Source organism: Mytilus edulis, chromosome 3 (assembly GCF_963676685.1).
Source record: "Mytilus edulis chromosome 3, xbMytEdul2.2, whole genome shotgun sequence".
Classification (NCBI taxonomy): Eukaryota; Metazoa; Mollusca; class Bivalvia; order Mytilida; family Mytilidae; genus Mytilus; species Mytilus edulis.
The window spans coordinates 5,157,915-5,446,272 of NC_092346.1; the positions used below are offsets into that span (position 1 = coordinate 5,157,915).

The following is a 288,358-nucleotide window of genomic DNA, read 5'->3' on the forward strand; positions in this document are numbered from 1 at the left end:
AAAAACAGGTGCTTTACAATGCTGTCACAAACTAATTTAACATTTTGGTGTGGATACGAAGTCAGTGAAAACGTCTGAAATGATGAAGAATTTCAAAAAATTTGGAAATATAATAATAAGTGATATTTTTGTGTTTTTCGTCGTTGCTTTTTGGTATACTACTTGGAATATTCAAGATAAATACCTGTTTCCGAATCACCACGGTCTGAGCAATGGTATATCATTATCGATTGGAATCATCGGTATATCGATCATCGCGATATCACAATTTGCTATAAACAAGAAACTTCGTAATACAAACTGTGTCATATTTTTTCTTATTTCTCGATGCATCGCATTTTTCTGGGCAGTGTGTGGTGTATGTCACTGGAGAGGATTGTGGAATTTTTTAGACAGATATACAGCGGCTCTGTCACCAAAGGTCCTTCTTGTTATAGGGCTTGTTGTGTTATGTGTTCTTCGTAGCATAAGGAATATTTTAGCACCGCCGTTTGTTCTTGGTTTTGATGGATACAGAGACCAGTTCTTCAATCAGTCAATGATTTTCAGTCAAATTGTAAGTTGCCTATGTTTATATTTATTTGTTATTCTCATTATCAACAAAAATTGAAATAAGTTCGCATGGTTGAATTTCTCTATATAGTAATCTATATCAAATAGAGTTTATAATCTGAATACAATACATGTATTCAAATAAACTAATGTGTGGGTAGTATTGTGCTTCAATTCTTAGTTTTTAAAATGTTTTGACCTCGAACATCAAGGAAAGGAATTTTATTGACAAAATGCGCATCTGGTGGTAATCTTGATGTTATAATTTTACTACCACTGGGTCGATGCCTCTGCTAGTTGACTGTTAGTCCCCAAGTATATCTCCGGCCCTGAAGTCGGTACTTCGGTATTGGCATAAAAATACGGATTGTGTGTATCAAAATTTTGGAAATTATTTTAAATGTATTTAAGGAATAGATCTTCCTCATGCAAAGCTCTGATAAATTACATCCGATATTATTCATTATGGTGTATAGTCTTCATTTTTTTAATCAGCTTTAGGTTTTCAAATATTCTGGCCTCCAACATCCCTAAAGAGACATATGTATTATCGAAATGCGCATCTGGTGCAGAAAACAAGGTAGGGTCAATGTTATACCTCATGTATACATAAAATGTAAGATGATAATGTCTTTATGATTCTATTGTGTTGGGTGTAAAATCATTCGCAGATAAGTTCTTTCTACATATGCAATGCAATGTGAAATTAAAATGCAATTAGAATGAAATTAATGGTCCCAAAAAACTAAATATCAAATGGGTATTAGGAAATATAATTATCTGTACCAAAGTTCAGTAAAGATGTTTTAATTTAAATTATACGTAAACTTGATTTAAACACAAAACACCTACATTCTACATGAAGTTCTATTTCCCATGATGTAGAAAAGTTTCTCATTAATATACGAAAGTTAATAAAATTTATTGAATTGAAAATTCAAAAGATTCTGAATAATTTAAACTTTAAAGAATGGTTTTGCAACAATTTCCCGTATGTCTATAAAAACAAATTGGTATTGTCTGTACTAAAATATGTAGGGAGCTATATTATTACATGTCTAGATGTTAGACGAAATGTTAATTAATGTATGTAATAACAATGATAATTGTAATGATTTTATGGTTCTGATCCTGCCTGGAACTAAATGTATTTGATTTTTTAAGAATGAAGATAATAACACCTGTCTGAACTTTTTTTTTTAATGTTTCATTTTATTATATAAAAATGTTTTTTCTGTTACAAATCATGATGTATTGTTCTATGTGTACATGTTATGCTGCCCATCAAGGGCCCTTGATTGGAATAATAAAATATTCTTATTCTTATTCTTATTCTATTCTTATTCTTATTCTTATTCTTATTCTATTCTTATTCTTATTCTATTCTTATTCTATTCAGCAGCTTTACAATTATAATAATAGCTTATAACAAATCTAACATTGTTTTTAATTAACGTTTGCATTGAGGAACAACTTCAACCAAAATCAATGAATTTGTATCTGAAAATAATACATTAGCTATATCCACATGGAATTTGAGTTTTTGTTTAAAATGACCTTCTCATTATTTTCTTTTATTAAGGGGGCTCCTGGGTATAAATGAATTTTTTTTTCTAATATAGGATTTCGCTATATTTTTTCATAAATGAACTTTATCATATACTTTAAAGAAAAATGAAATAAAAAAATGGGGTCACCGTTCATTTAAGCTAAAATCTGCCTCTAGAAGAAGCATACATTTTTGTTAATGTCCTTTTTTTCTGTTGAACTAATAGGAGAAAAAGAGGAAATATTGAAATAAAAAAATAACCTAATATAAGAAATCGCTTAAATTTTACAATTATTTAGGTTATGTACAGCTTATTTGAAAACAATAATAAAAAATATAGGTCACCGATGAGTTAAAAAAGATATTTCAAATTTAAGGCCAAAAAATGGCATTTTTGCACCAAAGGGAGATAATTTGGAGCTTTTTCAATTTTTAAAGTCATCTGGGGCCAAACCAAATAATTTTTTTGGGTTGTTTTTTGTACCATATCATAAAGTAACAACTAATAGTGTAATAAATAAAATTTTTAATGAAAAAATAAAGGTTTAATTTTTTGCTAAAATTTTTGTACCCATGAGCCACCTTAAAAATGCTTAAAATTAACCGAATATTTTTTTTAAATTCAATTTGAAGTCATCTTAAATAGACATATTTTACTACATTTCAAATTCAGAAAATTGGCATTTCGTTCTTCAATTTCACAATAACGTCAGAAGTTATAAATGCACATGTATACTAATATTGTTTTAACTTTTCAACGTTACAACTTTTTTGTATAGCAAGTAAAAACTTAAAACCTTTGAAGGGACTTTGATATTCAAATTCACTATATATATAAAACATACTTGATCCCCGAGAAAAAAACACTGTCAAGTGAGGAAGCCAAAGTTGACGAATGATTTATTTTACCAATCTCCTCTATCAACTCTCATGCAGCTATATGTTATTTAATTTATTAGACCAAGGGTTTGTATAGTAAGACTATACAAATCCTTGTTTAGACTGAATGTTTTGTCATTATTGACTTTTAAATCTGAAGTCGAAATGGGTAAACTGTTACCTCATATGCATAACAACATGACAGTAACAAAAGTGGAGCCAGACATATTTTTTAAAGGTTCTTAGTATATAATAGAAAAACGTAGAACTTCCAATGTGTCTTGAGAATTCAATTCTTTGTCAGGACTCTTTCACATTATCAATTTTTGATTGGTCAGCACAAGATGGTGATATTGTACAGTAAAATGTCAATCGCTCGGCCATTGGATACGGTAACGTGTCTTCCTCGTATCAAATAATCAAATTAAAATCTTAGATTACTTTTTAATGTATATTTCAATATTAGGATTGATGAAAACTAACTTTACCCTTAAAGTATAACATATTTATATATTGTATATTGCCAGTTGAATACATTTATTAATTCTTTTCCTCATCTATTGACAGGTTAGGAATAAAATACCTTTTGAATTGGACGTCTTATTGTGCACGTCTATACTTGGTAGTTTGGTAATTATGTTTTGGCGCGATGCTTGGCAGACTATGGACAACCATCTATTTCCAGACGATAAACAGAAAACATTTATATGGTCTATTTTAATATTTTTCAGTGTTCAAATATTAGCGGAAATACTACAGTTTTGTTTTCGCAGAACTTCTCCGCAAATAGAAAAATCTCCTTACATAATGAAATTAATAATCCATGATGCTTATTTTATTTTTCTTGGTGTTGGGAACGTTGCATGCTGGAGATTCATATGGACAATAATAGATAAGATAACAGCCTTTATAGGACCTGATATAGGATTAGGATCAGTATGTTTCACCGGTTTCATATTTCTCGTATCTGCGTTTTCCTCTACAAGCATTGTTTCAAAGGGTTTCATAATGGACGCATCTGTTGAACAATGGTATCGACTTCCTACAGAGTACATTGGTAGTTACAGGACATGGTTACAAGATAAGGAAAAGGTAATGAAATAGTTCAACATACATTATTGATTTAATGTCATGTTTGATTCTGTAAATTCATTTATTGTATATGTTTTCTCCCATGCATCCACTTTAAAAAAATATCCAAAAAGTACAAAGTAAATGGCACTGGTGGTTAAAACTAGCCTGAAGTAAATGTTGTTTAAAGGGGCACTGGCTACGAGATACATGAAAAAACCTAATATATTATTTTTTTTGACTCTTAATGAAATACAAATAGTGAAATAATAATTCCTTTTTAGTAGCCAATAAGGTTCAATTTTGTCTAAATAAGCTAAAAAGGAATATTGATTATGAATTATTCATTTGCAAGTGAATAATTCGACCTCATTGAATCCGTGTCCATGTGAACTTTAATTTAATCCCTTAGCTTGAGATGGATAACACGTGAATTATATGTGTAACGTTATTCAAAGGAAGAGAATGTCAACATTGAAAGTGAAACAATTAAAGTAAAGCATTTGATTGACTGATTCGATCCACAAATATATTATAACATTCTAATACAGTTTAATAAAAACGATGATTAACATTTATTTTTTATCTGTAATATGAAATTAAATAATCCTAGAATAATTCAACAGCACTTGTTTGCTTAATCTATGTATATCTAAAAAAAAAATATGTTGACATCGCTTATATGGTCATCGGATGACTAAAGAGGTCAACTCTATAAATAATTAGATGGCGTCTAGACTCAAATACACACGAAACGAAGCTACGTATTTTCATGCCTGTGCCTTGTTTTTTGTTTCATTTAGACTTTTAATAGTTTGGATAAATGTTTTACATTGTTATAAATCAACTATGAGAATTTGATTAGAATCGATGAACGTGAATTTGACAGCTAGTGCCCCTTTAAGAGACACCTCTAATCAAATGTTCTTATCACTCATGCATACAGCGGGAGGATGTCGATGTATGGACTTTAAATACCGACAGCTAGTGCCCCTTTAAGAGACACCTCTAATCAAATGTTCTTATCACTCATGCATACAGCGGGAGGATGTCGATGTATGGACTTTAAATACCAATTGTTTAAATCTTCCATGCTCTGTATATTGTTTGTGTCATTGAGTTGCTGTAGCATAGGAGAATTATCCACTGTCCCTGAGATACCGAATTGTTTTTGTCACAGAATTGCACAAGACCCAATGATTAAAAGGCAACAGTATAATTATATAACGATTTAAGGTAGCACAATACAAAGATTTTTCATCCCCAATCAGACATCTTTAAACTGATGTAATTCCACTCATCTTTCTTTTAAATTTTATAAATGAGGTATCAAAAGAAAGAAGAAGGATTTATCTTTCAAATTGTGATAATTTCATTATGACATAATTAAAATTGTTATGTAATTAGTTGCCATTCTGTGATGTCCATACTTGAATGAATTTAGCTTCTTTGTTCTTCATAGCATCCTAAAAAAAGTTATAGATTCTTGCACAACACAGTTTGACCTCCAAAACTGTGTCTCAGATTGTTCCTATAATTGTATTTTATTCTCTCATAAATCTTCAATGAAGTTTGCAACATCAATTCATTAGAGACCACTGAATTCAATTGGGTATAAAATTTGTTCTATTGATGTTTTTGGAAATCTGAGACACAGATTTGGAGGTCAAGCTGTGTTGTACAAGAATCTATAAAGTATTTTGGGATGCTATGAAGAACAAAGACGCTAAATTCATTGAAGTGTGAACATCACAATATAGCGACTAATTACATAATAATTAATTAATTATGTCATAATGAAATTATCACAATTTGAAAGATTAATCTTTCTTCTTTCTTTTGGTACCTCATTTATAAAATATAAAGAAGGATGAAATGAATTACATTAGTTTAAAGTTGTCTGATTGGGAGTGAAAAAATCTTTGTATTGTGCTACCTTAACTGGCTTAACTAAGTCTATCAAACAGAAAGATATAATGGACAATGGCTAAGGTTAGCTTTATGAATAATATTATCAACGTATTCTATCGGTATAAATGAAAGTGGAATGATAGTCCAGAAAGTAATAGGTTTTGTCAATCTCAAGAAATGAATTACATTTATTTGTATATATTTGTTTATTACAGAAACCAGAAAAGAAAGATTTTGAACCTAGTATAGAAACGATAACCCATCTATGAAAATAATTCAGCTGAAGTAGAAATTATTTATTATGGGACATCATGGAAAAGTAATAATAAAATTGTAATGCGTGTTGTTGTACAAATTTTTTTCAACATGTTTATGAAGCTGTTAGTCTGCAAAAAGATAATTCGTCCTACATACGAATCAAGTGATTTCCGCTATATTGTGTGTCTTTTAATTCATGACACAAAAATAAACACTCAATTGGCAAACCCCGGAACAAAGAGACTGCAGTTATTGCTGTTCCTAATTTCGACGTCAGAGTGAAGCCCTCCAACACGATACAGAAACTCACACGTAACGTTGCAATTTGAGACGACTCTAAGTAACAATGGTTTCTTATACTAGTATATAAATTTCGTTAATGGTGCAACTGCATTGAAGATTTACACAGATTCGGAATGAGATTATTAAGACGACTACAAACAAGAAAAAGCAACACATAAGTGAGCAAATACCAATTGTACAACCCAGTACGTGTATGTACCTGTAGGTCCTGAGACTACTAATATATATATAAATATAGCACAACATGCAGACTTCTTATACGTTCATGCAGGTATTTCACATCCAATATTTTATGGAAATATTCTTTATACAGCACAAAAATGTCAGTATTCACCTCAGAAGCTAACAAAACCTTTAAATAGACTTATTAAGAAGGGATGTAGTTACGATACTGATGTCAGGTCATTAAAGATTGCATATGTTGGCGTTAATATTGATTCAATTATAGGGTCTTTGCATCGGAACTAAACACATTTATTTAAAAACCAGGTGTTGGCATGACACGGGTTATTTTCTTCTCCTATATGTTATGATGGTATGATACTAAACCCCTAACGGGAAGGATATTGTGCCTAATATTCATATGATGAAATCATAATCTTTCAATCAGTTTAATTGAAGTCTGGAGCTGGCATGTCAGTTAACTGCAAGTAGTCTGTTGTTATTTATGTATTATTGTCATTTTGTTTATTTTCTTTGGTTACATCTTCTGACATCGGACTCGGATTTCTCTTGAACTGAATTTTAACGTGCGTATTGTTATGTGTTTACTTTTTCGCATTGGCTAGAGGTATAAGACCCCCCCCCCCCCGTATAACATAGGGGGAGGGTTGAAATCTCATAAACATGTTTAACCCCGCCGCATTTTTGCGCCTGTCCCAAGTCAGAAGCCTCTGGCCTTTGTTAGTCTTGTATGATTTTTAATTTTAGTTTCTTGTGTATAATTCGGAGTTTAGTATGACGTCCATTATCACTGAACTAGTGTACGTATTTTTTAAGGGGCCAACTGAAGGACGCCTCTGGGTGCGGGAGTTTCTCGCTACATTGAAGACCTATTGGTGGACTTCGGCTGTTGACTGCTCTATGGTCGGGTTGTTGTCGCTTTGACACATTCCCCATTTCCTTTCTCAATTTTTTTTTAGAACTTAGGATTGATAAATAGAACAAAACTTTAGAGGAAGCTGGCATTTGGTGTAGTATTCTAATAGTAATTCAGCAGGGAAAATAAGAAAGGGAAACCCAAAACTCATAATCATTGGCAATTGTTCACAAAAAGTCTGAAAAAGAATATTGCCTGGCCACAAAACATGGTATTTTGTTCGAACAGGTTCGAGGTTGCTAATATTATTTTTTTCGGGATACCTTGAGATGGTTTTACTGAACACTTTATTTTTCGTAGGCGTGTCGAAAAATTTGATTCGATATGTGAATGAAAAGGTTTTTTAAAATGTGGATATTGTGATAGAAACAGATGTGAAGCATATTATTTTAATATATTGTGCCCAACATTTTACAATTTATTTTTATAATGATGTTTAAATATGATTTTATAGAATAGATAATTTGACTTTTACTCATTTTCTTTATAAATAAAACTATTTCTTCATTTCAGTTATTATGTATAATCCCTAATGTTTTTTCTAGTGATTATACATAATCCCTGAAAATTTCAGGGATTCTACATACTCACTGATTATACAAATTCACTGTTACATTTATATATATATATAAATGCCACCAGGGATCATGCAGATTCCTGAGAGATTATATACACCAGCTTTCTTGTATATGGTTTAAATTATAACAAGGTCAGATGACCTCAAGCACATGAAAATGTATCTCTTACAATTATTGTATACACCATATGTAGATGCCCGATTGCTAACATATTAACACAAAAACAGATCTCATCGTTGACCAATGAAAGAACCGTCGTGAGCACGTTCACAAACCACACGCCCTTCACATTGTCACTTGACATACAAGATCTCACTAGATTCCCAAGTTAAGACTTAAAATTCTACTAAGTCAACTAATATTTTTTTTGTTGATATGCACATCTACATAGTATTTCCGTATATCTACAAAAATTCGTGAAAATTCTGTTTTGTGGTTTCAGATGAGACAGAGTTTTCTGTTTTTTGGTTTCAGATGAGACAGAGTTTCTGTTTTGTGGTTTTAGATGAGACAGAGTTTTCTGTTTTGTGGTTTCAGATGAGACAGAGTTTTCTGTTTTGTGGTTTCAGATGAGACAGAGTTTCTGTTTTGTGGTTTCAGATGAGACAGAGTTTTCTGTTTTGTGGTTTCAGATGAGACAGAGTTTTCTGTTTTGTGGTTTCAGATGAGACAGAGTTTCTGTTGTGTGGTTTCAGATGAGACAGAGTTTTCTGTTTTGTGGTTTCAGATGAGACAGAGTTTTCTGTTTTGTGGTTTTAGATGAGACAGCGTTTTCTGTTTTGTGGTTTTAGATGAGACAGCGTTTTCTGTTTTGTGGTTTTAGATGAGACAGAGTTTTCTGTTTTGTGGTTTCAGATGAGACAGAGTTTTCTGTTTTGTGGTTTCAGATGAGGCAGAGTTTCTGTTTTGTGGTTTCAGATGAGACAGAGTTGCGATGACAAAGTGTTGCAGTACATAGCATATTAAGGCCAAAAATTCCAGATCTCCTCGATTAAATTTAGGACAAAATTTTAAGTTCAAAGGGCCAGAACTCCTATAAAATTAATTTGAATCGATTAACTTGTCTTTATGAACATCTACATAGTGTGTCCTTATTATCTAAATCGTTCCAGGAGATTCTGTTGTGTTGTTTCAGAGCTGTAACATTGACAAGAACAGGAGTGAGTGACAGATCAAAAACATTATATTCTGCGGATTCTGGGGTAAAACCTTCCATAAAAAAAGGATTGTCATCTGAAGCCCTATTGCTGAAAGTACATGCATCTGAAATACGGACGATAACATGAAAATGTAGCAATAGTTAAGGGTGAACTATGTATGACGGGTTTATAGATTTCGCATTGTTCCCAAATAACAAATGTTTATTCTATTCCTCTAAAGTAGTACACATGAAAAATTAGCATTTTTTTTCCAAGCAGTGGAAATGAGGTCATTGGAGAAACTTTGTACCATAAGGAACAAGAGTGCACATGCTGAAGTGTCTCGCCTTCTTTACTAATCATTGATATTATGTTGATAGTCCTTTATATAAAGCTTTACTACAACTATCACATAAACTTAACACGATCCAAGAAAAGTCATATAAACAAAACAAGAAGTACAAGTACACCTAACAATCATTCAAGTCACTAAATATAGTTGACCTATTGCTTAGTTTTAATGAAACAGACTTAACCATGAAAATGATGTCAAGGTAGACATGTACAGCTTACAATTCTTCCATTCAACACAATCAGTTGACCTATTGCTTATAGAACAAGAATGTGTCCATAGTACACAGATACCCCATCCGCACTATTATTTTCTATGTTCAGTGGACCGTGAAAATCTCGAATTTGGTAAATATCAAAATAAAAAAGATCATATCATAGGGCACATGTGTACTAAGTTTCAAGTTGATTGGACTTCCAACTTCATCCAAAACTACCTCAACTAAAAACTTTTAACCTGAAGCGGGACAGACGGACACACAGAACAGAAAAGATAATCCCATAAATGGGGCGTACAAACAGACCAAAACATAAAATGTTAACAGAGCAATTAACCGTGAAAATGAGGTCAAGGTCAAATAAAACCTGTCAGACTGACATGTACATCATAAAATATCCCTATACACCACATATAGTTGACTTACTGCATATAGTATAAGGTCAAGGTCAAATGACATCTGCCAGATGGACATGTACACCTTGCAATCATTCCCTATACCATATATAGAAGACCTATTGCTAATAGTATCATAGATATGGACTTGACCATCAAAACTTAACCGTGTTCACAGATCCATTAAATGAGGTTGAGGTCAAGTGAAAACAGTCTGACGGACCTGAGGACCCTGCAAAGTACGCACTTAGAAAATAGTTATCCTATTACTCATTATAAGAGAAATTAAAATTATAAAAAATCTTTTTTTTTCAAGTAGTCACTGAACCACGAAAATGAGGTCAAGGACAATGGACTTGTGACAGATGGAAACTTCGTAACATGAGGCATCTATATACAAAGTATGAAGCATCCAGATCTTCCACCTTCTTAAATAATTTTTTTATGAAGTTAGCCGACGCCGCCATCAGATCACTGTCCCAATGTTGAGCTTTCTGCAACTTTTAGGCTCAACAAAAAGGACAAGAAAGCGTTTTGTTGTTTCTCATATTTTTAGTCGTGGCTTGTAAAGGTGAACTAGTGTTTTTTCATATTGTTGAAGGTCGTACATTGACCTTTAATTGCTTATATCTACATCATTTGGAACTCTGGTGGAGAGTAGTTTTATTGGTAATCATACCAAATCTCCTTATATTCTTATAAAATGTCACACATCCCAAACTTAGGTCAATAGTGGAACTGAAATCCTACCTTTCCTGAAACCATTGCAAAAAGTGTGGGTTCTTTTGTTCTGCTTAAACTGTCCACGCCTCTGTACCAGGTTAGTGACATGTTGAATGAACAACTGACGACAGAGGTAAAGTGCTGATAAAACCTCACCTTGTCCACACCTCTGTACCAGGTTAGTGACATGTTGAATGAACAACTGATGACAGAGGACAAGTGCTGATAAAACCTCACCTTGTCCACACCTCTGTACCAGGTTAGTGACATGTTGAATGAACAACTGATGACAGAGGACAAGTGCTGATAAAACCTCACCTTGTCCACACCTCTGTACCAGGTTAGTGACATGTTGAATGGACAACTGATGACAGAGGACAAGTGCTGATAAAACCTCACCTTGTCCACACCTCTGTACCAGGTTAGTGACATGTTGAATGAACAACTGATGACAGAGGACAAGTGCTGATAAAACCTCACATTGTCCACACTAAAAAGAACGACTGATGATTAGGGCTCTAGCAACTTTTAGGATTAATAGTAACAACAATTGATACAAGTTTATTTTTATTTTATAACACTGTTGTCATGTTATTGGTGTACAGACAACCAGATAATTTTATATCAAATCTTCTCACAGTATGATAATATACTCTATTTGCAGCATGCCAAAAGTACACAGTACTCTAATAGTATACTTTATTTGCAGCAAGTCCTAAGAAACAATAATGATGACTTGATAGGGACAAACTGAATGGATTTCTAAAAATCTTTAATTCAATGTGTTGATATATAATGAAATAAATATCCATTTTACTGGCTACAATGTTAATTCTGAGGGAAAACTTGATATACTGCATCTGTAAAATATATCTAAATAGAATCACATTTGATGTGGTTCATTTAAAGATTGTGTAGTTCTTTGGTCTGTCTTTAACATGTACAATATAAACACAAAATACTGTCGTAAAAAATAAAATATTCCAGATTAAAAACACCCCAGTTAAAATACCATCACAGTTCCCCCTACTTCTATCCCCAAGTGAGCTTAAATTTGTTTCTCTTAATTTCTTTGGATAATACTTTGTTTTCAAGATTTATTCTGAGGTGTGTACTTAGATTTCATTTATTTTTGCAAGTACCAATGTTTAAGGATGAGGCATCAATTGTTGCTTGTTTAGCATCAAGTATGTTAGGTGGAGGAAAAATTGTCAGCAAATTCTTCAAACTACATGTACAGATCTTAATTAAATTTGTAATGGACTCCCTTAAACACAGGACCAAAGGTATCCAAATAATAATAAATACAAAGTACACAAGTCTCACATGTAATACTGGTTCATCACAAGGCACAAACTTAGTGAACAAGAGAATTACTTCAGACTGCAAAACTATATTTTTTCTTCTTTGCTGACAACTTATTTTTCTTCTTTGCTGACAACTTATAACAGTGGGGACCATTTCATTGTATCAACATGAAATCTATACAAGCATTTCATTCAGAATGAACTGAACAAATCATGATAAAAAAAGACATCCTGTCTGGTCGTTAAAAACTTTTGCGAGACAATGTGTACAAAAATGGTCCCTGATCTTTTTTTGTTTGTTAATTCAGTACAATTACATCAGGTTGAAAAATTAAATAAGTATATCAGCCAGCTATTTACCGAATACATTTAAAACTTTATCAGATTGTCATCTTTAGCCCCATTGTAAGCAGCAATATATAAATATAAATTCTCAAACAGAAACAACTCTTAATTCTCATATAAACTTTTGACCTTTGAATTCTAATGATCACATAAATGAGAGATTCAACTCTGTTCTATTGATATAAAAATTTGTTCAAAATTCTATGCAGAATCTTAAAGTACAGTGCAACAATCATTCATATATTGAACTATCAAGGGTCTACAAGCTGTAGCTAAGACGAATTAAAATAATTTGAGACTATTAACTTCTGTCCCCTCAAAAGATTTATTTAAAAGATCACATGTACATGTAAGTACCACACTTACAACCCTGTAACACATAACTGACAGAACAATGTAAATAGCTCATACATACACACAAAATTCATGATATAAAAAAAGTTATGACGATTATGCACAATGATTCATGTATGACAACAATGAACATATACAAAATAATTGTTTAATGTACTTTGATCTCAAACAAACTAACAGGATAAACAAATGAATAAAAAAATGCCTTGGTCTGGTGGAATTGGTTCCATGATTTGGTTCCATGATTTGACGGAATAACAACACTAAATGATATGACTGGTTAAAAGTAGTACGGTTCACTCTGTAAGAATCCTTGTGAAACGGATTTTTGTGTCTGTGGTGGCGGTGCGGGTTTCTTGTAAAATCTGTCATAATAATTATCAGCATCATGTCCATTTGAATATCCTGTTAATCTGTCATCTTCTGGTGCTGGAGGAGGTGGTCTACAAAGACAGGGAACCAGAATTAGTTACCTAAATAAACAAACATTATTAATAGATCAAACACAAATTTGGTATTCCAATTCTGATTATTTGAACTACAATTTTATTTCAATTTGAACTAAAGCTTGCCATGTCAAAATAATGTACAGCTTAAATTATAATTGTCAATTACATTTGAAATAATTCAGTTAATTTTTCAGAAATCTTACTTTTAATCAAAACTTGGCATTTATTTGGTAAATATTTTTTCATAATGCAAGTTAACATTTAATCTTTATCAATGTTTGTGCTAATACCAAACACTCACATAACCAACCATTTTACTTTGAATTCTAAAACTAAGTGCACTAGTCACCAAATACATGTAAAATATGTGACAATATCTTTCCCACACTATACATCATAACATTCAATGAATAATCACTCAATTTCATATAATCAATAACCATCCAAAATAATTTTGATCATTAGTCCTGTCATGCCATCATTATTATTATTTTTGACACCTAGATAATACAAAAACTGTGGACTGTCAATCTCAAATAATTTTATTCCAACAATTTGGTGAGCTATAAGCTCAGATGCAGCTGAGTGCATTACAACTTTATTTTACTAAAACATTCTTGCAGCAATAGATATATATATTTATCTTTTTTTCAATAAAATATCAAAATTAAGAAATGTGATTTTTTTTTTATATATGTTACTGAAATAAATAAAAAAGTTGAGGATGTCATGCCTAGAAAGATAGTTCAAAGCAAAGTAATGAAAAAAGAATCCAATCCTTTAAAACCAGATTAACAGTTCTTAATACCAGTTTAAAGAGTTAAAAAGATAACATCAGTGCCCTTGTTCTAATGCTAATAGTACAGATTATAAAATCAAGCAAAAAGGTAATAATAAAAAAGAATACTTACTTACCTTCTGTTGTAGTACTCGGGTGGGGGACGGGCAGCGGCACCACGGTCACTGTAGTATGGGTCTCTTGCTGGGGGTCGTTCATACCTGTCATACTCACTACGGCGAGCATCGTAACTTCCATAGCCACCACCACCACCGCCATATCTGTCTCTATAGTCGTCCATTGGTGGTGGACGTCTGTCATAAGAATCATACCCTCTGCTGATAGGCATCCTGTCTCTTGATCCACCCCCGTATCTGTCGTAAGAATCTCTGCCACCACCACCACCACCGCCGCCATAAGGTGGTGGCCGTCTGTATGGATCACCATATCCACCCCCACCACCACCTCCGCCATATCTGTCTCCTCCTCTACCACCACCACGACCACGAGACATTTTTCTATAAATAAAATTTATCACTTTACATACTATTATCTTTTAAGATTCAAAGATATCAAAGGCACGCAAATTATTTTTTCCTCTGCTGGACCTCGCTATTGAAAAATACCAAAATTGTGTCAATCCTATGCCAAATTTGGTGGAAATAACCTTCAGACCACTTTTCAAGAATTTTGGAACAGTCATATTTTTTTTATTGAGCATTACAAGTTTGTCTTGGATTAATACCAAATAAACTGTCATGTTATTTTATAATGGTATGCCACAATTTTAAGTGGTATCAGCCACTATTATGAAGTAACTGGCCATTATGCATCAATTATTTTTTTTTATTGATAACATTGAAACATCCTATTTTTCTAAAACAATCAGCACAACTTGTGTCTTTTATGAATGGGATACTCATTTTCATTTATTTCTGATACTGATTATTTGGAATAAGCATTGTGAATTTACTGATTCCAGTTGTACAGTATACTAAAGCAAGCAAATTTTGAGCTATTTCTAACTGATACCATTTTCATATCATAAATGGCGATCATGCTTAAAAATATCCAAATATTCAGTAAACAGAAAGTAGATGAGCAATGGATGAGAAAATGCATGATGGTAATGAATTATATCTTAACAGGGGAGATAACAACGATATCTTGGCTGGGGAGATAACAACAGATATCTTACCCTCCTCCACCTCTGCCACCTCCTCCTCCTCTTGAAGACTTTCCTGTTGATTTCTAGAAAATAAATATTCAAATCTAAATAAATTGATTTTACAACATGAAACAAATGATATCAGGAAGAAATAAAGTTTTTAGGTGTTTTTTTATCTACAATTACTTGAGTAAAACATGTACTAATAAACGTATATTATTCTTAGTATTAAAGTGATTAATTTCACTGCATGATATCAGGGAGAAACTATGTTCTTTTTGTCTACAATTATTTTTCACTGCTAAATACTTGAGTAAAACATATTAAGTGCATCATAAGCCTATTTGGCTGGCTGATTTTTTTTATTTTAAAACATGTAGTTATTTGTATATTCAGGTTACACTATAATAAATAATCCTTCTTCTTCCTCTTCTTTAATAAAATGTGTTTTATTTACTATTAAACATAAAATATATTATTCTTATTATTAAAGTGATCAAAATATAATATCTTTGCCATCAAAAATCATTTTGTTGGAACAAAATTATATCAAGTTGGAATATACCTCCACTCTCATTCTGCTGCCTTTTACGGATGCTCCATCCAGTTCCTGAATAGCTTTTTCTGCCTCATCTGAACTTGCCATATGCTGAAATACAATTGTTCATGTTTACTAATTGATAACTTATTATTAATCAAAGTTTATATCTAACCATATGTTGAAATAATAACTAAGAAATGACCAATTCAACAAATACAACTTCTATATAAGTCACTTGAAATTAACTACAGGTTTACATAAAAATCCACATGTAAAGTTACATATAACGTGCAGAATTCCCAGATAGACTATGAAAAATTCCAATGGTCTTAACAAACATTATACTAAATCTCTGACAAGATATTATTTACAAAACAATTAGAAAATTTCAATGTAGTTATCCCTAAAGCCTTTCTGCTCTTTTGATTTACTTTTCACGCTTGTGCTGCTCTGCAATTTAAATGTTAATGAACAGATGATCAAACCTTGGAATTTTTGTTTGTTTTTATTAGAATTATTTGGTATTCAGCATAAAAAATATATGAATCTCATAAATGTTCTGTAGCAAAAATTCCTCAACTTAATTTACACTGCTTCCATGACAAGTTTGTTTAACGGATGAGTCTGTGGGCTTTTACATTTGTCTCTCTATGCACCATTTTTGGTTGATATGTGCTATAGGCACAGGGCGTGCATCCTTCCAGATCACTGCTGAATTTGTAATTTTAAAGGAAATTTTGCTGTTTTGTTGTGATCTTTTGACAATGGTGCACTTATACAGGTACAATTGAACTCCTTGTAAATTTTTGGTTTTTTAAGTCTTGAAAAAATGATGCAGTATGTTGAAGGAGAAACGTAGAAATTGTTGATAAAACGGTAGATATACATGTATATAAAAGGGAAGAGTCTGACAACGAACTTACCACAAATCCATAGTTTTTCAATACATCACATTCAGTAGGGATGAGTCCGACAACAAACTTACCACAAATCCATAGTTTTTCAATACATCACATTCAGTAACTTTTCCATACTTTTCAAACATCATCTGTATATCTTCCCTCGCCGTAGACTGGCTCAGGTTTCCCACAAATATCTTCACCATTTTCCAGCTAAAAAAATAGAATTGGACCATGAGTATTTGGCATGTTTAAGTATTTGAAACCATTGTCCACCGTTGTGAACATTTACCAAAATATTTTAGAACTGCAATTTTTAAATAACTGCTTTGTTATTACATGTATTAGTATATATACTTCTTGATTTTACTTACATGTGATCTGACTAATTCATGTATATACAATGTAGTAGCTAATTGAAAGAACTTTTGTTTTGAATTTTCACTTTTATCAAAAGCTCTCAAATATTACAATTTTGTGTATTTAATCAGGGTTGGATTTACAAAAATTAATACACACTTTTTAATTTTGAATTTAAGACCAGAAGTAAACCTTTTTTCATGTGCAAGATTTGTAAAATTTTGTCAGAACAGGATACATTGCATTTTTCTTTAAATCCTGAAACAAGGTCTTCATATTACAAGTTCTACCCGTAAGAATGTAAATCATTAAAAACAATTTACACATATATCAATATGTGTCTGTCACAACACTCATCATTATACATTTACTTACTCTTACAGATGTGTTCCTGTGAATAAAATGAAGGAATTAAGGATAATGACACAAACTTTATTGTTAAATGGACTGCATCTAGAACTTCAAATTCTAAATTAAAGTTTCTAAAGTTCTTAGGATTCATTTTGTCCATCAAAACTGTCAAGTCTTAAAAATTAAAAATTGCTGCATTTGAAATGTTTTTTTCGTTGTTGTTAAAATGATTAATAACTGTAAAACAAATTTAGCCTTGTGCATGATGTGCAATCAAGAATTTGTAAATCTTAACAATCTTCGAACAATTTCGGAAAAGCAATTTTTATTCTAAATCCAATAAATTGCATTAAAATAGAATTTTCAGTAAAATCTAAAAATGTTAATAAATCCCAAGTCATTTATATCTCTGCCAAATGTTTTGCAGTACTCTGATTATTAAAAATTAGTTATTGAAAACAAAAATTTGAAGTTCTATCTAGACAGTTTTACAAATTAAACAAGCCTTTTGCATTTTCCAGGAAATATAAGCTAATATAATGAAGCTGATTAGCCTACAGGATCAAGTATATAATTCATCTGTCAAAAAAGTCTTTTGTAATTGTTTAGAATGATGAAATTTTAAAGACAATTGTGACTTGTTATACATTTTTATTATTTCTTGGTATAGCTAAAACTGGTACACAGTTAAAGCTTCCAATAATATATCATAAATCAGAATGACAGCATGCATAACATGACATACATTCAATGTTTAGCACAAGTCTGACATAAAAGTGTTCAAAAGTTCAAATTTTTGAAGATTTCTTGACAGATAGAAATACAAATGTAGCATCATTCATCCAGATGGTTTGTAGGACCTAAAATAGACCAAAATCAAAAGAAATGAATTACCATTGCATCTGTACTATGTTGGTGCAGCAAATTCATCATCTAATTAAATTTAAATAACTGTTGGCACTCATAATGGTGTAACACTGGGCTACATCATGCTCAGAAGATATAAAACGCATAAATGGTGGTCCCATATGACAGCCAGTCACCAAATGAAAACTTTCGACAAATCAAGAAACGAATTTATGGGCAAAACTGCTGGAAAAATTTTCATTATCGCTTCGCACATGTGCTGGACGACAGGAAGAGCCAGGAAATCATTAAATCGGTTTTTATTCATAACAAATGTGATACCACTGAAGGTGTGATCGAAAACGGGAGATTTAGGCAAAATAATATCGGATCGTGTTTCTTTGTCTGAACAGGTCCCAGTGTTGCCCAAAGCATTTAGAACAAAGCGATAACTGCTTCTGCAATTTGTCGAATATTTCTTTATTACAACAGTGAAACATATTTCGTGCAATCATAACGAGATAAATAAACTGTCCAATAGTGTAAAACAAAAATAATGAAAGTTCATGTATGACTCATTGGCCGAGACGAATAAAAATGGACGCCGGGCATAAATGAGAGAGGCGGCAAGGCTACTACAACTGATATCGACACAATACAATATACATTACGGTAATATCGAAAGCTTAACGATGCTTCTTGCTTCGGTAACTTCGGACGGTCCTCCTGTTTATCAAAGGCGTTCGTTTTCGGCTTGATCTCGTCGCATGTGTTTTTTGCAGTAATGGCGGCGGCAGGAATAGCTTGGTATTGGATAAAGGACAGATTTTGTTTAATTAATTGTATGTTAATTAGCTAGATCAATGTATTAAAGTATTTTAAAAGGTCTTATCAAAATACATAGAATTTTTTGATGACTTGTCAAAATGAAGTTTTTATCATGCTTTTTTCAAAAATATATTAAAAACTATGGGTCACCGGACTTTTTTTCACGCTACAGTTGTGCAAAATTGGCAAAATTGACAGATTTTGCATGGAAATCAAAGTTTGTGTGATAAAAAGAAAACGTTCTTTTAGAACTTAAAGATAAAATTTGAGAAGATTGCTCTTATAACATGCTTTCAGAAAAGAAAAAGAAAAAATGGGGGTCATCGAACTTGTTTTTTTGCTACATATAAAAATAGGTAAATTCATAACACTTTTTTATTTTCGCCGTTTCAGAATCTAATGTATCCTGGGTAATATTTTCAAAAGCGTACACCAAAGCGTTTTGATTGGTTTAAAACGTTATAAACAATGGAAATTTAACCAATGACGTGACGTTATTTTTACTTTGGGGTACGAACAATGAAATTACCCATGATGCTTTAGATTCTGAAACGGCCAATTACTTTATCTGAGTTATCTCCCCTTATTTGGCAAAAATGAAAAAATCTAATCAAACACTAACAAGGTGTTTTGGGGAAATTACAGCTGTAGTTATGATAAAATTTATGCGGCATACATTGTTGTTACCAATTACACAATTTTCTATATTGATTTCAAAAGTCGTTTACATTTTAAAAAAAAATACATACAACGCTCAATATTTGCACATTTCATCGAATATCTAGACCAAATTTATCTGCTTCTTCAAAATCCAAGATGTAGGAAGAATCATGAAAAAGAATTGTGATGGAGATGTAATATGAGTTTATTTAACAGAGGCGGATTTAGGGGGGGGGGGACATTTGGTTGCTAGCCTTATATAGGGAATCATTGATGCGTGACAGGAACGGGCCCCCTCTTAGGTCAGTCAGTGGGCCCCCACTTATATAAATTTCTGGATCCGCCACTGTTTAATACACTCCACGTTTAAATAACTGATTTTAAATGGCTAGTACGAGGGAGATAATTTGAAATAGATACTAATATACTAATGATGATATTTACATGCGACATACATTGTTGTTACCAATTACCAAAGTAGGGTACACACAAATTATTTGGATACAGTAAAGTATTTTGTGTAAAATTCATTAAAAACGAACGAACGAACGATAAATAAACGCATCTAAATAAATCTAACATATTTTAGAAAGTTACTTTAAATTGATGACCTTTTCAAACAGTGTTCATTATGTTTATTCTGCTGAATTTTCTTTAATCGTCCATATAAGAATAGATCATACTGTTGTTTTTATGCCCCACCTACGATAGTAGAGGGGCATTATGTTTTCTGGTCTGTGGCTCCGTTCGTCCATTTGTGCGTCCGTTCGTCCGTCTGTGCGTCCGTTCAGGTTAAAGTTTTTGGTCAAGGTAGTTTTTGATGAAGCTGAAGTCCAATCAACTTGAAACTTAGTAGACTTGTTGCTCATGATATAATCTTTTTAATTTTGAAGCCAAATTAGACTTTTGACCCCAATTTCACGGTCCACTAAACATAGAAAATGATAGTGGGATTTTTAGGTTAAAGTTTTTGGTCAAGGTAGTTTTTGATAAAATTGAAGTCCAATCAACTTGAAACTTAGTACATATGTTCCCTATAGTATAATCTTTCTAATTTTAATACCAAATTAGATTATTACCCAATTTTTACGGTCCATGGAACATGGAAAAGGATAGTGCGAGTGGGGCATCCGTGTACTTTGGACACATTCTTGTTTTCCTTTCTGTTGAAGCATTTGATTGAAGGATTTCATTTTGGGTTAATGCCTTCCTATCTACAAGATCTCAGTGCGTGGTAGTGAATGGGATAAGGTCCAAAACATCGACAGTCCTATCAGGGGTACCACAAGTTCAAAGGACAGTTCTTGGTCCAATCCTATTTCTAGTACAGATCAATGATCGACATAGCAGAAGATGTAACATCAGAAATAAGACTGTTCACAGATGACTGTGTATGCTATAAAGAAATAACAAATGACTGTAGTAAAGAACTTCAGAAAAATATAAATACCCTTGGTGACTGCATGGGCGACACATTGGGGTATAAGATTCCAACTAGTTAAATTCAACAAGATGACATTAAGTCGAAAGATGAAAATAACACCATTTAAATACACGTTATAATATAAAAGATACGGTACTCGAAGTTTTAACAGCTTTTAAATATCAAGGAGTTAACATCACAAATAACCTACATTTGGGAAAGCACAGAGATGAGATATGCAACAAATCTTATAGGACATTAGGTTTATTAAAAAGAAACTTATCAGCATGCCCACTGGAAGTTAAACTCCAGGCATATAAAGGACTGATACGACTTGTCCTAGAATATGCAAGCACTGCCAGGGACCCACATCAAATACATCTTCAAGACCAACTGGAAAATGTACATGCAGAAAAGAGCGACTAAGTTCATTACATCTAACTACAACTACGAACCAGGAAGTATGACTTCAATTTTAGACCAACTACAATTACCACCATTAAAATACCGCAGAAGACAAAACAGACTAATTCTGTTCTGTAAAAGTATACATGCGCAAGCAAACTTACCATCTGACCAACTGAGAAAAAAAATCAAGTATAAAAAAGAAGATGTGGTATGATTGCAAATGAGACAATTGTCCACAAGAGACCAAAATGACACAGACATTAACAACTATAGGTTACCGTACTGACTTCAACAGAGCCCATACCACATAGTCAGCTATAAAAGGCCCCGAAATGACATAAAACAAATGTAAAACAATTCAAGATAGAAAAATAACGGCCTCATTTAAATAAAAAAATGAACGAAAAACAAATATGTAACACATAAACAAACGACAACCACTGAATTGCAGGCTACAGACTTGGGGCAGGCACATACCTAAATTATGTGGCGGGTTTAACAAGGACAACAAAGAACATGCATAGTTTCATACCAAATACGACTAAAGACTGTCCAGAACCTACTACCACCGGATATTTTCACAAAAATTCAAACAGTACAAGAACCTTAAGTAAATTGAGACCCCCATTATAAACAGTTCTTGAACCGCCACTGATACATAGCTGTGAGGAATAGAGATCAATAAAGCGGCAACAAAAAAATAGACTGATAAACGATCTTTATAAAAGGGCCGTTTCCGCCATTTATTTCATTGGGACTGTCAACGTTCATTTGTTCCACCTAACAGAAGTTCCAATTGAAACTTTGTTTTAAACATTGTCATAATATCTAATCCTGTTGGAATAACTATTATATACCATTTATTCCATTTGGAACAATTACTTTAATATTTATTCCTATTTAAAGCAGCTTTTTGAGCTTATCTTATATTATGAAGGAACTTCTATTCCGTAACAGACTAAGCGTGCGGTGACCTTTCATTTTTATTATATTTTAAAACATATATCGATATAAACTACGTTTTGGCGAAGAATGAACAATTTCTATTATTTTAAAATTATACCACTTATACATGATATACCAGTAGAGAGTATACCACCTTAATTAATGTTGGGGGATTATAATGTTTAAATACATGTAACTTATATAATTAAGGAGGGAAATAACATACAAACCATTTTTATAGTATAAATAAGATAAAAGATGTTCTGCCAAAATTTAAATGTTTCTTTTCTTAACTAGTAAAAAATATGTCTAATTTATTTAATTACACATTAAGATTTGAAATGAACCAGAAAATAAAGCTTTGTGAATTAATTATATTTCAAAATAAAATCTGTGCTTTATTCATATGTTTTCTTTAACAAGATATATTTGTTTACATCCAACCAATCATGAGCCGTCTATCATAACCAGTTCGGGTCAAAGTACAAGATGGCTCCAAAAAAGCATGGTTTCGGAAAAAGAAAACGAAAATCAAAACAGAGTGGCTCAAATGGCGTTAAAAAGGGCAAATTCGCCAATAACACTAACCAGCTCCCAACAGGAAAACCTGAACAGTATGGAATTATTTGTTAGAATTGGGAAGAATAAATGAATGAATAAATAAATATAAAATTTAATTAATTTTTATCCCCCCCCCCCCTTTTTTACGATAGTACAGGGGCATAATGTTCTTCTTCTTTAGTTACAGAAAACCATCAACATACTGATGTTTACTTTCCGGCGCTTGCCTGGTAAAATTTTTCAAATTTATGTATTTATAAAATAGTTTAACATAGATGTATTCCATATTTTTGTATATATTTCATTATTATTACTGCCTTCTCCTCATTCCGGTGTATCCCTGATTCCGGTGTAATGTTAAATTGCGGGTTTTTGTTGAACTAAAAGCGCGTGCAAGGGTCAGGGGTTACAGGTTACAGACAACTGGTGCATCGCTGTCATCAAGAAATGTAAATACGTCAAACAGTCTTCATTACAGGTAAATATATATATATTAGCGCATGATAGTATGATTTCCATAATTCCCAAATTCATGCATATGCCATAAAATTTCAAGCCATCTAAAAATATTGAATAATCATCCCAAATCGATTTATTGTTATTGATTTCTCGTCTGCCATTTGCAAGGCGTCCCAAACAACAGTCACGTGATGATACAGCCTCGATATGACTCTGAAAAATCTATGGAAAGCCTGATTAACAAAAATGAACACTTTTACAGTTTATTTTAGAAAAAAGTTATTAATCTCGTTTTTATGTTTATGAAACTATTTATGTTGATTGAATTTAATAAAAATTAATAAATATGAATATGAAGAACATATTACTGTGATTAAAGGACAAAATGCTTGCACAATAATTATTAAAAGAAATGTGCTTTATAATTAATTGAAGGTATAAATAAGGGGGGGATGAAAATATTTTTTTCAAACTGAATTTAAGATTTTACTGATCTTTTGTAAATGTTTATGACTATTCATTTTTATTACAGATATTTTTACAATGAAGAAAAAGCAGTATGATCCAAATGCTTTGAAATTTGCCTATGATGCTGTACAAAATGGAATGTCTGTTTACAAAGCTGCAAAAAACTATGGTATTCCAGAAAGCACGCTTAGAGATAGGACACTTGGTTTGGTTTCTGTGGATGGGAGATGCTCCAATTACCTTTTTGATGAGTCTACAGAGAAAAAAATGGTGGACCACATTGCACATATGGCCAGCATTGGTTATGGTTATTCAAGAATAGATGTCATTTATCTAGCAACTGATTTAGCTGTGTTTATGGGCAAGAGAAAACCTCAAGAGGATATATTGAGCAACAAATGGTATTACTCTTTTATGAAAAGATGGCCAAATCTAACTATTAGTAAACCACAGAAATTATCCATGCAGAGAGCTAGATGTGCATCAAAGGAGACACTATCTAACTATTACAAAGAGTTGGGCACTATTATGACCAAAAACAATCTGCATGAACAGCCACACAAAATATTTAATATGGATGAGAGTGCTCTACAAACTGAACATAGCCCAGGTAAAATTGTTCATGACATTGTTGTTAAGCCCCAGTCTGTCACATCGCCAAGATCTGCAAATGTCACTATAATTAGTGCTGGCAATGCAATTGGAAATGCTGTTCCACCTTATTATGTATTTCCGGGTGTTAAATTTGACAGGGCTCTACTTCTTGATGGGACTCCACCTGGTTCTGATGGCCAATGCAGTAAATCTGGATGGTCTAACAGTGAAATATTCAAAATGTACCTGGAAAAGCATTTTCTCAAGTATGTATCACATGATGTCTCTGGCACTCCTCTTCTTATATTGTTTGATGGCCACCGCTCACATGTGAGCTTAACTTTGCAAGATTGGGCTGAATCAAAGAACATCATTCTTTTCATACTTCCACCACACTGTAGCCACATTTTACAGCCATTAGATATAGGGTGTTTTGGACCATTAAAGGCTTGTGACAACCGGGAGGCACAGTTGTTTATGAGAAAAAATCCAGGATGTAAAATTACAAGGTATAACATAGGACAAATGTCTTGTTCTCCCTACCAGAAAGGTCTATCTGCACAGAACTTGATATCATCTTTTAGGAAAAGTGGGATATATCCTTTTAACCCAAAAGCTGTTGACACCAGCGAACTTGCTCCAGCTACAATTTACCCCACAGCTACATCAGATGAAGCAAGTACAATGAATAATACACAAATTTCACAAGAAGATGACAACACTTCCTCTCAGCAATTTAACAAAGCTGCCACTCTGACGATACAACAATTCGAAGCTTCATCATCAGCCCAAAAGGAACAAGATATCTCATCAGATCAAGATGAATCAAATAGTCAACCTTTGCTTACTCTAGTTCCTCCTGAAAGCAGGTACTCTGATGACATTCAAATATATACCGCAGAACCAATAATTGAATTGAACACATTAAACATCTCTTCGAATATAACCACATGTACAGTAAACAGTTCTCCATCCGGATTCCTGCTAAAAAGAAATGTTGTTTCAGTTGAAAAGACAGAAAAGAAAAGGAAACACTTCACAATCACAGGAAATTTAGGAAAAAAGAAAAACATGGATCATCTGAATCAGTCAAAAAAGAAAGGAACTTTTAAACCACCCTATAAAAAAGCAGAGCCTAAGACAGTTGAAAAGGAAACTAGAAATCAAAACAAAGCAGGAAAAGATACCAAAAAGAGGGCACCTGTAAAAAGAAAAAGTTCAACTGTGATGGAAAAAATTGAAAAAAAAATTAAATTATCAGAGGATGATGTTAATGCAGGTCTTGGTACATCTGGTTTAAACAAGGATAAAGGAGGACCAATATGTCTTGAGAATTCATTTAGTGACAGTGATGAAACCGATGATGACGACGGTGAAACTTGCTGTGTTTGTAATAAGAAATCTCCCTCAGAGATCAGACAACTAGCAGGAATTGTGTTTGTCAAATGGGCACAATGTGACAATGATAACTGCCGTCACTGGACACATCTCCAATTCTGTAGTGATGTTAGAGTCTTGCGGAGAGGGGATACTTTCTTTTGTCCACACTGTAAAGAACAGTAAACTGTCCAATATACAGAACACTATTCCAAAAACTGTTATTCTGATTAAAAAAAAAACAACAAACAATAGATTTAGAACTGTTTAATATTAATGTAATTTTTCTATTTATTCAGTTAAAGTAGATTTTCAAAAAGTGAAACTTTGTGAAATATTTTTTTCCCACTATTGACATCAAAATAGAATTATTAAAATAATTTCCACAAAAGAGTGAAAGTAAAACAAAAATTTGAATGAGAAATTTTTTTTTTTTTTTTAAATTTAGAAAAAAAATCTTGCATATATTGGACTTTTCAACATTTTTCATCTTGTCAAAAATAATTTGTGTATTTGTCCTAAATAAAATCGTGTTTTGCTGATCTGTACTTCTTTACTAGAATATTAGCGTTATTTGATGCACAAAATAAGGTGCATTAGTGTTCCAAGTTGTCCTCCATACTATATTTTACCTTTGCACCGGAAAGAGGTTAATAGCAAAAACAATGATGGGTGGTGATCACCGATTTTCAATCATTTATTAAACTGATAAAACTTGACAAATGGGTAACATATTATGCATCATCGAAGAGCTAAATAACTGAATTTTATTTATTTCAATCATATTTGTTCCGTTTAGTTCGAAAAATGCGTTTGGAATAATGATTAACATTTTGACCACCGGAATGGGGTTAACCCAGTATATATTATTAATTTTTACATTTTTTTTTTTGTCTTTAGATATTTTCGTTTTTATTTATTTTTTTTGTCGTTTTTTCTCTCTGGTCTATGCGTATGTTCGTTCGTCCGTGCGTCATTCCACAGGAGTTTGAAATCTTATCAATAAGGGGGTAAAAATATACCAAAGTTGACTATCACAGTAGAGCTTCTCTCGAAGAGAGAAGTTTTTGATCAAGGTAGTTTTCAATGAAGTTGAAGTCTATCAACTTGAAATTTAGTACGCTATGGGTACAAGTTAAATCGGCACCTAGGCTAAAGAAAAAGTCAAATCGACACTTATTCAAAGTGAAATCGGCATCTGATAATAATTAATGTAATATTAATAATTATAATATAAACATTTATTTATATGTATAAACTTAATTTCCAATTATGTTTAACAAAATTTATGTGGGATTTATTTTATCGGTATCCGGTCGTTCCGGCCCCAAACCGATCCGGCCCAAAGTCGATCCGGCCCAAGTCGATCCGGCCCACGTCGATCCGTCCCCAAGTCGATCCGGCCCCATAATAAAATATGAATAAACTATATTCACTATATGGAGGAATTTGTGACAAATTTGAACAGTATAAACGGAATTTGCAAAAAGTGTCAATGATGGATGACAACAAAATTATGTCATCATTATGGTATTAAGAGTATGAATTAAACCACCTGAATTGATAACATAACTAATTTGATAAATTGAATAAACATATGCATACATTGATGGGAATAGTTCCTGTGGTATATTAAATAACAAACAGTTTAATTCATTTAAAACAAAAGTTTCATTATTGATTTCTATTCTAATGAAGTCATTTGTATATTTTCGGAATAGTCTTAATTTTTTACAATGTAGCAGTAAATGATTTAGGGTTTCATTTTCCGAGTTACAGAAAAAGCATATCGGAAAAACATTACTATGATTTCGTCTTTTTTTATTATCTTTAGTAAGAAGAGCATTATGCATATGCACAACTCTGTAAATAAAATCTTGCTGGTAATTGTTTAACCAAATCATTAGTCTAGAATTGGTTTGTTTATTCAACAATTGTCTGATGATTGTGAACTAAGGTAATGCCACTCGTAATCACTTAATTCAATCAAATCCTGATTAATTAAAGTTACGTAATCAACAAGTTCTTTGTAGTTTGGTCTTTTCGTTTGGTGTATATAATAATAATTAATTGTATTTTTCAGGTAACACCAGAGGCTTCTATATCACTTGTTTTTTTCTTTATAATATCGAATACAGTCAATATATTTTTCTTAACGTTGACAATATTTTAAAAAGTTGTGTGTAGATTAAAAAAAAAAAACAACAACAAGTTATATGAGTATCCAATATTCTGTATCTGTAGATATAATTCATTTTATTATGTTTCCAAACTTCAGTAATCAATAATTTATTTTGAAAGTGAAAGTAACATTTACTAAACGCATTCTGTCTTCTCTTTTATAGAAAGGATTCGGCATATAGATCTAATATATATCTTTATTTTTATTCCTTATAAATATAATTTTTATTGGGGCCTGATCGACCTTACATATGGGCCGGATTGACGTGGGGCCGGATCGACGTGGGACGGATCGACGTGGGGCCGGATCGACCCGAAAGCATTTTATCAATTGATGTTTTTTCTTCAAAAACTTAAATAAATAAACAATGAAGCCATTACCCAATCTGTTATTAAATCATGAGAAAATTAGAACCAATAAACAGTCAGGGGTACTACTTGATACACTTATAAAAACGAGCTTACAAAATTATTCAACAAATAACAAAATAAGAGTGTGAATTTGAACAAGAGTGATAAAATAAAGTCACTTGGACAAATTCCTGTTTTGGTCAACATGGTTAAGGGTCATAAAAATAAAGGTTACCAGAAACTAGCTGACAGGAAAAAAAATAGAAAGCAAACATTTTGAAACTTTGATAGACTATGATCCACTTTTAAAACAAATTAACATCATAGATATCCTTTGTTTGAAGCGTTTACAATTTGGTACATGTATAATTAACCAACTGGCCAGTCTCTGGCATCTAACAAAGGAGTAGGTCCGGTAAGGACCGATTTTGGCCTCAAATTTCAGGTTCATCTGACGAAAGACTTTGACCACTTTTTAAACACTTAAGTGTCTATTTTATTTGAATTAATTAGTTTATGTGGAAGATTTTTAACCGGATTTTTGTGACAAAAATGTCGGTTATTGATTTGGGGATGTACGGCGGGCGGCCGGGCGGGCGGGCGGCAATCAAATGTTGTCCGTGCATTAACTCATGAACTGTTCAACCAAAGCTTTTAAAATTTTAATATGTTATTACTGACAACTATACAAAGGTCAAGTTCAATAATGGCGATTTTGACTTTTACCGTTCAGGAGTTATGGTTCTTGAAAGGCGGCAATCAAATGTTGTCCATGCATTAACTCATGAACCGTTCAACCAAAGATTTTAAAATTTTAATATGTTATTACTGACAACTATACGGAGGTCAAGTTCAATAATGGCGATTTTAACTTTTACCGTTCAGGAGTTATGGTTCTTGAAAGATTGAAAAATGGAGTTTTCAGTCGTGTCCGTGCATTTACTCATGAACTGTTCTACCAAAGCTTCCCAAATTTTAATATGTTGTTACTGATGACAGAATGGAGGTCAAGTTCAATAATGACGATTTTGACTTTTACCGTTCAGGAGTTATGGTTCTTGAAAGATTGAAAAATGGAGTTTCCAGTCGTGTCCGTGCATTTATGCATGAACTGTTCTACCAAAGCTTCCGAAATTTTAATATGCTGTTACTGATGACAAAATGGAGGTCAAGTTCAATAATGACGATTTTGACTTTTACCGTTCAGGAGTTATGGTTCTTGAAAGATTGAAAAATGGTGTTTCCCGTTGTGTCCGTGCATTTTCTCATGATCCATTCAACCAAAGCTTTTGAAATTTTAATATGTTGTTACTGATGACAAAATAGAGGTCAAGTTCCATAATGACGATTTTGACTTTTACTGTTCAGGAGTTATGGTTCTTGAAAGATCGTAAAATTGCGTTTCCATTCACGTTGTTGCATTTACTCATGAACCATTCAATCTAAGCTTTTCAAATATTATTATTTCAAAATGTTGATACTGATGACAAAAAGGAGGTCAAATTTGATATTGATGATTTTCACTTTCACCATTCATCAGTAATGGTTCTTGTGATATTGCCAGGACACAAATAAATGTAAATAAATCCGGTTTGCTGTCGTTGTGACAGCCTCTTGTAACAGATTTAGTCATTAAAAACCATCCGATTCAAGCTCAAATATGAAAAATCGACCAAATATGCCGAAAAATGTCATTTTTCAGCTGGTTTTTGGTAAAAATGAAAGTGGCCGCATCTGTGTTCATCCTCAACCTTTATATATGTTATGTATTATCATCAAATACAACTTACGTTTTAATATTAAGGATGAACACGAATGCGGCCACTTTCGTTTTACACGAAAACCGTCTAAAATTTAACTAAAATGCTAGAATTATGAAGATTTAAGTAATTTAGCATGCCTTAATGGTGCTAGTACAGGATAAATTTGCATTATATTGTCAAAAACAGCCCATATTTGTGTAGCAGAAGCATTCTACTGTCTAATGAATAACTAAAAGTTTACATTTTAACAATTTTGTAAAACTGCTATATTTTGGGGCCAAAAAGGGGTCTTACTGAACCTACACCTTTGCAAATTGAAAATTTCATAGCAAACAAGCCTTCAAAAGGGTTTAGTAACTTTAATTTATATTTTATTTTCAGGTCAATTATAGAGAAAAAAGACTATCCCAGTCAGGTTAGTATTCTTTTTCCTTTTTCTTCATTTTGTAAAAATGCTAGGCATAAATTATAGCAATTATTCATATAGAAAGGTGAGCCAGTCACTTACAGGGGATGTGAACTTATTAAAAAAAGGACTTTAATATGAGGGGAAATATTACAGCATGCATGTACATGTACAAGATGCAAATGAATACTTAAAAACCAACAAGCTGTGGTAAGTAAATTTTCTTGACATCTGATTTGAAGATGGTGGCTGTCAATTTATCAGCTAGTAAAGTTTCTAAAAAAGGTTGCTATAAAACAAAAGTCATTTCCAGAAGTTTTCTTGTAACTTAAAAATAAATAAATTAGCATTTATTTTATTGCTCATTTGGGGCTCAAATCCCGTATGAGATTATAACCTTACACAGGGCTTTCCATTGAAATTGAAGTAGAAGGCTCAATTAAAATTATAGGCGGCTATAACATGCGGTCGGCGAAGCCGGACGCCCACCAGCCTTACGACAGGGGGTCTGGGGGCCGCTCTAGGCCCTCTGGCATAAATAGAGCAAAATCCTGCATTATCACAATCTCCTGGCACCTAATTTAATCTTTCAAATGACCATTTTTATGTATGAAATTAAAGAAAGAAAGAAAAAAAACTCAAAGAAATTTCATTTTTTGTTATGTTAGTTTTTTATTTTCATTACCTTATGCTTAAAATTCATTTACTTTTAAAGGAGTTTTATTTAAATTATCATCTGGTTTGTTAGAAATCTTGATCGATTTATTTTGCATAACTACGTGCATTTATAAACAAATGACCCCCCTTGTCTCTCTAAAGACTGTTACACGTATTTAAATCATACAATTATTTCTCAAGCATTGTCTGACAGAAAATTGATATATCCTCTGATTTTCTCTTTTTTTGTAAACTGTTCAATAAGTCGGACACATAAATCAGGAAATGTTATTTATTTGAGGTCGAGTCGACAATATTCTACTTTCGTTTTTGGCCTTGATTCTCTGAACACCATGTGGGCTTTGAAAAATGAACTTCATAAGATACTGTTTTCCAGATTCTGAACAATATGATCTACTACACTTTCTTTAATTTGACTAATATTATTCCATAACATAAGATTGTCATCCTATCTGATTGTCTTCGCGTTTTAAAAGCCAAAAAAAGCCAACGAGTTAATGACCATCGGAACATTCTATTGTTATCGTTCAATGACCACTGGAACGTCTCTCTTGTTATCTTTGAAAAGAAACTATGCATTCTGACTTTAAATAGACAACAAATCAGTGACCTGAATTCATGTGAACTATATTTAGCCCAAGGTAAACACTGACTTTTCATCCTTGTTTATCGTGACCGCGACTTTGCGATAATATACGTCTTTGGCTGCCTGTAAACATTTGAAAAAGATATTTTATTCTTTTTGAATTTATATTTTTGTCAGTGAAGTAGCCGGCACCTGAAGCCACTGTAAGCTACCGGCTTCAATGGAAAGCCCTGCTTACAGCATTGATTTATATAACCTTTGTGATCTTTATGTAAATAATGATGTAACTTTCTTTCAGTCAGAGGATAGTTCTTCAGAAGAGGAAGTTAACCCATACCAAGAATTAGTGTCATCAATAAAACAACAGTCAGGTATTTATCAAGCAATCCTTATAAGTGAAGCTTGGAAACAGGATATGTTCTTCAACCAAACAGGGTATTTATGTTGTTAATTTAGGAAACAAAGGAACCCCAAAGGTTGATTCATACTTTCTCTCCTGGCAGTAAAACATGTAGGTCAGTTGGTAGCAAGAAATTCTTTCCCCCTATTAAACGTACTATTGATCTCCTTTAGCAGTCAGAATTTTAGGCCCTTTATTCTGGTTGTCCCACCATACAGAAGTTCAAAATACAAGATTTGCACATTTTAGGATTCCTTGTTAATTTCCGAGCATTGTTTCAATAATCTTAACACCTTATTGCAGTGTTTATGTGAATTGTAAATTGAATTGCTCTATATATGCAATCATGATTGCTAAATAAACGCCCTACAGGGTCTTGTCATTAACTCTTATAGAAATGAAAAGACTGATTATTGTTATATAAACATATCTGTGTTCTAATCTGAATAATTACTTATTAATTAGTTTTGTAAATATATATAAATTATTTCAAAGTAGTTTTTCTTACATGTACATGTAATCCTTAAATTCTTTATACTAGTTATATATAGTTGAAAAAATATTTTTTTATCTGAGTTGTAAGAATAATTCTTTCTCAGATGTATACACTTGTACTTTTGTACATGTATGTATCATAAGACTCTCAAACAAGTAAACTAATTATTTATAAATAAAAATAGGTTTATATAATACATGTATATATGTATTGCATTTGTGTTCGATTACTGAATCCTCTTTAAAATTCAGGCCAGTATCTTATATTACCCAGTATTGCCCAGTATTACCCAGTAAAACCCAGTAAAACCCGGGTTTTCCCAGTATTTCCCACTGGGCTGGGCAATACTCATAAAACCCGGGTTTTTGCCAACCCTGTACAGAACCTTTCTGTTGTATTAATAAATGTTAATAGTTAAAATTTGTGTTCTCTTCCTGTATATCCATGAAATAACTGCCACTTGGATTTAAACAAATATCAATCAATCAAAGGTTAGTAAGTTACCTCAAACTTACTAGATTTATCTCCAATCAAAGGTTAATAAGTTACCTCAAACTTACTAGATTTATCTCCAATTTTACATGGAGTATTAAAAAAACCTTCAGCTTCACATGTTTTTTTAGGGGCGACATGGTTTTCTGCTTTCAAGAGTTATCTTCATTTTTACCATTGAATATTGCGCCATTGTCCATGATTGTCATTGTTTATATTTTGTTAGCATTTGTATATCTTTTTTTTTTTTTTTATAGATAGTGATAAAAGTGAGGTAGAAAGTGACAGTGATGACTTAGAAGACAGCAATGATGATGTAGACAATGATAGTGAAGATGAAGATAGCGTGGATGGTAGCGATGACAATTTAGATGAAAAGGAGAACATAGAGACATCAAACAAATTAGATGATGCTAAACATGCTGTGTCAGAGAATGAGTCTGACAACTCTGAGACATCTGACAAGTCCGAGGTGGAAGACAGCGAGGAAGAAATAGATGAATCAGAGACAGAACAAGATGATGAAGACTTAGATGCACAAAATTTAGGTTTGTTAACCAGCTTTATTGAAATTAGATGTATAGTGACTTTTTTGTCATTCATTGTCAATGACTGCAGTTTATGAAACTTGCTCAGAATATTTTGTAAATAGACAATGAATTGTTTCTTCTTAAATTTGTTAAATGTAAATTTGAGAATTATGAGTAATTTTGGTGGATTTTTACGACAGCAAAGTTGCAGTGGTATTCAGTGCAAGTTACTTTGAAATATTATAGATTGTGATCTCTGAAAAAGTAATGGACCAAACAGGGCTCACACTACTTCAGAATTATAGGGAGAAGTGACTTCTCTTTTAGAAACTGATAGGGAGAAGTGGTGAGATTTGAAAGAGAAGTGCTCATTCGTGTGCTGCGCTACAATGTTTGGAATTTACAATTGTATAAAGGGTCATATGTAAATAATGTTCTTTTTATATTCTTCAATTCATATCTGAGTATACAATTAAAGTAACATTTCAAATTGAAAGTTGTTTAAGTTTTACTAAGGTTCTTGTGAGAAACTACCAACTAAATATCTAGCACTAAAAAAATATTTTTTTTAATATAAAAAATGTAAAGAAATTATAATATATCAATTACAATTTAATTAAAAACTGTCTTGTGTATGAAATTCAGTGTTTCTCATAAAAAATATAAAAGTTATTAAGCTGGGCCATAATATATTGATATTAGTATAATACTCTCAGAGTTAAGCAACTTTAATCAATAGAAACAATCCATAAAAAATATAGGGAATTAAATACACCCATCAATTAGATGTAACCAAAAGTCTCTTAATGCGTGTGGAATGCGTAATTTTTCCCTTTGGGATCAATATTCTTCTGTCAGATGTTCCATCCGTGCGTCTGTAGTAATTATTGTAAAAGTACAGATTTCAGCCATAGCTGGTCCGGTTCAGATCCGTAGTTTAGAAATCGGTCAATGGCGGACGAATGCAAGAAAATTATAAAAAATAACTGATGTTTGACAAGTTATTTGGAAAGGAACATGACGTTTTTAATGCAATAAATGGATTAAACATTTACTGGAGGCAACTTTTATCACGTTTAAATGAAGTAACAAACTTATTTTGCCGCCGAGATTTAGTTTGATGTACGTTTTCGAGTAACAAGCACCTTGTGGAAATGCACGAAGACGAAGTGATAAAAAGTTGTATTTTTATCAAATAACCTGCTTCACACTGTGAAGACAATGCTTCAACCTCTTTTCTAAAGATAATGAATTGTTTATGTCTGAATTTCTTTAATAATCAAAAAAAAATTTATGTTTCATCAACTTGGGAAAAATTGAAAATGTCCAATGACGGAAGCAACTGAAAGCGAGTATCGTCAAGAAGAGGGCGACTTTTTTTCGCTTTTGGGGGTCAGGGAAAGCGAAGTGACGGTTGGGAAAGCAACATCTTTGCCCAAGTCGCCTGGTAGCGTGAGCCCTGCCATATAATGTTCAGTTTTACAATAGAAAAGTGTTATTTAGCAATATTTGTATGTTAAAAGGTTGCAATTTTAAGAAATGAAAATAATTGTTGGGGTTTAGGGTTATAGGTTAGCAAGACAGCAACCTAAATAACAAAAAGGAAAAGCGATAGTGGAACAATGTATTTATGTTTCACAGTAAAAACTTTCTGACTTTCATCTTTTTTAGTGAGTACATATTGCAGTGAAAAGAATATTGACATGAATTTGTTTCTTTTTGTCTTTTATACTGATAAAATTTTGAATTTATTTACAGATCCATTTCTGGAGCATTTTGAAAAGGAGATATCTGAGGAGGATGTGACCAAGTTAAGCCAATCACAGTGGACAAAATCAGAAATGAAAGTAAGTTAAGCCAATCACAGTGGACAAAATCAGAAATGAAAGTAAGTTCAGCCAATCACAGTGGACAAAAACAGAATTGAAAGTAAGTTGGGCCATTCACAATTCAATATATCAGATTATTTGAAATTAAAAGTATTAAAGATGGCTACAGATTGCCATCATATATATTATTAATTCCCTATCTATGCATTGGTAATAAACAAATTAAAAATTAACAGATGTTCCATTAAAATGGATGCAGGATTGAAAGGAGGGAGGTTTTTGGTGATTTGCCTGGTCACGGCACCAATGTAGATTATTGCGTTGCGTTGTGTATTTGATCGTAAGCTAACTAAGGCGTTAAAGATAGAACTACATCTGCCATTATACGTTTCTATTCAATACAACATAAAGTATCACAATTACGTGACGTCACAAAGATAGTGGCCGTACCGCAAAAAGGTACGTTAAAATTAGCGCAATTCTTTACAATGGTTGTACCTCCATTTAAGGTTTGCAAAATTACACAAATAAAATATGTTAGTAGTATGGGGATTGAAAAAGTACTTCATCCCTTTCAACCACCATTTAATTGAAACAGCCCTAATGTAAGTATTTTCTCAAGTTGTTTTCTGTCTCTGATTAAAAGAATTTAAAATATCTGCTTAGAATGTCAAGTAAAACTGATAAGTTATGAAAAATGACAAAACATTACAATATTGTGTGTTTACAGATTCCCCACCTAGGTAAATGTACAGTCAGAACTATTAAAGGACATCCACAGAAACCAGACAACTCGACTGACCTAAAGAAAATGCATGTAAGTTTTTACCTTTCAGAACATATACTTAGATTTCCTTAATAAAACATTTTATAAATAGCAAATGACTGAAAATAAATGGTATTGCAAATAATAATTTTCAAAGTATTTGGATAATTGTTAACTCACATATTTTTCAAGAAATAAAGCATATTTTACAATTTGGGAACTAAGCATGCTAATCTTGTACTTCAGTTTGAAGTCACTGGATTACCTACAGGAATATCAGATGTAGAAATTCAGTGAAACCTACAATTGTTTAATATTGTTGAAACTTGTTATTAAGAGTACATCTTAAAAAATATGTGTGTTTTGATGAATTTCATATTTTGTTTTTAGGTAAAACAGAGTTTATGCAATGAAGTCAAGACAACTAATATTAAACACGGTTCAGAAAAAGGTACATAATGACATTTAAGCAAGTGTTTGTCTAAAAGTCACATGCTTATCATCTTCTGTGTATGTTCGTGAATTCCAAATTTTATGAACCCCCCCTTGTTGTTTTTGTAGTATTTTAGCCTATTGTTTGGGATGCAGTGAGATTAATTCCTGGTCTGATAAAATTAATGTCTTGACCATTGATATTAGCTGCTTTTCTGCTTAACATACAGCATTTGGGATTAAGAGACATTGAATCAAAATAATATGTCAAGGTAGGACAACATGTCTTTCTGTTGACTGTTGTATTTGTAATTTTGTTTGTCTTTTGTAAAGTTTTGTATCCTCTAAAATCATTGGACAAACTTAAAAAATCAAACTTGGCAGGTATCATGGATGGAAGGTTTATTACAAAACACCCTCTTATATTTGTTCAGATAGGCCAATTTAAAAACAAAATCTTTTCTAAAACTACTTTTGATGATTTGGAACCCTCTTTAAATACCATTTTACTGTTGATCGTATGACATACATTGCAGCCTTTGTGGCACAAAGTTTTTTTTTTTTTTTTTTTTTTTTTTAATTTTATGGAAAATATCATTTTTAACCGGATTTTTGTGACAAAAATGTTGGTTATTGATTTGGGGATGTACGGCGGGCAGTAGGGCGGGTGGCAAACAAATGTTGTCCGTGCATTTACTCATGAACCGTTCATCCAAAGCTTTTGAAATTTTAATATGTTGTTACTGACAACAAAATGAAGCTCAAGTTCAAGAATGACAATTTTGACTTTTACCGTTCAGGAGTTATGGTTCTTGAAAGATTGAAAAAAGGCGTTTCCAGTTGTGTCCGTGCATTTACGCATGAACTGTTCAACCAAAACTTCCCAAATTTTAATATGTTGTTACTGATGAAAAAATGGAGGTCAAGTGAATTTGACTTTTACCGTTCAGGAGTTATGGTTCTTGAAAGATTGAAAAATGGCGTTTCCAGTCGTGTCCGTGCATTTACGCATGAACTGTTCAATCAAAGCTTCCCAAATTTTAATATGTTGTTACTGATGACAAAATGGAGGTCAAGTTCAAGAATGACGATTTTGACTTTTACCGTTCATGAGTTATGGTTCTTGAAAGATTAAAAAATGGCATTTCCAGTCATATCACTGCATTTACTCATGAACTGTTCAATCAAAGCTTCCAAAATTTTAATATGTTGTTACTGATGACAAAATGGAGGTCAAGTACAAGAATGATGATTTTGACTTTTACCGTTCAGGACTTATGGTTCTTGAAAGATTAAAAAATGGGGTTTCCAGTCATGTCCGTGCATTTACTCATGAACTGTTCAACCAAAACTTTTCAAATTTTAATATGTTGTTACTGATGACAAAATGGAGGTCAAGTTTAATAATGTCGATTTTGACTTTTACCGTTCAGGAGTTATGGTTCTTGAAAGATCAAAAAATGGTGTTTCCATTCATGTTGTTGCATTTACTCACAAACCATTCAACCTAAGCTCTTTCAAATTTTGATATGTTGATACTGATGACAAAATGCAGGTCAAATTTGATATTTTTTCAATTTCACTGTTCATCAGTTATGGTTCTTATGATATTGCCAGGACACAAATAAATGTTAATAAATCCGGTTTGCTGTCGTTGTGACAGCCTCTTGTCATCTTTGTGAAGCCACCAACTCTGTGAAATACATTTTGCATGAATACAGTTTTGATGGTTCTATACAAACTATTGTCATTTGGTTCTGGTTTGATAAAAAAATCTGTATTTTTCAGGAGATTTAAGCCCACTACAGCTGATGGTATTTAAAATTCTTAATCAATATCAGGTAAGAAAAGTAAAGAATGGAAAGAGCGGTAAAAAAAAACACATTAAAGACAGACATCACCATGAAAAAAGAAGAAAAAGATGACAAGTAATAAATGGTTTTACAAACTGTTTCACCGAAAACAGTTAATAACCACAAGACCCTATTAAAAACTAAGGCTGAAGTCAACAATAAATTCATTCTCAACTACAGCCATCCTAGGTGTTCCCATGCAACATAGATAAAAATCTGTTAAAAAAGATTGAATAAAATTGAGAATGGAAACTAGGAATGTGTCAAAGAGACAACCACCCGACCATAGAGCAGACAACAGCAATAAGGCCACCAATGGATCTTCAATGTAGCGAGAAACTCCCCCACCCTGACCTGTCCTTTAGCTGGCCCCTAAACAAATATGTATACTAGTCAGTGATAATGGACGTCATACTAAACTCCAAATTATGCACAAGAAACTAAAATTAAAAATCATACAAAACTAATAGAGGCCAGAGGCTCCTGACTTGGAACAGGTGCAAAATTGCTGTGGGGTTAAACATGTTTTTTGAGATCTCAACCTTCGCCCTATACCTCTAGCCAATGTAGAAAAAACATATACGCACAGTAAAACTCAGTTTAAGAGAAGTCCGAGTCCGATGTCAAAATATGAAACAAAAGAAAATAAACAAATGATAATGTGTTTTGTAATAATACTACATAAATAACAACAGACTACTAGCAGTTACTGACATTCCAGCTCCAGCCCTCAATTAAACTGATTGAAAGATTATGTCTTCATCATATAAATATCAGGCACAATCCCTCTTGTAAGGGGTTTAGTATTATACCATCTTAAAATATATGAGAACATAACCCGTGTCATGCCAATAACTGGTTTTAGAATGAATGTGTTAAATTCCGATGCAAAGACCCTATAAGGGAATCAATATTAAAGCCAAAATATGCAATCTTTAATGACCTGACAACAGTATCCTAACTATATCTCTTCTTAATAAGTCTGTTTAAAGGTTTTGTTAGCTTTTGAGGTGAAAACTGACATTTTTGTGCTTTGTAAAGAATATTGGATGTGAAATACCTGAACGTATAAGATGTCTACATGTTGAGTTATATTTACGAATGATTTCCTTCATTGATGAAATTTTTTAGGAGATATTTTATGCTGTGACAAGTATTATGGACAAGTTATTTGTTAAATTTCAACATTAGAATTATTCAAATTGCTAGAATTAAAAAAAAAAAACAAAGGATATCCATCCTTGTCATAAAATCAGTACATGCACAACCGAAAAAACACAAAAAGCAATGTAAACCTAGTTGGCATAAGTAGACTTTACTGTTTACGTTCAAACATTTTGACAATGCTATACATTTTATCATTTCCATGTGAATTATGATTCAGGATAGACATAAAATATTGAAAGATGAATAAAAGAATAAATATGCAATTATTTTGTTTTAGGATTTATATTACCCATGTAGAACACAGGAAACAGGAGAACATCTGCGACTGGTTTATTGTTTACATGCCTTGAATCATGTACTGAAGTAAGTATCTTAATTGGCTACCAAGTGACCCTACAAAAGAATGAAAGCAATTATATGTAGGTTATCCATCAACAAAACACTGATCAAATGACACAAATACTGATAGGCATCTAGAGGTCAATATAACAGTCTTTAAAAGTAGACAATTTGCTATGCATTAATGTTATACCCCAATGGTAATAGAATACTATGGACATCTGATTTAGGGTTTGTCTGACCGAAACAGAAATTTGAACTTTTCTTCTATATATTCAACTAAAAAATATTGAAAGTTCTGTCTGTCCGAAAGATTTTTTGTCTGACATTTTGTCGGTCAGACAGACTTTGGGATACACTGCATATTCCTTATGATATGATCCTTCTAATTTTAATGCCAAATTAGAGTTTTACCCAAATTTCATGGTCCTCTGAACATAGAAAATGATAGTGGGAGTGGGGCATCCGTGTACTGGGGACACATTCTTGTTTTAAAATGTGTAGCTTTATATTTTGTTTTGTTTATAGGAACAGAAAGCGTGTCATTTCACACAATACCAAGATGAAACTTCCAGGCAACGAAGACAAGTAAGTAAGGATTATAATTTCTTTGTTGGACATACCTGCATTAAACCATAATTTTTAAATTGATCAATTATGTACCCAAATATTTTCAATTAATGAAAAACAATCTATAAACTAACATTCAAATTAATATCAAAAATAGTTGTCAGGGAGAGGTGGTCAAGGGAGATATTGACCAGCATAGGGACATAAATTGAGCCTTAACCAAGATCAAACTGTTGCCCAAGGTTAATCTTTGTCAAGAAAAGTCCATTTAGACATGTTACTAATATATTGATTTAATTGAACTTAACTTATCAGGGACAGAGGAAGTATACATAGTTCTCTCTTTTTTGTGCCCTAGCTGTAGCAGAAGGGCATTAAGGGTGCAATCAACAGTTTTTTACGTGACGTCATTCTGTAACAGGGCATGTAATAGTGGACCCATCATGCAGAAGTCAGATATTCATAGTTGTATAGATATCTATACATCAATGGAAAGATAATTCTATGAACTTTCTGAATAAATAAAAAAAAATCCAACATCTCTTGTTTAAACATGCAAATTGGTACAAGTTATCAGCTGGAAATTAGGCATTTTCCCCCTAAAAAACCTTAAAAACAGACCACCTTTGGACACACGGATCAGTAACCTGTGCATATATTTGAGATTTCTTATAATATGCATTTCGAAGAGCTTATCCGGCTGATTTAAGAAAATGTAGTTTCAGCCTACGTTCGCCTGCTCCAAAAGAAGCTATCTTACCTGACAAATCAAAGTGCTTTTTGCAACAGGTGAAAATCAGCTGTTTATGGAGTTGCCTCCCATATAGTAGGAAGTCACAAAAACATTTTTTTTTTTTAAATCTTGACAAAAGTGGCATTTTAATTGAACTTCAATATATGTTTTTCACATTGAACATAAAAAACAATCAACTTTTTCATTTAGTGGTATATAAATAGCAGGGAATTCCATCGAATGTAAATCTCACTGGGGAAATACCCCTAGTTTTTAGTACGAAACTGTTTATAGCACCCTTAAGCAAAACCTTGTATGCGATATATAAAAAATTCTCAGCTTTTCTGAATCTGTACACTATACCGATTAAAATGATGTCTTACTTTAAGGATTGTGACCACAAATAGTGAAACTACAGCTCTTTTTTTATGTCGCGCGGTAGTGGCATATTGGCCAGTGGCAAACAGTTTAACTGGCAAATCCCAAACATTTCCTGTATCACATTTTCATCAGTTTTACAAAGAAAAATAAATCATAAAATAGGGTTTCTTTTAAATAAATAGAATAAAAACTATGAAATAGGCATGAATAAAGTTACTTTAAATAGATTTTGTTCCTAGTACTATATGAACTAAGTTATAGCTGAGTTGAGAAAATATTGAAATAGTGTTTTTCTTAGGAATGGCATGTGTACCTTTTTGACTATAAAAAGTACCAAATATATATTATAATGAATAAAACTTGATGTAACACTGATCAGGAGTAAAGGTCAAAGTAGAAAAAATCTACACTTTTCATATGCAACTTTTGGTTCCAAATATATGAGAGATTGAATAAAAATATCATGACGTCGCAAAAAATTAAAAAACTTCTATATTCGCACAGAGTCTGGTTTTCTTATATCTGGTTGCTATGTACAAATCTGTAATATTTGCATTAAATATACCAAACTGATGCTTTTAAATTAATGTATACATGCCGTACAATATTTTTCAGAATTATTTTACTCCATTCGCAAACACATTTCTATGCTAAAACATCACTAATATTTTGTATTTGTCCCTTAAGGGTGCAATCAACAGTTTTTTACGTGACGTCATTCTGTAACAGGGCATGTAATAGTGGACCCATCATGCAGAAGTCAGATATTCATAGTTATATAGATATCTATACATCAATGGAAAGATAATTCTATGAACTTTCTGAATAAATAAAAAAAAATCCAACATCTCTTGTTTAAACATGCAAATTGGTACAAGTGATCAGCTGGAAATTAGGCATTTTCCCCCTAAAAATCCTTAAAAACAGACCACCTTTGGACACACGGATCAGTAACCTGTGCATATATTTGAGATTTCTTATAATATGCATTTCGAAGAGCTTATCCGGCTGATTTAAGAAAATGTAGTTTCAGCCTACGTTCGCCTGCTCCGAAAGAAGCTATCTTACCTGACAAATCAAAGTGCTTTTTGCAACAGGTGAAAATCAGCTGTTTATGGAGTTGCCTCCCATATAGTAGGAAGTCACAAAAACATTTTTTTTTTTTTAAATCTTGACAAAAGTGGCATTTTAATTGAACTTCAATATATGTTTTTCACATTGAACATAAAAAACAATCAACTTTTTCATTTAGTGGTATATAAATAGCAGGGAATTCCATTGAATGTAAATCTCACTGGGGAAATACCCCTAGTTTTTAGTACGAAACTGTTTATAGCACCCTAAGTTTTACCCTTGTCCATCTGTACATCATCCTTCCATGCATCTCAAAATTTGTTTTTGTTCTATATTTTGCCTTAACCAATTGTTATGAAAACTTATACGCAATGCTTATTATCACTAAATAAAGATCAAGTTTGGATTTGGGTGGTGTCACTTACCTAGCTAGTGTTATGCCCCTTGACAAATGGAAATTTGAATTTGGGTAGCATCACTTTTGCTCTTCTTGAGTTGTTTCCCTTTTTAACATTATATGCAAGTTGGGGAATTTAAATATAGTCAGCAAATTTAAAAAAAAATAAGAATTATTATGTTTTTTTGTGAGTTATTTGTTACTTTGGTATATGTGAATTTCAGGGATTACAGAGATCAAGGTCTAGCTCGACCTAAAGTGTTGATAGTAATACCATTCAGGGAAGCAGCCCTACGGATTGTTGATATTATGATTAGTCTACTGAAATCGGATGAAAAGGTTAGTTTACATTGAAGTGTTGGTGTTTTCATTGAAGTGTTGATTGTATTTACCATTGTCAACATAATTAAAATTTAATGAAGGCTATTCCATTAAATTGGACTACGACTGTAGGAGGGGACTACAACAACCACAACTAACATCCTTACTTTTTCTTCTTTTTTTTTGGCTTGCATCAACAAATGGACATAACATCAAAATAGACCCATGTCCAAAAATAAAATAATACTTTCAATCCTACATGTACCATTCCAAATACATTAAGATAGAATTGTCCTGAAATATAGCACATCATTTCCTTCAGATAGGCCTGAAATATTTTAAACTAAACAATTTCTGTACACAATTTATTTATGTGAGTAGGAAAATTATCCAAAGATAATAAGATGTCTTAATTTTGAATATTCTCTTTTATGAATCTAAGAATGTTTTACAACTTCAATTGTGATTGTTTTGTTTTAAGAGCATGGTCAGTAACAAAAAGAGGTTTTACTCAGAATATAAGTTAGATAATACAGACCAGAGAAGAGGAGCCAAACCTGGTATGTTTGAAATAATTAAAAAAAAAAGATTCAATCTTTCAATTGTATACTGAATATGAAAGATGAATGTAATAAAGCATTTAAATTAATACTTATAAAATAGGAAAATATCAATTACAAAGTAATATGAAAAAAAGAATTAAGGAGTTTGTCAAAGTAGACAAATCATGCCATTCAGAATTTTGATATAATAAAAGTTTTCATTTATTTTATAAACTATGTTTATTACACCCAAAGGCGTTCTAATTTACATGTTAAAGAGAGTTCACTTTGATTAAGAGGAAAAGTAACTGTTATAATGTCTTGGTATTTTTCTTCTTCTAAAGTTAACTCTTATTGTATTACCACATTTCCTTTACTGGAGAAAGTCAGTTTGAAATAGTGACATTAAATTGGTTGATGAGATACAAGGACTTCTGTATTGTTTAAGTTTATTTCATGTATTTTATTTTTTCAGAGGACTATGAGTCAACCTTCACAGGGAATACTGATGATCATTTTAGGATTGGATTGGGTGTGGCTAAAAAGACATTAAAATTATACACCAATTTTTATGCTTCTGATATAATATTAGCATCACCATTAGGTCTCCGGACTATTATTGGATCTGAAGGGTAAGGACCATTTATTATGAAAAATTCCATTCCAAAATTTCACTTATTTGAATCTGTTAAGTTTATGAAAATTAACAGACTTGATTTTGAAATGTTTACCCTATATCAGCATGTCAAGCTTATATAGTGCTTTGTCGATTTGTTTGTCTTTCATCTTTTTTGTTTGTTTTGCCTACATTTTTAAGGTCTTTCTCTGACTTATAAGTTTGTATGACACTTCAGTATCTCCCACCTATATTTGTTTTATTTGTCTCATCTTTATAATATATTTAATGCATACACTTTGGAAAAGTTGTTTTTGTTTGAATGTTAGTTGCCTAAAGACTTTAGATATATTTTCTTCCAAATTTGTATTTTTTCAAAACAGCAAAATTTCTTCATTGGAACAAAACTGCACTTCAGTTTAAGAAGAACAATATACTTAAACTCTATTATACAATTTATCAGTGTAGAACTTTATTCAAACCATGATTGTGATTCAATTTCAGAGATAAAGAGAGGGACTATGATTTTCTGAGTTCTATAGAGATGTTAATATTTGACCAAGCAGACATTTTAATGATGCAGAACTGGGATCATATTATTGTAAGATTTCATTAACTGTTGTCTATTTTGATATATTCTAGATGCATTAAAGTCGTAATAAACGAGTGACCGGTGAAATATAATGTTATTCCAATTCTTGAACCAATGCATACAAAGATCATAAACTTAGTCTTCTGTGCACGATTTTATCATTTTTTTCGCATAAATTTCATATAATTGTCAATTTTATTTTCAATCGCCAGTGTTGTGAAAATATGGGAGGTAATTAAAGTTCGTGTTTTGAAGCTGAAGTTTAACGATTGTTACCTGTTTGTCAACAAACAACAAAAAAGCATGGATATTGAGCACATGTTTAACATGTACAATCAGATAATAGTTTATTTTAAGGACATCCATGCGTATTGCGATCACCAAATTTTTACTAGATAGGTCACACTGAGGTCACTTTGCATACGGAAAATATGTCAGGGAATTGCTTCCTGGAAGGAATTTCAGGAAGCAATTAAAATAAAGTTAACTTCTAAATATGAACAAATTAAAGAATTTTCTTCAGAAAAAAGTATATGTACATAAGTCTTATATAATGAAAACTATCCATTGAGTTATAAAAAACATGCATTATTTTTTTTTAATTTGAGGTTTCTTATGACTTTAAAAACAAAACTCTGATGAAGCTGAAAATATTTTGACCAGGCAAATCTATTTGTGTGGTATTCACTTAATTCAGAAGTGTTTGCGATATTTCTGATATTGCAAAATTGTAAGGAGATAGGATTCACAGAGAAAAATGCATTTCATATTTTGCTAGCATTATTTTGTATGCAGCATTTCTTGAAAGAGCAATCATGCATATCAGTCTATTAGTCAAAATTATTTAAAGATCACAGTATTAAATGACTGAAAAAAATTGTAACTTTACAGTAATTTGTTATTTTTCAGCATTTGATGAAACATTTTCACTTACAACCAAAAGAATCTCACGGAACAGATTTCTCAAGAGTGAGAATGTGGACATTAAATGGTTGGTAAGTCTCAAGATGTGTAATTAAGATAAGGGAAATCTCAATATGACTTTTAAGTTGATTGACCAAATGAAAGATTATGGAAAAGAAGGAAACAGTCACTTATTGAAAAACTGTTTTGAATGCAAAATCATGTGGGTTATAATGACATTATTAAAATATTGTACTCCTTTAACACCAGATTTAAAACTGGAGGTTAAAATATAAGAGACATATAGAATTTAAGTTGAAGACAATTCATAAAAGATGAAGGAAGTGTAGTTGTTTCCTTTTGCAATATATACTGTGTGTTTCCTTTTGCAATATATACTGTGTGTTTCCTTTTATTTTATACAAACTACCTTATGTAAATGACTGAAACATATGCCATTTTGAACCGTTTACAACATTTCATATTGTTACCTTTCAGAAACCTATCCTTTTATGGATGCTTTGTATACAACAAGTAAGGGCTATTCCATTTAAAGATACACAGTACCCAGGAAAGGCATTTTGAAAATTGGGTAAAAACCTTTAGTGGCATTTCTTTTGGATTTATCTTGCATGTCTATTGTTGAAAAAAGAAGTTGGGTGCAATTAAGATGTGCCTTCCCTTGGTCCCATGTATAAATTTTGGAATGGCCCCACAACTTGTTATTAATATTATTGGTGTATTTGATAATGAACACATAGGGCAGAATGACAAGAAAGCCTTTGATTGGTTGTTTGTTTGTCTTTTTTTCAGGAGTAAATATTACAGACAGAACATTATACTGAGTTCAGTCAGTGATCCACAGATTTTATCATTGTTTAACAAACATTGCTGCAGTATCCTTTAATCATTTCTCACTAAACCATCATCAACCTAAATATTTTATTTCATTTTAACATGCTTTTTAAAAGAATTGTTAGAATATATCAATTCAATCTTGTATAACAAAATTCAGTAATTCTTTTCTTGAATAAACAAATTGAGTTCACACAATTTAGTCCTTAACATGTTATTTAGATTACAATGGTAAAATAACTTTACACAGACCAGAAACAAAGGGATCTATATCACAAGTAGTGGTACAACTACCGCAGGTTAGTGTCAAGTTACCTTAGAAACTGTACAGGTACCTCAGTTTTTATTACGTTACAGGTTAGATTTAGGTTGTTTACAGAAACCATGCACATGTTGGTGTTTACAGGTTACTATAGAAACCAAAAAAAGTAGTCTCACAACTTCCAATTGTTTGTGGTATGATGCTAACAAAACAAAGGATCAATATTTATGTAGTCTTGTAGCATTCAGGGCTTACTAGATAATACAGATTTAAAAGTTAACATTGTAAAAATACTCTATTAATGATGGATCATGTAGGCAGAGTAAATAATTCATCTAGTGATTATTAACCTGTCAATGTTGTTACGGCCAGAAATCGCCTTTAAATTGTAGCCAACAAAAGACACAAATCAATAATAAAATTTAACAATATTTATTATACAAAAGTTTACAAGAAGTATTACACAAATATTACTGTCAACTTAACTGTCAAAATATGAGTCCAATCTTTTATCTTTATCTACATCCGGATATCTTTCGGAATCCAATCTGAATATTACGGTCACAATCCAGTATGATGTTGTTTGCAGAATAAAAATGTCAATCCAAATGCTATGAATATTAATGTCTATCGATGTCTAAGTCCAAATCCAAGAGTGAGTGTTTAACTTTAGTGTGTGTATATATATAATTGTCAAGGAAAATTCTAGAACAATCTATACTGGAACATCCTAGAAAGTTACAATGGAAGTTTCTAGTAAAATGTAGAAGTTTATATAACGCATCATTTATTAGGATCATTCTGGAAAGTTCCAATCATTCTGTAATTGTTCCAGTGATTTCTAAACTGCACAGTTCTAAGATTATTCTGTAAACAACTATCAGGCCATACAACACAAATTGGGCCAACATAAATAAATATAATAATTACAATATCCTAACAATGTTCAAGTCATGAGACGATCCCTGCTCATGGCAAGGTGGGTTCAACACTGATTTTACATGGCTGGGATCGCCAGTACTTCTGCTTGAGGGTGATGTTCTTTCCGTTTTTTCCCCACCTATAGAAACTAGCAGCCATGATTTATGCAAAGTGTGCAGAAAGTGACGTTTCACACCAGCAATCAATCAATTAAGATGACATGAACTAAATACATTGTTCAAACAAAAATACAAATAGAAAATTCAGTCTAAAAGAAAGAAAAAAGGAATTGAAGTTGAATATGTAAACTAATAATAATTACACAGAATAATCCTTCTTTGTTTTAGGTTTATCACAAGTTGAGTTGTAGTAGCTACAGTCAGTTAGCTGATGACAGATTTAATTTCTTTTTACAAAAAGTGAGTAAAGGTGTTTTACTTTAAACGTTACAGAAAAAAACCCACCAATATTTACAATTTGGATATACAGTTTGTAAAAGCTATAAACTATCCTGAAAAATAGGTCTATAAATAACTGTCTAAAGATTTTCATACACAAAAACATTATTTTTCATCCTAACATTAAGGTGGCATTTGGTCCATCTCTTTCAGTTCAGAAGAAATTACTATGCCTTATTTTACATATATTCTTTTGGTTTTCAGATTTTACCAACACACAAAGACCCAGTATTAGCACAGACATTAATTTATGTTCCATCATACTTTGACTTTGTTAGATTGAGGAATTACTTTGTTAGAGAAGATTTAAGCTTTGTTTATATTAGCGAGTAAGTATTTAATGTTGTGCTAAGATATTCTGGGAAGAGTTAAGTTTTGTATATATGAAACTACTAAGTAAACAAAACATACACTACATTTTTGGAAAATTGTAAAGGCATATCTAGTTGTTACACATTTTTAGTAGACTGTATTTTTATAAGTCATGGTAATTAGCATGGTAATTTTAAAAGCAATAAAAACTTCCAGGTTATAATATTTAGAAAAGATTTTTTTTTGTGAATTCCTAAATAGCAAATTGAGATAATAGCAAGGAAATTTAACATCCTAATTGAATTTTGACCAGTGAAGAACTGAGATCAAAGAAACGTCACAAAACAACAGGTACAAATTGTTTTATAGCTAAAGCTGGTGAAATTTGTGTTTTTGAAAATATAGTTTACAAGAATGATGTCAGAATATGAATTAATATTAAATTTTCTGAAACTGCAATTATTCTTGTATTTTACAGATATACTAAAGATAAAACTCTGTCAAGATCTAGGAACCAGTTTTTCCATGGAAATGCTCATTTTATGTTGTATACAGAAAGAGTGCATTTTTATAGAAGGTGAACTAAAAAAAAGTCATTTTATTAATTGTTTTTGATAATAATATTCAAGTAATATTAAAATATCGATTGTATAAAAGCTTAACATCTAGTCTAACCTGACTTTCTGCATTTTTTAATTATTTTTTTTGATTTTCCAACTTTGATGTATGTTTTATAAAGATCAAAGTCTGATGAATTCCTGTAATTTGTTAAAAGAAATCATACCCACTAATTAGTAGCTCTACATTTATACAATATATAAATACATATATTTCTAAATGTTTAAAGTTACCACATGTTGAAAGTAAATTGTAAAATGTCTTATCATGTTGTATTTATATTTATTTTCTTGTTCGTGGCCTCAAACGCAAATAAAGTATTTATAAACAAAAACTCAAACGCACATCTATGGGAAACAGCTCGCCTAGACGAGTGCAGCAAAGTTATATTTTCTAATAATATAACTGTCCTCAATCACTTTGCCAGCACACTAAGACCCCTGCAACATACATGTCTTACAAACATATCTACAATGAAAAATAATGAAATAGAATCTTTCATATCACGAAACAATATTTACATAATGTTCTTTTTTATGCCCCACCTACGATAGTAGAGGGGCATTATGTTTTCTGGACTGCCTCCGTTCGTCTGTGCGTCCGTTTGTCCGTCTGTGCGTCCGTCCGTTCGCTTCAGGTTAAAGTTTTTGGTCAAGGTAGTTTTTGAAGAAGTTGAACTCCAATCAACTTGAAACTTAGTACACATGTTCCCCATGATATGATCTTTCTAGTTTTAATGCCAAATTATAGTTTTGACCCCAATTTCATGGTCCACTGAACATAGAAAATGATAGTGCGAAGTTCAGGTTTAAGTTTTTGGTCAAGGTAGTTTTTGATGAAGTTAAAGTTACATCAACTTGAAACTTAGTACACATGTTCTCCATGATATGATCTTTCTAATTATATTTCCAAATTATAATTTTGACCCCAATTTCACGGTCCACTGAACATAGAAAATGATAGTGCGAGTGGGGCATCCGTGTACTATGGACACATTCTTGTCAAGATCTTCAGAAAAAAACGTAATGTTTTTACAATAGTTATAAATTAATACAAAAATTGTTTCTAAATGTTTTAAGTTACCACATGTTAAAAGTAAATTGTAAAATGTCTTATCATGTTGTTTTTATATTTAATTGATATCCTCTCTCTGTTTCAGATTTAAAGTTCGAGGAATTAAACACATTATATTCTACGAGTTACCATTGTTTCCTCATTTCTACAGTGAACTGTGCAATATGTTGATAGAGAACAGACAGGAGAATTCATCATGTACTGTTATGTATTCACAATATGATGTACAAAAATTGACAGAAATTGTAGGATCTGATAGAGCATCACATATGATTTCATCATCTAAACACATTCATATGTTTGTAACGGGGGAATAAAACATGATTGCATTTGTAGTTTTGAATATTTTTGTTTAACTGTGGGACAAATGTTTCTTTCACAATAGTAGTGATATTGTAGATTTTTATCTTAATGGAGTAATTAATTAACCAAAGAATTTTGTATGTCATGAAATATTTCATGTATAATTGGTTATCTAATCACAAGAACTTAGAGAAGGCCTGCAGTAGACCATAAATACTTTGCAGTTTATCCAAAATTAGGTAATAATTTTCCCCTTTTCACTATAGCAGTTGTAGACTGTAAGTACATACCAAGGCATTATCATGTCTGGAAACTTGAACAATTATCATAGAGCACGATCTACCTTGTCACAATAATTTGGGAATCTGGCAGTATTATCACAATAATTCTGTGTATCTTGTTAAGTTATCTCCTGGTTACAATAATTCCAAGTGTAATATATTTAACTCTTACTGGCCACAATAATTTTTCAATCCTGAAGTGTTTTCATTTGAATTATCTCCCTTGTCACAATAATTTTGAATCCTGAAAAGTTTTATCATATTTCATAGTGTTTTTAATTGAATTATCTCCCTTATCACAATAATGTAAAAATACTAGTGTTGTCAAATCGTACATTTTTGCCTAACCAGTTACTCAGATAATCGTATGACCGATTAACCGGTAGTTTAAGTTGATGTTTGTACCTTACACATAGATGTAAGAAGATGTGGTTTGAGTGTAAATGTGACAACCTTCCATCAAAGTCATAAATCTACGCTTTTACAATACGATGAATTGAAGTTTGTCCTTTGCCATTTCAAGGCTAGTCTGTGAGGATTCCGGGCGAAGTTTGACTTTTAATAATCAAATATACCGTATCAACTATGGCGTTTGTACTAACTTCAGATTAAAAAATTTAAAAAAAACTTCTTGATCTCGTAGAATTGAATGTGTCTGAAACCGATGATTCTGTCATTTTCTCTTGTCTCCGAAAATAATGTGGAGTGTTTCAATTGAAATGATTAAGCATGTTACTTGTAATATCACGTATACATTGAGTACATTAACACTGGTTTCCATTTCGCTATTTTTGAGTTGGCATTTTGTAAAGTATGAGAAAGCCTTGTATGATTGAGGTTGCACATTCAGAAGTAGGTCTACACAATATTAGATCAATAATGAAATAATGAAGTAAATTGTAAAATTTTATCGTATTACTGATTTAAATTTACCGTAAAAAAAACATTTATTTCCTGAGGCAGCTGAGGAGCATTCTCTAGATGTACCTTATCAATAACTCATGAAACATCGTATTTCATAATTATCATTCTCATCATATTCAAGTTTAGGATTCCTGAGGAATACCATAGTGCATTATCTCCCTTGGTATGAGCTTTGCAGTATACCTTAAATAACTATATTCAGCAATAATGTTGCAGTCTTGCTTTTAGATGCAACTCTTATGAATATGTAGCATGTTTTTTTTATGGTTGAGGAAGCCAGAGTGCCCAAAGAAAATGACTACCTTCAATAGGAAAACTGACAATTATCATCAATTAAGAGTGGAGTTTAGTGCACCAGTAGGAGCAGGATTCAAACTCACAACTTCAGTGTTAACTGGGTAGAAATACTTTGACCACGGAGGCCCTTCAAGAATAACATATTGTTCTGTAACTTTTAGTTGGCCTCAACCAAATGTTATGACAATGCTTACTACCACCAAACTCAGACCAAGTTAGAATTTGAATGCTGTCACTTTCACAATTCCTGAGTTATGTTCCTTTATAAAAAGAAAAAAATGGTAAAATTTGCAGTTTCCCTACCCTTGTTCTAACTACCAAACTCTGATCAAGTTTGAATGTGGATGGCGTCAATTTTTCTGTTCTCGAGTCACGTCCGAACAAGTGGGGGCATCTGTGTTACATTTACACATTCTTGAATTCTTTATGTTTTTATTTATGTACTGATCCTTAAAATCTACTTTAAACACTACTTCAGAACCATGTGCAATATTGACAACTCTTAAAGATTTTATTTAAAATTTTATTGGAATAAATATATTAACAAAAATATTTCTATTGAAAATAAATACAAAATATCTAATGTACAACCTTTTAGGTATAAGAATGTAATGCCTGTTTCTATTTACACAATTCATAATTAACAAAAAGGAGATGTAGGGATACTTCAATGAGGCAGCAACCCAATTAACACATTAAATATAGCACAGGTTTTTTCAGACTTTTTTAAAGCACCCTTTTATCTCTACTCCTTTATTTATATTTCTGGAGTATTGGCCCATCATTCTCTATTCTGTAAACCCCTCAAGATTCTCTTATAATATGATTAGACCAGAGGAGACATGGAAAGGGCAAGCATACAGTATTTAACAATAGCCCAAGGTCTCTAACATGTGCAAAGCTCCAAATGGTAAATAAGTTTTAGAATATCGCTTGTTTTAAAAATATCAAAAGGCAATCATAAAAAGATGTGATTATACATGTACATACATTATCAAATAAATTTTACAAATATGCATAGGTTAAACACAGATAAAGTTTACATTGCATAATTATATTTCAGGAAAACAAATCAATATTGAGTATTTGTTATAATACTTTAAACAGTATGACTATATCATCAAGAGTATATTGAGAATGGAAATGGGGAATGTGCCAAAGAGACAACAACCCGACCATAGAAAAAAACAACAGCAGAAGGTCACCAACAGGTCTTCAATGTAGCGAGAAATTCCAGCACCCGGAGGCGTCCTTCAACTGGCCCCTAAACAAATATATACTAGTCCAGTGATAATGAACGCCATACTAATTTCCAAATTGTACACAAGAAACTAAAATTAAAATAATACAAGACTAACAAAGGCCAGAGGCTCCTGACTTGGGACAGGTGCAAAAATGCGGCGGGGTTAAACATGTTTGTGACATCTCAACCCTCCCCCTATACCTCTAGCCAATGTAGAAAAGTAAACGCATAACAATACGCACATTAAAATCAGTTCAAGAGAAGAGTATATTTTGTAATGCTGTATGATTCTCTGTATATTTCATGTTGGAACTCTCTTTCCTTTTGATTTTTCTAGGGAGCGAATTTTCTCATATACAAAAATTATTAAAAAGTTAGCCATACAAAGATAACAATGTAATAACATTCATGATACTGTTTGTTTTTTTTTGAATGCTGCAAAGTAAACTTTTATTTTTTATCTCGTAATAATGGTCTTGTTATATCATCATCTGAGTCACTAGCATATTGTATGTTGCCACGGTTAGGAGCTTCCACATTAACTTCCTGTACTGGTACTGGTTTCCTCAAACAAGGTATACAGGGAACCACCACAAGTTCATTATATAGAGCAGTGCCAATCAGCAGGAAGAGGAATCCATCAACTAAAATAAGTTAAAAATAGATTAAGAAATCTTTTACTTCCAGTTAAAACAATAATTTGTTGAGCAATATAATCATTATTGTTGGCAGAATATTGATAAATAGCTGATGTGTCTGCATTCAAAGGATAAAATTACAACTACTGACGTCCCACTTCCAACAGTCATTTTGATAGTATCATAGGTTTAAAGTAGAAACAGAAGATCATATTTATTTTATATAATGGTATACATGCATCACATGAATTTGTTTGCATAGTAAATTAAGAAATCCAATGATAAACAACATTACTGTGATTCATTGATAGCTGCTTAACATCCACTTGCAAATATTAGATTCATATTCAGGACAACAGGTCAAAGACAGGAATATGCCCTGATTTTCACAAGATAGCTGTCTACAGGATGACATATTACCTACTCCAACATATTCTGACTTTGGCCCAACTATTCTTTTCTCTTCCTCTTACATGTATCTACATGTAAGTCATTTGGCCTCTGGTAGATATTTGTCTCATAGGCAATCATACCACATTTTTAGATTGTGCTTGACAAAGAAGCAACAAATATCTATTTATATAGCCTGCAATTTTACAAAGCCTGAGAATGAACTGAAGTATGAGAACACGGGTCAGTTGCATTACCTTGAAGTAGTCCATATGTCTTGTCGAAAGGTTCTCCAAAATCCTGAAAACAGAAGAAAAACAAATATATCGAGGAGGTCAGGATAAAGCCTTCATTTATAGGCAAATGTCTTCATAAGATGCGAAGCTTTATATTGCTCCGAGTTTTAAAGTTTTGGAATGAATTTAATGCAGACTAAAAATCTGTCTTCAACAGAGCAACAAAAAGAGCCAAAAAATTAAATGAGTCTAGTATCATTCATGTATGCTGTATTTCTGTGTCCTGTCGAGTAAAGTTATCCCTATTATTGATAACTTACATGGTGAATTTTGTTGTCTTCTTCTTGTTGTGTCTTGTGGTATTTAGTTTAACCCCTTTTTGATCTGTTTGAGTTTGCTATGTGCTGGTACTTAGTTAACACATACCTTATCAAAAGCATAAAAGATAAGTAGATCTACAACCCAAACCAATATAGTTCTACAGGCATCAATTAATGTTCTGTGTACAGCTACAAAATAAACATATTGTTCTACAGGCATCAATTAATGTTCTGTGTACAGCTACAAAATAAACATATTGTTCTACAGGCATCAATTAATGTTCTGTGAACAGCTACAAAATAAACATATAGTTCTACAGGCATCATTTAATGTTCTGTGAACAGCTACAAAATAAACATATTGTTCTACAGGCATCAATTAATGTTCTGTGAACAGCTACAAAATAAACATATTGTTCTACAGGCATCATTTAATGTTCTATGAACAGCTACAAAATAAACATATAGTTCTACAGGCATCAATTAATGTTCTGTGAACAGCTACAAAATAAACATATTGTTCTACAGGCATCAATTAATGTTCTGTGAACAGCTACAAAACAAACATATTGTTCTACAGGCATCAATTAATGTTCTGTGTACAGCTACAAAATAAACAATATTGTTCTACAGGCATCAATTAATGTTCTGTGTACAGCTACAAAATAAACATATTGTTCTACAGGCATCAATTAATGTTCTGTGTACAGCTACAAAATAAACATATTGTTTTACAGGCATCAATTAATGTTCTGTGTACAGCTACAAAATAAACATATTGTTCTACAGGCATCAATTAATGTTCTGTGAACAGCTACAAAATAAACATATAGTTCTACAGGCATCAATTAATGTTCTGTGAACAGCTACAAAATAAACATATTGTTCTACAGGCATCAATTAATGTTCTGTGAACAGCTACAAAATAAACATATTGTTCTACAGGCATCAATTAATGTTCTGTGAACAGCTACAAAATAAACATATTGTTCTACAGACATCATTTAATGTTCTGTGTACAGCTACAAAATAAACATATTGTTCTACAGACATCAATTAATGTTCTGTGAACAGCTACAAAATAAACATATTGTTCTACAGACATCATTTAATGTTCTGTGTACAGCTACAAAATAAACATACTGTTCTACAAGCATCAATTAATGTTCTGTGTACAGCTACAAAATAAACATAGTGTTCTACAGACATCATTTAATGTTCTGTGTACAGCTACAAAATAAACATATAGTTCTACAGACATCAATTAATGTTCTGTGAACAGCTACAAAATAAACATTGTTCTACAGGCATCATTTAATGTTCTGTGAACAGCTACAAAATAAACATATAGTTCTACAGGCATCATCTAATGTTCTGTGTACAGCTACAAAATAAACATATAGTTCTACAGGCATCAATTAATGTTCTGTGAACAGCTACAAAATAAACATATTGTTCTACAGGCATCTATTAATGTTCTGTGTACAGCTACAAAATAAACTATTAATGTTCTGTGAACAGCTACAAAATAAACATATTGTTCTACAGGCATCTATTAATGTTCTGTGTACAGCTACAAAATAAACATATTGTTCTACAGGCATCTATTAATGTTCTGTGTACAGCTACAAAATAAACATATAGTTCTACAGGCATCAATTAATGTTCTGTGAACAGCTACAAAATAAACATAGTGTTCTACAGACATCAATTAATGTTCTGTGAACAGCTACAAAATAAACATATTGTTCTACAGACATCAATTAATGTTCTGTGTACAGCTACAAAATAAACATAGTGTTCTACAGGCATCAATTAATGTTCTGTGAACAGCTACAAAATAAACATATTGTTCTACAGGCATCAATTAATGTTCTGTGTACAGCTACAGAATAAACATATAGTTCTACAGACATCAATTAATGTTCTGTGTACAGCTACAAAATAAACATAGTGTTCTACAGGCATCAATTAATGTTCTGTGAACAGCTACAAAATAAACATATAGTTCTACAGGCATCAATTAATGTTCTGTGAACAGCTACAAAATAAACATATTGTTCTACAGGCATCAATTAATGTTCTGTGTACAGCTACAAAATAAACATAGTGTTCTACAGGCATCAATTAATGTTCTGTGAACAGCTACAAAATAAACATATTGTTCTACAGGCTTCAATTAATGTTCTGTGTACAGCTACAAAATAAACATATAGTTCTACAGGCATCAATTAATGTTCTGTGAACAGCTACAAAATAAACATATTGATCTACAGGCATCAATTAATGTTCTGTGAACAGCTACAAAATAAACATATTGTTCTACAGGCATCAATTAATGTTCTGTGAACAGCTACAAAATAAACATATTGTTCTACAGGCATCAATTAATGTTCTGTGAACAGCTACAAAATAAACATATAGTTCTACAGGCATCAATTAATGTTCTGTGAACAGCTACAAAATAAACATATAGTTCTACAGACATCAATTAATGTTCTGTGTACAGCTACAAAATAAACATATAGTTCTACAGGCATCATCTAATGTTCTGTGTACAGCTACAAAATAAACATATAGTTCTACAGGCATCAATTAATGTTCTGTGTACAGCTACAAAATAAACATAGTGTTCTACAGGCATCAATTAATGTTCTGTGTACAGCTACAAAATAAACATAGTGTTCTACAGACATCAATTAATGTTCTGTGAACAGCTACAAAATAAACATATAGTTCTACAGGCATCAATTAATGTTCTGTGAACAGCTACAAAATAAACATATAGTTCTACAGGCATCATCTAATGTTCTGTGTACAGCTACAAAATAAACATATTGTTCTACAGACATCATTTAATGTTCTGTGTACAGCTACAAAATAAACATATTGTTCTACAGACATCAATTAATGTTCTGTGTACAGCTACAAAATAAACATATAGTTCTACAGGCATCAATTAATGTTCTTACAGACATCAATTAATGTTCTGTGTACAGCTACAAAATAAACATAGTGTTCTACAGGCATCAATTAATGTTCTGTGAACAGCTACAAAATAAACATATAGTTCTACAGGCACCAACTATTAATGTTCTGTGTACAGCTACAAAATAAACATAGTGTTCTACAGGCATCAATTAATGTTCTGTGAACAGCTACAAAATAAACATATAGTTCTACAGGCATCAATTAATGTTCTGTGTACAGCTACAAAATAAACATATTGTTCTACAGGCATCAATTAATGTTCTGTGTACAGCTACAAAATAAACATATAGTTCTACAGGCATCAATTAATGTTCTGTGAACAGCTACAAAATAAACATATAGTTCTACAGACATCAATTAATGTTCTGTGTACAGCTACAAAATAAACATAGTGTTCTACAGGCATCAATTAATGTTCTGTGAACAGCTACAAAATAAACATATAGTTCTACAGGCACCAACTATTAATGTTCTGTGTACAGCTACAAAATAAACATAGTGTTCTACAGACATCAATTAATGTTCTGTGAACAGCTACAAAATAAACATATAGTTCTACAGACATCAATTAATGTTCTGTGTACAGCTACAAAATAAACATAGTGTTCTACAGACATCAATTAATGTTCTGTGAACAGCTACAAAATAAACATATTGTTCTACAGGCATCATTAAATGTTCTGTGAACAGCTACAAAATAAACAGATATAATTAAACTATTACTTAAGTATAAATAAATATTAAAGAGTGTTTCATACCTCAATTATAGTTCTTCATATTTGAATGTTGTAAACTATCTTATGGATACATCATGAAGTGCAGGACACCAAATAGAATATAAGAAGGTCGCTTTAACATGATTGTACCATGAATTATTTCAAAACCACAAAGGAAGATTTTTTTTCCCAGCTGTCCTACCGAAAAAAAGATTCATTTTATGGCCCTTAGACCTATCATCCCCATTGACTAATAGTGTGGGAAATACAGTAATATTATGGAATAAAAAGAGCAATAATCAGGTTAGATCTAAACTATCTGCCAAGAACACCAATTTTGCAAGGTCCCTCTCATACAATTTACATATATTCTATACCTGTTAAAGATTTCGTTACAGCCAATCCAAAGTAGTTATAGAATGCTATAGATAATAAGTATAGTAGACAGAACACTAAAAGTCTTGGTTCACTGAATATCTGGTATATAGCATCTAAACTGTTCTCATAACTGTTATTGACATCTGATCCTGGTATAAAATACATCACTGGTAAAACTACCTACAATAAGTTTTAGTATGGGTTAAATATTTAAAATTTTAGCATTTTTATTTATTTAAATTATAGTGAAAAGATATGAATCTAAATTATTAAAATGGAAAAGAAACTATGGTTAAAGTATAAGATCTCAAAAGTTAAAGAAGATCAACTGTGAGTAATATTTCTTCTGTTAGAATTTGTTAAACTGGAAGAATGTGAAAATCTATATGCATGCTCACATGATGGTTTATTTCAAATTGCAGCAAGCACTGATATGTAGTTCCTGGGCAAAATGTGATGAACATATGAAATTGACAAACAGACCTAAACCAATATGTCCCTTGCTTTTGCAGCCTTAAGTGTTTTACAAGAAGGGTTGTCCCAAGTAATCCATTCACTCAAGTTCTTTAAAAAAAAAAAAAAAAATTTTGAAACCAATCATGTTATTGTGCTGTTATCTAAATTAGTCTGTTTCATCTATGCAATCCTGGTTTTAATTACTGACAATTATTTAATTACATTTTTGTACTCTGGTTAAAATTTTAGTAAATTGACCAATTAAAATAAAATTTATTTGCACATGAATGATTGCAGTGAAACAAGATGTAATTTTATGACAAGTATAAACCAGACTTACCGCTATCATAAGTAGAGCACCAAAACTTCCTTCTGTCCCAACTACCTGTGATGCAAAAGGAAATATTTTAAATAAAGTGTGTCTTTTTAAAATAGTCAGATTTACATAAATGTAAATATCAAAATCTTCATTTTTGTCGAGCCTTCGACTTTAGTCGAAAAAGCGAGACTAAGCGATCCTACATTCCGTCGTCGTTGGCGTCGTCGTTGTTGGCGGCGGCGTCCACAAATATTCACTCTGTGGTTAAAGTTTTTGAAATTTTAATAACTTTCTTAAACTATACTGAATTTCTACCAAACTTGGACAGAAGCTTGTTTATGATCATAAGAAAGTATCCAGGAGTAAATTTTGTAAAAATAAAATTCCATTTTTTCCGTATTTTACTTATAAATGAACTTAGTTTTTCTGCGAGGAAACATTACATTCACTCTGTGGTTAAAGTTTTTAAAATTTTAATAACTTTCATAAACTATCCTTGATTTGTACCAAACTTGGACAGAAGCTTGTTTATGATCATAAGATAGTATCAAGAAGAAAATTTTGTGAAAATAAATTTCCACTTTTCCGTATTTTACTTATAAACATGATAAATGGACTTAGTTTTTTTGCCAGAAACAAAACATTCACTCTGTGGTTTAAGTTTTTAAAATTTTTATAATGTTCTTAAACTATCCTGGATTTCTACCAAACTTAAACAAAAGCTTGTTTCTGATCATAAGATCATATTCAGAAGTAAATTTTGTAAAAAAAAAATTCCCTTTTTCGTATTTTACTTATAAATGGACTTAGTTTTTCTTCCAGTTAACATTACATACAGTCTGCAGTTAAAGTTTATAAAACATTTATTAGATTCATAAACTATCCTGGATTTTTTACCAAACTTGGAAGCTTCTTTCAATCAAAAGACAGTATCGATAGGGAAATTTTTATTGATGTTTTTCCTCATTTTTGTTGAGTCTGCAATTAACAGCAAAAGTAGGCGAGACACTGGGTTCCGTGGAACCCTTATGAATTTTTTTACAATTGTGACCAAAGAGAAGTTTCTTCTATGTTGAATAATTTTCTAAATCCTAACTGTAGCCAATTGTAACTTAATTTTGTTGGAGCTATTCATTGAATATGCACTGAAAAAATCAAATTATATTGCATTCAGTTATGTACCAAGATTCAAAATATCTGATATTATCCACAGAACAAAGGAATAAACACCAAGTTCATAACTGCAGCCAGAGGGCTTCAAGGATTTGGGATGTCCCCATTCCCTAAAAAATACTATTGAAGATTATTAAAGTTTAGATTCAGATTGAAGGACAGAGACATACAGGCTATGTGACTGAAGTTTAAATGCTTTTCTTGTAGTTGGACAGCCTAATAGGATCTAGTTTTAATTGTATGTATCTTTTAACCACCCAGATTGAAAAGTAGCTAAGCCCATTGGTATTATAAGGTAACAAAACCTTTATATAAGCATCATACACTAGATTGTCTATAAAATGTATATCTGCCACATACCTGTAATGGGTGAAGACTTCTCTTTTTCAGAAACATTTCTTCTATAACCATTTGACTAGCACTGACTACTTGACTAGCAAGAATTAATATTATACCTGAAATATTCCCACAGTATATGTTATGAGAGAATTATATATGTAATTTTAAATGAGCAAGACATTTAAGGATTCTATTTAAACAAAGTTGACTAAAACCTCCTTACAAGAGAACATAACAAACTCTGATCATGCAGAATCATTTGTGTACCTAGGGTTGTTGATTTACATATCATACCAGACTTCTAATAAAACGTTTTGATCATCCAGTAGTATGTCTATTTACAGTCCGCTGCCTTATTGCAACTTTGAGATGAGGAATAGCAGTTTCTTTGGTCAAGTGTGAGTATTGACTTTTTTGCATGCTCAATACATCATATTCATTCTTTTCCATTACAAGCATGAACAGATTTTGTACTCAATCCGAGTAAAGTTCACACTTTTCTGTACTCAATTTGATTTTAAGTTCACACTATTTCATACTCAATCTCATTTACCGGTAAGTTCTTATTATTTTGTGCTCAATCTAATTTAAGATTACACTATTTTCTACTCAATCTGATGCAACATTACTCTATTCAGTACTCAATATGAATTAAATTCACACTTATCTGTACTCAATACGAGTTGAGTTTACACTATTCTGTACTCGATCTGAGTTAAGATTAAACTCCTTTTCTCAATTTGTCATGTATGTACAGGTCAAAAGTTTGTTGCACAACATAAAAACATAGACTTGTGATAATAATGTATACCTAGAATAGTTTTAGAACCTTCAGCAGTATGTTGAGATTTAAATACACTTGAACATCCTACAAGGACCAATCCAATCATGGTTACTAGCATACCACACCAGTGCACTACTCGTAACTTTCTTTTCAAAAATATTTTCTATAATCAAAAATGAACATTTAATTTACACTTCAACCCAATTATATCTTGTCGAAAGAAAAATAATCATGTGATTTACAGACATAAGAAGAAAAAATTCTTCATTAAATTAAAGAATCTAATGCATTGTGGGTAATATTTTTAAAGTGTTAACCACAATGTGTGAATGGTTAACATTGTCCTAATAAATGCATAATTAAACCCATTGCATTCGTTTGCACCGGTCCTAAGTCAGGAACCTGATGTTTAGTAGTTGTTGTTTGTTGATGTTGTGCATAAGTGTTTCTCGTTTCTTTTATATAGATTAAACCGTTGGTTTTCCCATTCAGATGGTTTTACACCAGTTATTTTGGGGCCCTTTATAGCTTACTGTTTGGTGTTGGCCAAGGCTCTGCATTGAAGACCGTACTTTGACCTATGGTATAATGGTTTTACTTTTACAAATTGTGACTTGGATGAGAGAGTTGTCTTATTGGCACTCATACAACATCTTCTTATATCTATAAACAACGAACGTCTTCATTTTGGTGTATGAACAATGAAATTAATCTCAATCCTTTGTTTCTGTAAAGGGTGAATTCAAGCCGAAAAATATCTAACAATCTTACAAGTGCAGTGACATTAGGTCATAAAGAATCTGCAAAAGTTGAACTAAAATGTATTTCCTGGTTTAGGATGGTGGATATTAAATGTAATTTCACTACCTTTTATTTGTAAGAGCAAAGTCTATAATTTGGTAAGAAAAACCCCCAAAAAAGATAAATAAGAAATGTACAAGAACAATAAATTATTAAAACTATGTGAAAGTTTAGTTGAAATATATTCATTGGTTTAGAAGCATTTGATCTCAACAAATGGTTTTGGTGCACATTAGGTTCAAAATTACAAATTTGGGACAATCAAGACCTTGACATATTGTAAAGACACATTTGTTAGGGTGTTGGATTGGTATCACACTAACATTAACTTAACCAACTGTAATATATAGAAACAGGTATCACACTAACATTAAATTAACCAACTTTCCTGTAATATATAGAAACAGGTATCACACTAACATAATTAACTTAACCAACTGTAATATATAGAAACAGGTATCACACTAACATTAACTTAACCATCTTTCCTGTAATATATAGAAACAGGTATCACACTAACATAATTAACTTAACCAACTGTAATATATAGAAACAGGTATCACACTAACATTAACTTAACCATCTTTCCTGTAATATATAGAAACAGGTATCACACTAACATTAACTTAACCAGCTTTCCTGTAATATATAGAAACAGGTATCACACTAACATTAACTTAACCAACTTTTTTGTAATATATAGAAACAGGTATCACACTAACATTAAATTAACCAACTTTCCTGTAATATATAGAAACAGGTATTACACTAACATTAACTTAACCAACTTTCTTGTAATATATAGAAACAGGTATCACACTAACATTAACTTAACCAGCTTTCCTGTAATATATAGAAACAGGTATCACACTAACATTAACTTAACCAACTTTTTTGTAATATATAGAAACAGGTATCACACTAACATTAAATTAACCAACTTTCCTGTAATATATAGAAACAGGTATCACACTAACATTAACTTAACCAACTGTTGAAGGCCGTACTTTAACCTATAATGGTTTACTTTTTTAAATTGTTATTTGGATGGAGAGTTGTCTCATTGGCACTCACACCACATCTGCCTTTATCTATTTCCTGTAATATATAGAAACAGGTATCACACTAACATTAACTTAACCAACTTTCCTGTAATATATAGAAACTATGTACTTGAGTAGTTATTCATGAAATTGTAGACTTTGTTACCGGTACCTTAACTTACTGATAAAATTCCTGCAAATATGATGATTGATCCTCTTAACATCTGCCACACTGAAGCATCAACATATATCAGACCAATTCCTACAAAATATAAACCAGTCAACCACAATATCTACACAGTTAAATATTACCTGTTTATTGTAAAAAGACTTCAATGAAGAAAAAAAGTTACGGTAAATGTTAAAATTAAACCACATCTGAAACAACTGCAAACATTGCAATTTCACAGTTCATGAGAATAACGGCTATAAAAACTAAACTAATTTTAATATATTTTACTTTGGGAAACCTGAAAGTTTTTTATGGAATTAAAGAAATAAATAAAGAACAAAATGCAATTAGATATTTAAGATTTCCATAACATTCTTCTCAAAATCTAGTATGGGTTAATTAGAAAGAGTAGTAGATACAGGTACATTGCACAGAGGGGAAAACAAACTAATTTAGTAGATACATGTACATTGCACAGAGGGGAAGACAAACTAATTTAGTAGATACATGTACATTGCACAGAGGGGAAGACAAACTAATTTAGTAGATACATGTACATTGCACAGAGGGGAAGACAAACTAATTTAGTAGATACATGTACATTGCACAGAGGGGAAGACAAACTAATTTAGTAGATACATGTACATTGCACAGAGGGGAAGACAAACTAATTTATATGGCGTATCATTAGGGTCAAAAGTATATTTTGTTGCAAATGCTATATTAAATACCGCAAATGCTCTAATAGATATAGCAAATGCTATAAATAATACTGCAAATGCGGTAATTGTAACTGCAAATGCGACAAATTGTAACTGCAAATGCGACAATTGTAAATGCAAATGCGACAATTGTAACTCCAAATGCAAAAATTAAAGCTGCAAATGCTATTTTTGTTTTAATTGTAGCATTTGCTATTCTCTCACGTATCAAAAGGGTCAAAAGTAAATTACTGCAAAAACAACAAATTGTAGCATTTGCACCATTTGCAATTTCATTTCGCAAATGCATTTAGAATAAATTGATTAATCTTCAATAGTCCGCCTACTTTTTGCTAAATGATTATATCTTATTAGAATAAATTTGAATATGTAATCCACCTTATTTTATGAAATGGTGAGGATGAAATTTTAAAAAAATAGGCAGGACAGGAGTTTTGAGTAAAAAAAAGGCAGGATGATACACTTTGCAAAAAAAAAAGGCAGGATGACAATTTAGGTAAAAAAAAGTCAGGATAAACTTATAAAAAAAAGGCAGAACCGAATAGAGTGAAAAATAAAAAGACAGGACAGAGATTACAACTAAAAAAAAATGCAGGACAAAATTTTTCATCCTAGCCCCCCCATAAAAATCAAATGGTAGCTCCCTTAGTGATTTTTTTTAGTTGCCGTATATTGCCAAAAAAACATGAAACCCTGACGGGTTAAAATGTAAACATAGTACATTGTATACACAAGTGACAAGAAACATAATACATGATAAATGTTTTATAAAGTGAAGTTGATATTAATAACATATATCTATATATATTGACCAATGTGGACCTTATTTTCGCTGTTCCATAGATTGCTTTATATAGTCTACAACACTAGACAAAATATCTTTATTGGGATCTAGAATAGTTTTAAGTTTAGAGTTTGAGTCAAGCTGGTTAAAATTAGGATAATGGGGTTTAATTGCATTTATAAGGGAATGTCTTACATTACTGTTAATTTGGCAATGAAGGAAAAAGTGTTCCTCATCATCTAAAATTTTACAAACTTTGCACAGTCTGTGTTGTCTTTGAATTTTTTTATAACGTCCTAATTCAATTTCCAAATTATGATCACTTACACGTAATTTTGTTAAAAGTTGACGACTATTAAAATTGTTTAGATTGTGCAAGTAGTCCTCGAATTTAATTTCATTTTTAAGTTTACTATAAAGATAAAGTTTTGAACTGTTATCAATATTTGAAAGTTTTTCAAGAGTGATGTTATGATACTTTTCCTGCACAATATGTTTAAAAGTTTTTTTGAGTGAATTTTTTATAAGTTTAAAAGGTTTATCAAAATCAACATATTCTTCTTCATCAATATTAAATTCTTTAAAAATATGCTTGGCAAAAGTGTACCAAGTATATATTCCATCTTCAGACATAGACTTATTTACTGCAAAAGCTTCTTTAACAAGAGGGTTTATTTCATGGCAGTTTATTCTACAAAAATATAATAAAACTTGAGTTTTAATAAAGGAGTCAAGTGGAAATCGTCCTAACTCAGACTTTGCAGCTATATTACATGAGGTTTTTTTAATTCCAAGAACAGTTTTACAAAATATATGATGCACTTTCTCAAAGCTGAATCTATCTGTCAATGATAAAATATCACAGTTAGTTCCATGCAAAGTGGCTTTATTTATGGCTCTAAAAATTGAGTAATAATCTTCCATAAAACAGATCTCGGTATTATACAAAATTATGGGTTTAATTAGTGAATCAAATAATTTACATGATAAATCAACAGGGACATGATGAAAATTAGACATATATTTTTTTAATGAAAATAACGCTTTAAGCGCTTTCTTGGATAGTTCATGTGTAGATCTCTTAAATTTTCCTTTATTATCAATAATGTTCCCAAGAAAATTATACTCTTAAACTTCAGTTAACTGATTTTTTTTGTAAAAAAAATTTGACTCAAAAGAATTTCTAGAATGAAAAATCATAATTTTTGTTTCATTTGTATTTACAGTCAGTTGCCATTTTTAGCAATATATTTCCAGTTTATTCAAAGCAGATGGTAAACCGTTTTGTGATTTTGATAATATTAAAAGATCATCAGCAAAACTAAGACTACTTATTGTTGTTTTATCTAAGGACACAGGATCACATGTCCCATCAAAAATTGAATGGAGATCATTAATAAAACAATTAAACAATGTGGGGCTCAAACTGTCCCCTTGTTTGACCCCTTTATTTATTTCAAAAAATTCATTGTTTATTATCTATTTTAACTGAAGATTCACAACGATATAATCATTTTAACAAGTACATGTATTTATGTTTCTTGTAACATGTGTATATTATGTTTGCATTTTAACCCGTCAGGTCAATTAAACTTTAAACATTTCTACATCTTATGGTATTTATTTATATTATATGAAATAAGTACCATAAGATATTATAAATCAGTCGTGTATTTGACAAATATTGATTTTAGTCGAGATGATAGGACATTTTTTGAGTGAGAACTCACTTTTAAACATTTTAAAATTTAAAATAAAAAATTATACTAAATAATATGAAATAAAATAATATTTACAATATATAAAGAAAATCTTTAATAACAAGAAACATACAATACATGATTATAAAAGTTGATAATAAAAATAAATAATATATATATAAAATGACTGAATAAATAGTCAACGATAAATCTTATTGTTCATATATTTATGATACATATAGCCCTAGATATATCAATATATATAATTATTGACCAATGTACTTTATTTTCGCAATTCCATTAATACATAAAAGTTTTACGCCTTTTTAAAATCAAATGACCGCGGTTTTAGCGCACACACGTACCATATTTACATCTGATAATAAAAACACTTTGAGATTATTTTGGTCGTCAATAGAAAATATGAAAATATGGTGCAGTATTTCAAAAATCAAGGTCAAAGGTCGCATGCCGTTTTCAAGGAAAAACAAAATTAAATATCTAATGCCAATTTGAATAAATACCCTTTTTACAGAAGAACGATCGACAAATTGAATCTATTTTCTTCCTTATTCAATTTTCATCTACAAAGTGGAAATCTATTAGATCATTAAATGAGTTTTTTCGACTACACGTATGCGACTTTACAAAAAGGGGATAGTTTTCAGTTTAAAATGATGTATTTTTTTCAAGTTATAAGAACAACGGCCGTCAAAACTTTACAAAATTGATTGAAGATTCCATATAAAGCTAAATCCAGTGTTGTCAAATATGGATTAAATATGTTCAATCCATTTAAACTTATGCAATTCGGATTCGTTCGATTTGAACATTGTATGGTACAAAATGGAAGAAAGTTTATGATAATGGCAAATAATTCGGATTTCCTCTTACAAAAGGTAACAACCTTCGTTTTCAACTGATTTATTTTTAATTTCCATTGTAGACAAAACTTTTCAAACGCTAACAGAGCTTTGATAGATCATAGACAAATGCTTATGACATTTGATCTCGAGGCTTTGCAAGTGGGAAACATCGTTCTCTAAGACGAAGTCTTCAAGATCATTTAAGTACACTGCAAAAAGAAAGGGTGAAATGTTTTCTCCTTGCCGAACTCCATTATCGCAATTAAAAAATGATGACATTTCGTCACCGTCTTTGATTCAAGATTTGACATCGCTATACAAATTATGGGTGATTTTAAACACTTTACCTGTGGTTTCTGATGTTCGTAATTTGATCCACAATTCGGACCGTGATAGAGTGCCAAAACCTTAGAAAAGTCTACAAAAGTACAGCGAAACTAGCGTAATGGGTCTATAAGAGCTGTTCGGGTCAGATGTGTCTCCTTTATTTTTGACCTCAATATCACGGTCCACTGAACAAATAAAGTATGCCCCACCTACAATAGTAGAGGGACATTATGTTTCCTGGTCTGTGCGTCCGTTCATCCATCCGTACTTCTGTGCTGCTGTACGAACGGACGCACAGACCAGAAAACCATTATGCCCACAAATGGGGCATAAAAATAGGTCGAAAAGGGCTGAACTCATCATATCGATAAAAAGCACACAAACTTTTAACACAAATACACACTTATTTTTCATTCAAAGATTGGTTCCATGAAGAGAATTATTTTGATATCATTATTTTATGAAAAGGCCGTTTATATTGTTAAAATTTAAAGAATTACGATAAACATGTTTAATCTTCAAAATTTGTTTTGATGTTAACACAAAAAAAACTTAACTATAATGGAAACAAAATGATGATTGTATTGGTTGTTCTTTTGGTTTATGTAAAGAACAGGTCTTGATACTGTTATTTGATATCAATGTGTTAGTTGTTATTTCTATTTTGTTTTGGCTCCGACTCTGACGGAGGCTTATGGTGATATAATAATAACTATATTATACTAGTATTGTAATATCTTAATGTTGAACCAATCTATACCCTCCGTGTGGGTATACTGTTTTACCTCTGTCCGTCCATCCGTCCGTCTGTCCCGCTTCAGGTTCAAGTTTTTGGTTAAGGTAGTTTTTTGATCAAGTTGAAAGTGATAGTGCGATTTCGGCATCCTTGTACTATGGACTCATTCTTGTTATAGTTTGTTTTTCAGGTTGCTGTGCTGTTACACCATTGTCCCAGGTTTAGGGAGGGTTGGTGCCTTCAAATATTTAACCCCGCCACATTCTTAATGTGCCTATCCCAAGTCAGGAATTGCCCAAGTCAGTATATCTGGTAGTTAGGTGGTTGTCGTTGGTTCATGGCTGTCATATTTGTTTTTCGTAACTTGTTTTATTATAATTCACAATGCTTGCCCCTCCCCCAACCAGTATAAAAGTAGCATGTTTTTCGGGATTTTAAAATAAGCTCGCGATATAAAATCGGTACCCCTATATTGAGTGTCATCATCTATGTCTGATTGGTCACCACGATATTCATCAAATCGCACGGTTGGTTGTCTAATAAATTGATAGAATCTGGAATTGCTCATCTTTTTGGAGCACATATTTCATCCTATTTGTCATCTTATTTTTTAAGGACCTGGGTTTGAATTTGTCTCCTGATTTTCTCATTTTTCGCTGAGTTACATTAGTCGCTAATTTTCGCTACAAAATTAGATAAAACTCAGATGAGTGATACATGTACAAGGGGTAGAAAGTGTTACGACCAAAGAAGGCGGGTACATAGGGTTATCCAACTCTTATATTTTTATTTGTGTAGTAAATAGTGGTGAATCAATCCGTTGAAACGAAAGGGGGAAACCGAAGATCTAGTAAAAAGAAAATAGATCAAGATAACAAAAAAACAGCGAACTTGAACACCACAGAAGGACAGTGGACACACAAACAACGAAAGAAGAACGAGGATAACTGAGCAGTTGCAATAAGTATGTGTATCAACTCCAATATACTGAGACAAATACCCCGCATGAGAAGAACAATCGGAATCTAAACGGACAACCATACATATTATAGAGAACGGAGTTGGTCTTTTAAGAGAAAAAATTATCCATACACTTATGAAACCATCTTCGCTAGCCAAGGGTTACGATCCACTCCCCTCCTCTCCAGAGAGAGGGGAATGGATCGTACCCCTTGGCTAGCAGAGAGAGGGGAATGGATCGTACCCCTTGGCAAGCAAAGATGTTATGAAAGATGCATTGTCGGAATAATGAGCTGTCGGAATAAAGGGATTTCGGAATAATGGTCTGTTGTAGTAATGGGCTGTCGGAATGATGGGGCAGCCCTGTTATTCCGACGCCCCATTAGTCCGATACACCATTGGTCCGACATAGTCCAACGCTCCATTAGTGCGACACCCCAGTAGTCCGACATTGAATAATTGAACAATATTTTATATAAATAATCTTTATTTCAAGAGAATAACCCCATTAGTTAAGAGCTAATCCCTTGAAATAATAATAAAATATACATAAAGTATTTAAGATATCAAAATTTTGCTTTATGTCCAGTGGCAAATATTACATGCATGCTCAGGTTGAAAACAATGTAATAATAAATAGAATAGGTAGGTCCTGTAACAGATGCTATCCGCGATAAAAAAAGGTCAATAAAAACTTGGATTGCGACTGGACACTCAGAATATTGAATATGGACAGGAAATTGCCTTGCAACGGGCTCAGACAAAAGCCACCGACAGCCCCTCAAGGAGTTGTTGCAATGGTTCTTAACCTGCAGTGAGAGATATACACAATGCATGGGATACCACGTCACCACTCTGCATGACATTTGTTGCATCCCGCACAACCAAACGGACGTCCAACTTTGGCAAGGGTTTACTACCATTCGGAAAAAGACCAAAGTGATCATATTTACTACATTGGTTAGAGGTATAGGGGGAGGGTTGAGATCTCACAAACATGTTTAACCCCGCCGCATTTTTGCGCCTGTCCCAAGTCAGGAGCCTCTGGCCTTTGTTAGTCTTGTATTATTTTAATTTTAGTTTCTTGTGTACAATTTGGAAATTAGTATGGCGTACATTATCACTGGACTAGTATATATTTGTTTAGGGGCCAGCTGAAGGACGCCTCCGGGTGCGGGAATTTCTCGCTACATTGAAGACCTGTTGGTGACCCTCTGCTGTTGTTTTTTGTTTTTTATTTGGTCGGGTTGTTGTCTCTTTGACACATTCCCCATTTCCATTCTCAATTTTATTCTATACCCACTTGCATTGTAAATATATATTAAAATCACTCGACCTTGTCCATCGAATGACTAAGAACAGATAATGCAATTTATCAAGGTTGGTTGGTAGATATGCTTTAGTGAAAATAGTGGGATATATTTACCCAAACAACGTTTAATGTATGATTTGGAATAATTGAGACGCGGAGTAGCGAACATTTTGTCAAACTAAATATACTCTGTGAATCAATGGTTGTCGTCTCTTTATGTGGTTCATAAGTGTTTCTCGTTTCTGGTTTTTGTTTTTGGTTTTACACTAGTAATGTGTGGGGCCCTTTATAGCTTGCTGTTCGGTGTGAGCCAAGGCTCCGTGTTGAAGGCCGTCCCTTGAGCTATAACTGTTTACTTTTACAAATTGTTACTTGTATGGAGAGTTGTCTCATTGGCACTCATACCACATTTTCCTATATCTATTTGTGAAGTTTTGTCGAATAACTAACGTGAAGAAACGCAGCTATATATCTCTCCCAAATATGTAGATTTAATATTCAAAGCAATGTCTAGCTAAATAAAATCTATGAACGGTCAGCACTGATTTAAAGTGGTGTCTCCTTCATGCCAGTCTTGATTTACCTGATAATGGTTTACTTTTACAAAGTGTGACTTGGATGGAGAGTTGTCTCATTGACACTCATACCAAATCTTCTTATATATATTGATCAGTAAAACACAATATTGAATGTAAGACTGTTATTTTCAGTGGTACAGGTTGACTGTCACTGGAGACAACAGTTCAACATAGAACCCTATGCAGAAAACCAGAAAACTCTTTTTGTCAGAAAACACTGTCAAACATCAAAACGTACTATTGACACTGATCTGTGTCAACATTTGTTTGTATAGAAAAATTGTCACCGATTGAACAATTTTACTATCGATGTCACAGTTTAAACTTAAACTCGCCAATTTTTTAGTATTATCAATTAACAATTCGATAACTCTCTGTTTGTTTTAAAAGTTTTTGATCTTTGTTTCGTGTACAGTATAGCTGATGAATGTAAATAATAATGTTTCGATACAATAGTCCCACTTTATGGTAAAATGACACTTTAAGTTTTTACAGTTTTGACTGTATCCGAGACCTAATCATGTGAACATTATTCTTTATGATGAGAGACATCTCCACATCTGATGACATGTCCTTCTTAGTACAACGTGTTCCCATATAGATCACATTTTGTATATGTTTACCAAAACTTGCAAGGTTCTCGAGTCATGGTATTTCTTTAATAGTAATACCAGATAGGTGGTATGGTATTATCTGTTCTGTGATATACTTACAAAAAAAGAGTAGTTCAAATACCACGTCAACAACGATTCTACGAAGGAGGGTCTGAATTTGAGGGGGGGGGGGCATACATTTCTGTATACTTTATGTGTACTTTGTATGTATTTATATTTTAGCATCTTATTATACGCTTTTCTTTATTTCTTGGTCCTTTTTTCTCTATTCTGTATATATTCGCCCATTATGTTCTCTGTTCTGTAAACCCCATCCACACCCTCATGAAGTAGATTTTCAATTACTGCAGTTATTAAACTTTGTCGGACTATTGGAGTGTCGGACTAATGGGGTATCGGAACATATCGGGGCGACCCCCGTATTTTACATTGAACCCCCTACTATGGACGTTAAATTTTAAAAAATCCCCCATATTGAACCCCCTACTATAGACCTTTTAATTTAAAAATTCTAGCTGTTATAACTCATTTTCGTAGTAATTATACTTCAATGAGTAGTTTGTATGTATTTTACTTGCTCGAACAGATGTTTTGAAAATTTTATTTTCAATGCATTCAGCCGGTTCAATGCAACATCCATAAAATTAAAGGAACCATCGTTATTTTCTAAAGCACGTTCTTTGTCATTTACAATGTTTTGAAATACGCTCAGAAATCCGTGCAAATTATTGTTATACGCCATTTTGAAAACAGTTAACGAAAAACGCTGCACATGTTGTAGAAGTTTACCAAGTTTACAGGAATAATGTCAGAAGAGTTCTTATTCTGCCATGTCTAGCATGTAGTTAAAAGTGGTTGAAATAATTTTAGAAATGGGTGGAGACTCAAGTAAAAAGAAATAACAAGGCGTTTTCATAATTCTTGAAAATTTAAATAATTTAAACTATTGCAAACGCTTTATTTATAACTTGAAATGGTAACTGAATTAGTGCAAATGGTATTTTAATTAGTGCAAATGCTATAACTATTAGTGCAAATGCTATACTTATAAGTCCAAATGCTACATTTATGATGGCAAATGCTAAAACTATTGGTGCAAATGCTATACTTATTAGTCCAAATGCTACATTTGTGATGGCAAATGCACCATTATATACTTTTGAGCCTTTTGATACGTAGGCATACAGCATTTGCTACAAATTAAGGTAAACTACCTTTTGCTATAATAATTACAGCATTTGCAGTATTTATTATAGCATTTGCACTAATTATATAGCATTTGCAGTATTTAATATAGCATTTGCAATTGAAGATATAGCATTTGCAACAAAATATACTTTTGACCCTTATGATACGCCATAAATTTAGTAGATACATGTACATTGCGCAGAGGGGAAGACAAACTAATTTAGTAGATACATGTACATTGCACAGAGGGGAAGACAAACTAATTTAGTAGATACATGTACATTGCACAGAGGGGAAGACAAACTAATTTAGTAGATACATGTACATTGCACAGAGGGGAAGACAAACTAATTTAGTAGATACATGTACATTGCACAGAGGGGAAGACAAACTAATTTAGTAGATACATGTACATTGCACAGGGGGGAAGACAAACTAATTTAGTAGATACATGTACATTGCACAGAGGGGAAGACAGACTAATTTAGTAGATACATGTACATTGCACAGAGGGGAAAACAAACTAATTGCTAAACAGATTACTGAACAGAATAGACCTGAATAGCCACCACTATACCCATGATTCAGTAAGTTGAGTATAACCAGTCTAGTATTGAGTATAGGGAACCAGGTTAATTTCCAAAAACATACCAGCAACTGATGTACCAACTAAGTCACAAATGGTAGGTACTGCTACAATTAACTGTACTATTCTGAAAACATAAAAATAAACTTATTAAAAATTAAAAAAATAGACTATAAAATAAAAATCAGAAATGAAAATAAAAATGATATCTAAGACAGGAAATAGTGGGGTTATGTCAGTGAGACATCAATCTGACAAAAATAACTGTTGATATAACATGCCTATCAAAACTGGTTTGAGGTAAGAAGATATTAGGAATTTGTTACAAAAATATTGTACATGAACATGTATTTACATTATATAAAAGAAAACAATGTAGAAACAGCTTGACTTTAATAGTTATCTAGCAAAACTTAGTAAAATGATTCACAGTATGTCTAAGCTTTAAACAGACATTGAGATGAAGAACAGCAATAACAGCACTGTTCATTTGTTTATTGTATGGGTTTTTTTTTGTTGTGCATGTACTGATTTTTTGTCATGGATGGATACCCCATATCCTTTGTGTTTCTATTGTATATCTTTTTAACTGGATGATTTATCAAGATACTATTTTTTTGTTGATTAAATAATGTGTCTAAGGACAAAAATGCCCCCACCCAAGCTTCAAAAAAATATATGGATGTATGGATAAAAAAAAAAGATTGAAGGGGAATTAAAATGTAAATATTACTTAGACAAGAGGAAAGAACGAAATAAGAAACAATATATCTTAGAGAAAAGTTTTTTTCTGATCCCCTCATAAAACAGTTAAAAAATCAGCTTTTTAACAATATGCTGTCTTGGTACAACTTATTTACCTTGGTTGAGGAGGAATATCGGCTTGGTACAACTTATTTACCTTGGTTGAGGAGGAATATCGGCTTGGTACAACTTATTTACCTTAGTTGAGGAGGAATATCAGCTTGGTTCAACTTATTTACCTTGGTTGAGGAGGAATATCGGCTTGGTACAACTTATTTACCTTGGTTGAGGAGGAATATCGGCATGGTTCAACTTATTTACCTTGGTTGAGGAGAAATATCGGCTTGGTACAACTTATTTACCTTGGTTGAGGAGGAATATCTGTCATGTCTTTGTTTTGTTCAGCATACTACAAATACAACAAATAAATTTACTTTGCTTTAAGTTAAACACAACACTGTTTAACTCAGTATCTTACTTAGCATACAAAAAACTTCATAAATATCTTATTTTCCCCCATTTATTTGGACTTGGGATAAATTCCAGATCTATGATCTATAAAAATTTAACCAGGATTTAGAGCTTGTTACAGGCTGTTTTTAAATTTGCCTTCTAGATGTATGTTGGTTGTTTTTGTTGTTACGTTAGTGTCTGATTGACATCTTCAATTCCTGTCCTTTTATTCATACTGTGAATTCATCTATTTTTTAGAGGGGCCCTTTATAGCTTGTTGTTCGGTGTGAGCCAAGGCTACGTGTTGAAGGCCGTACATTGACCTATAATGGTTTACTTTTATAAATTGTTATTTGGATGGAGAGTTGTCTCATTGGCACTCACACCACATCTTCCTATATCTAAGGATATTTAATTAACCTGTTTAATCTGTTGTTTTTTTTTGTGAGAAAACTAACCTCTCTTCTCCTTTTGTCTCGTTCTTTCTTCCTTACTATACAATAACCACCTAAACATATCATCTCTCCTAAAAATACAACTAACTTGACAATTATCAGATAAAAACAGAAGGGTTTTGATGGTTCATACTTCATCATCAACGGTTCTTGAATTCAAATTTTCAATGAGGTTTATGGGAACTCATATTTTATGGTACATGTAGTCTTTTTTTTTGTATTACAAGACTAAACAGTACACTAAAACTTCTTGATGTTCTAAGTAAATAAAACAGAGGTTCATAGATTCATTTCATACCTCTTTAAATATATAGTTTTAAGTTGAAATATGCTCTAAGACAAACCTTGTCCCCAAAATTTTTTATCAGAGAGAGTTTTCTACATGTTACTTAATGTTTCAAATCTTGGTAAATATCTCCATATAATTTTTTATTGACATGAACATTGCTTGTCTTTTCATTGTGTTTTCTTTTGCACATGTTTTTTTGTGTCCTGCATGCATTGAATAATGATCAATAACTAATCAATTTACAATACAATTACTGGCAATTCATTTCTTTAAATTGGTTCAAAGTATATTCATGTTTCATATTTAATGATTTAAATAAAAATGCTATTTTGAAGATAATATTTCCTTATTAATTTTGTGATTTAATCAATATAAACTAATAATGTGTATTTTGTCAAGTATTCCAATGAAATCTTGGAATAAGTTTAAAACATGTGCTTTTTGTATAGTCTCAGTACAAAAAAGTGTTTCATTTTTCATGCCAAAGATCTACACTAAAATATTGCCAATAGGAAATCTGTGTATTTTTCATCTTTTGGAACTAAATGCTTGAACTTTTGGAATGGAAAATACATTTGAATTTTACAGGATGTATTGTTATACTTCAGTAATGTTTAGACTGTTAAAGGGAGATAATTATATAAAAAAAAAAGATTTATTAAACAAAGATTACAGAATTTTGCCTGGTATACAAAAGGATCCCAATGTACTTACCAAAGAACATAATCAGTGTTTGAAACCATGGATGATCAAATTCATGGACTGTTCTGGTATTGTTAGCACTTCTGTCAGGATATCCTTCTACTCTGCAAGATTTAATAAAAAGAGTGTAAACAGTACTAAACACTGAAATGTCTTGCCTGCTTTACTATATCATTGAATTCATGTTAAAAGTCTGTAACATGAAGGTTTTATTACAAGTATCATATAAACTTATTATTATCAATATTCTATGAGAATGAGATCATTGAACTACATTTGTAGTACACATTTTTGTTTAGGAGTCAGCTGTAGCATGTCTTCGGTTGCAGGTTTTTCTCGTTGTGTTCATGTCGATGACCGATTGGTGGCCTTCGGTTGTTTTTTGCTCTTTGGTTGGGTTGTTGTTTCTTTGACACATAATAAATGTCATTCCTCATTTCCATTCTCAATCTGATGTACATCCAACAATAATTCCATACACCAAATAGAGATAAAACCTGAAGAACAGAATGAACCACAAAATCTTAACATGGAACAATGAACCATGAAACTGAGTTCAGAGCTGGTTCAGGGTCATATAAACCCTGCCAGACAGACAAGTACACATTATAATAGATCCATCAACAAATATAGTTGACCTATTGCTTATCATATCTGAATGATGGACTTGATCATACAACTTTAACCGTGACCACTGATTCATTGAATGAGGTTGAGGTCAAGTGAACCTTTACTGATCGACACGAAGACTTTGCAAGTAACCCATATAACAAATATAGCTATACTATGATTACTCTTACTAACATTAAGATAGTATGTCACTTTTCAAAAAAAATAAAATTCAAGCAGTTACTGAACCATGAGGTCAAGGACATATAGCAGAACTGTAGCAGACAAAACTTTGTAACATAATTTTTATATTCTGCATGATAGTTCTGATTTTACAAAGTTTACAACAAATATTTATACATCTTCAGATTGCAAATGTTTGGCTTTGAGCGTTCCTGATAAAGGTAAATCCAGAAAAGCGCTTGGGATGCAAGAAATTATTAAACGTGCTGTTTTTAATACATTTTATTTCTTATACTGACATGACTGCATGAATATTGAAAATAGATAATACTCCAATTTAAATGACATTTCATATATAATCTTTAGACAAAAAGTGTCAGCTTTCACATTAATTAATATAAAAGATAATAACCAATACTCATATAATCTTATTCTTTCAATTTTTCCTTACAATATTTTTCACACCTTTAGTATGAACCCATTGAGGATTATATATTAAAAGTCTTTCATCAGCAACTTTATAAATTAATAAATGTGTCACAAATATTTAAACATCAAATATAAGTTAATTAAGATAATTATTCATAACTTTTATAAATGTTCTAAAACCATATTTTTCTAAAAGTCAAATATCCAGGTGTGTTGATAAGTCGTTATCTTAAGGCTATCTTTTTCATATTTTTTCAGTAGACTTAGCTTTCATTTTTTATTACCATGCATTGTAAAGCTATTGTAAAAAAGGTATTGTCAAGAATTTCAATAACGGCCGGGGAAAAGAGTAAGAAAATGATTACAAAAATATAGTTATCAATTATTAGTATCTGAGCAAGTAAAAGATCTATCAATATATTCAAAGGTACATCATCTCTTTTGAATAACCCTTAAAGCCTTAGTTTCTAAATTTGGATTTCTGAGCCCTTTTAATGAAATAAGGCGTTCACTTTAAACCTGAAATGTCCCTACTTGCAATCATTTTGTGCTTTTTTACTGATAGTATTTATGCTTCCAGTAACAAGCATCCCAACCATCAAAACAATCTGAAACCCGGAGAGCGCCATTTTTAAATAATGTGACACTTTGTACACCTGACACGTGATTTCAATAGACCACTTTCGAGTTCATCCGTCACCGGCAAAAACTCGTCAATTATACGCGCCTTTATGACGTCATTTACCAGATAGAGGGGGTCGCCTGTATCCCTGCACTATTTACGTTCATCAAGCGTCTTAGTGATCGTCATTGTGCAGGATAAACTAGAAATAATGGTTGTTCTGTAGGTACATTATGACAATTCCCTAATGACAGCAATGCTGATTGTCAATTTTGAGAATTCAATTTGCCGAATAATTCGTACAATATAGAATTATAGGTTTCCAACCACTCGCTCAACATTGGAATGGAAGTGACGACGCCCCTAAACGCACAAATGACGTTCACTAAAACCAGAGTTTTTGACGGAAATGCACCGAACTCGAAAGTTGTCTATTAGGATTTGATTAGGGGGAGATAATTACCCGTTGTCGGTAGCTCAAGGAAGAATGAAGTAAAAGGCCGAGTAGCTGTGGAATGGGTTGTTTGACAGGATGTTTTCATTCTGAACAAGGAAGTTATGATGACAATAGACCAAAAAACATGACCAACAATCGATCGTCTGCGGTTTTGGACTGGTCGAACGTTTCTCAGTATAGTGGATATCTTTATAAAAAGCCATTTGGACATCCATCAAATAAATGGTCTAAAAGGTGATAATAGTGTATTAAACCTTCCGTTATCTGATATGTGTTATTTTTAGCCTGAGGGGATATTTATGTACATGCATGTAATTCAATAGGATAAGATGTCAATCATGTCAATGGTATCATGGATATGAACAAATTACCTGAGATTAATTGAGTTTAATATGGTACATGTATTATTTGTAGTTTAATGTTTACATTTATAAAACCTTGATATGGACCATAATTTGCTATTGGGCTCCGTTTCCTATAACTATAGAAAAGTGATAAAATGTGAATTACTGTAAGAAAAGTTGTAACTACATCTAAAGATGCCATTATTTTTATTAACATACAAGTGTATATGCTACTCTTCCCTAGAAAAAAAATTGAAATATATACGAATTTCAAAGATTCTACAACCATATTTTTGTGTCGTTTCTCGCGTTACTTTTTGCTTCGGAAGAGCATAACGCTGACTGATTTATAGATAATCATCACCGGCAAATTCGTAACTTTTGCTTTCAAATAACAAAGAACATCGACCAATAAGAATAGTGAGAAGAAAATGCCGAGAACTATAAGTATTTATGTAGCAGATGTAAGAACAGTGGCGTGATTTTTGTGTCCGATTTCGTAACGCAAATTTTAGATGATGTAATCTGCTTTGTTGTAATAGAATTCTTAAAAACAATATGCAAATATGAACTCTCGCGAGATGTTCAAACAGGTAAATCAGAGATGATTTACATTCTTGTTTTGATCTTCGTAATAATTAAGTAAGAAAATAACGTTATCGTTATGCGTTACATTTCACACGAAACAGAAGTCCAGTTATTTATTAAAATTGTTTTTGTCCTTAAGTTCTAATCATTTCCGGTCATACGTGAAACATGTGACTAACATGTGATCACGCCCTTACAGCCGGACATACGATATACTAGTTCTAAACATTGTTTTTGTTTCCAACGGGATGTTAGCAAACATAAGCTGTAGACTTGTTTCGACTTGTTTAAAAAAGGAAAATACAATTTTCAAAGAGATTACGCCGGGGGTCTATTATTATTCCTATGTGCATAATGTTACATACGATCTTGTGTGAAAATAAATGCCCAATGACATGACAAAATCGATTTCAAATTTGACCGACGTTTAAACACACTACGTTTCCCAATAACGATGTAAAGGGTCCTTGGAAAATTCAATCGAAATTACGTCTCTTATCATGGTGCCGATGTTCGTTGGATTGATTTTGCTTCAGCAGTAAATATTACTGGATATTTTAGGTGAATAAAGATAATTAAATGAAAAATGCATGTTAATATACCGTTACACTAGGAATGTACAAAGTTGGTAACTTTGTCACAATTTTTAATTATTTTTTTTTTATTCATGTTCTGCAAACACTTTTCAGAAACGCAATAAACTTGTCAAAGGAAAAGTAAACTTTTACCAGGCATGACTTGAAAGGAAGTACTTTATTGATTTTAGCCCACTAAAGTAGGTTAAAATGTGGAAACTATGTAGATGGTGTACAGGTCACAAATATCACAATGTGCCTATTTTAAAGATTTTAATTCCAAGTTAAAAGTTTTTTTCTTTACTGGATTTAAAGAATTTTACATTGCCAATGATTTGGAATAAATTTTATATAACTGGAATTTCAAAACCAAATATAAATATATTTTTTTGGCCAAAACATCAAGATACAACGATTATGGTATCCTGTATCAATGAAGAAAATATGGAAAATTCTGAATAAATTGTACTAATTGTTTTCAAAACAAGCACATATTTAGGAGTTTTATAATACTGTTACATTTAAGATAGATTTTAAGAAAAAGTATACTGTTCAGATTATTTTAAGCAGATTTTGCAATAAAATAAAACTAAAAAAATGCTTTCGGTTTCTTATGGTTTCCTGTCACGTTTAAAAAAAACTTTAATATAACATTGAAAATAGATTTTAAATATTAACATGAAGCAAGTAACACTAGTAATGGTGTTTATTTATGCCTTTTGAATTATATTGTGCAAAATAAAGAAAATAAAGATTGGTTTCCTGTTTGGTTTCCTGTCACGTAAATGGTGAATCAAAATGTATTAATTTTTTCTCGAAAAACTCAATTGTTCCATTCATACTATTCTAACACCAACACAACCCACAAAATAAAAGTTAAAATTTTAGAACTTATAAAAAAGGATACAAAAAGAAACCAAAGGCCGAATACCAAATTATGGTCCATATACTGTATATATCATGTTGTGTATTATGGTAAATATTTTCTTAATTTTATAGACTTTTTGCAAGTTATCTGTTTCATCATTGTAAAATATTTCCCTAACTTATAAACCAATGGCAATTCTTGTTTCCATTTACCCATTGTTTTTAAAGAAAAATATTCAAGCTTATAGCGGAAAGAACATTGGTTGCTAATTTGGCAATTCTTGTTTCAATTAAACATTTTTAAAGAAAAATATTCAAGTTAATAGCTGAAAGTGAAAGAACTGGTTGCCAATAATTCCAATGCAAGCATATTCCTGTAACTGTTATACATTTAAGTCACTGCAATGCTGATGTTTTTACATTGCAGTAAGAAGTGATTGTTCAATGATACTGTTTATGCCAACTGATCTAGTTTCAACCCCTGAAACTCATTCATAAAATAATTGTGTATTTATTTTTTTGGCAAAAGGTGCTTTTTTACCTTATAAAGTTTTTTGTACAAAATCAATTGAAGTAAAGAAGTATAAAAGCTACATGTACATGATGTTTATACATGTATGAGTCTTGACATGGCATCATACATGTATACTAAGCTGGTCTCAAGGATACCTGTAGCTGGTCAGATCTTCCAGAATCATGCATGTCTGCACACTTCAAGAAGGCATTAGTCTGCCTACAATGTATATGGAAATATTTGTTTGCCCTCTGTCTGATAACATTTTCTCATCTGGGTTCTTTTGATTTATAGAATAATATTGTTGATGATCTCAACAAATTGATTTTCTAGCTTGAACTGGACTGGCGAAAGTGAGACAGGCATTCGGTTAGCAAGATCATCAGTCAAAAAGATCAGCGATAATCATTATTATTGAAGATTGGTTGGACACAAATTTTTGTGGAATTTGTGTGTATAGGTGAACCATGAAATTGAATGTTCAGTAAATGATAAATCTCTTGTAAGCTAAATGTATGCAGACTTTGCCATAACCAAAAAATTAGCTAGATATCCATGAACATGCAAGTTTTCCTTAATCCATGAAAATTACCCACAAACAAAAATGAATCAAAAGTAGTTGCAAATAGGATGATAGATAAATTTATTCTGTTGTTTTCTGTCACTTTTTATTTGTTTTATTTTTTGCAAAAACTACACTAAAATAAAAATAAAAATCTTTAAGATGATTTTAATTAAGGCAAAACAATTTAAAAATCTTTAAGATGATTTTATTTAAGGCAAAACAATGAAATTTATATTTAACCCAGAGTGATGAACTTTTACATGTTTTATATTTCTTTTGGATTTTAGATTTTTTGTTGTGAAAGATGGCTACCTGTTTTATTATACTGAACAAGAAAGAAAAGATATGGAAAAAAGAAAATGCATCAGTATTCATCCAAAGGTATGTATAATATCAATTGATTACTGAACAAGGAAGTAAAATAGACAAATTAAAAAAACCAAAATAAAGATTTTTAACAACTCATAAAAGAAGAGAACTGTGAAATAAGGAGATGTGGAATAATTGCCATTGATACATCTATCCACCAAATGCCAAACAATAAGGATGTAAACAATTAAAGGTCACCATAGGGCCTTCAGCAATGAGCAAGTTACCAATGTAATATAGTAAGTTATAAAAGGTCTCACCATGAATAATTGCAAAACACCAACTTTCTGATTTAAACCAAGAACAATTATGGCAGGCATGTTAGTGTGAAAAACCTTCATGATAGCAACCAAATAAGAATTATAACCGGCACAGGGAATCAGCTAGGCGTTTGAAGCTTAACACATTTCAAAATAACTCAATGAATCCCTTGTAAATTTTGTTCAAATATTAATGCACCATGAAGACAAGATCTCTTTTTCTGTTTACAAAGCTACATGATTAATTTGCCGATATAAAAAGGAGTAAAGTTTGCTCTAAATTATGATAACTTTTAAAATAATGTCATGTTCTAAATTCTGTAAAAAAAAAAATACTACATTGTACTAGTATATATGAAGTGTAATAAACTCATATTATTTATTTTAGGGATTTATTCCTTTGGGAGAATCTATTATTACTATCCATGATGAAGAAACACAATATTCAGCTTTCACAATCTACAGTACTGAACTTAATGTAAGTATAAAAAAATATTAAGAGGGGTCTTTGGCCAAACAGTGTGAGTCTAAGTACAAATGTAGTTCATTTATAGTGATCACTTTCCTCTGATTTAAACCTTCCCTAAAAAAGTATTTTGAGAGGTTAACTCCTATCTTTATTGACCAGGATAGACAGTTTTCCTGCTGATGATAAGGGTTTATTTTTGTTTGTATTTAATATATTGAATACTTATTGGTTCAAGGGACAATAAACTTACCTACTATTCCACAAATATCCAGTCAGTAAGTGTTTTATTATATCGAAAAAGACAACAGACAATAAATCGCGATGATAAATCAACTATCATATTATAAAAAATCAGAAACCCTACCATAACGTTTACTACATAAATATGTTCAAATGCTAAAGTACGTCTTGCACTGATGTCAACCCTAGATACAATAGGTAAAACACGACGTCGTTACACCCTGGGTATTTTCAAAATCCTCCAATCCGTAGCTGCAGTGAAAATTCCGCAAAATATAAGGAGGCTTGCGGTCAAATAGTTTCCTCGAGGTCCAATAGTTGAAAACTATTAACCAGTCCAATAGTTCAACACTTACAATTTGAAAAAATAGTCAAAATATTGTGTACTTATTTAATATAGAAAATGATAACTGAGGTATAATAAATATGTATTTTACTTGGATTATCTTCCATATAAAAGAGACGCATAAGTATTTGGCGAGGAAATGATGGTACACAGAAAGTGTACAATGATATATATTGTTTTAAACTATTTTGTATATATTTTTCAGATGACCTATTTGTTATATATTTTACAGATGACCTATTTTGTATATATTTTTCAGATGACTAATTTGTTATATATTTTACAGATGACCTATTTGTTATATATTTTTCAGATGACCTATTTGTTATATATTTTACAGATGACCTATTTGTTATATATTTTACAGATGACCTATTTGTTATATTTTTCAGATGACCTATTTGTTATATATTTTACAGATGACCTATTTTGTATATATTTTTCAGATGACCTATTTGTTATATATTTTACAGATGACCTATTTGTTATATATTTTTCAGATGACCTATTTGTTATATATTTTACAGATGACCTATTTGTTATATTTTTCAGATGACCTATTTGTTATATATTTTACAGATGACCTATTTGTTATATTTTTTTACAGATGACCTATTTGTTATATATTTTACAGATGACCTATTTTGTATATATTTTACAGATGACCTATTTTGTATATATTTTACAGATGACCTATTTTGTATATATTTTACAGATGACCTACTTGTTGGGTACAGAGAGTAATTATGATAGAACTAAAGTGTTGGAACATTTAGAAAAAGCACAGAAAATGTAAGACTTTAAATCATTCAGACCTTTTTGTAAACAGAGGTTGTCACTTACAATTTTTAGCTGCTATAATGAAGTACAAATTTTGTATAAATATGTATGCATATTTTGCATAACTAGGAAATCTAATAGCTATAAAAATGGTTGGAACATTTAGAAAAGACGCAAAAAATGTATGACTTTGAATGATTCTACCTTTTTGTAAACAGAGGTTTGCCAGTTAATGATTTTTAAATATACGGGTTGTTCAGTTACTCTTTGAAATATTTAAAAAAAAAAAATTGTGTTCTTTGATTTGAATAAAATAGTTATTTAAATTAGGAATGGTTAATCGTCTAAATCTGGTGATGGAAAAATTAAAAATGAAATGTTTATTAAATTACAGAACCTGGAAGAATGCTCAGTTGATGGATAATATGATCAAACAGTTAGAAGATCAGGGATTACAAATGGCAAAACAAAAACAGGTGTATTTTGGTAGGTCTTGGTGAAATAGTTAAAGGACTTACAAAATGAGAAGTTTCAAGTTTAATCTCATTCAGTATTATTCAAATATGATACTTTGAAAATGGAGTAATCGTCTATAGCATATAAAGGCAATTTCAAAAATTATGTCACTTATGTTTTCACCTCACACTAAAAAGTAAGTGACAGCTATCCATAGCATTGAACCATTAAAAATGTTGTGCTTAATATTTAATGGCCGTACCAGTGACTATTTCTTTCTTTTTCTTTTTTATTATCAAAAGCAATTTGAAACATTTATTGTATTATAATTATAAATTATCTGTTGTTTTTCAATGTGAGGGTGTTTCTACAATCTTTGGGAAATGTGACATCAGTGATGATTTGACAGAAATTGGTTATACCCTACTATTTCGTAGATAATACTGCCATATCTATCTTTTAAAATATCATTGGTAATGATGTTAAGCAGGTGAGTGTTGGGAATATTATTTTAAACTTAAATATGCATATTTCTTTCCTTCCAGATAAACTACAGTCAGAGATTTCTGCTTTATCTGATGAAAAACAGAAAACTGAGGTATTTATATCACCAATGTATTGGTGGAGTTCTTGTCGCTTATGTTTTGTAGATCTGTTCTTCTTTATGTTGTGTTCATTTCTTTCATAGTCTTTTTGGTTTCTGTTCAACGTATGAATTTTGATTGTCCTTTCTGTTATGTTCTGCCTATTTTTCTTCTTCAGCCAAATATGTAAAATGGGTTTAACTATGAAATATGTAATTAAAGTTATGTATAAGGCTATTGGTTGATGAATAGTTATAACCGTACAATGGTGATGTTATTTTTTATGCCCCACCTACGATAGTAGAGGGGAATTATGTTTTCTGGTCTGTGCGTCCGTTCGTCAGTTTGTTCGTCTGTCGTACCGTTCGTCCGTCTGTCCCGCTTCAGGTTAAAGTTTTTGGTCGAGGTAGTTTTTGATGAAGTTGAAGTCCAATCGACTTCAAACTTAGTATACATGTTCCCTATGATATGATCTTTTATATTTTAATGCCAAATTAGAGTTTTTACCCCAATTTCACGGTCCACTGAACATAGAAAATGATAGTGCGAGTGGGGCATTCGTGTACTTTGGACACATTCTTGTTTGTTATTCATTTTACAATTTTGTGCTGCTTTTTTTTTTAACTTATTTATTGTATTTGTATTTATATTGTATGTTTCTCTGTAAATTTTTATTTATGTATCAAACAGGAACTAGAGCAAATAAATAGTGAATTGGCAAAAGAGAAAGCAAAACTAGAACAGTATCATGAAGAGCTGATGAAAGATTATGAACAAATGAAAGAGTGAGTTATTAAAAATCACAATCAATTCTAAATATAAAGTACTAGGAACTAACGGTCTTTTTAATTGTTTGTATACTGCAATGGAAATAATGTTCCCCTATTCACTTGTTATTCATTCTTTGTGATGCTTTTGTTACAAATAGAGTATTTGACTTTGATATAAAATCTGCACTTTATCCCCTGATAAATAAGACAACTGAGACAGACCTATTATGGTTTCTTTAGATTTTATCAACAATTTTAGTTATGACTTTTATCAGTACATGTATATTGTATTTGAAAGGAATATATATACCAAAAAGAGCATATGGATTGATTGCTAATGATGTTCATCTAAATTTTCTTTTAAATTTAGGTGAATGGATAGATTTTTTATTTATTTCTTACTATTTCCATGTTGAATATGAAGGTTACTTCTTTTAAATGATGAAATTAAATGCATGGTTGAGAAATCTTAGAACATCAATAAAATGACCTTGACAAGTGCATATATATATCTTACAGTGAGTTAGATAATACCATAGAAAGTATGAAGACACTAGAGGCTGACAGTGCAGAATTGTCACAAACTTTACAGGAAAAAGATACAATGTTAAAGGTAACACATATTATAGTTAACCTTGACAAATATTAATAAATAACTATGAGGACAGGATTATACCTAATGACTCTCAGTTAGTCTAGGTAAAATTCTTTGATTTTGAGCATGAAATTGTTGGATCATTTTAGATATATACTAAGAATGGCTATAGCTTATACATAGCTAATACATTTGGATAATCATTTATTGAAAAATAATTCATTTAATATTTATAATAAGATAAGCTATGATTTACTAAGGAGAGGCAAATATACCAACGGGGTATTCAAACTTATAAGTCAAAACAAAATGGCAATGCCATGCCAAAGCATATCAAAAAGACACAGCGTGAAAAATAAAAGACCTTATAATGAGAAATAAACTACACATACTTTTTTTCAACAAAATTTCAGAGTTTAGCCAAAGACAAAGACAGAGTGTTAACACAACTACAGGATAAAGAAAATCTTATAAATAGAGAATTTGAAGATTTGTCTCAGACAAGAGAGGAATTAAAACTGGCGTTGAAACAGATAGAGGATGACACACAGGCTTTGTTAAACGATAAATCTGTTGCCGTAGACAAGTGGGTATTAAATAGCGATAGCTTTAACACAACATTATGCGTTTCTCAAAACTTCTCCAAGTCCTTTGTTATTTTTCCATGTAAAAAAAATCAGACTATAAAGTCGTCATAAATTTTGTTTTTCAAATTTTTCAATCAATTTTTTTAAGTGGTTTGCTTTTTTTTCACTCAAAAAAAAATTCTAACATGAACGCCAATTGGAACGAAACTTTGATGGCATATTCATGAACATTTATATCATCTGTGTCAGGCAGTATATGAAAACTTAAATGCTGAAAAGCTAATATATTTTATGTATTTTGCTGATTAAACGGAAAGAATTGAAATGAAACCGCTTAAATTTGCATTTTTAAAGCAGACTGTTGAAATTGCCACATCAATTTCCTTATTATACAGTTTAGTACAATGTAAAAATATATAAATTTCCTTATTACACAGTAAGCACACTGTTAAAAATAAAATTTGTTGTACAGACAGGATATAATGTTATGGTTCACTGATTTTACTTTTGATAAACAAACTATATGATGGATTGTTATCTGCTCACTATCTTTAGGACGACAAATTTAATTTACATCTTTTTTATTATGCTGAAGTCAATAAAATTTACCATACCTTATGATATCAATAGATAGAACATATTTTTTTAATTTATATATTATTTTCCAATGAAACACCAAGTGATGCTTTTGTTTTGGTGGTATCACACTATAGGAATCAATGAGTTATCTCCAATACATTTTAGGTTAAAAAGGTATATCATGTTAACTTAACAGTTAAGGCTCCTTGTTGAAGGCCATACTTTGACCTATAATAGTTTACTTTTTACAAATTGTGACTTGGATTTAGATCTGTCTCAGTGGTACTCACACCACATCTCCTTATAGAAAAACAAAATTTGTCATGAAATAATGAGTTGTTGCCCTTTATTTTAGGTTGCAGGAAAATGAATCTATCATACAGCAACTTGAAGAAGAGAAAAAATCAATATGTGATCAGGCCACTGAGTTAAAGGAAACTATAAGGGTAGACTATTTATACATTTTGGAAATCACCTAATCTTGTTTTATTGTTAAATTTTAGATTTTTAATAAGTTATGGAAGCTGAACATTAGTGATGAAATTTCCAAAAAACAAATCTGACTAATTTATGTTATGTTATTTCCTAATGTAAAAGTGTTCAGCAATGAAAATGCCTGTATTATGTTCTTAAAATCTACAAATACAGACATATCAAATCAACTGAGAAATATACACCCTGATTGTGGAGTCTAATAAGCATGGTGAATGTGGGTGGCCTATTGTTTTACTTGTCCGTGAATATAAATGTTTTAGGAATTCACCATTTTAAAATTGATGTCTGTCCTTTAGAATTTGTAGTTCATTAAGATTGTTGAATTTTGTATGTAAAAGGATTCTTAGATTTTCAGAATAATAAACCATTTAATCTTTTTTTTTCTTTTTCAGGATTTGAGAACACAGAAAGAAATGACTGAGGCAGAATTAAAGGTAATTAATTATCTCCCTTTGATAGCTCTTCTAGGCCCATGTAATATGTTATACTCGTCCTTTGTACATATTGTGATCTAATAATATATCTTATGTCTTATTATACTCTTTTATAAATATTCTTATTAATGACTTTTCTTATATATCTTTAATATAATATTAAAGCCAACAATGCTTAAAAAAAATGTATATTCAACTGTTAGGTTAAAGTTTGGTTTGTACAGATGTTTGATGCATTACATGTGATCCTATTTTAGGAGGAAATTGTGGCAAGAATGGCAGCAGAGAAGAAATTAAGAGATGCTAATATATCATTAGATAGACTAGATACAGCAGTGTCCTTACAGACTCCTAATATAAACCATGAAATTAAAGAAGAAATGAAGACAAATGTCAAAAATCTTAAACGTAAGTTTCACATTTCACTTAGGTTCAATATTTGTTTGGGCTTTGAAAATTATAAACATCAACAAAATTGAGTACAAATTACATACAGGTGGTTAAGCTTTTAAGAAAACCTTTTTTATCAATTATAATATCTTTGAAGAGTAGTTATGACAATTTTTACAGAGTTTGACCATCAACTTAAAGCTAGTTTAGAAAAATAACCTACATTATTTAAGTTCTTTATTTCATTGAAGTTGCAACAATACATTTATCCAACTTAATACATGTAACAGCAAAAGTGAAAAGTGAATACCCCTTTAAAACAGAAGGTCATTTCAGTGATTTCTTTGGTATTTTCAATCAATTAAAAGAAAATTAGATAACACATTTATGTTTTAAGCTGAAAAATGTAGCTCTCTGCTGTAAAAAGTTAAATATTTTCAATTTTAGGTTTCTTTGAAGACTTGGCAACAGAAGCAGCCATTGACTCAGATAAACCTGTGATAGTTAAGAATTCTATACATGCCAGGAAAACTATAGCCAGACGGGTTAAAACAATGAAATTAGATAGACGGAAATCTAATAGTAAGTCAATACCACTAAATGTTACAAGGGCTTTAAATGTTGTCTTTTACTGCAAATGTGGTATAACAGATTTTAGTATAGTAAATATTCATTTTAATAACAATTTATGTGTTTTAACAAGATAAGCTAATTTTTGTCAATATTAAGTAAGGTCATTATTATTTATTTATTTTGGGACTCTGTCTTATTGGTTATTGGAAGGTAGGTAAGCAAGGGATCTTTTATCTAGGAACTGGCATTTAAAGTCATTTTGGAAAGTTAAAAAAAAATAAGACTGGTGAATTTATCTGTGTGACAATTTTTTCCAAATGATATTATTTCATACAGATATTTGATTTTTTTCATATAATTCTTTTGTATCACATTTACTTTTTGCAGAACATTAATTTCTTCTGGTTAATAAATTTGATAAGGCCTTCCGATATAATCAGGTAAAAGCATGACCCGGTATGTGTTGTTCAGGAATCTGAATGCATTTTGGCTCATGTTACAATGTTTTATTTAAATTATCTGTGTCAGCTATTAAAAAGTATTATTGTTGGCAACTTAGGTTTTTGATATCATTAATTTCACATTAGTCCGAGTTATTTATGTATCAGTAGCAACCTAAACTTGATTTGGTGGTCTTGACAACCATCTTGCTTTCCTTATTTTCAGCTATCCTCCTTTTTTATGCCCCATTGATGGGCATTATGTTTTCTGGTCTGTGCGTCCATCTGTCTGTCAATCAGTTGGTCCTGTTTCTGGTTAAAATTTTTGGTCGAGGTAGTTTTTGATGAAGTTGAAGTCCAATCAACTTTTAACTTAGTTAACATGTTCCCTATGATATGATCTTTCTAATTTTGATACCAAATAAGAGATTTTATCCCATTTTCACGGTCCACTGAACATAGAAAATGATAATGCAGATGGGGCATCTGTGTACTTGGGACACATTCTTGTTCTTAAAACCATCTGACAGTGCAACATCTTTATACAAACTTTATATGAATAATCATGAGAATTGGGTTATGCCCTTTTGAAAATTTCAATTTATAACTTAAAAATATGATGATCATGGGCATACATTTGTCTGCATTTATTATTTTTCAAATATCTTCAAATAAATAATATCTAAATCTGTATATTGGAATTAGAATAGAAATAATAAGATTAATGAAATGCAGATCCTTGCCATCAGTTCAGTCCTTTGGGCAACATTTTAAAGAATGTCTGTTTCCTCTCCCCCTAGTCTACCCTTTGCAAACAGACCAGGAAGGCAGATTCTTTTTTCTTATCAGCATGGTCACTTGAATGGTTTGACTTGTCCATTGAAAACAAATAATTATAGGGGAAAAAAAATAATTACGATTTTTTTTTTGTGGAATATAATTTTTTGACCCAAGGGTTTTTTTTTCACCCGGGTGGGGGGAGGGGAAACACACATATTTTTAATTTTGGCTTAGTTCTGTATATAATAGTAATAAGTAGAAACTGTCACTGTTGATGTCTAGCTTTTTTGGATAGCATTTTTTTTTTATCATTTCTATATAAATCTACAGGGATGAGAGCACAAGATTTGTTTAGTAGTATGAGCACAGCTTTTTGATGTAAGTTCTAACACTTCATACTCACCAACTAACATTGGTAAACAGGTAGTTTAAAACATGTTGGAATAAAGTGTTGATTTTTATTCATTTTTTTTCAGTCTTCGTATTGTTCGTGAATATTAAAGTACATGTGGAATTACAAATATTAGTTTATAATTGATATTCATAATAATTCTTCTTTTCTTGGACTTGGGATAATAGTAGTTGAAATTTGGATACGATCGTTAATTAATTGTGTGTGGATACACATGAAACTGGGCTTGTTATATTGACATTAATTTAAATTGAGTACAATTGTCATTCTGTTTAATAATGAGGTTCTATACTACTTAGAGAATGAAATGAATTTCTTTGATCAAATATTATAGTCTGCAATGAAAAAAAATCAACTTTTGATACACATTGTTGTTAAGCAGACTTTTTAGTTGTCTGAAAGGTTTAATTATTTATCTGCTGTTTTATTGTCAACTTTCCATTCATTTTTGACAGCATTTAAGGTTCAAGTTCATCCAATTAAGGAAAAATAAGTGCCAAAAATCAATCAAAATTGCCATTAATCTTATGCACATGTATTGCAGTTACTCATCTTCAATCATGCATGTTTGAAGTTTTCAAATTATATTTTGTTTATTTTTTTATAATGTTGGTTGGTGAAAGCATATGAAGAGACTTGTTCCCTGCATTTATGTCTGTCAGTCAGTAACAGAAATCATCATAGGCCATCATAGCCATTGGTTACCAGTAATCAAATTTATTTACTTATCCAGTAACCATAATAAGCTTGTATGTCTTTATTGCCTTAGTATACAATTTCAGTAGTAAATAAAATAAGCTTTCAAGTAAAATTTCATTAATAAGTGAAAACAAGATGCTATTGCTTTAGTAAATAAAAACTAATAGGCATGCAAAAATTAAAAGAAAATATTAACTGCAGTTTTTTTAGGAGCATAGTACATGTATAAGGAAACTAATTCTTTTATTGAACAAAACACAGTATTAACTGCTGATATACTTTAAATTTATAAAGAATAGTCTCATAATTTAGAATTTTTAACTGTTACATATAATTTTTGTCAAAAAAGGGCAAGGGGGACCTAATATGTATGTGTTCCTTGGATGTACAATCCAAAACTAATGTTAAATTTCCCTGGGGTGTCCCTTTCACACAAACACACATTCTATAAGCACCATCAGAATTATGTTACTGACTGATATCCCCTTTTTGTTCTAGTCAATTTTTGCCATAAACAAAAATATGAAATGTTGAAGAGTAAATGTTTTTGTTTATGGCAAATTATTTCATTGTTTAAGAGTACAAAATTCTGCAGATTTATGTTTTGACATTATGTTTTTTAATTTATTCAGTTTTATTTGTGTATTTTCTTATAAAAATGCGGAATCAACATGTAGAAATTTTGTACTCTTTGTTTATTGTACTAATACTTTTTATCTGCTAGACATTTATTAAAGAAGTTTACCATTTCTGTAGGCAATCTCTTTAAAGACATTTGAATAAATGACTTGAATATTAGAGTTTGTGTGCAGAGGCTGTGTTTACCAGGAATGTGTAATAAATAATACATGATCAAGAATTATTTTTAAAAATGTGTCAGTGTTCTCATGGTAGTGTACTTGTTTTAAGTGAGAGGGGTTGTGGATTTGATTCCGGGGCTTATCAAACATAAGACTTTTCATTTCATTATCTGCTTCTTGTTAAAACAAGCTGTATTTTGGAGTATGAGCAAAGACTGTTGGCCTTGGGTTTGAAGTCATGAGTCATAATAATGAGTCTAGGTGGGTTTCTTCAGACCAAATCTTAAACTCTGCATCCTGATCAGTGGCGGATCCAGGGGGGGTTCCGGGGTTGGTACCCCCCTTTTTTTTGGCCGATCAATGCATTTGAATGGGGACATATAGTTGGAACCCCCCTTTGTCCTGGGTTGGGAACCCCCCCTTTTAAAAATGGCTGGATCCACCCCTGCTGATCTAGTGCAAAACATATTCATATACCAACATGTTGTTATCCTTATATGTGCTGATTATCAGGTTTTCTACATATTAATGTTTTATAATATAAATATGCAGACAACCAGATAATCAATATATGCGGTTGTATTTGGTTTTTTCATGATAGAAAAAATTTAACAACTATCGGTCACTGTACGGCCTTTAACAATGAGCAAATCCTGTACTGTACAGTCTGCTATAAAAGGCCCTGGATTAACAAATGTAAAACTATTCAAACGAGAAAACTAATGACCTGATTAATGTTACAATGTATATTGACCTCCAGATGTCTGAAGAAATCAAAAGTAATCAGTAAAGCTCTAGAAATGAAAAATCTTAATACTCAATAACAATTCAGGGGTAAAAAAAATTACCCATAATATAAGCTAAAATTGAGAATGGAAATGAAAAATGTGTCAAAGAGACAACAAACCGACCAAAGAGCAGAAAACAGCAGACAGTCACCAATTGGTCTTCAAGCTGGATATTCTAACTAGGTTTCATTAGTTGTTCAAGAATTCATTACAGATATCAAGCTAACTTATTGATGCATGTAATTTAGTTGGATGTTCTGAATGTGTAGAAATAGGATAATTATAGTTAGTTTACTACCTGCCTGGGAACAGATGCTTGCATGTTAAATATTCCTGTAAACTTGTTTGAACCCTAATTTAGTATTGTATTATAAGTATGTATTAGGCTAGATCAGATCATCAGACCTTATTTATTCTATTACAAATAATATATGAAACCATTATATGCACTGGTACCATTCTTTGAATCCTGACTTCTTCTGTATGCAATAAGACATGTAACCTTGGAAATGAGTTGGTCAGTCACAACTGTTTTATTTGTTTTGAAAAATGTCATATTTCTGTAGAAGTATGGCTGGTTTGTTATTAATATAATATATCTTCTTATTCATTATTGTGTGTTGATGTAGATACAAAAACAAGACTAAGTTAACATGGCATGGATGTAAGAAATTTTCCTAATGTTCAAATCATTAAGCTATTTTACCCTAAGAGTTTATGGAATGAGTTTAACTTGATTGACAAGAATTTGTAGTCATTTACTTTTTGTTAACAGGGTATATAACTGCATTCAAAATTTAACTCGGCTAAAATCAATTTCTACTGAATTGAATAAAAATTATATTTGAAAAAAGATGACTGTGGAAAAAAAGTATGAGTTTCAAAATTATAATACAAATTATATAATTTTTTGAAACAATTTTATTATATTTTATAGGTATACGTATAAGATCAACCAATTTAGAACAAGTGAAGATGAAATTACCAAGGCGAGCAGCAACTACTTATATGAAAGGACCAATCAGTGATGAAGATCTGCAAGAACTTATGAACCCTAACTCTCGTGTATCTATTAGTCCTAATGCTTCGATAAAAACTAAAGTTGTATTTACTGAACATTTATGATAGAAAACTCATGTATAAATACATATATCAGAAGTCTTTCATCTGTTACCATACTTCCTTGCAAGTACTGTAAATTCATAAGTTATTGCGAGCATTTAATATTGCTATTCATTATTGGTCAATCAACAAAAATAAGAGTTTTATTGTTGGGATTTCCTAAATCCTGCATAGAAATGATATCGAAATTAAAATGTGGTTTTTATTTTTGTGACAAATATTTTTGTTGCTATTATCGCAATGACGAAAATATCGCAGAAGTTTTTGAATTTTTGATATTTATTTTGTTATCAGAACATGCAGAATTTATTGAAGAAATTGTTAGAACAAATAATTATTATGATAAAAACTTGAAATAACAAATAACCTTTAAATGAAATAAATTATTAGCAAATTTGGTAATAACAAAAAACAAAAATATTTTATTATCAAATCAGTTATGATTTATATTGTCAGAAAACAATGTATATTTTAAAAGATTAATATATACAGTATAATATACATATCATGTCTCAAACTATAGTCAGCATTTATCCTTTTAATCAGTCACTGTTTCATTCTTCATACACTGAATGGAAATAATGTAATGTCATTGGCACACCCCTAGCCAGAGGGTTCGAGCGTTTTTGTACCAACCATCCCTTGAAAACAAATAAGAACTGTTAAAGTTATGAATTGTAACTGTTAAAGTTGAATATGATTGTATCAAACCCCACCCCCTTAGAAATTCCTGGCTACAGGCCTGGTTGGTTAGGGGGTTTGGTGACTTCATTACCCAGAATGCTTTAGATTTTGAATTGGTACTGTGTCTTCATATAGGGATGCTTATTAAAATATTTATAAAATTTTGAATAAATATGGAATGCACTGTATTTACAGCCAATCTAAGTTTTCAATTCATATTTAATTAGTAAACCCGATAATTTATACATGTATAGGTTTACTAATATCAATTAAAAACTTAGATTGGTTGTAAATACAGTGCATTCCATATTTATTCATTTGATTCCCCACTTTTTGTTGAAAATGGGAAATATTAATGGGTTTTAATGAAATGTTCTATTCCAGAAAAGGTGCTTCTTTTTGAGTGTTTTCCTTATTTAATAAGAAGGTATAGTCAGCACTAGATACATTTGTCAGTAATAAATAAGATTTTCACCTCCCACCCTAAGTGTTATTAGATCTTCAATCCAGTAAGTAATATCTTGTTTGTCAAATGTTATGGTTCCAAATTTGTCATATTGTTAATTGTTATTTAGAGTTTTTGTCTGTTAATGAGTAGACTTTTTTAAGCCAGAATTGGAATAATCATGTTATCGTGAACATAGTAGTAAAAGTAAAACATAGAATCCATGTTCGACATGTTATTCATATTATTTTACAATAATATAATTTAGGATGTAACACGTCTTATGATTGGTTGACGTTGTTTTGTTTATCATATCATAGACATAATTTTGTCATGTGACCATGACGTCATCAACATTTTTTCATGATTTACGCCGGTTTAAAATGGATTTTAAAAATTAAATTATAAGAAATAACTGTAATATTTTGTCAGTCTATTCGAAATAACATAAAAAATGTGGTGCACACTGTTAAATAACTCGCGATGCGCATTATCCAGTGTGCACCACATTTTTTAGCTCACCTGGCCTAAAAGGCCATGTGAGCTTTCTCATCACTTGGCGTCCGTCGTCGTCGTCGTCGTCGTCGTCTGTCGTCGTTAACAATTTTTCAAACATCTTCTCCTCTGAAACTACTGAATGGATTTGAATGAAACTTAGCATGATTGTTCCTTAGATTATCCTGCACAAAGTGTGTGCTTCGATTTTTGATCCGTCAAAAAACATGGCCGCCGTTACTTAAAATAGAACATAGGGGTCAAATGCAGTTTTTGGCTTATATCTCAAAAACGTAAGCATTTAGAGCAAATCTGACATGGGGTAAAAATGTTCATTAGGTCAAGATCTATCAGCCCTGAAATTTTCAGATGAATCAAACAAAACATTGTTGGGTTGCTGCCACTTAATTGGTAATTTTAAGGAAATTTTGCAGTTTTTGGTCATTATCTTGAATATTATTATAGATAAAGATAAACTGTAAACAGCAAAATTGATCAGCAAAGTAAGATCTACAAATAAGTTAATATGACCAAAATTGTCAATTGACCCCTTAAGGGGTTATTGTCCTTTAATGACAATTTTTCACAATTTGTTCATCACATTTGCTAACTTTAAAAAATCTTCTCCTCTGAAACTACTGAATGGATTTGGATGAAACTTAGCATGATTGTTCCTTAGATTATCCTGCACAAAGTGTGTGCTTCGATTTTTTATCCGTCAAAAAACATGGCCGCCGTTACTTAAAATAGAACATAGGGGTCAATGCAGTTTTTGGCTTATATCTCAAAAACGAAAGCATTTAGAGCAAATCTGACATGGGGTAAAAATGTTTATTAGGTCAAGATCTATCAGCCCTGAAATTTTCAGATGAATCAAACAAACCATTGTTGGGTTGCTGCCACTTAATTGGTAATTTTAAGGAAATTTTGCAGTTTTTGATCATTATCTTGAATATTATTATAGATAAAGATAAACTGTAAACAGCAAAAATGATCAGCAAAGTAAGATCTACAAATAAGTTAATATGACCAAAATTGTCAATTGACCCCTTAAGGGGTTATTGTCCTTTAATGACAATTTTTCACAATTTGTTCATCATATTTGCTAACTTTAAAAAAATCTTCTCCTCTAAAACTACTAAACCAAATTCAACCAAACTGCAACTGAATGATCGATCAGTAGGGTGTATAAAATAAAGTTTGTGCTTTATTTTTTATTTCGTCAAAAAACATGGCCGTCATGGCTAAAAATAGAACACAGGGTAAAATGCAGTTTTTGGCTTATATCAGTTATTTATCTCAAAAACTCCAGCATTTAGAGCAAATAAGACAAGAAGTTAAAGTATTTATTAGGTCAAGGTCTACCTGTCCTGAAATTTTCAGCCGAATTGGGTAACTGTTTTTTCAGGTATAATGCCCCTGAATTGATGATTTTAAAGAAATTTTGCAGTTTTTGGTTATTATCTTGAATATTATTAAAGATACAGATAAACTGTTAATAGCAAAAATGTTAAGCAAAGTAAGATCTACAAATAAGTCAATTTGACCAAAATTGTCAATTGACCCCTTCAGGAGTTATTGCCCTTTAAAGACTTTTTTCACAATTTGTTCATCATGTTGACTTACTTTAAAAAATCTTCTCCTTAATTGAAACTGCTGTATCAATTTCAGCCAAACTTAGGCTAAATGAGTTTCAGAGTATCTAGTATAAATTTTATATTTCATTTCCTTGTATGTCAGATACATAGCTCCTATGGCTAAAATAGAACATAGGAGAAAATGATTTTTTTTTTTTGCTTTTGAAGAAAATAGGACGATTCAAAGAACATTTAAATAAATTGAAAAGCAAAAATAATCATTAATGAGAGATTTAACCAAAAAAATTAAGGTGAGCGATTCAGGCTCTTGAGAGCCTCTTGTTTATGTTATTTCTTCATAGACAGAAAAAATATTACAGTCATTCCTTAATTAAATATTCTTAATTTTAACTGAATGCCTATGTACATACAATGAGTGATCTTGGATGACTTCATAATTCATATTTTTATTAAAAGTGTGGTTAGTAATTCTATTTTCACATAAGAAATTAATAAAAGAAATTTATGTCATATTTTTTAGGACAGTATCAAAAAAGAAATAGAAGAATTAAGATAAACGTTCCTAATTTCTAGATTCTAGAAATCACAAAAATATCTACTTTGAACAATTTTTTTAATAAGTTATCTCCCTTATAAAAATCTCTATTTGGTTCTTTAATTCTGATGCATTAAAATATACCGGTTTTAAAAAGGAAATGTGAAGTTCTAATCAAAAGACTTTCCTGTAAAATTATTTTTCATTTTCCTTATAATATTCAATGTTAAGATATGATATTGAGTTTTAAAATAAGCAGCATGATTATAAATGGCAACCCGATATATTATCTTTAGAAGGTCCAGTTTAACTGTGTAGTTCTGCCTTAGATAACTAGTTCTGTCTTAGCTGACTAGTTCTGCCTCAGCTGACTAGTTCTGCCTTAGTTGACTAGTTCTGTCTTGCAAGATCTTTTTATAGGTGCTCAATGAATGATGAATGTTTATATTAGGTGCTGAATTATTAGTTGTTATTTTTAACCTTTACATACTGTCTCCAGACTGAAATCCTGCACACGTTTTTCTTCTTCACGCTGATGGAGGTTAGTTCAAAGTGAATCTCTTAGAATTATTTTGGCAATAATAAAGAGACATTCTTATATAAAAAAAATATTTATATGTGAACTTTTCCCATTGTGATCTCAAATGCAACATATTCATTATTTGTCTCAATAATAGTTTGTATTTTTTTAAGCAACATTAAGTTTAGAGATCTGTTTGTTGAGTCATGTAGGATATACCAGTTACTTTATTCCTTAGTTGATCATTTAGTTGATCAAATTGTGTATATAGAGCTTATGTTATTTGGTTTGTAAGTATAATCAAGACTAACCTATAATCTATGTTATAGAATTGATTGTCTTTCTTGTTATAGGAGCGCTTTACATGTAATTTGTACTTGTATATTGTAAATATTGTATTTGTTATAGTTAAACGCAAATCAATTCGCTTTTTAAATGTTTTATGGGATGACCTCCCTTTGTTTTTGTTATATAACTTTTTGTTAATACATTTGTAGTAGATAACCATTGTAAATTTTAGATACATCTTGGTGTTGTTCTGTTCCAATAACTTTTGATGTCTTTCTTACAAAACTTCATGTAAAATTATTTATATAGATTTTATTGGCCCTTTTCAATTCATATATCATATCATTTAATTAATTTTGTTAAAAATTCCTCTAAACATTCCTAAAAAAAACAAAATCAGGAGAGTGCAATAAATATTTACATATCAAGTAAAGATTATTATAATGGCTTTTAGAACTTCTTTAATCTTGTCTTATTTGCATTCTTTACCTGGAAGACAAGAAAAAAAGATCTGATGCTATTAAACTACGCAATTTTTCAGTGGACAAATTTTCATACCAATATTGAGGAACATTACTGTTCAAATCACTTGCATGTTTTTAGCTCACCTGGCCTAAAAGGCCATGTGAGCTTTTCTCATCACTTGGCGTCCGTCGTCGTCGTCGTCTGTCGTCGTTAACAATTTTTCAAACATCTTCTCCTCTGAAACTACTGAATGGATTTGAATGAAACTTAACATGATTGTTCCTTAGTATATCCTGCACAAAATGTGCGCTTCGATTTTTGATCCGTCAAAAAAGATGGCCGCCGTTACTTAAAATAGAACATAGGGGTCAAATGCAGTTTTTGGCTTATATCTCAAAAACGAAAGCATTTAGAGCAAATCTGACATGGGATAAAAATGTTCATTAGGTCAAGATCTATCAGCCCTGAAATTTTCAGATGAATCAAACAAACCATTGTTGGGTTGCTGCCACTTAATTGATAATTTTAAGGAAATTTTGCAGTTTTTGGTCATTATCTTGAATATTATTATAGATAAAGATAAACTGTAAACAGCAAAAAAGATCAGCAAAGTAAGATCTACAAATAAGTTAATATGACCAAAATTGTCAATTGACCCCTTAAGGGGTTATTGTCCTTTAATGACAATTTTTCACAATTTGTTCATCATATTTGCTAACTTTAAAAAATCTTCTCCTCTGAAACTACTGAATGGATTTGGTTAAAACTTAGCATGGTTGTTCCTTAGATTATCCTGCACAAAGTGTGTGCTTTGATTTTTGATCCGTCAAAAAACATGGCCGCCGTTACTTAAAATAGAACATAGGGGTCAAATGCAGTTTTTGGCTTATATCTCAAAAACGAAAGCATTAAGAGCAAATCTGACATGGAGTAAAAATGTTCATTAGGTCAATATTTATCAGCCTTGAAATTTTCAGATGAAACAAACATCCAATTGTTGGGTTGCTGCCACTTAATTGGTAATTTTAAGGAAATTTTGCAGTTTTTGGTCATTATCTTGAATATTATTATAGATAAAGATAAACTGTAAACAGCAAAGTAAGATCTACAAATAAGTTAATATGACCAAAATTGTCAATTGACCCCTTAAGGGGTTATTGTCCTTTAATGACAATTTTTCACAATTTGTTCATCATATTTGCCAACTTTAAAAAATCTTCTCCTCTGAAACTACTGAATGGATTTGGTTAAAACTTAGCATGGTTGTTCCTTAGATTATCCTGCACAAAGTGTGTGCTTTAATTTTTGATCCGTCAAAAAACATGGCCGCCGTTACTTAAAATAGAACATAGGGGTCAAATGCAGTTTTTGGCTTATATCTCAAAAACGAAAGCATTAAGAGCAAATCTGACAGGCTAAAAATGTTCATTAGGTCAATATCTATCAGCCCTGAAATTTTCAGATGAATCAAACATCCAATTGTTGGGTTGCTGCCACTTAATTGGTAATTTTAAGGAAATTTTGCAGTTTTTGGTCATTATCTTGAATATTATTATAGATAAAGATAAACTGTAAACAGCAAATATGATCAGCAAAGTAAGATCTACAAATAAGTCAATTTGACCAAAATTGTCAATTGACCTCTTTAGGAGTTATTGCCCTTTAAAGACTTTTTTCACAATTTGTTCATCATGTTGACTTACTTTAAAAAATCTTCTCTTATGAAACTGCTGTATCAATTTCAGCCAAACTTAGGCTAAATGAGTTTCAGAGTTTCAGAGTATCTAGTATAAATTTTATATTTCATTTCCTTGTATGTCAAGAAACATAGCTCCTATGGCTAAAATAGAACATAGGAGAAAATGATTTTTTTTTGCTTTTGAAGAAAATAGGACGATTCAAAGAACATTTAAATAAATTGAAAAGCCAAATAATCATTGATGAGAGATTAAACCAAAAAAATTCAGGTGAGCGATTCAGGCTCTTGAGAGCCTCTTGTTTGTCAATCAACTTTATAAATTTTCTATTGGCTTCAAAGTAACATAGATTAATTTCATTCTGTTTCTAAAGAATCTGGAAAAAAAGCATTGCTTGAAGGATGTATGGTGACCTATATTTGCTTTTATCCATGTCCTTTGCTGTCTGGTGAACAGATGTCGTACTCAGTTTTTGCAATCATACATTTTGATTACTTCCCTTTGTATTTGTGATCATACATTTTGATTACTTCCCTTTGTATTTATGAAACTGCTTACTGAAGGTTTTGTTGTAAATTTTGATAATACTATCCAGAGTGCATTTAATTTGAATTTTGAAATCAAGTGTACTTCCATTTACATTTTTTTTTGTAATCTTTATATATGTCTATGCTTCTTCCTGTTTTGTTTGGTCCCACAGAGTCAGTAAAACTTGTTAGGATAAGCACTTAGGCTAGGTCAGGAAACTTGTCTCATGGGCACTCAAACCACATTTTCTCATAAACACTTACATTTTATTATATCTCTGTAATTATAAAGAAGTTGATTTGTAAATTCAAAAATATATTATCACCTCACAGATTGAGATAGAGGAAGACTTTGTTATTATTAGTTCTGTAGAATAACTCTTATGGTCCTATATAAATATGCATTGTCTCATATGCAATGAATGAAGCAGAATTTATCACATATCTTTTTTTTTCTTTAAAAAACTTTTTTTTTCTTGTAACAATAGTTCAAGATAAACGTATATTAACTTAGTTCAAAACTTCTTTTTTTTTTATGCTTGACAGATATATTGCTTTAAAGCTGTTAACAAAGTATACATCTTTATGGATGAATGTTTCCATCTGGCATATAATATTGTATAAACTTTGTCTTCAGCGTTCAGTGACTGCTAAAGAAAACTGTAAAGTTTTTACACACAATATTTTTCAGTTATTATGGATTAATTGCTTGTCTGTTTGGCAGGGTTTGTCTGGCCTTTACTGCCTGTTATAAGTTCATTAATAATGTAAAATTTTAATGATACCTTTTATGTGATAAAAAAATTAGGTACTGTTTATATTAAAATGTGGACCATACGAGCTATTGCTACAATGATTTAGATATAGTATTTATAGAAAGGTGTCTAAATGCTGTGATACACATACATAATGTTAACATATGACGAAAGTCTCTAGAACTAATAAATTTTATCTTCCATACAGTCATATTTTTATTTATTATCACTTTGCCAAAACAAACCTCAATTTTGGGTTAAGATTGCATGAAATGAAATCAGTCCCTACGGTACTGATTCTACTGAATTGATACCTAAATCTTTCATGGTTTAAAACTACTTCTGAGATGAACAAAATATAGTGAATTGATCAATAACATTCTTAACATCCTATCCAGAAATTTATGAATGAAATATTTGCTAAGATATTCAAGTTACTAAGTGAAGAAAATTACAACTTTTGCAATAAGCATTAACCTAATATCTGTTCTAAAAATATCAATGATATCATTGTTAAAGTAATCTTTGGTTTGGAGTTATCTTTCTTTGTCCGTAATTGTAGTTGAATCAACTACATCTAATGCTTTACACAATGAAATGTTTAATTTAACCTCCCACTGAACTAAAGCAATCTTTACCTTTCATTGCTTACAAGCACTTTGATTAATCCACACACTGTTTGTCCATTTGTTCTAAATGTTTGACCTATTATGGTATTTTCTTAATATCACCAATAGACATAGAATATATATACCTGGATATCATGTACCAGTGAACTTGTGATGGTGGGATCATGGCAGAGGTGGATTAAGAGGGGGGGGGGGGGGTGTCCTGCCCCCTTTTTTCTGTGGAAAAAATGGTTGATTATATAGGGAATCATTGCAGCATGACCGGAGCAAGCCCCCTCTCAGGCAGTCATTCAGCCCCCAATTGTGAAAAGTTATGGATCTGCCACTGCATAGCAAAGTGTCCTATAGACACATATTCTTGTTTGTTGTGTATTTTACTTTTAGAACACATGGTCTTGATAAGTTAAAACCAGTATATAAGAAAAATTGGTTCAAACCCATCACATTTTGTACATGCAAAAATGTCAGGCTATCTCAACCATTTCAGAGAAGTTAGGTGTTGTTGATTAAGATGGTCTATTGCACAGTCCAATATTTTGCAAATTCCTGTTAACCTTTTAAATATTTTTTCTGGTTCTTGGGTACATATTAAACTCACCCCAAAAAAAAAATAATAATGATATAGTCTTTTGTGCATTTTTAATGAAAAAAGATGTGATAAAAAATAGATGTGGTATGATTGCCAGAGAAACAGCTATCCATCATAGTCGAAATACAGTAGATGTTAGCATCTGAAGGTCACTGTGTTGCCTTCAATAAAGAGCAAAAACAATACCACATAGCAAACAAAAAGTAATGTCATGAGAATACTGAACTCTGAGGAAAACAAATGGCCCCTCATGACAAAATGTTAAAGCGTTCAAAATTGTAAACCAACAACCAGATTTGCATACAAACAATCAAAATATATCTGATATACACAACTTTTGAGGAAAATGTTTTGTACTAAGAATTTAAGAGAATTTATTGATAATTTGTGGTTTTGTAGGTACAAGAATACTTTTCCATATTAATTCCTGATGTGAGAAAAAAAAAAGCAACAAAGCTAATTTTTGCTGTAATTACTGCATTTGGACTTTGATAAATTGTTAAAAATCACAGTCTGACTTTTATTCTAAAGGTTTTCAGATATTGGGATGATTTTTGATATGTGAGCTAACCATGATGAGTTACAGATTAAGTTTAAGTTTCGTTCCGCTCCTCTAATTTTGTCAAAATTAAGGGTTTACAACTTTGAAAATCATAGTTATACAGACTTTTTTTCTATACACCTCCAGATTTTGATCTGATTTTTTTATATATGAGAGACTACCATCATGTTTGTGTCCACATGTGTTATTGAAATTGCAGATTTTTCAACTTTTTGAGACAGGGCCATTCGTGTCGCTTTGACACATCTAGTTTTATATGATCTATGCATTAAAATGGGACATATATTTGCCCCCCCCCCCTTTCCACAAACAAACACGCATACAGGCACTAAGTCTTGTCTCAGAAAAAATAAATCCTATATACCTAATTTTATTTTCTAAGACAAGTGCCTACCCCCCCCCACCCCCCCTTTTTTTTTCTCTGGGACCCCCCTTAAAAGAATGGCTTGAATTGTAGCAAAATTTTCACAATATCAAACAGGAACGAGGAAATAATATTATAATACAAAATTAAAATTTTTTTTTTTTCCCTGGTTGATTTTCCATGGACACAAACTATTTTTTTTCACTTTCCATCTTAAAAATTATATCAGGAATAATTAGAATCTATATTTTTATAATCTCAATGTTTAGCATATGTTTTTCCTTATTTAGCTTCAGTGGAAACAGGTTATTAATTTCACTTAATCCCTTTTTAAAAAAATTATTTAAGGGAGCAGAACCATTTAACATTTTAATGTTGGTTTTTTCCTTAGAAATATTCTATCCCCAAGATGAGACTACTATTGTTATATATAGTAGTCTCAGTCCCAATTTGATGAAAAAAAATATTGTGATCAAGCAGATGCTCTAAATTCATATTTTCTCTGTGGTGTACGGTGACAGTGTTAGATTTTGATTGTTAGTGTCTAAAAGCTAAAAAAAATATGTTAATATTAGTGGCGCAAAAAAAAATTCCGGACTCAGACAAAACACTTGACCCCCTACCGAAAGGTCAATTATTGCAACCTTAAAACAAGAAAGTACAAATATTCAAATTACCTAGAACATGTTAAATGCTTTAAAAAAATATTTATTTTACGGTTCTCCTATGTGAGGAGGACAGATCTAGATCAAAAGAAAAAGTCAGAATCTTTTTAATGTTTAAGTATAGCTGAAAAATTGAAACTGATTCAAGCTGCTTTTATACATTGACTACTTGTGAAAGCGCCAATTTCCTGAAAACGAAACTCGACGAAACAGTACATTATTTATCTTTAAATCGGAAAAATCCCAACACAAGTGAGTACGTTCATAATCTTATATATGAAGGAAGCATCAATCAGGCGATTAAAGTAATGACAACTGCAAATAAAATGACAATAAATGCATTCCGCCACAAGGTTTATAGTCCACTTTCGTTTTCCCTAATTTGTTGGGCAAACATCAGAGCTTCATTGAGCTTCACCCATCAAATTCCACATTACCAGTAACTTATTAGTTGTGTCAGGTATAAGTTGTTTGATTTAAAGTTCTGGATTTGTTAATTATAAAATCCATGTGACGTGTTTTATCCATATGTTAATGATTAATGTGAATAGAAAATACAATATTAATCTAGTTATTGATTTGATTGCAATTTGTTCATCATTTATTTGCTATTTGGTGATTTTTAGTCTTTGGTTTGACCCGGCTGGGTTTCAAACCAACGGTATCAGGTCTGTTCGCGCCCAATACACTTTCGCACCCTACACGTTGGCACCTCGCACGTTCGCACCCAAGGTCCGTTCGCACTCTACACGTTCGCGCCCAATTTTAATTCAAATTCCAGTTGAATAATTGGAAAATCATGATTGGGTTTTTTAAATTGCTTTGTTGCAAATACTGAATGTATTTATAGCTTGGTACGATGAAAACATTGAAGATTTTAAATGAAAACACAAAAGATAATTATTTTTATCAGCTTGGTCCCTTTGATCTGAAACAATGAAACAATAAAATGTAGGAACCAAAATATAGCAATTCTTTAATATAACCAACGATCTCCCACACTTATGGTGAACATGATACCACTATTCTATGGTTTATTCTATCAAAAGTAGACAGTAAAGTACATATATTGTTGTTATTGTGACACTATCATTATAAATAGAAAGTGAAAGTACATATATATTGTTGTTATGGTGACACTATCATTATAAATAGAAAGTGAAAGTTAATATATATGTATTAAAAGTAACTTGTGAGAGTCATAATTGTCTTATTCTTTAGCTGTCATTAATGTGTATCCATGCTAGTCTTCACGCGGAGTGGCAGCCCAGGCAGCTCAGGCTGGTAAAATTGCTCTCGGGCCTGTAAAAATCAGACCTACAGGCCAACAGAATCTAACTAAAAATTTTCTAAAATTGTGCTGGGAGCCTGTAGATTTAGCAGTTCAGTGTGAAGACTGCCATGCATGGTGTCTGTTCCATATATCTTATCTATATGAAATGATGTCCATTAGGATTTAGCCCCACAATGATTCTGTATTCATTGGGCATGGTACATTTGTAGGATGCATGAGTATTTTGACAATTTTACTGCAATAGATGATTTCAGTCAGGTTCCCACTAAGGTGAGTCTATGAGTCCTGGTCTCACGAAAAATATGTCTGGTAAATTTTTGGTTTTTAGTTCAAACTTTGCTTCTGTGGTCAACATGGTCAACCTTTAATATTTCATATTGAACTGTAAAGTTACACATGTATGAAATTTACCTTGTTTTATAATGATTGCCTGTCCATCAATCACTGGACAGATTATAAACTAGTAAAAAGAGAAAGGTTTATATGCAATAGAAATTATTTTCAATTCATCAAATGAGATATATATTTCAAGAATATTTTGATTCCAGATTCATTTATTTTATACATGTACCAACTATTTGAAGAAACATTTTCAAATGGAAAGTCTGTTGAAATGTTAGGTCCTGTCCCTGAGACCACTTGATCATTCACAGAATCAACCAGTATGTTTAACTAGTTATATGAAAATTTCTTATCTTTGTAGTAAAATGTCTTCAACTTCTCAAAAACACAGAAATTTTGTAATGGAGCCAATGGGTGACAAACCTGTAACAGAGCTCGCAGGGATTGGACCAGTTTATGGTGGTAGACTGACAGAAGCAGGTTTTGATTGTGTAAGTTTTATCACTTTTGATAAATAACACAAAAATATACAAGAAGATGCTGACAAAATTACAGTTGGGCAGGTGTTGAAACAAAGAGTTTTTAAACACCTGTTTACGTGACGTTTTATGGTATACCGTTGTCTGTCTGTCCAACCGTTGTCAACTACCATTTTTGTTTTTTACAAGAACTTTAAAACAAGAACGATAACTATCTTTACTATACTGTAAACCAACTTATTTTCACAAATGCTTTATTTTGCATTTAGCCCTTTCTGGTTTAATTTCACGATTTTCAAATTTACTTGATGTAGTTAGGTACATTTTTCTCAGGAAAGATCCAAGAGTTAACTTTTAGCAACAAATTATATTCGCGTTTGTCTTATGCTTGTGAAAGTTGCCTAAATATACATATTGATACATAGATCTGTCTGTTAAAAGATTGAAGTGATGATTTTCATAGTAATGATGTAATGCAAAATTTAAAAACCTAGTCTAAAGTTTTCATTGGTTTATAGTGAATCATGACAAAATTGCAGGTTGACCCGATACACTTGTACTTGATTATATAAATGAGTAAAATAAGATAAAAAATTCTAAAACCGACCGTGCGAGGGCTGTATAGCCAGTCAAGGTCGTTAAAAACTTCCATATATAAAAATTTCTACCTACCGATAATTTTTTTAGAAATTAGGAAACCCTCCCTAAACAAACGTTTTTTCTTAATGCTTTGTGTATATCTTTTTTTCAGGCCTATGTTGTCTTAGGACAGTTTTTAGTGCTGAAAAAAGATGAAGATATGTTTAAAGATTGGTTGAAAGATTTGACTGGAGCCACTTCAAAACAACAGAATGACTGCTTTCAATGCTTAAAAGAGTGGTGTGATCAATTCTTGTGAATGTTGTATCAGTACGATAAAAATGTAAAACTATTATCATCTTATAAATGTGGAACCTTTAATCATCTTCCAAGTGTTTTATTGGTTAGCATTTAATGTATCTTTGTTAATCAACCAAGGACATTTATTGTGTATTATCAAATACGAATATTCTGAATTAAAAATTTTAAATCAAAAATACACATTTTTGACTATGTTGATAATAATTCAATAACTGAGGAACAAATGAGTTTATAATATAAAAAATAATATTTTTCATGATTTTAGGAAAAAAACACTAAAACACTATATATTTACCTGAAAAACATCAGGCCTGCAAGAAAGACTATAGGTCAAGTCAATTGTATTGTTATGATTTTGTTTTGTAATCATCAAAAGTTTTTTTCAAATATGAATGCAAAAAGGGCTGGTTACATTTAGCTAAACTTTGTAAATCATTGAAATAACACATACAGTCAAATTTTGAGCTTTTTTATAAAATGATGCAGCTTATTGCATCCTATTATTTCTAAAACAGTTGTCTTGAATATGTAATGTAGCTGTCAGATCTATTTGTTTATGCACATAGCTTTCAAAATATATTTACTAATTGTTCATTTTCATCAAATAATTTATTAATTTTTATACAACAATGAAGCCACATTTACAACAAAATAAGCATATCTTATTTATACAACACAGTTATGAAGTTATTGTTGTAACTATTGCATTACTATATATAATTATTATTCATGGAATAACTATTTTGTGGGTTAAGGTGAACCAATGATTTGAATGTTCAATGAAATACACCATTAAATAGACTTGCATGCAGGATTTGACAAAGCCACAAAATTAAATAATGAAAAATACAATTCTTCTACAATCTGCAGTATTTTGTTTTAGAAGGGATGGCAAGTTTTGATGGTGGGAGGAAGCATCCCAAAGATGTTAACTGTGTTGCCATTTATTTTATTCTTATTGTTTTAAGGTAGATCATAAGTAAATATTTTTTGAGACAGAATTTTCTTATACTTAGCCAGAATGAAGATTTTAATATGCTCTTTTCAAATATATAATAAAAAGGAGGGGTCACCGTGCTATTTTTCAAGCTATGAGTCGTTAAAAATTGCCTAAATTTGGTTAGATTGTTCATGGGAAAACACATTTGTGTGCATAAAAAAAATCTATGAGATAGAATTTTGAAAAAAATTGTGAAAAGATAGGTTTTGTAATATGTTTTAAGAAAATAAAAAGAAAAAATGGTGTCACCGAACTTGTTTTCTTGCTACAAGTAAAAAGAAAAAAATTCCCTATCTGTCCAGTATAAATTTTTTACTAAAAGAGTTATCTTCCCTTAAATGGCTCGTATGAAAAAAATGATTCTAAAAACAAGAAAAATTATATTTGTTTAAATATTTTGGATTATACAATAAATTGCCAAGTTTTCTTTATATTATTAAACAGTCTAACCATTAAATTGCAAATCTGTCTTCAAATTTGCAGATTTAGGCAAATAACTAGACCGATTTTTTACTGTGATTGTTCAATCCAAGATGGCGGTATACCATGAATCTACCTTAAGGCCAAATAAATGAAAACCAGCTTCTCAGTGCCTCACTCATCAACTCAAAACCTGCTTCATGGCTGGTTTTATTTTAGAAGAAACAGTTCAGTGGTGAATTAACCTGGCTGGTTGAATTTTGGTTGCTATTTGAACATTTATTTATATAGCCATGTGTTTATGTATTCACACCCTTATCATATATTTTATTGAAATGTATACAGTACACAAGAATTTCACCAGATAAACATGTTAGATTACATTCATGAATGTGCAAGTTTGGTTGGTTATTTTTCTTTCTTTGACATTGTAACTTTTTATGTGAATTGAATATTAGTTTGTCCAAGTTTTATTGTTTAAAACTTGAAATCAAATTGATAGTTACATGGTAATGCACCAATTTAGAATTTTTAATACTAAACATTTTATCTGCTAAAGAGGAAGCTCCACAAATTCTATTCTATTTGTTTGAGTGTTTCAATCACTAGCAGAGTCAAAACCTTAACGCTGTCAAAACCAAATGGTATTTCAATATTAAAGCGTTTATATGATATTCATTAACTTTGATTTACTAATTAAATGTAGTTTGTGATGATGTCGTACATAAAAAATATCCAAAGTATTTTATTTGTTTAGTTTGCAATATTTTTGTTGTTAACATAGGTGTAACGCTTTCCTTTAGTAGTTGTTACCTTTTTTTTTTAATATTTGGTGCAAAATATGACTTTTAATTGATCAAAAAATATATATATGGAACTTTGTACTGGCCTCACTATGTAACCAGACAAAAGTTCTCTTGTTTAAGTGCATGTAATGTCATTTGTAGTTATTTTAAAGCCAATTATCCCAAATTAATCATGTAAATTTAAAAGCAGATGCATCCAACTTTAAATCAAGGGGAATGTCATAGTAAACTGTAATTAATTAAATTAGTTCAGAAAGAGGACTGCAAATAATAATAAAATTATTAGTTTGAATAACTTGATCTGAGTTCTGCCACATTGTTGACATTGTAATTACCAGTACAAAATGGTGATGAGATTATATGTACCGGTAGTTGTAATTTATTAGATAAATAAAAGCTTTGTTTTATCTACTTTATGTAATTAAATTCCTCCGCCATGTTTCCTTTTTCAGATAATTGGAGTTTGAGTGTTCCTTTTGTACCTTTTGCCTCTTTTTGTGTCCCATTTCTGGGCATTATGTTTTCCGGTATGTCCCTCCGTTAATTCATCTGTCCCGCTTCAGGTTAAAGCTTTTGATAAAGGTAGTTTTTGATGAAGTCGGATCAACTTGAAACTTAGTAAACATGTTCCCTATATGATCTTTCTAATTTTAATGCCAAATTTAGAGTTTTTACCCCATTTTCAAGGTCCACTCAAAATAGAAAATGATAGTGTGGATGGGGTATCCGTGTACTAGGCACACATTCTTGTTATAACTGCTTATATTTTACTATTAAATCACCGTCCAAGATTAGGGAGGACTATTGTTTTGTTTATTAATCAGGCCGTTGGTTTTCTTGTTTGATTGGGTTTTACATTTGTCATTTTGGGGCTTTCTATGCTGTATGTATTTTGACTATTGTTTAGTCCTATTGTCTACATCATATGGTCTCTTGTGGAGGGTAGTCTCATTTGCAATCATACCACATCTTCTACTTTATATGTATGTGTTACAATCATTCCATACATCAAACATAATTAACCCATTGCTTATAGTATCGGAGGAAAGGTTCTTATCTCAACTAAATATTGATAATGAGGCCAAGGTCAGTTGAGCCCTGCCGGACACCATACAATCATTCCATATACCAAATATATGAGCTGTTGCTTGAATACCTGAGAAATTGCCTAAAACCTCAAAAACTAAACATTGATCAATGAACAATGAGGTCAAGGTCACATGACACTGCAAGACAGAAATATACCCCTTACAATCATTCTATTTACCTTTTGCTCTAGGCCCTACCATAAGAGTGCCCATGCTGAAATGTCTCGCCTTCTTTACTAACCATTAATACTATGTTAATAGTCCTAAATATAAAGCTTTACAACAACTACTGTGGATTCACTTAGTTTCGTGGATTTCAATTTTCGTGGGTATTTAATTTCGTGGTTTTGCCAATATCTCCACACAAAGCCTATAGAAAAGTGTAATTCATTAAACATTTTAATTCGTGTTTCACCTGTATCCACGAAAATTACAAATATTGGTATCCGACGAATAATAATGAATCCACAGTATCACATAACTTAACATGATCCAAGAAGTTAGGTCAAGGTCATATAAACCAAACAAGAAATACATGTACACCTTACAATCATTCAATACACTAAATATATTGCTTGTAGCACTTAACCATGAAAGCTTAACGTTGACCAATGAACCATGAAAATGAGATCATGGTCAGATTAACAATCCCAGGCAAACATGTACACCTAACGGGTAGGATTGTGCCTGATGTTCATATGATGAAATCATAATCTTTCAGTCAGTTTAATTGAAGTCTGGAGCTGGCATGTCAGTTAACTGCTAGTAGTCTGTTGTTATTTATGTATTATTGTCATTTTGTTTATTTTCTTTGGTTACATCTTCTGACATCAGACTCGGATTTCTCTTGAACTGAATTTTAATGTGCGTATTGTTATGCGTTTACTTTACTACATTGGTTAGAGGTATAGGGGGAGGGTTGAGATCTCACAAACATGTTTAACCCCGCCGCATTTTTGCGCCTGTCCCAAGTCAGGAGCCTCTGGCCTTTGTTAGTCTTGTATTATTTTAATTTTAGTTTCTTGTGTACAATTTGGAAATTAGTATGGCGTTCATTATCACTGGACTAGTATATATTTGTTTAGGGGCCAGCTGAGGGACGCCTCCGGGTGCGGGAATTTCTCGCTACATTGAAGACCTGTTGGTGACCCTCTGCTGTTGTTTTTTATTTGGTCGGGTTGTTGTCTCTTTGACACATTCCCCATTTCCATTCTCAATTTTACACCTTATAATCATTGAATCAATCTGCATTAAATATAGTTTACATACTGCTTATAGTATTGCAGAAACAAACTTAACCTTGACCAATGAACCATAAAAATGAGGTCATGGTCAGATTAACAATCCCAGGCAAACATGTACACCTTATAATCATTGAATCAATCTATGCATCAAATATAGTTGACAAACTGCTTATAGTATTGCAGAAACAAACTTAACCATGAAAACTTAACATTGACCAATAAACCACCAAAATGAAGTCAAGGTCAGATGATACCTGCCAGACAGACATAGACAGCTTAAATTCCTTCCATACAACAAAAATAGTTGACCTTTTGCATATAGTATTAGAAATAAAGACCAAAACCAAAAAAACGTAACTTTGACCACTGAACCATGAAAATGAAGTCAAGGTCAGATGACACCTGCCAGATGGAAATGTACACCTTACAATCCTTACATACAACAAATATACTAGACCTATTGCTTATAGCATCTAAGACTTGACCACCGAAACTAAACCTTGTTCACTGATCCATGAAATGAGGTCGAGGTCAATGGACATGTGACAGACAGAAACTTTATAATATAAGGTATCTACATGTATATACTACATTGAAGACCCATTTGTGGCCTTCGGCTGTTGTCTGCTCTATGGTAGGATTGTTGTAGCTTTGACACATTCCCCATTTCCATTCTCAATTTTACAAAGTATGAAGCATCCAGGTGTTCCACCTTCTAAAATATTAAGCTTGTAAGAAGTGAACTAACCCGTTGTTGCCGGATCACTATCCCTATGTCGAGCTTTCTGCAACAAAAGTGGCAGGCTCGACAATAACCAACCATTGGCCTGTGAACCATGTAATATGGTCAAGATCAGATAAACCAATCCAAATAACCCAAGCATTGTTGATCAATCAGCAGAGTAAATTGGTGATCTGACATCTAAACATTCATGATCTTGTGATCCCAAATCAAGTAAATAATACACACAAAAAGATTTATCAGTTTAATTAGAGGTACAACATCATATATAACAAATATCTAATAAAAATCTCACACACTCTGTCCTGAGGTATTTCATTCTAACTCATGATTTATACACCTCGCTTGATATGGTAACTAAAGAATGCTCAAGTAAATACTTATTGAGAAAATTGCACTATAATTTACATCCCCTATTAACAATGCCATAAATCAAATATATTTTTTTTTAAATTCAAAAGTAATGGTTGTAGAATTGCTTACTAGACCTGTTAAATAAAATCTAATTAAAGATTATGTGTGAAAGCGACCAAGCAAAAAAAATTGAGCTAGTTTAAAGATTTACTTTTAATCAGATTGTGTAAAAAAACAGGATATCATTGCAGCCTCAAAAAGGCACGATACTGTGTAATAATATTCCAATATGTATACAAATAGTTTTTGTAAGGGCCATTCCATTTCAATGAAGTTGGAAAGGTAGGAAGGTTTTAATTTTAGACATGAGTCATTGATGGTTGTTTACTCAAAGTACTGGGGATTAATTTATTTTTGAGGATTGAGGAAAATCTTTCTTTTTTTTATTTATATTTCATGGTTTTTCCAAAGTCTACATTCAAGCCTCTAGAACATTTGTAATTCATTAACATTAAATTCCTGGCTTACTTATACCCCAAAACTCTACCAAAGATTGAATCTGACGAATCATACTGAATCCACAATAGCTGGATTGTTTGGTGAATCTTGGAAGTCCCTTTATACCCTCTAACATCCATTTAAATGGAACGGTCCTTAAGAAGTCCCTTCATACCCTCTAACATCCATTTAAATGGAACGGTCCTTAAGAAGTCCCTTCATACCCTCTAACATCCATTTAAATGGAACAGTCCTTAAGAAGTCCCTTCATACCCTCTAACATCCATGTTTAATGGAACAGCCCTAACAATGCAATATCAAACAGAAACATGTTAAGTATGCTACCAATTCATAGATTAAAATATCAATTTAAACATTTAAAAACCTCAACAAAATCTACCTCTAAAAAACCTATTTTCATATTGGTGAACTCATCGTAAAAAAATCACTACATCAACACATATAAACTTCATAGACGTACAGTTGTTCCTTTAACAAAACATTGCATGTTATGGTCACGCATGGTTAGCTTTAAAAACATAGAAAATAATGTTAACCTTTGAACAAGTTTAAAACAAGATGGATTAATTGTTGCTTTTTAAACATGCAGTTGCAAATCCTGAATGAGTTTAAAAAAGTAGCGTGAACACAGTTCACAAATTTATACCTCAAACACTCAAAGACATCAGATTTTCAATCTCAACTCATTTTAATTTAAAAGTTGTAAGATCACAGTTACCGCCCTTTATTGACATATATTTCATTGCATTGACTCTTATTGAAATCCATCCTATGAAGTGAAATGAAATGATGATGGGATTCAAGTATATTTAACCCTTCCTTATTTGAAGATATTTTGACATAGATTTTTATTTCTCAGATTGTATTTAAGCACTTTTTTAATCATTTGGCAAGATGGTTAGAAATAATTTAAAATAAGTTAGTCCATTATTTCAGGTACAACCTCTTGTATTCAATATTTAGAAAATTTAATTACATGTATTTATAAAATTGCCACAAGCAAGTTTTCAAAAAAAATAAAAATTCAGGGATCCAGCCATTTTCAAAAAGGGTTTCTGACTCAGAAGAAAAGGAAAGGGGGTGGGATCTCAAAATATATCCCCATTCAAATACAATTTCTAAATGCACGCAAAAATTTCTAAATTTACACTTAATGTTGAAAATCAAGTTTTATTACAACTTAAAACAATTTATATATGAATGTGAGATACCTTCATGGGTAGCCAAGGACTTGAAACACCCCCTGGTCATTGTTTTACATATATATTATTTATATATCACTACATACTGAAATCCATTTCACATTACAAAGATTGGGGAAAAAATAACATGTAAATTTGAGTTTATAATTGACACTGCAATGTAAAACAATTCAATAAAAAAAGTGCTGTGGGTAAGATAATGTTACAAAAAATGGAACAAATCAAAATCAGAAACTGTACACAGACAATGTGGGGTAACCAGCCAAACACTTATATAACAAAAATATTTATAAATTGAGATTACATATTTCATTATGTTGCTATCACCGGAAGCTGTGCATTTTTCAATTGGCTGGAGAAAAACAAAAAACCAAACATAGTGCATTAAAAGTCTGACAATTATTTACTATGGATTTATTTATGAAGGCTCTTACTTCAGAGATTTGAGAAAAGGGGGACTAGCTGCCAACTGGTAAAAATATAGACTGGCCTATGACAAAAACATTTTGAACACCCCTCCCCCTTTTCTAACAGTCTTCAAAAACATATTGATCCCTAACAGTCAAAATTCTTTTAAAGGATCACTTTTACTCCCAGTTTATGTTAAAAGAAATATTGTGTAAGTTCATTGTGCAATTTCCTACTTTGTAAGCTGAGAGAAACATTAGAAAACAAGTTTAATGCTGTTGAACATTAGAAAGGGTTTTATATAAACCTAATTTATAAGAAAATATTATGAACCAAAAAACTGATAATTGACGGACTGTACACACACAATAATACAAATGTAAGTACTGTAAATTCAGAAATTATTGCGATGTTTTTGTTATTGCGAAAAATGCGACAGGGTTATAAAATCGCCATTATTTAAACTCACACTTTTAATTTTTGTATATAAATTACCGTAAACAGTATATATCTCAATATCGCAAAAATTAAAATCGCATTATAGTCTAAATTGACAAAAACGCAATAATAAATAAATGCAATAATTTCTGAATTTACAGTAAACATTTTAAACGTTAAGAACCAATTTGAAATTACAGATTTAGCAAAAGACACAATCTTTCCTTGAAATTTTCATAAATAAAATGTAATTTTTCTTCCCACATCACTGATCTATTAATGCTAAAATATGGTCCACGAAGCAAGTTTTCATAATGATACTATTAGTAACAGAGAATTTTCCTATCAGACTCTCTTATATGAATTATATGGTCTAAATGTCCTTCTCTAAAACAAGATATACTTAATATAAAAATGATAAACATGATATTTCTGTAGTGAAAACACACATTTTGAAATGAAATGATAAGTCAACACACATACACATGATTCAGATCAGTCACACCAACTCAAACATCCTTCATCATTTACACTCACACTCACACATACACACTAGTACTAAATAAGTCCTTTCTTCTTTTTATATTCGGCTAGGTTAAGGGATCTTTTTGGTGCAGCTCCTTCACGACTCGTTTCACTGGTTTTATTAACAATCATTGAGGGAGCTGAAAAGTAAACCATTTTTTTACATTGGTTGCAATGAATTACATTGATTTCCCAGTTAAAAAAAACCCCGATAATTTCACATGTGAAATAAACGTGGTTATTTCACTCTCTGACTTCATACAACACTAGGCGTGGTCAAGACATCGATAACGGCGGATCAAAACAAATTGTGAATGCGTAGAAAAAAGATATGGTTCCTTAAATGCTTTACATTAATTTCTTTAAAAAAAAACATTTGCCAATGTAATAAAAAGAATAACTAATCAAAGAATTCAAATATCCAAAAATATTCAACTGGTGACCGAACAACACTGAAAATTAACTCATGCGCTACATGCACTTGTGAATTAATGTGTTGTTTGGTCACACGTTGAATATTTTTCACTATTTGAATTCTTCGATTAGTTATTCTATAAATAATAATATAATAACATTACTACTATTTATGAGTGTAGGTTTAAAATAAATACCTTTTTTTTCTGTGCGACAAACAAAGACAGTGTTGGTATTATGTCTTAATGTTTTTAGTTAATTCAAGAATGTTATTTTGAAGACATATCTATGATTTTTTGTTTCTGTTTTATTCATTCCCATATCTGATGAGAGGACAGCAATATCTTTATATCACAAACCTATGTGGTGAGGTCAATATACAATTATGGCCAATAGCAAATTTAAATATTCAAAATTGTCAACCAGAAAAGATTATTACATTAGGGTTGAGAAATTTGGTTATTCTTCACTTCTTAGGGGCCACAATTGTTTTTATTATACTGAACAGTGCAAGGGTCTTTTGAACCATCAAAAGTAAGTTTTTTAAAACACTGGAAACTGTTGGAAAAAATTATTTGGAGTTGGAGAGAAATGTACTACACATTAAAGGTAGACTGTAAAATTTTATACAAGATGTCCTTGACACAAGATAATTTCAAAGCCTTGTTTCCTTGCCACTTGGTAGGTTTCAAATATGACTGTTGCAATTTTGTTTCAGATGTCTGTGATATCATTATGATGGGAGATCACTCAAGAACATATCAAGAATCTCAAAAGCTTAAGTCACCAGTAAATGATAGGGTTACTCACTGCTGGTGTAAATTTTTTAGGTTTATTCGTCCTTCCTTGAATTTAAATGAAAATAACTGAATTATTTCATGTCACATGATCATGTTTTCACCAATAAAAATGTTTCTAATATATGTAAACTACAATAATATCTATTGTTACATTAAATACCTGATGAGGTGACGTCAAGATCTATTGTTATATCAAAATCATGATCAGCAAATAAATCTTGTTGCTTTTTATCTGGATTTTTTAATGGTGATATCTGCAAATAAAAACAAATAAAAATGCCTTAATTTTTCTTTCCTTAAATACCCTGCTGTTGTTGCTGTACAAGAGGGTTTTATTGCATCTTATTTGAAAAGAAAAGTGACCCCAATCATAAATATCTTTCAGAATACTGTAAACCAACTTATTTTCAAGAGCGATTTATTTTCCTGACTTTTGCGAGTAGAAAAATAACGCGAATATTAATCGTCGCAATATGTAATACATGGATCATTCCTTATTGAACTTCAGAAAATCGCGAAATTAAATAGCCGCGAAATGGTATAAAAAGGGTAAAACGTGAAATTAAGTATCCGCGAAAAATAAGTAGGTTTACAGTATTACTTACACAATAGAATGTGCATTAAACAATTATTAGTTTTAAAAAACCAAACAGTAATAGGTTTAAGAAAATTCCTCTAAAATTGGTCAACATATTTTTATACAACCTGCATTACTTTAAAACAGCATATAAAATATATGATAATATATATCAATACCGACCGTGCCAGGACTGTATTATGAGTCAATGTAGTTAAAAACTTCCCATCATCAATGCTAGCACTGTTGACAATGTGCACATATTTTCTTACAGTTTCATGACTTAATTGTTGTGTGTTTTAATGTGTGTGTTTGGGGTTGTGTGGTTGGAACTGTTTTTTTACCACCCATCAACAAGTTTAATGATCAAAATTCTATAAAATTCTGTTAAAGATTTCTATAGGAAAATTCAACAACAAACAAAAAATCAAAGTATCTTTCAACCCAAATCTAAAGTTATTTATAACACTGCACTTAAATCAAATGTAGCAAAGAAATAAATCTCATATGAAAAGAGATTATATACATGGTAAATGTAAGCAGATAAATAATTAAATAAGAAGAAAATAGATAATGGATCGTACATTTCTCTCCTTCATAGATGGCTTACACTTTTCCAACAATTGATTATTTGTTTGTAATTTCTTTCATCTCAGATCCACTTTTTCAAATTTCAAATCAAAAACATTTCATTTTCTTGCTTTCCTTTGACTTCACTATTGTGATGACACATAAAAAGAGCAAAATCTTTGATACAAAAAGATGAACTTTGCCTACATATCGTCTTAAACAAAGACCACTTTCGAGTTTGTCCATCACTGGAAAAATGCTCGAGGGCCTTTATGACATCATTTACCAGATAGAAAGGATCACCTGTATCCCTGCACTATTAACGTTCATTAAGCGTCTTAGTGATCATCATTATGCAGGATAAACTAGAAATAATGTTTGTTCGGTAGGTATTTAATCACAATTCCCCAATGACAGCAGTGCTGATTGTCATTTATGAGAATTCAATTTGCAGAATTATTCATGCAATATATCATCATAGTTTTCCAACCAATTACTCAACATGGGAACAGAAGTGACGATGCCCTTAAACGCATGAATAATGTTCACTAAAACCAGAGATTTTGACCGAAATGCATCAAACTTAAAAGTTGTCTATTTATAGATAAACTGAATCTACCACTGTATCTAGTGGAATACGATGAATCTACCACTGTATCTAGTGGAATACGATAAACTGAATCTACCACTGTATCTAGTGGAATACGATGAATCTACCACTGTATCTAGTGGAATACGATAAACTGAATCTACCACTGTATCTAGTGGAATACGATAAACTGAATCTACCACTGTATCTAGTGGAATACGATAAACTGAATCTACCACTGTATCTAGTGGAATACGATAAACTGAATCTACCACTGTATCTAGTGGAATACGATAAACTGAATCTACCACTGTATCTAGTGGACTACGATTAACTGAATCTACCACTGTATCTAGTGGAATACGATGAATCTACCACTGTATCTAGTGGAATACGATGAATCTACCACTGTATCTAGTGGAATACCATATTTCTCATCTGTCAACAGTTAAATTCTTGGTATTCAAAAATGCAAGACAAGGCTCATATTTTAAATTTGAAATGTAACTGTCTGAAAAGATGAAATATTGTATGACACTCAATGCAGAAGTAGAATCTATATTTCTGTGTCGGCTTCTCTCCCTTTTCAACCAGGAAACTTTTCTACTTATGATGCCAAAAAATAGAGGTAAAAGATGGTTGGTGAATACCTGGCCCTTATATCTAGAAAATTCAAACAGATAAAGGACAGGCAAACCAAACCAGTCTGTTATGAGTACAAATTAAACACAATAAAATCTTGTAGAAATCAAAACAGTACAGTCAACTATTTGTTATAAATTTCTTTTTTATCAATTTAATTTTCTTTTAATTTTCAAGTAATAGGAAAACCTGACACTAGATGACTTAAATTATATGAAAGAACTTAATAAATACTAAATTGTGCTGAATATGACTTAACTGGCTTACTAATTTTTCCAATATTTCTTTAAATCAAAGTGCCAGTTCAAGGTAAAGAAATAACTCGGTATGTTGTTTTACACTAAATGATGGCTAGCTCTATTTGAATGTTTTCAATCAATGTTGACAACCTTATCCAAGATTCTATTCAAATTTTGAAAAAAGTTGTAGGCAGCCAAAATTGATCTTGAGGTACTATAACTAGTCATGCACCTAGCATTTACTGGAAATTGCAACTATGAAACATTTTTAAAACTTAACAGTAGCCTTTAACTTAGCAACTTAAATAATCTGCGTTAGTTTTCTTTACTGTTTTGAGATATACCTTTCTATGATCTCTGTGATCTTCAGCCTGGAAAATACAGTGGATAAAAATTAGGGAATAAACAGTCATGTTGAAGATCTCAAGGTTTCAAAAGGTTCAGAGTTTTTCGTACCAGGTCAACTTATTGCGTTAAACCAATATTTATGTACAAGAGATCTTCAGAATGATTGAATAAATAAAAATTTGAACGTAATAAATCAAAACACCATAAAATAGTCTGATACATATATACATTTAAGCAAATAAAAATACAAAATTGATAGCCTTGAACTTGAAACAAATTAAGTCTCTAAACAAGGAAAATTAAGAGTTCAGTTTTATCTTATAAAATTAACATGGGTTTTAAGCAAAAAAAAATTATCTAGAAATCAACAAAAGGAGCTGCCACTTTTTTGTTAACCCAAACATGCATAACTTTTAAATTATCTTTTACACTTCTTTAGCTACATTTTTGAACTACCATCCCAACCATAGCAAAAAAGAATATAATTATATACCTTCAATGATGGGAGTTTGTGGTTCAATGATGGGCTTTCGTTTTTAAGTTGACCTTCTTTGGCTTCTTTCAATGGTTCTTTTGCCTGCGAACCAACCTGAAAGAAAGTAAACCTTCAAATAATGGGCACAATTCATTCAAGAGAATCTGATGCTTCATCATAGTGTTTTCTGATAGAGGAGTGAAAGTACATGTGATATATATGTTGTGGGAAAGTATATGTCAAATCATTCATGTCAGAGTATATATCGTAAAAGTACAAAAGTACATGTGAAAAAATATGTCGTGAAATTATATGTTGTGAAAGTACACATAAAATTATATGTCATGAAAGTACATGTGACATCAATTTTTGTGAAAGTACACATGAAATTATGTCAGGAATATACATGTGAAATTATAGGTTGTAAAAGTTCATGTGAAATTATTTGTTGTGAAAGTACACATGAAATTAAAGGTTGTAAAAGTATATGAGAAATTAAAGGATGTAAAAGTACATGTTAAAATTATGTCGTGAAAGTACATCTAAAAGTACTTGTGAAATTATATGTCGTGAAAGAACATGTAAAATAATTTGTTGTTGAAGTACATGTTAAATTATATGTCTTGAACGTACATGTGACATCATTTGTTGTGAAAGTACATGTGAAATTATTTGTTGTGAAAGTACACATGAAATTATGTCATGAATGTACATGTGAAATTATAGGTTGTAAAAGTTCATGTGAAATTATTTGTTGTGAAAGTACACATGAAATTAAAAATTGTAAAAGTATACGAGAAATTAAAGGATGTAAAAGTACACGTTAAAATTATATGTCATAAAAGTACATCTAAAAGGACTTGTGAAATTATATGTCGTGAAAGTACATGCAAAATAATTTGTTGTTGAAGTACATGTTAAATTATATGTCTTGAATGTACATGTGAAATTATATGTCATGAAAGGACATGTAAAATTATGTCATGAAAGTACATGTGAAATTATATGTTGTAAAAGTACATGTAAAATTATATGTTGTGAAAGTACATGTGAAATTATATGTCATGACAGTACATGTAAAGTTATATTTTGTGAAAGTACATGTAAAATTATGTTGTGAAAGTACATGTCAAATTATATTTGTGAAAGTACATGTAAAATTATATGTCATGAAAGTACATGTTAAATTATGTGTCATGAAAGTACATGTAAAATTTTGTTGTGAAAGTACATGTAAAATTATGTTGTGAAAGTACATGTGAAATTATATGTTGTGAAAGTACATGTAAAATTATGTTGTGAAAGTACATGTAAAGTTATATGTCATGAAAGTACATGTAAAATTACATGTGAAATTATATGTCATGAAAGTACATGTAAAATTATATGTGGTTAAAGTACATGTGAAATTATATGTCATGAAAGTACATGTAAAATTATGTCATGAAAGTACATGTAAAATTATATGTTGTGAAAGTACATGTCAAATTATATGTCATAAAGTACATATGAAATCATCAAGGTTAACAATATATGTTCTGTAGTTTTGGCTTTAGACAGATTACACTATTTAAATTATTGTCTAGTTTTAAAAGGAATAATCAAAATTTAGTAACTTTGAAGTGATAAAATTTATTTCGTGTAAAAAAAGATATTTCACAAACTTTAACATTCAATTTCATCTAAAGTAATAATCAAATTTCTGTCCATTGTTTTAGTCCCATATGACATACCTTTGTTACCATGGTTGGACGACACTGTCGTCTGGTAAATGGATCAGCTACTTTATTTTTCATTTCTTCTACTTCAACTTTACAAGCTTCTTCTGATTCTATCATATTACGCTGTCTGTTTCTCTGGTTTATGTAACTAAAGAAAAAGCAATAAGTTTTGGAAACTCAGAAATTGAATTTGATAAACACATTTTTTATTACTATTGTTAATCAATGAACAAAATTGTGAGATTAATTAATGCTATTTCAGAATTTATAATTATAATATGATCATAATTTCAATCAAATTTTTTTGCAACAATTGATAAAAAGTTACAAAAAAATATCTGAACCAAATTTGCTGAGAAGTACAAAACAAATTTAAAGTTCCAGATAAAATCATTAAATCAAATATTTTCATAAAGGGAAATCTAATTCAACTTGAACTGACTTGCAAGTTTAATAAAAAGATATAATTCCAGCACACAGAATTGACAATACTTCCATCAGTCTAATAAAACTGCCCTGCAACCCTGACATACCTGATAGAGTTGATTTTCTGTGACCGTCGCCGGTCCAACTCAGTGGCCCTTTCCTCTAACAACCCTGACATACCTGATAGAGTTGATTTTCTGTGACCGTCGCCGGTCCAACTCAGTGGCCCTTTCCTCTAACAACCCTGACATACCTGATAGAGTTGATTTTCTGTGACCGTCGCCGGTCCAACTCAGTGGCCCTTTCCTCTAACAACCCTGACATACCTGATAGAGTTGATTTTCTGTGACCGTCGCCGGTCCAACTCAGTGGCCCTTTCCTCTAACAACCCTGACATACCTGATAGAGTTGATTTTCTGTGACCGTCGCCGGTCCAACTCAGTGGCCCTTTCCCCTAACAACCCTGACATACCTGATAGAGTTGATTTTCTGTGACCGTCGCCGGTCCAACTCAGTGGCCCTTTCCTCTAACAACCCTGACATACCTGATAGAGTTGATTTTCTGTGACCCTCGCCGGTCCAACTCAGTGGCCCTTTCCTCTAACAACCCTGACATACCTGATAGAGTTGATTTTCTGTGACCGTCGCCGGTCCAACTCAGTGGCCCTTTCCTCTAAATCTTCTAAACCTGACATACCTGATAGAGTTGATTTTCTGTGACCGTCGCCGGTCCAACTCAGTGGCCCTTTCCTCTAACAACCCTGACATACCTGATAGAGTTGATTTTCTGTGACCGTCGCCGGTCCAACTCAGTGGCCCTTTCCTCTAACAACCCTGACATACCTGATAGAGTTGATTTTCTGTGACCGTCGCCGGTCCAACTCAGTGGCCCTTTCCTCTAACAACCCTGACATACCTGATAGAGTTGATTTTCTGTGACCGTCGCCGGTCCAACTCAGTGGTCCTTTCCTCTAACAACCCTGACATACCTGATAGAGTTGATTTTCTGTGACCGTCGCCGGTCCAACTCAGTGGCCCTTTCCTCTAACAACCTTGACATACCTGATAGAGTTGATTTTCTGTGACCGTCGCCGGTCCAACTCAGTGGCCCTTTCCTCTAACAACCCTGACATACCTGATAGAGTTGATTTTCTGTGACCGTCGCCGGTCCAACTCAGTGGCCCTTTCCTCTAACAACCCTGACATACCTGATAGAGTTGATTTTCTGTGACCGTCGCCGGTCCAACTCCGTGGCCCTTTCCTCTAACAACCCTGACATACCTGATAGAGTTGATTTTCTGTGACCGTCGCCGGTCCAACTCAGTGGCCCTTTCCTCTAACAACCCTGACATACCTGATAGAGTTGATTTTCTGTGACCGTCGTCGGTCCAACTCTGTGGCCCTTTCCTCTAAATCTTCTAATTCTTGTTGAAGTTTACCTTGTTGATCAACATTACCTTCCATGTCAGCCATTTCCTATAATATAATATTTATAAATGAATTCTACTGATTTTTTCAAGGTCACAAAATAGGCCTATCCTTGAATTTTGTCATTTGAGAACTTTGTGTCAATCAAAGATCTCTGAAAGATTTAAATTCATTTCTATTTGTTAAAGTCATAAGAAACGAGTGACTGGTGAAAACTAATGTTTATCCAATTATTGAACCAATGCATGTATATATCATAAACTTAATCCTCTGTGCACGATTTTGTCATTTTTTACGCAAATATATCGTATAATCGTCAAATTTTTTTTCTCTCTGTCTGTTATGATTTAACAAATATGGCTACTCATTAAATGCCGTGTTTTGAAGCTGAAGTTTACCAATTGTCACCTTATAGTAAATAATCAACAAAAAGCATGGGTATTTAGCAGGTGTTTAACATATACAATCAGGCACTTGCTTATTTTAATGACAGATTCCTACGTATTGCTATCACCGGATTTTTCCTGGCAGCAAGCAATTAAAAATAAGTAAACTTCTTCTAAATATGGACAAATTAAAGAATTTTCCTCAGAAAAAAGTATATGTACATAAGTTGTATAATGAAAACTATCTATTTAGTTTTAAAAAACATATGCATATTTTTTTTAATTTGAGGTTTCATATGACTGACAGCATATTGTTTAGATACAAGCCAGCTATTTGTATGCTCAGGTTGCTGTCTCATTGACATTTAATCCCTATCTATCTTGATCATAGTACAGTCTAATAAGTGAGCCATCGCAGAAGCTCCTTAACATTTAATAAGATACAATAACCTTCAACTGACCTTTTGTTTCAATAAAGCGGTTTTCTTAACAGCATAATTATGGGGATTCTTTTTAAACCTTTGTTTTTCTGCTACAATCTGTAAAAAGCATCAATATGTTTTAAGTATACAAATGAATTATCATTCAAGTGTTAATCATTGTTATTACCATACTCAGTGTAAAACTTTGATGTTTTTACAAAATAATGTTATTTTTCTATCATCTTCAACATTGAATTATGGATGTTTGAAGACTACTTTTTCAATGACATCTACTATAAGTAGCATAGTAGTTTCATCTTAATGAATTTTACAATTAACTGAATCCCCCATATATTTCAAGTTTTGCAATCAATATACATAACAGAGTTAAATCAAATGTGGAATTTAGAATGTGACTGTCATACAAGTGAGAGGTTAAGCTAGCTAGCTAACCATAAAACCAAGTTAAATCCACCATCTTCTACATAAGAAAATGCCTGTTCCAAATCAGGAATATGACAATTGTTAATCATTTGTTTGATGTGTTTGAGCTTTTGATTTTTCCATTTGATTAGGGACTTACTGTTTTTAATTTTCAGCAGTGTTTGGTATTTTTGTTATTTTAATTTTCATTCATTTCCATATGTATAGTTTTTTTGTGGGTAAAAACTGTATTTTTTTATACTTGATTTTATGCTTTTCAAAGTTCTGCATACAAGATAACAAAACCAGATGCTCTGCAGGGTGCAGCTTTATACAACCGCAAAGGTTGAACCCTGAAAGGTTGGGGCAAGTATGGACAAGATAACAAAAAAATGTAATTTGATAAATATTTGAGTTCACCTACATTGTATATACATGGAATCCAATGAATAAAAATAAATGTGTACTCAATAAATAACAAAAATCCACAATTCTTACTTCTTCAATATCATTTTCCTTGAATTTATAATTAGCAGCCTCTGCAATGTCTTTGACTTTTTTTTCAATATCATCTACAGTTGGTAAAGTTAGACCTCCTAACAACATGGCTTCTTTCCATTTAAAGAATTCTGAATCTGTGTAGTCTTGGTTTGATACAAACTCTAATCGGTAAACCCTTTCTGAATGACCATGTCTGCAAAATAATAGGCAAATCAATTAGTCTAATTATATAACCCTTTCTGCATGACCATGATGACCTAGATTTTTTTTTAAATTTCATCTTATGTAATTATAAAATTTCTGTCTTTTTAGAAAGATGATGGAAGTTTCAGAAAGAGGGAACGATCCAATAAATTATTAACATATTCTCTTTTTAATTATGGTAGATGTACAGAACATATATCTTACCAATGATTATGAAACCCTAATCAAGTAAGAAACTAGAGGCTCTGTAGAGCCTGTGTCGCTCACCTTGGTCCAATTCATCTGAAATTTTCATGGGAGATAGATGGTGACGTGACAAACAATTTTACCCCAATGTCAGATTTGCTCTAAATGCTTTGTTTTCCGAGTTATAAGCCAAAATCTACATTTTACCTCTATGTTCTATCTTGAGCCATGGCAGCCATCTTGGTTCGTTGGACGGGTCATCAAACACATTTTTTAAACTAAATACCCCAATTATAATTGTGGCCAAGTTTTGTTATATTTGGCCTAGTAATTTCAGAGGAAAATATTTTTGTAAAAGTTAACGACGAGGGATGACAGACGCCAAGTGATGAGAAAAGCTCACTTGGTGGCCCTTTGGGCCAGGTGAGCTAAAAAATAGATGAAGATTTATCCATTGCTGTTACAAAAATTTTCTCCTAAATACATGTACATTTATATCACATTCTACATTATTTTATGCAATACCTTAATTTTAAACCTTTATTTGTTCTAGTTGTCCCTAATTGGTAAACCTTTGCAGTTTCTACAACATCTATTATCTCTGCTACCTGAAATTAAGACATAAAGAATCAAACTATCAAACAAATATCTGTACTATCATTTCGTTTAACTGTGTAAGTGTTGTTTCAGAATTAAAATGCATGTGGGACATGGAAGGCATTTTATAAAGACCCTAACCTTTCATTTCATTTCTTGAAAGAAATTTTTAAGGAAAACAGAACCATCCACAAGTAATTTGAGTGTCTTCCTTGTCTCCAACCATGATAAATTAGGGAACAGCCCTATTTCATAATTCTTACTTTTTCAGAAGGTGATGATAAGTTAATAAATTAACTTGCAAAATATATAACCTTGTTTTATCATACCACTTTTTGACTTGGTCAATGCCACTATTTCAGAGTAAAGAGCAAAAATGCCAGTGCCTCTTTATATCTACGTATACAATAATCTTACAAATCTACAGAATTTGCACATACCCTATATACAGCTCTGCCTTCATGATTTCCTATACCAATCCTTACATAACAACCTTGCACAGTTTTCCTGAAGAAAGGCATATGTACCCATCTACAAAAAAGATCAAATAAGTTTCTATACTATATCATAAGTATCACATATATATACTGTGGTTTCAAAAATATGTACTAATTTTCTTTCGTTTTGAGGTTATCGGTATAATTGAACCATTCATTTAAGACTAATGGATCACAGTGAAAGAGAAAAGCTTACTGTTTAACAACTGATATTTGCATTTAAAGGTTAACCTAGTCTAACCAATTTTATGACAATCAATTTTATCAGAACTTCAATTTTGGTGCTTAAGTCCTTTAAATAAAAATTGATAATTTTGACCTTTTTGTGAAATATTTGTCATATAAAAAATCAACTGCAAAAATTAGTTGGTTATAACAGACTATAAATGTAGGACTTGGAGGTACAATGGTATTTCAGAGTACCATCCCCAATTCAGAGTCCAAATATATATTATTCAACTTGTGACAATTATAATGGAACAGTATAGGTTAATGTGAAGTAAATTATATGTCCAAAAATCCTTAGAATAATGCAGTACATACCTCTCTATTTTATGCCGAGACAGTCTGACCTTTTGCATTTGTTCCTTTGTAGATACATACTGGACTTTTTTCTTTGATCGCTGGTAATTATAATATCTACAATGAATAACACAAGTTTGTGTTATCTAAGTATAAGTTAGAACTTATCTGAAACCTCGGGGAAAAATGACAAATCCCGTGTTAACAAATATTCTTGAAAGATGAAATTTCATAGTTAAAATTTCAATGATAAAGATAGACCCTTAACACACTCTGTCCTTTTAATTTTATATATAATATTCAGTGTAATGAAGATTTTTTTCAGGTCTGTAACATTTCATGGAACTGAAATCCACCTCAATTATCTGCAATAACTCTTAAACTAGCAGGAAAAATAAAATTCTAAAAAAAGTGACAAAATTACATACACAACCATTAGGCAGCACTGATTTTTAGATCTAAAAAACTTTAAGGGAAGGACATACTGACAGAAAAAGAGACATAAACTATTCTACCTCACTCCTTCTGAGCAGGGGTATAGCTACCCAATTATCTCTGCTTTCAATGACTCAGACACTTACTCATTTTCTGATTGTGACCCCTCATCTGATGACCGTTCACCACTAGATGATTCCGATTCTGATTTTGTTTCATGGACCTCCATTTTACTCTCTTTACGAACATCGTCCTCATTTTCCTCATTATCATCGTCTTCATCTTCATCATCAGAGTAAATATCATCAGCTTTCAGCGTCTTTTTCCTTTTTTCTTCTAATTTCTTTTGTTTTGTGGCCTCTTCTGTAAACAACACTCATAGACTTCAACAACACCATTTAATTTTCTAAATATACTTAAATTCTAATTAATCTATTATTCTAAAGATATGTATATTGTTTTGAATAAAAATGGAAGTGTTCCCACTAGTCAGTTAAGATGGACTGAAATTTTTGGCTTTGATCAAAATCATTGGAAAAATTTTTATAAACTGCCATTTGTTGTCACAAATAATACTAAGTTACAGTGGCTACAGTTTAGATTCAATCATCGAATCTTAGCTACAAACAAATTTCTTCATAAAATTAAGATTTATGATAATCCAAATTGTACATTTTGTAATAGAGAAATTGAAACATTAGAACATTTATTTTGGGAATGTGAACATACACAATTATTATTAGAACAGATTGAAAATTGGTTTCTAACCAATGGAATTAGTGTACTTTTTACAAAAGAAGTTTTTCTGTTTGGTAACACTGCAAAAATATCAAAAGGCAATGCAGAAAATACTCTTTTTCTTACCATAAAGCAATATATTTATAATTCCAGATGTTTTAAAAAAAAACTGACAATAAACTCAGTAAAAGAAAAGATAAAATATGTGTATGCAATGGACAAAAATATTGCTATGAAAAACAAATGTGAACATCAGTTTCTCAGAGAATGGAATGCTTTTGATATATTACTTAGCATGCTTAGTTAAGTACAAAAATGTATATACATGTTATAAATGAAAATGCTGTATTTACTATACTAAAATAGAATTCAATTTCTAGATGAATTATATTGAAAACTCACCACACTATTCTCTCTCACTCTCTTTCTCTTTCTATCTCTCTCTCTCCGGTGTTCAAACTGCTTTACTCTTTATCTTATATTTGTATATTTAAAAAAAAAAAAAAAAATTGCTTCCTAATAGAAAGATGTATTGATTAGATAATATCTATAGATTTATATATTATATATTGCTATTATATTTGTGTATATTATGTTGTAAATTGGAAGTTATAAATAATAAAATAAAAAAAAATTTCTAATTAATCAAATAAATTTTTGAGGCTACAGAACACACCAAGTTATTCTATTGAATAATCATCTAAAGACTACTTTAAGATGCTAATAATTACAAGTGATGCACTCTTCAATTTCTTTTAATATACTTTTACAGAAAGTCACATTTAAAGGTGTCATCATCATTCACCTGCTATCGTTTGTTTTTACATCATATTCTCAACAAGATTAAGGTAATGTAAAATTCCACATTGTGTGTTTACCTTAAATCTCTTGCAATGGAAGATAACAAACAAATATGAATCTTTTGATTGAAAAACAGCTTGCTATGTGATTTGGGTTTTTTGCCATTGTTGAAAGATATAGTGACCTTTATTTGTTAACTTCTACAAAGTTGAAAAGAAAATGTAAACATGTACTTTTAAATAATTTAAGTGCTTCCACACTCCCATCTAATACAATTTGTAACAACGCTTAATTCAATTAATCCTAAAACAAACCTTGTCTCTTCTTTTCTTCTCTTTTTGCCTTTATTTCTTTGAGGACAGAAAATTTTCCTGAATCTTTTTTCTCTTCAATATTTTTTCGTCTTTCTTTACTCCTTTGACTTGTGGATCTGTCTAACAAAGACTCAGCAAACTGCTTGTCTTTTTTCTTTTGTTGTTGTTTTTTGGCCTGTCGTAGTTTCTTTTCTATATCAAATCTGTAAGAGGAAGATTAATTTATCATCACAATGAAATTAAAGGACTTCTAACACAAAGGTCCCTAGTTCAGTTCCCGTTCGGGATGAAAATTTCAGGGATTGAATTGTCGGGTCTCCCTTGACACCATTTGCGAGTATGGTCTTGAGGAAACGATGATAGTCCATCGGAAGGGAACGATAAATGGCTGACCCATGTTAAGAGAGAGCCATATCTCTTGTACGTTAAGGACACCCTTGTAGATTTGGAACAAGAGGCTCTCAAGAGCCTGAATCGCTCACCTGAATTTTTTTGGTTTAATCTCTCATCAATGATTATTTTGGCTTTTCAATTTATTTAAATGTTCTTGAAATCGTCCTATTCTCTTCAAAAGCCAAAAAAAAAATCAATTTCTCCTATGTTCTATTTTAGCCATAGGAGCTATGTTTCTTGACATACAAAGAAATGAAATATAAAATTTATACTAGATACTCTGAAACTCTGAAACTCATTTAGCCTAAGTTTGGCTGAAATTGATACAGCAGTTTCAAAGGAGAAGATTTTTTAAAGTAAGTCAACATGATGAACAAATTGTGAAAAAAGTTTTTAAAGGGCAATAACTCCTTAAGAGGTCAATTGACAATTTTGGTCAAATTGACTTATTTGTAGATCTTACTTTGCTGATCATTTTTGCTGTTTACAGTTTATCTTTATCTATAATAATATTCAAGATAATGACCAAAAACTGCAAAATTTCCTTAAAATTACCAATTAAGTGGCAGCAACCCAACAATGGTTTGTTTGATTCATCTGAAAATTTCAGGGCTGATAGATCTTGACCTAATGAAAATTTTTACCCCATGTCAGATTTGCTCTAAATGCTTTCGTTTTTGAGATATAAGCCAAAAACTGCATTTGACCCCTATGTTCTATTTTAAGTAACGGTGGCCATGTTTTTTGACGGATCAAAAATCTAAGCACACACTTTGTGCAGGATAATCTAAAGAACAATCATGCTAAGTTTCATCCAAATCCATTCAGTAGTTTCAGAGGAGAAGATTTTTTAAAGTTAGCAAATATGATGAACAAACTGTGAAAAATTGCCATTAAAGGACAATAACCCCTTAAGGGGTCAATTGACAATTTTGGTCATATTAACTTATTTGTAGATCTTACTTTGCTGATCATTTTTGCTGTTTACAGTTTATCTTTATCTATAATAATATTCAAGATAATGACCAAAAACTGCAAAATTTCCTTAAAATTACCAATTAAGTGGCAGCAACCAAACAATGGTTTGTTTGATTCATCTGAAAATTTCAGGGCTGATAGATCTTGACCTAATGAACATTTTTACCCCATGTCAGATTTGCTCTAAATGCTTTCGTTTTCAAGATATAAGCCAAAAACTGCATTTGACCCCTATGTTCTATTTTAGGTAACGGCGGCCATGTTTTTTGACGGATCAAAAATCGAAGCGCACACTTTGTGCAGGATACTCTAAGGAACAATCATGCTAAGTTTCATTCAAATCCATTCAGTAGTTTCAGAGGAGAAGATTTTTTAAAGTTAGCAAATATGATGAACAAATTGTGAAAAATTGCCATTAAAGGACAATAACCCCTTGAGGGGTCAATTGACAATTTTGGTCATATTAACTTATTTGTAGATCTTACTTTGCTGATCATTTTTGCTGTTTACAGTTTATCTTTATCTATAATAATATTCAAGATAATGACCAAAAACTGCAAAATTTCCTTAAAATTACCAATTAAGTGGCAGCAACCCAACAATGGTTTGTTTGATTCATCTGAAAATTTCAGGGCTGATAGATCTTGACCTAATGAACATTTTTACCCCATGTCAGATTTGCTCTAAATGCTTTCGTTTTCGAGATATAAGCCAAAAACTGCATTTGACCCCTATGTTCTATTTTAGGTAACGGCGGCCATGTTTTTTGACGGATCAAAAATCGAAGCGCACACTTTGTGCAGGATACTCTAAGGAACAATCATGCTAAGTTTCATTCAAATCCATTCAGTAGTTTCAGAGGAGAAGATGTTTGAAAAATTGTTAACGACGACGACGACGACGACGACGACGACGTCGACGACGACGACGACGGACGCCAAGTGATAAGAAAAGCTCACATGGCCTTTTAGGCCAGGTGAGCTAAAAAGGGCAGGCTAATGCCGCTACAAGGCAGCACTCGCACCTGCAAAGTGGATTAATATAAGTTGCAAAACTTGCTTTCCAATCCTTTTAAATAAATATATTTAAACTAATGAAATTAAATTTAACTCATTTGATCTTGAAGTTGTAGCACCATATTTTTTAGCTTAAAAAATAAATAAATGAGGCTTTTACACTTCTGTGTGTTTTTTTCTGGTTAGCTGAAATTAATGCCAGGTTTTTATTATTGTGAAAAATGCAATAATTTAAACTCACATTTTGAAATATTTTACATGAATTAAACAGGATTTTTTTCAAAATCGTAAAAATTAAAATCACATTTAAATTTAAAATGACAAAATCGCAATAATAAATGTACGCAATAATTTCTGAATTTACAGTATTTATTTATTTGAAAACAATTCTGTTTTTTCTTTTCTTTCTCCTTTTTGTATTTAAATGTAACTAAATTAACCTAATTAAATAAATCATGAAATGTGTAGTATTTTTATTTATTTAGTTAATAAAGTCTGAGCGCATTTATTTGTCATTTTTCTGGTTTGCTTCAATAATAAATATCACGGTTCAATAAGTGGTTACCTCAAGCATTCTAAGGAATTTTGAATAACACAATGCCAGCGATTGCTTACAATGCTCTAACAATTACCAAAGACTGATTTTTTTTCCATACTTATCTTTTCTTCTGTTCTTTTTCTGAATATTTTACTTTGTCAAACCATTATATTATAGATTATTTTCACCCACAATATCCTACCTTGTTTTCAGAGCTTCTCTTCTTTCGATTCTGTTATACAAAATTTGTTCTCTTTCTTTTTCTGTCATTTTTTCCAGGCGTAATCGATCTTCTTCATCTCCGATTAAGTTTTCATCATAGCCATCGTTGAATGTCTCTTTATCAGATTCGTAGTCAGACCCAGAGTTACCACCTGCGCTGTCAGACTCTGACACTTCACCTATAATAAAGCACATTATACTGCAATCAGCTATTTTACTATACAGATAAAGCTATACGTATAAACGTTAGCTTTATACGTCAATGACCTCAACTCACCTATAAGCCCCGCCTACTTACAACGTCACGTCACAACCATGACGTGTAGTAACAATGGTCAAACCTTTATGAATTTAAACCTGTTATGTCTTCAAATTAGTAATTTATATACCATGTTTATCAAATGTTATTAATTAAATTCCTTTTCCCTTTCTAATTCCTTAAATTGTCAATGCTTACCGCCTAGACTATGCTCATAGGGAAATACCCCAAAATGGTACCCCAAGGGAGAAATTCCAAACACTTTTTTTTAATAATATTTGTTTCATATTTTTTTTTTTTTTTTATCGATTTCAGTATAAAAACCATATACGTATAGTGTCTTGAAATATAAAATTTATTTGTAATCGGCACGAAATGGGAAAATGCTCGGTAGAACCTCGCATTTTCCCGTTTCTAAGCCTCATACAAATAAATTTCATATTTCAAGACACTATACGTATATTGTCTAAATATACTGCCTTTTTACACAGGATTATCACATTAAAAACCAGATGCTCCGCAGGGCGTAGCTTTATACGACCGCAGAGGTTGAACCCTGAACGGTTGGGGCAAGTATGGACACAACATTCAAGCTGGATTCAGCTCTAAATTTGGATTGTGATTAAATAGTTGACACAGCATAGGTTTCTGACACAGAATGAATGTGTTCTAATGAACTTAAAATTTTTGTTTTCTCTTAGAGCAATTCACTATGCTGTTGAATATTAATCCTCTCAAAACAAGAATGTGTCCTCAGTACACGAATGCCCCACTCACACTATCATTTTCCATGTTCAGTGGACCGTGAAATTGGGGTAAAAACTCTAATTTGGCATTAAAATTAGAAAGATCATATCATAGGGGACATGTGTACTAAGTTTGAAGTCGATTGGACTAAAACTTCATCAAAAACTACCTTGACCAAAAACTTTAACCTGAAGCGGGACAGACGGACGGACGGACGCACAGACCAGAAAACATAATGCCCCTCTACTATCGTAGGTGGGGCATAAAAATGTTTGAAGAAATTTTCTTTTTTATTTATGAAATTTCAAATGAGAAAAATTGAACCCAATTTTTTAATCACATCCCCCTTTCCCTTATTCCAAAACTAATCTCAATTAAAATTTCTAATGGAGTTTGCAACAATAACTACTCATTTAAATACATCATAAAATATTAAGATGTAAAAAAAACTGCTTGTTATCACTGAATGTTATTTATTATAATTTATCAGTTGGTAGTAAAAAGTGAATATACATTGTATATTGTATTTAACAAAGATTTAAGTTGATTCTGGACAAAGAAAGATAACTCCAATTAAAAAAAAATCTTGCTATTGCACAATATTTTGCAATTAGATATTTCTTGCTTACTATTCTGGACAAAGAAAGATAACTCTAATTAAAAAAAAAATTTGCTATTTCACAATATTGTGCAATTAGATATTTCTTGCCATTGCGCAATACTGTGCAATTGAAAAGACTTGCTATTGCACAACACTTAATATAATAATTTTAGATCCTGATTTGGACCAACTTGAAAACTGGGCCCATAATAAAAAGTCTAAGTACATTTTTGGATTCAGCATATCAAAGAACCCCAAGATTTCAATTTTTGTTGAAATCAGACTAAGTTTAATTTTGGACCCTTTGGACTTTAGTGTAGACCAATTTGAAAAAAGGACCAAAAATGAAGAATCTACATACACAGTTAGATTTGGTATATCAAAGAACCCCATTTATTCAATTTTTGATGAAATCAAACAAAGTTTAATTTTGGACCCCGATTTGGACCAACTTGAAAACTGGGCCAATAATCAAGAATCTAAGTACATTTTTAGATTCAGCATATCAAAGAACCTAACTGATTCATTTTTTGTCAAAATCAAACTAAGTTTAATTTTGGACCCTTTGGACCTTGATGTAGACCAATTTGAAAACGGGACCAAAAGTTAAGAATCTACATACACAGTCATGACAGTTAGATTCGGCATATCAAAGAACCCCAATTATTCAATTTTGATGAAATCAAACAAAGTTTAATTTTGGACCCTTTGGGCCCCTTATTCTGTTGGGACCAAAACTCCCAAAATCAATACCAACCTTCCTTTTATGGTCATAAACCTTGTGTTTAAATTTCATAGATTTCTATTTACTTATACTAACGTTATGGTGCGAAAACCAAGAAAAATGCTTATTTGGGTCCCTTTTTGGCCCCTAATTCCTAAACTGTTGGGACCTAAACTCCCAAAATCAATACCAACCTTCCTTTTGTAGTCATTAACATTGTGTTTAAATTTCATTGATTTCTATTTACTTAAACTAAAGTTATTGTGCGAAAACCAAGAATAATGCTTATTTGGGCCCTTTTTTGGCCCCTTATTCCTAAACTGTTGAAACCTAAACTCCCAAAATCAATCCCAACCGTTCTTTTGTGGTCATAAACCTTGTGTCAAAATTTCATAGATTTCTATTAACTTAAACTAAAGTTATAGTGCGAAAACCAAGAAAATGCTTATTTGGGCCCTTTTTGGCCCCTAATTCCTAAAATGTTGGGACCAAAACTCCCAAAATCAATACCAACCTTCCTGTTGTGGTCATAAACCTTGTGTTAAAATTTCATAGATTTCCATTCACTTTTACTAAAGTTAGAGTGCGAAAACTAAAAGTATTCGGACGCCGGAGGACGACGACGACGACGACGCCAACGTGATAGCAATATACGACGAAAAATTTTTCAAATTTTGCGGTCGTATAATAATACTACAATAAAGATGACAAGAAAGGTGAACTAAATGAGACAACTGAACAAAAATGGTAAAGTTCCTAAATCAAAGGCAATATACAAGCTTTAAATCCCATAGTCGTCAAGATGTGAAGCTATTCAATGAAAATTAATTGACCTGACAATATTTTCTCAATGCTTTCATAATTTGGCCAACTTTTCCATACTAATGTTGCTTTCTTTTGTGTTTTTTATCTTCTACTATTGTAAAAGAAAGACTTAAATCTTTTTTTATTTCTGTCTTAATTCTAAATATGTTTGGAATGTAAAGATCTTTTGGAACATTGGTGTTCTTCTGCCAAATACACGAGTATGATCATAGGTAGGAGTGTAAAACTTCACTTGTGTTTTAATTTAGGACAGCTATTCTTACATTCCTGAACAATTATGAAATTTCACTTTATTCCAAGATTCTTTCAGATCAAAAAACATGCATGGTATTGTTTACAGCTAATTGCAGTTTACACAGCACTGGTGTTACTGCATTGCACTGTTTACACAAATGATGCAAGAGAAATAATTCTTTTGTATGTATTGGATCACATTAATTACACTGTCTCTGACACATGTCTTAATTACATTCTATAAAGATAATGGTGATAATTAATAATAAAGAAGGGAGGTAATCCATTTCTGTTTGCATTAATTACATACCTTCCTCAGGTTCAGAAACATGTTTCTCACTTTCAGCTTCACTTTCTGAAGAGGATAATGCTGAGGATTTCCTGCTATTCTTTTTGGCAGCTTTCCCTTTCTTCTTTTTCTTTTTACCCTTGCCATTTACTGTCCACTGTAAATTCAAAAGCCATTTACAATAAATTCTAACAAATCTGAACTGAGTTCTTTATTTTTCAATTTACTTTAATTTTTTTCTTTTTCATATGTAGATATTCAAAATAGAAGCATATCCTAAAAACACAAAAATAATATCTACAGAAACTAAAAAACAATTGGACACTTAATATAATCAACTACTGTAGGAGCTAGTAAATATCAAACCATTAAATCATTTTATCGGTACCACCAAAGCATTGTCACAGAAAAGAAGGGAAATATCCTATAACATTCATGACACAAAACAATATTTGTACAGCAAAAAACACAAAAAGTAAAGGAGAAGCACTTTTATTTTTGTTCCTGATCTAAAAGTCACAGTGAGGCCTTCAACAGGGAGCAAAAGAGCCCTGTTACCCTGTTTTATAATATAACATGATCTTGTCTTGACCAATACTTACATCATCATCACTTTCAGATGTTTCAGAGTCGGAATCACTCTGTGATGCTGCTGCTGAGTTTTGAGATTCAGAATTTGGTCGCTTCCTTTTGCTTTTAGCCAGTGCTTTCAGATCCTGAAAGAAAACCATTTGTCTTAAACATTGTTTTAAAAACATAAATTCAACAGAAATTATTAACAATGATGCAACATAGGTATTTGAATGTAAACAAAATATGACAACTTAAAGTCATAAGAAACCAGTGCCTGGTGAAAAATAATGTTTATCCAATTCTTGAACCAATGCATGCATACCATAAACTTTGTCTTCTGTGCACAATTTTATCATTTTTTACGCAACCATATCGTGTAATTGTCATTTTTTTTCTCTCGGTGTCTGTTATGAAATGAAAATATGGCAGCTACTTGAATGTTGTGTTTAGAAGCCGAAGTTTACCGATTGACACCTTATAGTAAACAATCAACAATTAAACATGGATATTGAGCACGTGTTTTAACATGTACAATCAGATAATTGTTTATTTTAAGGACAGATCAATGCGTATTCCATCACCGGATTTTTACGAGTGGGTCACACTGAGGTCACTTTGCATACAGAAAATATATCAGCAAATTGCAAATCAAAAAAGTAAACTTCTTCTAAATATGAACACATTAAAGAATTTTCTTCAGAAAAAAGTATATATGTACATAAGTTTTATAATGAAAACTATCCATTTAGTTATAAAAAAACATATGCATTATTTTTTTTAATTTGAGGTTTCATATGACTTTAAGCATGTTTAGCATATCATTTTCCTGGATTTGTCAGTGGGTTGGTTCTTTTTGATATATCAACTTTTAAATCTTTTAATCTTGTGTTCCTTTCACTATATTATATAAAGGAGTAGGTGGAATAAAATGAATGAGATTTATATCAAAATCATCCAGAATTTGAAGATAGGTCACTATAAATCATTGCATTGATTGACTTGCAATTTTTACCAATCTTATTTTTAATACAAGCAAATCATCAGGCAGTAGTGTAAATCTGTCTGAATTGTTAATATGACAGGATATTGGTAACACATTCGTAACTTCAAATTTGAATTTAAAGAAGATTGATAAGCTTTTGAGTTAATAGGTTTTTCAAATATGATTTGTTTTTGCACTACATGTCTATATGTGTTCTTAATTGATAAGTTATTTAAATAAATAAGGTATTTTAAGGGCTGGCTTTGTATAGAGGTAAATTGTATATGGATATTAAAAAAGATAAGACATTTTGTTGCAGTTCAATATCAGATTTCAATGTAGCTAAACCATATATCATTACTTTTTATTTTTAAGTTGTATATATTTTTATTACAGTTCAGCTTATTGCACCATTTCCTTATACAAGGCCTAATCTGATATATATGTGTTAAATGACCAAAAAAAAAACTTTAAACAAACAGAATTGAACTCTTTTGATTTTTTTACTTAAGTTGTTGACTTTTTTATTTGCATCAAGTCAATTTTTATTATAGTTTTAAGAGAAGAGAAAGAAACAGACAAAATTAAAAGCATACCTAAACTTTAAATAACAAATCATATAATTTTTGTTGATAAACAAATCATATAATTTTTGTTGATAAAATCATTTTATCTAAGCAAACTTTCTTTTTAACCTAACATGCCAAATTATGAATAGATCGTGATGTATACTTAGATTCTAATTGTCCCTTATTAAATGTCTGAACTTCTAAAATTTTTACAATTGAACATTTTTTGTTTTTTTATTTTATTTATCTAAAAATGTCAAAAATTACCACCAACCAGGCACAAAATTGGATTTACTAGATAAGTAATTTCCCTTACCAAAGTGTTCTGACAGAAAATAAATAATTTCTACTTTATGCAAAAAGCTGCCTTCAATTTCTGACTACAAGAAAGGCTAATATGTGGCTAAGGAAGTCTATCATTTAAAAATGTGATAAAATTGTAACTAGAATTATCTTTCCATTCAGTTGAAAAATATATTCCCATTTGGAAAGCTTTAGCTATATTTGATCATATTCATTGGAAATTTCCTAAAGTAAATAAAGGCAGTAAAATTCACTTAGATTAAACCATTCTAAGCTTTCACTTTATTTTCCTTTCTAATTTCTAATCTAGATTTTAACTCAGGACACATTTAATATAAAGGACAGTTATGTATTGAGTTAATGTTGTTGTGGAAGAACCAGGTTGAAACTTTAATTCAGACTTTACAAGTAGCATGGAACATTTTTTGCTCATTCAGTATTAAGTGTCAACATTTATACAGCACACACACACACACTAACACACATTTCCTCTTATTCTTTGAGGTTTTTCTAAGTGTTTTAATGCTGAGAGTGGTGAAATGCATGTTTTTTTGTATATATGTTAAAATCCTAGATAAAAGATGTTGTGTTAAAATCCAATATCATGATAGAGAAAATTAGATGTTTGCATATATACATGAATTTATAAGGGATGATAAAGGATGGTGGGAGAGAGGTCTTAAATTTTGTTTGGCTTCACTTTGTGTGAAACTTGATAAATCCATTAGAATTCTCTGTAAAACGTATATATCCACTGAATTTCAGAACAATCTAAACTGTCATACTTCATCAATGTTTGATCCACTGTCACTTTCTTCACTATCTGAATCGATTAGAGCTGCGCTCTTTTTTCTTTTCGACATTTTTGTCACAGAAATTATGAAAGTCTATTATAAAAATAAAATGGAGCGCTAATGTCTTTCCCACAATGCAGTTTTGGGAATAAACCGTCAGCAAAATGTTTTTATTTTTAGTTTTTCCATTCGAAAATTGTTACTTAGAAGGTAAAATCCTATGAAAACTCTAGAGAAACATAAATTGTCAAACGTCTCATACACTTCGAAGAGAAAAAATGATTCACATTTTCATGATAAACAATAACGAAATTTAAGTCAACAATACAAACGATCGAGATGATTTCACACAATGACAAGCGTCAAAAAGTTTAGAACAAGGACTTCAAAACGTTTTTGTGCAGAGAAATTGTGTTGCAGATCAGAATCAACTGTTGCTACTTTTCATTGTGAGGACTGTGGCTCAGACCAGTGTGAAGACTGTTGTGAAACAATACATTCAACCAATGTCAGTTTTGAATTACATGATAGAAATGTGATTAAAGGTCCTCATCATTCAGAACTATGTCAGATTTCTAAAATACTTCCATCTAAAATATGTATAGATGAAAATTTTGCTGATTTATGGTGCGAAGTGTGTTGCATAAGCTTCTGCAATTATTGTTTTGAGGTTTTTCACAAGCTGTCATCTCGAAAAACACATAGAAAAATATCATTTAAAGAGCATAAACTTCGGGAACAACAGAAGGCCGAAGAAACACTACACATGAACATCCAGTCAATGCCCCTGCCTATGAACATTCAGCCATTGGCATTGTCCCCAGTCTCAGACGACGATTCTTTGACCTACATTTCTTTTCCCCAAGAAGAGTCAAACATAGCAATGATTAACACAACACAGGTGCAGTCTGTTAATATTATACCAGATTTATGTGTCAATACAAATGATGACGATATCATTAATACTTTGGCAGAGAGCATGATTGAAAGTGAATACGATGAAATAGCAAGCTTCATGTTGCTTGATGACCAAGAACAGTTGAAGGTAAAAGAGTATTCAAAAAATGGAAACATAATCACATATAGCAAAGGGGGCTCGGTTCATACAACAAATTCATTTGTCAATAATCATAAAGTTGTAAACAAAGAAGAAAGATTACTTTTAAAACCACATTATTTAGGAAAAGGGGATGGCAATGAAACAGTAACCCAGCACTAAAACATGTCGCCTAGAGGCCTTAATACAGTCTTAAGGTCTTGTGTTTCATTGTATACATGTATATCAAGCTCTTAATCACCCTATGATTTGGGTATCCATCACAAACATGTGACCTACAGGCTACAAACAAACAAACACATTAAATTGCAATCTCGACATTAAGTTGAAATGATTGAAGGTTTCTTTCTTGGCTTTAGACATTTACTACAATTTAAGAAAGATAATTTAACAAACTCTGGTTTTATAGTTACATGTACATTTGTACCTGTATGATAACTTGCCAATTTAACTTAGTAGATTTAAACTATTATAATAATGATAATCAATGCTATTTGTAAAATAAATGATTTAAATTTAACTTAAATTAAAAGCATTATTTAATTTAATTTATAGGTATCAAATGAAGAAGACTTTTTGAACAAGCTTGAGTGTGACAGTAATGATTTAGTAAAAGTTGTGTCAATATTTGGAAACACAGGTGATGGAAAGTCATTTACCCTTAATCATACATTCTTTGGAGGGAAGGAGGTGTTTGAGACATCTGCTCAACAGAAATCATGCACTATTGGTGTGTGGGCAGCATATGACTCGAAGAGTAAAACAATCGTCATAGATACAGAAGGAATGTTAGGATTGACATCCAATCAGAATCAACGATCTAGACTTTTACTCAAAGTTTTGGCGGTATCAGATATTATTATATATCGTACACGAGCAGAACGACTACATACAGACATGTTTCAGTTTCTTTGTGATGCTTCAGCGACATATTATAAATACTTCTCTACTGAACTCCAGGAAATGGCTAAAAGAATTGGCAAAACTCTGGCTGACTTGACACCAGCAGTTATTGTCTTTCATGAAACTGTCAACACACAAATTTTATCAGGTATATACATTTGTATAAAGCTTAACATATGCTTGAAATTTAATTTTACTTTGAAAAATTGCTCAAATCTTGAGATCTTTTAAAAAAAACTAGTAATATTTCATTAATGCTTTAGTTATTTTATCCCTTGAAACCATAATTACACTTGTTAAGTAGAATAACATGTAGCTATAACTGTATGCTAAAAAGATGTCACTATTCAATATGAAAATAACAAAATAATATATATACATGTAAGGTAAATTATAGCTAGAAATGTTAGAAAGTAATTTAATAACACATGAGTACAGGTTTCTTTAAAAATAAATAAACGTCATGTAGATATCATGATGTCTTTTTGGTTTTATTGATAAGATGCCTTATTTAGATAAATTCAGATAAATTCAGCATATCTTTTAAAAGATATCTGGAGGTCATCATAAGCCCACATGTTTATAATTATATCAAAATCTGAATCACCCCTCATCTTAAAAACTTGAAAATAGATTTATGAATGAATACAATTTTTGAAATCAATACACAGTCCTCGATTAGAAATAGACAAACCATGAAGAGATAGAGAAAACTAATTTGGGCTTTTCCAGTAGTAGTCTTATTTTTGGACATGGGCCGGGTTGTTTGTCATTTATCTGGTTTATATAGTTGAATGTCCATACAGGCATGACAGGTACATGTACATGCATGCAAAATTACTACATGTATTAGAAAAGATTATGTAGGGATTTTGCAGTTCTGCCTTTATTGATGCTAATTATAAACTGTCAATTTCTTTAACTTCTGATGTCTAATTTAAAATATGTCAAAGGTACAGTACACACAGAGAGGATGTAATCTCATACTCCCAACACTGATTCTGGTGTAACACAGTGTCAAAGGTATTCAAAGAAATGTAGTTATTTAAGGGACGTAAAAACAGTACACAGATAACAATGCAAACAACCTGATGTATTTCTGCCTTAATTGAAGCCAAACAGTTTTTCTCTTCTTCTGATATCTAATTTAAAAACTGCTATGATTTAGTATTCAAATTGATGTAGCGATGTTTAGTAATACAATGTAATAGAAAACTACCTAGAAAACAAAGCGAATTCATGTTGTTACAGGAAAACAGTCAGCAGACAGTCAGCTTTGGGATCGATTTAGTCAGCTGGATTGTAAATTTCATTTCAAAGATTTACATTATGTTGGTGTTCAGACAAAAAGACCACCAACTGACTTTACACCATTGAAGACGGTCTTAGAAACTTTGCTGGGAGATAAAACAAACAGAGCTTCTAAACAACCAAATGTTATCTACTGTACACTTAAGGTAAAATTTTATCTACTAAACTTAGTGACTGATAAAAATGCACAGTTTCTAGATAGCCATATTTGTTTTATTGAGACTTGCAGGAAAGATTTTTAAAAATCAAGAATAGAAATATTTAACTTATTGAAGGAGCTATGTCATAGTATTTTGATTACAATCCAGATAGTTTTATGTTTTCGAAATATATTTTATGTGAAATTTATACAAACATTTTGTCAATTTTAATTTTTCTTTTCTCTCTCATTTTTTTAAACCTATTTATAAACCAGAATGTACACACATATGTTCATAAAGCTTAAAGTTCACACATTGAATATAGATTTTATTCATATTTCAAAGAAAATGAAATGTTTTTTCATTGCAGAATTTAAATGATAGATTTAGTGGACACTTAGACAGACCTGAGATAGGAACTTTTCCTGATCAGATATTTTCCTGTCCTGTAAGGTGCTTGTCTTGCCAGTAAGTATTTTAGAGAGAGAAAGACTAATAAAGGCCATGGGTGTGTAACTTACTTTGTTAAGAGATGTTATTTCTAATGCAATGCGCCCAAAGACTTGTCGTCTTTGATTGTGACAAGTCCAAATTTCAGAAGAAAAACAGATTCATTGACTTTAAAACATCATTTATTTTTGTGAATATTTTATTTTTAAGGTTTTGAAAAAGTTTGTTTATAAACCGATAAAAATATTGTAGTTTGTTGATCTTTGTGTTAAAGTACGGACACTGAAAGCTCTAAATCAATTAAGGATAGCAAAATTAAAACCAAATATTATACTTTTTCAGAGAGAGCTGTATTAAATGTATGAACCATTGTACTGAGAGTGATGGCCATGAAACAGAAAAGAGATGTACATACCAACACCAGTATCAGAACAAAGTGTTTTTATGCAAGGTAAAGACATACTTTTATGTACTACATGTACATTGAAAGTTAAACAGATTACTTTTTACCAATTGTTCAAGACGTTTCGGCCATTGGCCTTCTTCAGTTGTTTATTATTCCTCTAAACTACATGGCTGACATTTCTTTTTTCAATCATTGAAAAGATGTTATAAAGGCCAATGGCCGAAACGTCTTGAACAATTGGTTTATTTATACAATTATAAAAGGTATGTTCCCTATTGGAATATTTGAAAACAAGGAAATTACTTTTTATTGCAATGCTTATGCTTGACAAGCTGGAGCTACTTATCTTTCCAGATCAACTGAGAACTGCTCAGTTTTTAGTTTCTTGTGTTGCTGCTTTTAAGGTGGTTCACAACACTTTCACTAAAATTAATTTGGCTCGTTTAATTTTCATAAAATATGGACAAAGTATTTACTTTGACCCTTTGACAAAAATATAAAGATTTCAAAAACTTTGAACCAACCATTTTATCAGAAAAATTACACTGGTTATATAGCAGTTTGACAAACACTTATTTTAATCAATGAGAAGTTTAACATTCCCTTAACAGCACAACTTAATTAAAACGTTTAGCTGATTTTACAGAGTTATCTCCCTGTAGTGTAAGGTACCACCTTAAACTGAATGATGTGGGTTTTTTTTATTTTCATTTATTATAATTAGAACTTCAATTTGTTATCCTCTGCCTCTAAAATTATGGTTAGTGTGTTATAAAGTTAAGTTTAACTGAGCATTTACAAGAATGTATGTTAAACACATTTACACATCTATGGTTTATGTTGTAAAACAAGAATATCAAAACTACAATATTGTTTAAGACACATCCTGATCATTAACTTCCTTTTTAGGTGCATTTACTCCACTTATATGTGATGTGATCAATGTCCCTAGATACTCAATTTAGGGTTTATTGTTGCTTTTCTTGTTTCTGCAAAAAAATTAAAAGCAAACCACATGACTTTTGACTGTGACCTTGCTACTTTTTATGTTTTAGACCTGTTTATTGGCTGGTAAACATAATGTTGTAGTACCCAAGACATCAGAATCAACAGATAATGTCTGGATGGGACTGGCTAAATATGTATGGACTGGGTGAGTAAATGTTGAAATACATATAACAATATATATTTGTAAAAAGAATAATTTCAAATGTGAATGGTTTTAAAAAAAGACTTTCTAATGTTTGACCTCAAAACCAACTTTTATAAGATAGTCAACAAAATAAAAAAAATGGTGACAGTGTCTGCATAGTTGCATTAATTAATATTATTATAAGGAAAATAATGGATAAAACTTTATTAAATGACATGTGCTTTTGTTTTTAGAGAAGTTTTAGAGTGCCCCAAGTGTGGAGTTATATACAGGAGTAGAGAACGTTGGTATGGTAACAAGAATATGGAGGACATTGTTTCTGTAGAAGTCAGACATGTCTGGCCTGATGTGAGTATCTTATATAAAGTGGGAAAATTTTGTAAGGCCAAGGTGTTTATGTTCCTGAATATTTACAAAAAGCAAAATTTCTCTTAGAAACTTTTGGAAGCTGTTTCTTTTTCAATTTCTTTTGCAATATTTAGGAAAATTAAAAATGAAAAGAAAATTGATCAGAATACTTTGTAATTTATATTTCAACATTGCAGCCTCCATTAACATTTAGTTGGATGCGAAAACAACCTCTCACTGCAAAATTATAAAAACAAGAGAATTAAACTATCAATGACAACATTTTACAAAAACAAAACTCAGTTATACTATTTCTTATATTCCAGGGTTATAAAAATCTACAGGGAACCAGTAATGCTGCCAGAAAAGTTATTGATAGCATGCAGTACATTGCTGATTCAGTTACCAGTGTGAGTCAGAAACCAACTAAAATGATTTCTGATTGGATGACAGACCAGATAGCTCCTGACTACTGGGTTCCTAATTCACAGATAACAGTAAGTACTGACATGTTACTATTGAGTTTGGTCAACTGCCTTGTGTTGTCAGTACAATATTTCATTTAAATTTGAACAAGTTTACTTTTTGTCTGACAATAATTTCACATCTTTTCTTTTCAAGGTTCACCCAAGATTCACAATAGCAACACTGTGATAGACCAGACTTTCTCTAATTTTATCTGAAAACCTCTTTTGAGGGGGGATAGGACCTTGATCGGGACTCCGGGAACAGGTGTTTTTAAGCTCGGGATTTTGGGATTGACCCTTTCAGAATTCAGGAATTATTTTTTGGGGATTTCGGGACGTCAGGATTTACTTTCTTTAAATTGGGACCTCTGGATTTGGTGTTTTTAAGCCCAGGATTTCGGGATCAGGACCCTTCCTATCCCCCCCTCTCTTTTGCGCATGTAGAGTAATTTATTTTTAATTTCACTAACATCAAGTAAATCTTGAATTGGATATAATTCTCAGACTGATTCTAACTACCGGGTAATTGTTAATGACAAAGAAAATTCTTTAAATTTGCAGAATTGTAAAAAATGTCAGAAAGAACTTGATAATGAACAGAAGCATCACTGTCGTGCATGTGGTGAAGGATTTTGTGATGACTGCTCATCAAAGAAAAGACTAATACCAGAGAGAGGTTGGAATTTCCTTGTTCGTGTTTGTGACGATTGTTATAGTTTAGAAAACTCAACAGGTAAGTTCAATAATCTTCCTTTTCACATTTACAGAATTTTTATGTCTCCACTGAAATTATCCATTTTGCAGGGTACCAAGGATTCATTACTTTCTATGGAATACCATTTTTCTGGACTTTGAAGGTAAACTATAGGATTGTATATCAATCCATGAAAATATAACTTCACACAATAACTTCAGTATTAGTAATAGAAATCTATGAAATTTAAACACAAGATTTATGACCACAAAAGAAAGTTTGGGATTGATTTTTTTTAGTTATGGTCCCAACAGTTTAGTAATAAGGGGCCAAAATTAAACTGTGCTTGATTTCATCAAAAATTGAATTATTGGAGATCTTTGATATGCCAAATCTAACTCTGTATTTAGATTCTTAATTATTGTTCCTGTTTTCAAATTGGTCTACATGAAGGTCCAAAGGGTCCAAGATTAAACTTAGTTTGATTTGATCAAAAATCGAATTCTTGGGGTTCTTTGATATACTGAATCTGAACGTGTACTTAGATTTTTGATACTGAATCTGAACGTGTACTTAGATTTTTGGTTATGGGCCCAGTTTTCAAGTTGGTCCAAATCGAGTTCCAAAATTAAAGTTGTTTGAATTCAACAAACACTTAATATATGGGGTTCTTTGATATGCTGAATCTAACCATGTATTGTGATTTTTGATATTTGGGCCCCGTTATAAAACTGGCCCACATTGAGGTCTAAAGGGTCCAAAATTGATCTTTATTTGATTTCATCAAAAATTGAATTCTTAAGGTTCTTTGATATGCTGAATCGATCCATGTATTTAGATTCTGGACCTTAAAAGGTAAATGTCCAGTTCAAAATTTTTAAGTTCTTAGACCACATTCATTCTGTGTCAGAAACCTATGCTGTGTCAACTATTTAATCACAATCCAAATTCAGAGCTGTTTCAAGCTTGAATGCTGTGTCCATACTTGCATTTTATTCATGGATTATTGGGGTTTACTAATTTAAATGTTCAAAGAAGAACAAATGTTTTATAGGATTGTATGCAAACCTTGGCAAAACCACTTATTTTGATATCCATGAAAATATATCTTTCCTCAATAAAAGAAAATTGGTACCCACTAAATGTAAATGAATCTACATTAGCACAAACTGAAACCTATATTAAATTTTTGAAACATTAGAATGTGATTTGGTGTTTGAATATGTATGTAGGACTCTAAAGTGCGATGGGGACGCTAAAGTGTGATGTCTACACACGCTAAAGTCTGATGGTCTGCAAAAGTATAGATGTAATAAACGTACTATCATGGATTATGACATGAACAGTCTTTTATACAAACAAAAAATGAACATGCCGAAAGAAAAATGTAGAATATTTGATTAACCACTTTAAACCAATTGCTAAAAAAGGTGAAAGCTCGGAGAACATTGCATTTCTCTCTTATTTAAATTAAGAATGTTTTAAACAAATAAATGTTTCACAATGAAGGATTTGTATTTGTAATTTACAATGACAACTTCAAGGGGAGATTTGACATAAGTGATAGACTGTGTGAATGGCAAGTTACTTCAATTATCCAAATATTGATACGCCCGAATTAATTTTTTGTTTTATCATATATACAGGATATATAGATTTTTGTCACACCTAAACTACCATTTTAGCAATTATTATGTGGGCGTTCTTCTTAATTTAGAAACAATTAGTTATGCCTACCGGTAATTATAAAGCCTATCACGTATGTTAGAAAACCTTATCATACTAGCTTTTGCAAAAAGGCTATTTATCATTACATCTGTGTTCTTTAAAGCTTTTAGCCCTTTAACATTACCCTTTTGGTCCATCACACTTTAGCGTGATAAACAATCGTACTTTAGTGAACAAACAGCCGTCGCACTTTAGCATGAAATACCATCATACTTTATCGTAGACCATCGCACTTTAGCGTGACCATCGCACTTTAGAGTACCATTGCACTTTAGAGTCTATAAGTAGCGTAGACCATCGCACTTTAGCGTGACCATCGCACTTTAGCGTGACCATCGCACTTTAGAGTACCATCGCACTTTAGAGTCCTATATGTATATTTTTAAATGCAGAAAGGAATTAATTTTAATAAAATCTTTTTCTAGAAATTCCTGATGGAAGGGAGCCACAAGTAACTGCCAGGAAAGTTGGTGAGGTGCTGTCGTCTGCTATCAGTGTTGTTGGTTCTACTGTAATCTATCCAGTGGGTAAGATTATTGTTATCTGATCTGGAGAAAAATGTATTATAGGGTTTCCTTACATTTGTTTCTGGAATAACCTTAAAGTTCTTAATACTATATTTGGGAAGCCAAAAATCTACAACATCTGAGTGCATTAATTCAGAAACTATTCATCATTGGACATAATATTAAAATTCAAGTTTTGATTTTTGAGACACCTATCTTCGTCTTGTCTCAAATTTGTTGTAGATCACCAAAACATTCTTGTCCTTAATATGAATTTAAAGTTGGACATTTAACAGCCGTCTGTCCATGCTTTTATTTACACATGAGATGATGAAGAATATGTTTTTCATTGTAGGTATGTTAAAGGATTCAGCTAGACCAACATACTGGACTCCAGATGAACATATCACTAAATGCTGTGTTTGTGAAACACCATTTGGACCAAAATTGAAAATACACCATTGTCGAGCTTGTGGAGAGGGTGTGTGCCATGATTGCTCCCCAGACAAACGTCCTGTTCCACTGAGAGGATGGGATTATCCTGTCAGAGTTTGTCAGAAATGCTTTCAGAAGAAAGATAAAGTGTAACCATGTGATAACTTGATGGCCATGTGACATCTTCACAGTCATGTGACTTCATCATTTCTTATGGAATTTGTCTCTTTAGTGAGACCATCTTTGTAAATAGGCCAGTTTCGGAAAATAATTATGTTATTGAAAGCATTTAATGTTGTACAGGCTTATACATCTAAGGTTTTCCATGCTATATTTTAAGTTAATTTCTTTTAAATTGAATGCCAAAAGTATCTATGATTTATTTTTATAAAACAGGTGACGACTATCACAGATTAACCTTTTCCTCCATTGAATTTTTTTTTTTTGCATACTTGATTCGCATAAGGATTTTTAAGGATTTTTCAATAAAAAGCTAAAAATATGCTTTAAAGTATTAATGCATTGTGAAAAACAAATAATTCATCAAATAAATTAAAGTCGGATATTCCTACGATATTCCTTTTCATATTGGATACAAATTTTATTAAGTCTACTGCAGACACTTTGTAGTTAAAGCGTTTCAACTGAGGTACTACACAGGCGTCAAAAGGTGTCATTATGGAGTAAAGAGGGTGGCGTCAAAAGGCGTCACTATGGAGGAAAGGGTTAAATTGAAAAAAATTTAGTTCATTGTTTCAAGAATTTGGTTTTGCTGAATTTGACTGTGATTTAATCAAATATGGAAAGAAGTTTTAAAAGTGTTAGTAAATAGAATAGGAATTGGTAAAACCAGTTTTAAGGCTTACATTAGAATATGTTGAGTTAATTATTTGTTTGTTAGATATTTTTATTTATATGTATATTTCATGTTGCTGTCTGATTAAAGTACATATACTGTGTCTAACTATGGATTATGGAATCTAAAAACATTTTCAAGTATAATTTTGAATAATGTTCAAACTAACATATTTAATCAATTCTTTTTTTTTATTCTTAAAATCAGTTGCAGTTAATTTATGCAATTTTTATCTTCATATTAAGATTGAAACTTTTTTCTATTTTATAAAACCCCTGTCTATGACATCCATTATAAAATCCTTTTATTATAATATGTCTTTGCATATATTTTAAGGTACACAAATGAACAGTATAAATACTACTGAGATTAGAAAAATTTGATACAGAAATGTTTTTTTTAAGTGATTTTTTTTTCATATAGATGTAAACAATTAATATTTTATTATATTATGTTTAAACCTTTTCGCAAATACAAATTCCTTTTTAGTTTTATTCAATTAATTACACAAAAATTTTTTAAGAGAAGATAATTTAATACTGAAAAGGATTGTATAAAGTGTAAATGTAATTACTTTGATAAAAAGTGAAAGAATGAATATCCGGTTAGCCCTTTTTGCATTTTCTAAGAGAATATAATACAGATTGTCTTCTTGTATTTTCTTGTAATATTCTTATTTATATTCTTCCTAGTCACACAAATTTGAATCTTAATGAACAAAGCAAACCATGTGTGCACAGCTTGTAGTTTGAAGAAAAGGACATTGACATATATGTGCTTTATTATTGTTTTTAGAAATGGAATATTTATATACAATATGTGTACAAAAATATTCTATAATAAATTGATTTATTGTAGAAAATAAATACTTGTATATGGCAGGTAGCCAGAAAAAAACGTGGCAGGTTGTTAAATACAAAAGCTGCTATTTATATTTTGTTAATTTCAAATCAGGTAAAGGCAGTTTATTTTAGCGCAGTTAAAAGATCACATATATATTGTGAAATGCCAAATTTGGGTTTACATAGATGTACACATTTACTATTATATTCCAATTTGGGATGTCTTCAAAATGGTGATGAGATGTATTATATAATGGTAATGTCCAGTTAAAAACTAAGTTTTATCAAAACTTAGAAATGTAGATACAATCATGTTATTTATGCTTAGAATTTGCCCTTTTAATCAGAACATAGGATGATAAGTTTTTTTGTTGTTTTTTCTTTTCAAGTAAAGTACAAGAAATTGTAATAATTTTTACTTGGTTGTAGTCTTTCATGTTTGAATCAGTCTCTGAGATGTCTGTTATTTACTAGGATGGGTCTGGATGTGGTTTACAGGATAGAGAATAATAGACGAAAAGTACAGAAAAATTAGCGAAAAATAGGCCAAAATAATAAAGAAATGAGAAATTTTGGTGTTTAATATAAATAAAAGAAAAAAATGGCATAAAAAAATAATTGATTCAGAAATAAGGGAAACCTCATTTTTTAGGCAAAGAAATCTTATTCAGTAATTTTTCATTAGTATAAGTTTTAAGATATTAAACCAGTAAATTGTATAAAGGGGTAGACCTAGGCTTATTTAGTACAATAGATTATTTCAATTCTACTTCACATTAATGCTTAAAAAGCATCTTTGAAATTGTCTATTACAAACACATTGCTGATTTATACAGAGTTATCTCCCTTATCCAAGGTCTGTTCCCGTTATTATATTCTTAGGTCAAACAACGTAAACCAATAGATTCACAGTTAATGTTTTATAGAATTTTAGATGAGACAGGAAGTTATAACTGTTTAATTTTTCACATAAAAGTCATAACAAGCTATAAAAAAAATACTGATTATTCAAATTAAAAGAGTATATATTAACATATTGAGTTCTATTATTATTATTTTTATAATTTTCTTGTGATTATCAGGTTTCTAAGCGAAATATTGAAATTGAGTGCAATATATGTGTAGGATTATTTATTAATGATTCTTTAGAAATTATTGTTATAAACCTGAGTTCTTAAGGCTATTCTAAATAAAATCTCTGTTGGGAAGAAGTGTTGAAAGGGATGTTTTTGCAAGACCCCAACCATACAATTTAAAACCAAAACGTATTACTAGAAATTGGTGTATGCTAAATTAAAAGAATATATAATGAGTTGAAACAAGAACTGAATAAGGACCCTTATGGGATTTTTTCATCAAAATATTATCATCCAGCTTTCAGTTGTTTTAGACTTAATCACCATTACAAATTCTATAAAATAGACAAACATGGTCTCAATATTTGTTAATCACAAATATTAGACAAAACATATCAAATTTGATCATTTATTAGCAAAAATGAAATTAGTTCTTTCTTTAAACTGAAAAGTTGCAGTAACTTAGTTACTATTCATTCTTGTACCGTTAAAGATGGTGATCCCTTTATATTTTATAATACCAAATAGATCTTGTATTATTTAAAATTAAGGGCAAATAAGGCCCATTAGGCAGATATCCTTAAGTGGGTCTCATTGGGGTTTAAGCGTGACGCGGGATTGCCGATTTTTTGTAAGCGTGAAACGAGAAAGTCAAATTATTGTGTCGTGAAAACGGGAAATGAGGTCTAGCGGGATCAGGGAAATGACAAAAAAATGAGAATTGCTTACGTACATAGTGTAAGCGGGAAACGGGAATCTGACAAAACAGTAAGCGGGATGCGGGATCGGCACCCCCCAATGAGACCCCCCCTTAAGATAACCTAATCAGTATAAAACCTAATAACAATATTTTTAATGTGATACTAGCTTTTTGTTTCTTTTATTGTTGATTTATTTACATGAACTTTGAACTTTGTTGATTTTTTAAATTAAAACATTAAAAGATTTTGTTGCTTTTTTTATTTCAAATTCCTTATGTGGTTTCAATCAATTCGCCTGTTATGATGAGGTTAGGAGAGATGCTCTTTGCAGTGTTAAAATTGAATTGCATAAACTTCTTTTTACACATATAGATATAAAAAGATGTGGTATGAGTGCACATGTGACCACTCTCCATCAAGACACAATTTGTAAAAGTAAACCCTTATAGGTCAAAGTACAGTCTTTAACACATTGCCTTGGCTCACACTGAAAAGATATAAACAAGAATGTGTCCCCAGTACACAGATGCCCCACTCGCACTATCATTTTCTATGTTCAGTGGACCGTGAAATTGGGGTAAAAACTCTTATTTGGCATTAAAATTAGAAAGATCATATCATAAGGAACATGTGTACTATGTTTCAAGTTGATTGGACTTCAACTTCATCAAAAACTACCTTGACCAAAAACTTTAACCTTAAGCTGGACGAACGGACGCACAGATGAATGAACAGACGGACGAACGGACGTACAGACCAGAAAACATAATGCCCCTCTACTATCGTAGGTGGGCATAAAAAGAAGATGTGGTATGATTGCCAATGAGACAACTCTCCACAAGAGACCAAAATGACACAGAATTTTATAACAACTACATATATAACATGAGTATAACATGTATAACAAGAGTCAAATTCTCTTTTGTCACCTGAACTATGTGTATGGTATCTAGAAGTCATGGAGATGGTCTTTGTTTTGTCAGTGGGTACATTGAAGAACATATGAAATTTTACCCTTTTATACAGATTGCGTTTAGTCAACTACTAATTGGATATTTTTTAACATGGCTATAAAGGTCAACATGCAATTCAATACTTTGTAATGTTATTACAAGATGGTGTGAGTTGATTCCAGGCCAGGTAGAATCAAAGACCTGAAAATTGTTAGTTGCTGCTTCTCAACCAAGTATCCAACATTTAGAAGTAAGATTCAAGTTTGGTCAGCTAGGGGTCAGAATAATTTAAGTGGAGGGTGATTTATCTTCCTGCATACTTAAACTAGCACATTAACAATGCAACGCAGTGTATCTAGTATAAACAGGGATCAAATTCATCTTACTTTTAACATTTTCTTGTCCTGTAAAAGCATTTAATTTGCTTCTGCACAATAAATAGCCACCAATCAGCATCTCAATTCTTCTGTAAATAACAGGATTATGCAATTAGTAGGCATCTAGGTAGGATTTTCTCTCTGTTGAAGACCTGGCCTTCAGCTGTTTTCTGATCTTTGGTCGGGATGTTTCTTTGACACATTCCCCATTTCCATTCTCAATTTTATCTGATTAAAAAATTAAAAGCAGGATCAACAATGGATTGATTCAATCCCTATATGTATGATAAGAAAGTTTTTATGTCAGATATGATGCAAAAGTTAAAATGTTCATTCAAGAATATCAAAAAAGCATAATTTTTCTAAGGATTTCCTTTTCAAAAGGCCTACCACAAATTAACCTGTCAACATTAAAAATAAAATGCAGAAATCAAGCATCAGTGAGAAATTGATTTTTTTCCTCAATACACAAAATTTAATATAACAACAATATTTAAAAATATTTATTTGTTTCTTATAGATATGCTTAACACATTTCTTACATTCATTCATCCAAAACATTAATAAGCTCACTAATACATGAAACAGAATTAAAAGCCTAATATGTCCTTACATTTTTATACACACCTGCGACTCATTTCACAAAAAATCATACAATTAAAATTAATTGAAAGTTGTACTGAAGTGTGTATGACTTACATTAACTTTACTATTAAGATTTTTTTGTGAAAAGAGCTGCTGGCTTTCATTTATTCAAGTTTGAGTGTTTCTGATGTAGTACATCTAGAGCTTACAAAATGTTATTTTCATTTAAAACAATAGACACATTATAACCTACTGAAGCTATTAAAATCAAAACACTAGAGAATGAAAATGAGGTCAGGGCCATATGAATTATTTGAGTTGGACAGGCTAATGACAACAAAAACAATTACTATATTAATATTGACTTGTCATGCATAATTATCTAGGAGCAGGTATGAGAAGAACTTAACAATGAAACAGACCTAATGTGAATTCAATGCCATATGCAATTAAGTCATAGTGACTCCTTTACACAGAAAATTGAACTTGACCTGACCACTAAAGCAAGATAATAGAGGACAATATTCAGGTGACCAACAGCATAAACAAAATTTGATAACTCAACCTAAATAAGGGATAAAGTACAAATGTATTTACAATTATAAGAGATGGTTACTGTGAACACTGGTCTTGATTCTACATGTAGTAAGTGAAGAGAAAATATACTTGTATGCTTATAATAGAAATAAATACATGTAAATATGCATAAATGACAATACATTAAATTATTCATGGATTCTTGTAATCATATATTCGTGGGACTTTCTCTCTCACTTACATCATTTTAGTCAGTCACTTATTCATTAAGAATTTCTTTCTCTCTCACTTCATTATTAAGTCAATTAATTATGCACCTTTATTTTATTTTATTAACCTTCTTTCCTCCTCTCTCACTTGCATTTTTACGTAGTCATACATTTATACATTGGGATTTTTCTCTCACTTTCATTATTACAGTCGGTCATTTATACAATGGGATTTTCTTTCTCTTTTATCTTCCATTCAGACATATATAAATATACATTGGATCAATCAAAATACATTCAGTCGGTCATTTATACAATGGGATTTTCTTTCTCTTTTATCTTCCATTCAGACATATATAAATATACATTGGATCAATCAAAATACATTCAAATAAACAAAATCTCATTTCTAGTAACACATTGTGAGTATACACAAACTCACATACAGAAACTTAGGTAAAATTGAAACAAAAATATGCATTACAGACCTGTAAATTCAGAAATTATTGTGATGTCTATATTAATGCGAAAAATATAACAGTATCCTTTTGAAATAATAAAATCTTGCATACAAAATTCCAGTAGTGATATTTCTTCATAACATTTCATAAAAAACAATAGCACTTAATAATAAGATATCACATTTTTGCCAGTGGTCAAGAATTCACAATAATAAATGCAAGAATTAATTTCTGAATATGCAGTTATCCAATCAATTAAAAGAATATCACAGTATGATATTAAAAATCCCAGTTAAATATGTTTTTAGTACAATGTGGACCTGTTTATTTTTTATCTGATTATCCAGAATTTCATACAATATCAGTCTACTGGATATCCACTGGGAAGTTCATAATAAACATCAGCCTAGTTATGGTTCTGTGATCATGAATGTTTAGTAAAGAATTTCCAATATATAACTCCACCTAATCCACAAACTTCTAACAGGATTATCACAATTAAAATCATCTTGTTGGTCATCACCCTGAAAATAGGTAAAAAGTCCAGATATTTTCCATTTGTATGGTTCATGTTCAATCGAATAATTCATCTTGTGGTATCAATTTTTGTGAATTCAGAAAAAAATGCTATTTGGAATTTCATTGAAATTTGATTTCGTAGTTTTGCAAAATGTTAGAATTACTAGCCTGTAAAAAAATCATTTTGTTCAACATTTAATTTCATATTTTAGTATACCCACAAAATCAACAAAAATTGGTAATACAAATATAATAAAGGAATACACAGTACATAAACTTTCAACACTTTCAAAAGCTATTCAGCATTTAAATTAGACGATCTATAAACCTCTGGATTTATGTACACTTTAAGATTTATTTGCTCTAGAAGCAATCTGTTGTAACTGAGGAAATGAAAATGTATCACAATTCAGACATAAAACTCATTAATTTTCTTTGTAGCATTTTCTCTATAGGCCAAAGCCTTGTCTAATTTTTTACAGCTTATTGTGCAGATTTCCCCATTGGTAAGTTTGTCAAGAGTAAAACAAAGACACTCGGTCAAAAAGATAAACCTTGGCGTTTAAGTTTCCGACACCTAAAAGACCAAATATCATGAAAAAGTACCTATCATTGGCAAATGTATAGAAAATTACTATTAATTCAGAAATTATTGTAAAGTACTATTATTGGCAATATTGTGACTGGTTGAGTATTACAATAAAAAATAAATCAACATTCAGTTATCTGATACATATATGTGTATTCAGACAATCACAATAATTAGGTCAAATTTTTGTCCAAAATTAGCAATAATAAATGAACACAATAATTTCTGAATTTATAGCACATGAATTCACAACATACATACTAAGGATATATAGTTAGAAGATAAAAATTGTCTCCCTTTGGTTACTTGGTTGCAGCAGATAACTTACAAACTGCCCTAAAACCAATTGCGAATGTTATTTTACATTATTTAAATCTTACCTTGTTGCCATGGTTTTAAGAATTTTTCTACTTTTAGTTAAATTTGAATCTGTATCATATAGCTGAAAAAGAAATGAAAGTAAAATAGTTTACAGAAAAAGTGCTAGTTTTATTTTATTGGCTAAGGGCTTTTCAATTAAAACTGATATGTGATTTAGATTCAGATTAAATGTTTTAATAAAGTTTTACATCACTTGTTTAACATAAAACATTCAAATAGCTATATAGCTATAAGAAGATGTGGTATGAGTGCAAATGGGGCAACTCTCCAAATACATATATGTGGGATGGGATCTCCAAAATCAAAACCACAACTATCACACTTTTTTAGAATAATTTTGCATACCGTACATTAAATTGACTTACAACGATAGATGACCTGTGACCCATGTCTTAAATAAAACCTCCCTTTTTCCCTTCCACATTTGTTGTAATGGGTTATTTCCCTTGATTTCATTGGTACATATTAACCACAAAACCAAATGTTCAAGGTAGTAAAAATGTTTTTCAGAATTGTAATGTGGATTCATTTATTTTCGTGGGTATCAATTTTTGTGGATTGAGGAAAACTTGCATTTTCGTGGATATTTGATTTTAGGTTTGTCAATCTCTGTATACTTAGCCTATAGAAAATGTGTTATTCGCTGAACATGTAAATTTGTGGTTTAACTTTACCCACGAAATCTACCAAAATTGGTATCCCACGAAAAGAAATGAATCCACAGTTTGCAGAATTTAATATCCTCTAAAATACAAATTCGTTATCAATCCAGGAAAATTGGCACCCACGGTATATATTTTTATATTCACATACCCTATCCCTTGTTCTTCCTAAGGTTTCCCTCTGTCTTCCTAACTCATCAATAATTTCCACTCCTATTTCATCAGTTTCAGCTGCTATCTGATGTGTCCTAGCAATACTATCTGTGGCACGATTCAAAGATTGAGTTCCCTGATAAAGTTTGTTTCGCGAAGAAGCTGCCATTTGCTATTAAAATAAAAATGTAAATTTACTTATTAGAAAATATAGTTTAAAACATTCAATTTTTGAGTGCAGCTCTTTCAACCTTTAATGCGCTGATCCTATTCTGTTCTCAAACTTTGAACATTTCTGGACACCAACATTTCTAGAATTTATAACAAATGGTGAATTTGAAATTTTGAGCTAGTGATGATATCAATGAACATGTTTCATTAAGAAAATTATTTCTTCAAAAATGTCAAAAAAATTAAAATCACTGTAGACCTCATATTGTTGTTGTGTTAGTTTGAATTCAGTTTTGGATTTTATAAATTGTGGTGTTCCAGTTGATCAATTGTTTGTTTTCAGTGTAGAGTTTGTAGATTTTTGTTTGATTGTTTCCTCTTTTGGTCATGGTGTTGACTGTATTTCTTTAACATGTGACTTTCTTAGTCCCTTACTGAAATTACACCAAATTTTCATTGGTTCTCCTGTTGTAAGAGCTTAAAAAAAAAATTCCATTGTTAAAGTTTACCTCATCTCTATCAAAACCAAAATTATCAGATCCTCTTCCTGTAGCTCCTTTACTTTTCTTCTACAATAAAAGATTAATTAATTGGTTAATTTCAATTCAGATTTGTTTAATTTTCATTGAGCGAGTCATTGATATGTCTTAATTTTCTTGTAGTTATAACTTGTCAAACAAAATGCCTTTTTACAGTAGTTAAGTTTTTTTGGCATCCCTATCATTGAAAGGGGAGAAGATTTGGCCCCTGCACCTTTAATTTTCATTTCTTATTTACTTCTTTAAAATGAAATCAATTTAGCAAGGTTATATGCAGTCAATTATAGTTAGGGAGCTACCATTTGATTTTTATGGGGGGGGGGGGGGCTAGGATGAAAAATTTTGTCCTGCATTTTTTTTTAGTTGTAATCTCTGTCCTGCCTTTTTATTTTTCACTCTATTCGGTCCTGCTTTTTTTTTTTTTTTTAGTTTATCCTGACTTTTTTTACATAAATTGTCATCCTGACTTTTTTTTTTTTTTTGCAAGTGTCTCATCCTGCCTTTTTTTTTTGCTCAAAACTCCTGTCCTGCCTATTTTTTTCAAATTTCATCCTAGCCCCCCCCCCCCATAAAAATCAAATGGTAGCTCCCTTAGTTGATAAAAAGTAAAGACTATCCAAAATATGATAAAGTATGCTATGAGATGCTCAGTTTGAGTTTCAGGGATTTTATGCATATGATATAATATTGTACGACATGTACATTGACTTTAGGGGAGGGTATTCTAGAGGGCCAGGAGGATTTTTTCTGACAGAATTTTCATTTACAACTTTGTCATTATTTCATTTTTTTTGCATGGCTATAAAACCACATGATATTTATTTTAATTTTTCTAAACCTGTTTGATTCTCTTTCCAGGCCACAAAATTCATCTTCAAAAATGTAATTTATAGTTTATTAAGTGACAATCTTGTGTCAAATTAAGTTTCTTTAACATTCTCAGGTACACCCCCACCATTATGTCTAACATCAAATTCTGTATCCTCACCAGGTATTATTTACTGTTATTACCATCAATTGGAACTTACCAGATTCTTTGTTATATTATCTAAGTCATGTCTGTAGTTACGTATTCTGGATATTTGTTGAGATCTGTAAGAAATAGGAGCCATCTTTGCTTCACTTTCCATTTCCTGTAACTGAAATGTAATACCAAAAATATGGATTAAACTTTGGTTTTATCTTTTACTCTGATGATTTAATCCACACCCATCTGAAATTTTAGAATATTTGATTTTTAGAATTTTTTGTAATAATTTTAGAAAAAATACTTCAGTTTATTAAAAAAAACTAGAACAGCCGGTTCCATTGAGTGTGTAGGCAAAGGTAATATCTTTGGTTAGCATGCTTGCTAGTTGAACTGTGAAGTCATTATTAGGTAAGGTATACTACACTCCTTTTGAAGTAGCCTAGTCCTACAGACAGATAGATTGTTAATCTTTCAGACTAGTCTAATTTTAAAGGAGGGTAGTTTACCTGACCAAATAATGACTTCACTGTTCAGCTGGCAAGCAAGCTAACCAAACATATTGACTTTGCCTACACACTCAATGGAATCGGCTGTAACTATGTTAATTATCCTTTTAAAATCATATACTATTTGGCTCATTGTTAAATGCCGTACGGTGACCTATAGTTTTTAATTTCTGTGTCATTTTGGTCTCTTGTGGAGAGTTGTCTCATTGGCAATCATACCACATCTTCTTTTTTATATATTTTTTTTTCTTGACAACAAACTACGGCAATATTTTCTGCTGTTTACATAAACTTTGCACAATTAATTCATGTACTATGTATTCATTTATTTTGGTCAACATTTGTGTTTTTCATTCATAAATATTTTGATGAAAAAAATATTTGTAGACTGTAAACATCAACATATTTACAAGTTGAACATTGAACTTTTGCTTTCTATATATTCAGTTTATTGATGGTGGCAGCAAAATGGTAGATGAAGTATTCACTGTAAACAGGAAATTATTGACAAGATATTTTAACCAGTTTACACTTACAATGAAGTTTGCTTCTTCAATATTTCTTTCTGCATGGCGAATGGCTGTTTTTTTCTCCTCTGTCAAAAAATAAGAACATGAGAAAAATAAAAATAATTGTCAAAACTATATTTAATCAATACAATATATATATATGCTATTATGTACAGATCGATTGTTCCAAAACATAATATTTTCCCGATTCAAATGCCAAATGAAATTTTATAATGATGATAAAACTTTAAAAAAAATTCTGTTGGTCAAATAAGTAATATAAAAACTTAAGAATAAATTACAGAAAGTATGTGATATCAATATTTGAAAAATAAATATAATTTTACAATTTATATTATTAAACATAAATCCTTATCATAGACACCATAAAAGTACATGTAATTGAAATGTAATTCAAAAGTAATTGAGCATTACATGCTTTTTTCATTGTAATTAATTAAATTACCATTACAAGTAATTGAAAAAATGCTCAATTACACATTACCTTCAATTACATGGAAAATTGTAATGCATTACACTTAATTACCATTACATTTTCAATTACCCCATCCCTGGATAAAAGACCTTATTTTAATGAAATTGATTGTTTGCTTCTTTTAATCTTTCTACAGGTAAGATATTATAAATAGATTTAACAGTAACTTCATTATATTTACTGTAAATTGTAAGGTGCATTGTGGGACGAGATTGTTATACACCTTATCGCTATTTGTCCACCATTACTGAACATTACACAGGTTTCCGTAAAATTTTGATGTCATGAAATAAGTTATATGGTTTGTCGCACGCTGGACTTTTTCTGCTGCGTTTTGTAGAAAAATAAGCAATGAAACACATCAACATTAATAGATGAAGTCACCATTAACAGTAGACGTGACGTCACGAACCCCCTTTGAAATTTACTAACCCCCTACGGATCCATAGGCCTAAGGGGTCACCAGGTGACGGCGTTATACCAATCACAATGTGCTAATTTACCTGTGGTGCGATAATACAAAATATCTGATGCCACAATGGAGAAGTGATTGTTGTATGACTTCAACAGGTCAAGCGAGATAGATTCTCAGGTCAGTGGGGAATAGCACCTGTACATATGATTTTAAAAGAAAACACATTTTGGATGACACAACTTTAATTTTGACATATTCGTGTGATGAGTCAACTGACTCTTTACGGATTATCCATGTAGATGTAGCGATAAGGTGTATTGTCCCCATACATACGTGTAGTCTTGCATAATTTTATATTTATTTTTTCCCTAGAACAATTAGGTTGTGGAATTTCTTGCTACACCAAGTAGCAAAGACTTAGAAGCATTTAAATTTGGTGCAAAATCACAAATACATTGCTAGATCAAAATCATCTATAATATATAAATAAAATATTTAAAAAAAAAACAAAAAAAACTTCTTTTTTTTTATATGTAAATATGTTCAGATTTAAATACTACTACCCCCTAGTATGTGCCTTTTTGTAATCTTCAACATATTGAAGTTAAGAAGTATTATGTAGACCGTAGTCCGAGATTACTCTGACGTCCAACGGCTGTTTTGCCAGACAAGCTGGGGCCGTGGGACTTGTCTGGCAAAACAGCCGTTGGACGTCAGAGTAATCTCGGACTATGTAGACCTTTGACAGTTTTGTGAACCCAACTCTGACTCAGTCTCGGACTTTACAACATATCAGAATGCAGTGATGTCTGCATTTAGTAGTCTCAGATAGATATTAGGAAATTGTAAAACAATAAGTAATATATATTTACAACCTCCCTCAAAATTTGGGATTTTCCCTTCGACTCTGTCTCTTATGCTATCCAAAACACTTGACAAATCGTCCTCGAGTGACTCAAACTTTTCAGAAGACATTTTGACATGACAGTCATGTGATCATTCTAAATACTGAAAAAATTCGGGATGGATATAAATAAATTAACAAGTGTGGACACAGATCAGTGTGGATAGTATGTTTAGATGTTTGACAGTGTTTTCTGACAATAAGAGTTCTTTGTTCTTGCCACAAGATTCTTTATTAAAATATGTTGCATAATAACGGCCTACCTGTACCAGACACTAACCATTTAGCAGCGTCGTTTATTGGTTTTGGATAGCTAGGAGAGGAACACATTAGATACATTTCCACAAGAATTAAATTTTGTATAGTAAGATCCTTGATTTTCATAGGCAGATCCAGGTGCCAGGGGTTGGGAGGGGGGGGGGGGGGGGGGGGGGGGCTACTCGGCCCTTTCGAGTGGAAAATATGGTTGATTATACAGGGAATCACAAATCATGACTGACCGTGGGAAACTTTTATGGCTGTCAGTGGTACATGTATTTTATTTCGTTTGAAATAGGGTTTTTCCCGTTTGCTATTTGTAGTTAATATTTACAGATGGGAACTAGTATAACTAGTTCGGATACTGGTTTTGTAACAGTATGTACTATTTATATGTTTGATGTTAGGTGCAGGAGGCACGAGGAAAGTTTTGGCGGTTTTTATGGGTGGGGTTTAAAGGTACTATATAAAGTTTGGGATTTAAATGTATTAGTATCGAAGGTGCTCGCAGTTACGTCGGATTGAAGTTGGTCACATAGGTATATGTGCAGTTGCTGCTATGTTTATTGTACGTACAGGCGTTGGAGGCATTAGCCGGGGGAAAAGAAACGATGCGAAAGAGGAACAATGTTATATGTCATGTGTTTATATAATGTTTCGATTGAAGAAATATGTACAATTCAGTAAAATAAAATATTGTATCGCAAGAGAAAATAAGATGTTACTGCGAGCAACTAATCCTATATCTGTGTTTGTCTTGTTTATAGCCTATTGAATTAGAAATTAAATACTTTAAATTCGGACGAGCAGGGCGAGGGAGAATTTAACTTATAAAAAGTTCTGGATCCGCCACTGATTTCTGCATGATGTGATTTGGATATGGGAGATGGTATCTAAGAACATGCATGCATATACATTGTACTATTTGTAAGGTTCCACAATGTATTTATGTTCCTTTGTCCACAAAAACTGAAAATTAGTAAAGGATCTTCTCAGTATCATTAGAATTTAAAGACGAAATTGATTCAGAAGACATTTAATGGTTTTGAGTAATGACAATGCCTGACATGATGAAATGGGCTAAATGAGGTCGAAAGTAAACCTTAGTTCTTCCTTCGAAAATGTCTTCTTCAAAGCCTGGTCAAAGGAAATAAATGAGTTATTTAAATAAACAGGAATCCGCTTGTATTTAGGCTACGCTCATGAACAAAGTGCCGAGAATCATCTTGCAGTATTAGCTGGTAAAAAAATACAAAACGGTTGAATGCATATTAAAATAAAATGTACAGATATGAGCAGGATCTTGATGTGGTCCTTCCTTTTTTTAGTTCTTTAATTTTTCAGCCTTTTTTCTAAACTAAACTAAACTAAACTAAACTAAACTAAACTAAACTAAACTAAACTAGGACTAGGTCCATTACTTTGTAATTTGTCATTTTCAATTTTAACATAAGCAGAAAACTTAACATTGGAAATTGCTAATTAATCCAGTCACTTGACCATGACCTAGGGACAGCGCCTCAAAATAGTCGTCAAACTTCATACAAACTATCGATCTATCACATAGAGTTCGGAGACAGTTTGATAGGAAGTTCCATCAATGCAGGTAAAGCAACTTCTATGTCTAGCCTTCTGAGACTTTCGTCGCAGGCGAGACAAAAATGATTAAGCTCATTATAGAAAGACAAATCAACAGGGCTGAATGACGAATTAACCCATGGCCATTTTAAGTGATCTTTCTTTCATCGAGAAAACTATTAGGATAGATCTATAGACAAGTTTAATAAATAGCAAAGATTACCAGCATCTGAGACTACTATAACTGTGTTATAGTAGTCTCAGCCAGCATAAAGATTTTTGCCTAATTAATGAAATTTCAAAAAGATATATATAGAAACTTTACATAAAATTATCAATTAACAAGACCAGATTTACAAACTAGTCAAATTTTACTGAAATCGTAGCCTTTTTATAGGAGTGACAATGATTTAATGATGATTTTTCTTACTCTTTTTGTGAATTTGGCAATACAATAAAGAAGATAGAGAGAAACTGTAAACAGAAAATAAATTATCAGCACTACATCAACATAAACGAAGATTTTTGTCATGTGTTCTTTTCCAGTCTACAATGTGCATTGTTGAGGATGCATATAGAGCTGTGTGAGCAACCATAGGCCCTTGGAGCCTCTTAAGTTGTCTTTTTGTCCAAAACCATCAGACATTGTCTTCTTCAATCTTGCACCCTACAAATCTTTGCTAAAAGGTTAGCAATCTGTCTTTGTGCTTAGACTAAGGAATATTGATTGATTGTTGTTTGCTTTACGTCCAGTGACAAATATTTCATGATTTTCCAACGTTTAAAAAATACATAGATGCAATAGTTAGGTCATGCAATTGAGCTCCTGCAATAGAGTGGGTAAGGAAATTTGAGACTTCACTGAAAATGAACTGTATTGGATAGGGACAGAAATTTAGCCACAGGGTATAAAGAAGTCAATGATTAAAATCACCATCTTTAAACTATATAATGGAAAATGTAAACACTTTTCCCTTCTTTCTCTGGATTTGTTTGGGTGTAAAACATCTAATGAGGCAGTTGTGCCATGCTTCTGACAACACAAACCCTTGGAAGTAAGAAGACTTGCATATGTTTGACAAATTTTCTAACAGAATCTCGTGCAGTTTTATGACAACCTCACAATCTGTAAATACTGTTATTTTCTACAAGTTATAAAAAAGGTTTTGATGTTCTGTATTTATAGCATTTAATTGTTAACATAAGGGAAAGGAGTAACGGCAACCCTTCTCAGCTAGACCAATGACACAGTAATACAAATTGTGCCCATTTTAGGAATCATAGCATAATGGAACAACAATATGCATCCATAGGATACCATGCCTTTTATATACTATCTATTCTCTTTATCTAGTGATTCTGAAAATGTGAGTAAATATCATAATTTTGCATATATTCTATAAAAAGTAACATCACAATAAACATGTGTACTGAATTTGTGTGACCAAAACATCAAGACAGACCAGAAAGAATAATATTATGTCCCTCTACTTTCATAGATGAGACCTAAAAAAAATCTAAGGATTAGTTGATGCAGGCTTGAGTTTTGAGCTAAGATGTTTAACTAGATTATCCTTTCCCTTCCCCTTTTAAAATTCCTATTAGATTTATATTTTTGGAATTTTGATACCAAATGTGTGAAATATGGTTAAGAAAATCATATAATAGAACTAAGCTTTCTCATTGACATTTAAATCCTTATTGACAGCCCTTTATTTTAATTAATTGTTGTTGTTAGTGTTTAATGCCACTTTCAACATATTTGGCTATTTTGTGGTAGTCAGGTTTTATTGAAGGAAGCCAGAGTGCAAGAATGGAATTAAACGCACCTGCCACCAGGTAGGGTGGCAACTCACAACCTCAATGTTGACAGGCCAGTGATAAAGTTGTTGATGTACTTAAACCACTAATGAACTGAAGCCACTCATTCACTTTGACATTTGAATGTGCAGCCATATCATCTTGAAAATGGGATGTTTACACTGGTGCCTCACACATTACTGTGTCACCCTCACAACAGTTCTTACTCACACTTCTCATCATTCAAGTCAACAAAATTAAATAGATCTATCAAATGGATTCATTGATATTTTGATCTTGTCCTATATACACAAGACTTATTAAAACTGGAAAGTATCAGCAAATCACCAGCGTGTTGTATTAGCATTCTTGTATTCTTTTCATCTGCATTTAACATAAAATTCTTGAAATCTCCTGATAAACTTGCACCAGTTCTAAGTCAGAAACATGGAGTCGATTTCACCTAAAAACTTACAACTAAGATTTGTCTTAGGTCATGAACAAATCAGTATACTTACGATCAATCTTAGTCGTAAGTTTTTTTGTGAAATCAACTCCACATGTTCAGTGGCTGTCGTTTGTTGTGGTTCATAAGTGTTTCCTGTTTCTCTTTTTTTATATAGATTAGACCGTTGCTTTTCCTGTTTGAATGGTTTTACGCTGTCATTTTAGGGGCCCTTTACTGCTTTCTGTTTGGTTGAGACAAGGCTCTGTGTTGAAGACCATAGTTTGCCCTATAATGGTTTCTTTTTACAAGAGTGCACACGCTGAAATGTCTCGCCTTCTATACTAATCATTGATATTATGTTGATGGTCCTAAGTATAAAGCTAAGCTTTATTACAACTGTCACATGAACTTAACATTAACCAAGATAACTAAACAAAGACCAATGAACCTTGAAAAAGAGGTCCAGGTCAGATGAACCATGCCAGGCAGACAGGTACAGCTAACAATGCTTCTATACAACATATATAGTTGACACATTACTTATAGTTTAAGAAAAATAGACCAAAACAAAAAATTAACACTGTGCAATGAACCGTGAAAATGAGGTCACGGTTAAATAAAACCTGCTCGACTGACATAAAGATCATAAAATATTTCCATACACCAAATATAGTTGACCTATGGCATATAGCATTAGATAACAAGACCAAAACTCAAAAACTTAACTTTGACCACTGAACCATGAAAATGAGGTCAAGGTCACATGACATCTGCCCGCTAGACATGTACACTTAACAATCATTCCATACAACAAATATAGTAGACCTATGGCATATGGTATGAGAAAAACAGACCAAAACACAAAAATTTAACTATAACCACTGAACCATGAAAATGAGGTCAAGGTCAGATGACACCTGCCAGTTGGACATGTACACCTTACAGTCCTTCCATACACCGAATATACTAGCCCTATTGCTTATAGTATCTGAGATATGGACTTGACCACCAAAACTTAACCTTGTTCACTGATCCATGAAATGAGGTCGAGGTCAACTGTCTGACAGACACGAGGACCTTGCAAGGTACGCACATATCAAATATAGTTATCCTATTACTTATAATAAGAGAGAATTCAACATTTCAAAAAATTTGAACTTTTTTTTCAAGTGGTCACTGAACCATGAAAATGAGGTCAAGGACATTGGACATGTGACTGACGGAAACTTCGTAACATGAAGCATCTATATACAAAGTATGAAGCATCCAGGTCTTCCACCTTCTAAAATATAAAGCTTTTAAGAAGTGAGCTAACGCCGCCGCCGGATCACTATCCCTATGTCGAGCTTTCTGCAACAAAAGTTGCAGGCTCGACAAAAATTATGACTTGGATGGAGTGTTGTTTCATTGGCAATCATACCACATCTCCTTATATCTATTTATGCAAAGAAATATCAAAACTAATTTTAAAATTCGTTTTTATTCTTATATATTATATACATTGTATATATGCAATGTATATATGCATATATACATCTTTTTTGTGTTTTTTTTTCTCTCCATTACAACAACAACATATATATCAAAACCTTAAAGGCCTATACAATATGCAATATTAATATTATTTACTAGTTAAGCATAACACACCCAATTCATTGCAAAACTATCACATACTTCTTTAAATTTCATTCTTTATTTCTTTTTCTGACGCCACAAAAATTTAAATTGTTCTTGGAAATTTAATATTTTCTGTTTAAATCAAATGTTTCTCCCAGCAGTCTGATATGACTCTAGAGGTCAAACCCCGAACAGTAGGTTGGGCAAAGTTGGACACAATTTTCAAGCTTGAATTTGAATTGTGATCAAAGATCATACAAATTTGAAGTTGGAAATTTAATTTTTAAGTATCATGGTAAGATTCAGCACATAAAACAACACCAAAAATTATATTTTGATTGAAATCAAACCCTTATATATAAACTAATTTGAAAACAGGGCCCAAAATAAAAAATCTAAATGCACAATAAGATTCAGCATATCATAGAACCGCAATGATTCAGTTTTTGATGAAATATAACAAATTTTAATTTTGGACCCGTTTGACCTAAATGTAGAACAATTTTAAATTGGGGCCCCAATATCTAAAAAGGTAATTCAAGGTTACATAATGAATTAAAAGATCCCCCCCAAAAAATTTTTGTCCCCCCTCCCCCACATATTTTCTTTTTGAATTTGAAATTTTGAATATTCTTGAAGAAAAATGTATGGACCCCCTAAAAAAAATTAATCCCCCCTCCCCAAAAAATTAAATGTCCACCAAAATGCAAGTGGCCCCTCTGCATTTGGGATGTTTCTATTGCTCTGGGAATTTGTAGGCAAACACTTTTTAATAATATCATACCAATACAACTTCTGTGAATTCATTTATTTTTGTGGGAACCAATTTTACGGAATGGAGGAAACTTGCATTTTTGTGGATATTTTATTTTGTGGTTTTGTTAAAGTCTGTTCATATTTTTATAGAAAATTATAATTTGTTGTACATTGGAATTCATGGTTCCTGGGTAACCTTAAAAATTTGTATACAAGGAATAATGAATTCATAGTTAGTACTTAGATTTGAAGTTATTTGTTCAGAGCAGGATTTACATAATGTCATTTCCTAAATTTACACAAATGGTTATTGCCCATTTCATAACTTTTGACCAAATGATCTCAATACAGGGGGAGATAATAATTATGTCAGGGGGGATAACTTTTGACCAAATGATCTCAATACAGGGGGAGATACTTAATTATGTCAGGGGGATAACTTTTGACCAAATGATATCAATACAGGAGGAGATAATTAATTATGTCAGGGGGATAACTTTTGACCAAATGATATCAATACAGGGGGAGATAATTAAAATTAATATTTCAGCTTAATAGACCGTCAAAATTTATGAAGTGTTATTTTTATATTTCTGCAAATGTTGCACCTTCTCATGTAATTAAACATATAAATATATATTTCTGGGCTGAATTTTTATTTTTTGCAAAAGTGGCCATCCAATGTAATTAAATATATAAAAAAGGTCATATTTGCTTTTTTAAGTTAGTCATAAGACAGAAAGCACCTAAAATGATTACATATAAATTATGCATAAAAAATATTGATGATTTTTAAGATTCAACCTTACCCTTTACTTTTGTTCTTGGTGAAAATATAAAGATTTTGTACTAAACTATTAAATTTGTATACAATTGGGAATAGATGTCAGATGTACAGCAATTAGTCAGCAACTAAACAAAACACAATACATGGCCAAATTCATGTCAGATGTACAGCAATTAGTCAGCAACTAAACAAAACACAATACATGGCCAAATTCATGTCAGATGTACAGCAATTAGTCAGCAACTAAACAAAACACAATACATGGCCAAATTCATGTCAGATGTACAGCAATTAGTCAGCAACTAAACAAAACACAATACATGGCCAAATTCATGTCAGATGTACAGCAATTATTCAGCAACTAAACAAAACACAATACATGGCCAAATTCATGTCAGATGTACAGCAATTAGTCAGCAACTAAACAAAACACAATACATGGCCAAATTCATGTCAGATGTACAGCAATTAGTCAGCAACTAAACAAAACACAATACATGGCCAAATTCATGTCAGATGTACAGCAATTAGTCAGCAACTAAACAAAACACAATACATGGCCAAATTCATGTCAGATGTACAGCAATTAGTCAGCAACTAAACAAAACACAATACATGACCAAATTCATGTCAGATGTACAGCAATTAGTCAGCAACTAAACAAAACACAATACATGATTCATGTCAGATGTACAGCAATTAGTCAGCAACTAAACAAAACACAATACATGGCCAAATTCATGTCAGATGTACAGCAATTAGTCAGCAACTGAACAAAACACAATACATGATTCATGTCAGATGTACAGCAATTAGTCAGCAACTAAATAAAACACAATACATGATTCATGTCAGATGTACAGCAATAAGTCAGCAACTAAACAAAACACAATACATGATTCATGTCAGATGTACAGCAATTAGTCAGCAACTAAACAAAACACAATGCATGACCAAATTCATTTCTGACCTGCTCTTATCAAAGCAAAAATTATACAACATAAAAGCTATAATAATATGTCTAAACCAGTTCTTACATAAAGAAATTAACAAAGTCTTATCTGCTGTAACTTTCTATACATGAAGACAAAAAATAAGAAAAAACAAAACTAGAGGCTCTAAAGAGCCTGTGTCGCTCACCTTGGTCTATGTGAATATTAAAGGAAGCAGTTGGATTCATGACAAAATTGTATTTTGGTGATGGTGATGTGTTTGTACATCTTACTTTACTGAACATTCTTGCTGCTTAAAATTATCTCTATCTATAATGAACTTGGCCCATTAGTTTCAGTGGAAAATGTTAGTAAAAATTTACAAATTTTATGAAAATTGTTAAAAATTGACAATAAAGAACAATAACTCCTAAGGGGGTCAATTGACCATTTCGGTCATGTTGACTTATTTGTAAATCTTACTTTGCTGAACATTATTGCTGTTTATAGTTTATCTCTATCTATAATAATATTCAAGATAATAACCAAAAAGAGCAAAATTTCCTTAAAATTACTAATTCAGGGCCAGCAACCCAACAACGGGTTGTCCGATTCATCTGAAAATTTCAGGGCAGATAGATCTTGAACTGATAAACAATTCTACCCCATGGCAGATTTGCTCTAAATGCTTTGGGTTTTGAGTTATAAGCCAAAAACTGCATTTTACCCTATGTTCTATTTTTAGCCATGGCGGCCATCTTGGTTTGATGGCCGGGTCATCGGACACATTTTTCACACTACTAACCCAAAAGATGATTGTGGCCAAGTTTGGATTAATTTGGCCCAGTAGTTTCAGAGGAGAAGATTTTTGTAAAATATTACTAAGATTTACCAAAAATGGTTAAAAATTGACTATAAAGGGCAATAACTCCTAAAGGGGTCAACTGACCATTTCAGTCATGTTGACTTATTTGTAAATCTTACTTTGCTGAACATTATTGCTGCTTACTGTTTATCTTTATCTATAATAATATTCAAGATAATAACCAAAAACAGCAAAATATCTTTAAAATTACTAATTCAGGGGCAGCAACCCAACAACGGGTTATCCGATTCATCTGAAAATTTCAGGGCAGGTGAGCTAAAAATGATAACCAAGCATTGCACTCTACATTTGACAAACCCTATGATTAGGAAATACAATATGGGGGTCTGAATGGTCTGAATGGGGTTTACAGATTAAAGAATAAGTGGTCAAACCCACAGAAAAAAAGATTAGAGAACAATAGGCAAAAAACACTAAAATAGAGAAAAATTGACAGACATAAAGCAAAAAACACTAAAATAGAGAAAAATGACAGACATAAAGCAAAAAACACTAAAATAGAGAAAAATGACAGACATAAAGCAAAAAACACTAAAATAGAGAAAAATGACAGACATAAAGAATAAAAACAATACGGAAAAGAAGACCCTCATCATTATTTATCCTTATTTTCCAAATATTAAAGGGGTCTCATTGGGGGGTTCCGATCAGGGATCCCGCTTACTATTTTGTCAGATTCCTGTATCCCGCTTACACTATGTACGTAAGCAATTCTCATTTTTTTGTCATTTCTTGTGTCCCGCTAGACCTCATTTCCCGTTTTCATGACACAATAATTTGACTTTCATGTGTCACGCTTAAAAAAATTTGTCAATCCAGCATCACGCTTAGACGCATTCAATACAGACATGATTTTTAATAGCAAATAGTGAAAAGCAGCAGAAATTACCGTCACTATAATGATGTTGGGGGTTATTAACGACCTTGACTGTTCGGTGGGTAATCACTATAGAGAATTTGTTGAAGACAGTTTTTGGTTTATAAAATTATAATTTCAGGGATTTATTCTGTTCCCTTGAAGGGATTAAATGTCATGGTTATATGAAGAGCATTTAGAAGTTAAGATTTTTCAATGTTGAATTTTATGTTTGCATGGGAAATACCAATTTTGAACATTTCGTCTTTGAATTATAGTCCTAAATATAAGACTGCAGTTAAGTAATACAAATGCATTGCAGTACCAAAATATTCCAATGACTCAACTTGATTAATTTTGAAAGAGAATTCTTTTTGTCTCTTAAGGAATCAGTAGAAACCTGATTTGACTCTGTGATCACTTATTCTGCAAAAAATCTTTAAAATAAGAAAAAAAGAATACAATAGAAGAAAAAAAGATATGGGGGTATCCCTCCATGACACAAAAGCAGTACATTCACAGAAAAAAATCCAAACAAAAAGCAAAGGAACAGTGCTTTTATTGCTGTTCTCCATCTCAAAGTCACAGTGAGGACTTCAACATGAATTTAGTCTGAATTCTAATTATAAACAGAAAGAAGTAAGATAAGAAATGTAAGAAAATCACATAAAATGCATCACAGCACATTTTGAAATTTAAATACATGCATTAATCTGGTAAAATAATTGTCAATAGAACATTATCATTCTAAAAGCTTCAACCTTGTCCGTGGTTTACTAACTAAGTGTAATCTAGGAGAAAATCTCAGGTTTTTCGATGAAACTGTCTGTTTTTCTATTTTCTTTGATGGTGTAGTCTGTAAAGTGTTCATTTTTGATGAATTATTTCTTTTTATTTTCATCGCAGCTCTTAAATTCTCTGCTTTTGTTACTTCTCTTCCAGAGGTCTGAAAGAAAAAAAAAGTTTATTGTTTTAATCTATTTATTCTAGAACAGTGAGAATATACATATATCCTAATAATGGAAAAGAAGGCAAGCACTTGGTGTCTTTCAAAGCTGTTATCCTAATTCAGGTAAGAGGTTTTGGTTTACTTGCTTGCTTTGTTTGTATAAATAATGCCCAGGTGCAAATATATCATGCAAATTTAGGATGAGAACTTATAAACACTTGATACAATAATCAATGATAGATAAATGAAACAGAATTTGTTAGTCTTGTGCATTTTTAAATTAAAAACAAGAATATGTCTATAGTACATGAATGCCCCACTCGCACTATCATTTTACATGTTCAATGGACCGTGAAATTGGGGTCAATACTTTAATTTGGCATTAAAATTAGAAAGATCATATCATGGGGAACATGTGTACTAAGTTTCAAGTTGATTGGACTTCAAATTTATCAAAAAATACCTTGACCAAAAACTATAACCTGAAGCGGGATGAACGGACGCATGGACGAACGGATGCACAGACCAGAAAACATAATGCCCCTCTACTATTGTAGTTTGGGCATAAAAATTGGTTTATAGTTTAGTGTGGCGCCCATGTCTCTGAACTAGCATACATTATTGTTAAGGGGCCTGCCTCCAGGTCCAGAGGTTTCTCTCTGAATTGAAATCCTATTGGTGACATTGGACTTTTTCTGCTCTTTGTTTGGGTTGTCTCTTTGACACATTCTGCTTTCTATTCAATATTTCTATTTAATTACAAAAGGTAGATAAATTGACTTAAAATTAAGGAAATGTAATTATCAATGGTAATGCATGTCTGAAAAAATGGAGGTGTCTTGACATATATCTTCTTTAACTAGCCTAAAAAATTAAATAATGGATATTTTCTTGTGACATTGAGAAATTCATTTGTAAGAAGACATTGTTATTTATATTCTGTATAAAAACTAATATAAAATGTATATTGTTGGGTTCTTTAGGCCTAATAAAAATATATGTGTGGTTCCAGTTACCCTACCTACCCTACTTTTTAGTCTCTAAAATAGCCTACCCTAAAGTTTTTTTTTGCCATTTGGCATTAAGCACTGTTAAAGTCAAAATGTTGCTCACATAGAGTCAATGTAAAAATAAAACATAAAAAAAAAAAATCCCTACCTACCTACCCTAAATTTTTTTAAGATGTAACTGGAACCACACATACTATTTTATTTGGCCTTAAGCATGTAAAAATGCATTCTTATGCAGTCTGATTTGATTGGTTTGATTAAAACTGTATATACCTTAAGTATTGATGACAAGGTAGATTCTGTGTCCTTTAAACGATCTAAAACTTCCTCTGATGATAACAAATTATCTGGTAAGGGTAAAGGCTCTGTTTTAGGGTTACATATAACTTTTAACTGGCCCTGAAATAAAAAGTCAAATTTATTAGCATAACACATTAATCATTGTTAATATTGATCCACTGTACCCATCAATGCACATATCTTATGTCAATATCAAATATCCATCAACAAAAAGATGAAGTCTGACCTTTGGTGAAAATAATAACTAGAGGCTCTAAAGAGCCTGTGTCGCTCACCTTGGTCTATGTGAATATTAAAGGAAGCAGATGGATTCATGATAAAATTGTGTTTTGGTGATGGTGATGTGTTTGTACATCTTACTTTACTGAACATTCTTGCTGCTTAAAATTATCTCTATCTATAATGAACTTGGCCCATTAGTTTCAGTGGAAAATGTTAGTAAAAATTTACAAATTTTATGAAAATTGTTAAAAATTGACTATAAAGAACAATAACTCCTAAGGGGGTCAATTGACCATTTCGGTCATGTTGACTTATTTGTAAATCTTACTTTGCTGAACATTATTGTTGTTTACAGTTTATCTCTATCAATAATAATAATCAAGATAATGACCAAAAACAGCAAAATTTCCTTAAAACTAACAATCCAGGGTCAGCAACCCAACAACGGGTTGTCCGATTCATCTAAAAATTTCAGAGCAGATAAATGTTGACCTGATAAACAATTTTACTCCATGTCAGATTTGCTCTAAATGCTTTGGGTTTTGATGTATAAGCCAAAAACTGCATTTTACCCCATGTTCTATTTTTAGCCATGGCGGCCATCTTGGTTGGATGGCCGGGTCACCGGACACATTTTTCAAACTACTAACCCAAAAGATGATTGTGGCCAAGTTTGGATTAATTTGGCCAAGTAGTTTCAGAGGAGAAGATTTTTGTAAAAGATTACTAAGATTTACGAAAAATGGTTAAAAATTGACTATAAAGGGCAATAACTCCTAAAGGGGTCAACTGACCATTTCAGTCATGTTGACTTATTTGTAAATCTTACTTTGGTGAACATTATTGCTGTTTATAGTTTATCTCTATCTATAATGATATTCAAGATAATAACCAAAAAGAGCAAAATTTCCTTAAAATTACTAATTCAGGGCCAGCAACCCAACAACGGGTTGTCCGATTCATCTGAAAATTTCAGGGCAGATAGATCTTGAACTGATAAACAATTTTACCCCATGTCAGATTTGCTCTAAATGCTTTGGGTTTTGAGTTATAAGCCAAAAACTGCATTTTACCCCATGTTCTATTTTTAGCCATGGCGGCCATCTTGGTTTGATGGCCGGGTCACCGGACACATTTTTCAAACTACTAACCTAAAAGATGATTGTGGCCAAGTTTGGATTAACTTGGCCCAGTAGTTTCAGAGGAGAAGATTTTTGTAAAATATTACTAAGATTTATGAAAAATGGTTAAAAATTGACTATAAAGGGCAATAACTCCTAAAGGGGTCAACTGACCATTTCAGTCATGTTGACTTATTTGTAAATCTTACTTTGCTGAACATTATTGCTGTTTACTGTTTATCTCTATCTATAATAATATTCAAGATAATAACCAAAAACAGCAAAATTTCCTTAAAATTACTAATTCAGGGGCAGCAACCCAACAACGGGTTATCCGATTCATCTGAAAATTTCAGGGCAGATAGATCTTCACCTGTTTAACAATTCTACCCCATGTCAGATTTGCTCTAAATGCTTTGGTTTTTGAGTTACAAGCCAAAAACTGCATTTTACCCCTATGTTCTATTTTTAGCCATGGCGGCCATCTTGGATGGTTGGCCGGGTCACCGGACACATTTTTTAAACTAGATACCCCAATGATGATTGTGGCCAAGTTTGGTTTAATTTGGCCCAGTAGTTTCAGAGGAGAAGATTTTTGTAAAAGTTAACGACGACGACGGACGACGGACGACGACGGACGCCAAGTGATGAGAAAAGCTCACTTGGCCTTTTAGGCCAGGTGAGCTAAAAATGGACAAATAAAATGTTCTTGTATCATTTACTGTAAATCAACTAATTTTCACCACTTTGGTGAGTAGAAAATAACGCGAATATAAATCATCAGTATATTTCAAAAACTTGGATCTCGTTATATAACTACATAATGCAAATCGAAAATCATGAAATTAAATTGCTGCATATTAGTCTATAAAGAGCTAAGTGTGAAATAAAGTATTCATGAGAATAAGTTGGTTTACAGTATGTGTGGTCAAGATTGAAATGTATCGAAAATCTACATTCAAATGTACTTACAAGTTTACATAACTGTTTTGCAGTAAGACGTGACAAACAGGACCTGTATCTTGATGGACAATGCTTCCTTTTTGTAGCTACTTCTGTGACTGTCTGATGGAGCTGATTGGTCAGTTCCCCATTGATATATTCTTTCTTCTCTACATCTACAGGCTCAAACTCTGTAATAATTAAATATGCATTATATTTGATCTGCTGTAGAGAAGTAAATTTCTCTACATCTCTACATATGATCAGCTTAAATGATTAAATGAAGGAACCACTTGGGTTCATCAAAGTTCAATAATACTATTATGCAAAAAAAAATATATTTGAGGTTAATCTTCTTTTTAAAGATTAATGTTGGACTTGAGCATTTACTTATTGTGTAGAAGGTTAAACACCCCTGGCAACTAACTGAACAAGTGATTAGCTTGACCTAATGAGAAAACAAGAATGTGTGTCCCTAGTACATGGATGCCCATACATACTATCATTTTCTATGTTCAGTGGACCGTGAAAATGGGGTAAAAACTCTAATTTGGCATTAAAATTAGAAAGATCATGTCATATAGGGAACATGTGTACTTAGTTTCAAGATGAATGGACTTCATCAAAAACAACCTCGACGAAAATCTTTACCGTAACCTGAAGTGGGATAGATGGACAAACAGACCAGAAAACATAATGCCCATAAATGGGGCATAAAAATAATAATTAGACAGATTATATACCAAGGTGCAATCACCAGGAATTTATCAAAAACGTACGCCACAGTATAGTAACCCCCAAGTCTCATATACTGTCAGTATGACTTTGGTGGCAGGCGAGACAAAAATGAGTCTAAGATTGTTCAAAATTTACTTTTCAGAATTTTGTGAAAAAGCTATAGAGTAAACACTTTCATAACATAATTTGGGACTATAAAGCTAGGTCTGTGGATGAAGGAAACAGAATCTTTAATTTAGCACAAATTTTTCAAAAAAATATTCATCTGGATGAAAATTAATGTATCTTATGAATTCTTACCTGTGGTATCGTTTCCATTACTCTCACTCCATAACTGTCCATCTATGGACACACATTCATGAAAAGCACCCTCATACACCTAAAAGTAACAAGAATATGAACACTTTTCATAAAAATAATGTAAAAGAAAATAGAAAATGAGATATATCTAAAATGTAGCTGTTCAAATGGTTCTTAGGCATCAGAACACGGTTGCATTTCTTTACAAAACATGTAAATCCAAATAGTCACATTGCATTCTTTCAATAAGATTTTTAGTATAGGATATCAGTTTAAAGAAAATTTGTATCAAAGTTATAGAAAATTCTTCCAGCTTTAACTGAAATAACTGAAATAATATATATATATATAAGGACATGTTTATCTGTAGGGGTCTTTACATGTTGATATTCAGTTAAACAGCTTCAGACATACAGTCAAACCTGCATTAATAAGCATTCACTCTTGAAAAGAATCAAAATTTATCACAAGATAGTTTAAAATTGAAAGCTTCAGTTAAAATACATGGATGGTACCAGCCAGATCTAAAGCAGTGTTCTTATCGACTGATTCAAAGAAGATTTTTCCCAACTCAACCAGTTAGACTACCTTCATATCTCCATTTGTAATTTCAATCTGCATACCATCCAACCGAGCATTTGCATCTCACATGTCTACTCTACTACTGAACAACACCCTCCACCTCCACAAGTCTTTCATTCGGACACCTTCTGGCCAGACCCACAATGAATGCATGATGTCTTACTTAACTGTCTATCATCACTGCTGACCTGATGGATACATGTATATATCATGACTCAATCAAATAATCTGCCAGGCGCTCATAAGTACCAATACTGGCAGTAGCTCACAACCAATACTGTGAAAATACATGGATAGTACCAGGGTGATTTGAACCCTCATTGAATCTGGGCAAAGGCAGTGCTATGACCAAATGAGCCAAATAATACCTTTCCTAGCTCTACCAGTGACCAGTGTAATGGATGCAGTTGAGAGAAGTTAACCCTCCATATATGTATGGTTTTCCCGTTTGAATGGTTTTACACTAGTAATTTTGGGACCCTTTATAGCTTGTTGTTTGGTGTGAGCCAAGGCTCTGTGTTGAAGGATTGAACTTTAATGGTTTACTTTTATAAATTGTTATTTGGATGGAGAGTTGTCTCATTGGCACTCACACCACATCTTCCTATATCTATGAGCTGAAAGTGTAGCACTATCTGCCCCCTTCTCTTATATACAGCTTGTAGGATTGATTCATTCCACTCGTCATAATTTAGTTTACAGCAACCACATTGTATAAATATAATTTAAATACAAACTAAATTAAAAATTCTAACGTTATTCCGCTTTATTCTGACTTGAAGTTCTGTTTAACTACAAGATCTCTATTATTATTATAATTTATTATTAACTCATTCGCCCCCAAGAGATTTCAGGAAAATCATATGCAAATTAGCAGACTCTTGATGCTGTAACTGGTGCTCATCTATTAAACTATATATTGGGATTTGGGGGCGGATGGTATGGGGTGCTCATCTATTAAACTATATATTGGGATTTTGGGGCGGATGGTATGGGTGGGGTGTGGGGTGGGAGGTGGAATATTTTCTCGTGGGTTTAAACCCAACCCCACTTAAAAATGGTAATTTTCCGTCTATTTTCCGATTTTAAAACAACCTTGAGAGGTGAACATTGACAGCATCCTGTTTCTTTGTCATTAGGGTATTACCCTATAGTTACAGCAGTCCATTCATGTTAACTGGGAGTATGTTGGAACTGAGGGTCTTGCTGGGGAATTATTATTGTCAACTAATGTCTGCCTAAATGTCTCTTTTTAATGATTTTTGGCAAAACGATGACCTAGATTTTACAGACTAGATTCCTATTGGCCATATTATACCTTGTTGTGTTCCTGAACCACCTATGCATGCATTTATGATAATAGTTTGTACCTACAGTCACTTCCAGTTACGTAGTGGCCATCAGAAGATGCCCCCCCCCCCCCCCCACCTCATTTTGGCTACTTTTCACTTTTTACCGATTATGAACTCTTAAATGGCTTTCAAAGTGCCATATTTTCATGAACAGACATCTGAGGAGAGTTTATGGACCATGAATTGCTTGGTTGAAGTCCCTGCTATCATGACAGTTCAGCTGGGGCAGTTCAAAACGAGAATGTGTCCAAAGTACACGGATGCCCCACTCGCATTATCATTTTCCATGTTCAATGGACCGTGAAATCATGGAAATTGGGTAAAAAATCTAATTTGGCCTTAAAAGTAAAAAGATCAACTAATAAGGAACATGTGTACTAAGTTTCAAGTTGATTGGACTTCAGCTTCATCAAAAACTACGTACCTTGACCAAAAACTTTAACCTGAAACTCATACTTTTAATTTCTATGTTCAGTGGACCATGAAATTGGGTAAAAAAACTTATTTGGCCTTAAAAGTAAAAAGATCAACTAATAAGGAACATGTGTACTAAGTTTCAAGTTGATTGGACTTTAACTTCATCAAAAACTACAACAAATGTACCTTGACCTAAAACTTTAACCTGAAACTCACTTTTAATTTCTATGTTCAGTGGACCATGAAAATGGTGTCAAAAGTCTTATTTAGTTTAAAAATATGAAAGATCAACTAATAAGGAACATGTGTACTAAGTTTCAAGTTGATTGGACTTCAGCTTCATCAAAAACTACCTTGACCAAAAACTTTAACCTGAAACTCACGCTTTTAATTTCTATGTTCAGTGGACCATGAAAATGGTGTCAAAAGTCTAATTTTGTTTTAAAATAAGAAAGATCATATCATAAGGAACATGTGTACTAAGTTTCAAGTTGATTTGACTTCAGCTTCATCAAAAACTACCTTGACCAAAACTTTAACCTGAAGTGGGACGTTGCAGCCCTCACCAGTGATAGAGGTGGACTACCAGGACTACCCAATTTTTTTTCTTGGTAGTCCTGTGGACTATATATCCTATAATGTTAGTGTCTAACCCTGATGGAGGGTCATACGGGCCATCAAAGAATGGTTGTCGCCATCACGCCTACAGGTGGGATTTTGGGCTAAAGGGTTAAGGGGACACACGCTACAGGCGGGATTTGGGGCTAAAAGGTTAAGGGGACAAAGTCCCCTTTTACGGCAGAAAAATAAAACAATAAAAATTTCCCGTAAAAAAATCATTCTATTAATGAACTCAAAAATCGTGAACTTTTTTTCAGACTTTTTTTTATCTTCCTGCATAATAATTCATAACTCTACTTCCTTCTTACAGTTTCGTTTGTCATGAGACTTTTAAAAAAATATATATTTACCAGTCTAGTAAAATATAGGAAGGAAGACAACATTTATACCAATAGAATTTCATTTTTAATATTTTTTTATATGAAAAAAACGTTTCCTGCAGTCTTCACGCTGAGTGGCAGCCCAGGCTAGTAAAATTGCTCTCAGGCCTGTAAAAATCATATCTACAGGCCAACAGAATCTAACTAAAAATTTTCAAAAATTGAGCTCCGGGCCTGTCGATTTAAAAGTTTGTCGTTAAGACTGTTCCTGATGATAGAGTTTCTTAGTTTACATTAAATATGACGTCATTACTTAAATATAGTCACAACTAAAATCCCTAACAACAGAATAAAAATTTGACATGTTTAATATGGTATTTCCATTTCTTTTTTATCAGATTTTAAAGTTTAAATATGATTAATATGTTTGAATTAAAAGAAATAATACATGCAGACCGTTCCCTTTGGGTGGGTCTTTTCACCACTGAAGACCACCGCACACCCCAAAAACCCCAAATCACTAAGAAATACTGTGATATTATACAATAAAACGATAAAACAAATTAGATTACGTATAATCTAATCAATTTTCAGATTTTTATGGGGTATCCTTTTTATGTTATAAGGAAAAACGTCTCTGGATTCATCACTTTCCAGATTTGTGTGTGTTATTAAAATAATAAAATTCAAATATATTCATAAATAGTAATCAGTTCAAGTATCCTCAATCTCTGGTCTCAGTTAGATTTTGATATTTGTCTTTTTTCTTATTATTGGTATAACTAATTTATAGAAGAGCTAGAAGAAGAAAAAAATTGGAAAAAAATATATTTGAGTTGTCAATGGGGTTCTGCGGAGTTCTAAAAGTTGGGTGTTATAGACTCTCCCTTTCTGTTTTCTGTAGATATTTGGACTCTTCATCTTTTGATTTGTTGAATTAATAACTTGAATATTATATTTAAGTAACATTTATAACGATAAAAAAACAAAAATAATAAACTTTTGGGGTGTTTGGTGGTGTTCGGCGGTGAAAAGACCTACCGGTCCGCTTTTACAGGTAATGCCTGCCTCATATTACATTGCTTGGTCGAACAGGCTCCATGTCATGAGTAATGACCAAACTGCTTCAAGTAATTTCAAGTAATTTCTTGTTTCTACATTTTGGCATAATTTTTGCAGTTTTCATTTTTGAAAAAAATAGTTATATTCATTTTCCTTTAATATTTACACTACAGATAACAAAATGCAATGGGAAATACTGTAAATTGTTATAAACATCTCCATGAGTCTAGTACCGAATCAGCAATAGGGTACACACCAGTATATACATGTAGATCAACACAACACTCTGACTCAACAGCTGCCAAAGACATGAAAAGTCAAAACAAAACAAATCATGAAAATAATTCGAATTTTTGTATAGATTGTTACCTCTTTAAAACATTTTTCCCAATGGCATTTTTGGTTTTCATTAATTTCGTAAGAACTTGTTGTAGCTTCAGTAGCCGAAATTATAATCTCTTCAATCAGAACATTTGTACACTTTCTACTTTTAACTTCGATTTTCGAAGGGCGGAAATCCGCCATTTTAAATATGCCGCTATTTCATTGCGCATGCGTATTACAACAAATCAGGAAACAGACACGTATTGCTTTCGTTTTACACACGTGCCAGTTGTTGACCTTGCACTGTTTTTGTAATTACGTATATATAATCTAATCAATTTTCAGATTTTTATGGGCATCATTTTTATGAACTGAAACTCTTAAGATTTAATGAGAAGGATTATACTGTTAAAAATAGTATTAAATAGACTAAATTTTTAAAATGTTTTGTTTAAATTTTACATTTCTGTCCTCCCAACCTTGCCCCCACTCTTAGGCAGCCTTTTTCTTTGCTTGGTCTTTCATCACCAGTTGATATCGTGCGTTGTGTATGAGGAACACTTGTCTTCTTGATTGGAATTCTATTTGAGATATCAGGTCAGATGTGATTCTGTATATCTTTTGTATTTTTGTAATGTCCATTAATACTTGAATTGTCATTTCACATGTGAGATCTTCTACTCGCACATTCCCATTTGTGGTAAGTAGGTTCTTAATTGTTTGTAATATTGGATCTCGCAGGTAATTCCACGCTTCACATTCTATAAGCAAATGTTCTAATGTCTCTTCTTTACAGTCACAGGCTATACAATGATCTTCAGTTCCTTCTTTGTATATCTAATTATATCTTAGAGGTTGTAGAATATAAGTTCCAGTTAATAGTTTGATCTTGGTAAGTACTCTCTTGCTGTCTCTTGGAGATTGGTGCTTGATTCGCAATATTGGATGAATTTTTCCTGGCATGAATATATCATTGTTAAGGTATCGAAGGCCGGTATAGAGCTTATAGCTAGAGATGTTGTTCGTTCAATCCAGTAGGCATTGATACCTTTTTTAGCTTTATTTAACAGTTCATTTCCTAGGTCGTATTTTAGCATGATTGTTTTTACTTGAATAAACCAGCTGTTACTATTCATTGACTTGATGCACAATTGCCTCCTTGCTAGTTGTTTTTCTAAACTTTCGTTGGGTTGGGTACATACATTTATGAATAGGGTCATGACCTTTAAGTGTATTTGCGCTTCTACTGGTAGTATTCCTGTCAAGATGTTAATTGCCGGATCTGGTGTATTAGTTGGTAGTGACATCAGTTACTTGAGCATTTTCTTTTGAAATTTTTCCAATATCTCTAGATCCAGAGATTGTGGTGTTAGTAGATCCATTCCATATAATAACACCGGCAAGATGTAGATTTTAAACAGGTGTATTATAGTTTCCATATCCAGTCCGTTTTTACCATGGAAGCAACTGCCAAGTAGAGCATAAGCACTTCTTCTTGATTTTTTTATATTCTCCTCAATATTTGCTATGATATTTTGCTTCATAGAGTTCGTTCGGATTATTCCTAAATGCATAGCTGAGTCAACTCTTGGCATCATAGCTTCATTCAATGTATATTCTTCCAGTAGCGTTTCTTTCTTTGTTGGCTTAGGTTTGATGTTAATAGCGACGCTTTTTTTTTTGGCTGTAGTTTATATCCTTCCATGCCAGCAAAGGTGTTTGCCATATTGATTTGTACTTGCATATCGGTTGTCTTTTTGCTCATGAGTGCGACATCATCTGCACATGCGCTAGTATTGCAGAGTATAATATTTCCAATTCTACATCCTAAATTTGATGTTTCCAGCATGTTAAGTGGAGGATTGATGTAAAGCTTGTATAGATCAGTACTTAGGATCCCTCCCTGGCGTACTCCTTGTAGTACATTAAATAACTCTGAAGTTTTGCCATTCCATTTAACTGCACTTGTTGCATTTGTGTGCATACTCTAAATGATTGTCCAGTGTTTATCATCAATTCCAGCATGATAGAGCCGCTTCATTTGATGGGAATGTATAACTACATCAAAGGCTGATTTTGCGTCCAACAACTAGTACAAGTTCATATTCTTGATTGTTGTCTTTGGCTTCACGGTATATTTCTTCGACCGGTAATGCTGCATTTGCCGGTCCTGAGCCTGCTGTAAATCCTCGTTGAGTTACATTTTGTGTTATAAGTACTGCTGGGTTGATCCTTAATTTCACAATTGTTTCTATCACTTTGTTTAATACAGGTAATACAGTGATTCCTCTGTAATTTGTTGCCATGTTTTTCTCGCCTTTGTTCTTAAACACGGGGGTGAGTAATCCCTCCTTTAGCATGTCTGGCACCTTGCCTTCTTTGAATATTATGTTTATGAGGTTCAGTAGCAACATTTCCAAATTTTTTCCTGCATGAAATATATGTTCGACAGTGATTCCATAGATATCAACTGATTTTCCTTTATTAATTGATTTGATGGCCTTTTGTAGTTCTTCTAGTGTGGCCGGTGGTATGATATTCTTATCTTTCACCATCTCTGTAATTAATCCTATTTCATATTCTACTTGCTGGTCATATTGTCTATTCTCTAAGACTGTAGATTCCTCTGGAGTTGCTAAGTTTCTAAAGTGCTGTTTGAAGCCTTCCATAACATTTTGCCAGACATACATATGTCTCCTACGTGCAGATCCATGATAGCATTACCCATGTTCTTTCTATTGCTCTTTACAAGTTGATGGAATAGTTTTGTATCCTTTGTTCTTGTTTCCATTATGCGTTGTTTCTCAGTATCTTTGACTTTAGCATTTTCAATTCGCACCTGTCGCCTAAATTCCTTTTTAGTTCGCAATCTTTGTTGGTATATATTATTTTCAGGGTCCTTTATTTTTCCTTGCTTGACCCACTGCGCATAATATTTACGCATCTCGTCTAGGGCTAACTTTATATCTGGAGACCATACATTCAATTTAGGTTTTGCGTTGTACCTAGGCTCGTTTGAGGCACATGTAGCGGCAGCATCATTTAGAAATTCATGTACCTGCTCTAAGACGGATGTAGCTTGTTCTAATGTTTCTAGCGGCATGTTCAGTATAGAATCTGACTGTTCATTTGTAATGGCTACATATAGGTCAATATCAACTTTATCCCATTTGACAGCTCGGTTTGTACAGTCCTTAGTTAGATTTTTGCAATCAGCATCATTCGAGATTCCATATAATATTTTCATTTTTATAGGATGATGGTCCGACGTGTTGTTCATAACGCTGTTCAGCACTTGCTTGTGTGTTGGCCTGATTTTTTCCAAGTTTATGTAGGAAGTAGTCCAATTCTGAGCATTCTTCTCCATTGACCTTTACGAATGTCTTTCCTTCATTGTCGTATTTTAGCCCAGTCTCTTTTACAAATTTTTCCAGATAGTCCTTTCTCTTATTTATTCTATCGATGTTTCCTAAGTCTTCGTTTAGATCTCCTCCAATTATTATGTAATGTGTATCTTGATATTTTAGCACTATTTCATTAAGTTGGTCTATAGTGTCTTTAAATTCCTCATAATGATCTCGACTTCCAGTTGATGGCAAATACATAGATATTAAGGTGGTATGGGAGTCTAAAATAAAAATGATAGAATTTGTTCATACTTTGCCAAAAAGTTGTATCTATTGATACATGTTGAAAAATATAATTAAAAAAAACCGCGCATTTTCTCAAGCTACAGGACGGGACAAAATGACACATTTTGTATGGATTATACAGAAAAAAACACCATTTTGTGATTAGAAACTAAACAAAATGATAGAATTGTTAAATACTTCAGGGAAAGATAGCTTTCAGACACCGCTTTGAGAATATCAAAAGAAAAGATAGGGTCACCGTACGTTTTTTCCTGCTAAAATACAAAATAGGAAAATTCCATACAGAATCCTTCAGAAAATGCACTTTTTTTTTTAGAGTTACCTCCCCTTAAAATGCCAATTTAAAAATAAATAAATAAAAACAACCAAAAATAATTAACATTTGCAAAAATATCAATATTTAGAAGTTATATTCTTATAAATTGGTACTTTTAAATGAAAATGTACATTAAACATCTGCATTCCTGCATCAAATTTTGCTAACTTGATGGAAAATCTGGACCTTTGATTCTCTGTTTTTTACAATCCAAGATGGAGAAAGACACCCATACCACCTTAATATCAGATTGTTATTATCTTTTCCTAAGACTTCCACGCATTGTATACGCTCTCTTCCGTCATCTAATGTTTTAATTATACTATACAAATTCATTTTCCATATTATAGCTACTCCTCCATAACCTCTTGACAAATATATTGGTAGGAGTGGATCATACTTATCCACACCTTTAGCGGCATAGTTCACATTTGCATCGATTTCTCCTATCAGATTTAATTGTCCTTCAAATAGCCAATGTTCTTGAATAATACAAAGTCATTTTGTCTAATAAGATCCCTAACCGTTGCACTGCATGATTTAATACTTTTACAGTTGAATGATACTATTTGCAGTGTAGTATTTGAGGCTTCTGTTGGTTGTGCTACCTGATCTGCCATTGGAGGCTTTGTTGGCCTAAAAATGTTTATGGTGATTTGGAATTAACGGGTTGGCAACTAAGACTTGTTGATTGTGATTAGTTGACTCTATGTCAGAAACATCGGTTCTAGCACTATTGTTTCTGCTTTGCTCGTTACGTCTCCGGTCTTGTACCGTAACATGTTTTCTATTATTCGGTTGTATGTACTGAGGCCTGTTGATTGATGTTAATTTTTGCGGCAGTGATGGTATATTGGGTCTTTCCTGTGGGGCAGTATTATGTACGAATGGCATCTGGGTTATGATGATAGGTGTCATTTGTCCTGTATTCTGGTGAGCATTATACATAGGCGGCGGAAAGTTGTACAGAACAGTATCGTTGTTGTTGATAGCATCAGGGTATAAGACTTGTCCTCTATGGCCTTCATTTACATTATATCCTGATGTCATTATATTGCACACTGGTTTTAAGCTTGTAGACTTTATTCTTGGCGGGTAGTTCATATTTACTTGTGCTACGCCGTTGCAAACTTTGTTCTTAAGAGGGTTCTGGATGACCTCAGGGTTTGTAGGTACGCTCAGGCTTACTGTTGATGCTATATTTATTGCAGCTCTACCATTTTCTTGATTACTTTCATAGCTTGGGTTATTGACCCTATTTTCATGATGTATGTCTAGTCTTGCATCAGTGATGTTAAGGCTCTCCGCTACTTTCTGTAGCTAATTTTCTACCTGGTCCATAACGAGATTTGTTAATTTTTCATGGAAGGCTAGTATTCTGTTGTTAATTTTTCCTTGCATTTGTTCATTTAATGGTGTTGAATGCCCCATACTAGTACCTTGCTGATTACTGATATTAGTACTAGTGTTCATGTCAAGTCTACGTTTCATTGTATTGACTAATGATTCCAATTCACAATTCTTGGATTCTAGGTATTGGCAACGAGTTTCCAGGAGCACTATTTTAGACTGTTCTTCTTTGAATATTTTTTCTTTCATTTTCAGATGTTCTTCTGCCTTTCGCAGTTTAAGTTCTCTCTCACGGATCTCTCTTAGTTTTACAATTGCAACCTCATCTTGCTCAATACGCTCTGATGTTGGTTGTTCATGAGTTGGGAATGGATCAAGGTTTGTCCTTTGTGTTGTTTTTTCCCCATTTCTCTGGTTTGTCTTTTTCTCTTGTGCATATTGTTGGTTGTTATTTGCTATTTCATGATTGTTATACAGTTCCTGCCTTTTAGGACTATTTGTTCTTATAATAGCCGTCTCCTGGGATTGCTCTGGGTTGTTTTCTTCATTTTCAGGCAATTCACAAGACTTTATAAATGTTTGGCTAGTATCAATCTGTTCATTTTCATCTTGAGTTGGTTCCAGTCTTTCGATTGTGTTGCAACAGGAGTGGCATGTGAGACTGTTACCACTGATTGTCATGCACTCAGGATGAGCTATATCATTACAAATATCACAGATTTCATATTTATCTTCCATTATGATTGTGTCGCATATATTTCATGTTTCAGGACTTTTCTCAGTTGAGTCATCATTACGGCTGCTGCGTATCTCTTGGGTGATTGCTGGTACGTCATTGTGATGGTAAGACGTTTTACTATTTGCACATTTTTTTACTGGAGACAATACTTTTTCTTATATTTTCAGGTTGACATTTTGGCATATTCGACATGTGTAGTCTTCAAGTTCTTCCTTTTCTAACAATTCGATCTCCTTTGTTGAGAGGCGTTGGCAGTTGTAGTGTACCCAATGTCGGCCTGAGTTACAGAATGTGCTTTTTGTTCTACAATTCTTGGTACATTTGAAACATTGAATGCTGACTTTTTCATCTTTATCTGCATATTTCGGTTGTACTCTTTTTCCTTGTAGAGCTTGTTCAAGTTTGCCTTTGAAATCATGATCTCATTTAATTTAGTGATGGTTTTGTTCTTATCTCCATTATTCACATTTTCTATAAGCTTATGTATTTCCTTTATGTCTCTGTCGCCAAAATTTTCAGGATTTTTCCCATTTACCATTATTGTACAGGTAGTAAGGTACAGGTTGACTGTGTAGGTTTTGACAGATTTTTCTTTCATCTTTATAGTTATTTGCACCGTGGCATTTTTCGAACTGTCAGTTTCTCTTTGGATTGTGGCTTTGCCTATATTGCATGGCAATTCCTCGAAATAAGCAACAGTTGCATGTTTCAGAAGTTCAAATGTTGCTGCATCTGCTTTTATGACTAGTCCTCCATTTGTTTGCTTGTATTCCATGCTTGTGGAGCGCTGAGTTGCTTCTAGCTTTTTTAGCAGTGCTTTATCTACATTAAGGGGATAATTCTTTATGATCTCTCTGTGTATTTTAGCATCCTCTTTCCTTCTTACGACTTGCATTTCAGAATTGCTCGCCATTTTTATATTTGTTGTGTGACTTTGGGGAAAAAACCTTTTACTACTGATCAGCAAAAAGGTACGTCGTGGATAATCCCACTATCGACTGCAATTCACTGACCAGCAGTCTTTATTCATAATATGATATGGGAGAGTCTATACGTACAAAGAGAATGTTTAAGTCAAGATTATTTCCTTTTTGATTGTTGATTTATGGTTCCCAGCTGTTTTGTATGCACTATTTTTATATGGTATTATGTCAGTATAATGGATGGCACTTTTTAACTCTTTAAGCTATGTTTTTTTTTATCCTTGTTTCTTCGGGTTGGAATATATGGGTTCAATGCACTAGATTACGATTGATCAGCAATAAGGTACGTCGTGGATAATCCCACTGTCGACTGCAAATTACTAATCAAACGCACTCTGTGTCTACTCGTGGCCTGAAGTTGTTATGGAAACAGAAAGTTAATAATAATATAGTTGGTATTGCTTTAAAGTTCTTGTTGATATTGGTTTAAAGTATTTGTTGATATTGCTTTAAAGTTCTTGTTGATATTGGTTTTTAGAGTTGTATTCTTTATTTAAATTTAGGTGAAACAGTCGGTTTGCATAAGTTTGCCAATTTTACGCATCCAAACTTGAGCCAGGAGGGGATCTGGATGTACTCCGTCCTTGTATAGAGTAACGTTGTACTTGTCTGCTAGCCTTTTGTGGCGATTTTTTGAGTTTTTGCTTTGGCAGTGGCTTAGGTCAACGGATAGTGAAGGTGATACAACTCCTAGTTCCTGATTTATAGTCCTAATGTTTTGATTTAGTTGGTAGATGTATCTGCTTAAGGCACTGTCTTGATTAATGAATTGGTTGGTATCAGGATGTTTCTGTTTAATATTCCACTGTTGAATTGAGTATGGAGGAGTTTCAATGAAGGTTAATTTACAGTTGGCATATGAACGTAGAAGTTCTGCAATATTTCGAAAATTTTGAGTGGCGGTTTCGACAGCTTCTTCAGGTTTAGGATGTAGAGTGACGTATCTTGTCTTTGGATCGAATGCTGTCAAATCGCATGTACCCAACCATATATATATTGATATATTATCCAGGTGGCCAATTTTATGGGCTAAATTTTGCTGTAGCCAGTGAAGTCCTTTAGATGTTGTTCTGGACTTTGCACACCAAAATTTAATATGGTGGCCAATGCCTGGTTTGATTTGCTTTTCAAGGTAGTTGCCTTTACTGTCTGCAAAGAGTACAGGTGTTAGTTTCTTCTTTCCAGTTATTGGAGTGGTTGGCTGACGTAAGTATTAATTGAGTTTTGTTGTTGACATACCAGTTATCTTCACTTCTGGGGAAGGGGAAGGGGAGGGGGGACAGCGTTCTCTGCCAGACTTTACTCAAATTTAAATTTTAATTGAATTTACCAGAGAATAATTAGTTATACATTATTTAATTATATTTTTACAATAAAATTTAGGAAACAATATAGAGGAAAAGAGTTTGACCTTAAGTAAAAATGTTACCTTGACAGATATTAATCCGGTAGTTCTACCGGCCCGTAACAATGGATATCCGAAAAATCGGTTATTTACACAAATTTATGGTAATTTATGGAAATATTTATGTCATAAGATGTATTTTATTGTGTCTGTTTATTTAACGCATCAATGTAAAAATATCGGAAATTGATGAGACTGTCATTAAAGTGAGAGGGTTAGCGCTATAGAACCAGGTTTAATCCACCATTTTCTACATTTGAAAATGCCTGTACCAAGTCAGGAATATGACAGTTTTTGTCCATTCGTTTTTGATGCGTTTTGTTATTTGATTTTGCCATGTGATTATGGACTTTCCCAATTGATCTTCGTCTAAGTTCAGTATTTTTGTGATTTTACTTTTTAATTAATTTATATGTTTTTAAATAATGTGTGTTGTCACAATTGCTTTGTTTCTACTTATATCACAAAATTTTCTTTTCAGTTTCAAGATGTCGTCTTCTTGCTTCGACCTCGTTTTCTTTTATTATTAACGTGTGATTTATTCAGTTTGGAAGTGTAGGACAATAATTTTTTTAAATTCTTCATTCCGGTAAGACAAAATTTTCCTGATACTTTATTTTTCTTACTTATTTTTCATTCAATGAGAAATTATCCACTCCGTTGTTAATATACATTAATTCTGACGTCACCATTTTGTGTGTACATTCCATACTTCCGGTTTTAAAAATAATCAGAGAACCAGATTAAACATAAACAGAAGAATACCAGTCAAGGTAATACTTTTAATTTACAAAATATTGGTAAACAACAATGTACTCATAACATACCTGGTCATGTCAAGAAGAAGTCAAAGAACGAAAAAGGAAAAAGACCACTTCACCCCTTCAAAAACAAATCACCAACAACGACATATAACACGGATTTGTACAGAAAGTGACACTAATAGTGACACAGCAGTCAATTTAAACGTTAATGTCTGTGAAAATAACAAACCAAATATACTAAAAGACTGCGAAATATGCATTGGATGTGGCAAGGACAAAACACACTCTAAGACTGATTGGATTGAATGCAATACTTGTAGATGCTGGTAGCACTGTTCTTGTGCAGGTATCAACAACAAAGACTCTATTAAATATACTACATACCACATCAAGTATTCCTGTGCATTTTGCATAATAAGAAAAGAAAATATATTTGAAAGAGCAACAAACATCACTAAAACAGTTCATAATCAACTGAATAATACAGACAAAGTATATCCAACACCACAAACCACAGTAAATGATACCAATCAATCATCACAGCAGTCAATAAATATTACATGTAAACCTAAACAAAAATCTTTCAAGGAAGTAACAGAGGATATTCTCATTGTTGACAACATCAAGGAACCTGAAAAGTGTAAAACCAGTACAGATATTAGAAAAGAAATAAGCAAAAAAGAAAAAGGTTCCAATATAATTCAATTTTCATATAAACTTCCCTTAGGAAGAATTGCCCTCCATTTCCCGTCATCAGAAGAAAAGAAAAAGTTAAAAGAAAGAGACGCTAAAGAAGTTTTTGGAGAAGATAGTGTAGCACATAATCCTGCAAGTCATTTTCATAAACAAAATATAATAGGTTTTGCTAAAAACATACCTGTAAATTTAAACTTGGATAAACTCAAATCTGAAATTGAATATCAAACAGGAGGAAATATCTCTGAAATTTGCAGACTCCATTTTTGGGATACAAAACGTCCCATGAAGGTAGTTAAAATCTTCTTTGACAGCCCATCACATTTAGATAAATCCCTTAACATAGAAATTGCCAATGTTTCTAATAACATCACTAAGAAAATCAAAGTTGAAAAGAAAAGAAACGTCAAGTTTATTAGATGCTATAACTGTCAGTATCTTGGCCATCCTGCTAACCAGTGTCAGGACAAAAACATTGTTACAACTGTGGATCAAATTCCTGTTCAGAAACTTTCTGTACAAAGCCAGCTACCTGTAGAAACTGTCAAGGAAACCATAAATCGTCATCGTCTCACTGCCCAGCCTTCATTCGCTTTATCAACCAACATAAATTTAAAACTGTATCTAACCATATATATATATTCAACATGAAAATCCTTTTCCTTAATACTCAATCTTTTAAAACAACAACTGGACTCAAAGAACTTTGTGAAAAATATAATGTTGACGTCTTATGTATAAATGAATCATTTGAATCAGAAAAAAATCCACTGTCATATGGTGATTGGAAACCAATAACATCACCTAGACCAAATAAAGCAAGGGGAGGATCTGCAATATTTTTAAAGCCAAGCAATCATTTCATAGGACAAAGACAGGAACATTTGGAGCTAAAAGACATTATGGTCAGTACTGAGGTAAAAGACAACAAAACAAAACATTTCATCTTTGGGTTCCGTACATCCTACCAGAAAAACCAGAGTTGATGAAAAAGCTTTGTACACATATTGAACAACAAAATTTAAACAATTTAATATTGGTAGGTAATCTAAATGCTAAATCCTTCGAATGGAACAATACAGTTGAAAATAAACATGATAAGCTGATTTGTGTTAATGATGAACAGGCTACAAGAAGAGCAAGTAGTTCTGTAAAAGACTTATTTCTAATTTCAAGGCAACTATTTAATGATGTTAAAAATTGTGTAACCCTAACTCATGAAAAGGTACAATCAGACCATATTGCAGTATTGTTAGATTAATGCAGGTAATCCTCATGAAGAAAATACATCAGAAGAGGAATATTGAAATATCAAAAAATGTGATTGGAATGCATGGAAAGAAACAGCAAAAGACTCATTTTCAAAATTATCCTTTCCACAAAATGAAAATATAGAAAATAACTACAACAGATTTGAAGAAACTTTAACAAACTGTATGACAAAATGCATCCCCTTAGTCAAACCAAAGAAAAAAACGATAATACAACACCCCCCATGGTGGAATGATGATATCAGAGAAATAAAAGGAAAACTAAACAAAGCCCAAAAGAAATTTAAATCAAGAAGTACACCAGAAAATTTTGAAAATGTTGCAAAAGCAGAAAATGATTTTGAGATGACAAAAAAAGATGCCCAAAATAAATGGTCTGAAGATTTGTGTGAAAAAATTGGAGAAGCAAAATCTTTAAGGGAAAAATGGTCAAATTTCAAAAAATTAACTAAAACGAAATCTGAAAATTTAGTACATCCATTGCAAGAAAATGATGGAAATATTCTTTTCATTGAATCAGAAAAATCTAACATCCTGAAAATTCTCTGAAACCGATATTATCAAGATGCTTGATTTCTTGATTGACAACATATTTGTAACGTTCGGAGGACGTGTTTTTCAACAGACTGTCGGCATCCCAATGGGAACAAACTGTACCCCTCTACTTGCCGACTTGTTTCTTTATTATTATGAGGCTGACTTCATGCAGGAACTTCTTAGGAAGAAAGATAAGAAGTTAGCAATATCCTTTAACTCTACTTTCCGCTATATAGATGACGTTCTTTCACTAAACAATTCAAAATTTGGTGACTATGTGGAACGCATCTATCCCATCGAATTGGAGATAAAGGATACTACAGATACAGTTAAGTCGGCTTCATATCTTGACTTACATCTAGATATTGACAATGAGGGTCGGTTGAAAACAAAACTTTACGACAAAAGAGATGATTTCAGCTTTCCAATTGTGAACTTTCCATTTCTAAGTAGCAACATTCCAGCAGCACCTGCATACGGGGTATATATCTCCCAATTGATACGATATTCCCGTGCTTGCATTTCCTATCATGATTTTCTTGATAGAGGGTTACTGCTCACAAGGAAGCTATTAAACCAAGAGTTCCAAATGGTGAAGTTGAAATCATCCCTTCGTAAATTTTACGGACGCCATCACGAGTTGGTTGACCGTTATGGAATAACCGTTTCACAAAATTAATGATATCGGATATGTTCCTTACTTCGTAACTACAATCCCCTTCCCTTTCATGAATGTGACCTACCGAATTAGACTATTTACCGGATTTGTAATCACATAAGCAACACGACGGGTGCCACATGTGGAGCAGGATTAGCTTACCCTTCCGAAGCACCTGAGATCACCCCTAGTTTTTGGTGGGGTTCGTGTTGTTTATTCTTTAGTTTTCTATGTTGTGTCATGTGTACTATTGTTTTTCTGTTTGCCTTTTTCATTTTTAGCCATGGCGTTGTCAGTTTGTTTTAGATTTATGAGTTTGACTGTCCCTTTGTTATCTTTCGTCTATCTTTTAAAAGCAAATATTTTTAATCAACAATTCTATGATGACATCACACAGCAATACATCAGCATTAGTACTTCTAATCAAGAAGAAAATACAGATAACATCAAGTACAATGATTATATTACAATGGAAGAGTTAGAAGGATCCTTTTTTAAATTAAAAAAAGAATCAGCACCAGGTCCAGACTTCTTTTTTACTGAACTTTTCATCAATGGTGGAAGCCAATTAAAATCCAAACTTTTGGACATTATTAACCAGTCATGGGAAGAAGGAATTATACCATTAAATTGGAGAAGAGCAAATGTCAAATTTATAAAAAAATTATATAAACCAAATTACAATTTACCATCATCTTACAGACCTATCAGCTTAACTAGTGTAGTGGCAAAATTAATGGAAAGAATTATAACATACAGGTTAGAAGGATTTGTAGAAATGAACAACATCATGGACCAAGAACAAGAAGGTTTTCGACATTTTAGAGGTACAACAAATGCCTTATTATCTTTAACACAAGCTATTTTTAATAGATTTAACAAAGACAAAACCACTATTGTAATTTTTATCGATTTTGAAAAAGCTTATGATAGCGTTTGGAGAGAGGGTCTAATGGTAAAGTTGTACAATGACGGCATCAAAGGAAAAATGTGGATGTGAATTAATGCCTTCCTCAGTCACCGAGAAGCTAGATGCATGGTCAACAATTACAAAAGTCCCTGGTTTCAAACCAGTATTGGTCTGCCACAAGGATCTGTTATTTCCCCAATCCTGTTTAACATTTTTATAAAAGATATTTTTAAATCCGTGTCTGCAGACTGCTGTAAGTTTGCAGATGATGCAACTATTTGGCATTCACATTCAGATCCAAAAGTTATACAAGAAAAATTGCAGAAAGATCTCAATCAAGTACAAAAATGGAGCAATGATTGGAGAATGAAACTTAGCATTCAAAAAACAGAGTACAGTATATTCAGTAAAGAAAAAAATAAAGTCCAAAATATCAAACTAAAGCTTGGTAACACAATTCTAAAATACAATCCTAATCCAGCTATACGTGGATTAAAATTGGATGAACAATGAAATTTCAATAGTCACATAGAATCTACAGTAAAGAAAGCCAAAAGATCTTTAGGAATTATAAGAGAAATCAAGGGAATAGCATTAGTACCAACAAAAACACTTATTCAAATATATGACAGCTTAGTATGTTCAATTTTTAATTATGCTAGCAGCATTTGGCAATCCAGCACTTCAAGTCATCTTGACAAATTAAATGAAATACAAAGAAAAGGGTTAGCATTGTGTTTAGATTTACCATCTCAATCATCTCTTGAAGCATTAGAAGTACTTAGTGGAACATTACCAATAGATTTGAAAAGAGAAGAAATGGCCATCAGAGAGTTAGGAAAAATGAATTCATACAGTAGTAATGTCCCAATTAAAAGAAAATTTGAAATTTGGAAAGAGGAGGAAAATCCAGAAAAATTTATATCACCATTAGGAAAAATGTACCAACAAACAGAAGACATGAAAGATACAGAATTGGTTGATATAAACAAGATAGAACCACAGTATGAATACCAAGGTCTAGTATCAGTCATTAGAGCCCCTGACTACTGGCGTAACATAGGCAGCTCAAAATCAAGAACAACAGCCCAAATAGAGGACGGGAAACAGATTATCTCTGAACAACTCAAATCTCAAACACCAAACACAGCAGTCGCTTTTACAGATGGGTCATGTTTGGGAAATCCAGACCCCTTCGGTGCAGGAGCTATAATTTACATCAATAATCAAGAAGAAAAATTAAAAAGACCTGTCTCTAACAAAGGATCAATCTTGCTAGCCGAACTTATAGCAATAAAAATTGTACTGGATTACATAGAATCTTTTTCAAAACAGCAAATTGATACTTTAACTTTATTTTCGGACAGTCAGACCGCATTAGGTATCTTAACTCTTAATTGGAAAAGTGACAGCTATCATCAAACCATTAACGAAATCAAAGGGAAAATAAAAAAATTAAATGAACATTGTTCAAATAAGGCCTTCGAAAATAGTGGAATACATTACTTTTGGAGTGTCAAGAACTCGTTGGAAGTACTTGATAAATTGCATGCTTATATTGGTGATTTTGAATCTGTTCAAAGTTTTGATTTTTCTACCCTGTATACCACATTGCCTCGCATTCTCATTAAGAAAAAATTCACACACCTAATTAAATGGACATTCAAAAAATCAGAATGTGAATATATATGTTCAAACTCTTTTAGGTCATTTTTTAGTAGCAATAAACAAAAAAACTATGTTAATTGGACATGCTTTGATACTATATATGCCCTTGAATTTTTACTAGATAACATTTTTGTTCGCTTTGGGGATTCCGTATATCGTCAGATTATCGGAATTCCAATGGGAACTATCTGTGCACCACTTATTGCGGACCTGTTTTTGTATTGTTATGAGTTACAATTTATGACAAAAATAAGCAAAGACCCATCGAAACAACATCTGATAAACAAATTTAATAATACTTTTAGATATTTGGATGATATTTTGGCTCTCAATAATGACGACTTCAGTATGTATATTAATGAAATTTATCCTGTTGAACTTACTTTAAATAAAGCTAATACTAACAATGACCACTGCCCTTTTCTCGATCTTGATATCTATATCACTAATGGAAAGCTGAATACTAAAGTTTATGATAAAAGGGATGATTTTTCATTTCCTATCGTTAATTATCCGTTTTTAGATGGTGACGTTCCCTTGTCACCATCTTACGGTGTTTATATATTTCAACTTGTACGATTCGCTAGTGTATGTAACAATGTTTTAGATTTTAACGATAGAAATTTATGTATTACTGAAAAATTATTACACCAGGGTTTTCGATATCACAAACTAGTCAAAACATTTACTAAATTTTATCATCGGTACAAAGACATCATTCGTAAATATAGCTCAACATGCAGACTTCTAATACGTTCAGGTATTTCACATCCAATTTTTTATGGAAATATTCTTTATAAAGCACAAAGGTGTCAGTATTCACCTCAGAAACTTACAAAACCTTTGAATAGACTTATTAAGAAGGGATATAACTACGATACTGTTGTCAAGTCATTAAAGATTGCATATTTTGGCGTTAATATTGAGTCACTGATAAGGTCTTTGCATCGGAACTAAACACATTTATTCTAAAAACAGTTGTTGGCATGACACGGGTTATGTTCTTCTCATATATGTTATGATGGTATGATACTAAACCCCTAACGGGAAGGATTGTGCCTGATGTTCATATGATGAAATCATAATCTTTCAGTCAGTTTAATTGAAGTCTGGAGCTGGCATGTCAGTTAACTGCTAGTAGTCTGTTGTTATTTATGTATTATTGTCATTTTGTTTATTTTCTTTGGTTACATTTTCTGACATCAGACTCGGACTTCTCTTGAACTGAATTTTAATGTGCGTATTGTTATGCGTTTACTTTTCTACATTGGTTAGAGGTATAGGGGGAGGGTTGAGATCTCACAAACATGTTTAACCCCGCCGCATTTTTGCGCCTGTCCCAAGTCAGGAGCCTCTGGCCTTTGTTAGTCTTGTATTATTTTAATTTTAGTTTCTTGTGTACAATTTGGAAATTAGTATGGCGTTCATTATCACTGGACTAGTATATATTTGTTTAGGGGCCAGCTGAGGGACGCCTCCGGGTGCGGGAATTTCTCGCTACATTGAAGACCTGTTGGTGACCCTCTGCTGTTGTTTTTTATTTGGTCGGGTTGTTGTCTCTTGTTATCACTAGCAGTTGATGACATAGTATTTACAAAACAAGATGTAAAAAAATCAGCTAGAAATTCAGTTACAAAAAAAATGGCAACGCAGATGGGAAAACAGTAATGCTGGACGTCATTATTTCAGATTTCATCCTGAAGTTAAAAATAAAGTAAAAAAAGATTTCCCGTCAAAAAGAATGTACAACATAATCAACAGTTTACGAACAGGTTATTCTAAATTAAATGCATACCAATTTATAATAAACCAGCACATCAACTCGGAAACCTGTGATCACTGCAAACAAAAAGAAAATGTACAACACTACCTTTTTGAATGTGACCTGTATTCAGATGCCAGAGACAAATTATTCCATCAAATATACTTCATAACAGGACAAATTCCAACAGATTTAGACAATTTATTAACAATCAATTTGCCAAATGCAGAAAGTATCAATCAACTATTAGCGGAGTACATAGAGGAAACAAACCGTTTTAGTGGATAATTTAATACAAATTTCTTTTAATTTTTAATATTTTGTTATTTTTCATGCCATTTCGATAACCTAATTAACCATTTTTTTCTTATTTTTTTCACTTGATACATTTATATAATTCTATAATATTTTTAAAGCGCCACCTACAATATCTAAGTACAAAGGAGAAACTACATTAGTGATAATAATTTTACAAGAGAGGATAATTCACAAGAGAGATTACTCTGTCATCACGACAAAGATTAAAGATTGAGGACTGTTTTTATGTTCGAAGTCCAAAAAGAAAAATGTCAGCCCGACTGAAAACGCTTTTTGGTCACATTCAGGAACATAAGACCCCAACTGATGTCTCAACAGTCTTAACACATGCCAGTCCATACACCGGAATTTATAAGTATACTCTGAATTCGCCAAGGTTGACAGAAAAACAGAGACAGTTCTATGAAGATAATGGGTATTTGGTCATTGAAAAACTTGTTCCTGCGTACAGCCTGCAGAAGTACAGAGAAAGATTTGAACAGATATGTAAAAAGGAAGTTGTAGTACCTGGTTTGACTATTATGAGAGACATTGCCATTTCAAAAGATGAGTTTGTACCAGGACAAAAGGCAGTAACCAAAATCCAGGACTTTCAGTTAGATGAGGAGTTATTTGAGTATTGTAAATTGCCAGAAGTATTGGACTATGTGGAAGCTATTGTTGGAAGCAATATCAAGGCCATCCATACTATGCTGATTAACAAACCGCCAGATCCAGGTAGGAAAACCTCCAGACAACCAATGCACCAGGATCTTCATTACTTCCCAATGAAACCAGCGGAGAAGATCGTCTGTTCCTGGACTGCAATGCAAAAAGTCAATCGTGAAAATGGTTGCTTAGTTGTGCTTCCTGGTACTCACAAGGGTACACTTCTTCAGCATGATTATCCTGAATGGGAGGGTGGTGTTAATTTGATGTACCATGGTGTGAGAGATTATGATCCCAGCATGCCCCGTTCTTATCTTGAGATGGAGGCTGGCGATACAGTTTTCTTCCATCCTCTGTTAATACATGGATCAGGAAGGAACAGGACAAAAGGCTTTAGAAAGTCCATTTCATCCCACTATGCCAGCAGTGATATCGAATTTGCAGAACAAGATTCCCAGAGTACAATATCTGAGGAAGTACTTAATCTGATAGATAAACAGCACAAGGTTCCCAGGGGCAGCGTTAAATATGAGGACATATGGAAAAACAAAAGCCGTACTGTTAAAGGACACTCCGATTGGTAAAGTAACAGTTTCAATTTCAAAAGTGTTCGAGTCTAAATTATTCATGTGATACATGTACACAATGCAGGTGTGACTTTAATTTTAGTTCACATATTTATTATTTGGACATCATGATTCATATATTTATAATATAGTTATGATATACATGTATATTCGAAATGACATTTGATTGACTGAAATGAAATAAATGACTTGATTTATGTGTTAAATTGCTAGCTTAACTTTCATTTAATTATGTAAGATTTTGTACATATGTGAATTATTAATTTTTGTTGTAAATTTTAATTTATAATGTATGTGATCATTTGTATTATTATTTTTTCTAATGTGATTATTTTGAAATGTTTTTAATCTAAACATTGTTTATTTATTCTGCATATTCTATGGTTCAATGAAGAAAAGTATAGTTTTTTGTATTGATTGTTGAGCTTAAAATAGAATAGTGTTTTCAAAACTTTTTTGTTTGAACTCACATAAAATACATGTTATGTACTCATAATGTAGCTAACTAATTTTTCGATTTAGAAATGTGATACTTGCAAATAAAGATTTTTTCTGTGGCTGCGTCACCTGAGTTTGATATATATATAAGTAAAGAAGATTTTAAAAAAAATGTATATTTTCAAGATGAAACCAATATACCCCACTTTTCAAAAGCGTACAATACTATAGGTTTTATCAGATTAGACAGAAGTCCTGATTTTATTCTTTGAATTTAATATTTTATTAAAAAAACAAACATCAGACATGTAAGATGTGTGATCCAATTTTAAAATGTACATTATACAAATAAACTGACTAAACAAACAAATCTTATCAGTTTACATATGATATATAAATAACAAATAACTAATGATTTCAACAAATAGATTTATCATAATCTGTATTAGTATATCAAAGTACAAATATTGATTTTTTATCTATAAATATATGTGTAGTAATTATAAACTGATGAATTTTGTCTATAAAGTTTGATAAAAAAATGTGCAGTAGAAATTAAAATAGGTGAATAAGGATTAATTTCGTCTTTAGATTACATGTAAGCAGAATTGCTAAAAATCATACCTGAATATTTTTTTTAATTTTAACCATTGTAATATTTGATTTACTATAGCCATTGACAAATGATTGAAAAAGATTGTGATTCTTACATAATTATTAAAAATTATTTATTTTTGTTTGTTTTGTATTTATTTCCATTCACCAATCTTGGCAATATTGGTAGTAGGTGTCAAGCTGTTGTTGGAGACCTAGTCTTGAAACTGATGACAGAAATGAATCATAATGTCTGTTTTGATTTTAATGTCTTTGACCTTTGACCGTCTAATCTGATTGTGGACCTTGACCTGTGGACAAAAATGGTAGATGTGTGGACAAAAATGGTAGATGTGTGGACAAAAATGGTGAATGTCTGATTTTCTAATTTCAGAGGGTTTTGACCTTTGCATGTTCTGCTTTTGGTGTATTTTAACTGTTGAAATCTGTTTTGATTTTAGTCAATCTAACTAAGATTAAATCTCTCGACCGAGCATAAAAAATGAGCGACTGAGAGATTTAATTTTAATTAGATTGGATTTTAGTTTCTTTGAACTGTAGATGTCTTCTGGTTGTGGTGTCTTTGACCTGTGACTGTCTGTTCCCCTTTCGTGGGAAAAATTTGGTTGATTATATAGGGGATAATTGAAGCATGACTGGCGAGGGCCCCCTCTTAGGTCAGTCAGCGGTCCCCCCCCCCCTTAGGAAAAGTTCTGGATCCGCCACTGAAAATGGTGGATGTCTGATTTTCTAATTTCAGAGGGTTTTAAACTTTGTATGTTCTGGTTTTGGTGTATTTTGACTGGAACTCTGTTTTGATTTTAGTGTCTTTGAACTGTGGATGTCTGTTCTGATTTTGGTGTTGTTGGCCTCTGGATGTCAGAATATTTTTTAGTGAGTTGACTAGTGAATTGCTTTTGGTGTATTTGACCATATTGTTGACTAAACCATTGTTCTTCTCACTTCCACAAAGTTTTAACAAAATCAAAATAGACATCCACAGGTAAGTTATAGAAATCAGAATAGTCATCCGCAGGGCAAACACATAAAATATATTGAAACAGATACTAAAATGTCAAAGACTAACAGTTAAAAGATACAAAAATCAGAACAGAAATTTACAGGTCAGAGACATCAAGAGGTCAAAGACATCTTACTGTAAATTTAGAAATTATTGCGAGGTTTTTATTATTGCAAAAAATTCAACACAATTGTAAACGCAATAATTTAAACTCGCATTTTGAAAATTTATATGAATTAAACTGGACGTTTCTCATAATCGTAAAAATAACCAGATGCTCCGCAGGGTGCAGCTTTATACGACCGCAGAGTTCGAATCCTGAACAGTTGTGGCAAATATGGACACAACATTCAAGCTTGATACAGCTCTGAATTTGGATTGTGATTGAATAGTTGACACAACATAGGTTTCTGACACAGAATGAATGTGGTCAAAGAACTTAAACTTAAAAACTTAAAAGTTTTGAATTGGACATTGGACATTTACCTATTATGGTCCAATATTCAAAATCTAAATACATGGTTAGATTCAGCATATCAACGAACCCCAAGAATTCAATTTAGATGAAATCAAGTAAAGTTAAATTTTGGACCCTTTAAACCTCAATGTGGACCAATTTGATAACCGGGCCCAAATATCAATAATCTAAATACATGTTTGTCCCTTTGGCACATTCCCCATTTCCATTCTCAATTTGATTAGATTCAGCATATATATCAAAGAACTCCATATATTCAATTTTTGTTGAAATCAAACAAAGTTTATTTTGGACCCCGATTTGGTCCAACTTGAAAACTGGGCCTATAATCAAAAACCTAAATACATGTTTAGATTCAGCATATCAAAGAACCCCTAGGATTCAATTTTTGTTGATATCAAACAAAATTTAATTTTCGACCGCGATTTGGACCAACTTGAAAACTGGCCCCATAAGCAAAAATCTTACTACATGTTTAGGGACGACATCAAAAGATCGATGTAGGATAAAAAATAGTTTGGGGGGTGGGGGGGGGGTTAAAATTCTACAAGTTTTGTATATCTAAAATCGATTTTCACATATATCCCTTTTGGTAAATCAATTTTTCCCAAATTAAGTTAAGAGGGGGGGGGGGGGGGGGGGGGGGGGTTGTGAAAAAAACTATGTGAATTAAGTTTTTTATCCTACATTGAACTTTTGATGTCGTCCCTTAGACTCAGCATATCAAAAAACCCAAGGATTCAATTTTTGTTGAAATCAAACAAAGTTTAATTTGGGATCCCGATTTGGATCAACTTGAAAACTGGGCCCATAATCAAAAATCTAAGTACATGTTTAGATTCAGCATATCAAAGAACCCCAAGAATTCAATTTTAGTTGAAATCAAACAAAATTTAATTTTGGACCCCGATTTGGACTAACTTGAAAACTGGGCCCATAATCAAAAATCTAAGTACATCTTTAGATTTAATATCAGAGAACCCCAAGAATTCAATTTTTGCTAAAATCAAACTTAGTTTAATTTTGGACCCTTTGGACTTTAATGTAGACCAATTTGAAAACGGGATCAAAAATTAAGAATCTACATACACAGTTAGATTTGGCATATCAAAGAACCCAAATCATTCAATTTTTGATGATATCAAACAAAGTTAATTTTTGGACCCTTTGGGCCCCTAATTCCTAAACAGTTGGGACCAAAACTCCCAAAATCAATCCCAAACCTTCCTTTTATGGTCATAAACCTTGTGTTTAAATTTCATAGATTTCTATTTACTTATACTAAAGTTATGGTGCGAAAACCAGAAAAATGCTTATTTGGGCCCCTTTTTGGCCCATAATTCCTAAACTGTTGGGACTTAAACTCCCAAAATCAATCCCAACCTTCCTTTTTATTTTCGAAAACTCTTGCGACAAATTCAACACTTGCCAGACAGAACTGCAAACGTAGCTTCACATCTTCTTCTTGGACGGATTACCATTGAATCAGAAATACATAAACGAATTCTGAAAACTTTTGGAAATATCATAAGAAATGAAAACTCAATTGAAAGAAAATTAGCCATCAGACAGCTAGCAACAAAATCTCTACAATCTGGTAGCTGGTTTACAAAAACTGTTGAAATTGCCAATATATATGACCTACCGTCGCCATATGATATTATAGATAACCCACCCGGGAAACAACTTTGGAAAAACCTGGTAAATAAAACAGTCGGTGATCACTGTATAAAACAAATGATAACTCGAATGAAGCAAAATCAAAATCTACTCTGGCTCGCCTAAATTACGAAAATGTCAAAGAAGAGAAAATACATAACATTTGAAAAAACTGTGGCACTAATCCATATGCCATCACATCTGCCTCCTTTAAGGCAAAGTTAGCAACAGGGACAATATACCTGTAATATCATCGAGCTAAATTTAGCAATGGACATATATGTGTCGCCTATTGGCCAGTTATGTGCAGAGGAAGAAGAAGATATAAAATTGAGAATGGAAATGGGGAATGTGCCAAAGAGACAACAACCCGACCATAGAAAAAAACAACACCAGAAAGTCACCAACAGGTCTTCAATGTAGCGAGAAATTCCCGCACTCGGAGGCGTCCTTCAACTGGCCCCTAAACAAATATATACTAGTTCAGTGATAATGAACGCCATACTAATTTCCAAATTGTATACAAGAAACAAAAATTAAAATAATACAAGACTAACAAAGGCCAGAGGCTCCTGACTTGGGACAGGCGCAAACATTCGGCGGGGTTAAACATGTTTGTGAGATCTCAACCCTCCCCCTATACCTCTAGCCAATGTAGAAAAGTAAACGCATAACAATACGCACATTAAAATTCAGTTCAAGAGAAGTCCGAGTCTGATGTCAGAAGATGTAACCAAAGAAAATAAACAAAATGACAATAATACATAAATAACAACAGACTACTAGCAGTTAACTGACATGCCAGCTCCAGACTTCAATTAAACTGACTGAAAGATTATGATTTCATCATATGAACATCAGGCACAATCCTTCCCGTTAGGGGTTTAGGGAGCTACCATTTGATTTTTATGGGGGGCTAGGATGAAAAATTTTGTCCTGCATTTTTTTTTAGTTGTAATGTCTGTCCTGCCTTTTTATTTTTCACTCTATTCGGTCCTGCCTTTTTTTATTAGTTTATCCTGACTTTTTTTTACCTAAATTGTCATCCTGTCTTTTTTTTTGCAAAGTGTCTCATCCTGCCTTTTTTTTTTTTACTCAAAACTCCTGTCCTGCCTATTTTTTTCAAATTTCATCCTAGCCCCCCCATAAAAATCAAATGGTAGCTCCCTTAGTATCATACCATCATAACATATATGAGAAGAACATAACCCGTGTCATACTTCACTTCATATTAAAGTGCTCTAAGCTACAGTATATTAGAGATGATTTTCTACATATGATAGGCGAGGTATTGACAGAAAACCTAGAGGATCAGGATCTTATCCAAGAATTAATAACCAATGACGAACATTTGTGTCAGCTAGTTATTGACTGCTCAAAATTTAGATTTTTAAAATTAATGAGAATGCACAGATTAGAATAGAAACATTATCGAGAGGTCTGTGTCATCAACTATTCCAGCAACGGGCAATATTAATTGAACAGTGATTAAAAGCATGAAATACCGAACTGAAAAGAAGGGACATACCAAAAGATAGAACATTTAAGATAAAATAAGATAAGAAATTGTATTTCAAGTCGGGTTACATTAAATACAAACATAAGCTCTGTAGAGCTTTTTGCCGACATTAATAACAATAACAACACACATATTAAGATACATAAAACACACATATGAGACATACAAATTATGATAGCTATATTGCAAGTAAAAAGTTCATAAATAAAAAGCATAGCACATGCAAGCAAAACACTAAAACTGAAACATAAGCACATGCAAAGCAGAATGAAATAAATAAAGCAAACTAATTTCTATAAGCTACATGGAACAAACATTTAACACAAATAAAATAAAGGTATTAAGATCTGCAGGAGCCACACCTGCATGAGTTGCCATTCCAGTTGTTGATCATACTTTTAAACTGGTTTAGGTTTGTCTGTGCACGGATCGTGTCAGGCAACTCATTCCATAGTGTAGCTCCAGCATATCTTAATGAATGAAGGCCAAAATGTGTGGTTCTCACCTGTGGAATTTCAACAGTTTGTTGTTTTCTAAAAGTATAAGATACATTTTTAAAATTAATGATATCATGGAGATACACCGGTGATTCTTTATGTAATATTTTAAAAGTTTCTATTGCCATCATTCTTATGCGTCTTATTTTTAAAGAAGGTAAACCAGATTTTAACAACAGAGTTTCATAATCACTATCAAAATCTTCATATATGAACCTCAAGGCACGTTCTTGTATTTTTTTCATCTTTTTAGTATTACCCTCCCCACAAAAATGCCAAACCACAGGACAATAATTGAAATTAGACATAATATATGAATGATAAATAGTTAACCTTCCCAATTTAGATAGATGTTTTCCAATTCTTTTAAGAACATTTAACTGTCTTGATGCTTTTTTACAAATATCAGAGATATGAGTTTTAAACTTGAGTTGATAATCTATTGTCACCCCCAGGAGCTTTACCTCAGTGTCACATAAAATTTCATTTCCATCCAAATTGAATTTAATATTCCCACTTTTTGATTTATTCCCAACAGCAATAGCCTGAAATTTATCTGGATTAGCTTTCATTTTGTTATTAGCAAACCAATCAATTAAAACAGCACTTTCCTTTTCTAAAGATTTAACTAATCCATTTAGGTCTGGTCCTGAGTGTGACAATGTATTATCGTCTGCATAATTATACAGTTCATTTTCTTTCACAAAATTGAAAATGTCGTTTAGAAAAATATTAAAAAGCACAGGACCCAAAATCGAGCCCTGCGGTACACCTTTATAGATATTTTGCCAGGTACTAAAATATGCACCGACTTTTACACACTGTTTCCTATTTGATAAATAATTATCAATTAAATTAAGTGCCTCATTTGACAGGCCATATGCCTTCAATTTTAAAAGAAGTAAATTATGGGGTAAGCAGTCAAAGGCCTTAGAAAGGTCCATTAGCACAGCAGCCACATATAAATTTTGATCGACTGCTTTTTTCCAGTCCTCAATGACTTTTAGTAAGGCGGTGTTACAGCCATAGCCAGGTCTAAAAGCTGACAAGGAAGGATGAAATATTTTACTAAAATATTCTATTAGCTGTTGATATATGGCCCTTTCAAAGAATTTTGTTGTATAAAGTGTATTTACATTTTACCGTTTTTAATATGAAAGAAGCAACTTTTATATTTGAATGATGGATGACTTTTAACGCATACCAGAATAGTGTAAATATTGGTGATAGGGTCACATCCCCCAGAGGAGATAATTAATATCTCTTTGATAGTTTTAAAGGTTTTATCTTTTAAACATAATCTTGAGGATTTTAACCGTGAGTGATCATTACACCGATTCTAGGATTGGTGGTTCTCCTGACATAGGAGGGAGTTGCAGTACAGGTAAACAGGTAAACAGGTAAACAAATCAGGAAACAGACACGTATTGCTTTCGTTTTACAAACGTGCCAGTTGTTGACCTTGCACTGTTTATGTTCGAAGTCCAAAAAGAAAAATGGCAGCCCGACTGAAAACGCTTTTTGGTCACATTCAGGAACATAAGACCCCAACTGATGTCTCAACAGTCTTAACACATGCTAGTCCATACACCGGAATTTTTAAGTATACTCTGAATTCGCCAAGGTTGACAGAAAAACAGAGACAGTTTTATGAAGATAATGGGTATTTGGTCATTAAAAAACTTGTTCCTGAGTACAGCCTGCAGAAGTACAGAGAAAGATTTGAACAGATATGTAAAAAGGAAGTTGAAGTACCTGGTTTGACTATTATGAGAGACGTTGCCATTTCAAAAGATGAGTTTGTACCAGGACAAAAGGCAGTAACAAAAATCCAGAACTTTCAGTTAGATGAGGAGTTATTTGAGTATTGTAAATTGCCAGAGGTATTGGACTATGTGGAAGCTATTGTTGGAAGCAATATCAAGGCCATCCATACTATGCTGATTAACAAGCCGCCAGATCCAGGTAGGAAAACCTCCAGACATCCAATGCACCAGGATCTTCATTACTTCCCAATGAAACCAGCGGAGAAGATCGTCTGTTCCTGGACTGCAATGCAAAAAGTTAATCGTGAAAATGGTTGCTTAGTTGTGCTTCCTGGTACTCACAAGGGTACACTACTTCAGCATGATTATCCTGAATGGGAGGGTGGTGTAAATAAGATGTACCATGGTGTGAGAGATTATGATCCCAGCATGCCCCGTTCACATCTTGAGATGGAGGCTGGCGACACAGTTTTCTTCCATCCTCTATTAATACATGGATCAGGAATGAACAGGACAAAAGACTTTAGAAAGTCCATTTCATGCCACTATGCCAGCAGTGATATCGAATTTGCAGAACAAGATTCCCAGAGTGCAATATCTGAGGAAATACTTGATTTGATAGTTAAACAGTACAAGGTTCCCAGGGACAGCGTTAAATATGAGGACCTATGGAAAATCAAAAGCCGTACTGTTAAAGGACATTCCGATTGGTAATGTAACAGTTACATTTTCAAAAGTGTTAGTCTAAATTATTCTTGTGATGCATGTAGGTGTGACTTTAATTTTAGTTAACATATTTATTATTTGGACATCATATATTTATGATTTAGTTCTGATATACATGTACAAAAACTGTACACATATATATTCAAAATGACATTTGATTGACTGAAATAAAATAAATGACTTGAATTATATGCTAAATTGCTAGCTTGACTTTGATTCAAATATGTACAAAAAACAAAAAAATGATGTAGAGATTTTGTACATACATTGCATTTGTATGTAAATTTATTAATTTTTTCGTTGAAAATTTTAATTTATATTTGATCATTTGTATTACTATTTTTTATTATGTGATTATCATAATTATTTTGAAATGTTTTTAGTGTAAATGATAATAATATTGAAATTTATTTATTCTGCATATTCTATGGTTCAATGAAGAAAAGTATAGTTTTTGTATTGATTGTTGAGCTTATAATATATAACAGTGTTTCAAAACCTTTTTGTTTGAACTAACATAAAATGCATGTTATGTAGCTTACTAATTTTGCGATTTTAATTTTCACTTAGAAATTTGATATTTGCAAACAAAGAATTTTTCTGTGGCGGCATCACCAGTTTGATATTTTTTATAAGTATTATAAAGAAGATTCAAAGGTAAAAAAAACCCGTATATTTTCAAGATGTAACCAATATCCCCCTCTTTTTAAAAGCATACAATACTATAGGTTTTATCATACAAATAAAGTGACTAAACAAACAAATCTTAATAGTATACATATGTTATATAAATAACAAATAACTCATGATTTTATAATAACAAATAGATTTATCAGTTATCATGTACATGTACATTGTATTATCAATAAATACATGTGTACAGGTACATTTTACTAAATTATTAACTGATACATTTTTCCTATAAAGTATGAATATAAAATGTGCAGTATCATCATGATTATAGGTAATTAAGGACGACCAGACTTAATTTTTATCTTTAATTTAAGCAGTATTGCTAAAATTCAACCTAAATATTTATAAATTTGACACATTGTATATTTGATTTACTATAGCCTGATGATTGACAAATGATTGAAATAATATGTTCCAATAGATTGCGATTCTTACATAATTTATTAAAAATTATTACTTTTGTTTGATTTCTATTTATTTCCATTCACCAATTTTGACAATGTTTGTATAAGGTGTCAAGCTGCTGTTGGAGACCTAGTCTTGAAACTGATGATAGAAATGAATCATAAGTAAAGAGCAGACATAGAATTTTTGTGTCATTGTCCAACATCTGTCTGTCCTTTCTTGTGTTTTAAGCGCTCTAACATGTAAAATGCAAGATATTTATGAAATTTAAATCAAAGGTTTAATTACATCAGCAATGTCTTGGACAAGTTCTGAAAATCAGTTCCAAGTAAACATTTTTAAATGAGATATGCCCATTGGAAATATTTAAATTATATGGAAAATTTAATTGTAATCGCTCTAAAGTCTACCTTTCTTGTAGGACCGAATGAATATACCAGTATATCAAAATTTTATGTCAGCAATATGTCTAAAATTTTGTATCTAAAGCACTCACTTGTATACAAGTCTGACCAGATTGTTTAGAAAATGCATATCAAAGGTTTACATGTATATCACCAATGATAGACAAAGTTGGAAAATCAAAGACAATGGCCACCAACTTGAACAATCAAATGGAAGATGGCACATAATTTGGATAGCATGGTCAATACATGACTGCAGAGAAGATTGTCTATTCCTGGACTGCCAGTGGCGAATCCAGAAATTTTCATAAGTGGGGGCCCACTGACTGACCTAAGAGGGGGCCCGCTCGAGTCACACTTCAGTGATTCCCTATATAAGCAACCAATTTTTTTTCCAAAAAGGGGGGGGGGGGCCAGGCCCCCTGCCCCCCCTAAATCCGCCTCTGACTGCAATGCAAAAAGTTAATCACGTTGCTTAGTTGTGCTCCCGGGTACTCACAGAAATCAACAGGTGTTGGTTAAATGATGCCTCTGAAGAAACTAGAAACAGCACTAACATCTTTAACAGGTTGCATGAAGTGTCATCATAACTTTTAATTGAAATCTACAGTCAACTAATTTTGAATTGTCTGAGAGGGAAAACTGACCTTCCATAATTTGGCTGCTCTGTTTTTACCCTGTTTTGTTTTCAATGATCTTAAATGTTCACCTATATGGTTCTTGTTAGTTTAAGACTTCTGAATACCTGCCAAAAAATATCATTGATCATACTTCTATCAAAGAGATTTGAAATCCTTTAAAATCAGACACTTAAATCAGAACAGACTGAAAGACCAAAATAAGAATGGACACCCACCAGTCATAGACACCAAAATCAAAACAGACATCCACAGGTCAAACACACCAAAATCAGAATAGACATTCATAGGTCAAACACACCAAAATCAGAATAGACACTCATAGGTCAAAGACACCAAAATCAGAACAGACTTTCACAAGTCAAAGACGCCAAAATCACAACAGACATCCACTGTAAAAAGATACATGTACCAATATCAGAATAGACATTTAAAGTTCAAAGACACCATTTGACTTGTTGATGTTTGTCTTAGACATGTGGATGTCTTTTCTGACTGGTTTCTTGATTTGTGGGTGTCTGTTTTGATTTTGGTGTCTTTGACCTGTGAATGTGTACTGTTTTTGATAACTATTTACACAACTGGGTCGATGCCACTTCTGGTGGACATTTAGTCCCCGAGGGTATCACCAGCCCAGTATAGTCAGCACTTCAGTGTTGACATGAATGTCATTTTTATAAATTTCCTGTTTAAAAAACTTTGATTTTTTTGAAAAACTAAGGATTTTCTTGTCCCAGGAATAGATTACCTTAGCCGTATTTGGCACAACTTTTTGGAATTTTGGATTCTCAATGCTCTTCAACTTTGTACTTGTTTGGCTTTATAACTATTTTGATATGAGCGTCACTGATGAGTCTTATGTAGATGAAACGTGCGTCTGGCGTATCAAATTATAATCCTGGTACTATTTGATGTCTTTGACCTGTGGATGTCTGTTTTGATTTTAGTCTTTGGCCTGTGAATGTCTGTTTTGATTTTAGTCTTTGGCCTGTGAATGTGTACTGTTTTTGATGTCTTTGACCTGTGAATGTCTGTTTGACCTTTGTATGTTGTGGTTGTTGATGTATCTGGCCTGCAGAACTCTGTTTTGATTTTGGTGTCTTAGAATTTTGGATGTCTGTTCTTATTTTGGTGTTTTTGCCTCTGGATTTCGGATTTTATTTTAGTGTGTTGACTAGCAAATGGCTTTTCTGATATGTTGTATCTGACCTGTGGATATCAGTTTTAATTTTGGTGTACTTGACCAGTACGCTTGCCATATTGATGACTTGACCATTGTTCTTCAAACTTAAACAATGCTTTAACACAATCAAAATAGACATCCACAGGGCAAACACACAAAATCGAAGCAGATACCAAAATGTCAAAGACCCACAGTTAAAAGACAACTACAGCTAAAAGACTCAAAATCACCACAGACATACACAGGTCAAAGAGACCTCAAAGGCCCTAAAATTAAAATAGAAACCCACAGTCCAAAGACGGCAAAATCATGTTTATATTTAGTGTGTTTGACCTACGGTTGTTTTTTTTTTATTTGGATGTCTCTGACTTGTCGGTGTCTGTTCTGATTTTGATGTTTCTGACTTGTTGGTGTCTGTTCTGATTATGATGTCTTGGACCTATGGTTGTCTGTTTTGAACTTAGTGTCTTTGAATTGTGGATGTCTGTCTTTACCTGTAGTTGTCTGATTTGATTTTTGGTGTCTCTGACTTGTGAATGTCTGTCTTTGACCTTTTGATATTTGATTTGATTTTGCTGTCTTTGACCTTTGGATGTCTATTCTAATTTTGACTTCTTTGACCTATGGTTGTCTATTCTAATTTTGCTGTCTTTGACCTTTTTATGTCTGTTCTGATTTTGATGTCTTTGACCTATGGCTGTCTGTTCTGATGTCTTTGACCTATGACTGTCTGTTCTGATGTCTTTGACCTATGACTGTCTGTTCTGATGTCTTTGACCTATGGCTGTCTGTTCTGATGTCTTTGACCTATGGCTGTCTGACCTATGACTGTCTGTTCTGATGTCTTTGACCTATGGCTGTCTGTTCTGATGTCTTTGACCTATGGCTGTCTGTTCTGATGTCTTTGACCTATAGCTGTCTGTTCTGATGTCTTTGACCTATGGCTGTCTGTTCTGATGTCTTTGACCTATGGCTGTCTGTTCTGATGTCTTTGACCTATGACTGTCTGTTCTGATGTCTTTGACCTATGACTGTCTGTTCTGATGTCTTTGACCTATGGCTGTCTGTTCTAATGTCTTTGACCTATAGCTGTCTGTTCTGATTTTGATGTCTTTGACCTGTGGCTGTCTGTTCTGATTTGGACGTCTTTGACCTATGGCTGTCTGTTCTGATTTTGATGTCCTTGACTTGTGGCTGTCTGTTCTGATTTGATGTCTCTGACCTGTGGTTGTCTGTTTAGACTTTAGTGTCTTTTAATTGCGGTATCTTTCTTTGACCTGTGGGTGTCTGTTTTAATTTTGGTGTCTTTAAATATCTGTCTTTGACCTGTGGGTATCTGTTTTAATTTTGGTGTCTTTGACCTGTGGGTGTCTGTTTTGACTTTAGTGTCTTTTAATTGTGGTATCTTTCTTTGACCTGTTGGGGTCTGTTTTGATTTTGGCGTCTTTGACCTGTGGTTGTCTGTTTTGATTTTGGTGTCTTTGATCTATGGATTGCTGTTTTGATTTTAATGTCTTTGAATTTTGAATGTCTGTCTTTGACCTGTGGGTGTCTGTTTTGATTTTGGTTTCTTTGAATTGTGTGGATATCTGTCTTTGAACTGTAGGTATCTGTTTTAATTTTGATGTCTGTTTTAGTTTTAGTCTTTGGCCTGTGAATGTCTGTTTTGATTTTGGTGTCTTTAATCTATGAATGTCTGTTTTGATTTTGGTACCTTTGAATTATGGATGTCTGTCTTAGACCTGTGGGTGTCTGTTTTGATTTTAGTGTCTTTGAATTGTGAATGTCTGTCTTTGACCTGTGAGTGTCTGTTTTGATTTTGGTGTCTTTGACCTGTGGGTGTCTATTTCAATTTTGGTGTCTTTGATCTATGGATGTCTGTTTTGATATTAGTGTCTTTGAATAATGAATGTCTGTCTTTGACCTGTGGGGGTCTGTTTTGATTTTGTTGTCTTTGATCTGTGGATGTCTGTTTTGATTTAAGTGTCTTTGAATAATGGATGTTTGTCTTTGACCTGTGAGTGACTGTTTTGATTTTGGTGTCTTTGACCTGTGGGTGTCTGTTTTAATTTTGGTGTTTTTGACCTGTATGTGTCTGTTTTGATATTAGTGTCTTTGAATAATGGATGTCTGTCTTTGACCTGTTGATGTGTTTTTTAATATTGCTGTCTGTTTTGATTTTGGTCTTTGAATTGTGTGGATATCTGTCTTTGACCTGCGGGTATCTGTTTTAGTTTTAGTGTCTTGGGCCTGTAGATGTCTGTTTAGATTTTGGTGTCTTTAATCTATGGATGTCTGTTTTGATTTTAGTGTCTTTGAATTATGGATGTCTGTCTTTGACCTGTGGGTGTCTGTTTTGATTTTAGTGTCTTTGACCTGTGGATGTTTGTTTTGATTTATTTTGTCTTTGAACTGTGGATGTCTGTTTTGATTTTAGTGTCTTTGAATTATGGATGTTTTTCTTTGGACTGTGGACGGCTGTTTTGATTTTAGTGTCTTTGAATTGTAGAAACCTGTCTTTGACCTGTGGGTGTCTGTTCTGATTTTAATGTCTTTGACCTGTGAGTGTCTGTTCTGATTTGATGTCTCTGACCTGTGGTGTCTGTTTTGATTTTGGTGTCTTTGACCTGTGGTGTCTGTTTTGATTATGGTATTTGACCTGTTGGTGTCTGTTTTGATTTTGGTCTCTTTAACCTGTTGGTGTCTGTTTTGATTATGGTGTCTTTGACCTGTTAGTGTCTGTTATGATTATGGTGTCTTTGACCTGTTGGTGTCTGTTTTGATTTTGGTGTTTTTTATCTGTTGGTGTCTGTTTCGAGTTAAGTGTCTTTGATCTGTTGGTGTCTGTTTTGATTTTGGTGTCTTTGACCTGTTGTGTCTGTTTTGATTTTGGTCTCTTTAACCTGTTGGTGTCTGTTTTGATTTTGGTATTTGACCTTTTGGTGTCTGTTTTGATTTTGGTGTCTTTGACATGTTGTGTCTGTTTTGATTTTGGTCTCTTGAACCTGTTGGTGTCTGTTTTGACTTTGGTATTTGACCTGTTGGTGTCTGTTTTAATTATGGTGTCTTTGACCTGTTGGTGTCTGTTTTGATTTTGGTGTCTTTGACCTGTTGGTGTCTGTTTTGATTTTGATGTCTCTGACCTGTTGGTGTCTGTTTTGATTTTAGTATCTTTGATCTGTTGGTGTCTGTTTTGAGTTAAGTGTCTTTGATCTGTTGGTGTCTGTTTTGATTTTGGTGTCTTTGACCTGTTGTGTCTGTTTTGATTTTGGTCTCTTTAACCTGTTAGTGTCTGTTTTGATTTTGGTATTTGACCTGTTGGTGTCTGTTTTGGTTTTGGTGTCTGTTTTGATTTTGGTCTCTTTAACCTGCTGGTGTCTGTTTTGATTTTGGTATTTGACCTGTTGGTGTCTGTTTTGATTATGGTGTCTTTGACCTGTTGGTGTCTGTTTTGATTTTGGTGTCTTTGACCTGTTGGTGTCTGTTTTGATTTTGGTGTCTTTGATCTGTTGGTGTCTGTTTTGATTTTGGTGTCTTTGATCTGTTGGTGTCTGTTTTGATTTTAGTATCTTTGACCTGTTGGTGTCTGTTTTGATTTTTGTGTCTTTGATCTGTTGGTGTCTGCTTTGATTTTAGTATCTTTGACCTGTTGGTGTCTGTTTTGATTTTTGTGTCTTTGATCTGTTTGTGTCTTTTGATTTTGGTGTCTTTGACCTGTTGGTGTCTGTTTTGATTATGGTGTCTTTGATCTGTTGGTGTCTGTTTTGAGTTTAGTGTCTTTGATCTGTTTTCTTGTCTTTGACCTGTGGGTGTCTGTTTTGATTTTGGTGTCTTTGACTTTTGGATTTCTGTCTTTTACCTGTGGGCGTCCGAATATGCACAATACTGTTTTTCTTTTCCTTTTAGGCAACGCCTAAATCATATCAAATTGGTACACTATGTTATCATTTGTTAATGCTAATCTTTCGTAGAAGTTGTATTTGTTTAAGTACATACACAACAGTAACAACAACTGGTCTAACTTTAATGTATTGTTTTGATTCAAAGGAAAACATAGATGCTGTTCATCTACTGTTAACTCTTTTTTCACCAAAATATTTAATCAATTAGAATATATTGTAACATGATGTAATACAGGTGTTTCAAGGTGAGATAAAAACACAAATCAAATACAGCTTGTAGCATAGATTTATTAATGATACTGTCTTGGACAATTATGACAAATACATTTATGATATGATAATAGCAATGAGCTCAGCCCATGTTATGTTACAATGTTACATAAGCAAATAGTAAACTAATAATTTTTACATAAATTTTATAATAATTATATTCAAGAAAAATACTATACACAAGTCAACACAGTTTTATATCCTTTAACAATTCAGGTATATTTGTGAATAACGAAGAAATAGGATCAAAATAGTTTTATGTGTGGTTCAGTCCCTCATAATGTTTGTCAACATTGATATTCTTGGACAGGTAACACATCAAAATTAAGGTAAAAAAAAAAGATAAATAGTGTGCTTCTTGTATATCTAATAAAAAAATATTTCTCTGGTTATTTCAAAAAAAATAAATGACCTTGAGGTAAATAGATGTGAAACATTACCAAACAAGAATGTGTCCATAGTACACGGATGCCCCATTGGCACTATCACTTTCTATGAAATTGGGGTCATAACTCTAATTCTGCATATTAAATATGCAAATATATTTTAGATGAGAAAAAAAAAATCATAATTGATTTTAACTATGATTGAAATATAAAGAAAAAATCTTAGGTATTTAAAGAAATAAAGTCATCTCAATATTAGCCAATAAACAGTAACAAACAAAAATTAAAGAATTCATTTTTCAAAATAATTTTGATGAAACAAATATGTCAACAACTAATTTCTCTTGTACTCAATTCCACACATCATTTATTCATACAACCAATCGTAGCACACTTAAATTATCAACTTATTTTCACATTTTTATAATGATAGCACTATATACCAAAAACATTTAAAGCTTTCACACATATAGCCTGCTATAAATATGAAATGGAAGACTTTCATGAGCTATAATTATATAAGATACAATAAATATCTTATTACACCTCTACAAATTTCTTAATGTCTTAATGAATCACTAGTTAGTATTAATCTTTCAAGTGTTAACAATATTAATTTACAAAAACCTATCTAAAAATAAATTGGTACCTCATGTACTATGAAAACTATAACTACTTGTTCAAATCACTGGTAAAATTGTATATATAAGAATCAGACAAGATTGATTTAAAGAATAGTTTTACCATTTTCTTTTCATGCCGTTTGAAATTTTTCTGTGCAAGAATTTTGTTTTGATTATCTGCATGACTGGAAATTGCATATTACAGAATGTATGCATAACTTGATTTAAATGCATGCGAGATAGTTCCCCTAGCTAAACAATTTACAGTGCTTCCTATAGGATTTATATTAATTGCCCAATCTATAGTACAAAAATGCTCTTTTTATCACTGATCCTATTCTTTCCCTGCAATGCGAGTTTCATATAAGATAACACTGTTAACAAGAATGTGTCCATATTACACAGATGCCCCACTCGAACTATCATTTTCTATATTAAGTGTACCATGAAATTGGTGTAAAAACTCTAATTTGGAATTTAAATTAGAAAGATCATATCATAGGGAACATGTGTACTAAGTTTCAAGTTGATTGGACTTCAACTTCATCATAAACTACATCGACCAAAAACTTTAACCTGAAGTGGGACAGACCGAACGGACGCACAGATCAGAAAACATAATGCCCATAAATGGGGCATAAAAATCATTTAAATGACATCTCATATCAACTTTATAAATCTTTAATGCCAAGTGTAAGACAATTTCAGAGTTAGTGATAAAATAAATGCTGAATAAATAAAAAGGGGGGAGGTGATGCCAAAGAGACTCAAAAACCAAAAGACATTCAAAAACAGACACCACCATTGTCCAATGATATGCAATAACAGGACAAAACACTGAATACTTTAACAAAGTTACATATATTGTAACATTGTGACAGAAAACAACAACTTCATTCTTAGTAACAGCACCTAATTCATATGTACATAAATCCTTAGTATGACAATCAGGTGCGAATCCAGCCATTTTAAAAAGGGGGGTTCCCAAACCAAGACAAAGGGGGGGTTCCAACTATATGTCCCCATTCAAATGCTTTGATCGTTTAAGAAAAAAAGGGGTTTCCAACCCCCGGAACCCTCCCCCTGGATCAGCCACTGACAATCTGTTGTTACAATAGTTAATACCAATCTATAAATACTTATGTACACTCTATAAATACTTATGTACATTTATATATATATATAGTCTTTTTAATCCATATTTACACATATATAAAAATATTTTTACATATCACAGATATTGAATTTGTTCTGATTACATTTAGAACTAATAAATTTATTTATATGGATTTAAAAAAAAAAATAAAGAATGCTGCAAAGACATTGCACAACTTTTGATCAGAACCCACTATGCTAAAATAAAAACAGGTAAAAGAAACCAGTTCAAAGAAGACTTGAATATAAATGGTGTTCTCTTAATGCCTGATAAATAAGGAACTGTAAACTGACACTGCATGCCCAGTTAAAACTTTATTGCCCAACATGTGTTTTAAATTAAATGACTATTTTCAACAAAAATTTGGTTAATTATCCAATTATCATTGTTTACATTGTAACATTATTAAACTTGCATCAGATAATGGATTAACTTTAGTTAAATTGCAAAACATGTGTTGCCTTTGAAATTATCAACTATTTGGTGAATGCTTGAGAAAATATTACCCAGAATGCACTAATATCAACTAACCTAAACTTCTGTTTAATCAAAAGATGACAATAGTTATCAATTCAAGCAGTCTGCACAGAACTTTTTTCATCTACTAGTCCGGAAACTAAATATCAAAATTTGTCCCTATATGACTATATAAAATTTTGAAAATTTTCACTAGTCCAAATCAATATTTATTAGTCTTGGGCATCAGACTAGTGGCTAACCATGCAGACGGGATTCAGTGGTATACAAATGATGATCTACTGTGTAGTCTTTAACCTGTATAATTGCCAAAATTTGTCTTTAACGTAATCCTTGGTTTAATAGGTACATTGGTAGCCTTAAGGTCATGTGAATTAGATTTTGATACAGCTATCTTTTTGGCAGTCTGACTGAGTTTTATAGCACTTTCAAGTTTTGATTTAAGAATGGATTGTCCTGCCATAATTGTACGGAATTCCGTTGGATATTGTGGTCCTATTTTCATCAATCGTTGTAATGAATCTTCATGGAGTGTTCCCCTAGCTGTAGATGCACTGTCAAAATCATCCAATAGAAATGAAACAAGAATAGGAATAAATATAGTCAGCACTGTTAATTCTGAAAAAAAAATTGAGATGATTTAACAATGACATCATATATCATTTTAGAGCAGATATTAAATTCCTGCACCTTGCAAAAGGTATGTAATTTTCTTGACAAGTGTAACATCATTTTGTGCCTTGAATATCTGATCATATATTACATCCATACATTTCTGGAAATGTTCATGGATAAGATGGATAGAATGTTATGATCAATGTACTATATTTTTGTGTATCAAAAAGATAGTGATAAGTCTTGGAAGATTCAAATATCAAGTCAGTCCCATTAGGTTCTGATTGCATTTTATGCAATCTTTACCTAAAGATAAAGATTAACTTTAAATACTTTATTTATTTAACTTCATCAAAGAACTAAACCCATGTTTTTTTAATTTTTTAATTTATCTTTACGTATTCATCAACAATACCTAAATAAATGTTCAAACATATGAAAGAAAACTTATCAACAATACAAACCCAATTATATTGGGCTTAAAATCACGAAATCCCGACGTCCTGAAATTTAAATAAATATAAATCCAGACATCCCGAAATTGAAAAAGAAAATTCTCACATCCTGAAAGGGCCAATCCAAAAACCCAAGCTTAAAAACACCCGATCCCGGAGTCCAGATAAAGGTCCTTTTCCCCTTAGAGGTTAGAGAAGAGATTTGATTATTAAAATTTTGGTCATTGTTTGGAAGAAAGAATGTTGGTAGTGGCAAGAATTTGAAAGTCCCTTCCAAACCTCCCCCTCCACTGTAATGGAATAGTCCTAAAGTAGGTGAGGAATTATTGACTTACTTTTATCATCATCAGCTAATGGCACTAATGATTCAAATGCACCCAATGATGCTAAAATAATATTTAATTCATCATCCACTTACTTTTATCATCATCAGCTAATGGCATTATATGATTCAAACGCACCCAATGATGCTATAATATTTAATTCATCATCCACTTACTTTTATCATCATCAGCTAATGACTTATGATTCAAACGCACCCAATGATGCTATAATATTTAATTCATCATCCACTTACTTTTATCATCATCAGCTAATGACACTTATGATTCAAACGCACCCAATGATGCTATAATAATAAAGATGTGATGAAATATAACTTACTTTTATCATCATCAGCTAATGGCACTAATGATTCAAACGCACCCAATGATGCTATAACAATATTTAATTCATCATCCACAACAGCTACATTGTCTTTAACACGTAACAAATATTCCGCCAACTTTGGAGCGAAACCTTTAATGAAGCCACCAGCACGCTCTTTACCTAAATGTTGTATTACTGAAGTAAACATCTGGATACTTTTGAGTTGAATCTAAAAATAAAAAGAATTGTAAGTGAACAAGAAGAATATCAATGTAAAGATATTTTTCATTTTTTCTGTACATTTGACATAATTGTTGCAAACAGGGTTTCCCCTGGGTCAATTATTTTTTTTGCCAACTCTTTCGCCAAAACAATTTATTTTTCCCCAAGTAACATAAATATATTTTTCGTTTAAAATTTACCTTTTATCTACCACCCACCTCCCTTAAATTAGATGATTTTGCCCCATTGTTTCTATGACTATTCTCTCAAACGTATTTTAGAGTCTACATTTTAATGAATAAATGACCATCTTAAATGAAAAAGGTGAGACGTAAAACTATGCTTGAAACACGTGTGTCACTCAAACGACTTTAAAGAAGTCTTCCTAATCAATTGCGTATATTAAAGTCAAAGGATAATTAAAGTTTTAAATCAGAAATTTTCTTGCTTTTGAACATTTTTCGTCACAACATCTTTCTTTTCTGAGCTATCTTTAAGAGGAGAGGAGACGTCAAAAGTTTGCTTCAAACACGTGCCTCGCAAAGTGGTAAATAAATTCTGTATGTGACATTTAGTGGAAGCCATTTAATCATATCATTTTGTCTAACAATTCATTCAACACCTTTATTCATTAATCTTTTGATGTCGATAGCTATCAAATGCAATCAGCTGATTATCGATTTTCTGTCCAAATCTTAATAAGGTCAAGGTGAATTCCGAGTATTGTCTGATCAGTTAAAGTCCTAGAAACTCAAAAACTAGAGGCTCTAAAGAGCCTGTGTCGCTCACCTTGGTCTATGTGAATATTAAAGGAAGCAGATGAATTCATGACAAAATTGTGTTTTGGTGATGGTGATGTGTTTGTACATCTTACTTTACTGAACATTCTTGCTGCTTAAAATTATCTCTATCTATAATGAACTTGGCCCATTAGTTTCAGTGGAAAATGTTAGTAAAAATTTACAAATTTTATGAAAATTGTTAAAAATTGACTATACAGAACAATAACTCCTAAGGGGGTCAATTGACCATTTCGGTCATGTTGACTTATTTGTAAATCTTACTTTGCTGAACATTATTGTTGTTTACAGTTTATCTCTATCAATAATAATATTCAAGATAATGACCAAAAACAGCAAAATTTTCTTAAAACTAACAATTCAGGGTCAGCAACCCAACAACGGGTTGTCCGATTCATCTAAACATTTCAGAGCAGATAAATGTTGACCTGATAAACAATTTTACCCCATGTCAGATTTGCTCTAAATGCTTTGGTTTTTGAGTTATAAGCCAAAAACTGCATTTTACCCCTATGTTCTATTTTTAGCCATGGCGGACATCTTGGTTGGTTAGGCGGGGCACTGGACACATTTTTCAAACTACTAACCCAAAAGATGATTGTGACCAAGTTTGGATTAATTTGGCCAAGTAGTTTCAGAGGAGAAGATTTTTGTAAAAGATTACTAAGATTTACGAAAAATGGTTAAAAATTGACTATAAAGGGCAATAATTCCTAAAGGGGTCAACTGACCATTTCAGTCATGTTGACTTATTTGTAAATCTTACTTTGGTGAACATTATTGCTGTTTATAGTTTATCTCTATCTATAATAATATTCAAGATAATAACCAAAAACCCTGGTTGCAAATAAATAATTACCATCAAAATTACTTACTAGAAGTAGAACCAATACCATTTAGTACACCAACATGAGTCTTCCTTTTGATAAAACTAGATGGTATGGGGTATTTAATAAAACCAAAATTTACTTGTTTTGCTTATTGTTGAAGGCTGCCCAATGACCTAAAGTTGGTAGTATTTATGTCATTTGGTCTCTGGTAGAAAGTTGCCTCATTGGCAATACTACAACACCTCCTTATTTATAAATAAAAGTTACAATTAATGCAGAATTATATTTAAACTCTAAGTCCAATATTATGATTCCTAATTTACCCCACATAGATGAGAAGAATAAGTATGCATACCTCATATATATGTGAGGCCCAGGTGTTTAGAAACATATCAAGACATTGATTCCTGATATCCATACAGTCAACAATTTCTGGAGGTGCATATAATAAAAATATTGTAACAGTTCCTAATAAAGTCACATCATCCATGGCTGGTTTCTCTTCAGCTGTAAAAGATGAAAAATAGGGTTAGGATTTTTTAGCCATTAATTTTAAACCAAATCCAATAAGAACTGCAGTATATAAGATAGAGGATAACATTACATACATGTACATCATGAAACAAAATAATTAGTTTACTTACAGTATTATATGCGCTTCAATAGAATCAACTAAAGCTGAGTTTGAAGATTTATAACAAACAACATACGCATAAATCTTCTTTTATTTGTGTTTTTTTTTTTCCAGGAAAAAAAGAATGTCACACAAAACTAAGAACAGTTTTTGCCATTGATCTTCAGTCCTTTACGTATTCTCTCATTTTAATGTGTGGGATTTTCTCGCTGCATTGAAGACCCATTGATGGCCTTTGTCTGTTATCTGCTCTTTGGTTGGGTTGTTGTTTTTTTTACCCATTCCTCATTTCAATTCTCAATTTTATTATAAAAATCAGCTGCCTATTTTTTTAAGCCACACCAATTTCAGAATTCAAAAGACATTCAATAAATAATTAAAAGATGAAAACATACAACAGATTTAAGTGTATATAGTTTATACTAAACCAGGTGCTCCGCAGGGCGCAGCTTTATACGACCGCAGAGGTCGAACCCTGAACAGTTGGGGCAAGTATGGACAAAACATTCAAGCGTGATACAGCTCTGAATTTGGATTGTGATCAAATTTTTGACATTACATGGGTTTTTTTACACAAAACAAATGTCAAGATTTTACAAATCAATTAAAGATTTCTTCTTCAAACTTATTTAAATCTAAAATTAAATAGTTGACACAGCATAGGTTTCTGACACAGAATGAATGTGGTCTAATGAACTTAAAAATTTTTTTTTGCCTTTGAGCAATTCACTATGCTGTTGAATATTAATCCTCTAAAAAAAATGTTTGAAGAAATTTTCTTTTTATTTATGAAATCTGAAATGAGAAAAATTTAACCCCCCTCTGTTAATCTAATGTCATTTGGACTATATAAAGAGAGATAACTCAATATTATGTTTGAACACTAACTGGTTTCCTGTTGAAGTTATCCTCTTCCTGTTAATGGTGAATTGTGTAACATGTGCTAATAATTATTAAAGTATTAAAACTTATTGATGTCCTTCTGAGTGCATTAACAAATGGTAACAGAGCGTGGTGGAAAAGAAAAGACATCAGAGTGTATAATAAAAGAGTTTAAAGTGGAGAGAAAATTCAAAGGTGGACAAAATGTCAACAAAAATAAACCCCCCCAATTACAATGCAAAACTGAAATCATACGAACTTTACAAGCAAGATCTTTTGGCCTGGAAAGAAATAACTGATTTAGATAAGAAAAAACAGGGTGTTGTAATTGCCTTATCCCTTCCTGAAGATGATGAATCAAAAATAAGAGAAAAAGTGTTTGATCAGATAAGTTTAGATGATTTAAAGGAAGACACAGGTTTGACCACACTAATTACTTTTATGGACAAGCATCTTGCAAAAGATGATTTAGCTGACAGTCTTGCAAAATTCGAAGATTTTGAAGATTTTCAAAGGGGTCCTAATCAATCAATTCAAGATTATGTAGAAACATTTGATGCTAAATATCGAAAAATCGAAAAGAAAAACATGAAGTTGCCCTCTGAAATATTGGCATTTAAATTACTGAGAAGAGCAAAAATTACAAAAGAAGAAAAAATGTTAGTCCTTACAGGCATGAATTATGAAAACAAACCAACATTGTATGATGAAGCAAAGAGATCTCTAAAGAAATTTAAGGGTGAAATGTGTGATTCGGACAAAATTTCTGCCTCAATAAGTAGCATTAAACTTGAACCTGCTTTTTTGGCTGAGAATGAAGAAGCCCTCATGGCAGCAGGGTATTCTAGAAATAGACAAAAACCATTTCAATATAATGGTAAGGGGGACTTTTCAAGAGGTAGAGGCAATTTTTATAGAGGATTTAATAAAAGTCAACGGGGTGGACAAACAAATTGGACAAAAGGAGGCAGCTCTACAGTAAAGAAGAGTATAAATCCAAAAGGTTCAGACGGCACATTATTGACATGTAGTTCTTGTGGATCTTTTCGACATATGATGGCAAACTGTCCACATAGCTGGGAGAATATGCAGGAGAGAGTAAATATAACAGAGGAAGAAGAAGTAGTCATGTTTACAGGGAATGTGCGTGAGGATATCACTCGTCTTGGGATAGATGCACGAAACTGTGCTGTTCTTGATAGTGCATGTAGTAGCACGGTTTGTGGACAATTATGGATGAGAAGTTATGTTGACTCTTTAAATGAAACAGATAAAGCGAAGATTTTTAAGGAGGATGGCAACAAGGTATTTAAATTTGGAGGTGGAACACGGTTAAAATCAATTGGAGAGTATAGTCTGCCAGCAGTTATCGCAGGTAAAGATGTCACAATAAAAACTGATGTTGTAGATTCGGACATACCACTTTTATTGTCTCGAACAGCAATGAAAAAGGCAGGTGTGAAAATGGACCTGGAAAATGATACTGCAGAGATATTTGGTCAACATATATCATTGAATTTAACTTCATCAGGCCACTACTGCATTCCAATAGATAAAACTGAAGAAATTCCAGTCGCAGATGTATGTGCTGTGAGACTTGAAGAGTTAGACTCGAAAAAGAGATATGCAACCTTACTGAAGTTGCACAGACAATTTGCACACCCACCAATGAAGCGTTTAATTGCCCTTTTGAAAGATGCTGGGGTATGGAAAGAGGAATATGAACAAGAATTGTTGACTATAGAGGAACAATGTGAAATTTGTAAGCGATATGCAAAAACCCCACCAAGACCAGTAGTGTCCCTACCTATGGCATCTCAATTTAATGAAAAAGTGGCAATGGACCTAAAACAATGGAATGGACGGTGGATTTTGCACATGATCGACATGTGGTCACGGTACACTGTATCTGTTTTTATTGATAGGAAAAAGACAACAGGTGTTATTGAGAAAATGATGACTAATTGGATCGGAATATTTGGTGTTATGGGAACTATATTAACAGATAATGGCGGTGAGTTCAGCTCAGATGAAATGAGAGAGGTTGCATCAATACTAAATGTTAAAGTTTATACCACAGCTGGTGAAAGTCCTTTCCAAAACGGACTATGTGAGAGAGTCCATGCAATTACTGATACTATGCTTATGAAGCTAGAAGCAGATTATAGACAGGTGAATAATCAGAGCCTTCTTTGTTGGGCAAATATGGCAAGAAATTCTTTACAGATGTGGAATGGTTTCAGTAGTCATCAACTTGTTTTTGGACTTAATCCTAACCTTCCGAACATTTTGAAAGACACTTTGCCCGCTTTAGAAGGAAGAACTTCAAGTGAAGAATTTGCAAAACATTTGAATATTTTACATGATTCTCGAAAAGCTTACATTCAATCAGAATCTGATGAACGCATTAGACGAGCACTACGTGGCAAAATAAGAGCATCAGAGCAGATATTTAATCACGGTGACAGCGTTTTTTATAAGCGAGAGGGAAAAGATCGCTGGCTAGGACCGGGAAAAGTAGTTTTCCAGGATGGAAAAGTAATTTTTGTTCGACATGGAGGAGTATTTGTGAGGGTTTCACCAAACAGATTAACTAAAACTAAAGATATTAATTTTCGAGAACAATATGACAATATTAAAACACCTGATACAAATGAAACAGGCATTCATGAAACTAGATATACCAATAAAAATAATGAAGTTTCCCGTAAAGAAAAGAAGAATTGTTTTTCTGAGTTATTATCAACATCAAAAGAAACAATTCCTCAGATGGAGAACATTCAGGCTAAAATAATCCCTAATCTAAAAGAAAATGACAAAATTCAGTACAAACTTCCTAATTCGAACACATGGACTAAAGCTACTGTACTAAGTAAAGCAGGAAAAACAACTGGGAAAAATAAACATTGGTATAATGTTCAAGATGATGTTGATGAAGATAAGAAAAGTGTAGATTTAGATAAAGTTGAGTGGTAAAAGGTCACAGGTGACAGTGATGAGAATGAAATTGGTGTAAATATGACAAAGAGTTCCTTTTTAAATGATGAGGAAATTGCTAAACAAACAGAACTTTCAAAACTCCATAATTTTGACACTTATGAAGAATGTGATGACATAGGTCAGAATGTTCTTTCTACAAGATGGGTTATTACAACGAAAGATAATCAAACAAAAGCAAGACTTGTTGTGCGAGGTTTTGAAGAAGAATTTTCTATGCAAAGAGACAGTCCAACAGTAGGAAAAGGAATGATTAAAATATTCCTTTCAATTACTGCTAGCATGAATTGGATCGTTAAAACAACGGATATAAAGTCAGCTTTTCTTCAAGGGAAGTTATTAGATAGAGATGTTTTTCTGAAGCCCCCAAAAGAAAGCAATTCTGAGAAAGGAAAAATATGGAGATTAAAGCACTGTTTGTATGGACTTAAAGATGGAGCTAGACAATTCTATTTAAGTGTAAGGGAAGAGCTTCTAAGTTTGGGATGTAAACAATGTAATCTGGACCCGGCAGTGTTTGTCAAACATACTGACCAACGTTTAAGTGGAATAATTTGTTGTCATGTAGATGACTTTCTTCATTCTGGGGATGAAAATTTTGAGGAAGTTATGAGAAAACTGCGGACAAGATTTGTTGCTGGAAAAATTGAAGAGAAAACATTTTCATATGTAGGATTTCAAATTCATCAGGACAAAAAAGGCATAATTCTGGATCATTCTGCATATATGGAGAAAATAGATAATACAACTATAGAACCATCAAGAGCTGCTATGAAACAGGATTTACTTAATACAAGTGAGCAAACCTTGTACAGGAAGTTAATTGGCCAAATAAATTGGGCTGTTCAAGTTTCAAGACCTGATATGGCTTTTGAAATGATAGACATGAGTACTAAACTGAAAGAAGGGACAGTGGCACATTTGATAAGAGCAATCAAAGCAAGTAATAGACTAAAGGAAATTAAATCAATAGTTTCATTTCCAAAAATGAATAAAGATATAAAAGAATGGAAAATTATCGTTTTAACAGACGCCGCTCTGGGAAATATTAGTAATGGAACTGGAAGTACAGAGTCTCATGTAATTTGGATAGTTGATAATGACAGTAATAGCTGTCCTATAAGTTGGCAAGCAAACAAAATCAAACGTGTAGTAAGATCAACAATTGCAGCAGAAGCCTTAAGCTTACAAGATGGGTTAGAGTCTAGTTTTTATCACCGTCGAATAATTGAAGACATTTTAGGATTAAAACATAAGACTATACCAATTGAAGCTTACATTGACAATAAAAGTGTAGTTGAAGCTGTTTATTCGACTAAACTTGTAGATGACAAGCGTTTAAGAATTGACATTGCAGCAATAGCTGAATCATTGGCATCAAAAGAAGTAGATAATATTAAATGGTGTCCAGGAGACAAACAATTAGCAAACTGCATGACAAAGTTTGGAGCTTCATCTTATGAACTTTTGCAAGTTATTCAAACAGGAAAAATGTTGAAGGACTTTGTTTAAAATTGTGAAATAACTCCTAACATTTTATCATTTTATGTTTGTCACATGGGGCAGAATAATCCCCTAGATCTGAGGGTAGTCTAAACCCTGTGACGATCTTGTAATTTTGATTTAGCAACTTTTATGTTTTCTAACGGGGCAGAATAATCCCCTAAGATCTGAGGGTAGTCTAAACCCTGTGAAGATCTTGTAATTGTATAAAACAAAAGAAAGTAGAGGGAATGTTAATCTAATGTCATTTGGACTATATAAAGAGAGATAACTCAATATTATGTTTGAACACTAACTGGTTTCCTGTTGAAGTTATCCTCTTCCTGTTAATGGTGAATTGTGTAACATGTGCTAATAATTATTAAAGTATTAAAACTTATTGATGTCCTTCTGAGTGCATTAACACCCTCAACCCCCCCCCCCCCTTTTTTTTCACATCCCCGTTTCCCTTTTTCCAAAACTGATATCAATTCAAATTTCTAATGGAGTTTGCAACAATAACTACTCTTTTAAATACATCATAATATATTAAAATGTAAAATAAAGTGCTTGTTATCACTGAATGGTAAAGATTGGTTGGTAGTAAAAGTGAATATACATTGTTTATTGTATAAAACAATAAAAAAAACTTCATCAGCAACATTTAATATTGGCAAATTTCCAATGAAGTTAGTTACATAAAGTTATTGGCAAATAAAAATAGAAAATGACATCATAGTCATGTCTGGCAAATGTCCAACATACATTATCTAAAAACATTTTAGATAAGATAAGGAAAAAAAGCTTCATCAGCAACATTTTATATTGGCAAATTTCCAATGAAGTTATTTACATAAAGTTATTGGCAAATAAAAATAGAAAATGACATCATAGTCATGTCTGTCAAATTTCCAACATATATTATCAACTACTATTCTATACAAAGAAAGATAACTCCAATTGAAAATTAATTGCTATTGCACAATATTGTGCAATTAGATATTTCTTGCTATTGTGCAATACTGTGCAATTGAAAATTTCTTGCTATTGCACAATACTTGATATGGAATCCTGATTTGGACCAACTTGAAAACTGGGCCCATAATCAAAAATCAAAGTACATGTTTAGATAAAGCATATCAAATAAGCCCAAGAATTTAATTTTTGTTAAAATCAAACTTAGTTTAATTTTGGACCCTTTTGACCTTAATCATGTTAATGTAGACCAATTTGAAAACTGGACCAAAAATTAAGAATCTACATACACAGTTAGATTTGGCATATCAAAGAACCCATTTATTCAATTTTTGATGAAATCAAACAAAGTTTAATTTTGGACCCCCATTTGGACCAACTTGAAAACTAGGCCAATAATTAAAAATCTAAGTACATTTTTAAATTCAGCATATCAAAGAACCCCAAAGATTCATTTTTTGTTAAAATCAAACTCTAAGTTTAATTTTGGACCCTTTGGACCTTAATGTAGACCAATTTGAAAACGGGACCAAAAATTAAGAATCTACATACATAGTTAGATTCGGCATATCAAAGAACCCCAATTATTCAATTTTTGATGAAATCACACAAAGTTCAATTTTGGACCCTTTGGGCCCCTTATTCCTAAACTGTTGGGACCAAAACTCCCAAAATCAAACCCAACCTTCCTTTTATGGTCATAAACCTTGTGTTTAAATTTCATAGATTTCTATTTACTTATACTAAAGTTATTGTGCGAAAAACCAAGAATAATGCTTATTTGGGCCCTTTTTTGGCCCTTAATTCCTAAACTGTTGGAACCAAAACTCCCAAAATCAATCCCAACCTTCCTTTTGTGGTCATAAACCTTGTGTCAAAATTTCATAGATTTCTATTCACTTAAACTAAAGTTATAGTGCGAAAACCAAGAAAATGCTTATTTGGGCTCTTTTTGGCCCCTAATTCCTAAAATATTGGGACCAAAACTCCCAAAATCAATCCCAACCTTCCTTTTGTGGTCATAAACCTTGTGTTAAAATTTCATAGATTTCTATTCACTTTTACTAAAGTTAGAGTGCGAAAACTAAAAGTATTCGGACGACGACGACGACGACGCAGACGACGACGACGACGCCAACGTGATAGCAATATACGACCAAAAAATTAAAATTTTTGCGGTCGTATAAAAATGTTTGCTCTCAAAAACAGACAACGGAGGATGCAAAATCTTGATCAAAGTGAGGTAAAAAACTGAAGGAGAAATGGACTTACTTTGGTTAGCACTATTGAGAACAGTTTTGAGAGCACTCTGTAATAACTGTGACCATCGGCCGGAGATAGTATCGTCAGAGAGGAATGATGAGGTACAAAGTGATTTCAGCGTGCATAAACATGAGGTAACAACAGCAGGTGATTTCCTCTCGGCTGACTTGGAAGACATTTCTCGTAACACACCCGTAATCAAATACAAAACTGTAGGCAGGACATTTGTACTACCTGGAATAATAAAGACAGATAGTATTTAAGTGTTTTAAAAGGTTTTCTAATATACCTTTAAATAAGTTTCTTTTCTTTTATCTGTTATAATAAAATTTCTGCATTACGATCAAATGAAGAGTAGTTTTTATTTGAAAGACTTAAAAGAGAATCATTACGTATGCATTTTTAAAACATAACAAATTTCTGTGCTGAGAGGTCAATGTGTACCTTTTTAATTAGCTGCAAACTCTGGATTCATTTTTATTTGTGGATTTTGTAGGTATAGGTCAACCACAAATTCAAAGCTTTCCATGAATTAAAATCTTCATACGAGCTTGAAAGCAAACTTTAATAAACTATGAAACTAAGTATCCACGATATTAAACGTTTCCGTAATCCACCAAAATTGTTACTAAAGAAAAGAAATTATCCACTGTAATAATAAAAGCTGTAACTTAAAGACTAGTTATGTATGCTGTATTACTTACCTGCAGGTGAACACAGACTGGGCAGATCTCCTAGTACAGATACTACTGCAGCTATCAGCTGACAACACTCGTCTGACAAACGTCGTGCAGGAGCCTGGAAACCAGTTGTTGGAGCAGAGGGGTTCAAAACAGGGATGTGTTTTGATATGACACACATACAGGCCTCTAATGCAGCAAAGACAAGAGATTTTCCTTGTTCTATTTCCCCTGATTCCCCTCCTTCTCCAACTGTAACGTTACTATCTGTGGTGTCCATGGACTCTGTACTACTTTCGGTACTCACAGGGGATTCTTTCTCTAAAAACATACAATTAAATAATGACAAAAATATTTAAAACCTTCATAAAGGAGTTATTTCCCTATGATTGTTACAAAATTTATCTGATTAATGCATAAAATTTGATTTAAAAAAAGCTAGTTTTCTGCAAATGATTTAAACAAGAGGCTGTACAACGACAGCAAACCGGATTTATTAACATTTATTTGTGTCCTGGCAATATCACAAGAACCATTACTGATGAATCGTGAAAGTGAAAATCGTCAATATCAAATTTGAAAAGCTTAGATTGAATGGTTCATGAGTAAATGCAACAACGTGAATGGAAACGCCATTTTACAATCTTTCAAGAACCATAACTCCTGAACGGTAAAAGTCAAAATCGTCATTATTGAACTTGACCTCTATTTTGTCATCAGTAACAACATATAAAAATTTTAAAAGCTTTGGTTGAATAGTTCATGAGAAAATGCACGGACACGACTGGAAACACCATTTTTCAATCTTTCAAGAACCATAACTCCTGAACGGTAAAAGTCAAAATCGTCATTATTGAACTTGACCTCTATTTTGTCATCAGTAACAACATATTAAAATTAGGGAAGCTTTGGTAGAACAGTTCATGCGTAAATGCACGGACACGACTGGAAACTCCATTTTTCAATCTTTCAAGAACCATAACTCCTGAACGGTAAAAGTCAAAATCGTCATTATTAATCTTGACCTCCATTTTGTCATCAGTAGCAACATATTAAAATTTGGGAAGCTTTGGTAGAACAGTTCATGCGTAAATGCACGGACACGACTGGAAACTCCATTTTTCAATCTTTCAAGAACCATAACTCCTGAACGGTAAAAGTCAAAATCGCCATTATTAAAATTGACCTTCATTAAGTTGTCAGTAACAACATATTAAAATTTTAAAAGCTTTGGTTGAACGGTTCATGAGTTAATGCACGGACAACATTTGATTGCCGCCCGCCCGCCGTACATCCCCAATTCAATAACCGACATTTTTGTCACAAAAATCCGGTTAAAAATTGGAATTTATTTTTAAATATTCAGTTTTGTAATAAGAATGATGAAAAATTTTCCTTTATTAGAATCAATTGCTTTTTGATTTCCAGTTTGCCACGTTGATTGTCAGGAGAGAGCTTGTAAAGTGAAACAGTTGATCTTACTTAGGGCTATTCCATTAAAATGGAGGTAGATGAGTAGAGAGGGATTTCCAAAATCCCCATACAACCAATGTACTTTCTTCGTAAATTTACATACATCAAATGAACACAAAATACATAAATGAGCAACAAACTTCCCTTCCGCCTTTCTGCCCTTCTATTTTAATGGAATAGCCCTTATCACAAGTCAGACACAATATACTGTACCTTTATAAAAGATTTTCTGTGAATCTAAGAAATCTGTGTAACTAAGGATAACTTGTTTTACTACATCAGCAGCTACTAAATGAAGTTGTAGATTTTCTCTGGTTAGGAATGTTCTGTAAACAAAAAAACTAAGAATTAATAAACAAATAATAATATATATCAGAAACTTTTCAATATGTAAACTCTTTGTTTTGAGTAAAGAAGATTATCCTTGTCAGAGCATTTTTTAGCTTGAAGAAAGACACTTCATGAAACATGTGATGGCCTGAATTGAAACAAGACCTACCAGGATGTGATTTGTATTGTTGGGAAATTTCAAACTATCAACAAGCAGAAAACAGCAGCATGGTAGATCTAAACACTGCCTACAAGTTTCATCTAAACATTATCAAACTGCAAACCAAATACAAAGTCATTACCCTCTCATAGATGACAAGAAAACTCTTTTAGATGTCTTCGACCAAAGGACTTTCCGACAGATAGAATAATGGAATAATTGATGAGTCAAGCAATTACTAGACCTGCTTTGCAGTTTGCGATGGGTAAATAAATAACAACAGAATTTTTCGAAAAAAACTGATTTACTTTCTTGTGAAATAAAAAAACCAATGGAAGTCTATAGATTCATTTGTGCATCAATTATTCTCAAATACTGCAGTATTAGCATGCTCACCGATGCATAACAGTAAGAATTTCTACAGATAATACTGGATCTTCAGCGATGTATTTGCGTGGCCAGTCAGAGACAACCATTGCATGTAATCCTTTTAACAACGACATAAAGTTCAGTTCAGGTATAACTGTTGTATGATTGGTTAAAGCTTCCATTGTTACACCTGAAAATAACATTTATTTATAATTTATTCATCTTTCATCAATATATATTTACATTCAACAAAAATATCTTTTTATTGTACATTCTTCTGTATTCCTTTTGTTATTCAACTATTTATTTAACAAGTGTTAAAGAGTAAAATTTGAGTGCAAAAACTATAGTCGCTGTCAGCTGAAATTCGTAGCGGTTATCGGTAAAAACAATCAAAACTATCAATTGCGTTCACTGGAGATTTAGTTTTTCACATTCCATTCATAAATCGCAAAAAGAAAAACCACTACTGACCTACCTTTTATGTGATTGCACTGTGATATTCCTGACCTTCACATTTTCCAAGACGATTTTGAATGGTGGAATCAGCCATTGTTTTTACCAGAGTTGTTTCCGTGGAGTTCAATTTCATAAAATTTGCATAAAGCGCGGGTAACTTTATCACATCAATGAAAAGAACATTTCAGGAAACTGCGTAAGTGACGAATGTCATATGTAAACAAATGATCCTCATAGAAACTAAGATGGTGGAATTACAATGGAAAACATTCTTGAAATTGTGAAGGTCAGGATTATTACAGTGTGATCACTTAAAAGGTAGGTCAGTAGTGGTTTTTCTTTTTGCGATTTAAGAAAGAAATGTAAAACTATATCTCGAGTGAACGCGATTGATAGTTTAGATTATTTTTACCGATAACCGCTACGAATTTCCGCTGACGGCGACTATAGTTTAATGTTGTTTATGTACCGGTAGAAAGTCACAAACTAGACCTCTCATAGTCTCTGCTAGATTCATTTGATGCTCTTATAAAGTGTTTATTTCATTTTCTATACTCAGGACAGTAAGGGACGACATCAAAAGATCAATGTAAGATAAAAAACTTAATTCAAATAGTTTGGGGGTTGGGGTTGAACTGCTGCAAGATGTGGTTATCCCACATTGATTTTTACATATATCTATATGGGCCAATCAATTTTTCCCAAATTAAGTTAAGAGGAGGTTGGGGTCAGTGAAAAAACTATGTGAATTAAGTTTTTTATCCTTCATTGAATTAAGTTAAGAAGAAGGGTGGGGTTAGTGAAAAAACTATGTGAATTAAGTTTTTTATCCTTCATTGAACTTTTGATGTCGTCCCTAAAGAGCTTCACATATTATATAGAAACTTGTCTATTGGTGGAGATGTCTTTTGAAATTTGTGTCAATGGTTAGCTCTTTCTTTGAGGAATACTCTACATCTGCTTTTACTCATTCAGCAGGCTCACATATCCAACATGCCACATCAAAATGAGGACAAAGTCACGACAAAATAGGCTTGTAAGGTATGTACTCCAAATTGTCATGACAAATCCTCTGAAAATTGATATCCCACAAGTAATAATGACTTAACAGTGATCATATATTTTTACCTAGGAGTAAGAAGAATCTTTCTTTATTTACATCATTCATATTAGCTGGAACATTTTTCTCATTGCCATCATCTTTATCTTTATTTGTAAATTCTGTCTCTTTCAGCCATATAGTTAATGCATGTAGTATAGAAGGCCAACATTGCTTATAGTGCTGCTTGGCCGACTCTATTGTATCTGGATGATAGAATGTTCCACCTTCTGATGGTAGCTGACTGGAGTATTCTACAACACAATAATTAAATAATTATCACTAAGTCAATAAAATAGGATGAACTTATCAACCAGGTGCAATTGTTATTTTTTTGTTAAGATATAATGTTTTAATATCAACTTTGCTGTCAGATTCTTTTTTAAATGTTATTGTAGATATGTATAAATATGTTTTGGATATCTTCAGTGAAGGTTAAATTACCTACCCTTAAAAGTTATTAGATAGTGTGTGTTTATTCACCCATTTATCTTACATTTTTTCACCCCCATTTAACAATGTGCCCTTATTTCCTTCTTTGACTTTTTCCAATGGACTTTACAATCAATCCTTTTTTTTATCAAAAATAACTTTTTAATTTTCTGCATTTAGTGTATCATTAAATAATGAAATGAAATTATTGATAACTATTATCTATTGTAACTTGCGTATAAAAAGGGGAGGTAACCGCAACACCTCTGAATTCTAATTAGGAGCAGATGTCTCTTAATACAGCTTCAAACTTACCCGAGGGAAGCGAGAGATAGCCATAATCTCTGAGAGCCCCATACCAATTCTGACTAAGGGTAGGTAACTCTGGTTTTACAAGTGATAATAAACTTTCTCTAGAGTTGTCACTATATTCATCATCAAACTTAGATTTATTATTTACTCCTTTTTCATTCTCTTTATCTCTTTCAACAGCTACAATGTAAACCTGTAAAAAGAAATATAATTTATTGAGATTGAATAATACATCAAATCACCACTGATCACTGTAAAAAGGAGCAAATTAGACCATTTGGCCACCAGGGCCCCATCAACAATATATTGCACTTGTCTAGACAAGTGAATCTTAAAGGGAAAACAATAGAATTTGCCATTGAGACTGTAAGACAATACTATAAAGTACCTACTCATAATATAAAGTTGGTTTACTTAAACATTGCAGTACTGTTAATTCAGAAATTATTGCGATATTTTTATCATTGCAAAAAAACGCAACAGGGTTATAATTGCAACGATTAAAACTCACATTTTCAATTTTTTTTATAACAATCAAACAGCATTTTTCTGAATATTGCAAAAATTAAAATCACATTTTAGTCTAAAATGACAAAATCGCAATAATAAATGCATGCAATTATATCTGAATTTACAGTACTTGAACTTTAACATATTTAAAAATATACATTTCACATGTATGTCATTATTAACATATGTGTGGATATAAAAACCAATACTAACCTCTGCCCAAGCTCTTAATACTGCTAGTTTTTCCATTGTGACGGCACTTTCGTTGTATATTTGTGACTGTGATTTTCCTGAGTTAAGTTTTGCTAATGAGGATACTAGTAGTTGATGAACTCTGCGTAAATCATTTAAATCCCTGGCGACACCACTCCCAATCCATGTGCTACATACATTACAAGCTGCAGCCGTCACATCTGAGGGTGTGTCTTGAGAGAAAGCTGGCCGCAATGCTGCACTAACCTAGGAAACAAAAATAAATCATTGATCACTAGTGCATATTAAACTGTAATACATAAACTGTGGATTCATTATAATTAGTGAGTAACTATTTTCTGAGAATTCATGGGTATAGATTAACCCAAGAATTTAATTATTTAACAAAGTATATATCTTAAATACACTTGTTTGCACTCTTTCGAAATCCATCAAATCAAATTTTCTCATAAATAAATTTTTTCTCAACTCACAAAAAACATGAAATCTTATAGAAATACAGAACTTTATATGAAAAAGAAAATAATGGAAATCTCTTGTGCACTCTTATGGGTCTATGAAGAGAAGTATGAAACTGACCTGTTCCTGAGAAATATATGAATCATATCAAATGGATTAACAAATAAATATAACATACTCTGAGAATACAAGTTTGAAAACATACCTGTGCTTGAAACTGTTCTAAGATTACATGACCTGGAAATTCTGGTTCTGGTACCTTAGCAAACTTCATAATAACATCCTGAAAAAAAATGTTTTCCAAATTACTTTTCATTCATTTTGACAAGATCAAATCTTTTTTTATAATCTTTTGTCAGTTGGTAACATGGGAGATACAAATTACAGTAATCTAATTATCTTTTACTGAGTACAAATTTTATTTGTAAAATTTCCATCATTACTTTACGTAGAGATATAATGGTCTGTCATCATGTGAATTTTAGTAATTTAATTTGACATTACCTGTAAAGCAGAAAGTCCAGCAAGTCTAAGTTGGTTGCTGTCTGAGGTAGCTGCTATGAAGGCCATCCTGACCAACTCTGACAGATGTAACACTAAGTAATTCACTGAAATTAAACATACATAAATAATAAGTACAATGTAATTTCAATTTCAAAATCTTTTATGCTTTTTTGGAACAAGTTTTTCATGGTTTTATCCTCATTTTCTAAAAATTAAAGGTAGGTCGTAAGTTTTCTCACTTAAATTGTTTTTACATTTGTCATTTAGGGGTCTTTTCTAGCTAACTATTTGGTGTAGGATTTACTCATTATTGAAGGCCATACAGTGACCTATATTTGTTAATTTCTGTGTCATTTGGTCTCTTGAGATGAGTTGTCTCATTGGCAATCCTACCACATCTTCATTATTATAAGTAAGTACACTTTATGTTTAAAATTAGTTTATACCTTGACCAGTTGTATTCTTTAGGTTCCTTGCTTTTTCCAGATCAAAATGTGTGTCATCTACTTCACATGCTGTTACAATCATCCTTAAACATTCTGTGGCAAACACTCGAGTTGGCCATCTACAAGTAAACATAAAGAAGTTACAATCATTCTTAAACATTCTGTGGCAAACACTTGAGTTGGCCATCTACAAGTAAATGTAAAGAAGTTACAATCATTCTTAAACATTCTGTGGCAACCACTTGAGTTGGCCATCTACGAGTAAATATAAGTAAGCTTTGATAATTTTTCAATAATCAAAGTGCAGATATATTGTACTGTATTTTCTGGTCTATTACCATTTTAAAATATATGAAGTTACTATTCTTTTTTTGCATCTCTCCCAAAGAAAACATTCCATTAAAATAAAAGTTGGGAGGATTTATTAAATTACAGTTAATAAAATTGAGAATGGAAATGGTTCATTTTGTATTTTTTATGCAAAATCATTCACACTGTTATTTATTGAGGAATCTTAGAAGTCTTTCCTTCAAACCCAACATCAATTCCTTTAAAATAGCTCTTACAGGGCTGATACTACGTCAAATTCATAGTGAAAAGTTACTTCTCTTTTTGTGACTGGCAGTAAAGAAAAGTAACAAGTGGTCTTGAAGACAAACAAAAAATCAAATTAATACGGTAAATTCAGAAATTATTGTGATGTTTTTATTATTGCAAAAGATGCGATAGGGTTATAATCTCAATAATTTAAACTCACATTTAAATTTTATTTATATGAATTGAACAGGATTTTCCTCAATATCGCAAAATTTAAATCACATTTACGTTTGAAATGACAAAATCTCAAAAATAAATGCACGCAATCATTTCTGAATTTACAGTATTCTAATTAGAACCAACCTTGGAGCTACTGTAGGATGAGTTACATCAGCTTCTAAAGCAGTAAATGTTTCATTGTCATCTTCATCTTCAGAATCTTTATCATCTAAATCATTATCTCCATCCTGTAAACTACTGGTCGTGTCTGGAAAAATAAAAAACATCTCATAAAAAGACATTTTTTTTCACAAAATGGATTGCTAACTACCACTTTCTTGCAGTTCAGTAAAATGGTAAAAAGCTTTTTAATGTTTACTGCCGTATATCGTGTTTTTCACATGTATCTAATTTTTGCACAGCATTGATTAAACTGCCATATGTTAAGTCAAAACTGTGAAACAAAACTTAACACAAAAATAGATATATGGTATTTTGTTTGATGTTTTGAGTGTGTGTTTATGAGATATTGACTCCCACTATATTTTTCCTTATCTTTGTAATTGGAAAGCTGTCTCATTGATACACATAAACCTTCTCTTTCAAATTCAAAGTTTTTTTTATTTGATATAAGAACTGAAGTCAGATTAGTTTGAACACGCAATCCCAAGACTTACTTGTACCATGAAATTAATCTTATGATGGAAGTTTAACTCTTGATCACATTCCTTTACATACCTGTTGATGCTGAAAGGACATCTTTAAGAAGTTTCAGCCATCGAGTGAGGTTACGGGTGGCCAGTGCTTGTAACAAGCTGTCGATGGTGTCCTGTACGTCTGATATTAATTTCCCATCTGTCTCTGTATCCATCATACCAAACAGCGAACCTTCTAATCCTGTGTCAGTAATAAAGGAATCAGGTTGTCCTTCCTTGCCTTCACTGACGGCCAGAGTTAGGGCCTGCTCACTGACCTCCCCAGCCTCTCTTGTCACAAGCTGACGTAAACAACCTACGGCAGCTCTTCGTAACAATAAATGACCACTGGCTAAATTCTCCTGTAAATGGTATCAAACATTTAAACGTGTTTAAATAGACTTATTAATTTTTCTTTCCTTATTTTGGTGGGTAAAGTGTTGCTCAATTGTGAATCATGCATCGTGTATGAGTTTCATTAAATTTAGATGAAAAAAGAATTAAGTAAGAGTGCGAAAACAAAAATGAAATGGAACAGATAGAAGAATATTATAAGGTAACATTTGATGCCCCCATTTCCTGTATACAAATTAATTTGGCCAACTTCTGACTTACTTTCAAATTTGATTTCAGTAATAAATACTTACACAAAGCTGAGGAATTAATGAGGTTAGATTAACATGACGGGGAGCAAACATATGTAACTGTTGTAGACATGTGATGGCCTCAACATTGACTAGAGTCCTGAGTAACAAATACTTACACAAAGCTGAGGAATTAATGAGGTCAGATTGACATGACGAGGAGCAAACATATGTAACTGTTGTAGACATGTGATGGCCTCAGCGTTGACTAAAGAGTCCTGGTGGCACTGCATAATAGCACAACACACCATACAGTACAATCTGGCTGTGGCTATGGAACCACTGTTTCCTACAATGAAAACAATTTCACATTTCACTTAAGATTCATTAAAAGAAGTATTGTCGCAATTGTCATAAATTAAGTTAATCATACAGTACATTTAACCTTTTTGAAAATTTTCTGTAATTAGTTTGACACAAATTATTGAATAACTAGTTCAAGAGTTCAAATATAGACATTAATCAAAGAGAGACCAAATATAACATTAAATCATGTATGCACATAAAGCATGAGTTAATTCTCCGTGTTATTCAGTCATCAGTTGGATATTTTTCAATATTTGAGTTCTTGAACTAGTTATTTTATTAACTTTATTGGAAATGAAGTAGAAAATGCAAGAAACTTAATCTTTTTTCTTTGCATAACAATTTTTGTTTGATGCAATTTCATTGATTGTTTGACATGAGAGGAGTGGAATTATCAGATTTATTTTTTTCATAAGTAAAATTAACAGTTTTTATTACACTGAAAGATCAAGGAATTTTATTGCAATAAATGTAATAAATAAATTAATTTAATTGTTGAAAAGACTTTTTGTAAAGTAATCAATTGTCCTAATGTTGACCTTGTAATTCAGGTCCTAATGATGTTATGAGTGCTGACAAACATTTGCCCAGACACTGATGAACATCTACTGTAGAGGGAGGCACTGTCAGTAATAACTGTAACACTAAGGTCAAGGTTGGCTCCACATAACTACGGAACATTGGACCTCCTGAATCAGCTATCAGTCCTAAAGCATGTAAAGACCAAACCTGAAAAAGGAGATATAAACACAGTCAATTATTTAATCAAAAGGAAGGTCTTTTATACAGTTTGCTGTTGGTCACAGGAAAACAAAATGTTTAGTTAATCTTTTCTAAATAAAAGGTGAATTTGTACATGGGACACAGATGATGACCCTGCTTGCATAAAACTTTATTCAATTTATATATTTACCTGCACAACTGGTGAACTTGAATCTTGTGCTAGGGCCAACAGTATGCTAACACTTGTATTGAGATGCTGTCCTGAGCCCATCCCTCCAACATATCTATGTAGACAACCCAGAGCTAGGGAATGCCCAGTCCTGCTCACTACATCTCTAGCTGACTTCAAACTAAAATAAGAAAGTATATTATTATTTTTTTAGTACAAATTTTTGTTGGTATAGGGAACCAAAAATATAAATGTTCAATTTGCGAAAGAAACTTTTGCAAAACCACAAGATAAAATATCCATGAACATTTTTTTCGTCTGTTTCCACAAAAATTGTTACCCATGAAAATAAACATTTCAAGAGCAAACAAATTAAAAAAATATTAAGCATCTAGTCTGATTAATCAGAAAGAGATTAAGTTTAAGAAGTTGTATGTCAAGGCTGGATTTTAACAACATTGACTACCCATAAGGGTCTTGCATGGTCAGTAATTCAAGTCTCATACAACACTGAAAAAGATTTATATGTTGGCAACTAAATATATATTGTTGTTGCTTTTTCTTCTTTTTATTTTTATGATTGTCTAATTATGGATACCCCCAGATAATCGCTCTTTCATTTAAGGAAACCAAATTATCTAACCTGTACAAGGTTGTGATACTAACCTATTAAAGCTACTTTGTGCCATATCAGCAATAAATCTACTATCTCCAACCACCTGAGCTATTCTACCCAAGGCCTCTCCTGCAGCACATCTTAAAATTGGGTTCTGGCTTCCTAAAGCACCCTGGAAATAAAGTAAGATACATTCATGAATATACACTTAATTCTAGCATCTCTAATGAAGATTCTCAGTCTACTTTACAAAAAATCTTATTAACCTAAATGCAATGTCACAAAAGAAAATCTCAAAATAATTTGATACTTGCAAATTAAAACAGCTTTGTACTGAAGCGTTTACATTTAGACAAAAGAGTGAAGTAAAGAAGTATTTTAATCAACAGTATTCCCATTTTTTCTTGCCAGACAGCATGTTTATATGATATTAGATAAAATCAGTAAAGACTGTACCAATATGAGATTGAAAGCTGCCTGTCTAACGTCATCTGGGCCAACACTGGTCTTTGTTTCAGCCAAACTCTGAAAACATAAAAGTCAAATATTATTATCAAGTTGAAAAGTGTTGATTTACCATCTTTTGGTATGAATAAAACACACCCATGCAGAGTAAGCTATACATCATCCTAGAAAGTTGAGAAAAACTTTTAACACACAGGTATTTTCTGGACAAAATTTAATAAACACAATACACAAATTTACTTTTGTTTTGCCTGTTGTCTTACCTTTATGATTTTATAATTTGTATGTATGCATGTACATAGACTCTTTTGTTAATGGAAGCATCCCTCAAAAAATCCATGTAAATCAAGCCGTGTCCCTAACTTATGTAGAACCGATCACTAAACACAAAGGGAGTGTAAGGAAGTCTGTTGTTGTTGTTGAGGAAGAGAGGAACTCTTAAAAAGAGTCTATGATCTTCTTAGGAGGAACAGACAAACTAAAGAGATATATGTAGGATAATAAACCAAGGCCCCAAAGTTTTCATTGTAGTTTAACATGGTCTGTGTACCAAAATTGTGTGATGGAGGCTGAAAAACACCTTTTTAAGTATTGGAAATTCCAATACCCGGAGTAAGGATTAAAATTCAGGACCTTCAGCACTTTTGTTTATTGGTCTTAATCACTAGGATGTGAACCACATTTTTATTGTTTGAACTACTCATTAATACTAAAGTGTAGATTTACCTTTAATGAACACAACACTGCAGTAAATATGTTCATCTGTACAGCCTGTTGTCTAAATGATTTGGCTTGTTTGATGCATTCGTTAAAGTGTTGTAACATCTGAAATCTGTGTTTGTGTGCCACACGTGGGAATACTGATCCATACAACTTGACAGAACTATCAATAACCGCCACACCCAATGGCAGGGGTCCTGGAACTGGGTCACTCTGAAAAACAATTACTAGATATAAAACTGACATTTTCCATTTATCTTTTCATACAGAAAGTTTTTATTATGTTCATCATTATAATTGTTATCATTTAACATACTTTGCCGCCAATTAATAAAAAGAGGAAACATTTCTATTCTTGCTTCTGGGTGCTTTTCGAAGCCCAAAAGTATCTCTTCTTTCCAATCAAATTACTTCTCCAACTAAACATGAAGAATTTGAGTGGAACTTTATCAACAAGTATAGGTGTGAAAACTTTTGCAGAATTATCATTTTCTAATCCTCACTCAACAAAAAGCTTCCTATTGTGACTCACAGCTGATATTTTACAATATCAACATGCAGACAACCTGATAATTGGTACTTATATCAAATGGACAAAGAAAGGCTTACCAGAGGACATCTTTGATACAGGGAGTGTGAATCGTGTTCTAATGCTCCAGATCCTGATGCACTATTTGGTTGAAGCTGAAAGAAAAAAAAAACTACAAATTAGAACAAAAATTAATAATCATTAAAGATAGTAAGTTTTGTGCATTCAAGAATACAGACAACAGTTTTTTCCGAGCATGGAATTTGACACATAACACTTCCTTTTACAGTTCGTTGTTTTTCTGTTGGTTTTATAGAATATAATTAAGCCTAGTATTTACCTACAAAAGCACAGCTATTTGTGCCACACATCAAAATCTACACTAGCCTGCCTATGAAAGTCATGATTTTTTCGCATGATGTTAATGTATTTAATGCATATTCTAAAACATGGGTTTAAAGAATATTAGCATGATTTAGTCATAACTTGTCCCATTGTCTATTTTAATGATTTGGAAAGATGGAAAGCTGGGTAGATGAAGTAGAATATTTACATTTTTTTTCAATAAAAGTATTAAAAATTCTGTTTTATTTATTGTCAAAATGCTATTAAATAGTTTCTGATTAATTTTCCAAAGATTTTCAAAAGACTAGGTAAGTCTAATAGAGCTCATGTTAGTTTTTAGTTTGTTTTTATAACAATTCCTGATATAAAGATCAAATGTTTAAATAAGAAATTTCACTTAGTGACATTGATTTCAATTCCATAATTTATAGAATAAAGACTAAAAAAAACTCTCTTAATTGCTTTTTTTCTTTGAGTCTTTTCAATCTTTAATGAAAAGCAGACCATCATTTATTGGGGGGAAAACCATGTGATATCAAATTATACTCCATGCTTTTTAATCAAACAGTTATCTAAGGTTATATATCAGAAAAGATTTCAAACAAAGCACAATGATAATTTATCATTGTAAAAAAATCAAAAGCTGAAGAGTCAAAGGTATACATCATGCCATGAATATTATCAACACTGTACCATGCAGATTTCAAAAACATACAATTCTTCTGTTCAAATATGAAAATACTGCAAAGAACAAACATTTCATCTTTTAATAACTTTTCATACAAGAATTCACAGTCTCATTTTTTTTGGACAAGTTTAAAATTAAAAAAGCTTCTATTTAATTATAAATCATGAAGAAATTCTTACAAATGCTTCAATGAATCTAAAATTCAGCCGAGTTGCATTTTGATCCACAATATTATCTAAAGAAACCCTTCCCAGAACCTTATTTAAAAAGACCTTGTCCAGAACATTATTTTAAGAAACCTTTCCAAATGAAAAAAAAAAGAATTAAATAAATGAAAAGTATAATAGGTAAAGACCACCCTATTGCCAAAACTAGACTAAAAGAATTTCTTAAGAAACACTTTTTTTTAAACAAAAACCAATCCAAAGATTTTTAGGAAGAAGAATTATGCAACTCGGCTCTAAGAAGCCATGCGGACATTGATTCATTCATTGGTTAGTCAGAGTACTTACTACATTTGAATCCACTTTACGTTCAGGTTCAAACTATAATAGTTCACACAAAGTTAAGTTAATTCTTTGATATAAATTGATCTATTACCAGGTCATAACGACAGCTAATTATACTTCACTTTTATTCTTTCAATACCTTTCATTTAAAATTAAAAATATCAGTATACAACTTACTCACAACCTTCAGTCATCTGATCAAATCAAATCTTGTTAATCAAATTTTTTTTTTGAGCTTTTGATATTGCCATTTGCAAAATGACTTTCGGTTTTGAATTTTCCTTAGAGTTCAGTATTTTTGTGATTTTACTTTTTACCAACAAAAAAAACCAAACTTTTAAGTTTCAACCATGTGACAAATAATTTATCAGAAAAAGAAACAGTAGCGAAATGTTTTTAAAAAGAATTTAAAAAAAACTGAAAGTTTTAATATTCTGTGAAAAAAATCAAATCATAAATTAAATAATTGACTGAACATGGCAGTTAGAGAGTTTGCAAAGGTGCTAGATGGTTAAATGGACTTTCAATCTATCAATTATTTACTGGTCCGAACAAAATACCGCTGAAAAATTAAAGATAACCTCATGAAAAGTTTAAATGTCATTTTACTACACAAGCGAATTGAAAAAGTAGATTTGTTCTCTGAAATTGTTGTAGGTTTATTTAATTTTTCTATCCTCATAAAAATATCACTTTATATATTGTCTATTAAATGAGACTGTAAATTCTGTACAAAAATGTGCCAGACAAAAAAGATAAACAAAAGGCAGTACAAAATGCAGCATTTCACAGACAAATATGTTTCGTGATCTAGATATTAGTTAAATTAATAACATTTCAATTTTATTGCAAAACGTTCACATTTATAGTTCTTATTCTTAATAATCTTCAGCTAGGTTGATAGGCACATGCTTGCAATAGTGTCTTTCCTTTTAGAAAATGTAATAGTAATATATGCTAAATAAGGGTTGATACTTAAATGTCTTCTGCAATGTTTAAATTATTTCAAAGGTCAATGAACTTGCTACAAGGGGTATAATAATAATAATAGACTATCATGTATAATTTTTCAAATGGGGAACCTTAAAGTTACCACATGGAGTGTGAAAGTGAGGTTAACAATATATGATAGACTAGATCCTTAACGTTACCACATGGAGTGTGAAAGTGAGGTTAACAATATATGATAGATGAGATCCTTAATGTTACCACATGGAGTGGGAAAGTGAGGCTAACAATATATGATAGATGAGATCCTTAAAGTTACCACATGGAGTGTGAAAGTGAGGCTAACAATATATGATAGATGAGATCCTTAATGTTACCACATGGAGTGTGAAAGTGAGGTTAACAATATATGATAGATTAGAACCTTAAAGTTACCACATGGAGTGTGAAAGTGAGGCTAACAATATATGATAGATGAGATCCTTAAAGTTACCACATGGAGTGTGAAAGTGAGGTTAACCATATATGATAGATGAGATCCTTAAAGTTACCACATGGAGTGTGAAAGTGAGGTTAACAATATATGATAGATGAGATCCTTAATGTTACCACATGGAGTGTGAAAGTGAGGTTAACCATATATGATAGATGAGATCCTTAAAGTTACCACATGGAGTGTGAAAGTGAGGTTAACAATATATGATAGATGAGATCCTTAATGTTACCACATGGAGTGTGAAAGTGAGGTTAACAATATATGATAGATTAGAACCTTAAAGTTACCACATGGAGTGTGAAAGTGAGGTTAACAATATATGATAGATGAGGTCCTTAAAGTTACCACATGGAGTGTGAAAGTGAGGTTAACAATATATGATAGATTAGATCCTTAAAGTTACCACATGGAGGGTGAAAGTGAGGTTAACAATATATGATAGATTAGATCCTTAATGTTACCACATATAGTGTGAAAGTGAGGTTAACAATATATGATAGATTAGATCCTTAATGTTACCACATGGAGTGTGAAAGTGAGGTTAACAATATATGATAGATTAGAACCTTAATGTTACCCCATGCAGTGTGAAAGTGAGGTTAACAATATATGATAGATTAGATCCTTAATGTTACCACATATAGTGTGAAAGTGAGGTTAACAATATATGATAGATTAGATCCTTAATGTTACCACATGGAGTGTGAAAGTGAGGTTAACAATATATGATAGATTAGATCCTTAATGTTACCACATGGAGTGTGAAAGTGAGGTTAACAATATATGATAGATGAGGTCCTTACTATATCCATGGACATAACTAACACATTCTGTGGCAATGACTCAAAATATAAAACTTATTTAAAAGCTTGAAAGTGCAGATAAGGCATATTGAAAAATTTATAATTTTTATTGTTGCTCCAAATCTTGTAAAAAGTAAATTCACTTCCTGTGTGACTACCAGCAAACAAAAACTTACTCTATTTTATTTACAAGTATAGACACCATTTTTTTCTTTTCCAAAACATTAACAAACGAAAAAGAAAATGAACAAAGCTATCTTTTTTATTTATGTATTGGCATTACACCAGCATTATTTTTATACCTGATCTTCTATAGCTTTGTGGTCAGTTTCCTGTAACCATGATCCTAATATAACACTATCATCCACGTGACAAAGTGATCTCAGAAGTGATGTCGTTGTATTGGCTGGATTATCTGTCAATGTAAACTCAGCCACCAACTCTCGAAGCAATACTGTATAGGTAGCTGGAACAATAAACAATAATATCACATTAGAATTTTACTACTAAGTTTACTAAAACATTTGATTTACTGATAACATATTGGACACCCTAAACTTTATGTGATAACAGTGAGTTCAAGTGAATATGATGATAACAGAATGTTGTCATTTGACAACAAAATTTACAGAGTATTTTAATTCAAAGATAATACAAATCTTTTAATTATCTTTCATTTTAAATTAAGACTCTTCTCAGACTCATATTATCATGTGATCTTTTGATCTGTACCTACCCTCAAATGTGTCTGGAGGAAGTAACGATAAGACGTCATATAAGCGTAACCTAACCATAGCAGCACTGGCCTTCAACTGGGAACCACACTGTTTTATAACACCAGGGATACTGGAAAATTAACATATATTACATTAAAACTCAGTATTTCTTATTTCTTATAATAAATACTGGTACAGTAAATAATGAAATTATTGCCATATTTTATTATTTAGAAAAATGTGACTTAAAGGGTTGCAGTTTTTACATTTAATCCATCAGACTGTAAAATCAGTCAAGCAAGGTGAAATATATAATACTGGTATGGGGCATAGTTTTAAAGGATCAACATATATTTTTCAGTGAATTAAATTTGAAAGTTTAAACAGCTAATTTAGTACAGATTTTATAGCCAGCAAAGTGGCAAAAATCCTCTCTGGCCTTTGTTAGTCTTGTATTATTTTAATTTTAGTTTCTTGTGTACAATTTGGAAATTAGTATGGCGTTCATTATCACTGAACTAGTATATATTTGTTTAGGGGCCAGCTGAAGGACGCCCCCGGGTGCTGGAATTTCTCGCTACATTGAAGACCTGTTCGTGACCTTCTGCTGTTGTGTTTTCTATGGTCGGGTTGTTGTCTCTTTGACACATTCCGCATTTCCATACTCAATTTTATCTTTTATTAATGTAAATATAATTTCCATTTAGATATTATTTTATTGCATTTTATTGTACATACTGTGAAAACATGAGAAGAGCACACTCCAGAGGTGCAAGTAATCTTCTAATAACATCCTCTGTAACCAATTCTCTACAGTTCAGCAAGAAACTGTACATAGCTGTTATCAAATAGAAAATTACATACATAAACTAATAGTGAAATGCTGTGAAAATAAAAATAATATCATTTATATATATGAATAAAAAAAGATGTCAGTGCAAGTCAATGAAACTGAAAAGTTATATAGTTTATGCTGTTGTTATCTAAATTAAAGATTAAAATATCTTATCCCTTTTAAAAATCCTGTTGCTATTAAACTTCAGTGCCAATCATTCAGCAAAATTGAAGAAATTTGCACTAAAAATAGAAACCAATTTATTGTATTTACAGAAAGGTCCTACAATACACCAAGATATCTAATTATTATGTAATGTAAACATTTATTACATCACAAACAAATGAACAATCAAATTGCACAAAACTAATCTTAGCGGAATCAATTTAATCTTATTCCAATTATTTTTTATTGCTCATACTCCTTCAACTTCTTCTCTCATACAAGTGTTTAATTATTTTCTTGTTAGTTCTCAATATTCATTTCACCTAGATAAACTACTATCATTTGTTATTTTTCCTAAGATACCATTTTTGTGGATTTCCCAGATAAAGCTGAATAAATAATTTAAGAGGTTCAACAAATAAAAACATTTTTTAATAGGTTTATATGCAGACTTTGACAAATTAACAAGTCAAATATCCTTGAAAATACAATTTTTCCCGATCCATGAAATATTGGCACCCAGGAAAGGAATCAAAAGTATACAGAATCCATATTGGCTAAGGGATACAGCTTGCATAAAATTAGTTAAGTTCAAGGTTATCTGAATTGTGCTTGGTAAATTTTACAATGCAAAAGAAATGCCCCTAATTTCCCCCCATTCTTACCTCCAAGTGCGCCTGCCCTTGCTTCTAAAGTAACCTGCCAAGTAAAAGCGTCGCCTCTAACTTTTTCAGATTCTAATTCCTTGTTAGATCTCGGGAATGCATTTCTCCATAGTAACAACATTCTGGGTAAATGGTTTTTCACAACTGGTGTACCTATACATAATAATTTCAAAATATTATAAAATTGTCAATCACTGAAGGATCTCTAATAATAAACACAAAGATTTGTCTGACATTTTAAAAATTTGAAAATATATACCAGAGAAAACAATGTATGTTTATAATGGCTAAATTCAATCTCTAATTTGCAGATGCACATTTTAGTTTTCTACTGTCCATGCATTTCTGAAATAATCAAAAGAGCTATTTCTATTCATATAGTAAAATCAACAAATATTTGAAATTCAAGTTATGAAGCATGCCATAAAAAATATGAACTTAGTCTGGTAAATCAGGTTTCATCCCTTAAAGTGCTGATTCTAACAAAACATAATCATTCTGGATTTAATGATAGATAAAATTTTCAAACCCTTTCTGGAGCCTTTTTATTTCTATTATTTACCTAATGTCATCAATGATCCAAACAACAACCATCCAGACTGTGTTCTCTGTAGAGACAGTCTACTGTTCTGGGATGCAGTCCTTAATAACTCCTCAGCCAGATTAAATAATTGCTGAAAAATGTCAAAATATATGAATAAAACAGAGAGGGATCAAGCCAACTAGACAGCAACCAAATAATGGAAAAGCAAATCTTTAGGTCAGTGTTAAATATCAGTACATTATAAGCTTTAAATTGCCTACAGCCTTGGGACAGATTTGTATACATTAAATATGGTTAATATTACATGTATATAATTCAAGAAGTTTGAGCTGAAATTTTTTTTTTCTTTATATGTGTATGAATTTTTATACAGTTTGCTTCTTATTGCAGGCACACATGCATTCATTAAATACATTAGTTTATTCACTAGGAAAAATTCAATAAAACGAATAAAAGAAAGATTGCATATCATAATTACAGTGTGCCATTCTTTTAAAATTGTATTTGTATTTCTTTACCTTTCCCTTTGCATGAGGGATCCCTAGTGGACATTGGTAAATGCCACCCAAAAGGGCAGCTATAGCACTACTGTATCCAGACACTGCCTCAGGTGAACTCTTCAATTTATCCATTCTCTCTACACACCGATCTAATAGAGGAGTCAGTTGTGAGGGTAAAGCACGAGCTATACATCCCAGACACCATGATGCTGAGAGTCGTGAGGCTGGACTGGGGTGTATCAATACTGACACAACTGGTTCTATAATACCTAAAATGTAAATACAGTTTGCACATTAGAGTCGTGAGGCTGGACTGGGGTATATCAATACTGACACAACTGGTTCTATAATACCTATAATGTAAATACAGTTTGTATATAACCATCTGGTGTGGGATCAAAGGTTGAGTCAAAACTAACCAATGAAATTTGATTATATTTCATTTCCCTTATGCAACAGCTTAAACAACCGGTAAGGCTTGTATATGAGAGTACCTTATTTGAATCTATAAAAGGTTGGTCATGTTGGATTTCAGAGTGTCTTTCAGACTAAGATTTAAGAATGTACCATATTCACCCCTGTATAGTCTGTATTTATGAATATTGCGCACCACTTTTTCATTCCCAAAATTGTCAGATTTGCAAACTGTACTTTGAAATGGTACAATAAGAGGAAAAAAGATTATCAAAGCCTATAGCAGTGTCTAATATGCATCCCCTCTCCAAATTATAATTCATGGGTTTAAAAGTGTGTATAAAATACACACAAACATCTTACATCTGAAATTTTATACTGGTGAATTTCATTATGAAGCAAATTTTCCTTAATTCCTTCAATGTTTTTAAACAGTGTGCAAAATGATTAAATCAAATTGAAAGTATACTTGCAATCTGAAAGGGAACAAAACATAAACATGTTGACCATACCTGTTGCTGGTTCTGCTACTAATGGACTAGCTGAAGTTCCTAATCTAAGAACAAGACTTCCCAACTCATGTAGGGCACACACAAGCACATGTTGTCCCCCCAGTATACTCTGTGACTTGGCGTCATTGGCACTATCCACTGCTGCCTCTCCTGAAATATATGTAATGATTCATGCATAGTCTGAATATTGTTTTTTACTTAATTTAACATTGAATATATATTCTTATAGACATTTTATAAGGGAGACAACTGGTGTTTTCTTATCATTTAAAAAATACATTTTGATAGTTCTCATGATTTTCAATTAGTAAAAAATTAACCCTGTAATTTATTTTTTCTGAATCATATAAATAAAATCTTGGGTGTTTTATTTAATGTTTTTATATAATATTTTAGAAAGATGAAGTGAACTAGTTAAAAAAAAATCCACATGACTCAAGATAATAATACAAAAAGTTCATTTTCAATTTTTTTTAAACATTTTTGATGAAGCTCATTTAGTTATGATTAAGTTTCCAGACACTTCCTATAAAATAACCATTGAAAATTATATACTAAACCAAGGAGAAAGATAAATCATAAATAGATCAAAAGCTATGCGGTACACTGAAATTCATCACAAAACATTTTATGATAAGTTTTTTGACAATATGAATGATTTATCTATATCTTACCAACAGTATTCATCTGTTTGATTATTATTTGGCATATTTCCTTGGCAGCTGCAATCTGAGCTTTCTCTCCCAGTAATTCACCAATACAACATCGCATTATAAATAGGACACACTTCCTGGCATATACAGCATCCACATGGGTGGGTGTGGCCTTAGGATTGGCTACCAGGTTAAGGACATGGTTCAGGAAGAGTGAGATGTTACGTTCTAACCATAAACCTCCCATTGTTCTTACAAACCCTATGTAAGCCTGAAAAAAAGAGGGAAAAATAGATCAGAAATATTAACTGCCAATGGACATAATACATAAAAGATACCAATAGGACAGTATTATATTTAAAGCTATTAATCTTCTTGTGTGACCAGTACAAATAACGTTCTCTCAATTTAATCAGTGAAAATTTCATTAGACTCTTTAATGATAACTGTTTACTAGACCAAATGTCCAGGAACTAGCCATACAGTGATTTATTGATGCTAAACTTCCACAACATCCGGTTTCTGGTGGAAAGTTGCCTCATAGGCAAATAATATCTTCTTATTTTTATATCTGACACTTTCTAAATCAGGCATTCTTTTTTTCTAAGGTCAAACCTTTCATTTGTGTGACATTTTAAAAGAGAAAGGATGAACCTATTGCAATCTTTCATTCATTCTACTCACATGTGTAATGCCCACTCTGATTTCTCTGTTTATTTCTTTAGAGCTGCCTTTTATCATTTCACCAGAACTCTTTAAGAAACCAATACCTCCTTTAAGGAATCCTGATGCTAGTAGGGTTAGAACATCTTCTACTTTAACAAGCTTAGCTTTGCCTATAAATTATAAAAGAGAAAATGATTTTACAAAATAAATGACTGTTTACAAATTACAAAAAAAAACCAAATTGATCAATACTGTAGATTCATTTATTTTTTGTGGGTATCAATTTTTCATGGTTGGAGGAAAACTTGCATTTTCATTAATATTATATTACGTGGCTTTACCAAAATATGCGTTTCATTGAACATTAAATTTGTGATTCACCTGAACATACCAAATCCATGAAAATAAAACCTGGCAGATTATGAATCATCACTTTATGCTATTGTTTGTGGTTGCATTTTAGGGTTACATTACTGCAATAATCTGAATACTGAATTTGTCCTTATGTTACCACATCCCTTTTGAGAAAAAAGACGTCCTAATTATTCAGGAATTCAACAGAGCTTTGGAAAACCAGACTTACAAACAGTTACAGTGTTTGAATCAATGTAGTCATTATTTTCTCCAATTCAGCACAAGTATATTCTAAGTTTTTAAAATAAATTTTATTTCAAGTAATACATCCCAAAATTATACTCTTTTCCATGGTAAAGTAGGTCTCATTGGGGTCTAAGTGTGACGCGGGGTTGCCGATTTTTTGTAAGCGTGACACATGAAAATCAAATTATTGTGCTGTGAAAACGGGAAATGAAGTCTAGCGGGACACGGGTAATTGCAAAAAAATTGAAAATTGCTTACGTACATAGTGAAAGCGGGAAACGGGAATCTGACAAAACAGTAAGCGGGATCTGGGATCAGATACCCCCAATGAGACCCCCGGTCAACATATACACAGCAGGAAGATAAGAAAATTGGCAATTACCAACTTCAAAATATAACTGTTTTTTTTGTTCATGAATTACTATAGTTCTCTTTTACATTGTCTTAGGAGTATTATGTATCAACTCTAAAGCTTATTATGAGATTGCTTTATTTTTATTTTTTTGGGGTTGCTGTCTAAATGATATTTGTATTCAGTATGTTAATTATAATATGCGTTTTTCAAGTTGTTCATTAAGAGATGGTGAACTATTTCAGTTATTCAATCACAACATTTTGTATTTTATAATCATTATTTGTTCACAGTTAGATTTAATAACAAATTCATCAACAAATACTGCACTCTATGTCAACACAATCAGGAATAATGATGTGGAGAATAAACAATTATTAATTTCTTCAAATATTACAAATATTTACTCTGGTTAGAAGAACCTGACTATTCACCTGTAGACTGACAATTATGTAATCCCATCCCAGAAAGTTATCTATCATTTCTATGGAATTCTATTTATCAATCACTTAAACATGCCTCAACATTAATTATAGATGAAACTAAAATAGATTTAATCTTTGAGAAATATTTTCATAAGAGAGCTATGTTATGGTATAATTTTATGTTATTACATCGCAATTTGAGGGGTAATATAAATGTACTTTTATATTTGTTTTTAAAAATTCCTAAGTATATAAATTAATAGACTGTAAATTAATGAATCTGAAACTTGGTGGTTTTCATTCATTTGCTGAATAAAGGGTTTTTGATCTTTGTGTTTTTTTTAATTTTTATTTGGTTCACAGGCTTGTGAACTTTGTGGTTCTAGGACTTATCTTTGCTCATGAACTTCTATACTTTGTTAATTTAAGACCGTTATTGGTTCAAAGAATTTACAATTTGTAATCTCAAATCATGAACCAGGGAAAAATTTAATGATTGTAAATTGTATTTCATTCCCCTTGTGACAAAATTGCCAATTTGCTTATGCTAATGAGGACTTTTTTATGCACATAAGAAGTTTGACAATAACACAATCATCATAAGATACACCTAAGCTTGTAATCAAGGGAGATAACTACACTTACCCACAGGTGTCTTCACAGACTGAGCTGAATAAAGCAGTTCACCAAGAAGTTTACCAATAGCACAACGTGCATCATAATTAGATCCATCTAAAGATCGGAAACAAAGGGAAGTAACTGTTTCTAGTTCTGCTGTGTACATAAACTGTGCCTCTTTAACTAGCTGCATCATGCACTGAAAGAAGCATTAGAAATGAAAGAGAGGTGCAGGCGCGGATCCAGAGGGGGGGTTCCAGGGGTTGGAACACCCCCTTTTTTTGGACGATCAATGCATTTGAATGGGGACATGTAATTGGAACCCCCCCCCTTTTGTCCTGGGTTAGGAACCCCCTTTTTAAAATGGCTGGATCTGTCACTGAGGTGCATCAAGTGCTTTGTCTATTGTATAAGTTTATGGGTTCATATGTTCTTATAATTATTCTAATACATGTAATACATGTTCAGGTATTACAAGAAAGGTAAACTTTAAAAGTAATAGAGACCCAATGTTTCAAAGATACTTCTGCTATGTCAGTTTGATTACCTTGCAAGTATTTCTATGGTGACTGATTGATAATTAGCATCATAGTGGTGACTGAATAACTTGCTGACTGATCTCTAAAATTATGACAATTCTGAACTTTAAAGTTTCCAAAATTTATATCAAGACATTCAGGTTTTTTTTTTTATCACGACTAGGAAATTCCCCTGTTTCATATAATACCCTTTGTAAATTAACAGGGATTGACTTGTAATTTGTATGTACCTTAGCTGCAGAACATCTTACAGACATGGCCCTATCTGTCATACACTGTTTAGCTGCCTTATATATGTATTTACCTTGGCTGCAGAACATCTTACAGACATGGCCCTATCTGTCATACACTGTTTAGCTGCCTTATATATGTATTTACCTTGGCTGCAGAACATCTTACAGACATGGCCCTATCTGTCATACACTGTTTAGCTGCCTTATATATGTGTTTAGCTGCCTTATATATGTATTAACCTTGGTTGCAGAACATCTTACAGACATGGCCCTATCTGTCATACACTGTTTAGCTGCCTTATATATGTATTTACCTTGGCTGCAGAACATCTTACAGACATGGCCCTATCTGTCATACACTGGTTAGCTGCCTTATATATGTATTTACCTTGGCTGCAGAACATCTTACAGACATGGCCCTATCTGTCATACACTGTTTAGCTGCCTTATATATGTATTTACCTTGGCTGCAGAACATCTTACAGACATGGCCCTATCTGTCATACACTGTTTAGCTGCCTTATATATGTGTTTAGCTGCCTTATATATGTATTAACCTTGGCTGCAGAACATCTTACAGACATGGCCCTATCTGTCATACACTGTTTAGCTGCCTTATATATGTATTTTACCTTGGCTGCAGAACATCTTACAGACATGGCCCTATCTGTCATACACTGTTTAGCTGCCTTATATATGTATTTACCTTGGCTGCAGAACATCTTACAGACATGGCCCTATCTGTCATACACTGTTTAGCTGCCTTATATATGTATTTACCTTGGCTGCAGAACATCTTACAGACATGGCCCTATCTGTCATACACTGTTTAGCTGCCTAATATATGTATTTACCTTGGCTGCAGAACATCTTACAGACATGGCCATATCTGTCATACACTGTTTAGCTGCCTTATATATGTATTTACCTTGGCTGCAGAACATCTTACAGACATGACCCTATCTGTCATACACTGTTTAGCTGCCTTATATATGTATTTACCTTGGCTGCAGAACATCTTACAGACATGGCCCTATCTGTCATACACTGTTTAGCTGCCTTATATATGTATTTACCTTGGCTGCAGAACATCTTACAGACATGGCCCTATCTGTCATACACTGTTTAGCTGCCTTATATATGTATTTACCTTGGCTGCAGAACATCTTACAGACATGGCCCTATCTGTCATACACTGTTTAGCTGCCTTATATATGTATTTACCTTGGCTGCAGAACATCTTACAGACATGGCCCTATCTGTCATACACTGTTTAGCTGCCTTATATATGTATTTACCTTGGCTGCAGAACATCTTACAGACATGGCCCTATCTGTCATACACTGTTTAGCTGCCTTATATATGTATTTACCTTGGCTGCAGAACATCTTACAGACATGGCCCTATCTGTCATACACTGTTTAGCTGCCTTATATATGTATTTACCTTGGCTGCAGAACATCTTACAGACATGGCCCTATCTGTCATACACTGTTTAGCTGCCTTATATATGTATTTACCTTGGCTGCAGAACATCTTACAGACATGGCCCTATCTGTCATACACTGTTTAGCTGCCTTATATATGTATTTACCTTGGCTGCAGAACATCTTACAGACATGGCCCTATCTGTCATACACTGTTTAGCTGCCTTATATATGTGTTTAGCTGCCTTATATATGTATTTACCTTGGCTGCAGAACATCTTACAGACATGGCCCTATCTGTCATACACTGTTTAGCTGCCTTATATATGTGTTTACCTTGGCTGCAGAACATCTTACAGACATGGCCCTATCTGTCATACACTGTTTAGCTGCCTTATATATGTATTTACCTTGGCTGCAGAACATCTTACAGACATGGCCCTATCTGTCATACACTGTTTAGCTGCCTTATATATGTATTTACCTTGGCTGCAGAACATCTTACAGACATGGCCCTATCTGTCATACACTGTTTAGCTGCCTTATATATGTATTTACCTTGGCTGCAGAACATCTTACAGACATGGCCCTATCTGTCATACACTGTTTAGCTGCCTTATATATGTATTTACCTTGGCTGCAGAACATCTTACAGACATGGCCCTATCTGTCATACACTGTTTAGCTGCCTTATATATGTATTTACCTTGGCTGCAGAACATCTTACAGAGATGGCCCTATCTGTCATACACTGTTTAGCTGCCTAATATCACTGGTGGTAAGCGGATGGTCGTAACTAAAAGTTACGACCATCCGGAGATGGGAGACAACTCTAGGGATAAGTTTTTCTTTTCCGATTTTCGTGCACTAAAAGGTTCATTTGAACCAAACCGCTTGTCTCGTACATACTATTCGGCAGTCCGGTGATATTAAAACCAAATTTGATGCCTTAAAACATTCCAATTTTTGTAAAATAGTCATTAAAAAATTCAAGCATGATGGTCGTAACTACAAAAACAAAAATATTGAGGATGGTCGTAACGTAAATTTGTGATGGTCGTAACTAAGATAAATAAGACTGAATAAGGCAAGTCAAGAGTTTTAAACGTTTCTTTTACTATATGAATACTAGTATTTTATATGATGTATTTCTGAAGAATTTTTTTCTTTTTTGACATACAATGTAAAATAAAGCAATTTCAATGCGTGTAACACTTATCAAATCAAAAATTTTAAAAGTTTTCAAATATTAGTTTTGGGGGAATTTTGATTAAAGTTCGATTTGAAATTCCAAATTTTTCAAATGTCTTGTACCGAACCATTCAAGAGTTCTATACGTGTCTTTTGTTATATGAATATATCATATATCATATTATATATTTGTGAAGTTGTTTTCACCAAATAATAAAAACTAAATGGAGAGAGGGATACCTGTAAAGAAAAAAATTGGAACGAATCGAACGAAACAATACAAAATGAAATGAACAGTCATATATTCTGAAAATATTATGTATAAAATCAACAAAGAGGCAAATAGTTGAATTAATGTAAACGGTTAAATTTATTCACAATGTAAATTTCTCAAAAGTGGAGAATTCATTTTAAAAAAAGAAACACAGCTCTGGTTATGATAATTCTTAGTTAGAAATAAAAAGCAAGAAAGTTTTTTTCGTTTGGAATTCGCATCTATTGAAAATATAAACGTTGAGGATGTACCTACTAGTTGATTTTTTAAAATCTTCAATTTAAGAATGATACATTAAGTCGAAAGAGCATTAATAAGGAGTCAAAATAAGCTTAAAATATTGATAGGTTATGAAGGTCGTTATCGAGACTAGAGCATACCCGCGAATTCGCAGGTCTGTACCTGAGTTAAAGAACATACGCTTTATTTTTAGCCTGGATGCTTAGACGTCATATTGTTGTTTGGTGAAATCAAGCTGATAATCAGGTGCACAGTAATGTCCAATGACGAAGTCCATGAGTAGCTTGTAGCCATTCATGCCATGTAAACATATAACTTACACATGATTTTCAACCTGCATACCGGGATTTGTATGTAATAGTTGCGGCAGTACATTTAGTTTGACCTAAGTCCTTGTAACATTATCCTGGCTACAAGCTTAAGCCTGGCTACAAACTAGTATTTTATTTTACTCTTAAATTCAGTGCATGTAGCAGTGTAAAGTATATATCAACAATATTCCTGGGTTGAGTTCAAAATCTTAGCAGCTACGTAGCCGCTATCAATGTCTATGTAACAACTAGTCTATAGCTACATGCTCAAAAGTCAAAATCTACGTAGCACTACGTAGCAGCTACGATATTGAACTCAACCCTGACTCAGAAGTGCATTTGTGGATTCTATTTCCTCATGAACGATCAAAAGACGAATATTTGAAGGCCAATAGTTTATAAGACAATAACAATTTAAAGTCAAGGAGTAAAAAAGACTCAAAGACTCAAAGACTTATAAGAGCTGCAATAGATGATTTAAAGATGATTGTTCAGAATTGTGCGTTTAATAATTTCATCTGCCGACATGATTGGAGATATAAAAAAAAAGTCGTAAATAAAAAAAACCACTAAAAACAAATATAAGGGAGTAGACGTGCATTTAATAATTTCATGCCTTAACGTACAGAAAAAAATATATTAATTCTCAACCCTAACATACTTTTTGGCTTAATGCGAGTTGATTAGTTTTCACTGTTGCTCCTAAATGATGAGCGTTTGAAATCCATCAGAAATGTGTATGTTTAATAATTCTCTCGCTTAATTTCTGCATATCATTACCAGAGTAACAAATAAGATTGTTTGTAGCAAATCATATATTACATCTGAGTCTATTACCTTTACAATTAAAATACATTAATAAAAGTTTGTCTAAATACTCGAGTTACGGTCATCTTTCAAAGTTACGACCATCTTGTGTCGGTTACGACCATCATCCAAAATGTTATAGTTGAAGTTACGACCATCACACATTTAAAGTTACGACCATCATGCTTGAATTTTTGAATGACTATTTTACGAAAATTGGAATGTTTTAAGGCATCAAATTTGGTTTTAATATCACCGGACTGCCGACTAGTATGTACGAGACAAGCGGTTTGGTTCAAATGAACCTTTTAGTGCACGAAAATCGGAAAAGAAAAACTTATACCTAGAGTTGTCTCCCATCTTCGGATGGTCGTAACTAAAAGTTACGACCATCCGCTTACCACCAGTGAATATATGTATTTACCTTGGCTGCAGAACATCTTACAGACATGGCCCTATCTGTCATACACTGTTTAGCTGCCTTATATATGTATTTACCTTGGCTGCAGAACATCTTACAGACATGGCCCTATCTGTCATACACTGTTTAGCTGCCTTATATATGTATTTACCTTGGCTGCAGAACATCTTACAGACATGGCCCTATCTGTCATACACTGTTTAGCTGCCTTATATATGTATTTACCTTGGCTGCAGAACATCTTACAGACATGGCCCTATCTGTCATACACTGTTTAGCTGCCTTATATATGTATTTACCTTGGCTGCAGAACATCTTACAGACATGGCCCTATCTGTCATACACTGTTTAGCTGCCTTATATATGTATTTACCTTGGCTGCAGAACATCTTACAGACATGGCCCTATCTGTCATACACTGTTTAGCTGCCTTATATATGTCTTTGTATATACCACCTCCTGCTGACCCAAGACCTCCAATAACCTTCTCCAAGGTCAACATTATCTCACTACGTCCTTGACTCTGAAAAATAAAAATATAACAATCATTACACATCTTATTGAAAGTTTATCCCTTCAACTCATACGATTTGTGTCTTGGCAAATGCTATTATATTTCTTGAAAGTAGACATACTTATCACAAGTGGCAGAAACTATTAAAATTCAGAAATTATTGCGTGCATTATTGCAATCTTTGCAATTATTCAAGAATGAACAAACAAGAATGTGTCCATAGTACACGGATGCCCCATCTGCACTATCATTTTCTATGTTCAGTGGACGGTGAAAATGGGGTATAAACTCTCATTTGGCATTAATTTTAATATTATAAGTTTCTTAACTCATAATACCTTTGACATTAGGTGCTACATGAAAATAAATAATATTTCCATGACAACTGATTTAAAATTATTGACAATCACAAAAATATTCTTTTTTAAATAATCAAAAAGTTTAATTTAAGGACTGAAACCCATTTTTCAACAAAAATATCAAGAAATTCTCCTTGAAATAGAAATATCTCAATATTATCTTAAAATCCCCTAAGGAATATGTACATGTATTTAATTTACTATTTAATAATCTTAAAGTCTATGCCAATCCCTATTGATTGAAGTGATTACTACAGCATATTTCTAACCCAGATAAAATTACTTAACAGTCAATCAGCCTAGCAGAAATCAACAACATCATCGCTGGAGATGGAAAGTCATGTAAAATTATAGAAAATCGAAATCGATGCCAAAATGTCCATCAATTCACCATTCCATTTGTTATAATTATTTGAAATCAATATTAATAACAATACTGGAATTTCCTTTTCTTCAATACACAGGAAGTAATTTACCTTGATAATTAACCTGTAAGCTGTCAATTAAGGTAATAGAACAGGTGCTTTGTAATATGATAACTTCATTACTCCCGTTATCATCAGGTTTTATATCTCAATTTACAAAATTATTAAGTTTCTGTTTAAAAACATTAGTATGATAAACCTTGAGGGTGTTAACCTGAATGGTTGTATCTAATTAACACCAAGATAATATTGTCAATGCAGATTGATACTTTTCAATAAATGAAGAGGGGGTCTTTGAGCAATCATATATCTTATTGAAAAGCATAATAAATGCAGGGTATCAAATTTCATTTAACAACATCTTGGTGTAAATATTTGCCACATGTTTAAGAAAAACAAGCCAGTACAATTTATCTCAGGGTAGCCTACAGAACCACCAAATCCTGGCTGGACCTTCAACTCTTAACAGCAAACTCATCCCTTATTCTTTGTGTGCAGGTTAGCATACTGAACCCAATTAAATACATATCATCTATAATACAAACAGAAACACTCAACTTTTAAGTTTCAGAGGTGGATCCTGTCATTTAAAAAAAAAAGGGGGGGGGGGTTTCCTAAACCAGAGCAAAAAGGGGGGGGGGGGGGGGGGGGGTTCCAACTATATGCTCCCATTCAAATGCATTGATCGGCTAAAAAAAAGGGGGGTTCCAACCCCCAGAACCCCCCCCCCCCCCCTTTGGATCCGCCACTGAGTTTGAACACCTACCCCTGAAAAGCACAGCAACCCAAAGTCCAATTTAAATGCACAAATTATTGTGATTTTTGAAGAATTAACAAAAACACAAGTTTAATTATTGCAATTTTAGGAAAAGCTACATACAGAATTTTACAGATATAAATGTATTTGATATCAAAATGTGAGTTCTTATTATAGCAATACTCCAGTAGTTTCATCAATAAAAATCTCTCAATAAAATAGACCATTGTCTTGCCTATGAAATTGCTATCCAACAATCGGGTATTAACTTCCTATTTTCACACAATAATCATATCTTTCTAGTCAATTACCAGTATATTAAGTGATTAATGAGATGTCTGTCAGAGATGTTTTGATCAGAACAGGTGCTGTCTATTATCATTGATTCATCAAACCATTTAACCTGCCTGACCAGAAACACTTTCATTATGACCTCAGATGACCTTCCAATTCTTAACAGTACAAACTGTTCCATTATTGATAGTCAAAGATATATGGGTGTTAAGGGTTTCATGTCAAATAACAGCAAAATTGGTAGGTTGTGATCTATTTTTTGTCACATGTCCGAAAAAAATGGGTCTTCTCTGAGTTTCAGTTTTGGGATGATACCCTATGGAATGTGGAATAAAGGAGGTAAAAACATTGAAATCTAGGAAAAGGAGGGGGAAAGTAGAAAAACATTTTTTTCAAAGTGAATATGGGAAATGAGTTAACATAGTTTTGATCAATTTGACATTCTTAAAAGAATAAATCAAATCAGCAGTTAAGGAGGAACCTAAACCCACATATTTAAGATTTGACCTAAAAAGAATTTGTGGTTGAGATTATATTTGGACAGCCAAATTCTATTATAATACCCCCATCACATCTGTCTCTATTCATTCCAGCCCTCCACCCATTTCCTTCTATCATTCTTTTAACAAACAAACCTTCTATTTAAAAGATAACAAGGTTTAAGTAATTAATAATGTATCAATCAGGGGGTTTATATGGACAGGTGATGTCTGTTATCACATCATCAACAAACCAATAAAATACTTAACTGACAGTTAAATGATCAACAAGTGGTTTATCTATTTAATACATTATACATATTTTACTTTCTCTTCCTACATTCTGAATAGATTACTTTTTTATGTACTAAGGAATTTGTTGTTTTAGTTTATGGTAGATCTTTGCCAAAGCCTGTAATTCCCTGCCTTAAGTTTGTTGGTGTATATTATATTTGTTTTGGTTTATTTTTTTGGTAAATAAATCTGGCCTTATTTTTTTTACTTTGAATAGTTTTCCATTTTGGGAGTCTTTTATAGCTTGCTGTGGGGAATTGGGATTTGTTCATTGTTGAAGGCTATACAATGAACTATGATTGTAAACCTTCGTCATCATTTGTTCTCTGGTGGAGAGACGTCTCATAGGCAATATCTTTTTACTCTAATATTGAGTTTACTTTCTGTTCCTACATACATCCAATAAAAAGATTTGTCTAGTTCATGAATTTGTTGTAAGTGGTAGATCTTTGCCAAACTAGCTACTCTCTTTTAATCAATTCACAACTTGTTTTTTGCTAACATGTGTCTTCTGACATTACATGTTAAATGCATTCCAGTCAGCACACATTTAAATCTTATTACTTTAATTTTGAGTGATACATGATGAAGACTGAATTGAGACTTTACAAGTAGACAATTTCACAGGGAACATTTACTGTAATATGCCAACATGTTTCTGGCATTATAAGAGGAATTTACAGTTGGCATGTTTCTTATTTTAAATTTGTTTACATATAACATCTGCAAATCAATATGTTACAAATATAGTTGTAAGGGCAACTCACAATTCTGCCAAACTAAAAATCTTTTCTGTAAATGTGCTAGTTAAAAATAACTTGCAAGAATAGAAACATATTTTGGGTAGACATGTGACAGCAATCCAACAACACAAAAGAGAAAAGACATTTATATTGTTACATATGGTCCTCAACAATAAACATGTGTCTATTCACTATTATACTTGCTTCAAGTCTTTTCTTTTTGATTTCCTTTAATTCTTACTTAGTGATATGTTTTCTAAAAACTGTCATAATACAGATCGTACCAGGACAAGGCTTAGGGCAAACATTTTATAATAGTAGGAAATTTTGTTAAAAAAGGGGGAGTATTTTACTTTAAAAAAAATAAATTTAGATTTCAACCTTTAACGGAAGAAATATTTTGATCAAGTAGAGGATAAAACAATTCTGTTTGAGAGTTTTTCCTTAAAATTTAATGTTAAGTCTTTGAATAAATATAATTTGATGGAAAGTTGTCTAACAAAAACATTAAAAAAAGCATATGCACAGTCTGCACCGTTAGCCACTAGTTCGATGCCCCAGACTAGTAAATATTGTTTCTGACTAGTGAAAATTTTCAAAATTTAATTTAGTCATATAGAGATCAGTTTTGATATTTAGTTTCCTGACTATTAGATGAAAAAGTTTTTAGCGCAGACTCTATGCAATGATGAGGTGTTTGATTTTTCACATCTGCAACACACATGTACATTCATTGACATTGTGTTATCACTTTTAGGTGTTTAGTATCTGTTATGATATTGCCTGTCAGACTAATGACAAAAGTTTTGATATTTATTGAACATCAGTGATAGGTTCATTGGTGTTATACTTTTGACTAATTTCATGGTAAAATCACACAGATCTGGCACAATAGTATGTCTGGCATGACTGAAACTGGCTTCAAATCAACTAATTAATTTTCCTCTCAACAAATTCTTTCTCAAGATGTATTATATCAGGATAGCTCTTATACTTACTGATCACTCAACGAATCTCGTTTCAGAAGAGTTTTGGAAGGTGCTCAAGATCTCCCAGTATAATCTCATGCACATAACGGTTATAACCGTTATTACATAATTACTTCAATGTATTCTAGATAATTACAAAATCTACTGTTTTTAAGTTCAGAGCAATCAATGCTTATCATTCAAACATTAGTTATTCCAAGTTAATAATCATGACGACCTTATCTTTATACAAGCTTTCTGCTCCTCCCTCCTTTCATCTTTCTATTTTTTTAAACACGATGTAGCATCATTTGAGACTTAGAGGATTTAGACTTCAAAGTCACCATTGTAACTCATAGACAAGTAACATTAGCAATTAGATTTTCTTTCTAAAATTTCAGAATTTGATTACTAGGGACAAATGAGTATGTAAGCTTAGAGAGGATAATAAGTGTCCCTTTAAGATCACACCAAACACCAAAAATATATTTTGAGAATAAAAGAAGAATGTGTCTATACATTAATGCCCCCACTCAAGCTTTGCAATTTTCCAAGTTAAAAAGGGACATAACTCAAGTATGTCTAATGAATTAATAATTAGAACTCTGTCTGTGTGTTGTGGTATGCTTTTTTAAACAAACTTGATCAGTGTTTTTCGGTAATAAGCATTGTGTATAAGTTTCATAATATTTGGTTGAGGCAAACTCAATGGAAACCAATTTTGGGACGTACATATGTAGACGGACAAGGATAAAACTTAATGCCTGCCTCCTCCGCTACAGCGGGGGCATAAAAATTTACACCACAGTGACTACACTTCTTTCCTTCTGAGTATCCCTACCCTCTATCCTACTACAACAAGAATATTTACCTCAGCATTCTTTAAAGCCTTGATGAGTATTTGTACAGTATCTTCAAATGATCGTCCTGTCATCCTCCCAAGCTTTTCATACATTGCTCCCAAGCAAGCAATGGCTGCACTGCAATTAAAAAGGATTAGACAATATATATGGGACAGCATTTGAATATCTTATTTTTCAAATAATTCTGGAATCTTTTATCATAGAAAAACAAAGGATGTGGGGTATCTTTTATCATGTTTATCTGTGAATAAGTTGAAAAAAATTGTGAACTTTTTAACTGTTTCTGCTTTCCCTTTTCCACCACAAGAGTGGACATTGTATTTTGCAGGCAAAATCTTTAGAATTTCATTGTTGAGAAAGTTACTCAAATCTAACATGAACCTAAATCAAATAATTTCTAGCACAAGATATAATTCCAAGACAAACATGACAAAGCAAGATTACTTCGAAATCGTAAAAAAAAATTATTTGAAGTTGAGGTTCTTTAATGTAAGGTTCTACATTTTACCCTGTGGATTAGTTCTGATGAGATATATAACTGATCTATATTCTGCAGTATTTCTTTGTTGATTTTTATTCTACTTCATAATTGACTAAAAAGCTGTTATTACTTTTGCTAATTAATTTAAGGTGCAAAACATTGGTTATCCTGACATTAGGCCATGCACATGTGATTATCATAACTCAGTAGTTTCATGTTAATATAGAAAGGACCTATTAGTGTTAAGATTTCTGGGTTTATTAGTAAACATGGTAACTAAAGGGCTAATATCAAAATTAAGTGTATGCTATATAAAGGGTTCGAATTTAAATTAAGCATTTTTGGAGTATGGCCTTCAAATGCCATGTTAATTGGCAACTATGAATAAAAATTATGTGTAAAATCCTCAGACCTGACACTACTGTTTTCACTGCAAGCAAAACACAACAAGTTAATGCCCTGATTATTAAACAGATACATCAATTCATATTACTGCATAATGTAGAACTGCATCCATCATCGTATAAACCCTAAAAAATATAATTACTTATGACAACAGACTTACAGTTTGGTTGGCAGGAAGCTCGGAGAGTCATCCTTGTTCTTAATGATATCATTGCATTTGCCTATTGTATGAAACAGGTCGAATGAATCGCCAACAACAAACAACGTGGCTAGGTTTCTGGCTAGTAATTTTCTCGTTGGCGGACCCGGAGATTCACTTATTTGATTTATTAATTGTTCCACTAATTTCTTCTGTTTTTCTTTGATATCAGACTGGAAAATAAAAACATAATAATGAAATGTGTTATGATGTCTATTGATAAAAACTCAAAATCAAATCCTCCAAAAGGAAGAAATGTCGCTGAAACTGTCAACTAGAAATGAATTGTACAAAATAAACCATGGGGAATAGACATCAATATATAAATTGTCTAAAAAGAGCTTGAATAGATTTAAATGATTTCACCTTGATGTCTTAACACTTCTGAATTTACCCCAATGAAAACATCTAAACATATACAGGTAGCTTTTAATCAAAACAAGACTATTTTTGATTTCCTAGTCTGAATTTACCACATAGAAAACATTTTAATGGAAAACATGAAAACATGTTGCTTTAAGACTAAACAAAACTTTATATTTTTATAATCTGAATTTACTGTCAATGAAAACATCCAAATGAATAGCTCTAAATTTGTAAGGACTTTTTTTTACTTAGTAGATATAGGAAGATGTGGTATGAGTGCCAATGAGACAACTCTCCATCCAAATAACAATTTATAAAAGTAAACCATTATAGGTCAATGTATGGCCTTCAACACAGAGCCTTGGCTCACACCTTAGGTCTGAGTTTACTACAACAATGAAATGTCTAATTCAATTATTGTAGTAAATTCATAAGAGTCTCATTGTGTTAAGCTGTTGATATCTTATGTTATCTATACGTGTACAAAATCCGATAATCTGTTTATTATTCTATCAATTGTCTTTTCTCCCTCCCATAAACAGTTTTAGCTGGACAAAAGAAAAATTGTTTTGTTTAGGTGCTGGCTGAAGGCAGCTCGGGTTGGGATATTTTTTCTAGCTGTGCTGAAGATCCACTGCTGGCCTTCAGCTGTTTTATGCCTTTTTAGTTTAAACGTGCTGCCTTGTAGCGGCATTAGCCTGTTCGTTTTCGAAATCTACAAGGGTGTCTTTTACATGGTCAGGTTGTTGTCTTTTTGACACATTCCTCATTTCTGTTTTTAATTTTATTGATAACATCTATGTAAATCTTCTTAAACATTTTGGCTGATAACTTCTACTCAGTCAGACATTGTAATGTAGATAACTTCTCCTGACTGTATACTGATGTCCCAAAGCCCTGAGAGATAAAATATGGAGTGACTGAGCTGAGAAGGGAACAACAATAACTGTACAAACAGTTCAGCCAATAACAAAATTACATTTTTTTCCTTTGTACTAAGTGCAGTTCGTAGGTATGTGAAGTAATTTCAATTTTTAAAATTTTCAACACAGATCGAGACAAAGTCATGATCACTATATATATTTTTGGAAACAAAATAATTCATAAAAGGGAAATGTTCTGGACTTTTGAAGAGGGACAGGAAACAAAACAATTTTTTTTTTTGGCTTCACTCTCAGCTGACTCAGCCTGTGTCTATACAATATATATATAACTTCATTCTGTCTATACATGAATACATGTAACAGTACATAACTTTATTCTTATACTTACTTTTTGTGCGGCAGATAGAACTTTATCCAGAAATCTCAGCCATTCAAATACAAATACAGGTCTTTTATTTTCTGGAATTTTTTTGAAAGCTTCTTCATTCAATAACAAACTATGTGCCAATTCCATTTTCAAATGTTACTGAAAAATATCAAATAGTCACTGAAAAACATGTAGTTCCATATTTCCAAGAAATAATTAAAAACTGCAGAATTTGTATAACATCCAACACAAGTGGAAAATATTTATAATATCCACAAGGAAGAATTGTCTGATATATAATACCCACAAAATACAAATTACATATACTGATATATATAGATCTCCACTAAGTGCAACATTTCTAAAATTTCCACAAATTAAAGTTCAAAGTATTGAAAATATTCACAATTTGCGCAGTATTAAAAATATCCACAAATTCAAACTTTTATGTACAATTGAAAATATTCACAATGCCCAATCAGGAAAGTCTTATAAATATCCTCAAATTATTGAACAATATTCAACATTTATTCTCAATACTATCACTCAACATTTTAAGTTAGTTAACTTATAAAATCAATCACTATTCATTCAGATAATTCTAATTAAATCGACACATCGGCTACATGTATCTATCCATTTCACAATACATTCCATGACGTTATGAATATGCAGCAAACCTGGTGTCTACGTGGAAGTACATGTTTGTTCTGAGTGGTTCTATTACATACAGATGTAGGTTTGTGACTGGGGAATGTTTATGATTATAAAATCTTTGTAATCAGTCATACACTACTGTACATCAAAAGGGGAGCGTTAACCAACTGTTAAATCTAAGTCTAATTAACTACTGATCAGGAAATAGGATGCCCTTTGGACTGAAAGAAGATCCTCGTTTTTTTGTTGTCTTGTTTATCTTTTCTTTTTCTCTTTTTTCTCTTTTTTCATATTCTTTTATTGAGCTTGTTTTTCTTTTGTTGATTTTTTTTCTGGGGAGGGTAGGAATGGAAGAATGTCTAGATCCTTAACAAGTCTAATTAATTAATTACTGATCAGGAAATAAGATGCCCTTTGTTTTGAAAGAATATCCTCCTTTATTTCTTTAATTTTTCTTTTCTTTTTAACTTTTTTTTAGGAAAGAAGAGGGACAGGGAATGGATATCTAAAACATTTAGAATGTCAATTAAATAAGCATCCACAGTTTGTTTTTCTTAAGTTGATTAGTTTTTATGTAAATCTAGTACACAAAAAAATTGTAAAAAGTTCCAAATTCAATTAGTCTTCATATAATACAGTGGCCTTTATTAATTAATGCCATTTAATTTAAAACAAAATTGTGCTGTTTGTTCTTACTTTGGTATTTTAGAATCTGTGTTTACACTCATGCCTTGTTCTAATAAAAAATCCTAATGAATTTCTCCCTGGGTTTTATATATTATATAAATTTGTTAACCATGTGATGCAATTTATCTTAACACTATGATCAATAAGATGGCAAGACTTTTTTTTAGTATTTTTCCATCCCCCTGAGTAAAATTTTCTATCGTCAAATAAAGTCTTCCCACATCCCTGTGATGTCAAATGTTACGTCTAAATTGTAAAATCTATTGTTTAAATGGTAAAATCTATTATCTGTATGAAAAGAGACACATTATATATTATACAACTAACTTCATCTGTTATTGATTTCAAACTAGGACATCCAATCATTGTCTACTGCATTCTCTATAGATGACTCATTTTTTGTTTACAGTCTATATAGCTATCGGTAAAAAATATTCATACCATATATAGATCAATTAAATTTGTATGACATACTTTTGTAATTACAGCGGTTTGTGTTAGTGGGAAAATAAAAAAGATATCTCATAATTACATACTAATATTCCTGATGTTCAGTAGTTGTCGTTTGTTGAATTGGTCCATAAGTAGCTCTCATTTTCTTGATTTTTATATAGATTAGACAGTTGGTTTAAAGATTTGAACGGTTTTACACTAGTCATTATAGCTTGCTGTATGGTGTGAGAAAAGGTTCTGTGTTGAAGGCCATGCTTTAATCTATAATGGTTTAACTTTTACTTTAAATTTTACAAATTGTAACTGTGATGGAGAATTGTATGATTGGCATTCAAACCACATCTTCTTAGATAATCAGGATTCATTTAAATTTCATGGATACCAATTTTCGTGGACTCAGGAAAAATTGTACTTTTGTAACTGTATCATTTTGTGGTTTTGGCTGAGTTTGCATACAAGCATATAGAAATTTGTACTTTGTTGAACATTTGAATTCCAGGTTTAAGTCCATCAATGAAATCCACGAAAATTTGTATCCCACTAATAGTAATGAATTCACAGTGGTATACATTTACATTTAGATACTATACAGGGGCGGATCCAGCAATTTTAAAAAGGGGGGGTGTGTTCCAACTACATGTCCCCATTCAAATGCATTGATCGTCCAAAAAAGGGGGGTTCCAAACTTCCAACCCCCATAACCCCCTCCCCCCCCTAGATATGCCACTGCTATTAAACGTGATTGAATATCCTGCATTTATCATGTTTTCCTTCATATAAGGTCAAACTGTTAACCCTTTCCTCCATAATGACGCCTTTTGACGCCTGTGTAGTACCTCAGTTGAAATGCTTTGGACTATGATACATAAAAAAATTTGAATCCAATTTGGAAAGGGTATTCATAAGAATATCTGACTTAAATTTATCTGATGAAATATTTGTTTTTCCCAATGCATTAATACTTTAGAGCATATTTTCAGCATTTTATTAAAAAATCCTATGCAAATCAAGTATGCAAAAAAAAAATCTATTGAGGAAAGGGTTTAAAGACTACACATCTGATTTCTTAAAATATTTCATTTGCATTTGCAATAATATCTCGGTGTAAATAAGATACTGCCAATCCAGCTAAGGAAATAAGAATTTTGTTAATGGTCATGACGGTAAACAGGGATTTAATGTTGAACCAAAACCTTACAATTTAAAAGTCTATACAGTAATGACCAACTGGTCATGATAGTGACTAATTGTACTAGAGACTGAAACTCTCAATTTATGCAATTAAAATTATTTCCAATTTTTTTTAATTTTGTTTACTAATACATGTATCATGTACATGTGTATACAGATTTTGGAACGTGTTCATGTGAAATATGTTCAAAACTAATTCCCCTTATAAAAACAATAAGTATTATAATAGCAAACCCCTTAATAGTCAAGTATATATGCTTACTTAATATATATAGTTTTTTTATTATGATTAAATTTGATGTTGGAAATCATTTTATATCAACGTCAGTTACATTTTGTACTTTTTCACATGCATCTCATCAACAACACTGTAAAACCAAGATTACTGTGTCACACAGAGTTCTTCAAAAGTGATTGTCCAAATGCTTTTCACCATTAAAATTTTGATATTTTGCAATAAAAATAATAGTGAGGATCAGGACCAGTAAATTTTTTTCAGGAAAAAAATATTTCAAAACCCTCAGGGAGTTCTTCAAGTTCAATGTACAGATTGAAAAGTGAGAGTATATGGTGATCCAGGGCCCCGTCGTTGGAAAAATTAGTTGCTTTTATAGGGAATCACTGAAGCATGACTGCAGGGGCCCCCCTCTTAGGTCGGTCAGTGGGCCCCCATTAAAAAAAGTTCTGGATCCGCCACTGGAGAGGCTTGAGAACTAACAAGAGTGCATACAGTGTTCTCCCCAGGCCCTTAAAGGACCACAAGCCCGCGATGTATAATTTTCTACCGTGGTGGTATTGTTCTTGCCGCGATGTACATGTATAATTTTTCACAGTGGTGCTAAAATGTTCGGTAAATAAAATCATATAACGGTAAACCTTTCCGTGGAGTATAAAATTTCAGATGAAAATTGACCAGTTCAAACCAGTTCTGACAACGAATATTGTTTACACCACGTGATCGATTTACCTTTTGAGTTTAATCTTGATGATTGGATTTAATTGATGTACACGATTATTGTTTTAATTAATTAAGAGATCATAACTTAATGATCACAGACTTATGAGACTTTTGAGGGACAAGCAGACATTTGTTAATAAACTCTATTACTCCAGCCTTTGGCCATAAATGATTTGCGTATTTTTAAAACATGAGTTATTTCCCCTGATTTAGCTTATTACAAAAATGTGCTCCTAAAATATTATCCATCATTTAAAATAGAAATAAAGTACAAATTGAATGCAAAATTATAAAAGGATGTTAGTGCATGCTTTATTTATCAAGATTTAACTTCAAGAATCACAATTGTTTTAATCTGGCTTTCTCCATATAAAACAAGCTAAGCTAGTCACACAAAAAAATAGGCAGAAGTGCTTATTAATAAAGTGGCTTTAAATGAAAATACAGAAAAATAAAATCAATTATTAATCAATTCTTAAATTGTTTGTTACCATACATTGAAGTTCTCCCCAATTCATTTTAATGCTAAATCTATTGTGCCTTTTTCTAATTCAGTAAATTTCTGTATATATAATACACACTTTTATAGATAAACAGGGTCACCCTGCTCTTTTTTTCAAATCCTGGCCTGAATACTGCTATGTCTCACCATCATATTAATCAAAATCATAACCTTTATTTTTTAGCTCAGAACTTTTATTAGTACATAAGTTGAAAGGGTGACGTCTTTGTAAAATCTTCTGTGCAGCTAAAAAAGGTCTGTGCCTAAGACCAAAAACAAAATTTTAATTGTTGGAAAGTACTAACCAACATGACCAATGCACCACAAAGCAGCCTACATGTACTGTACAAAACTGAATAAACAGCTGCATCATGAGCGCATGATACGCCCATCGTCTTGTGTGGAAGTTTTATGCAATAATCATAAATAGTTTCTCAGAAAGTTTTAAGCAATGACCATATATGGTTTTTGAGATACGGCAGAACAGCCCCCCCCCCCCCCCCCCCCTTTCCCCCCAGCCCCCATTTTTTTTTTACAAAAAACTAAATATCACTAAAACAAAATTTTGAAACAAAACAAAAAAGTATAGAGATCTTTAGATTAATATAACAAAGAAGTGTGTAAAGTTTTAAGCATTAATCATAAATTTTTTTTGAGAAACGGCGTGACATGTAAAAAAAACCCTCCCCCTTTTTTTACAAAATACTCAATAACTCAAAAAAAAAATTTTTGTTGAATCATCACCAAAAAGTATACAGATCTTTAGATTAATATAACAAAGAAGTGTGTTAAGTTTTAAGCAATAATCGTGCGATATGTGAAAAAAACACACCCCTGTTTTAGTTACAAAGTGCTGTAACTCAAAAAGTTTTAATCTTATTTTCACCAAAAAGTATACAGATCATTTGACCACCATAAGAAACAACTATATTAAGTTTCATGAAATTTGGATAAGTCGTTCTCAAATTACGGTGCGACATGTCTACGCTGGACAGACAGACGGACATTTGTATACCATAACACGTATAAAAATTATGCGACACAAATCTGTTCAATTTTTTTTTTTTTACATTTTTCTGGCCCTTATATTATTTTGTTGTCTAAAACACAACACTTATGACATATTTCAGCTACAATGTACAATGAACATTCATACTGTTACAAAGCATGGTCTTTAAATCAAAATGAAAATATGATACACCCAATACACTTCTACTTGTAAATTACTATCGCCTGGAAAGGGAAGTAACTCCAAGTTTTATTTACATGTACAATTGTATTCTCTCAAAAATCCAAAACTGAAGCTACCTTCATGAGGGGGGATAGGAGGGGTCCTGATCCCGAAATCCCGGACTTAAAAAAACGAAATCCTGAGGTCCCGAATTTAAATAAAGTAAATCCCGACGTCCCGAAATCAGAAAAAAGGGATTCCCGGATCCCGAAAGGGTCAATCCCGAAATCCCGAGCTTAAAAACACCCGATCCCGGAGTCCCGATAAAGGTCCTATCCCCCCTCCTTCATATGCATATTGAAATTTTGTTGGAGGTAATGTTGTTATAACAAAAAACAGATTTCACAGTCCCTGATGTTGCACATATTTTATCAGTTGAAGGGCATTAACCTAACAGTTTTTTTTATTTTTCTTTGTTCTTTATAACTCTTTGTAAATATCTTAGAAAAAATGGAGGCTTGAGAGAAAATGCAATGATAATTCTTATAAAATTAAAGTTTCGATGTGGCATAACTCTTTTGAGAATATTAAATTAAACTTGCGACATTATCAGACATTGCTGAACAATGAAACCTTTGGCATAGTCTTGGTTAAAATCCTGCAATGATCATTGTATTCATTTGTACATGAGATCCCTAACAATATAATTATTTTTTAATTTAGTAAAAATTTAAATGTTACAACAGCAAGTAAAAATAAATGGGGAATGATACCCCAAACTTGCATATCATATAAAGGTATAATTAAAGGGACATAAACTAAAGAACGGTAAATTGCCCTAAATAAAGTCATTAAACAACTTCTTTTGGGTTAATTTTTGTGTTTCACATGTACATTGTAATTATATTTGCATCCTGGTATAAGAATTTTAAAAGCACTAATCCTATTATAAAATTGAGAATGGAAATGGGGAATGTGTCAAAGAGACAACAACCCGACCAAATAAAAAACAACAGCAGAGGGTCACCAACAGGTCTTCAATGTAGCGAGAAATTCCTGCACCCGGGTGCTTATAACTGTTTGAATTTGAGTTTTACTCTGTTCTCATTGTACAAGTGTCATATACCAATGAATTTCTTCATGTTATGGGCATTACAAACCATTGCTTAGAAAGCAAAATAAATATGGTGTATGTTGTCTAACTGACACAAAGAAAACATTTCACCACTTTTTTGACGATTTTGCTATTTACTATAAAAAGTTTCTAAAGCGGAAATTTAATAAATGTAGAATAATGGTTGCCAATCAGAAACATTTACTTTAAAATTTGAAAAAATTATGTAGGATTCCTCATACATTTTTATATGTGATATAAGCTAAATTATTATTACACTTGCATGTATGAAGAACACATCACAAACAGGGTTTCGTATAGAGAAAATTAATAATCCCTGCTGTCCCATTTTTTTTTACAATGTGGATGAAAATTTACTTATTGAATTTAGTTGGCCTTATGAGTATATGTATAAGTTTTATAAAATTTGGTTTGTGCAAACTTTAAGTAGAGAATAGAAAGAAAATAAAAAAATCAGCATTTATCCATTTGGAAAAAAATAACTCTAGCATGTCTAGAACAATAAAAGTGACAACCCAAAAATTTAAACTTGATCTGTATTTAGTGGTAATAAGCATTGTGTATATATAAGTTTCATAATATTTGGTTGAGGATAAGTTCAGCGTTTTGCATTTGCGCCGATCTGCATTTCATTTGCGATGATTTTTTCTTTTATTTGCGCCGATTTTTTTTCCATTTGTGCCGATTTTTTTAAAGGTAAATAACAGGTAAATTACAGATGAAATGATATAAGAAGATGTGGTATGAGTGCCAATGAGACAACTCTCCATACCAGTAATGTTATTTTCATTTATCATTAAAGACCTCTTCCGTTAGCCAGTTGTACATATGTTATGAATTGTCAATCATAACATGTATATAACTGTTGTCTCCTGCTTCAAATCAAGAAGTAAAAACCTAAGATAAAAGCACTTTGTTTATACTAAAATGACGAATTAAAAATATATGTACAGTATTCAAATCCATAAAAACGGAATACATTCAAATCATAAATATGTTCTTTGCGAGTATGTATAGGCAACACATCTGATATATTCCTTTCTTATGATTTCGTCTCTTCTATATTTGGCGTAGTTGTCGATAACGAAGGCCATCTTTTCTTTGTCTGGCATACGTACTGGTGGGGGCATTTCTAGAGTTCGCATTTTCTCACAAGGAAGCTATTAAACCAAGAGTTCCAAATGGTGAAGTTGAAATCATCCCTTCGTTAATTTTATGGACGCCATCACGATTTGGTTGACCGTCATGGAATGTGTACTTGTACGTTGTCTAAGAATGTATGACATTTAATTTGTCATCAGAAGGAGCGGAGCCTCAGACAATGTTAAACGTGAAGCAGTCATCGATTTCATTTAGAGAAAGGAATGGCTACCCGAAACATTGGGATAGCCATTTACCATTTTGCAATGTCACTTGATTTGTCTTTATACTCTGTGCTCAGCCAATGTAAAAGTATTAACTTACCTGTAACTTACCTGTAAATCCAGTTAGGAAAAAATATAAAATCGGCGAAAATGAAAGAATGAAAATTTTCAAAATCGGCGCAAATGTCATACGCCCGATAAGTTAACTCAAATTAGAGAATGGAAACTTAAAATTCAACAGTTTTTCCATTTGTAAAGGGGCACCACTCTAGAATAGTCAAAGTGACTGACACCACCAAAATTTAAACTTGATCTGTATTTTGTAATAAAAAGCCAGCCCCGAGGTCAAGTTTCAAACCTTTTGGTTGAGGTGAACTACAGTTTGAGAATGGTAACCAAAAATTCTGCAATTTTTCCATTTGTAAAGGGGCATAACTTTAGAACAGTTAAAGTGACCCCACCAAAATTCAAACATGATCTATGGTTTGTGGTAATAAGGCCAAAAATAAATAATAGTTTGTTTCCCCAAACCCGACCCTAACAAGTCAGGTATGGGTAGGTAGGTAGGTAAAATATTTTATTTTTTTGGTAATTTAAAAAAAAAAATTGGTACTTCAATCTAAATAAGAAATTAAAAACCATCATTACACTGGTAGTTTTTTTTTAATTCAACGGTTTATCATTGAAGCTATCAGTTTCCTCATGTAACATATATTGAATAAAACTCTATGTATAATTTGAAATAATTTATTTTATTGGGTTTCTCTTGGGTGGTAGCTTTCCAATAACGACACAGTCTCTGCAAACTGGTAGAACAATACGATGTGTTTTAATGGCATCTTGGTTCTTTGTTGCCCCCACAGCTGCACAGAAGGCACAGATATCGGGCTGTGCCAGGGTAGAGGCATAATATGGAAATTCCACATGTGTATTACAGTCTATCTGTAGGCGCACATTCACCACTCCTTCAAGAGCATCACCTGAAAAAAGAACAAAAGAGATCTTTGATAAATAAAAAATAATATCCTAGATTACTTTGTACATATATATTGGGAATTTTCAATGAATAAAATACTGAGCCTTCTGTTTATTATATTATAAAATCTATCCAGGTTCAATGTCAGAGTGTGTACTACTAGAATGAAGTTTATTCGGTTCATTCAATTATGCAATTTTCCACTGAAAGGAGGACTTAAACATTGAAATCATATCAACCACTGAATAACTCAATGGAACATGCAAATAAGATACAAGAGTGCATGAACATTTTATTGTATGTTAAATGTGGAACTTTCATTCAATATTGGTTAACAAAATCATGCTAAGCCAGACCAAATATATGTTTTGGCGTTCATTCATTATGCATACCTGTAAACTTGTTAATGGCTTCTTTTCGCCTTGGAAGTTTGTTCACAGCCTGACTGGCCCTCATCATTTTGTCAAAGGTATTGACAACATTTGAGGAGGAGGCTTCTGTTTCTGTAGAAGTCTCATCAATGTCAATGCAAAATTTCAAAAACTTAAAGTTTTTATTAAAGTCTAGTGCCAGTTTCATGTCATCACTGTAGTGTGGACTAAATATTTCTGTGGAACCACTTTTTTCAGAAATGGATACACGGATGTGTTTTCTGTCAAGAGCATCCTCCTCCTCTTCAGTCAATTCTAAATCGTCTATTACGTCCTCACATATGTCTTCAAATATTTCCTTCGTCGAAAATCTCCGCAATACATTTGATACCAAGTCTTTCTTGAAGTTTCCAGCTGAATAAACGGCAACAGAAACTGACATAACGGCGTCCATGTTCTGACATTTAAAATATGAACAATCTAGAGAATATGGTAAAGACCCGAGACCACGTGGAAGAAGAAAGCCAAGTCGCGTCATCAAGGCGTTTTCAACTAAGCCGATTTGAAAGGCGCTTTGAAGAACAGCGTCACCTTCTTATGTCTTATGTATTGTACTCCTCCATTTTATAGGAGCACCGCACCACCACATGAATTTTGAGAAAAAAAAAATTTCTACACAAAATCGGCAATAAAATTATTCCGGTCGCGGCGATTTTTCTGGGTCGGTCGGGATTGGGGAAACAAACAATATTTTATTTTAGGCCTAAGCAATGTGTACAAGTTTCATAATATTTGGTGGAGGCAAACTAAAGTTAGAGAACTGAAACCAACTTTGGGATGTGCTGATGTTCATACAGACGTACAAGGGTAAAACTGCTACATGTACATTGTATGACGGAGGCATAAAAAGACAATTTAATGTATGTTTTAAATTTATATATTTTTTTTAATTTATATATTTAAAACAATTGATATTTAGATTTTTTAAGCTTAATTTGTTTTCTTGTCAATGATTTATATGAAGAAGAAGTCCCAAATAACAGTAGAAAATTCAATAAAAAAATTTAAAAAAATAAAAATGGGAATTTTCATTGTACTAATGAACTCATAATCGTTCAAACTTTTTTATGTCATGTTTTGAATTCCAACATCTGCGCAGAAATCTACAATGTACTTCCTTTTTCGGGTCTCGTTTGCATGAAATTTTGAGTAAAATATATATTTATCAGTCTAGTATAAAATAAGAAGGAACGCAATATCAATTTCATTTTTAATAATTCCTTGATATGAAAAAACGTTACCTAATGATAGTGTTTCTTTGTTTACATTGCATATGACGTCATAACTTAAATAACGTCACAACTAAAATCCCTAACGACAGAACCAAAATTGGAAACGTTACAGTATTTCCGTTTTGAAATTTATAAGATATGTTTTAATTAAAAAAAAAAAATTATACAGACTTCGTCCCCTTTCACAGGTAATGCCTGCCTCATATTACTTCTTATCGCTAAATTATTCTTCTTGTTGCTAATTTGATTCTTCTTGTCACTTCTTCTTGACAGGGATCTGGTTACTGCCATACTGGTAAAGTATTTTAAAGATTTGCTGACTTTGAAACATTTAAAAAATAACACCTATCTTATATTAGACAATATTAACACGGAAACTATTTATACACTACAAGGTTATATTATATCAATGTATTTATCCTGCTGATGGGTGCTGATGTAGAAATTAAAAATTGTTCATTTTGTAAGTTATATGGGAAAGGTCTGGCCAACATTTGCCTTCTATGCAATGAACTTGAAACGTAACCTAAGCGATATGCTTTTAAAGATTCGTTAACAGAAGTAAATATAAATTGTAAAGAATGAAAAACTTACATTTCGCATAACAATCCAAAATATTTTTTAGCTGATTATGCCGACGATTTTTGCCACTTCCTGTTTACACTTCTGCGCATGCGATGACGTAAATTTGACATTGAAGTGTGTATTTACAATCAAGATTGGTCACAAATCAATTAAGAAAATTACATATTCATTTTTGATTGATTGATTGATTGATTGATTGATTGAAGGAAAAAAAGATACTAAATATTTCTTAAAAAGTAAAAACACAAAAATACTGAACTCCGAGGAAAATTCAAAAAGAAAGTCCTTTATCAAATGGCAAAATCAAATGATAAATTACATCAAACAAATGTGATTATCAAGTTGAAAAAACACAAGTCTGCCTTCAATTTTAACACTGTTTTTTTTTTATTCAATAGAGATTACAATCAAACAATTTATCACCTCCCCCCTCCCCCCTCCAATACTAAGTGTAGGTTCTGCATAGATTTCAATGTACTTCTGTCTTCTCTGAAAATCTGAAACTGATTGTTCAAATGGTATATCAATCTAATTAAAATATTGATCTCTTATTACATTATTCTACATATGTAGTATTTATAACGTAATTAGAGATCAATATTTTAATTAGATTGAATGGTATGTGTGTTGCTAATACATTGAGTAAGAATGTCTCACATAATTAAAAAGGCTTAACTATAAATAGAGAATCTTTTTTTATTTGAAATTTTTATTCATTAATACGTCAATCCACTCATTTTAGACTACTATGATTTAGATTAGCTTCAGAAAGTGTCTACATAAAACATCAAGACAGCATAAATTCCCTACTGACATATTAGGATAGTTGTGAACCAACATGAACAGAAACCAAAGAGAATGCAAATTAGGCATATTTAAAGTTTGGAACAAACTAGACTAGTTGCAATACTGTATGACAATAGGTATAATTAAAGTAACAAAATGCACTGGTTGACTTACACTAGCATGATTTGAAAAATAATCATGAAACACCAACTTGACAGTAATTTTAATGAGTATAATTAAGATACAGTTGATTTTTGTGAAATCTAATTTAACTGAAAATAACTTCAATGGTATTTTTTAACTTGTAGTATTTTGTCCGGAAATTTAGTGCTACGCCAAATTTGGTTTTTATATTAAATTTTATATTAAAAATGATGCACAGTCGCAAAAATATTTAAATATAAAAATAGTACTTTTATTTAAAGCAAATACTATATTCATGTCTTTAAATAAATATATCTTACAAACATTTAGTATCTTTTTTTTTTAAGCTTCCATATAGGGAGTTTTTTTAAAATTATTCTACGGTGCACATCAGGGTTGTTTGTAAATGGAAGCTGTCAACAAATAATTTTTTGATTCCTCAGTAAAAGCACTTAAATTTGGCCATGGGGAAAGAGCTTGGACCCCTACAAAAGTTTCAGAAAGAAGCTGATACATATAAGAAAAAGGTATTGCAACTTCTGTGATGAAAGGTCGATGAACAAATTAAAGAATTCAGAACGTTTAGAAAAAAAAAAACATGTTAAAACATGACCAACTCTACCAAAACCAAACTTTTGCTTTTAGCAAAAATTAATGCGTATAGTAATGTCGTTTTTTTTCAATCAAGATATACAGACTTCATATGTTAAGATGGATACATTTTTTCCCTCAATTAAGATATTATAGCTTTCATGTCGATCCAGCCCCAAATCTTTAGTGACAACGTCGATCAGGCCCCACATCAATCTGGCCCCATATTCAGTCGATCGGGACCCAATTAAAAATATATTTATAACGAATTTTTATGCGGATGGATATAAATTGTAATTCTTAAATGTTATAAATGAATTTTATAAGAATGTAAAAGGTGAACAGTAAAATAAGTTGGCCGTTTACGAATATTTTCAATAGATGAGTATAAAACAACTATATTTATTATGTTTTCATTACAAATTTTCAAGATTATTGGGTATAATTTTAATAAAAACATATATAACAGAATTTAGTATAATCAGCAGCCATCAACATTAAACAGCAGTAATTAGCATTTTTTTCATTTGCAATTCTTTCATCCTGTGTAATAACAAATATATGTAGTTACATACACAAAGTTACAAGTCGATCCCCAACTGCCAATAAAAAGTAATGAATATTACTTGTTTTGTTTTTTTATCTTTGCAGAACTATTTTAAAGATTCTCAACTTTAAAACAATATTTTGATTGAATTAGTTGATCACAAGTGGCCTATTTAGTTCACAATCATTAGATAACGGTTGAATAAACAAACCATTTCATTTAACTATGCATTATGATGATATAAACCTTTAAAGGTTCTAAATAATTGAGTTTTCCTCTCAGTTCTATCGAATTGAAATAATTCATTGACTGGTTCTCCAATATTTATAGTTCACTTACCTGTTGTCATCAATCCTGGATAATTTTTACAAGTTCCATTTACATTGTATCCTGATTCAAATTTGTCGCCAAATCCTCTGAAGTCAATATAGATTATTCATTGTTTCATTATGGGGCTGGATGGACCGGATGTATACCTATATATATTCATTGCAAAATTGCTTGTCCATCAGGACTTGAACCCGGGACCTCTGTGTTATGAAGCAGTGTGTTAATCGACTTAGTTAAAGAGGTCTGCTCAAGCTTTTAACATTTCCATTAAATTCTATTTCCCACTTAAGGGCACTGTTCCTTTGCATTTTGAGTTATTTTTTGCTATACATGTTCTAATCCTTTGTGTTTCTATTGTGTTATTTACAAAATTAAATTATTATTTGTTGTATATACATTACTCAATTATGTATTTTTAGGTTGACAAACAAGCAAAGGATAGTACTAAAGCAGCAAACGACAAAAAAATAAAGACAGATGAAGAAAAACTAAAAGGCTTTTTTAAAGGGTATGTAATTAAAAACATTATGCAATAGTCCATTTGCAAATTTCTGATTTGATTCTGTTATTACACACTTTTTAAACAAATTACTTCCCTTTGTCAATTGTAGACTGGTTCCATACCGGACAAAATTGGCTTTTGCGAATGCAAACTATGATGAATTGAAAGTGATGTATCGGCGGTTTAACTATTTTT

The 288,358-nt window shown here is 32.1% G+C and overlaps 14 protein-coding genes and 1 pseudogene across 30 annotated transcripts in view; 8 read left to right on the forward strand and 7 right to left on the reverse strand.

The window, feature by feature from the left end:
* Positions 1–8,044, forward strand: part of LOC139515667 (uncharacterized) — an 8,155-nt gene extending 111 nt beyond the window's left edge. Inside the window, exons 1-3 of the mRNA XM_071305302.1 lie at positions 1–556; positions 3,548–4,072; positions 6,178–8,044. The exon at positions 1–556 is cut by the window's left edge and continues 111 nt beyond it. Coding sequence (XP_071161403.1) covers positions 80–556; positions 3,548–4,072; positions 6,178–6,231 — 1,056 coding nt within the window. The 5' untranslated portion in view covers positions 1–79 and the 3' untranslated portion in view covers positions 6,232–8,044. The remainder of the gene's footprint in view (positions 557–3,547; positions 4,073–6,177) is intronic.
* A 3,536-nt stretch (positions 8,045–11,580) lies between these two features.
* LOC139515668 (uncharacterized) lies at positions 11,581–19,240 on the reverse strand. 5 transcript variants are annotated; one of them, XM_071305308.1, is made up of 7 exons: positions 19,096–19,225; positions 17,603–17,618; positions 16,954–17,080; positions 15,993–16,076; positions 15,458–15,510; positions 14,397–14,777; positions 11,581–13,475 (listed from the first exon to the last, which is right to left on the reverse strand). In XM_071305308.1, exons 3-7 carry the CDS (start codon positions 17,071–17,073, stop codon positions 13,313–13,315), a joined length of 801 nt encoding a protein of 266 aa, XP_071161409.1. In that variant the 5' UTR covers positions 17,074–17,080; positions 17,603–17,618; positions 19,096–19,225; the 3' UTR covers positions 11,581–13,312. The 5 variants fall into 5 exon arrangements, with proteins under 5 accessions (XP_071161409.1, XP_071161406.1, XP_071161410.1 ...); XM_071305305.1 differs by lacking the exon at positions 17,603–17,618 and adding an exon at positions 18,473–18,511 and having other exon boundaries at positions 19,096–19,213; XM_071305309.1 differs by lacking the exon at positions 17,603–17,618 and adding an exon at positions 18,473–18,511 and having other exon boundaries at positions 14,393–14,777; positions 19,096–19,213.
* Positions 19,241–23,138: 3,898 nt separating this feature from the next.
* LOC139515670 (U3 small nucleolar RNA-associated protein 25 homolog) lies at positions 23,139–51,380 on the forward strand. Its single transcript, XM_071305310.1, has 21 exons — positions 23,139–23,302; positions 30,824–30,857; positions 32,411–32,483; positions 33,758–34,048; positions 35,789–35,877; positions 36,590–36,676; positions 37,016–37,076; positions 38,846–38,898; positions 40,355–40,440; positions 40,945–41,004; positions 43,796–43,910; positions 44,374–44,452; positions 44,910–45,066; positions 45,555–45,651; positions 46,552–46,637; positions 47,359–47,441; positions 47,623–47,699; positions 48,931–49,002; positions 49,246–49,370; positions 49,832–49,930; positions 51,131–51,380. Exons 1-21 carry the CDS (start codon positions 23,178–23,180, stop codon positions 51,360–51,362), a joined length of 2,181 nt encoding a protein of 726 aa, XP_071161411.1. The 5' UTR covers positions 23,139–23,177; the 3' UTR covers positions 51,363–51,380.
* Positions 51,381–54,510: 3,130 nt separating this feature from the next.
* LOC139515671 (solute carrier family 35 member F6-like) lies at positions 54,511–79,737 on the reverse strand. Its single transcript, XM_071305311.1, has 13 exons — positions 79,621–79,737; positions 77,878–77,969; positions 76,878–76,945; positions 76,329–76,375; positions 75,288–75,349; positions 64,860–64,939; positions 62,861–62,996; positions 62,071–62,165; positions 60,559–60,603; positions 59,762–59,942; positions 55,784–55,866; positions 55,379–55,421; positions 54,511–54,737 (listed from the first exon to the last, which is right to left on the reverse strand). The coding sequence occupies exons 1-13, from the start codon at positions 79,713–79,715 to the stop codon at positions 54,544–54,546; spliced, it is 1,221 nt and encodes a 406-aa protein (XP_071161412.1). The 5' UTR covers positions 79,716–79,737; the 3' UTR covers positions 54,511–54,543.
* A 424-nt stretch (positions 79,738–80,161) lies between these two features.
* On the forward strand, positions 80,162–96,935 carry LOC139515672 (pleckstrin homology domain-containing family D member 1-like). Of its 2 annotated transcripts, XM_071305314.1 has the most exons (15): positions 80,162–80,399; positions 83,906–83,999; positions 84,636–84,725; positions 86,018–86,094; positions 86,477–86,568; positions 87,084–87,136; positions 87,813–87,907; positions 88,412–88,505; positions 88,901–89,073; positions 90,009–90,099; positions 90,541–90,582; positions 90,840–90,990; positions 91,420–91,554; positions 93,096–93,143; positions 96,402–96,622. In XM_071305314.1, exons 1-14 carry the CDS (start codon positions 80,224–80,226, stop codon positions 93,140–93,142), a joined length of 1,410 nt encoding a protein of 469 aa, XP_071161415.1. In that variant the 5' UTR covers positions 80,162–80,223; the 3' UTR covers position 93,143; positions 96,402–96,622. The 2 variants fall into 2 exon arrangements, with proteins under 2 accessions (XP_071161415.1, XP_071161413.1); XM_071305312.1 differs by lacking the exon at positions 93,096–93,143 and having other exon boundaries at positions 96,402–96,935.
* Positions 96,936–107,539: 10,604 nt separating this feature from the next.
* LOC139515673 (barrier-to-autointegration factor-like) lies at positions 107,540–113,057 on the forward strand. Its single transcript, XM_071305315.1, has 4 exons — positions 107,540–107,656; positions 109,402–109,531; positions 110,271–111,387; positions 111,982–113,057. The coding sequence occupies exons 2-3, from the start codon at positions 109,406–109,408 to the stop codon at positions 110,415–110,417; spliced, it is 273 nt and encodes a 90-aa protein (XP_071161416.1). The 5' UTR covers positions 107,540–107,656; positions 109,402–109,405; the 3' UTR covers positions 110,418–111,387; positions 111,982–113,057.
* A 2,893-nt stretch (positions 113,058–115,950) lies between these two features.
* LOC139515675 (RNA polymerase-associated protein RTF1 homolog) lies at positions 115,951–143,598 on the reverse strand. 2 transcript variants are annotated; one of them, XM_071305317.1, is made up of 17 exons: positions 143,459–143,598; positions 140,849–140,962; positions 140,268–140,403; positions 136,548–136,746; positions 133,421–133,623; positions 131,714–131,930; positions 131,154–131,249; positions 130,554–130,644; positions 130,042–130,124; positions 129,124–129,319; positions 128,242–128,319; positions 127,321–127,442; positions 125,553–125,688; positions 123,838–123,933; positions 123,341–123,367; positions 120,540–120,633; positions 115,951–119,305 (listed from the first exon to the last, which is right to left on the reverse strand). In XM_071305317.1, the coding sequence occupies exons 1-17, from the start codon at positions 143,534–143,536 to the stop codon at positions 119,199–119,201; spliced, it is 2,073 nt and encodes a 690-aa protein (XP_071161418.1). In that variant the 5' UTR covers positions 143,537–143,598; the 3' UTR covers positions 115,951–119,198. The 2 variants fall into 2 exon arrangements, with proteins under 2 accessions (XP_071161418.1, XP_071161419.1); XM_071305318.1 differs by lacking the exon at positions 123,341–123,367 and having other exon boundaries at positions 116,481–119,305.
* Positions 143,599–143,614: 16 nt separating this feature from the next.
* Positions 143,615–154,719, forward strand: LOC139515674 (zinc finger FYVE domain-containing protein 1-like). Its single transcript, XM_071305316.1, has 11 exons — positions 143,615–144,512; positions 145,080–145,575; positions 146,679–146,884; positions 147,249–147,346; positions 147,671–147,779; positions 148,790–148,887; positions 149,121–149,235; positions 149,562–149,732; positions 150,264–150,435; positions 152,550–152,651; positions 152,986–154,719. The coding sequence occupies exons 1-11, from the start codon at positions 143,820–143,822 to the stop codon at positions 153,216–153,218; spliced, it is 2,493 nt and encodes an 830-aa protein (XP_071161417.1). The 5' UTR covers positions 143,615–143,819; the 3' UTR covers positions 153,219–154,719.
* A 3,639-nt stretch (positions 154,720–158,358) lies between these two features.
* Positions 158,359–166,583, reverse strand: LOC139515676 (vesicle transport through interaction with t-SNAREs homolog 1B-like). The gene is made up of 7 exons (XM_071305319.1): positions 166,448–166,583; positions 164,689–164,747; positions 163,705–163,815; positions 162,647–162,706; positions 161,965–162,138; positions 161,151–161,212; positions 158,359–160,186 (listed from the first exon to the last, which is right to left on the reverse strand). Exons 1-7 carry the CDS (start codon positions 166,545–166,547, stop codon positions 160,087–160,089), a joined length of 666 nt encoding a protein of 221 aa, XP_071161420.1. The 5' UTR covers positions 166,548–166,583; the 3' UTR covers positions 158,359–160,086.
* A 9,200-nt stretch (positions 166,584–175,783) lies between these two features.
* LOC139515677 (uncharacterized) lies at positions 175,784–186,896 on the reverse strand. Its single transcript, XM_071305320.1, has 5 exons — positions 186,700–186,896; positions 181,977–182,055; positions 180,969–181,129; positions 178,627–178,752; positions 175,784–177,340 (listed from the first exon to the last, which is right to left on the reverse strand). The coding sequence occupies exons 1-5, from the start codon at positions 186,853–186,855 to the stop codon at positions 177,137–177,139; spliced, it is 726 nt and encodes a 241-aa protein (XP_071161421.1). The 5' UTR covers positions 186,856–186,896; the 3' UTR covers positions 175,784–177,136.
* Positions 186,897–203,852: 16,956 nt separating this feature from the next.
* On the forward strand, positions 203,853–206,092 carry LOC139515678 (phytanoyl-CoA dioxygenase, peroxisomal pseudogene; annotated as a pseudogene).
* A 6,460-nt stretch (positions 206,093–212,552) lies between these two features.
* LOC139515679 (phytanoyl-CoA dioxygenase, peroxisomal-like) lies at positions 212,553–214,770 on the forward strand. Its single transcript, XM_071305322.1, has one exon. It carries the CDS (start codon positions 212,622–212,624, stop codon positions 213,603–213,605), a length of 984 nt encoding a protein of 327 aa, XP_071161423.1. The 5' UTR covers positions 212,553–212,621; the 3' UTR covers positions 213,606–214,770.
* A 6,342-nt stretch (positions 214,771–221,112) lies between these two features.
* LOC139515681 (HEAT repeat-containing protein 5B-like) lies at positions 221,113–285,362 on the reverse strand. Of its 2 annotated transcripts, XM_071305324.1 has the most exons (38): positions 285,273–285,357; positions 273,943–274,080; positions 272,266–272,477; positions 271,228–271,336; positions 265,897–266,046; positions 260,108–260,279; positions 258,104–258,255; positions 257,441–257,690; positions 256,767–256,916; positions 255,859–256,109; positions 255,359–255,470; positions 254,797–254,949; positions 253,870–253,969; positions 253,152–253,261; positions 252,718–252,881; positions 250,172–250,204; positions 248,707–248,781; positions 248,104–248,310; positions 247,369–247,437; positions 246,963–247,084; positions 246,318–246,477; positions 245,944–246,133; positions 245,218–245,387; positions 244,498–244,816; positions 243,904–244,027; positions 243,004–243,122; positions 242,558–242,661; positions 242,259–242,336; positions 241,595–241,840; positions 240,875–241,064; positions 240,157–240,381; positions 238,597–238,759; positions 237,924–238,036; positions 236,262–236,558; positions 235,567–235,791; positions 227,680–227,831; positions 225,488–225,701; positions 221,113–224,372 (listed from the first exon to the last, which is right to left on the reverse strand). In XM_071305324.1, the coding sequence occupies exons 2-38, from the start codon at positions 274,066–274,068 to the stop codon at positions 224,047–224,049; spliced, it is 6,132 nt and encodes a 2,043-aa protein (XP_071161425.1). In that variant the 5' UTR covers positions 274,069–274,080; positions 285,273–285,357; the 3' UTR covers positions 221,113–224,046. The 2 variants fall into 2 exon arrangements, with proteins under 2 accessions (XP_071161425.1, XP_071161426.1); XM_071305325.1 differs by lacking the exon at positions 250,172–250,204 and having other exon boundaries at positions 285,273–285,362.
* LOC139515680 (uncharacterized) lies at positions 282,773–284,069 on the reverse strand. The gene is made up of 2 exons (XM_071305323.1): positions 283,408–284,069; positions 282,773–283,019 (listed from the first exon to the last, which is right to left on the reverse strand). The coding sequence occupies exons 1-2, from the start codon at positions 283,922–283,924 to the stop codon at positions 282,787–282,789; spliced, it is 750 nt and encodes a 249-aa protein (XP_071161424.1). The 5' UTR covers positions 283,925–284,069; the 3' UTR covers positions 282,773–282,786.
* Positions 285,363–286,580: 1,218 nt separating the features above from the next.
* LOC139515682 (nephrocystin-1-like) overlaps positions 286,581–288,358 on the forward strand; it is a 35,678-nt gene continuing 33,900 nt past the window's right edge. For all 10 annotated transcript variants that reach the window (XM_071305326.1, XM_071305327.1, XM_071305329.1 and 7 more), the window contains exons 1-2: positions 286,581–286,720; positions 288,081–288,169. In XM_071305326.1, coding sequence (XP_071161427.1) covers positions 286,658–286,720; positions 288,081–288,169 — 152 coding nt within the window. In that variant the 5' untranslated portion in view covers positions 286,581–286,657. The remainder of the gene's footprint in view (positions 286,721–288,080; positions 288,170–288,358) is intronic.

Bases quoted from the DNA above. Each gene is read 5' to 3' on its own strand.
- LOC139515668 (XM_071305305.1), bottom strand. The intron at 16,077-16,953 runs GTAAGTTTGTTG...ATTGTATTTCAG, and splicing joins TGAAAAACTATGGATTTGTG to CATATGGCAAGTTCAGATGA. The intron at 15,511-15,992 runs GTATATTCCAAC...TTTATTTTCTAG, and splicing joins GCAGCAGAATGAGAGTGGAG to AAATCAACAGGAAAGTCTTC.
- LOC139515670 (XM_071305310.1), top strand. From the start codon at position 23,178: ATGGCTCCAAAAAAGCATGGTTTCGGAAAAAGAAAACGAAAATCAAAA. The intron at 23,303-30,823 runs GTATGGAATTAT...TTTTATTTTCAG, and splicing joins CCAACAGGAAAACCTGAACA to GTCAATTATAGAGAAAAAAG. The intron at 49,931-51,130 runs GTGAACTAAAAA...TCTCTGTTTCAG, and splicing joins AGAGTGCATTTTTATAGAAG to ATTTAAAGTTCGAGGAATTA.
- LOC139515671 (XM_071305311.1), bottom strand. From the start codon at position 79,715: ATGGCGCTCTCCGGGTTTCAGATTGTTTTGATGGTTGGGATGCTTGTT. The intron at 77,970-79,620 runs GTAGGGACATTT...TAAATCTTGCAG, and splicing joins AAAGCACAAAATGATTGCAA to AGTAGAAGGATATCCTGACA. The intron at 60,604-62,070 runs GTATGTGGCAGA...TTTGCATCACAG, and splicing joins GAAGTCTTCACCCATTACAG to GTAGTTGGGACAGAAGGAAG.
- LOC139515672 (XM_071305312.1), top strand. From the start codon at position 80,224: ATGGGTTGTTTGACAGGATGTTTTCATTCTGAACAAGGAAGTTATGAT. The intron at 84,000-84,635 runs GTATGTATAATA...TATTTATTTTAG, and splicing joins GCATCAGTATTCATCCAAAG to GGATTTATTCCTTTGGGAGA. The intron at 88,506-88,900 runs GTAACACATATT...ACAAAATTTCAG, and splicing joins AAAAAGATACAATGTTAAAG to AGTTTAGCCAAAGACAAAGA.
- LOC139515673 (XM_071305315.1), top strand. From the start codon at position 109,406: ATGTCTTCAACTTCTCAAAAACACAGAAATTTTGTAATGGAGCCAATG. The intron at 109,532-110,270 runs GTAAGTTTTATC...TCTTTTTTTCAG, and splicing joins CAGAAGCAGGTTTTGATTGT to GCCTATGTTGTCTTAGGACA.
- LOC139515675 (XM_071305317.1), bottom strand. From the start codon at position 143,536: ATGTCGAAAAGAAAAAAGAGCGCAGCTCTAATCGATTCAGATAGTGAA. The intron at 133,624-136,547 runs GTAGGATATTGT...TTCCTCTTACAG, and splicing joins AGAGAAGCTCTGAAAACAAG to ATTTGATATAGAAAAGAAAC. The intron at 130,125-130,553 runs GTATGTGCAAAT...TCTTAATTTCAG, and splicing joins AAGGCAGAGCTGTATATAGG to GTAGCAGAGATAATAGATGT.
- LOC139515674 (XM_071305316.1), top strand. From the start codon at position 143,820: ATGACAAGCGTCAAAAAGTTTAGAACAAGGACTTCAAAACGTTTTTGT. The intron at 144,513-145,079 runs GTAAAAGAGTAT...TTTAATTTATAG, and splicing joins ATGACCAAGAACAGTTGAAG to GTATCAAATGAAGAAGACTT. The intron at 149,236-149,561 runs GTGAGTATCTTA...CTTATATTCCAG, and splicing joins TCAGACATGTCTGGCCTGAT to GGTTATAAAAATCTACAGGG.
- LOC139515676 (XM_071305319.1), bottom strand. From the start codon at position 166,547: ATGTCTTCTGAAAAGTTTGAGTCACTCGAGGACGATTTGTCAAGTGTT. The intron at 162,707-163,704 runs GTAAGTTCCAAT...CTTTTATTGTAG, and splicing joins ATAATATAACAAAGAATCTG to AAGAAAAGTAAAGGAGCTAC. The intron at 161,213-161,964 runs GTATGTGAATAT...TTTCTTTTTCAG, and splicing joins TAGGAAGAACAAGGGATAGG to CTATATGATACAGATTCAAA.
- LOC139515677 (XM_071305320.1), bottom strand. From the start codon at position 186,855: ATGGCGGATTTCCGCCCTTCGAAAATCGAAGTTAAAAGTAGAAAGTGT. The intron at 181,130-181,976 runs GTAAGAATTCAT...TAATTATTACAG, and splicing joins TAATGGAAACGATACCACAG to AGTTTGAGCCTGTAGATGTA. The intron at 177,341-178,626 runs GTATATACAGTT...TTTTTCTTTCAG, and splicing joins CCTTGTCATCAATACTTAAG to ACCTCTGGAAGAGAAGTAAC.
- LOC139515679 (XM_071305322.1), top strand. From the start codon at position 212,622: ATGGCAGCCCGACTGAAAACGCTTTTTGGTCACATTCAGGAACATAAG.
- LOC139515681 (XM_071305324.1), bottom strand. From the start codon at position 274,068: ATGGAATTGGCACATAGTTTGTTATTGAATGAAGAAGCTTTCAAAAAA. The intron at 256,110-256,766 runs GTATGGTCAACA...TTTACATTTTAG, and splicing joins AGTAGCAGAACCAGCAACAG to GTATTATAGAACCAGTTGTG. The intron at 241,841-242,258 runs GTATGTTTTCAA...TTTGTTTCCTAG, and splicing joins TAGAACAGTTTCAAGCACAG to GTTAGTGCAGCATTGCGGCC.
- LOC139515680 (XM_071305323.1), bottom strand. From the start codon at position 283,924: ATGACGCGACTTGGCTTTCTTCTTCCACGTGGTCTCGGGTCTTTACCA. The intron at 283,020-283,407 runs GTATGCATAATG...TTCTTTTTTCAG, and splicing joins AGCCATTAACAAGTTTACAG to GTGATGCTCTTGAAGGAGTG.